Here is a 288,358-nt window from a genome sequence, read left to right as displayed (position 1 = left end):
ATAAGAAGTAATATCTGATCCTTATTTTCTATTACCCTAAACAAAAAATAAAGGGAATTTATTCAAAAAACCTCCTGACAAATGTAACTCCTTTGACTTTTTTATTCATTGCCTTTAAAATACACCCATTAGGGCTTCCCTGGTGGCGCAGTGGTTGAGAGTCCGCCTGCCAATGCAGGGGACACGGGTTCGTGCCCAGGTCCAGGAGGATCCCCCATGCCGCAGAGCGGCTGGGCCCGTGAGCCATGGCCGCTGAGCCTGCGCGTCCGGAGCCTGTGCTCCGCAACGGGAGAGGCCGCAGCGGTGAGAGGCCCGCGTACCGCAAAAAAAAAAAAAAAAAAAAAAATACACCCATCAATTAATTTGAAACTTGCAAACTAGACTGGAGTTTCTCCTGACCTTTGGTGGTAAATTCCCATAGAACGTGAGGGAGTTTGACTAATATAAGTGTCAAGAATTTGTCCCCATAGTTGGACATTCCTGTGAGTCATGTTTAAATGTCCCAGACTTTGCCTCTGTCTCCTGTGCTATGTAGTAAATGATCATAACTACATGTGCCTTTCAAAATAGGAAAATGTAGGTCTACATCCTGGTCACTTCTAAGTGCATATACTAATATTATTTGGTTAATTTGTATCTCAAAATAAGAAGTAGTATCTGGGAAGGGCTACGGGAGCGTGGAAGCTTAAAACTTCAAGAGTTGTAAGAGCTTTGCATGTAAAAAAAAAAAAAAAAAAAAAAAAAGTTAAATATAGATACATAGGCATTTACACAAGTTGAAAAGTGATAACAAGTTCAATTATATGCCCTGATAGTAGAATAAAAGGTAAGGTTAGATAAATCATTTCTTTAAGCAATTTATTAAGAAGAGAATATTATACCCTCAAAGTGAAATCCTATTACACAAATATTACAATTAAAAAAAGGGATTCTTAAAGAATTTTAATACAAATTATCAAAGTGTCAGAGTTATTACATAAATACAATTTTTTAAAATTCCCATATCAGTTGTATTTCTAATGTGTCATATGGCCTTTTACATACTAAACTATCACAAACAGGTAATTTTGGTCATTTAGTTTTACTAAAAGAATATCTGTATATACAAACAGTGGCCAGATATGCATATATATGTCAACTTATTTTAAACTGTGTTTTTGAAACTGAGTTTTAGATTTATAAACAGTACTGTATTCCTCTTATCTATCAACTTTTAGTTAAATGAAAGTTAGCAAATACAATAGTTTAAACTAATTTTACAAGAAGGCATATTTTAAAATGATACCCCTATAAGAAGAGAGTACATTAGTACATTTGACAGTAAATTGTGGAAACACAGACCAAAAATTACTGCATTTTCCCCTACAAAGTGTTAAGTATACAGGAAACAACAATAAAATTGGAATCGAAAATTTTTAAAAATTGGAATACTTTAATTTTATATAAGGATACAAAGTCTATTTATAATGATCAAAATATTAGATAGTAATATCCCTTATGATGGAAACGACTGGAAAACTCAACATTTAAAGGGAATTTTCAGGATAAGTGAAAGTGAACTGACACAACCCATGTGGCTTACTTTTTCACAAATGTAAACTGAATGTTCACTCAGAACCCACGTGCTGTATTTTTACATACACTTCCCTCCTTCAATGAGTTGAAAGAGATGAAAATAGCCATAGAAAGTATAATCCCTTTAATGTTAGACTACCTGGTGGTGAGTAACTGCTCTCACTCTTATGCACCCATCTCTCCCTGTATTATCTTCAGTGCAGTGACCCCATTCTTCAGGTTAACGGAGCACTTCCAGTTTTCCTGGAAAAAATTAAATTGACAACATTAAAACCCCCTTTTGAGGTAGAATTATTGCTAATAAATACTTACAATGACTACACAAATAAATTTAAAATTTAGAGTATTGCAAATTATTACTAGCTTTCTGAACAGCTTGATTTATTTAAAATAATGTGTGAGTATATTCATCAGAGATATTGGCCTGTAATTTTCTTTTATTGCAATGTCTTTGTCTGGTTTTGGTATCAGGGTAATGGTGGCCTCATAGAATGAACTTGAGAGTGTTCCCTCTTCGATTTTTTGGAATACTTTGGGAAGGATAGGTATTAGCTCTTCTTTATATGTTTGGTAGAATTCCCCTGTGAAGCTGTCTGCTCCTGGACTTCTGTTTGCCTGGAGTTTTTTTTTTTATTATTACAAATTCAGTTTCACTGCTAGTGATTGGCCTATTCATATTGTCTTATTTTTTCCTGATTCAGCCTTGGAAGGTTGTATGTGTCTAGAGGCTATACAAAGTAAATTGTTTAATAAGAACTTGAGCTGAAAAATTCTAGATCTGCATTTGGAGCAGAGAAGGCATGGCTGTGTCAAGGGGGTAGCCTCAGGTAGTCGTTAATGATGCTTGTAATTAAAACAGTGATTTTTTTCAAAAAATCAGAAGTTGAGCTATCAATAAAATTTACCTAAAAATTATGTTCCTTAAACCTATCCATTTTTTGCCTTTACATAATATGGAATCAATTCTTCTTTTTTTAAATTAATTTTTATTGGAGTATAGTTGCTTTACAATGTTGTGTTTCTGCTGTACAGCAAACTGAATGAGCTATACGTATACATATCTCCACTCTTTTGTGGATTTCCTTCCCATTTAGGTTACCACAGAGCAATGAGTAGAGTTCCCTGTGTTATACAGTAGGTTCTCATTAGTTATCTATTTTATACATAATAGTGTATGTATGTCAATCCCAATCTCCCAATTCCTCCCATCCCCCACTTCCTGCCCTGGTATCCATATGTCCATTCTCTACATCTGTGTCTATTTCTGCTTTGCAAATAAGTTCATCTAGATCGTTTTTCTAGTGGAATCAATTATTCTTAAATATGTCTTTAATAAAAACAAACAGTAAAGCACATAGCACAGTGTGGGCTGAAGGCCACTGTGCACCGAGTGGCCCTGTTACCATGCAGGTCACTTAATTCACACAAGGGGAGCCCAAAGGACTGTTTCTAGAATTAGAATTTTTTTTTAAGAAACAAACTTTTAAACAATTGAATAAACTGCCTGACTATAGATAAAACAGAAATATTTATGATAACAATATGTATGTTGTCTAAAGTTTTGTATCTTGAAATATATTTTACAAAAAAAAGTGGACAAAATAGATGATTAGAGAAAACTCTCTCTCATATGTTGTCTCCCATTTGCTTCGTGCAGAGATAACTCAAAACTGCTTCTTCAGATTTGGGCAGAGGTGTTCACATGTGACAAAGACCAGGGATGTTTCTCAATAATAAAATGTTAGACAACTTCCTTTTTGGTCTAAGCATGACATCATTTTAGACATAGGCATATTTCACATTTTTGTTAATTTTGGTTCTTTTAGTGGTAATTCAAAAGTAAATAACACCTTATCATTACTCCACTGTGGAACTGTTTATTTTAGATACAGGCATTTCTTCATCTCTTTTCTTTACCAGGTGATGAAGCAGGGTGCTAAATGACCAGAGGCTTCTAGATAGGAAATAATGTATGAAGATCAAGTTTTTGTGTGAGCTGTTTACAGACACTCATAGTTGGGAAAATACCTCAAACTCATCATATTTATAGTATAAAGGGTAAAATATTAAAGAGCATCTTATGGTTCCTTTTGACAGCTTTCCTAAATTACATGGCTGGATTTGACATAGTATAGTTTCAACTTTCTCACAGGGGATAGTTCACCCCGGTTATCTCTTGACAAAAATTCCTTTAAAGGGAAAGAAAGCAATAAATTTCTTGATTATAGAGATAACTTGAAAAGTATCTGTCAAAGAAAATGCACATGTATGAATACATTTCACTTACAAAATAATAAGTGCTCTGATGTCATGGGTGTGAAGGCATGCGGGATAAACAAGCCGCTATTAAGGGAGAACATAATCGAAAAGAAAGATTGGAAGTGCTGATAGATTAAAAGGACTTCCCAATGTTCAACACATATAAATCTATTCAAATGCTTTCTTCTTCATCCATCCGTGTCTGTGTACACACACACACACACACACACACACAATCTGGAATGGTATTCACCTGATATTTATAAAGATTATTTCTTGATGACAGAATTTGGGTTTTAATTTGTGTTTGGTGTGTCTCAGCATTTTAAAATACTTTGATTATAATACCCCTGAGAACTGTGTTATAAGAAACACATTACTCTAAAACTGTATAATTTTATTAATCTTAAAATTTTCATTTAAAAAGTTTGTTACTCATTATTGTGTACTAATTTTCATGACTATTCTCTAAAAGTTTTCATAAAATTAACACAAAATTCATGGACAATCACAGCACATACCAAACAGGATAATGATGATAGTTTTAGATATCTGTGGAACTTTCACTGTGCTTGGCTTTAAATGAAATAAACATGGCTCGATACCTTTGGTCAGTAGAAATCTTGCAAATCTAACTAAACATATTGTTAACATCTTTGAGAGATAACTGACATATAATAAACTGCTCATATTTAGATTGTAAAACCCAAGTTTTGTCATATGTGTACACTTGTAAGACATCACAGCAATCTACTTGATGAACTTATCCATCATCCCCCAAAATATCAATCTCCTTCCTCCCAAAGGCCCCCACCCTTCAACCCCCAGGCAACCACCCATCTGTTTTATTTCTTCATAGATTAGTTTGTTTCTCCTAGAATTTTATAGAAATGGAAAAATATGGTATGTACTCTAATTTGCCTGACTTATTTCACTCACCAATATTTAACATAGATTGGGACATCTTTTTTAGGGCAACTCTTTCGTATTTTTGAAATAGCCTAATGATAACTTTATTCCCTATTGCATATTACTTTTGTGTGTGTTGGATTTTGCAGTGGGCAGAAGAATGTCATAAAATATTATTCTCCTGGGCAGACCAAAGTATTGAAATAAAACAGTTTCATAGCTACATGACAGGCTATAATTACATTAAGAAAAATATCAACTCTAATAGGTGATGAAAGATTGGTTCACCTTATAGCAATGACTATTTTTTTCTTAATTTAAAGCTATAAGGTATTTCAGAATAAGGCATGTTCTTGGAGTTCTGTAATGTTATTGGAAGGCCAACATATATAAATGTAATATATTCAGGCTTATTTGACAATAAAAAACCTATGAATGTCTAAAAAAATAATTAAGGATGCTACCTATAATCCATAATTTCTGCATAGTTATAATCCGATTGTATGTACAATATATATAAATTAACAATATATCATTTCTTGTCTCTGCACTGCTACCAGGCACTCTCTCCTGCCTTGTCACAGAGGCCTCCCAACTGGTCCCTCTACATCTGCATTCATCCTCCACGCTCTGTTCTCAGATAGACTGGGCCTTCTAAAATGTTAGGTCATGTCACTACTCTGCTCAAAACCCTGACACAGTAGCTTCTCATTTCTCTCTGAGTAAGAGACAAATTTTGTCTCTACCCTTGCTTTTGCTTATGTCAATTTTGGCAGTAATGTAGCTAGGTTTTGACAGAAAAATTTTATACAAAGATGTAAGGATCTTAAACAAGTTTGAATAGCTAGTATCCTTTTCGCCAAATGAGATTTATTACTTTGTACTTTTCAGGTGCATTGAAACAAAGCAGAAACATAATTTAACAACTTTCAGAGAATTCCCTTACCTTGTCCATGGATGAAAAGAAAAGTTCATTATGCTCATTAATTCACTTTTGATTCACATTAAGTATTTTTCCCATTTGCAGAATGTTGAAAGTTAGTTTAAAGCTGTGAATGGTGACCTGGTTCTAAGAACTTTCCCAAGAAAACATTGCATTTTCAATGATTTATTGACAGAACACAAGAATGAAATCAGTGTCTACTAGAACTAATGTGGCCTCTACTATGATTCTCCTTTGTCTTTTATTTTTAATTTTTTATTGCAGTATAGTTGCTTTACAATGTGTTAATTTCTACTGTACAGCAAAGTGAATTAGCTATACATATATCCCGTTTTTTGGATTTCCTTCCCATTTAGGCCACCACAGAGCATTGAGTAGAGTTCCGTGTGCTATATAGTAGGTTCTTATTTGTTATCTATTTTATACATAGTATCAATAGTATATATATGTCAATCCAAGTCTCCCAATTCATCCCACCCCCCTTCACCCCTTGATATTCATATATTTATTCTCTATGTCTGTCTCTATTTCTGCTTTGAAAATAAGATCGTCTATATCATTTTTTTCAGATTCCACATATATGCATTAATATACAATATTTGTTTTTCTCTTTCTGACTTACTAAACTCTATATGACAGTCTCTAAGTCCATCCACATCTCTACAAATGACCCAATTTCATTCCTTTTTATGGCTGAGTAATATTCCATAATACCACCACCATGGAGAAGAGTATGGAGGTTCCTTAAAAAACTAAAAATAGAACTACCATATGACCCAGCAATCCCACTACTGGGTGTATACCCAGAGAAAACCATAATTCAAAAATATACATGCACCCAAATATTCATTGAAGCACTATTTACAATAGCCAGGACATGGAAGCAGCTTCTCCTTTGTCTTGTAAGGCATTTGGGGACTGGTAGTTGTATGTTCATCCAGGTTAGCACCATTACATGGAGATAAAAATGAAGCACTAAAATGGAAAAATCAAAGTAAGTTAGAAAACCTTAATAGATAATGTCATGAGACTTTGTTTGTTTACCTCTTGTGTGTTATAAAGGTATGTATCAAGGAGTAAGAAAAATGTCAGTTTATGAGTGAAAAGTAGACACTTTTCCCATTTATTTGCCTCTCAACACATGCTCACACATACACATCTGCTCACACTCATGCAAGAACATGCGTGCTGAAACTGGAAAGAACACAATTTTCTTCAAGAAGTTAAATTTCACAGGGTCAGTTCAAGGACTGATGCATACAAGTACATACACGTACACACACACAAACACACAGAGCTTAATTTTGACTTTTTAGTTTTGACTAACCCTCTTCAAAAATCCTCATTCCAGTAATTCAAATGACTGAACTAGAGCAACAAAACACAAACACACATGAGAAACACTGAAAAGTTTAAAAACTTGACTGTGCTCTCTAATGCAACGAGAAGGTAGATGGTTTCTAAGGTGGATAATTGGAGAAAGAGTGAAAGAGAACTAAGAGTCCAGTTTAAGTGAAGTGGCGAACCCACAAAACGCTTGAAATTTGCATGGATCATTTAGTTTCTCTGGGCCTTTGTTTTCTTACTGATAAACCTTAAATGGTGAGGAACAAATGGTCTCTAAGGTCCCGTTCAGCGAGGATACCCCCACGTCCCTGACTGCACTGAAAATGACCAAGCCATTGATGCCAGCTGAGATGTGTCTTCCTTAAACCTCAGCTTCTGGTCTGCCAGGAAAGTTCCCTGAGTTCTTTGGCTGCTCTTACTTCCTTGTGATCTTTCTGATCAGAGTCGGCACCTCAGTGATTCTGCCTGAAAATATCCAGGCCGTCTTTTTATTGCTTTCAAAAGACTGCTTGTTATTATGGGACATGAGGGCATGGAGTTGATAGAACTCTATCAATCTAATCTCTGAATTAGAATAGCAATATTCACATGTCTGGTTAGGGCTATTTTCTTACATAAATCTTCATACTTGAATACATAATTTTCAGACAATCCACATTCCATATTGTGCCAGTGTCACTGGTTGAAAAGTATTCTTATTATTGGTTCATCTTCTCCAAGGACCTATTATGTGCAAGATTCAAAGAAGTATAAAAATGATCCTCCAAAAAGAAAGTACAATTTAGTTAAATTTTATATATCAATCCAAATGTATTTGCAGGAATAAGAAAATCATAATTACTTTTCTGTTTAACTAAAATGATGAAGCATTTAAGAGTTGACACATCCTTAGAGGAGGTAGGTGCTGAAGACATGCTTTGATTCCATCTAGTTACACTGTTGCAAATGTAAACTGACTTAGTCCGAGTTCAATATGTATAATGAAGACTTATAAGAAATAGCATGTTCTCAGTTAAAATCCTAGATGGCTATCTTAGTTAAGACATTGTTAGATCCAAAACTGATTCAGAAATGGCATATTTCCTTGTCTTTGCTTTTGTGTGATTATGTTATTTCTTAAAGGTTGTAGATATTACAAAAAATTTAGAAATCATCCAGACTAAGCCAATCCCCCTCATTTTGCAAACTGAAGATGAGGACCTAAGATACAACTTTGTAACAGTTTTATATGGCTTGTTCCTAGAATGTGGGCAAGAACCCAAACCTGTCCAGAGACCTTGCTAGTGTGCTCCCCCTCTCCCACCCCCCAACATACACACAAATAATACTCATATACGTGAGACACTCTTCTTGGGCATCTCTTCCATATATTTCTTCTGCTTATACATATTTTACCTCTATCTATACTTACTTATCTATCTAATATAATATGTATATTCTTATATGAATATATTAAATTTACTAAATATATTTACATATTTATCTACTTCTAAATACTCACCAACTTATTTTCTAAAAGATGCATTTACTTATATGTTAAATTTTATCAAGAAATATCCTTGAGGGTAACATTTAAGCCACCTGCAAATATAGGCCGACATAATATACTCTTAAGATTAATACATATTAAATATGCATTATATATGATGTGTCTATACACATGGATATACACATATACACACAAATGCATTCAATGGCTATCAAGAAGAGTAACAAAAATGCTAATTAAGCCAAGTGACTCTCTATATCAAGGTATATATTCTTAAATTTAATTCACACAGATATTTACAGTATCTATTTTCTGTTGACTTACCCTGTAGCAGCACTGCAGAGCTAACCAGCTCTTAGGATTTACTTGGATTACTTGGGTTTACTTTGCCTGCTTGGACATTCACAGACCCTGAGGTACTGTCTTAAGCACACAAGAAAAGCCACATGTTGGATTTACTGGACTTTAATGCTGAGGAAGGATAATGAAAAAAGTTCAGACCCTGTTCATTTTTTCCATTTTATTCTATAAAAACTGAGCACAGGAATGCAAAATACTATCTGTTCTATGACTAAGTTATAAAGACAAAGATAACCAAACAGACTTGAAGGAATCAGGAAACCCATTCCCTGCTATGCAAACAAATGTGTACGATTGTTCAGAATACATTAATTTTCAGAGGAAAGGGCAAGAAAATTGCAGCCTTGAAAGCTGTGGCTTTGATATTTCCCCAAATAGAAGAAGCTCTCTTGTTAAAACATCTAGAGAGAGAAAGACACCAAGAAAAGCATAGAGGGCATATTCTGGCTGGTAGAGAAAGGTATTCATAGAGATTGTGAGAGATGGCATTTCCTTGCTGAGTTGGAAGGTGGGGAAGTTATTATTTAAGTGGAGGTAGTGAAATTCTTTGATAACAAAATGTGAGGGGTTTGGAACCATCTCAAATGTTAGTTTGTATTTTCATATTGCTTTTAAACATGCCAAAATGGAAGAAATAATTCCTTTGGGGGTTTGATTAAGGTTAACACTACTATATAATAAAAGGAGATACACTTTGGTTTTGTCAGAGACTGCTGTTGCCTCTCAATATCCATTTTCACTTTTTTTAGTAATAATACCCCAGTTGTTATTCCTGTGCATTGCCACTGTGATGAAGGCAGAATTTCCAGACTACCTTGCTGTTCCATGTGGCCCTGTGACTAAAACCTGGCCTGTGAGAAGTCTGCACCATTGTCAGGGGCGCTTCTGGGAAGTTACCTTAGAACAGGGCACCTTCTTTTTGCATGTCCCTTCTCTGTGAAAGAGACACATGACAGCTCAGTGTCTAGCAGTCATCAAAGAGTATAAAGATGCAGAAACTTGGAAGCCTGAGTTCCTGGCAACAACATGAAACTACTTTGCTAGGACTGGACTGCCATTCTGCCAGACTCATTTTTAGTGTAGAATGTTCTTTCTTGTTTGCTTATTTATGGTTTTTTGTCCCCCCTTGAAGGCACGCCTATCCTAGTTAGGTGTTACTGTTGATATCTCAAAAGATACAACAGCACTTACTCAGAAGATAGTATTGATAATTCTCTAACAATTTCATATAACATAATGCTAATATAAGAATTGATATTTTTATGGAGCTTCAGAATTTTAGAGTTAGGATATACCTGATACCTTTAAATTCCATATTCAGTCACCATGGGGAACTAGTGATTACATGAATTTATGAAAATGCAATAAAATTTTACAGACTCTGTTTCCCTGGCAAAAACATCCCTCAGAAGGAGAACTCAAGTCGAATCTGAATGACTTCCTCTTTGTAGTATCAAGTGGATTCATTCTAGCAGATGAACCTCAATTATCACAACTAGGACTTCTGTTTCTTGAATATACTAAAAATACCCAATCTCCATGCTGTTGATAATACCCTTTAATTGTCAGTATAGTTGCAAATCCCTACAAGTGGAAGGAATTGCCATTTCCTTGTGGATACAGATGAATTAGGTCATCATATATAGAACAAAATACTATTTATTTATATACCTGGGATTAAGAAACAAATGCTGAATCTTGTGTCAAGACCCTAGGATATTTATGGGTACAAATTCAATATAATCATGAGACATAAGATATAATGTAAAAGAAATTAGCTTCCAAATTAATGGGATTAGCAGAATGCTAAAATGAGGTTGTCTCATATGAAATTTGCCTGCCCCTATTAGAGATATATTTTGCTTGAGATCTGAATTCAATCTTCAATCTTCTTATAGTATATTCACCATTATCATTAAGGTTGTTTTTCATATGTAGAGCAAAAAATTTCCATCCTTTCTGGTTCAACAAACAAGATCAATATTGTGATGCATATTTACATTTAAACTGACACCGTGGAATTCAAAGACCCTATCACTACTCAAGTATTCCTTTTGCTAAAAACTCTTACCTCCTTTCAATTACCATGGTTCCTGTGCTATTAGGAAAGTAATTAGTCATTTTAATAAAATGTGACTTTCTTAAAAGTTAATTATTAAATGGAAATCATGGTGATCAGCAAAATGTTAGCTTTTCCTCCTGACATTAACTTTAAATTATGTCTTAATAAAAGATAGCTGATTACTTTTCATGTTATATGTTAGTTTTATTGTAATTTCATTCTAAAATTAGATTGTTTTTTTAATCCCCCCAATACTAATTCAAAGAATGTAAAACTACTTAAAAGCACACATTCAATCTCCTTATCTTTACTGAACAACTATGTTTATTAGTTGTACTAAAGTAAGATTTCCGGGAAAACTGTGGTGGATTTATAGGCATGAAATTTGTTCTATAGCTTTAAAAATAGTTAATTTTTACATTTTTGTTAAATAAAAATCTAAATGCCTTACCATTCGAAGATTTATTTCTGGTCGTTCCAGTGATTCTTAATGCATATTATGTTTAGGAAAAAAGTAGTTTTTATGTAAAATTAAACACTGATTTTTCAAGCTAGTGAGAACAATATTTAAAGAGAATAACAAATAAATACACTGATTGTGTATCCAACTAAATTTTTCGGTTCCTGACTTTCTAAAACAACTTTATTGGGGTATAATTTACATGCCATAAATTCTCCCATTTGAGGAATAACAATTCAGATTCAATGATATTTCATAAATTTATTGAGTCATGTAACCATTTTAACAATCTGGTTTTATTTACCAACACAGAGATACAAGTAATAACCTGGTGAAGGAACCAGGTGGTAGAAATCCATGCAAAAGCAAAGTGTAGTCCTGGAGAGATGGGAAATACTTCTCCCTCGATAAATCATCATATCTAGCTAATCAGAAGTTTTACTTCAGTTAATGTTGCCAACTTAAAGTTTTCATTATAAAATGTAATGACCAAGTCTCATTTAAAGGTTAAAATCTAAAAAAGTAAAATAAAATGGTAGACTTCCACTTTCCAGTTCCTCATGTAACAAGCTTGGAAGGTGCCACTTTATCCTAACAATAAGCTGAACAGACTGGGAAATCAGCAACTCTTGGGATCTGTAAGAAAAGAAAGACAGAGGTCAAATCACTGCCCCCAAGATTGCAGAGACAGGTGACTGCAGTGAGTCAAGGCTGCTCAGAACAGAGATGCACAAGCAGAAACATTCTGGGAAGCAGGTTTGCGGGGATTGTAGTTGATGAATTGCTGGAGGCTCAGTGCTGACAACTCAGAGTTTTAAACTCTGGGAGACCCAGTCACAGGAGGGTCTCAATAGTATTGTGAGATTTACCTCCGGAGCTTGGCCAGATTCCCCTCAGACTTCCTGCAGGGAGAGGGAAAAAGAAACGTTCGAAATATACCTGGGCACTCTGTTCTTCCTAAGGAGTCCTGCCCTAAGGAGAAACTAGTTAACTAGATCCCAGCCTGTTGGGTATCACCTGAGCCTCACTGCCCCGGGGTAGGACAACACACACCTCCAGTCATCCTATTCCACCGGAGTGGGGAGAGAAAATAGAAACACTGAGTTTCACAGTGCAGAGGCTCAGGCTCACTGAAGACTGCTCACAGGACTATGGAATGCATCCCCTCCCCCTACACCTCACCACCACGTGACTAAACGCTTATTTACAGTAGTTCCTTTACCAGTGCATCATGTCCGGCTATCAATAAAAAAATACAAGGCATACCAAAAACAAAAAACACAATTTGAAATGACAGATCAAGCATCGGAAACATATAGGGCAGGGATGCTAGGAGTTATCAGACCAGAAATTTCAAACAACTATGACTAATACAGTGAGGGCTCTCATGGATAAAGTAGACAGCACACAAAAACAGGTGGGCTGTGTAGGAGAGGTCAGAATTCTAAGAAAGAACAAAAAAAATGTTAGAAATTTTAAAAATAACAGTAATGATGAATGTGTTTGATGGGTTGGACACAACAGGGAATCTCTGATCTGGAGACTATATCAATGGAATTCTCAAACCAGAAAACAAAAAGAACAAAAACTATAAAATCCAGAACAGACTATCTAAGGACTGTGGGACAATTGCAAAATGTTTACCATAGTAGACATGGGAATACAGAAGGAGAAGAAAGAAAGGAATAGAAGAAGTATATGGAACAATAATGCCTGAGAATTTCCCAAAATTGTCAGGTATCAAACCGCAGATTCAGGAAGATCAGTGAATACCAAGCAGGATAAATGCCAAAATAATAAAAATTAAAAAAAAAAACCTATACATAGCTCATAAACCATAAAGAACTTGCCTAAACAAAAATAGGAAAATACTGATTTTCTGTGTATTTAACATATTCCCATTTCATAAAGGTAAATTTAATTTTACATAAAAATGTCAAACTGAAAACCTCAAAATAGTGAACAGTGGTAATTTAATAATGAGAGTGCGTTTAAATTATCACATTAAAATAGAGGTGAACAAGTGTTTTACTGAGCAGTTACTGTTCTGGTTCCTGGTTTCAGTGAGACCCCATGGATGTCGATAAATTAAACGGTGCTCATGCACTTTTAATTGATTCTACTTGAGAGGGGTTTGTGTACCTGGTGAAATTCTAAGCAATTTCAGCAGGTGTGAATCTTCAAGAATATAAATTGCCAAGCAACTGCCCCCAAACACTAGTTATTAAAACAAGCTGGTTCACAGAATTCTGACACCTCCACACTTGCCCAGCTTTTCTGCTTGTCATTTATTCTCTTTATAACAAAGTAGATAAAAGTAAATTAACATTTCATCTTCTAACTTTGAATTTATAGACTCTGTCAAGTGTGTCATATTATTTAGATACCTCTATTTTAACATCTTGCATAAAACATGAGTTGAAGAAATATATAGGAATTTAAATAAGATGTTATGAGCAGCCTCTTAATTGTATGTGGACATTTTTCCTATAGATATTAATTCTTAAACATTATGAGTACATTTGTGTTCATTGGAATGTGATTTGTAAATAGAACTGGAAAATATGTGCAACCTTGGCTCGACTGGGTAGGAAAATCTCAAAAAGAATTAAAAGTGTAGGTAATAATAGGAAACACAAAATAAATTGCTGTGGTATAGGTTGAGTCACAGAGAAAATCCTGAGAAGCAAGACTGGGTGCCTTGAGAAAAATACGGGCTAGTTGACCTAGACTGGATAATCTGGAAAAAAGATGTCAAGGCACAGGATAAGGCTCGATGAATGAAACAGCATAGGGGCTGGCCTGATCGTCCGAACACATGGTGGAGAGCACCCTTGAAGGACTATATATTCCTAAGAATGGAAAGGTGGAATAACTTGATTGAAAATCAAAGCAGAGAAAAAATTTCCAGGAGACACTACCTTCACCAGTTGAACCTAACCAAGCAAGTTTCTGTGAGTAAAATGTGTGCATTTGTGGTTTATAGCACAGTTTGTCCACCAAGAAAATGGTTTCTTATGCTCTAAATAACTGCATGAAAGATAAATACTACACCTTCTAAATTTGAATTTATAAATCTGTCAATGCATAACATTGGTTGTTTAGACACCCCTCTATTAAAATGTGAACTGGATAAACATATAAGGAGGACTGAGAAGGAGATTGTATTCCTTAAGGTTCGGTTTTCTCTTTGAAAATCTGAAGAGAGTGTAGAGAGAACAGTACAGAGAGAGCTCTGCATGGAAACAGCCCTCCTGTTTCCTAACATAGGGAAATCATTTCTACTTGATTGTTTATGAGGCCGACACTGTTTATAGGCTTCAAGCATTTTAGCATTTGATTAGACAGGTATAAAAAAGAAGAAAATATAGGTGTATTGCTTGATGACTATTACTGGATGTTTTTATACACCATTCAGTGAAATGATGGAAACGCAGTTAAATTTCAGAAATGATCTGTTAGGACCCCATGAAAGGAACAGATGGCAGGTGAATTCATTCACTGATGCTTTCAAAGGTTGACAATGACTGCTCAGTTTCAGGTTGTGAAGTAAACAGTAATCTAATTACCAAAATGCCTGCCCGTTACAATGGGAGAAAGTGCAGTGGGACACAGAGCATCTTCATTTTCGGTAACAGCTGCAGACACTAATCGAAACAAACGGTGCTAATTAAAACTGGAATAGAAAAGAGCAGTGACCAAAAAAAAATCTGATTCTGTAGGATAACAACCACTGAAAAATGGACTCCCTCTGACAGAGAAGTAGCCAAAGATACTGTATATACAGGAGAATGGGACAGACAGCCATACCTTTTATAACTCAATGAAAGGGATTGAGCAGCAGTCTACAGGTGGGAAATTCTTTCTAAGAAAAAATTATATTCATTACAGAAAAAAAATGAAGATTAAAAAAACACTAATTATAGCTAGAATTCCATAAGCATTAAATGAGGTCATCCGAAGGCTTTAGAAGAGCACTGCGAAGAGAGAGACTTCAAGAGAACCACAAAAAGAAGTTTAGAGTCTTCAATAAATATAGATGCAATTCTCAATTAGATTCACTGAAACTGTGCTATTCAAATCATGGTTTGCAGATTGATGCTCGGTCCTTCAATAAGATGAGGAATTTGTGCCAGAATATGAAGCAACTGCAGGTAAAGCAACTAAGCGTGGTGTTTACTTCACTTTAAAAAAATATATAGTAAGACTTTATTAATGAGGAAATTAGTGTGTTGATTTACATCTTAGAAGATCTCTATCAGGCTGCAGACAACTTTTAAGCAGTTATCTTAGTACCTCTAGAATTCATTTTGCTTTGTTATGACAGTAATAATACTGAAATATAATGTTCCCTAAAATATAGTCTTTATTTTTAGATAGCCCATTAATACTTTAGATATTGTAGCTTTTGTCACTATAAGGATTAATTTCAAAAGCCCCGTATGTGCTGTAAACAAACAAGATGAGTGGTTAGAGGTAACATTTATTGAATGTGTATATCAGTTAGAATCCAGTCAAGAAACAAAAACACCACCAGTATCTGAACAAGGAATTTAGAAATTCTAAGTTTTCATGCAGTATAGAAATAAGAATAACTGCTTTTCAGGCAACTCCAAAGAAAATAATTATGATATCTAATAAATTTAATTTTATAAGAAAAAATTGACATTGAAGTTGTCGGTGTTTCTGATACTTTTAACTCCAAAGGTAAGCATCACTGTAGAATAAATACTCAATTTCTCAGAAAACAAGAGTGACACCATTTTCAGTACTACCTCCCAAGTAAAATTTAGTAGCTATGTGATTGATGATTTTTTGAGATCTTCCTCATGCCATACACTGAGATTCACATTTAATATGTAGTATCTCCCAACCTTGCAATTATTCTCTATCTGCAGTTTGCTTTAGTGGGAAAATCCTAATACATAAAGTCAATGACAATAGACCAGGCTGATCATTTTAGGTCCATCAAGGCATTCATTATATGAACTCACCATCTATTCAAAGACAATCCATGACATTGTAACTCAGTCCTTATACTTTTTAACTACCTCAGATTTTGTACTGGAGCCGATAATTTATTCATAAACAGACAACCTTCTACATATTTATTGTAAACCATCATCAAGCCATACAAAATGAGTTTTCTATGACAGGATTTTTTGACAGAAATATCCATTATATTTAATTGATCCTCTTAGATTAGAAATTGCCAAGTAAAACTTATGCAAATTAAATGGAGCAGAAAGCAATCATTTTAATTATGCAATCATTAATTATCACCATGTGTGTGTAATACCTATTCCTTAACTAAGATATGTATAGACTTGGATCACTAGGTTTTCTTTTCAAATCAGTTACTGAAGTAATATATAAATATGTAACTCATTTTCAGGCTCTCATCTAAACCACACAAAAGAGTGGTGTCCACAGTTTCATAATAAAAATAGGAGCACATGGCATAACTTCCTTGCTCCAATCCATTTGCCCAAGGCTCACTCTTTGTTCAAGCCCCAGTTAAATTATACCCTATCAATCCTTGTACATCAGTCCTTGACAATTTACCATTCCCTCACACTCCTTAAAAATTTTTATAACTTCCTGAAAAGTTTGTACCCTACTTATCAGAATAGATCAAGAGGCTTTAAAGGCTAGGAATAATGTTATATGTTGCGTTGTCCCCCAAGAACCTGTGTCCTATGTAGTTCATATATAGTAACCGTCACAGGGCAAAGCCTTGGACAGACTATTCCCAGCTAAGCTCAAACTCAGAACCAATAGACTCTTAGATTTCCATACTGACATTGAGCGACATTGTGTGACGGGAGATACTATACTCATCATAGACAAGTGGATATTTTTTGTTTTTACCCATAGTGATTATATGTAGCCACTGCCACAGCCATTGTAAACACAGTACAAAGCAAGAGAACATGTAGTGTATCGCTAATTATCATTTTATTACATGCACTTGAAGAATAGCCGTAGAAAAAAGACAGTAAATAGAGGTAATTATCTTGTGTAATCAAGGCAAAGTGCTTCTGTATTAATAAATTCTGAGCATTTAAATCATTCCCAGAACATTCTCAGAGCATAGAAATTGCCTCAAAGCATTCCTTTATATAAAAATCTATTATCTTTTCTAAACACAACAGAATTTAGAGGAATATTTTGAAGTGTTTTTTTGATATGTATTAGGTGCTATATAAACAAGAAGATGAAAGCAGTGTGTTATTCTTATTATTAAAAAAAGACACAAGGCAAATTTATTGATGTAAGATATGGGACATCTCAACCAACCAACCAACAAAGCAAACCTAAAATATTTATTGGCACCCGTCATAGCATGGATGCCCATTTACCAAGCAAACTTCCAGTGTCAGAATGCACTGTGCTTTAACTGTAGCCACGGCAGTAACTGAATTACCTGGCACATCTGAAGCCTGCTGTTACGGGTTTGGAAACTTGGAAAAGACTCTATCAACCTCTAGTCTCTTTTTCATTAAAGAAATACTTGAGGATCAGAAAACAGCAGTGATCTCCAGTTTAAGCTATGCAGCTTCAGTCCCTGTACTGTTTATAATGACAAAGTACATCACTGCATAGTGTGGTCTTATAAGAAATAAAAACATTAAAAACAACTTGATACCTCTCCTCCATTCTGGGAAGATGTCTGTGGCATGCCTGAGGAAGGTATATATTTCATAAAATAGACTATATCTCATCCCCAAATAATCTCACCTCTACTCTTGGGTGTTACGTTTCCAGCTGCCTGCTGGCAATATTCATAGACAGCACAAATGGACATTTCTAATATAAAGTTATACATTTGTCCATGCTCCACATAAAAATTCCTTTACTTCTTATATCTATGTCTATCCATATCCAAATATTTGTGTAGGTAATATATACATATATAATCACACACATTCTTAGTGCAATTGTGAAATGAGTGAATTATTCCTAATGCAGAGACTTCTGTCTCATTTTTCTCCCCACTTTCTTCTAATTCAATGACAACAGAGTTTTAGATCGAAATATATTCTGAATCCAATTTCCAAAAACTGACATTTTTTTCACCTAGAGCCCTATTTCTACCCTAAATTCTCCGAATTTGATGGAGTTCTCATAATGCTCAACTTCAATCCTAAACAGGGTACCACCTAGACTACCCGTTTCCCCAGTTAATGGAAGCACAAGATAAATGGAAATAAACAGATGCTCACAGACACAGTTACAGCTCTGGCGGCTTCATGCTGAGATGCTGGAAAGGAGCTTGATGGTGCCACTTTCACTGCCTCTATAACAGGTCCATGCAAAATAAATGCTGAATGTTATATTTGCTTTTTGCCTTTTTTTTTCTACATGCAAAAATCATCTTTGGATTTCTTTCAGTTAGCGAAAACAGGTACTAATGTAGGTCTTTCATAAAACCAAAGTGGCATAAAAGGAACTTTGGAAAAGTAGGGAATAGCTGTGTCATATTTTTCCCAATTTCTAAGGTAAAAGAAGGTTAAAACAAAACAAAAAAAACATGTCTCAGAGGTTTAACTGACCCAAAATATAGGTTAATGATGTAAGCTTCGTATATTGCTTAATATTGTCATGTTAAAGTATTTTAAAATAATTTGAGTCACAATTTATTGATGGAGGGAGCAAACACACACAAAAAATATATAATTTTTTTCCCATTAAACCACCTAAATTAATTGTAGCAGGGAAGACTTCTAGCAACATAAGTATCATCATCTGTTTTTCCTTTAGTAATCTTTATCTTGTACTTCTGGGACCAAAGCCTTGGGACTGAATAGCCCTTTTTTTTTTTAACATATTTATTGGAGTATAATTTCTTTACAATGGTGTGTTAGTTTCTGCTTTATAACAAAGTGAATCAGCTATACATATACATATATCCCCATATCTCTTCCCTCTGTGTCTCCCTCTCTCCCACCCTCCATATCCCACCCCTCTAGGTGGTCACAAAGCACAGAGCTGATCTCCCTGTGCTATGTGGCTGCTTCCCATTAGCTATCTACTTTATATTTGGTAGTGTATATATGTCCATGCCACTCTCTCACTTTGTCCCAGCTCCCCATGTCAAGTCCAATCTCTAGTAGGTCTGTGTCTTTATGCCCGTCCTGCCCCTAGATTCTTCATAGCCATTTTTTTAAGAGTCTATATATATATGTGTGTTAGCATATGGTATTTGTTTTTCTCTTTCGGACTTACTTCACTCTGTATGACACACTCTACGCCCATCCACCTCACTACAAATAACTCAACTTTGTTTCTTTTTATGGCTGAGTAATATTCCATTGTATATATGTGTCACATCTTCTTTATCCATTCATCTGTCGATGGACACTTAGGTTGCTTCCATGTCCTGGCTATTATAAATAGAGCTGCAGTGAACATTGTGGTACATGACTCTTTTGGAATTATGGTTTTCTCAGGGTATATGGCCAGTAGTGGGATTGCTGGGTCATAGGGTAGTTCTATTTTTACTTTTTTAAGGAACCTCCATACTGTTCTCCACAGTGGCTGTATCAATTTACATTCTGACCAACAGTGCAAGAGGGTTCCCTTTTCTCCACACCCTCTCCAGCATTTATTGTTTGTAGATTTTTTGATGATGGCCATTCTGACTGGTGTGAGATGATATCTTATTGTAGTTTTGATTTGCATTTCTCTAATGATTAGTGATGTTGAGCATTCTTTCATGTGTTTCTTCGCAATTTGTATATCTTCTTTGGAGAAATGTCTGTTTAGGTCCTCTGCTCATTTTTGGATTGGGTTGTTTGCTTTTTTGATATTGAGCTGCATGAGCAGCTTGTAAATTTTGGAGATTGTTTGTCAGTTGCTTCATTTGCAAATATTTTCTCCCATTGTGAGGGCTGTCTTTTCATCTTGTTTATGGTTTCCTTTGTTTTGCAAAAGCTTTTAAGTTTCATTAGGTTCCATTAGTTTGTTTTTGTTTTTATTTCCATTTCTCTAGGATGTGGGTCAAAAAAGATCTTGCTGTGATTTATGTCATAGAGGGTTCTGCCTATGTTTTCCTGTGAGAGTTTGATAGTGTCTGGCCTTACATTGAGGCCTTTAATCCATTTTGAGTTTATTCTTGTGTATGGTGTTAGGGAGTGTTCTAATTTCATTCTTCTACACGTAGCTGCGAGTTTTCCCAGCAAAACTTATTGAAGAGACTGTCTTTTCTCCATTGTATATTCTTGTCTCCTTTATCAAAAATAAGCTGACCATATATGCGTGGGTTTATCTCTGGCATTTCTCTCCTCTTCCATTGATCTAAATTTCTGTTTTTGTGCCAGTACCATACTGTCTTGATTACTGTAGCTTTGTAGTCTGAAGTCTGGGAGCCTGATTCCTCCAGCTCCATTTTTCTTTCTCAAGATTGCTTTGGCTATTCGGCATCTTTTGTGTCTCCATAAAAATTATGAAATTTTCTGTTCTGTTTCTCTGAAAAATGCCAGTGGTACTTTGATAGGGATTGTATTGAATCTGTAGATGGCTTTGGGTAGTATAGTCATTTTCACAGCGTTGATTCTTCCAATCCAAAAACATGGTATGTCTCTCCATCTATTTGTATCATCTTTAATTTCTTTCATCAGAGTCTTATAGTTTTCTGCATACAGGTCTTTTGTCTCCTTAGGTAGGTTTATTCCTAGGTATTTTATTCTTTTGTCCAATGGTAAATGGAAGTGTTTCCTTAATTTCACTTTCAGATTTTTCATCATTAGTGTATAGGAATGCAAGAGATTTCTGTGCATTAATTTTGTATCCTGCTACTTTGCCAAATTTATTGATTAGCTCTGGTAGTTTTCTGGTAGCATCTTTAGGATTCTCTATGTGTCCTGTCATAGATATGTCTCATTTTCTGTCTCATGTCATCTGCAAACAGTGACAGCTTTACTTCTTCTTTTCCAATTTGGATTCCTTTTATTTCTTTTTCTTCTCTGATTGATGTGGCTATAACTTCCAAAACTATGTTGAATAATAGTGGTGAAAGTGGGCAACATTGTCTTGTTCCTGATCTTAGTGGAAATGGTTTCAGTTTCTCACCATTGAGGATGATGTTGGCTGTGGGTTTGTCATACATGGCCTTTATTATGTTGAGGAAAGTCCCTCAATGCCTACTTTCTGGAGGGTTTTTATCATAAATGGGTGTTGAATTTTATTGAAAGCTTTTCCTGCATCTATTGAGATGATCATATGGTTTTTCTCCTTCAATTTGTTAATATGGTTTATCACATTGATTGATTTGTGTATATTGAAGAATCCTTGCATTCCTGGGATAAACCCCATTTGATCATGGTGCATGATCCTTTTCATGTGCTGTTGGATTCTGTTTGCTAGTATTTTGTTGAGCATTTTTGCATCTATGTTCATCAGTGATACTGGCCTGTAGTTTTCTTTCTTTGTGACATTTTTGTCTGGTTTTGGTTTCAGGGTGATGGTGGCCTCTTAGAATGAGTATGGGAGTGTTCCTCTCTCTGCTATATTTTGGAAGAGTTTGAGAAGCATAGGTGTTAGCTCTTCTCTAAATGTTTGATAGAATTCGTCTGTGAGGCATCTGGTCCTGGGCTTTTGTTTGTTGGAAGATTTTTAACCACAGTTGCAATTTCAGTGCTTGTGATTGGTCTGTTTATATTTTCTATTTCTTCCTGGTTCAGTTTCGGAAGGTTGTGTTTTTCTAAGAATTTTTCCATTTCTTCCAGTTTGTCCATTTTATTGGCACGGAGTTGCTTGTAGTAATCTGTCATGATCCTTTGTATTTCTGCAAATGTCAGCTGTTACTTCTCCTTTTCATTTCTAATTCTATTTATCTGAGGCTCTCGCTTTTTTTCTTGTTGCATCTGGCTAATGGTTTATCAATTTTGTTTATCTTCTCAAAGAACCAGATTTTAGTTTTATTGATCTTTGCTATTGTTTCCTTCATTTCTTTTTCATTGATTTCTGATTTGAACTTTATGATTTCTTTCCCTCTGCCAACTTTGGGGTGTTTTTGTTCTTTCTCTAATTGCTTTAGATGAATGTTAGGTTGTTTATTAGAGATGTTCCTTGTTTCTTAAGGTAGGATTGTATTGCTATAAACTTCCCTCTTAGAACTGCTTTTGCTGCATCCCATAGGTTTTGGGTCATTGTGTTTTCATTGTCATTTGTTACTAGGTATTTTTTGATTTCCTCTTTGATTTCTTCAGTGATCTATTGGTTATTTAGTAGTATATTGTTTAGCCTCCCTGTGTTTGTATTTTTTGCAGATATTTTCCTGTAATTGATACCTAGTCTCATAGCATTTTGGTTGGAAAATATACTTGATATGATTTCAATTTTCTTAAATTTACCACGGCTTGATTTGTGACCCAAGATTTGATCTATCCTGGAGACTGTTCCATGAGCACTTGTGAAGAAAATATGTTCTGTTGTTTTTGGGTGGAATATCCTTTAAATATCAATTAAGTCCGTCTAGTTTAATGTATCATTTAAAGCTTGTGTTTCCTTATTTATTTTCATTTTGGATGATCTGTCCATTGGTGAAAGTGGGGTGTTAAAGTCCCCTACTATGATTGTGTTACTGTCAATTTTGTCTTTTATGGCTGTTAGTATTTGCCTTATGTGTGAGGTGCTCCTATGTTGGATGCCTAAATATTTACAATTGTTGTGTCTTGTTCTTGGATTGATCCCTTGATCATTATGTAGTGTCCTTCTTTGTCTCTTGTAATAGTCTGTTTTAAAGTCTATTTTTTCTGATATGAGAATTGCTACTCCAGCTTTCTTTTGATTTCCATTTGCATGGAATATTGTTTTCCATCCCCTCACTTTCAGTCTGTATGTGTTCATAGGTCTGAAGTGGGTCTCTTGTAGACAGCATATGTACGGGTCTTGTTTTTGTATCCATTCAGCCAGTCTATATCTTTTGGTTGGAGCATTTAATCCTTTTACATTTAAGGTAGTTATCGATATGTATGTTCCTACTATCATTTTCTTAATTGTTTTGGGTTTGTTATTGTAGGTCTTTTCCTTCTCTTGTGTTTCCCACTTAGAGAAGTTCCTTTAGCATTTGTTGTAGAGCTGGTTTGGTGGTGCTGAATTCTCTTAGCTTTTGCTTGTCTGTAAAGGTTTTAATTTCTCTGTCAAGTCTGAATGAGATCCTTGCTGGGTAGAGTAGTCTTGGTTGTAGGTTTTTCCCTTTCATCCCTTTAAATATGTCCTTCCACTCCCTTCTGGCTTGCACAGTTCCTGCTGAAAGATCAGCTGTTAATCTTATGGGGATTGCCTTGTACATTATTTGTTGTTTTTCCCTTGCTGCTTTTAATATTTTTTCTCTGTATTTAATTTTTGATAGTTTGATTAATATGTATCTTGGTGTGTTTCTCCTGAGTTTATCCTGTATGGGACTCTCTGTGCTTCCTGGACTTGATTAACTATTTCCTTTTCCATATTTAGGAAGTTATCAACTATGAACTCTTCAAATATTTTCTCAGTCCCTTTCTTTTCTTCTTCTGGGACCTCTATAATTTGATTGTCGGTGCATTTAATGTTGTCCCAGAGGTCTCTGAGCCTGTCCTCAGTTCTTTCATTCTTTTTTCTTTATTCTGCTCTGCAGTAGTTTTTCCACTCTTTTATATTCCAGGTCACTTATCCATTCTTCTGCCTCAGTTATTCTGCTATTCCTTCTAGAGAATTTTTAATTTCATTTATTGTGTTGTTCATCTTTTTTGTTTGCTCTTTAGTTCTTCTACGTTCTTATTAAACGTTTCTTGTATTTTCTCCATTCTATTTCCAAGATTTTATATCATCTTTAGTATCATTTTTCTGAATTCTTTTTCACATAGACTGCCTGTTTCCTCTTCATTTGTCAGGTCTGGTGGGTTTTTACCTTGCTCCTTCATGTGCTATGCATTTCTCTGTCTTCTCATTTTGCTTAATTTGCTGTGTTTGGGGTCTCCTTTTTGCAGGCTGCAGGTTTGTAGTTCCTGTTGCTTTTGGTGTCAGCCCCCAGTGTCTAAGTTTGGTTCAGTGGGTTGTTTAGGCTTCCTGTTGGAGGGGATAGTGCCTGTGTTCTGGTGGATGAGGCTGGATCTTGTCTTTCTGGTGGGCAGGTCCAAGTGTGGTGGTGTGTTTTGGGGTATATGTGACCTTATTATGATTTTAGGCAGCCTCTCTGCTAATGGGTGGGGTTGTGTTCCTGTCTTGCTAGTTGTTTGGCATAGGGTGTCCAGCACTGTAGATTGCTGGTCTTTTAGTGGACCTGGGTTTTGGCATTGAGATTGAGATCTCTGGGAGTTTTTTGCTGTTTGATATTACATGGTGCTGGGACGTCTCTGGTGGACCAATGTCATGAACTTGGCTCTCCCACCTCAGAGGCACAGACCTGACTCCCAGCAGGAGCACCAAGACCCTGTCATCCAGACAGCTCAGCAGAAATAAATAGAGAAAGAGAGAATGAGAGAAAAAGAGAGAGGGGGGGAGGGAGAGAAGGAGGAAAGAAAGAAAGATAGAAGGAAAGAAAGAAAAAAAAAGAAAGAAAGAAAAGAAAATAACAAAGTTATTAAAATAAAAATAATTATTAAAAATAATTTAAAAATTAAAAAAAAGAAAGAGAGCAACCAAAGCAAAAAACAAATCCACCAATGATAACAAGCGTTAAAAACTATACTAAAAAAAAAAAATGAAAAATGGACTGACAGAACCCTAGGACAAATGGTAAAAGCAAAGTTATACAGACAAAATCACACACAGAAGCATACACACACACATTGCTCCCAAAGTCCACTGCTTCAGTTTGGGATGATTCGTTGTCTATTCAGGTATTCCACAGATGTAGGTATATCAAGTTGACTGTGGAGATTTAATCCGCTTCTCCTGAGGCTGCTGGGAGTGATTTCCCTTTCTCTTCTTTGTTTGCACAGCTCCCTGGGTTCAGCTTTGGATCTGGACCCGCCTCTGCGTGTAGGTCGCCTGAGAGCATCTGTTCTTCGCTCAGACAGGACCGGGGTTAAAGGAGCAGCTGATTCAGGGGCTCTGGCTCACTCAGGCCGGGGGGAGGGAGGGATACGGATGCGGGGTTAGGCTGCGGCGGCAGAGGCTGGTGGGACGTTTCACCAGCCTGAGGAGCGCCGTGCGTTCTCCCGGGGAAGTTGACACTGGATCCTGGGACCCTGGCAGTGGCGGGCTGCACAGGATCCTGGGCAGGGCAGTGTGGAGAGTGACCTGTGCTCGCACACAGGCTTCTTGGTGGCGGCAGCAGCGGCTTTAGCGTCTCATGCCCGTCTCTGGAGCTCCTTTAAACAGCGCTCTTAATCCCCTCTCCTCGCGCCCCAGGAAACAAAGAGGGAAGAAAAAGTCTCTTGCCTCTTCGGCAGGTCCAGACTTTTCCTCGGACTCCCTCCCGGCCAGCCGTGGTGCACTAACCCCTTCAGGCTGTGTTCACGCCGCCAACCCCAGTCCTCTCCCTGCGCTCCGACCTCCGAAGCCTGAACCTCAGCTCCCAGCCCCGCCCATCCCGGCGTGGGAGCAGACAAGCCTCTCGGGCTGGTGAGTGCCGGTCGGCACCGACCCTCTGTGCGGAAATCTCTCCGCTTTGCCCTCCGCACCCCTGTTGCTGCCCTCTCCTCCACGGCTCCGAAGCTCCCCCTCTCCGCCACCCGCAGTCTCCGCCCACGAAGGGGCTCCTAGTGTGTGGAAACCTTTCCTCCTTCACGGCTCACTCCCACTGGTGCAGGTCCCAGCCCTCTCCTTTTGTCTCTGTTTTTTCTTTTTTTTTTTTTTTTTGCCCTACCCAGGTACGTGGGGAGTTTCTTGACTTTGGGAGGTCTGAGGTCTTCTGCCAGCGTTCAGTAGGTGTTCTGTAGGAGTTGTTCCACGTGTAGATGTATTTCTGATGTATCTGTGGGGAGGAAGGTGATCTCCACGTCTTACTCTTCCGCCATCTTGAAGCTCCTCCTCTCCTTTTTCTGAATAGCTTTTTATAACCAAATCACATCAGTTATGTGGAGATAATTTATTATTAAGGATGTAACAGAGTCAAGTCGGAAAATGTTGATTTAGGAGCATTATGTATATTCAGAATCAAAGGCACATGGGTGTGCTTAGTGGGCATTGCAATATGTTTGGATTTTGGTGTTGGTCACTTATTTCATCTGGAAACTGGAGAACTGAGGGAAAACATATTCTCCTACATGAGGATATATAGAAACATGGTAATAAGTGCAAATAATTGAAATATTTACAGTATTCTTCCAGTTCTTCATGTATATAGTTTTATTCCCAAAAGAATGTAAGGTGAATTTATAAAGTTTATCTCTAGACATAAAAATCAGGTTCTATTAAATTCAACATTTTTTGCCAAATATCAGATATCTTAAACGCTAAAATAACGTTGTTTAAACTATAATTAAAATTTGAGCAACATGATTTAATTTCACATTAATTTATATATTATCAGACATGTTGAAACAACAATGAAGTTTAAAGGATCCAATATCTATTACAAGAAAAGGAAGGAAACGTCTTAAAAAGAGAATGATTAATATTATTATTAATTTGTACTTATTTTTTAAAAAGGATATAACCTGAGGAAGATAACCCCCAAATCATTAATTCTATCTTCTGTCATGTGCACCCATAGGTGCCCATTTTGTAAACTCTTCTTATTGGCTTCTATTCCTTAATTTGATTTATTTTAAACATATTTATGTAAGATAGAAGATATTGAAATACAAAGGATAAAATAAACTTCCTTAACGTTATACTTCATTTGTTGATTCAACTTACATCCAAATACATGGTGATTCTTACAAAATGATAAAGATTTTGTTTAATTAAATATCTGAGAAGAATGTTCTTTGCAGCTAAGCAGTTTACAGACCTGGGTTTGGAAGAGAGGGTTTAGTAATAGAAAAGGTATGGTGTTACACAGTTGACCCTTGAATGACATGGGTTTGAACACATGGCTCCACTCATACAGATTTTTTTTTCAGTAGTAAGTGCTACAGTACTGCATGATCAGTCGTTGGCTGAATCTGCTGTTGTGGAGGGCCAATTAGAAGTTACACATGATTTAACTCAGTGGATGGTTGGCGTCCCTAAACTCTGCGTTGTTCAAGGGTCAACTGTATTTACAAACATCTTGATTATAACCCCAAACACACAAGTTCAGGCCCAGTGTTCTGTGCAGATTTCTATCACATTTTACTGAAAGTGTAGGATTATGTATCTTCTTCTTCCTCTAGAATATGAGTTCCAAAAGCATCAAAATTTGTCACTGTTCACTTTCCCTAGAGTCTAGAAAAAATCTTGGCTTATTGCAGTCTCACAACAGTTATAGAAGGATGAATGAATGAATGAATGGAATGTATTATGAATTACTCTTAAACCAGATGCTTCCCACATCTATTAGTAAGTGTCTAATAGATGTTTTTTGAGCTGATTGTCTCTTTTATCCAAACTGCAGAATCCCAGGTTGATTACCAAATATGTATTGAGCAGGACATTAAGGCGCAGATTTAATTGAGTTTGTTTACTTACTTAATTGTTAATTTGTATTTCTCAGGAAAATTCTGCTGCATATAATGTGTTTTTTTATTATAAGAGATGCTGTTGAATTAGATATCTATTACTTATTTTCTTAGTGCCATCAATTCATCTGTTTTAACCTCTAAATTGGAATGAGTAACTATTAAAATTGACATTTTACAAATGTTTTTTAAGAACTATATTTTAGGTGTTGAAATAATTTTTATATGTATTTATATATATATTATATATATATATATATATATATATAATATATATATATATTTAGTGTCAGCTTTACCAACTTTTTAAAACCTATTTACTCTAGCTGGGAGAATAGATAATATATATTTGGGAAATTAGGAAAAGATATATAAAAAGCACTGGCAACATTTTGATTCCAGTATTGGAAGATAAAAATAATGAGTAGAGGGAGATTGTGCAAGTTCATTGTATATGTTCAAAAATTGGGTTTCCTGCTGATTTCCAGCTCCATATAGTTTAAACTACATGTCTGTAACCAAATTATGCTTCTGAGCCAAGCAAATACTGCAGTGGAAAAGTCATTCTGCAGAAATAATAGTACCTTAACTTTCTCTTCTCTGGATGAGTTAATGCCATGATGTGGATACCTTCCCCATTTAGATAAGAGAAGATAAAGGAAATTGTATTGCAATTTTAATATTTCCTTTGTCACTTTGAATAAAATCCATTAATGCTTGGGCTTTTACGAAGATGTCCTATGTGAACAAAAATATACAGCCAGCTTATTAACTGAATGTAATTGCCCGGTGATAACAGATTCTCTATTTGACACTTATTTAACTTCAAAAAGCTATCAATTAGGACACCACATTTAAAGCAAGTGGGAAAATTATGCACGGACACTTTTAACAAAAAGGTGACACTTGCATAGTACATATCACTTTTAGAATACCAAAGTCTTACTTTAGTATTGTTTAAAAATGAAAGAACTTAATATCTTTTTTTGTGTGTGTCCCCAAGTGCCAAAAGGCATGAGGTAGCTAAACATGCCAGAGCCTCAAATGCTGTGTAGAATATATATCCACAAAATCATTTACCCCTTATCCTGGTGAATCTGCTCAAACAATTCAGTTGATGCCAATAAAATAAAGTGTGTGTGTGTGTGTGTTCTAAGCGTTCCTAGTAAAACATACTAATTAGAACATTGAAAGTGTCTTTGGCTTTAGAAGTCAGATATCTAATTTTGAAATCTGGAAGCCAGAGCATTTTGTGTTCAGAGACATCATTTATATTTCAATTCCTGAGAGGGAGGCAGCAGACATTGATGGAAGGACACTGACTCTGGTAAGAAACTTAAGCCCAGACCATTAGCTCTACGGAATGACTGTTTTAAAGTTTTGAGGGATTCCTCTGTGACAGACACTTTTCTAAACACATAATAAATATTATATCATGAATTTAGTTGATCTTTCTAAGTGTGAGTTTCTTCTTTTGTAAACATGTGTAATATATACGTTAGGGGAGACATTCTGAGTCGTACTCAACCTGCTTCTTCCTCTTTGCACTTGTTTTATTTCCCATGGAACAGGGAACTTAATCTGACCAGCCTGCTGGGCAAACTCCATATTCAATAGACACACTATACTTTCAGAGATCAGTTGAGATTACGATTACTCTTCCGCTTTTGCCACACCCTCTCTTTATTGTTGCTTTTTTATGACCAGGCATCCTGCTTATCATTGGATAAACTGTGATGAGCAAGATGTGTCGTCTGTGTTCTCATGGTCTTGGGGTCTCTGTCTCTGTCTCTCTCTCACAATCAGATTGGTTAATTGACCCCTGAACTGTTTCTCTGGGACAGACCTGGCATTAATCTTTCTTCTCTCCGTCCCACTCAGTAACAAAAGGTGAAGGCCACTGCTTCTGCTCTTTTTACTCTCCATGGGCCAGACTATGAAAAACAGATCTGAGAATCTTTATCTTGGGTGAAATTAACAAAAATTAAGAAATACCTTAATAAATATTTTACACTTGAAATTGGTAGTTTTCTCAAGCCATAAAAATTAAATGGGCAACATTTCTAAACATTAGTTTGAGATACATTTTATTCTAAAATCATTTTATATTATGTTTTCCTCTTCAAATCTAATTTCAGATTGATACAATACTTTCATTTTCTCTAAGAGAGATAATAGGGTCTGTATTTTTGTGGCTGAACAGCTTTAGTCTTGAACAAACAGGAAAGTATCTTCTGGAGATACCTAGAAGAACACCTCAGGGTCTTGTACAGAACAACTTCCAAATCTGAAAGGAGTTGGCGGCAACTTCCAGAACTGATGAACATTCTAACGTATTACCATTAGAGTAGCTTAGAACTGCAAACCATTCCAGCCTGCCTATTTGGGGAGGAAGCATCCCTTCTTCTTTTCCCAGAAGCCTCTGGAGAGATGCCTAGCCCAAACATAGAAGCAGAGTGATCTATTACCTCCACCATATGCCTTTAATTTTCTATCCATCTAACAGCACGCCCTACTATTCCTCCAACATCACACTGAAACTATCTCTTGTCCCCTTGTCATGCTTCTGCATTCTCTCCTCTTGTCTTTGCAAAAAGTCCCATCTTTTCATTTACCCAAAACTTTTTGACACTTAAGTACCCAGCCCCATCTCACCTTCTCCACAGATCCTGTCCAAAACTATCCACTCCACCTAGATCATCCTGTCTCTGAATTCCCACAACGCCTATTCCACATATTTGCAACACAATAACCTATTTCTCTGTGATACCTCTTCTCATTCTGCCTTGTGTCAGAGTTGCTGGAATGTGAATGAAATTTATACACCTGTATAACTCCTCTTTTCTACCAGCAAAGGAGCCCCTTGAGTGCTTCAAGTGAGTGTCTTGAATATAGTTCTACGGCACCGTGACACTATTGATGATAATTTTAAATTTGTAATTCCAGACAGCATGTTTCCAAGTTTTTTGGATAAGCCACCTTCACTCTTTATGTCACATGTGAGAATGGGGCACAAGCTCTCAGAGTCAACTAGGAACAGAATTGATGCATGTCTGTCAATTATACACTAGGATAATATAATTCTTTAAATACTACCAACAAGAACTAACATTTATTGAAAAGGGACAATGGGCCAAACAATTTCCCACTTTTAGGGTGAGGAATCGAGGTCATACAAGCCAAGGAGGAGGCAGGGGCAGGTCTCAAACACAGGTCAGACTTTCTCCAAAATATTTGCTTCTCCTTAAAAACAGTTATCTAATAGGGAATACATGTGTTGATTGATAGGACACAGGGCACCAAATCTCCTGCTAACACTTCAATTCACTAGATCTGTCTAAAATCCAAGATGATTTTTACACTATTGGTTATTACTTACTAGTGGCTGCATGGACAACTATTATTAACCCAGTTTTGCAGATGAGGAAACTAAATGATCTAATCACCAAAGCATATGCCTACTCTGACTTCTCAGTCTAAGATCTTTCCATGATTCTATGTACTTCTTCCAATAAATTGATGTACTTCCTGTACTTCAAAGGCCTTTCCCAACCCTGCTTACCTGGTGATTGCCTCTTCATCCCCAAAGACTAGCCAGTTGTCACTTTCATTATGTAGTTTTTCCTGAACACTTTCTCTACAAAGAATGTGTTTTATTTATTTTTGTATTGTCAGCATACAGCAATTCTATAATAAGATCTTTGGGTTAAAAATGATCCTGTAATTTCAATGTTGTATACTTATTTAAAGTTAACATTTATTTTTTCTTATTTTTATTTATTTTCGTGGCAAAATATTTTCTTAGTCATAACTTTGGAGTTTAGAGGAGGGCTGTTTTTTCCTTTTAAACATTACTAACATTTTATTTAGGCATATTTTTCCTCAGTGAGAAGCAGTAGAAATTGGCATCATACCAAGTAGGCTGATTCAGCAAGAATGCACCTGGCAAACTCAAATAATTTTGTTTCATACTTTTAGATTTTCTGCTGTGAAAAGCTATAATAGGTCACATAGTAGCTAGAGAGAGAATGATCATGCAAATTTGATTTTAATTCTTAACTGTCTTATATCAACTATGTTGATTCTTTTGTCGATATAGAAGACTTATGTATCTCTTGGCTATATGAGTCATATAAGCAAGACTCCTATTTTAATTATCTCCCGGTATACATTCCTCCCTTTTGTAGAATTAAAAATTAAGACTGCACATATGAGTAAATGGTTTGGCCAGATCATTATCAGTAGCTGATTTTAAATATAGAAACACTTTATAAATATAGGATTAAATTCAATAAGAGACCATGCTTTAAAATACATTTATACAGGCATATTCTTTTTTTTTCTTTTTTTAACGTCTTTATTGGAGTATAATTGCTTTACAATGTTGTGTTAGTTTCTGCTATATAACAAAGTGAATTAGCTATATGCGTACATATATCCCTTCCCTCTTGCATTTCCCTCCCACCCTCCCTATCCCACCCCTCTAGGTGGTCACAAAGCACCGAGCTGATCTCCTTGTGCTATGCAGCTGCTTCCCACTAGCTATCTAGTTTACATTTGGTAGTGTATATATGTCAATGCCACTCTCTCACTTCGTCCCAGCTTACCCTTCCCCCTCCCCGTGTCCTCAAGTCTATTCTCTACGTCTGTGTCTTTATTCCTGTCTATACAGGCATATTCTAAAAGTCAAAATCCTAAAGAATATTATCTATTATAACTGTACAGAATATTTCAAATATTTTCACCAGCCCTTGGCTGAGATATAAGAGCGATTCTTGTCCTCAAAGTAATCAACAGAAAACTCAAATGTATTGGGTTCCTCCAATGTCCTAACAATTATGCTAAATTTTATATATTTTTATACATTTCACTGTCAAAATAATACAATATAATAGATATAATATTCATATTACAGATACAGAAGCAGGAGCTAAGAATAACTTCTCAAAATCATACATCTTCTAAGTAATAAATCAGGTGTGTTGGACTCCCAAATCTATGCTTGCTTTATGTCCTCAGTTTATTAGAGAAAATGTGATACAGTTGTGAGACTATTAGAAAATTTTTTATTTGTTTCATGAGCATAAAGACTGTGACTCTGAGATTCTTTTTTTGGAAATATGACCCTTAAAATGGTCACATAAGATAAACACCATCCCTCAGAGCCCCATTGTTTCTTTGCTGGAGGAAGTACGAATGCAATTAAAAACTCTTGGTTAGCAATACCACCAATAGTGCTGAAAATGACAATATGTATGCCACAGAACAAGACTGATGAAATCACAGTCTCAACAATACAAATGACTTGTTAAGAGTTCTTAACATTTCCAAACAGAAGTGAGTATGGAATGGTGGCTTATAAAATTAAACCTTTCAAGGTTAGTTTTTGTTTGTTTGTTTTAAAATGTGTGTGAGTGTGTTCATAACATTGAGGGGGACTTCATGCTGGCATCGAAAATAGCAGGTCACTCTTTGCCACAAGGAAGGGAGGATTTATATTTGGCCAATGGAAAAGAATGTTGATATATATTTTGGTATTACACTACTGAAGAAAAAATGTCAGGTGGTCAAATTTTGAATAAGCAAGCCAATCTTTGGTTTATGCTCCTTAAAAAGTGCTCAATAATACCATAACTAATAAAGTTATTCATAATTTTTATCAATAATAATTCAAAACTTCTCTGGCCAAAACCCATTGATTTCCAAAATTCCTTTTGTAAGAAAAACTTAAACTGCATATAAACTGAATATAATTTAATTATTTCACTGTTTTATTTAAAAAAATCTGTAGTGTAACTTCCTTGATAAAACTTTGTTTTAAGTAGATTATATATAAAAATAATATGTGAAATTTCAAAAATAAAAATTAAATGCATAAGTTAATGCAAACCACCAAGGATTAACAATGTAAAGGATAAAATACCATCTCTTAAAATTACTAATCATAAACCTGTTTATATTTTAACAGTTTTAAAATATAAACTGTTTATATTTTAACAGTTAAAATTTCAAGGAAGAAAATCATTATGCAACCTTAATGTTGAAAGACTATACATTTTTTTAAATAAATCATTTATTTATTTATTTATTTTTGGCTGTGTTGGGTCTTCGTTGCTGTGCGCGGGCTTTCTCTAGTTGCGGTGAGCTGGGAGCTCTTCGTTGTGGTGCAAGGGCTTCTCATTGTCATGGCTTCTCTTGTTGCAGAGCATGGGCTCTAGGCGTGCAGGCTTCAGTAGTTGTGGCACGTGGGCTCAGTAGTTGTGGCTTGTGGGTTCTAGAGCTCAGGCTCAGTAGTTGTGGCTCATGGGCTTAGTTGCTCCACAGCACGTGGGATCTTCCCAGGCCAGGACTCGAACCTGTGTCCCTTGCATTGGCAGGCAGATTCTTAACCACTGCACCACCAGGGAAGCCCAAAAGACTGTATAAATTTTTGTATTTTTAAATATTAAATGTATTTTGTAGGCTTACAAGCAAGGTAAACAAAATCATAGGTGAGAAGCTAAGCCTAATTTTAATTGAGGGAGGACAGGTTGTTTGCGACTATGAGAAAATATTCTGAATCAAAAGTAGATTTCCTTAATTCAGTGGCTACAGTGTCACAGGGATACTTCTCATAAAAATAAAACTGAACATCAGATTTCCCACTATTCTTCCTCTCGTGGCAGAGTCTTTATACTAGGGCCCAGGGTTGTAGTGCAGCAAAATGAGTAGAAAATGAGCCATAGGGTCTAGTAGACATGTGCTTGAAAGTCGGGCCCACGATGTTCTACCCATCTGTAACTGGACAAGTTCCAATACATGTGTGAACCTTGATTTGTTTGTCTACATAACATAGATAATAACCGTACCCCAGGAAACTCACCAAGTGCAGTGGACAGCACACAGAAGGAGTTAAATAAGGATGACTATTTTTAAAGTCTGTTGCAAAGTGGTATTGTTATATAATGAAGTCACCTTGCTGCATAGGCATTTCATGCCTGTGGCAGGTGTAAAAAGCATACAGAGGACTAACTAGGTTACCAGGCGAATTCTTAATATGAAACCTTTTTCCCAAGCCTTGGCATATAAATAAATTTTGTGTGAGTCTTTCTAGTAGAATACTTATAAATATACAGTGAGCTTTATGCTTGTATTTGGCATGTGTAGCTGGAGACAACTTCCAGAAACACCTTTGGGTCACCTCAACTCATCATTAAGTGATCTAGTGGAAAGGCAGAGAAATGGAAGCCATGATTATCCATTGGGTAAACAATATACACGTATATAATCAAATACCAAGTCAGCCGTACTCTGCTTTCAAAGCAATATATGAACAGCCTTAAAGTCATTTAAATATATAAATGTGATATGCCACATGATATAGGACATAATATCTGCTTTTCCAAGTAGAATAAGATGATTAAAATAATTCAGTAGGGGGGCTTCCTTGGTGGCACAGTGGTTGGGAGTCCACCTGCCAATGCAGGGGACATGGGTTCGTGCCTCGGTCTGGGAAGATCCCACATGCTGCGGAGCGGCTAGACCAGTGAACCATGGCCGCTGGGCCTGCAAGTCCGGAGCCTGTGCTCTGCAACGGGAGGGGCCACAGCAGTGAGAGGCCCGTGTACTGCAAAATAAATAAATAAATAAAATAATTCAATAGAATAGAACCATGGTACCCTTCATAAAACAGGATAGAAAATGAGGTAATAACAATAAAGTTAATTATTGAGATACTAATATAAATCATTAAACACAGAAAAACTCTTGACAATTGAACATAACTTCACCTGAATTCTTAGGTTATCTTAAAAGAGAAAAATCTTTGCATAGGGGAACATTATTTGACACTCATGATCTACAAATAGTGAAGTTGGAAAGGTAGCAATTCCATAGGGCAGAGACAATAACAGAACCAGGGTAACAATCACAAAATGGACAGTATTTAAGCTTTTCTATTCCACTTTTAAACTTTGCAAGATGACAGTCTTATAGCCAAAGGCATCACCTAAAATAAAAGAAAAATGATTGTTAATGCACATAAGAAACCAAAATAATAATAACAAAGTAGATAGGAATATAATTTATTTCCTTTACTGCCTTCATGAGTCAAGGTAAAACTAAATTTTGCTATAGCTTTAGCATGTTTGCACTCACAGGAACAACTAATATCCCATCTAGAAAACATTCTCCCACAGGGAATCTGGCACAAATTACCTACAGGACCATGCTGCATAGATTAACTTATAATTATCTATTTTGTAGATAAATATATTTATCTTTGGTTTTAGCTCTCTCTAAAATCATGTATCAGAACAAAACATAATTTTATGCATACATACAACAGACTACTTGAACTTCTGAATATATCATATGGGTAGGAGTAAAGCTATTAGTCAGAAGATCCACCTGGGACCCTGCAACAGAGTTGCTGTGAGTTCTAGCTGCATTGAGAGAAGAAATGCATAAATGCAGAGGCAGCGGTGTGAGAACATGGCAGGAGTTTGTTCACCTATACTTTTGACATCTCTCTTTTGGACCTCAAATGATGGTTATATTGAGCTCAAACCTTAATTGTCATTTTGCAGCCTCTTTGATACCACTCTGTTTAATGCTGGTGCTGAGAGGTAAGACAGGAGTAGAACAAGGAATGTTGGATTTAGGGAGGATATTGCTATGGTCTGAATGTTTGTGGCCCCCAAAACTCACATGCTGGAAGTCTAAGGCCCATTGTGATGTATTAGAAGATAGGGCCTTTGGGAGGTGATTAGGTCAGGAGGGTGGAGCCCTCATGAGTGAGATTAGTGCCCTTGTAAAAGAGACTCCACATTGCTCCCAGCCCCATCCACCCCATGAGGATATAAAAGGAAGTCTGTCATTGAAAGTCAGGTAATTTGTTATAGCACCCTGAACAGATTAAAACAGATATGGAGGTGGGACTGTTGAATGTGTTTTCAGGAATGAAAGCAGAAGGAAAATGGAATGGGATATAATTCATGCTAACTGGTCTTCCCAGCCCCCCTGGACAGAAACAAACAAGAAAGGGGGAAAATGATGTATTTTTAATGATACTAATGTTTTGTCAGTTTCAATTTTTACCTTGATTCTTTACTAATTTTCACTTTAGATTGAAGAAAACTCATTGTCGCTAGAATTTGTTTTAACACTAAGTAAATAGTATTTTTTGATACAAGAAATATTTAAGTATTTCTGATGTTAAGGCTATATATTTTGGACAAAGAAGTTAAAACTAGGATAGGCATGAGTAGTAATTAGTCTGATTCTGGAAGGCTGAGCAAGTGGGTTTATAAAGATTAACAATGAGATCCTCTGTTTTAATGGGACAACCACAAGTTACTCCTTCCTTTGGTTTGATCCAGAATACATGAATTCTTTTTGTAGTTCTGTAGTTCTCTCTATTTGTCTCTGAAAAATAATTTCTGTATGCTCAGTCATGACACAATGTAATTTCCTTAAAGATGGGAGCTTCTTTTCTGAAGACATTAAAACACGTTGAGCAGATTCTCACCCAATAAAAAGCTATCAGAAGGTCTAACTGCAGTAATATACTTAAGGAAATAGATAAAGCATCATTTCCTTTTCAAGCTTAGTATGTAAGAATCAGGAACAGTTTCTTGCTTCATGATTCTGAACAAAAACACCATTTCCCTTTACAAGAAGAGAAGCATATGAAGAAAAAAATTAAACATCCCTTTTCAAAAAAGTTTTTAGTGGTGGACATTAGTCTTGCAATGAATGTTTTACTTCCCTTGAATTGTGAAAACACTCTCATGGAATTTGAAAATAATTATTTCGGTAAAAGCGTGAAGAGCTCCTGAACTTGCATAACTTCCCATAAGAAAAATTAAATCAGAATTATGTAAGTATATCATTACAAATCCAGTTGGCCTTGAGGCAATGCCTGGGAAGAAATAAGGATGCAGTGAGCCACAAAAATCAGGTTAGCCTCAAGGTCTACTCGTCCCCGGCAATCTTACTTCAGTGACGACTTGGAGTCAGACCAAAGTGCATAAACTAGCCATGGTGTTGAAACGATTTAAAGTGAAAAGCAGTAGAATATTTTACCAAAAACCGAAGCACAAAGTAAGAAAATGAAAAGGAAGAAATTCACTACATTAAAAGCAAGAGAGGTTGAATAATATGGAGCTAATTTGGCCTCGGCCTTCAGTGAAGCCAAGTGATTTGTGGAAGAAAACAAAATTAGCAATGAGGCTAGGATTATTTGAATGAATAGTCTACATCTATCAAATTATTCATATGGATGGTCATTTTTCCTTTCCAAATAAAGATCCCGAGAAGGAAATTTTAGAAGCCCTTTAGATTTCCTGACCAAACTATAGTTCTTAGCTATGATATTTTTATATTATTACAAATAATAGAAACCATAAAATAGCTTCTACTCTCACTATTGTGTATACTGTATGCTGACACTTCCTGTCAAAATAGTATGGAATCTTATTCACATTTGCATCTATTTTTGGATGCCTTGCCACCCCCCCACACACATATTGACTCACACACCCAAACATCAGTGACTGTATCTGTCTCCTCTGTCCCTAGAGTATTCTTAATAATGAAAAATTACAGCAGAAATTTATATGCATAGATGTTTATTGCAATAATATGTATAATATTTAAAGATTTGAAAGGAGAAAAATGTTTAACAATAGAAAATAACTTCAAATAATATAATCATACCTTAGAATATTATGAATCCATTAAAATGGTGTTTTAATAATTTTAAATAGCAAAATATTTAAAACATAATTTTGAATAAAAAGCAGGGTCAAATCTGCATAGACATCATAATTGTGGTTATACTATACATAATCATGTAATTAACATATAGGTATATATTTAGCATATGTATGAGACAGAGAGAGAGAGAGAGAGAGTGTGTATTCCCAGAGAGAAGGTGTGTAGAATAGACATTATATACATGAGTTTGGACTCCAGAGTCATGCTGCCTGAATATGAATTCCAGTTTTGCCACTTAATAAGCAAATTACTTAACCTCTCTTTTCCTCAATTTCCTCCTTTGTGAAATGGTGAAAATAAATATATGGTTGATGTTGAGATTAGATGGGTGAATTCTACTTAGAACAATGCATAATAGAGAGTATATAATTCTTGGCTCTTATGATCATCTAAATATATACACACATTATAAGTATACAAAATGAACCTATGCATACACACAGACAGTTGCAAAACTATGGAAAATAGAGCAAAATGTTATCAGTATTTCTGACATTTGAGATTGTGGATAACTTTTGTGTTTCCATGTTTTTTTTCTGTTTTCCAAGTTTTTCTGGAGTGAGCAAATCATACTTTTATAATCAGAGATAAATTTTTGCACAGTATTTAAGAACAGATGGATTGAGTTACACACACATATAATATGCTTAAAGTACAATACTGTATTAAAAATACAATACTGCTTAAAGCAATGCTAAGCACATAGGATGACTTACAGAAACATTTATTAAATTAATATAAACAGTAATTGAGGAATTGGACATAGTAATTAGTAACTAGAGAATACTTAGCCCAAGAGATTTGCAAGAAAAGAAGATTAAAAAAAGTGAAATTGTAGAAGAAGGCAATATCTGTCTAGCAAAGTTTGGGTTTTATAATTCTAAGACTTAAGTATATATTTTCTAGGCAGCATTGAAGAAGCCAGTACAAAAAGAAACTTAGAAAATCTATGAAGAGAGAAAATAAGCTTCACAGCCAAATTTAGACTCCAGATAAGCTAGGGAAAATCAGAGCAAATGGGATAAATTTGTTTTAAAGAGGAAAAACTTTTACATGATCCTGGAATAAGGAATTTAGGACTGGGTGTTGGTCTGTAAAAGTTTGTGTTTTAAAAAGCAAAAAAAAAAAAAATCCATTTTTAATTTTTTGAGGAAACTCCATACTGTTTTCCATGGGGGCTTCACCAATTTACATTCCCAGCAACAGTGTACTAGGTTTCTTTTTCTCCACATCCTTGCCAACACTTATTATTTCTTGTCTTTTTGACAGTAGACATTCTGACACATATGAGTTGATATCTCACTGTGGTTCTGATTTGTGTTTCCTTGATAATCCAGCAATTCTATTCCTGGGTATCTATCCAAAGAAAATGAAAACAGTAATTCAAAAAGATATATGTGCCCCCATGTTCATAGCAGCATTATTTGCAATGGCCAATATATGGAAGCAACCTAAGTGTCCATCAACAGATAAATGGATAAAGATGTGATACACACACACACACACACACACACACACACAATGGAGTATTAACCATATAAAATGACACTTTGCCATTTATGACAACATGAATGGATCTGGAGGGTAGTATGCTTAGTGAAATAAGTCAGAGAAAGACAAATGCTGTATATTTTCACTTATATGTGGAATCTAAAAAATAATACAAATGAATATCACAAACAGAAACAGACTCACAGATACAGAGGACAAACTGGTGGTTACCAAAGATGAGAATGAGTGCAAGGGGTGGGCAAGATAGGTGAAGGGGATTAAGAGGTACAAAGTACTAGGTATAAAATAAGTTAAAAGGATGTAATATACAGCACAGGGAATATAGCCAATATTTCATTGTGAAGAGTTAGACACTTACCCTTGAAATCAAGGCCATTTCTCTTGTCTTTAGAAATCACTGTGGGTACAAAAATGGGGAGATATTCCCTTAAACAGATAAAATGCCCTGCTTTCACATTCTGAAGCATATTTCTATGTAAAGAACTAGCAGTGAAATAAGATATTATAAAAAAAATGAGGATAATATATAGAGTAGTATTTAGAGGATATAAGTAAATCAGAATACCATGTAAGACAAAAATATGAATGATAAATTATATTAATCCATCTTAAGTTATATATAAACTACATACATAAAGATCTTTAGTTGTCTATATATTTTACTTGCCTCCTCTCCCTCAGTTCTTTTCACCAAATTCTACTTAACTTTTATATGTTAAAAGAATAGAAGTAATGACCACATGTGTGTATATTTCTATATGTCTGAAAACAGAACATTTAAAAGTGTTCCAGGTAGCTGCATTAAGAATGCTCTTAAAAGTGTAGCTCCACTGTAACTGTGATTGTGAGTTACTTAGCTATACTATAAAATAGCAGTTACATAAGATTTAATGTAAAATGTGGTTTTTCATTCATGAGGTTGGTGAAATTTGGTTTTAATATCCTTTTCCCACTGTACAATGAAGAAATAAACAATCACAGGAGGTGTCATATTTTATAATCTTCTCATTCATTAAAATAAGAAAGGATTTAGAAATACATAAACTACATAGAAAAGAGCAGATTTGTTCATTCACATTGAGATTTTTCTTCTCTAAACCAAAATAAGAGGAAGATGAAGAAAATCTATTGAGAAACAATATAAATCAATATTAAATGTGAATAAATATGTAAGGTGATTACCAGCTCATTTTCTTTTTTAATAATGCAAGCACTTGCGTACAATGTACACCACCCCCAAGAAAAATTAGAATGTTTGTTTGCTGTCTTGGAATTCCATCTTTTAAAATGTCAAAGCTTTCCTATTACAATATTCACACCTTGCCTCCAACAGTTAAATATAAGTCTTTACTAACAGCATTTGGATTCTGGACTCAGAAACAAAAGAACAGAAATTGTGCTTCTATTTCTATAGGCCTTGTAGATACTATTACATTTTCAACCCGAATAATATATGTTTCAAAGATTCATTAACTTACAAGTCTAGAAAAATTGGCAAACTGACATTAGGATAACATCTCCTTGTTTCTACTCCATAAAATGTCCTATTCAATTTCCCTACCAAAAAAATTACCTTTTGCAAATTGGAAATACACAAAATGACCCCTTTTTATGTATTTTTAACACAGAATTATCTAATCCAGCTGCCATGATAGTGTTTTTAAATAAAGGGGATACAGTTAAGAACAGTATATAATTTATTTCTTTAATGGGAAACTAGGATTTTTTATCAAAGAAAATATTTCTTATACATGGCGTGTGTTCCAGACATTGTTCTAAGTGTTTGTTATAAAGTAATGAGTGAGACAAGCAATATCCTTGAAATCATGGAGCTACCTTTCTTTCTATCTATGTATCTATGTATCTATCCATCCATCCATCCATCCCCATTTATCTATAACATATATGTATGTATAACTATTTTATCAAAACGGTGAAAACATTGCATCCACAAAAAAAAACTTGGAATTTGGTTATGTTCACTGTGTTCTTTTTTTTTTTTTTTTTTTTTTTTTTGCGGTACACAGACCTCTCAGTGCTGTGGCCTCTCCCGTTGTGGAGCACAGGCTCTGGACGCACAGGCTCAGTAGCTATGGCTCATGGGCCTAGCCGCTCCGCAGCATGTGGGATCTTCCCAGACCGGGGCACGAACCCATGTCCCCTGCATCGGCAGGCGGACTCTCAACCACTGAGCCACCAGGGAAGCCCCCATTTTTAAAGTAATATAAATTATCAGAAGACATAACACTCACCACCTGAACTTGTTTTTAAATTTGTGATTTCTAAGATAGCTAAAAGAAATGTTCCTAGGAAAATGTTATGGACATTCTTATGATATATTTGACTTTAATAGGAAATACTATTCAGACAATGTTTATCTATGAATAAGTTGAACACATTCTACTTGCTTGTTATACAGTTTTTCACAAGGTCAGTAAATATGTCATAATATCTATGAAACCAACATCCATTACTTTATTATAGCTTTAAGTGATTATTAATATCTGATGATGATTGAAGGCACCTCTTTTTTTATTTGCTGTCAGAAATAGCTATTCTTGAAACTTTACTTTCTTCAATGTGAACATCAGTACAATTTGACAAGTTCCATGCAGATTTCTGTTGATATTCTGATTGGAAATGTGTAAACTTAAAGATTAGTCTGGAGAGAAATGGCATCATTATTATAACATATTATCTATGAATGTAATAGAGCTCCTTATTTATTCAGGGCCCCGCTCAGCACCTAAAATTTTTTTGTAAACTTCTCAAAAGGAGAAGTTGTTTTGATTTATTCAAAGACATCTTTTAAATTATTGGTTCATAAATTTTGGATTATTATTGGAATTCTTTTCTTATGTTTTTAGAGTTTGTTGAACTTTTTTCTAGAAAAGTTGTTTAACTTTTTATATAACTGGTATGTACCTTGGATGTGTATTTCATCTGTATATAATAGAAAAACTGACTCTTTTTTCCAGTATTTACACCATTTTTTTCTTGCTTATTTATGACCTACTGTGGTACAACATTGAATAGCAGATTTACTGGTTAGTTTTGGTTTTTTTGTTTGTTTGTTTCTGAACTCGAGAGGTTAAACGATTCCCTGTGAAGAACAATGTTTGATACTTTAAAGTAGAAATCCTAAGTGGATAGTGGAACTTCTTTTATATTCTTAGTTTTAACCAAGAATATGGGTTAATATTTTTAATGATTTTATTTTATGTAATAACCATCCCATTTTTCTCAATTGGAGTGGTGGCATACGTTAATACATTTTTGATAGAGAACCTTTCTTGAATTCTAAGAATAAACACAATATGGTCATGATGAATATTTTATAACCCTTCTATATTCCATTTGCTAAGATTATCACCTAGAATTTTTTCACCCATAATCATAGATAAATCTATAATTCTCTTCTCTTATACTATTTTCATCAAGTTTGTTTCAATAATTTCCTGTCTCATAACATGTTAGGAAATGCACTCTTTTGAATTTCTTTAAAACATTTTTTATGTTTCTTACAGTTTTGATAAAACTCACCTATAAAAATCAGCTATAAAACTTGGTTTGTTTCAAAGAGGAATAAGAAATTTGATGCATGAGCAAAGTATTTAATAATAATAATTACTCTATCAGGTTTCTTTTTTACTTTTTATGGAGTACTGGAAATTATTTTCCAGAAAATTTGAAATATCTCAATTTATAATTTTAATGTATTAAGGTTTTTCAGAATCTTTAGTTATATTTTATAAATGTCAACTAGAACTGTAGTTATATTCTCTTTTTCAGTTTTTAAGTTAGTTGGATGTTTCCTCCTTTTTATTGATTAATTTTGGTAACAGCCTTTTGATATGATGAGAAATTTGGGGGATTCTTCAGTTGTCATGAATGTTTTTCCTTTCTCCCTCCACTCTGTTTTATAAGGGGTGAGTTTGGTTCTTGCCCCTCTGAGTCATACTCCCAGTCATCATGGTCCACATTTGGATCCAGATACAAGCAAACTCTTGCCTGCAGCTACACTGCTGTTTTGGGTTTCTGTGTTGTTTCTGGCCAATGGAATGTTTTATTTGTACCACTAAACATGCCTAGGTTTCTTAATGACTTTTTAAAAGCAGGTCTTATTTCTTACTGCTCTATTTAGAGTAGAAAGTACAATCAATGCATAATCTTACCACATCATCTTGAAAAGGATTGCTTACATATTCTCATGTCAGGATTTTACATATGAATGTATAAATGATTTGTGCTATTAGATTTTAGTTTGATACCTAAAACACCCATATATCACATATAGTTTATATTTTTATTCACCCAGAATCTTAAAAGGGTCAGATATGTAATTAGACCACCAAACACTTCCCATTTTCCCAGATTAATTATGATCCATTGGCAGCAATTTGGAAAATGTAATTTATTGTGCTGAAACAACAATTGTATAGTGGTATCTGAGTGACCCTTCCAATTTTAGAAGGGTCTAATATAGTCCCAAAGAAGAGCTAGAAGAAAGTGGGTCACTCTGTAAGCAAACCTCTACATCCCAAAGAATAGTGGTGATAAAAATGATTCAGAAACAGGGGCCAAAATAACAAAATAATTCAATTTTGCAAATTACTTCATGCATATAAAAGCAAACAAATGTGTCTGTGAGTAGTGTTTCATTTTACTTATTTTTAAAAATGTATACCAGTTCTTTAAAATTATTCATGATTACAGTGGGCTATATTAGAACATTTCATTTAAAAACTTTGAAAATGCTTTCAAATGTATTTTCTCGTTTGACCATATTACAATTCTGTGAGATGGAGTATATAGATATGCTTCTAAACCACACACACATACTGAGTGGGTAAGTAGATTTTCTATGTTACATATGAGTCTTCTCATTCAAAACAGTTACCCTATTTACTGTAATGCATACATACAAAAAACAATTTTTCTTTTTTTGACAGTATGATAATGGGCAGATATGAACACTATATTTAAAATCTTTGACTTATCCTTGTTAATGTTAGCTAAAAAACTTCTTTCTTTCCATAAATTCATTTTTCTAAAATCTATATTTAATTTTGATTGACATTCAATATTTTTTGTAGTACACACAAATATGAGTCATTAACTGTGCATAGTGATAAAGAAATAGATCTAATATATAGCTTAAAGAATGCCAATAATGATAAAGCATCCAAAATGAAATGTCATTTTTTAACATTCAATGAAATATAAGAATGATTTTCATAAATTTCATTTTTCATTACATCTTTGAGTAGTTAATATTTGAACTCACTGTGAGGAGGTCAAATATTAATTGTAAGTTTAATAAGAAGCTATTGAGAAATTTCACCCAGAGAGGGACATAAGTTTTCTTTCTAGAATTCCACTCTATAATGTAGAGTATGTGCTGGAACTGGAGACATGAGTTGAAAGCTAGTGTAAGAATCCAGGGAAGAGATTATGATAATCTAGACCAGAGTAGTAGCAGAAGGTAGACAGAAAACTTGAAGATAACAGATTTAATTGAGAGTTTGGTCCTGCACCAGCCTCGTGGGCTTCCTCCCTGCACAGCCTGTGAGCAATAGCCCTTCTCTCATGCCTGACTGGGCCTCTGGAGTAAGGAGGTGTGGCACGAGAGGAAATCAGAGGCACAGAGAAGTAATTGCCTGGTCCAAGATCACAGAACTAAGCCGTGTGGCTGACAGGGTTGTGGTGCTCCGGCTGGCTGTCAGACCTGAGCCTCTGAGTGGGAGAGCCAAGTTCAGGACATTTGTCCATCAGAGACCTCCTGGCCCCATATAATATCAAATGGCAAAAGCTCTCCCAGAGATCTCTATCTCAATGCTAAGACCCAGCTCCACCAACAAGCTACAGTGCTGGACACCCTATGCCAAACAACTAGCAAGACAGGAACATAATCCTATCCATTAACAGAGAGGCTGCCCAGAATTATAATAAGTTCACAGATGCACAAAAACCACCATCAGATGAGGCCCTGCCCACCGGAAAGACAAGATCCAGCCTCATCCACCAGAACACAGGCAGCAGTCCCCTCCACCAGGAAGCCTACACAACCCAGTGAACCAAACTTACTCACTGGGGGGAGACACCAAAAACAATGGGAACTATGAACATTCAGCCTGTGCAACGGAGACCCCCAAACACAGTAAGTTAAGCAAAATAGGAAGATAGAGAAATGCACAGCAGATGAAGGAGCAAGGTAAAAACCCACCAGACCAAACAAATGACAGGAAATAGGCAGTCTACCTGAAAAAGAATTCAGAGTAATGATAGTAAAGATGATCCAAAATCTTGGAAACAGAATAGAGAAAATACAAGAGACATTTAACAAGGACCTAGAAGAACTAAAGAGCAAACAAACTATGATGAAGAACACAATAAATGAAATTAAAAATTCTCTGGAAGGACTCAATAGCAGAATAACTGAGGCAGAGGAGCAGAAAAGTGACCTGGAAGATAAAAGAGTGGAAATAACTACTGCAGAGCACACTAAAGAAAAAAGAATGTAAAGAATTGAAAACAGTCTCAGAGACCTCTGAGACAACATTCTGTGCACCAACACTGAAATTATAGGGGTCCCAGAAGAAGACAAAAAATGTACTGAGAAAATTTGAAGAGATTACAGTTGAAAAGTTCCCTAATATGGGAGGGGAAATAGTCAAGACTAGGAAGCGCAGAGAACACATACAGGATAAATCCAAGGAGAAATACACCAAGACACATACTAATCAAGCTATCAAAAATTAAATAGAAAGAAAAAATATTAAAAGAAGTAAGGGAAAAGTAACAAATAACAGACAAGGGACTCCCCATAATGTTAAAAGCTGATCTTCAAGCAGAAATTCTGAAAGTAAGAAGGGAGTGGCAGGAAATATTTAAAGGGAAAAAACTACAAGCAAGTTTACTCTACCCAGCAAGGATCTCATTCAGATTTGATGGAGAAATTAAAACCTTTACAGACAAGCAAAAGGTAAGAGAATTCAGCACCACCAAACCAGCTCTACAACAAATGCTAAAGGAACTTCTCTAAGTGGGAAACACAAGAGAAGGAAAAGACCTACAATAACAAACCCAAAACAATTAAGAAAATGGTAATAGGAACATACATATCGATAACTACCTTAAATGTAAAAGGATTAAATGCTCCAACCAAAAGATATAGACTGGCTGAATGGATACAAAAACAAGACCCGTACATATGCTGTCTACAAGAGACCCACTTCAGACCTATGAACACATACAGACTGAAAGTGAGGGGATGGAAAACAATATTCCATGCAAATGGAAATCAAAAGAAAGCTGGAGTAGCAATTCTCATATCAGAAAAAGACTTTAAAATAAAGACTATTACAAGAGACAAAGAAGGACACTACATAATGATCAAGGGATCAATCCAAGAAGAAGATATAAAAATTGTAAATATTTAGACACCCAACATAGGAGCACCTCAATACATAAGGCAAATGCTAACAACTATAAAAGGGGAAATCGACAGTAACACAATCGTAGTAGGGGACTTTAACACCCCACTTTCACCAATGGACAGGTCATCCAAAATGAAAATAAATAAGGAAACACAAGCTTTAAATGATACATTAAGCAAGTTGGACTTAATTGATATTTATAGGACATTCCATCCAAAGAAAACAGAATACACTTCCTTCTCAAATGCTCATGGAACATCCCCCAGGATAGATCATATCTTGCATCACAAATCAAACCTTGGTAAACTTAAGAAAATTGGAATTGTATAAAGTATCTTTTCTGACCACAACACTATGAGACTAGATAGCAATTACAGGAGAAAATCTGTAAAAAAAAATACACACACATGGAGGCTAAACAATACACTACTAAATAACCGAGAAATCACTGAAGAAATCAAAGAGGAAATAAAAAAATACCTAGAAACAAATGACAATGAAAACACGATGACCAAAACCCTATGGGTTGCAGCAAAAGGAGTTGTAAGTGGGATGTTTATAGCAATACAATCCTACCTTAAGAAACAAGAAACATCTCAAATAAACAATCTAACCTTACACCTAAAGTAATTAGAGAAAGAAAAACAAGAAAACCCAAAAGTTAGCAGAAGGAAAGAAATCATAAAGATCAGATCAGAAATAAATGAAAAACAAATGAGGAAATGATAGCAAAGATCAATAAAACTAAAAGCTGATTCCTTGAGAAGATAAACAAAATTGATAAACCATTAGCCAGACTCATCAGGAAAAAAAAAGGGAGAAGACTCAAATCAATAAAATTAGAAATGAAAAAGGAGAAGTAACAACTGACACTGAAGAAATGCAAAGGATCATTAGAGATTACTACAAGCAACTCTATGTAAATAAAATGGATAACCTGGAAGAAATGGACAAATTTTTAGAATAGCACAATCTTTGGAGACTGAAACAGGAAGAAACAGAAAATATAAACAGACAAATCACAAGCACAGATATTGAAACTGTGATTAAAAATCTTCCAACAAACAAAAGCCCAGGACCAGATGACTTCACAGGCAAATTCTATCAAATAATAAGAGAAGAGCTAACATCTATCCTTCTCAAGCTCCTCCAAAATATCGCAGAGGGAGTAACACTCCCAAACACATTCTACGAGGCCACCATCTCCCTGATACGAAAACCAGACAAAGATGTCACAAAGAAAGAAAACTACAGGCCAATATCACTGATGAACATAGATGCAAAAATCCTCAACACAATACTAGCAAATAGACTCCAACAGCACATTAAAGGGTCATACACCATGATCAAGTGGGGTTTACCCCAGGAATGCAAGGATTCTTCAATATATGCAAATCAATCAATGTGATAAACCATATTAACAAATTGAAGGAGAAAAACCATATGATCATCTCAATAGATGCAGAAAAAGCTATCAACAAATTCAACACCTCTTTATGATAAAAACCCTCCAGAAAGTAGGCATAGAGGGGACTTTCCTCAACATAATAAAGGCCATATATGACAAACTACAGCCAACATTGTCCTCCATGGTGAAAAACGGAAACCATTTCCACTAAGATCAGGAACAAGACAAGGTTGCCCACTCTCTTATTCAACATAGTTTTGGAAGTTTTAGCCACAGCAATCAGAGAAGAAAAAGAAATAAAAGGAATCCAAATCGGAAAAGAGGTAAAACTGTTACTGTTTGCATGTAACATGATACTATACATACAGAATCCTAAAGATGCTACCAGAAAAGTACTAGAGCTAATGAATGAATTTGGTAAAATAGCAAGATACAAAATTAATGCACAGAAATCTCTTGCATTCCTATACATTAATGATGAAAATCTGAAAGTGAAATTAAGAAAACACTACCATTTACCATTGCAACATAAGGAATAAAATACCTAGGAATAAACCTACCTAAGGAGACAAAAGACTTGTATGCAGAAAACTATAAGACACTGATGAAAGAAACTGAAGATGATACAAACAGATGGAGAGACATACCATGTTCTTGGATTGGAAGAATCAACATTGTGAAAATGACTCTACTACCCAAAGCAGTCTACAGATTCAATGCAATCCCTATCAAACTACCACTGGCATTTTTCACAGAACTAGTACAGAAAATTTCACAATTTGTATGGAAACACAAAAGAGCCCAAATAGCCAAAGCAATCTTGAGAACGAAAAATGGAGCTGGAGGAATCAGGCTCCCTGACTTCAGACTATACTACAAAATTACAGTAATCAAGACAGTATGGTACTGGCACAAAAACAAATATAGGTCAATGGAACAGATAGAAAGCACAGAGATAAGATGCCCATTGGTGCATGGGTTTTATCTTTGAAAAAGGAGGCAAGAATATACAATGGAGAAAAGACAGCCTCTTCAATAAGTGGTGCTGGGAAAACTGGACAGCTACATGTAAAAGAATGAAATTAGTACACTCCCTAGTACCATAAACAAAAATTTAAAAATGGATTAAAGATCTAAAGGTAAGGCCAGACACTATGAAACTCTTAGAGGAAAACATAGGCAGATCACTCTCTGACATAAATCACAGCAAGATCCTTTTTGACCCACCTCCTAGAGAAATGGAAATAAAAACAAAAATATACAAATGGGATGTAATGAAACTTAAAAGCTTTTGCACAGCCAAGGAAACCATAAACAACACAAAAAGACAACTCTCAGAATTGGAGAAAATATTTGCAAACGAAGCAACTGACAAAGGATTAATCTCCAAAATATACAAGCAGCTCATGAAGCTCAATATCAAAAAAACAACCCAATCCAAAAATGGGCAGAAAACCTAAACAGACTTTTCTCCAAAGAAGATATACAGATTGCCAACAAACACATGAAAGAATGCTTAATCTCACTAATCATTAGAGAAATGCAAATCAAAACTACAATGAGGTATCACTTAACACTGGTCAGAATGGCCATCATCAAAAAATCTAGAAACAGTAAATGCTGGAGAGGGTGTGGAGAAAAGGAAACCCTCTTGCACTGTTGGTGGGAATATAAATTGATACAGCCACTATGGAGAACAGTATGGAGGTTCCTTAAAAAACTAAAAGTAAAATTACCATATGACCGAGCAATCCCACTACTGGACATATACGCTGAGAAAACCATAATTCTAAACGAGTCATGTACCACAGTGTTCATTGCAGCTCTATTTACAATAATCAGGACATGGAAGCAACCTAAGTGTGTCCATCGACAGATGAATGGATAAAGATGTGACACATATATACAGTGGAATATTACTCAGCCATAAAATGAAACGAAATTGAGTTATTTGTAGTGAGGTGGAGGACCTAGAGTCTGTCATACAGAGTGAAGTAAGTCAGAAAGAGAAAGACAGATACCATATGCTAACACATATATATGGAACCTAAAAGGAAAAAAAATGGTTCTGAAGAACCTAGGGGCAGGACAGGAATAAAGATATAGAGAATGGACTTGAGGACACAGGGACAGGGAAGGGTAACTTTGGACGAAGTGAGAGAGTGGCATGGATATATATACACTACCACATGTAAAACAGCTAGCTAGTGGGAAGCAGCCGCATAGTACAGGGAGATCAGCTCGGTGCTTTGTGACCACCTAAAGGGGTGGCATATGGAGGGTGGGAGGGGGGAAACACAAGCAGGAAGAGATATGGGGATATATGTATATGTATAGCTGATTCACTGTTATACAGTAGAAGCTAACACACCATTGTAAAGCAATTATACTCCAAGAAAGATGTTAAAAAATGTAATCAAATTTTCTGATTTTTAGGGAGTGGCTGAAGTAGATATGAAGAACTAATTAGTTTCTGAGCAAGACAAAATAGCTGGTATCAAACTTATTCAACTGCTGTAAACAATTATAAAAATGGCACAAAATGTATAAAAACACATTTGAAAGCAATAGACTACGCTATGAACATTAATAGAAGGAAAGCATATGAAGTGGGATCCACATTAAACCTGCATTTCTCACTGGAGACATTTTTTTAAATGTTGCACAGAAAAATAGAGGCAGACAGAGAACACTGGTCTCAGTGAATGGAGGAAACAGAGATCAGAGTCTGGGGCTCTGGAAGTGGATGGGATTTAGATGGTAATAAATCAGGAGTAAAGGAGCGAGAAGCATTCCAAACATCTGCATAGAATATGCCCTAGGTCCTTTGACAGGTCCTAAGCTGACCATGTGCAAGACACGATTCCAGAAGGTCCAGTGGAGAATAGATACTGAGAAGCTAGGAGCTTTACTCACAATACTGGGGGAATGTTGAGGTTCCTTCCCAATTGTAATGGATAAAACTTGATATACACATAAGCCTTGCAATTGAGACACCAGAAACACTATTTCCTACATGCCTTAGTAGTAAGAGCTCTGCTCTAATATGGGTATAAGTTAAAATATACCTGTGCTAAAATGAATTAACAGCAAGCACCAACAGTGTCTTAGTCTGTTGAGGTCACCATAACAAAATACCATGGACTCGGTAGCTTACAAACAACAAACTTACTGAGATAGCTTATACTGTATGAACATTATACAGTGTTCATACAGTATTGGAGGGGTATGCAATAAAATGATGAAATGGAAAATACACTTAAATTTTAGTAACTCATAATTTAAATGATAATTCTGCATTTAAATAAGTGTTTGCAAGCAATGTACTGTAAAATGCTATTGACATGCATAACTTCCTTTTCCACAAAATGTATTTCTGTTTTTCAGAAAACAGACATTCCAGAAATTCACTGGTCACAATCAAACAATTAGAACAGTGTTATGACTGATATTTTCAATAGAAATACAAGTAATGTCTACAAAATTTATTTACATGCCCACATTTTGGAGGAAAGTCACTACAGACAAACTGGCAAAACAATGGCAGATGTTTGTAACTTGTGGCTTGGGGTAGAAAACGACTATTGTAAGTTGTCCAGATGGAAGCCAAAAATAATAATAATTAAGGAACATAAAATTTAAAAAGGTAGTCCCAGCCATGAAGAATCAGAAAGTCAGATTGTGGGTCTTCATCTCTCACTCCTTCAGTCCTTAAATGAGGCAAAGTCCAGTTAAATCACAACAGTTGAACAGAGAAAATATATTTTCACTTTGTCTTGATGACATCCATTTAGTATTGGTGAAAATACATTGTCAACAGAAAATAAGGGAAAAACCTATAATATGATATCCAAAGACATATTTCAATTATGTTCAATAATTATTGACCCAGAGACTGCTATTCCACATAATTAAAACATAAAAGAAGGAAGCATAGACAATATTTTTCATAAATGCATTCATTAAACAAAGAATTATTTTTAAGATGTTCCAAAGATTATTAACATGTAAAGATTATTATTCATGTAAAGACATTGGTTCACTGGCTCAATACAGAGCAACCAGTAAGTGGTAGCTATTACTTCCTCAATTATAATTAGAATTAATTACATCTATATGAGATTTTACAATGTGTGTGTGTGTTTTCCTATTACAAATGCTTAGAAGTACTATAGTAATTCAGAAAATCATATAGTTAATTTAGTTTATCTAGGATAGACACTGCTTTTTGCTTTTCTCTCTTTTAAATTGTAATGTTTAAATAACCTTATTTGGAATATATAGAGTTAGTACAAAAATAAATTTTGCTTTTTCTCAAATATGTATTATGACTTCTAGAAACAATTCAAATACTCTGCCTCACAGCTTGCTTCTGGACTTTCCAAAGTGGTAGCCACTAACCCCAGTTCGCTATCAAGCAAAAGTTATGTGGTAGTACAAAGAGAGATGTGTTGCTCTAAGTATAAAATAAATATTAAAAACTTGCAAATACCCTTTTTTATTAAGGTATAATTGACATATTAGTTTCATGTGTAGAGCATAATGATTCAATATTTGTGTATATTATAAAGTGATCACCACAGTAAGTTTAGTTAACATCCATTACCACATATAGTTATCATTTTTTTCTTTTAATGAAAACTCTCTTAGTAACTTTAAATATTCAGTATAGGACTTCCCTGGCGGTCCAGGAGTTTGGACTCCATGCTTCCACTGCAGGGGGCACAGGTTTGATCCCTGGTTGGGAACTGAGATCCCGCATGCCATGTGGCATGGTCAAAAAAAAAAAAATTCAATACAGTGTTATTAACTATAGTCACCATGCTGCACACTACATCCCCATGACTTAGTTTATAACTGGAAGTTTGTACCTTTTGACCCCCTTAACCCATTTGACCCCCTGCTCTCACCCTTTGCATCTGGCAACCACCAGTCTGTCCTCAGTATCTGTGAGCTTCATTTGTTTGTTTAGATCCACATTTAAGTAAGATTATATGGTTTTTGTCGTTCTCTGACTTATGTGGCATAATGCCCTTAAGGTCCATCTGTATTGGACCTTGAGCACAAGGTCCAATATGGCAAGGTCCAAAATGGCAAGATCTTTTTTTATGGCTAAATAATATTCCAGTGTATATTTATATATACCACATTTTCTTTATTCATTCATCCATTGATGGACACTTAGGCTGTATCCATGTCTTGGCTATTGAAAATAATGTTGCAATAAACATGAGGGTGCAGATATTTTCTTGTTACTATCTTCATTTTCTTCAGATAAATAACTAGTTTGGTTTCAGATCTTACATTCAAGTCTTTCATCCATTTTGAGTTAATTTTTTGTGTATGGTGTAAGATAGTGGTCCAGTTTCATTCTTTTGCATGTGACTTTCCAGTTTTCCCAACACCATCTACTGAAGGGAATGTTCTTTTCCCAACATATATTCTTGGCTTTTTGTTGTAAATTAATTGACCATATATGTATAGGTCTATTTCTGGGCTCTGTATTCTGTTCCATTGACCTATGTGTCTGTTTTTATGTCAAAACCATAATGATTTGCTTACTATAAGTTTATAATACAATTTGAAATCAGGGAGTGTGATGCCTCCAGCTTGGTTCTTCTTTCTCAAGATTATTTTGGCTATTAAAGGTCTTCTGTGGTTCCATACAAATTTTAGTTTTTCAGTGTGTATTTCTGTGGAAAATGTCACTGGAATTTTGATAGAGATTGCATTGACTGTAGATTGCTTTGAGTAGTATGGATATTTTAACTCTTCTTCTAATCCATGATTATGGAATATCTTTCCATTTGTTTATCTCATTTTTATATTTATTGTACATTGATAATGGTGATATGCTGGATATGTTAGGCTATAAATAAAACATAGTATTATAGTTAATTTCAGAAACTCCTTTTTCCTTTTTTAAATGTGGCTCCTATCTGGCTCACATTGTATTTCTGTCTCACAGTGCCATTTGAAACATTAATTTTTAATACTGAAAATGAGAAGAAGAGAAATAGGTATTTTTCTGGTCAGCTCCTTTTCAGAAAACTCTTAATATTCTTTAGGAATGCTAATCTGCTGATCTAATCCACTGTGGATGCCATGGGGAAAGTCCTGGAAATAAGAGCTTATGCTGTACATTAAACAATTTGCTGTATCTGTTATTACGGTAATTTATTACACTGTTTTATTGTGAATTATTAGGTATGGACAATGCACTGCATTAAATCCCAAGTAACATTTAATTGACTGACAGCAATCACAGTGCAATACTAGACCATAAACCATTGAAAAAAAAACATGTCAGCAGTTGACTCTTTTGAATAACATTAGACATTTATGACTGAAAGAGACTTCAAGTACCAACTGGGATTATGATACGATAGTATAGCTGTTGTGGTATAAAGCACACCACAGTGAGAGCCAAGTAGAAAACCTTAAACACATAGGGTCTGAATCAACTAATTATGCCATATATCCTAGTCATTCATAGTCTTTTTCTTCCTTGCCAAGAGTCCCTGTCAAAACAGGAGGAGAGAATTTTTCTGGCAGAAAAGGATAGAGAGTAAGGGTGAGGGGTGGAAGGCACTCATGTGGCGACAGAAGAGCTGCCAAACTAAATGAGGCACACTCTTCTGTTACAAAGGGTGAAGAAAAATTAAAATTAGGACAGAAAGCAGTCAGAGTAAGCAGGGACGTGTGTGAGACAAAACAACAGAGAAGGAAACCAAAGATCTAGATGGCGCTTGGGTGGGGCATTCGGGTCCTGCCCCTTCTTGACATAAACCCTATTTTCTCTCCATACCAAAAGTTGCAGTATACTCTTTTCCAGTGCTGCTGAAATGTTTAAGATTTTGCAGTGTTTAATAGGTATTTTAAAAGTAAGGTGTCAGAGCATTTCAACTATGACTAACACGGTGCTAACAAATTGCTGTAGATCTTATTGCTCAAAAACCAACAGCTGGAACAAATTTTATTCTTACCCTTAGTCCCTATGACTCACTGTCTAAATTGTCAAGGTAACTGTCATTCTGTGATAAGTTTGAGCTGGTGATGTTTTCTCTATCCTGTTAGGATCACATATTATGAATGCTACAAAGCTTTTAGAAAATGAATTGATAATAATGTAGGTGTTTGACCTGAATAAGTATCTCCTCATATAAGAAAAATTAAGTATACAAAACAGTTAACAGAAAAAAAGTGTACAGCCAGGACATTTTATTCAAGAAAAAATATTATATTAAAAAAGGAAAGGAAATAGTATTGTTAGAAGTCAAAATAAACGAAACATTCAAAGAAACCTTAAATTTGAAATTGGGTGTGTGTTTAATTCTGTTAGGCATCTCCTACAAGATGTAATGAGAAATGGCCTTTATGATGGAAGCATGAGACATAAGGAGAAGCTATGCTTAGTTAATGACTACCATGAAAAAAAGCTGTCTAACATAAGAGAAAGACAAAAGGAAACCCAAAAAACAGATCTTAAAATTGTCTTGAATGCAGAGTACTAGTAGCAATGAAAATTTAACAAATTTGAGAATCCCTCTCAGAATTCAGAGGGAGAAAATAATACCTAAGAGTTTAAAATGCATGGAGAGAATGTAATTGATACAGTAAAAAAAAAAAAAAAAAAAAAGGCAAAGGAAACATCTATTGACATTGCTGAAGGAATAATTGCTGATCCTGAAGTGGAAAGAAAACACAGAAAAATAATACATAAGAAGTACTATTGCATCTAAACTCTTAACTGAAATTTAAAGACGTGAACATATAGATTAAAAGTACTCTTCACACTTACATCTAACTTAAATCGACTATACTTCAATAAAAACAATTACATCTAATTATTAACTACGTATTTACTTTGGAATAGTGTCTGTTCACATTCGAAGTAAAAGAATAAGACTAATTTTAGTACTTTTGTAGGAAAAAAATATACTTTCAAGAGGTAAGCATTAAGTTGATGACAGATATCTCTTCTATAACACCAATGTAGTAAAACAGTGTCTATTGATGGAAATATTTTGTGAATCTAGAATTATATGCAATCCAAGTTGTTCTTCATGTGTGAAAGCAACAGGAGCTGCTTATTGTTCTGGGACAAAATTACTGAAATGTATATCCCGGATTACTGAGTGAGGAACCAAAATAAAGAGGTCAGTAATAGCAAGAATTAGATCAAAATGTCAAACTTTATAACTAATCAAGAGTACAAATAAAAATACTTAAATATGGTTTCATTTAAACAATGCAAATACCAAAAAATCTTAAAAGTATGGTCAACAAAGAAAATATGAATCTGGTCTAATCCATGCTAAATAAGTTAATATGAATTGAGAGCATGACCTTTATTGTAAGTTTAAATGTATCAACATATGAAATTATGACTTTGTTTGGCTGGATGGAAAAGATAAAGTACTCAAGGAACAGTCCCCTGCACACAAACAGACCTCAATCACCTGAAAAGTGACATAAATTTAGGGATTCAGCAATATGGAAAGTGTGGTGTAGGTTGACTACAAACATAAACAATGATGAGTCATGGATTTAAATCTAAAGCATAACAGTTACAAACTGAAAATCAGGGTAAATAAAACTTATTTAATAAAACTATAAATTTATAGCTCCAGTTTATGTATTTTTACTCATGTAATTTCTAAAAGGACAGGAAGAACAAAGGCAAATATTAAGATAAACAATTCTTCATATAGGGAATATTTAAAATGTAATTTTATTATTCACTTTAATTACACAGATGTAATCAAGAGGTTCAAGATTTTAAAAATAACTTAAATGACTTTTCATAGAAATGAAATCAAGATATATAACTCCCAAACCAAGTACAGAGAATAAAACATAAAAGTAGTACTGCACAACATAATTCCTGTAGGAAAATACAGAATGCATAGACAACTTCAAGCATGAAAAAGCAATAAAGAAAACATGCTAATTTTTAACTTATGACATTTTTGTTAATATTTTAAACCCTTTTACAAATGATGAAACACTGACTTAAAGTAACACCCACTTATATTCTGTATAAAAGAGGTACAAGAGTGAATCTGGGAAAACGAAAGATGGCAATTTGAGCACAGACCCAGTGCTGGTCCTTGTCCCTCACCTGCACTTGCTTTTCTTCTCCTCCAGACCCTCCCTCACTGCTCTCTGTAAAAACACAGAATTGTGGACCCAGATGTGCAGCCCCTAGAGGATGCTTCTTATGTTTTGATTTCTACTAGAATCATGGGAGTGAACAGCTGTGTGGGATCACATGGTTGATGGAACTGGGTAGATGCAGTTGGAAAAAAACTGCAGCCTTGCCTTCCTGAGGGGTTTTCGGTCCCTGAAGAAGGTCCTAGCTCAGCCCCTAGGAATCCCTTAGTGGAAACTGTGCGCCTTACTGTGGCTTATTCCTAAAGGGCCCTTCTAATCTGATCCAGAGGGTCTGGTGAATTTTTGGAGAATGGCATTGGAGAACAGTTTCAGAGTCTCTGGGTTGGGAGTGAGATACATGTGAGTATATAGGGGCCTGAGAGCAGAAGAGCTTTCTCCTGCCACTCACCAGTGTGAGTCCTCCAGTACCTCCCTGTCACAGTAAGAGAGAAAAATTTGGGGCATTCCACGTCCATGGGATGTGCTCTAGCTGAGGGACTCTAACATCCTCAAATGTATAGCTACTGAGGGACAAAAAAATCAAATCCAAAATGATGATCCAGAATAGTACTTTGACCAGTAGACAGAATAATCCCATGGGGATGAAATCAGACTATAAATATTTCATTTTGTAACTAAAAAAAGTCACATAATATTATAATTTTTAATTTAATTGATGGGACCTCTGCTTCAAAATAAGAGGTAATAGATCACCCCAGGCCAATCCTACTGCCAACAATTAAAAAGAAAATAGCCAGATTTCAAAAATCATAATTTTAAAGTCATCTGAAATGTGTAGACAACAGAACTAGATGGACTAAAAACTTCAGAGAGGCGAGAACTATTTGGATGTGAGCTGATGACCCCTGGATGTTTTTTATTATTTTATTTCCCAGGAGAGCATGCCAGTTTTGATGGCTTAGCTCAGGCAGAGAACGGCTGCTGGGGGGGCTGTGATGGGGGAGGAAACAAACAGTGCTTCTAGGGGCCACAAGGGGCTGGAATGACGAATCCAAGACTTGAAGGCCAGCTTTCTCTAGACATTTGTGAATTCTGAGGCTGTTTGGGAGGCTAACAAATTAAGCCAAAAGCTTCTGGAAAAAAGTCTCTTGCCTTCCACTAAAGAAAAGGGCCTGGAAATACAGCAAGCAGGAGATGAGAGCCTCAGAGAAAGCAGAGATTCACCCAGGGGCACCTACCAGTCCTGGGTGAAGACAGAAACTTCAGAATAGCAAAGGTTGAAACCAACAAGCAAGAAAACTGTAATTAGGAGGAAAAAAAGAAAAAGAGAATAAAATAAAAGTAAATATTTACCTATTATCTTCAGAAAGGTCCAAAAGGACAATGCATCCATAAAACAAAGATGATATTTTAAAAAAGAGAATAAGAAAAAGCTTAAATTAAAGGATTAAATATTTTACCTTGATAATGCTTTTTTTATTAAATTATGAGTAATATACTATAATAAATGTGTGATGAAGCACAAAAGATAAAGATGGGGAATTTAAGAATGTTGGGGAATGGAAATTCCAAGATGACAGAGCTGTGCTTAAATAGGAATCACTCCCTATTAGTTTATCAGATATCACTGTTCACTTGAAATTAACTTACTGAGTAATAATAAAGGTAGTCTGCAGGAAAAAAATTAAAGGTGGGTACATTGAAAATTACACAAGTAAATAAAACTAGGCAATGATTAAATATTTAAGAAAAAGGAACAGGCTCAGACAGAACACTTCATTATAGTACACCACTGGACTCTGCAGTAAACAATCTTAACATTCTCCTGAAAAATGTATCTCTATTTGATGCAAAATTTGGCATAAACTATATTGGCATGATAAGACAGGTAAAGAGTGGTTGAAGTTGTGGTGATGTAAGAGTTTAGTCTTGATCTAATAATGAATTCTCAAGAGATAATATAAAAAGAATAGTAGGAAAAACATATAATATAGATACATGAGGATAAGTAACAGGAAAAGCACCTAAGATACTTAAAAGTAGTTGGTCTGGGGAATGAGCCTTTGATTAAAATAAATTTTAAAATTTCATGAAATCAAATATGTCATAATTTATAACTTCTGAGATATGCGTTTGCTTTAAAAGGCCTTCCCCAAATGTTAACAATCTCTCATTTTCTTATAACACTTTCACCATTTACTTTTGTTCTCTCTTTAAAATCTACTTGTAAGCTTAATTTTATATGGTTTGTTATTGACGCTTTTTAAAAAAACTTTTGTCTAACTCTATCTACTTTCAGATTTATTTTTAATGTTACTAATTTAAATAAACTTAGGTAGAGGGCTAATGGACTCATTCTCTCTGTTCAAAATCATAACTCCATTATGTTGTAATGAGGAAAAAATATAAAATTTATTTTGTAATGTTTTCAACATTATTTTATATTATTTTATATTATTTATATTTTATTCAACATTATTTTATTTCCACTGTCATCCCCTAATAGAATTTAGTCAAATTAAGGCATATTACTTTTCTACTTTTTGTAGTTATTATAGACTTTGAATTTTTAAAACATAAAGGGAATTTCATACAAGAGGAATTAGTAATCCTTCGTCAGAGGCTAACTATAGTTTTCAGTGGATTACTATAAAAGTTTCTCACATTGGTCACATGTCAGTAGAATAATATAATCTTACTGAAAGCCGTGTTATTCATACTTTCCCTCTAGATCTCCTCCAGTCTCTGATATTGGGGCACTGCCAGCATTGCCAAGCTATCAGGTCACAGCCATTGATAATCTCAGCACAGGTGTACTAAGAACAATCCTATCGTTGGTGAGTCTTCGCAACAGGGAATGCAGACTGCTGTTACGAAAGCATTCATGCTTTTCAATTCTGAAATTCCTGCTGTTAAGTATTACATCACACTTATTTTACGGTTCTGATGAATTTCTGGAATGAAAAAACACCAAGTTACCTGGCAGTCGTCAACATTTGTTGACCTATTTCCCTATCTCCCAGTTCCCAAATACTTGTAGTAACTATTGCCCCTTTTGGTGGTTTTACTAAGATAAAACACCAGCTTATAATTGGAATCACTGAGTTATCAGAGCCCCAGATATTATCCTCATTCCTACTTTTGATATGGAATAAGTACAATTGATCCTTGAGCAACTCAGGTTTGAACTCTGTGGGTCCACTTGTACAAAGATATTTTTCAGTAGTAAATACTATAGAACGACAGGGTCAGTGGTTGGTTGAAGCTACTGCTGCTTCTGAACATGGATTAACCCCAGAGTTGTTCAAGGGTCAATTGTATTGGCATTCTTACATTTTCAAAAATTACCTCATTTTTTCTTACTAACATCTGTACCATGTGTAGGTTCAAAGTAGGGGGATTTTGATGTGTGAATGCCTCTGAGTATTTTGTAGCCTCCAAATAAATATTATTTTTTTCCTTTTCAAAATAATGGGTCAGATTCTGGAAAACTTAATCCTATCATACCACTGCAGGAATCTCTACTAAAATAAGTTATAAAAGTACTAAATTCTATTCAACAGTTAAACTGAAAGAGTCACTTCTTAGATGTCACATTTAATATCAGAGAATTTAGCTCCAAAATATATTTCATGCTTAGAGAAATTAAGTTAAAGATTTTGTATAAAAGCAGTATTTCCACTCAACCATAATATTCTGAGTTATTACCTAATCATTCACAGAGAATAAATAGACCTAAAAGCAAGCTAAAGAGAACTTATATAATGTGATTTTACATAACTGAATTAATCACACCTCTAAGGGTTCAGTAAAATGTTCATTTACAAAATTCTAATTTACAGATCTGACTACTATTATCTCTTTATTGTAAATTATAGCTTAATGATAAAATGTCTTTTTAAAGTTCACATTTTTCTATTTAGTCATCTCTTGCTACAGAGGATTGCCCAGCATCCTTCTCTGAAAAAAATTTAATTTGTTTGATGGTAACAGTCAAATTGGAGCAACCATTAAAAGTAACAGAAACTTAATTCCTTCTACTAGCCATTTATGGGAAATATTCTGAAACCTACTCACCCTTGCCATTCTTCCCAAGATCCTCTTATATTTATTTGTGGTGACTAGAACTGAAAAGTATGGTCAGATTTAAATATTAAAGAAAAATGTATTAAATGAATAAATTTAAAATTATTAGTGAAATCCTGGCCAATGAGAAACATTTTATTGGTGTAGTTCTCATCTTAATCTACCTTTAAGCCTCATAAAATAATCATTAAACATCTTGGCCTTCTTTGAAATGGCACAGTTAGCATACACTAAATTATGGTTGCAAACTCATAATTAAATAGGCATTGTTGGGGGTATTTTGGGGGGGGTATTTATTGCAATTTCACATGACATTTTTAATGTATTTTTTTCACAACTTTTTAAAAATTGAAGTATAACTGATTTACAATGTTTTATTAATTACTGCTATATAGCAAAGTTATTCACATATTTTTTTAACATATTATTTTCCATTATGGTTTATTATAGGATACTGAATATAGTTGCCTGTGCTATACAGTAGGACCTTGTTTATCCAATCTACATATAAAAGCTTACATCTGCTAATCCCAATCTCCTACTCCATCCCTCTCCCAACCCCCTCCCCCTTGGCAACCACCAGTCTGTTCTCTATGTCCATGATTCTGTTTCTGTTTCATAGGTAGGTTCATTTGTGTCATATTTTAGAGTCCACATATAAGTGATACCATATGGTATTTGCCTTTCTTTTTCTGACTTACTTCACTTAGTATGATAATCTCCAGTTGCATCCATGTTGCTGCAAATGGCATTATTTCATTCTTTTTTATAGCTGAGTAGTATTTCATTGTATATATGTACCACATCTTTATCCATTCATCTGTCGATAGACATTCAGGTTGCTTCCATGTCTTGGCTATTGTGAATAGTGTTGCTATGAACATAGGGGGTGCATGTATCTTTTTGGATTAGACTTTTGTCTAGATATATGCCCAGGAATGGGATTGCTGGATCATACGGTAATTCTATTTTTAGTTTTCTGAAGAACCTCCATACTGTTTTTCCACAATGGATGCACCAACTTACATTCCCACCAACAGTGTAGCAGGGTTCCCTTTTCTCCACACCCTCTCCAGCATTTATTATTTGTAGACTTTTTGATGATAGCCATTCTGACTGGTGTGAGATGATGCCTCATTGTCATTTTGATTTTCATTTCTCTAATAATTAGCAATGTTGAGCATCTTTTCATGTGCCTATTGACCATCTGTATGTCTTCTTTGGAGAAATGTCTACTTAGGTCTTCTGCTCATTTTTGGATAGGGTTTTTTTGTTGTTGCTGAGTTGTATGAGCTGTTTTTATATTTTGGAAATTAAGCCTCTGTTGGTCGCATCATTTGAAAATATCTTCTCCCATTCTGTGGGTTGTATTTTCATTTTGTTTATGGTTTCCTTTGTTGTGCAAAAGCTTGTAAGTTTGATTAGGTCCCATTTGTTCATTTTTGTTTTTATTGCTATGGCCTTGGGACACTGTTCGAAGAAAACACTGGTATGATTTATGTCAGAGAATATTTTGCCTATGTTCTCTTCTAGGAGTTTTATGGTGTCATGTCTTATGTTTAAGTCTTTAAGCCATTTTGAGTTTATTTTTGCATATGGTGAGAGGGTGTGTTCCAACTTTATTGATTTACATGTGGCTGTCCAACTTTCCCAGCATCACTTGCTGAAGGGACTTTTTCCCATTGTATATTCTTGCCTCCTTTGTTGAAGATTAATTGACCATATGTGTGTGGGTTTATTTCTGTGCTCTGTATTCTGTTCCATTGATCCATATGTCTTTTTGTTCCAATACCATGCTGTTTTGATTAATTTAGCTTTGTAATATTATTTGAAGTCTGGGAGGGTTATGCCTCCTGCTTTGTTCTTTTTCTTCAGGATTTCTTTGGCAATTGAGTTTTCTATGGTTCCACATGAATTTTAGGATTATTTGTTCTGTTCTGTGAAAAATGTCAGGGGTAATTTGATAGGGATCACATTAAATCCATAGATTGCTTTGGGTAGTGTGGCCATTTTAACTATTAATTCTTCCAATCCAAGAGCATGGAATATCTTTCCAATTCTTTGAATCATTTTTAATTTCCTTTATTAATGTTTTGCAGTTCTCAGTATGTAAGTCTTTTATCTCCTTGGTCAGGTTTACTCTTAAGTATTTTATTTTTGGGGATGTGATTTTAAAAGGATTTTTTTTTTTACATTTCCTTTCTGATATTTCATTGTTGGTATAAAGAAATGCAACTGATTTCTGTATGTTAATCTTGTATCCAGCTACCTTGCTGAATTCATTTATCAGTTCTAGTAGATTCTGTGTGGAGTCTTTAGGGTTTTCTATATATAGTATCATATCATCTGTATATAATGACAATTTTACCTCTTCCCTTCCAATTTGGATACCTTTTATTTATTTATTTTTGTTGGATTGCTGTGACTAGGATCTCCAATACTGTATGGGATAGAAGAGGTGAGAGGGGCATCCTTGTCTTGTTACAGATTTTAGTGGGAAGGCTTTCAGCTTGTCACCATTGAGTATTATATTGGCTGTGGGTTTGTTGTAGATAGCTTTTATTATCTTGAGATACCCTCCCTCTACCCACTTTGGTAAGGGTTTTTATCAAGAATGGATGTTGAATTTTGTCAAATGCTTTTTCTGCCTCTATTGATGATATGTGGTTTTTGTCTTGTCTTTTGTTTATGTGGTGTATCATATTGATTAATTTGCCTATGTTGAACCATCCTTGTGAACTTGAGATGAATCCCACTTGGTCATGGTGTATGATCTTTTTTATGTGTTGTTGATTCAGTTTGCTAATATTTTGTTGAGAATTTTTGCATCTATATTCATCAAAGATATTGCCCTGCAATTTTCTTTTTTGGTGATGTCTTTGGTTTTGGTATCAGGGTGATGATGGCTTCATAGAATGTCTTTGGGAATGTTCCTTCCTGTTCAGTGTTTTGGAAGAGTTTGAGAAGGATTGGTATAAGTTCTCTGTATGTCTGGTAGAATTCACCTGTGAATTCACCTGTGAAGTCTGGTCCTGGACTTTTGTTTGTAGGGAGTTTTTAAATTACAGACTATCTTTTACTTTTAGTGACTGGTCTATTCAAATTACCTATTTCTTCTTGATTCAGTTTTGGTGCGCTGTATGTTTCTAGAAACTTGTCCATTTCTTCTAGGTTATTGAATTTTGTTCATAGTATTCCCTTATGTTTTTTTGTATTTCTGCAGTATCAACTGTTATGTCTCCTTTTTTATTTCTTATTCTGTTTATTTGGGTCCTCTCTCTCTTTTCTCCTTGGTGAGTCTGGCCAGAGGTTTTTCAATCTTGTTTCTCCTTTCAAAGAAACAGCCCTTGGTTTTATTATTTTTTTTCTATTTTTAAATCTCTATTTCCTCTCTGATCTTTATTATTTCCTTCATTCTGCTGACTTTAGGTTTTGCTTGTTCTTTTTCTAATTCTTTTAAGTGGTAGGTTAGGTTAAACAGGCATTGTTAACTCCACTTTACAGATGAGAAAACAGACACGTCAAAGGATCAAATGAATTGCTTAAATGTCTTATGCATGTCTGAGAGTTTCCAACCCTCTCCTCTGTAATTCTGGAAGGTCTAAAGTGAGAGGTCTTTTCCAATCCACAGACTTGCATATGACACTTAAGTAAGTCATGTATTCATTGAAGTCACTGTTTCTCACCTGCGAAGTGAAGATTCTAATTTCTATCTCATAAAGCAGGTAAGATAGTGCCTATAGGCCAAAAAAATGAAATCCAATGTTAATATTATATTTGTGTTCCAGCAGCTCTTTTTTTCTTTGAAATTTTTACTTTTATTACTGATGTTTTTTTTAAACATCTTTATTGGAGTATAATTGCTTTACAGTGTTGTGTTAGTTTCTGCTGTATAACAAAGTGAATCAGCTATTCATATCTCCATATCCCCTCCCTCTTGCATCTCCCTCCCACACTCCTTATCCCACCCCTCTAGGTGGTCACAAAGCACCTAGCTGATCTCCCTATGCCATGCAGCTGCTTCCCACTATCTATCTATTTGGTAGTGTATATAAGTCAATGCTACTCTCTCACTTCGTCCCAGCTTACCTTTCTCCCTCCCCGTGTCCTCAAGTCCATTCTCTGAGTCTGTATCTTTGTTCCTGTCCTGCCCTAGGTTCTTCAGGACCTTTTCTTTTTAGATTGCATATGTACCTGTTAGCATACGGTATTTGTTTTTCTGACTTACTTCATTCTGTATGACAGACTCTAGGTCCATCCACCTCAATACAAATAGCTCAATTTCGTTTCTTTTTATGGCTGAGTAATATTCCATTGTATATATGTGCCACATCTTCTTTATCCATTCATTTGTCGATGGACACTTAGGTTGCTTCCATGTCCTGGCTATTGTAAACAGTACTGCAATGAACATTGAGGTACATGACTCTTTTTGAATTATAATTTTCTCTGGGTATATGCCCAGTAGTGGGATTGCTGGGTCATAGAGTAGTTCTATTTTTAGTTGTTTAAGGAACCTCCATACTCTTCTCCATAGTGGCTGTATCAATTTCCATTTCACCAAGAGGGAATGCAAGAGGGTTCCCTTTTCTCCACACCCTCTCCAGCATTTATTGTTTGTAGATTTTTTGATGATGGTCATTCCCAGCAGCCCTTTCTTATATCACTGTGTTTTATTATGTGACTTATTCTTTAAATTTTTTCCTGATTACATTCTCTTTAGAACAAGTGTTTATTTCTACTTCTAACAGAAAATAATGTAGAATTTCATATTTGCTCTTTCTCTGTTTCTTTATCTGAGGCATCAATGTGGCTACTGAATAGGACAAATCTCTTTCACATTACTTGTTGACAAAGATTGATACCTCACTCTAATAATTATGGTTGAAGATGGACTCAGGAGTGTTTTTTCCCAATAGAATACATTCAAAGATAAGAAATGTTCAAATAAGAACAATATTACATTCAGTATACAAACTGTCTTCCTAGTTAAACTTGCCAAAACTGTTATTGCAGAAAAAATTATATTGGTCTGTTAGTTTGCTTTTGAATAAGTCTTTGTAGTGTTTTAGTTTCTTTGAGGATGATTCTGCTGGCTAGAAAAGAGTAATTTTTAGAGATGTGTTCATACATCTATATGCATTGTATCCACCAATGAGTAGAAATTTTCAAATATTCCTTCATTAGTTATGTTCCCAGATGAATAGAAATTTTAACCTTCATCTGAAGGTACAGAAACCAGATACTTGGAGGTGATTTCAGAAAATATTACTGTCTTCACAACAATATATAAAAGGGAGAAAAATATTATGTGTACTTTTTTAGAAATGGATCATGCCAACAAGATGAAAATATATTAAGATTAAAGATAACCATTCTCATGCTTTCCACTGCATTGGGTATGATGTACCCGAAGTTCAGCCACAGTGAACACAGCAGTATGCCTACCAAGGTGAGAATGCTTTGGAGGTCATTTAATTCCCCACACCAATCACAGACTACAGTTTTATTCATAGGAGTAAGTGAGGGCCACGGGGCACACAGAAGGTCTTTGCATTTTGGAGGGAAACATGCACAATGTATATGTTAGGTTGACACTAATCTTTAAAGTCTGTGTAACAGCTCCTCTTGGGATATGTAGACAATACCATATCTTCATTAGTTTGATTTAAAATCAGCTAACAGCTCATTTCTTCCATACATTTTTTATAAACCTCTGTAAGAGCAGTGTCATAAGATAGGAATTATATTTTCTGTATATATCATTTCATATTTGGCATAAATAGGTGGCACTTTGCAGTATAATACTAAACATTCCACCTTGTGATATCATTTCTTTAGGGTGTTCAATATAAACTATGCTTAATTTACTATAGTTCTATTTTTAAATGTTTATATTTGAAACTGGTTGATATTACAGTTAGTGCAAAGGGGTATTTTTAAAACAACATTGGGGTTTCTTCATTAATGTGGTTATGAGTATTCTAATTTATGAAAATATTTAGATTTCAATTTTTTTATTAGAGTTTTCTAATATTTACAATATTTTCCTTAAAATGACAGATAACAATGTTTAAAGAGAAAAATTTCTGATGTTTATTTTACTGGTTAGTACCTATCTTTTTATATCACAATATTGTGTTCCTGACATTTTTTAGTCTAACATACAGGAGTTTAAGGTGTGTAATTTATTATTATAAAATGCTGTTTAGTAAAAATGTGAATAATCTTACAAAGAGATTTCAAAGCAGGTAAGAAAACACACCCAATAGGAGGTTGTAGGTTTATATAGTTGAAGTCAAGGGCAAGTAGTATTACTTTTTAAAATTTTTCTGGGAGGCATTTCCAAGATTTCTTTAAAATATATTTTCTTTTTTGCACAAAAATTTTCTTTCTATTTTCTCTGAAGGAAACTGCCTCTTAAAAAGTAGAGTGAGATGAATAAACTAATATTTGTTGCATATTTATTAATGTATAAGAAACATATGACACAGCACATGACATTATTTTATTCAGTCTTTAAGGGGGTGTTATATAGTTCTATAAGTAACATGCTCAAGGTCACAGAAATAATAAATAGCAAAGCTTATCTTCTGATTTAGCCTGAGGAATATAGGTAGGAGTGAAGTCTAATCAAAAGTTGCTGCATTCGTGGTATCTGCCTTGTCTGCAAAGATGATGGCAACGATGTCTAGGATGTCCCTATGTGCACATATGGTTCTTTCCATAAAGCCATGGGGTCAATTTCCTCAACTCTTGAAACTTGGATGGCCTAGTGACCTGCCGTAGACTCTGACTAATAGAATCTGAAGGAAGGGGCGCTGTGTGACTCCCCAGGGTGATTCCTCAGAGCAAGGGAGAAGCCCAACAAGCAACAGCCATTTCTCACTCCAGCTGAAGTATCAGATATAGGAGTGAGGTCATTTTGGACATTCTAGTCCCAGAGAGCTCTCTGTGGAACGCAGATGCAAGAGTTAACCCTGCCACCTCTATGTGAAGGAGAAGAACCACCCAACTGAACCCAGAAAACCCACAGAACTGTGATAAACGTTTTAGGCAATTAAGTATTTGGGTAATTCATTTTGCAGCAGTAGAGACCTCAGACACTGGTATCTGGAAGTGAGGGGCTGCCATAACAAAATAGGTGGCATTGGTTTAGGGACATCAACAAGTAGAGAATGGAAAGATGGTGAGGAAGCTGTTAGGGCTGGTGTAAAAGCAGTGAAGCGATGGTCACTGGAGGCTGGAGAAAGGGAGACATTTATGCATTGGTGCAACAATTAGCATTAGTGTCACCTGTGAGAACATGGAACCTATAACAAGCATGTAATAAACCTGTGGGTCAAACAAACAAGATTCCCAGGCAGAATGTGAAAGTGAGAAATGTCTTCTTTTAAGTGGTCTTAAGAGAAAAATAAGTGAAAGAAATTAATTATTCATTTTTCAAGCAGATTTTAGAGGAAATAGAGAAGGCAGTCTCAAAGTAAGAAACTGTCTCCAGGTAAAGATAACAAAAAGTATTATGGCCAATTTGCTTTTAAGAACTAAGTAAGACTTAAGACAGGGCTTAATAGAAGTTTGAAGGGTGTGGCTGAGATGAAAGCCCATCCTGGGGCCCACACCCTTCACCAGTGCATATGCAATGGTCAGTGGAAGGCCACTGGTGGGCCTCTTTGTCCCCAGGCCTTAGAGCTCCCACCAGTCCGACCTTCCCCCATGTTAGAGAAAGACACAGGCACAGAAGGGAAGGCTGGGTGAATGATGAAGCCTTTTTCAAAGAGATAAGCTGGATGATCAGATGAGAGGAAGCTTTACTTACAAATCAATTAGTAAATTTTCATTTGCACTAATGGGAAAGAAGGAAGACCAGGTATATTATTGACTGAGTTAAATTTTACAAGTAGGATTATATAGGGTCTCTTCTTAAGGTAAATTTCCTTAAAGGTAAATATGAAGCAGTAAACTATACTATATAAAAAGGTCTCAAATATTCCTCTATGTACAATTTTATACTTTGCTTTTGTTTCATCCAGCTGAAAGGAAATCATAGCTTCATTTCCACCTGATTTATATCTAGATACTACTGTACTTGCCAGTGCTGGAGGGCTTTTCTATGACGTTACTGCAAAATGTCTACCCAGATAAAAGTCAGAAGCCCTTAGTTTCTGAGGTGATTGTTGCTTTTCCTTAACTTCAGTCACAGGTGATCTATTACTTTGAGAGTATTCATATCAATTGGAGTGCAAATCTTAGCTTGCTCCTTCAGTCTCTTTATAATGCAAATCAGTGTTTGACACCTCTGTCCACTTTTGCCTTGTATGAAGAATTATACCAAATTTATTGTTACCTCTCTGGGGTGAAAACATTTTTCACACAACATGCCACCCTTACCACATAGATGGTGAATATGTGTTTAATGTCTATCAATTACTTAACCATTACTTTTTCTTAAGTACAGTGATTCTCTTATCAACTACCCAGCAAATTGTATGGTTTACAACTTCTATTTTCTTGCAGGTATTATAACTCTTTCAGTTTGTGAAAAGAATTCTGAACGCTCTTTTGCCTTTCAGAAATTTTACACCTTTAGAACTAGAGTTGGTTTCAAATGATATTTAAATTGTCTTTATCATAACATGTAACATTTATTGGGGGAAAAAACAATAAGAGCCAGAAGCCCATAAATTTAAGTACTGAGTACCTGCAAGTTCCTTTTAATATTCCTAGTTAAATATCTATAACATTATTTTTGTTAAGAAAATATGAGGAAAAAAGGACATCAAGATTTCCCTATCTAAGATCTCGATCTTGAATTTGACATATTTTGTGAAATAATTACCAGTTTTGTAAGTGCCTGAGTTTAAGTTCCAAGTTTTCATTTGTTTCTTTCTGTTCATCCAAAGATCTCTGGAGCTTATGGATCTGATTCAGGAAATCATCAAGCTGAAAGCAAAATAGAAAATGCCTCAGGTAAGATGACTGAAATAAGAAAATCCTTTTAAAAGCAAGTTTTTTGCATGACACATTCTTTTTTGTACATATACATGAATGTGTAGGAATACTTATTTTTAATTATAGAATTAGTTCATATAGTCAATAATAAAATAAACATCTACATGGAGTCTAGAATTTGACAAAATCTTTTCTATCTAGGCACTCCTCCCCCGTTTCTAACCTGGGCTCCCCTACCTTATTATTCTCAAGATTTTGAAAATAGTTTTATGTATTTGCATGTGCGTATTTAAGTATAGCCTATATGTGTGCATATATATATGCTAAGTGTATATAGGTACACTTATATAGACACACACATAATGGTACAAATAGAAATATTCTGTAAAATGTATTCTTTTAGTTGTTTTTAACTTAAACATAAAAAAATGGGTATTATGCTCTATGTAATCTTCTAATACTTTCTTAATTCAACTGCTAAGACTCATCCGTATTAGTGACTCACTGTAGCCTCTTTGTTCTGGTTTACCAGATTGTACTGCATGATGGTGCCATGACAGTACACCACACTCCTGTCCATAACTATTAGACTGTTTGCAGGCTTGAGTTGCTCTGAACACTCTTGTATAGATCTCCTGATGCATTTGTGCAAAGTAGTCTCTGGAGACATACGTAGGAGGAGAATTGCTAAGTTACATTTTTTAATTTTTCAAGATAATGCTAAAATGTCTCCCAAAAATGTCTCCCAAAGGCAGTTAGATGGGATCCTATTTGAGCATATCTTCGCCAACACTTGGTGGTGTGAGATATTAAAACTTTTGCCAATCCCTTATCAATAAATAATGGTTCATACCTCTTTATATTTTTATTGGCTCAGTGATTTTCTTTTGTTCCTATTCAGGTCTTCTGCTCATTACTCTATTTGGAGCTCTTTCTTTTCTTTTTTATCTGTACATGTTTATGTTATAATCTCAATACTAACCCTTTGTCAGTTATAAGTGTTCCAAGTATCTTCACCAAGTGTTATCAAGTTTATAACTTATTTTTTTTCCATTTTAAGAGCTCTTTGGATGAATAAGTCATTTTATTAAGCAAAATTTATCAATTTTTTTTACAGTTAGGATGTATTTAATAATGCTAAAAAGTACTTCCCTATGCCAAGCTTAGAGAAGTATTAATCTGTATTTTCAACTAAAATTTGTTAAAGTTTTGTATTTGTCATTTAAGTCCTAGATCAAGATGGAGTTAATTTTTGTACATGATGTGAGTTAGATCTCCAATTTTATTTTTTCTATATATAAACACATTTCAATAGGTGTTTAATTAAGTTGCCAAGTTGTTTAGCCTGAGTGGAGGTTCCATGGGGTAGGTTTAGATAGTTTTAGTGTTTTCTCTTCCTCACAACAATATCTAGCAACCATATTCCTCCAATTGAATATTTCAAAATCTTGTGGAAATTACCATGCATATGCAGCTTCAAGACAAAAATCTTGCCTCTCCAAGCAGACTGCTGAGCTATGGCACTATAGTAAAATAAGGTTAATAATTTCCATATTTAATAAAACTGTAAGGATAATCAAATCTTCCTCACCTTGTGCAAAGTCCAATTACTGCTAAATATGAAAACGAATCCCAATTCTCTGATCTCTTGGTCAGTGTTTTTCAAGTTAAATCATTTTAAACATTAGAAAGAATTATATACAGTTGAGTTGGCATTATTATTTTCCAGGAGAAAAGCTATTTCTCTTCATACCCTCACCATTCTATAAACCCTTATCAATTATTTGTGCCCATGAAGTAAACATTGTTAAGGTGTATCAAAATTAACTCTCAAATATTATTTTTATTTCTAGATGTCAAACATTCAGATATTTTTAGTAATACACACTTTTTTTGACATCCACAATTCTTAAGTTTATATATACACCTAACAGAATTACTTTTATATACATAATCCAAGTTTACTTTCTCAGCTTCGAAGTTCTCCCTATCTAACCTGTGCAGGATTTTGTGGACCTCACTTTTCCTAGTTTCTTCTTTATATAGATAAATGTTGAACCAGAAATTTTTTTACAGATATTCTACATGTCTCTAGTTCTAATTTTTCTGCAGTTAATGTAACATGTATTTGTTAATATATTAGGCTTACGTTGGATTTAATCATTATATTTTACATCAAGTTATTCAAATCAAGTGTTGTCTATTTTGCTAGATAAATGTTACAAAAATATTTATTAAAGTACAAACATGTCTGTATATATATTACTTAAAAGTTCTTATAAAATTCTACTAGGCCAGGTATCCAGACTAATTTTGCTTCTTCAGATACAGTCTTGCATCCAATTTCATTATTTGGGGAGGAATCAGGGTGCTCAACATTCATGCCTCATTAAAGATTAATTTTCTATCAGGATAAAATTAAAAGAATGAGGTAATAGGCTAATAATGATTGACTAATTATTCTGGAATGTCAGATTATTTCACATTTTTATTTTCTTTCAAATAACTACTTGGAAAAACCCCACCTATTTGGTATTACCAAGGGCAGTTCCCAAATCATTTATTTTATGAATGAGAAATGTTATCTTTTTGTACTTTTTCTTTAATTTATAAATTTTCAGCTTTTCTATCACTTGGGATTTTAATATAGGAATACCAATATGGGATATATGGTAACTACTTGGAAAGCTTAATTACAGACAGGTATTATTAGATATTTAAGGAATATTTTGGTACAACTATAAGAACAGCAGAGTTTAAGTAGAATATGATACATAAGTTATTATATTTGAAATTGGAATAACTGGAGTAAATAAATTTTGTAATGCATTTTGGAAATGTATACCAAAAGTTTTAACATTCATATTTTTAAAAATTCATGTATTGAAATGTCTGAAAAATATCAGACACATAAAAACTCTTTTGCACAAATATTTTTCATTATGTTCATGAAAAAGTCAAACTGACCTGAATGATTACTGAAGGTTTTATGTTTAATTGTAATCCATCACTCTGACAGAACATTCTGCAGACATTAAAATGTTTAATTAGAATTCATAAAGCTATTTTATGATATTTAACTTTGGAAAAAAGGCTTACAATATTGTGAGTAATGCATGACATTTCTTATGTAAAATAAAAGAAAAAACCAAAATGATGCAAAATACTGGTGGAAGTGTTATATTTTCTAAATTTGTGTTAAGGATGTTGAAAATGCAATGGAAAATGCTCAAGGTATAATTCAGACCTCACCTTGGAGATTTGGCTAACATCCAATTCTGATCTTATCTCGCCACTTGACAAACCCCTCAAGAGCTCCCGGTGCCCAGATGAGCACATAAACCCGCCTCTCATTTTCTCTCTCATATTACCTACCAGGGTAATCCCAGGTTTTATTTTGTTCTCCAGCAGCCCTGAACTTTTTGTATTTTTTAGCCCACAACAGGGTGGGTTTGGTGGCAGTCATGGTGCTCATTTTCTTTCTTTCCCCATGCCTTTGCTCACATTCTCTCTTCTCTATGGAATGGACCACGACTCTACTCCTAAAATCCTTTAAAACAGGCTTCTTAAACTTTTTCTATGAATCACCTTAGGATCTTGTTAAAATGCCAATAATGATTCAGTGGGTGTCAAGCAGGGTTCATGATTTTTCCATTTCTCAAGTTGCCAGGTGATACTGATGCTGCTGGCCCTTGGAACACACTGAGTAGAGGTCAGTACAATTACCCTGGCCCGAATGATGTAGCTTTTCTTAAATTCTCTGCTATCGAGTTTAGGCCGGGCTGCAGTGGATGCAGCCACAGAGTCATGGGGTCAGAAAGTCCTGGCACGTGGAGGGAAAGATAGAACAGATTCTGAGGAGGCGAATCTTCAGGCCCTAACTGCAGCAAAGCCTGTGGAGAAGAAGGGCATAGGGAGAGTGACCCTTTACCACTGGTGGGAAGACACTCCACCAGCTCTAACATTAATTTGGACAAATAGGAAAGGGACCAAGAGAATCTGGATCCTCTCTTAGAGGTCTGTGCTGTTTGGACTGGTGTTGATCCAGTGCCTACAAAAGTGCCTCTCTTTCCTTACAACCTTTAAGAACAAATAGGACTGGAGTAAAGGCAAAGGTCCATCCTTCCCTAAGAGGAGGGCCACATGCACTTGTCAAGGTTGATCTGGAACAAAGTAAGTTTTTATTTTCCAATCCCCAGACAAAATGGTGGAGTAGAAGGACCTGAGCTCACCTCCTCTCACAAAAACACCAAAATCACAACTAACTGCTGAATAACCATTGACAACAAAGGACTGGAACCTGCCAGAAAAGATACTCTATTTCTAAAGTCAGAGAAGAAGCCACAATGAGATGGCAGGAGGCATGCATTCATGATACAAACAAATCCAATACCCGCCGGGTGGGTGACCCACAAACTGGAAAATAATTATATCACACAGATTCTCCCACAGGAGTGAGTTCTGAGCCCCATGTCAGGCTCCCTAGTCTGGGGGTGTAATATCAGAAGGAGGGATAAATTAGGAGGTTGGGATTAACATATGCACACTATTATATATAAAATAATCAACAAGGACCTACTGTATAGCACAAGGAACTCTACTCAGTATTCTGTAATAACCTATATGGGAAAAGAATCTGAAAAAGAATAGATATATGTATAACTGAATCACTTTGTTGTACACCAGAAACAAAACATTTAAGTCAAATATACTCCAATATAATTTTTTTAAAAAGCAAAAAAATATTTTTTTAATTTAAGAAACCAAAATCTTTACCAAATAAACTTTTCTTCACTTTTTTTTAATTTTCCTCATTCACAGTTATATATTCTGATATTAAGTAAGGAATGAACTGTTGATGAAGGTCTTGTGACATTTAGTGTATTCTTAGGCATTTAGGTTGTGAAAAGCAAATAAAAGCCTCTTCACATTAAAAACAAATACTCTGCTATCTCTGTTGTTTACCTTTACCCTTGATCTTAAACTTATCCAAACTAAATTATAATAGTCATCGTCTTTCTCTCTCTCACAGGCTGTGAGGTTCTTGAAAGTGCTGCAGATACAGATACACACACACACACACACACACTCTTTAACTTTCCCTGTTCCCACTTGTGCACCAGATCCCATGCTAGTTCACCTACTCAAGGACACACACAGTTTCATCAACACACGGTGCTGGGACTTCCCTGGCGGTGCAGTGGTTAGAATCCACGTGCCAATGCATAGGACTCGGGTTCGAGCCGTGGTCCAGGAAGATCCCACATGCCATGGAGCAACTAAGCCCGTGCGCCACAACTACTGAGCCTGCACTCTAGAGCCTGCGAGCCACAACTCCTGAAGTCTGCATGCCTAGAGCACATGCTCCGCAACAAGAGAAGCCACCTCAATGAGAAGCCCACGCACCACAACGAAGAGTAGCCCCCGCTCACTGCAATTAGAGAAAAGCCCACGCGCAGCAACAAAGACCCAACACAGCCAAAAATAAATAAATTAAAAAAAAAAACACGGTGCTCTCATATCTTCCTGTTTCTTTCTCTTCTTGATCCTTCCCATCAGGGGCATTGTACTGACTGTTCCTTCTGCCTGGAACCTTCTTTCAACAGTTATCTGAATGGTTAACTTTCATTAACATTTTCCATGTATTTATTCAAATCTGAGGCCAGACACCATATTTAACATTGCAACCTGCACCCAAAGCAAGAACACCAGTTTTTTTTTTTCCAGCAGTCATATGATTTATATATAAATTGTCTCCGTCTCTCTCCACTGGAATGCAAATTCCATACAGAAGGGATATTCATTTTATTCATGTATAGATTTCAAGTGCCTAGAATAGTCTGCATGTTTAAGAAAAAGAATAAATTAATGTTGGGTAGGCTAAAGCAACAGATGCCCTTCCAGTTTTGTTAAATATCTATGCCAAGAAAGACCATAATTTGCAAATTCTATATCCATAGTATCCTAAAACTTTCATATGCCAGATAAATTCAGTTCAATACTTACTGTTGAGCACAGAATAATTGTTTTGTTCCTATTGCTACTCTGGTAAGGCCCTGGCCAGTCTGGCTGAAATCTGGGTAGATTCCCCAAAATTTATGATTCAAGAAAAATGTTTACACCATATATTATAATCTGATCAAACTGGCAGTATAATAAGGTCCAACTATCGTCTAAGACTTGGTAGTATGGAGACAATGACTTCAGCTCAAAAGGACTTGCAATTCCTGGAAAATATTAATCTCCATCACTGAAAAGAAAGTAAAGTAAAATGACAAAGGAAAGACTAGAAAAGGAAAGCCTGTTAGGTGATGCAGACAATAGCACGTAAACACATTTTTATTTTTATTACATACATCCTTACCTAAATCTACCTGGAAACCATTGATAATCAGTTTTGATACATTTTTCCATTAGCAATTGAGTGGGACCCATGTCACAGAAATTGAAGTGACATGTTTAGCATTGGGTATTCTGGCAACTCTTTCTGGCCAACCTGCTCCAACTGTGGTCTAGGGCATCCACATTGGGGTGTCTTTATAATCTCTGCAGTTTGGAATTTAAGGTAATGAGGAAAGATGGCACAAATTCAGATAAGTGTCCTGTTCACAAATTCCCTAAACCCAACTCATGTAATGTAGAGACTTTGTAAGGAATAAGTGGGCATGACAACTTGCTGACTTTAAATAATTAGTACAGACTAATTTTCCAGATATTTTTAATTGGAACTGAAATACTCTGAACCATTTCATTAAGGATTATACCACAATATTCTCTTCACCTAAAAAAAAATCATTAAAATCACCAGGAACATTTTACTAAAACTTCCTGGTGATCTCTGATGGAAAGTGGCTGCCTTTTGAGAAGTTTGCTAAGTATAGAGCATGTGTTACATGATTATACATATATTTCAATGTCAGAATTAACTTCAAGTTATTAAATATAATATCTTATTGCTACCTATATGGAAATTATTGGATGATTTATATTCAGTGATTCCAGCTAATTCTTACTAAGGTATTCAAAATTAAAATGTGATCTCATTTTAACAGAATACTAAATGTTCTGTGGTCTTGTAATCCATGATAATAGGTGTGATTTGCCAGAATTATTTATCAGTTTCCTTACTGGCCTTCTTTTTAAATACATATGTCACTGAATTTCACAGGTCTTTCATGAAACTGGCTACTTAATTTCTTCCAAGTACTTTCCACATAAAGTGAGTAGATTTATTGCCTACCAGACAATTGTTAAAATGTTTAAGAAATGTTAAACAAGTAATAAGCAGGGCATAAATGTAATTGCTGAAATAATTTACTAAACTATAAATTTTCTAATGAGCTAAGGTAACAGTGCAATTATTACAGATATAGGGTTAATGAAACTACTATATCTCAGCTGAATGACAGAATTAAATTATTCAGAGCAAAAGGAATAAGTTGGCTTTTAAGTGAATGGTTCAACTGAGTAATTAAATAAAGAATGACACATGGTTGAGATTTTGGAGATTCCCATTTTAAGGAAACTATATTTTGGGAAAGCTGGAGACAGTTTTCTCTAAGTGGACCTTACAGTGAATGAATGATAAAAATTACATTCCCAATGATGTGAATCAATTATTTCCCCAAAGGTTTTATTTTCTTCTTAGGGACCAAAAAACAAAAACCAAAACAAAACCAATGCAGAATAATTTTCCAAGTAGCTGTACTTTAGTGCCAGTGTTTCCTTCTCTGTGGGAACACATGTGGTTAAATCTGTGATGAAGCTCGATATTCTTAGCAACAATAAAAGTATGAAAACAGGAACAGAAGAATTACAAGAGAAGAATCAATCTGGAGAACTGACACTTCCTGATTTCAATACTTAACTAAAACTGTAGTAATCAACACAATGCTTTACTGGCAGAAGGATACACATTTATTCCATTGACCTAAATGTCTATCAAGAGTCCAGGGTCAGCTGGATTTTGATATGGGTGTCAAGATACTTCAGTGAGGAAAAGAATTATCTTTTCAACAAATAGTTCCAGGACAATTAGATATCCACAAGCATAATTCTGAATTATGCTCACCTCATTTATAAAAATTAACTCAAAATGAAGCACAGACCTAAATATATCTAAAACTATAAAACTCTAAGAAAACATGGGAGTAAATCTTCATGACATTGAAATAGTCAATGTTTTTTACAGAAAACAGCAGAGCACAAGCAACAAAAGAAAAAAAGTGGACTTGATTAAAATTCTAAAAGTTTTATGCTTCAAATGAAACTATCAAGAAGTTGGAAAGACAATATATGTAATGAGAGAAAATATTTGCAAATCATGTATTTGAGTAGGGATTTATATCCAGAATATACAAAAAACACAACTCAATATTTTTTTTAAAATGGACAAAGAATCTGAATAAGTTGTTCCCAAGAAAATATACTAATAGCCAACTAGTACATGAAAACAGGATTAGCATTATTAGTCATTAAGGAAATTCAAATCAAAACAACAATAAGGTACCACTTCACCTCCACGAGGTTGGCTGTAATAAAAAAGATGAACTCTGACAAGTGGTGGTGAGAATGCAGAGAAATTGGAACCCTCAGATATTGCTTGTGAGAATGTAAAATGGTACAGTCACTGTGGAAAAGAGTTTGGTGCAAGGCAGAAATAGACACACAAACAAACATTTGAACACCAAGGGGGGAAGGGGGGTGTGGGATGAATTGGGAGATTGGGATTGATATATATACACCAATATGTATAAATAGATAACTAATGAGAACCTGCTATATAGCACAGGGAACTCCACTTCACTGTACAGTAGAAACTTCCACAAGATTGTAAAACAATACCCCAATAAAAAAATCGTTAACATAGAGTTACCATATGATCCAGCAATCCAAGGGAAATAAAAACATACATCTACACAAAGCTTGTAAATGAATGTTCATAACAGCATTATTCATAGTAGACAAGGAGTGTAACAACCCAGATACTCATCAACTGAAAAATGAAGAAAAAATGTGGTATATCCATGCAATGCACTATTATTTGGCCATACAAAGAATGAAGTATTGATCAATGATACAATATGGATGAACCCTGAAGACACTATACTAAGTGAAAGAAGCCAGTCACAAAAGGCCATATATTCTATGATTCTATAGAATATAGAATCTATAGAATAGGAGTTACCTATTCTAAAATAGGTAACTCCACAGAGATAGAAAGTAGGCTGGTGATTGCCAAGGGCTGGGTGTATAGGGAGAATAGGGAATGACTGATAATGGGTTTGTGTTTTCTGAGATAACGAAAATATTTTAAACTTAGATTGTAGTAATCGTGGGACAACTCTATTTTAGTAGAAACCAATGAATTGAACACTTTAAAAGTGTATATAAATTAGATCGTAATAAAGACGTTAAAATAAACACAATAAGAGTAAATATGGCATACATTTCAGTTGCTATATTTATATATTAAGCCAAATCAAAATTAATTCTAGGGTATCTACAACAGAATTAAGCCAATTGAATATATCCAAGGATTCCAGAGCTCTTAAGAATGTTATCTTAAATAATAGTATCACTTGAATCTAGAATATTTCATTGCTTTATCTTTACATAATGAACTTTTGAAATATTCAAGTATTGGATGGACTTGATGCCTTAATAAGTCTAACAATTACTGGCATTGCTTTAACATGTATTGACCTACATAATCTTATGTGACTATTTATTTATATACAAAGCATTCTATTAAACAGTTTATTTCAGCTCAGAGTTATTTTTCTTTTCTTTTCAATAAATTAAACCAGCATCATGGTCAGTAGGAGCTAAGCACCTGACATCCTACAATACTGATGATTCTTAATTTATGTCCTGAGAGACTAATACTGAGTATTTGTTCAGGGTACCATAGCAACTGTAGAATCAAAGCTATGATATTATGTGACAAATTTGTAGTTGAGAGAACACTTCAGGATCACCTGGGGCAGCAATATTACAAGTGTTTATGGTGTGGTGGATAAGGGACACTTAATTGGTGTTGTTAATTTTATCCAAATTATAGACAACTATAGGGCATCTATTTCCATAGAGTAGAAAAGTCTCATCAAGATGTGTGAGAACGGCTTCCCTGGTGGCGCAGTGGTTGAGAGTCCGCCTGCCGATGCAGGAGACTCGGGTTCGTGCCTCGATCTGGGAGGATCCCACATGCCGCGGAGCGGCTGGGCCCGTGAGCCATGGCCGCTGAGCCTGCGCATCCGGAGCCTGTGCTCCGCAACGGGAGAGGCCACAACAGTGAGAGGCCCGCATACCGCAAAAAAAAAAAAAAAAAAAAAAAAAAAATGTGTGAGAAAACACTAAGTGCATTTAATTTGTAACTGGTATCTCACAAAAGTTTTGATATTGATCTTTATTAAAACTGACTTCAAGTTGCATTAACCTGACCAGTATGCTAAAGTGCGCAGAGAATAATATCTTGTCTAACATCAAAGGAAGACAAAACATTGTCAAATAATATTAATTTTCATGACAATAGCACTTGTATTTGATCAGCACCATGATGTATATATTTCTCACTTTCCTCTTTGAGAATCTGAATAGTAGAGAACACTAATAAAGTACCCAGGGAACAAACAATCCTTCCTTCCCTGTTTTATTTTACTCAGTTAACACACAACAGATGCCTGCTTTCAGAAGGAAGCTTTTTAAGAGCACTGGGCTATGTGCCTCTTTGCCTTTGGATATTGGAGTGAATTCCAGCATCATGAAACTTAATGAAAGAAATGAAATTACCATTTTTGTCCCAAGTTTTAATCTTCTATCACAGGTCTTGAATCACCAGGCTTAATCTCCAACTAATGTTGAACATGGGTATAAAAATACTGTTATTCCTTGTTATTTTAACCAAAAGAAAAGGAAATTGCAGAAACATCAGTTACAGAAATGCAAAGATGAAATGTGATTAGAATTGTAAAACTCTTAAAGGAACGTAAACATTAAGAACAAGCATATTCAGTATAAAACTACTCAATTTTACTTATTATAACAGGATTTGGAAACTTCCTCATGGCTCTGTACTCTAGCAATTCAGCCTGGTATTAAGACAGTGCCTGCCACCCTATAGGCCATCTACACAGGTGACAACCTGCTAGTGAGTCAGAAAAATCTGTTTCTACAGATATGTGGTGAAACCTTTATAAAACATAGAAAATGGAAATCTTATTAAAAGCCACATGACTTGTATCTAAAAAACCACAAAGAAAAACAAGTTAGAAACTAACAGAATATTTAAAAACCAGTAATTAGTCTTAGTTAATTGATTACAACTAAGGCTCAAGCTCTTATTAAAACAAGAATTAGATATCCAAAATTAGAAAGAGATACAATGTTATTTCAAAATAAAATTCATGAAAAGAATAAGTAGAAAAGAAAAAGTCTTCAAAAATATATTTCATAAATAAGCAGACTACAAAAATACAGTAAGATATGTATGTTAAGAGAAGGGGAAACAAGTGATATTTTTTGATTAATAAATCAAAGGACTAGTGCTTAATTTCCCACAGAGGATAGGGAGGACATCATAATCTAACAATCAGTTTTTATTCAGAAGAGAACCTTTAAGTACTTGAAAAGGACTATAATGACAAAAGGGATAATTATAATGATAAAAGGAAGAAATGTTTTCCTCTATCATACACATATCTTTCCAGATTACAATTTTCCAAAATGACAAAAACATATGGAGTGGAAGTTACTTACCCTGCAACTTCTCCATGATATATATGGAATTTAAGAAAAAAAAATGTCATGAAGAACCTAGGGGTAAGACAGGAATAAAGACACAGACCTACTAGAGAATGGACTTGAGGATATGGGGAGGGGGAAGGGTAAGCTGTGACAAAGCAAGAGAGAGGCATGGACATATATACACTACCAAACATAAAATAGATAGCTAGTGGGAAGCAGCCGCATAGCACAGGGAAATCAGCTCGGTGCTTTGTGACCGCCTGGAGGGGTGGGAGGGAGGGAGACACAAGAGGGAAGAGATACGGGAACATATGTATAACTGATTCACTTTGTTGTAAAGCAGAAACTAACACACCACTGTAAAACAATTATACTCCAATAAAGATGTAAAAAAAAAACAAAGAAAAGAAAAGAAACTGTTTTCACTTATAGACACCTAACTGCATTTATATGGCTTGCTTTCTGGAGGTGGAAAATTAAGACGGAACAAAATCCTTCTTTAACTGAATAAGATTCAAATAGAAAACTTAAAATTAAAATATTATACTCTTCCTTTAAAGAGAAGATGCAAACTGACTTGGGAATGAACTTCTGCATACATAACCTATAAACATGGTTATCGACCACTTATGGAAGTTTCAAAGAACTACGAGAGATTCCAAAAGTGCAATGTTTCTAAAACTGTTTCTGAAACAGAAATGGACACCTCGTTATTTGTTGAATTATATTTAAGCTTCTGAGTTCCAAACTTCTGCAACTGTCTATTATAGTCTTGGTTATTTTGTAACTGAACCAACAGCCATATCATTCCAGAAATCTCTTCACCAAGAAACTTTGATTAATTTCCTCTGAATAATTTTGATGATTGTTATCTAAAATAATCTAGGTTATAGCAGTAGCTGGATTGCTTAATATAAGAAAAAAGTTAATGACACAGTAGGATAAGTGTTTTAAAATACAGAAAAATATTTAAGTATTTTGTTTTACATATTTCCTAGTAGAAACTGTTTATGATCAACTTAGCTTAACAGTGATGATAGGGAAAAATCTATTTTAAATAACAGCAAGGAATAAGTAAATGGAAATGTAGTCATGACTTACAAAATTTATACAGTATTAAAATATGAAGAAAATATTTCTTCCCATAAATAGTAAGTAGAATAAAGCTGGCACACTTTAATTGCAATGCATCACTGTCATCATAGCCTTAGTAATATTATGAAAGTCAAAGGAGACTTAGTGCTGATGGAATAAAGATGGAAAACAGATATGTAGAGCACATTTCTTAAAACAGAATTCTAATTCTGTACATATGAAAACCAAAGAGACAGTAGTGAGCATTCTTTCACTAGAGTAACGTTCAGATTCCAAAATTTCAAAATATTTCCTTGCACCTTTTTTTGAACATAATCACTGCCCACCATCTGAGTCACTAGAATCAACTATAAACAGATTTACCTGCCATTTATTTTGTACTATCAAAACAAAGTCAATATAGTAAAAAGGGTGAAACACATCTTTAAGTTATTATGAAAGCAGTTTTGACCTCACAGACCTCCAGAAAAATTGTCCAGGACCTTCAGAGTTGAGAACTGCTGGCTTAAAGAACGTTTTCCCAATGAAGTACTTACTAAGTTGGATGAGTTCAAACATGATTGGTTTACTTTGCATTTGGCTAGAAGTTTCTAGAAACAGTATGAAAAATATTCTCAAATATCTGACTCAAACCTCCTTGTGTATAAGTTATATATATAAATGAGGAAGCACATTATCCAACCTGATGGAAAATGGCGGCTTCTCATATTTAGAATATCACACAGCAGTACATGCTTTAAAAGTTACCAGCTTGGAATGCTGCTGTCCAATTCATCTAAGAATATCTGTAAATAATGGAGATTTCTTCCACTAATAGTGTGCAAGTTCTAGCACATTTAGTCTCCTGATAAAGAACTATTAGGTAAGCAAATAAATGAAAGCAAACTGGCATGCCCTGAATGCATATAAATTAATGAAGTGGGAAATGTACTGGAAATATTCCTGAATGCTATTGGTCATCCAACAAGATATTTACTGCCTTTTTTTTCCCTCAACACATCCATTTTGCCCGTCATACCTAGGTCATCAAGTGAATACATCCCATCTAGATAGGCCAATGTAAGACTTTCTACAGCTACTTCGTGAAATAAAGATCATGCAACTCCTTGGAGTTCCAATTTTTCCTCAGTTTGGATAAACATAAACTGATTTAACTATTAATACCTTAAATATTCTACATTAAAATGACAATAGATATTTTATGTAATAGAGACCTCTAGTTTTAAAAATAAACTGTAAACATCAAAGAAATGTTGCATTAACTAAAGACTACAATTCAGAATGTCCTGGGCTATTTGTTTACTTTGTTATTCAGGGAATTTTGTGAAAAATTGCCATCACTATAGGATACCACTATAACTACTGTACTTGCGTAAAAGACAGCCCTACTTCTCCTAAATTTAGGAAGGCAATTATATTTCTCCTTTTGAAGACACTGTATTTAAACTGAGGGTTTTTTCCAAAGAAGACCATATTCTAACAGACAATACGCTATAAAGTATTTAATTTTGTTTACTTAGAAATTAAAAGGAAATGCAATTTGTTCAGTAGTATAGATACTGAAGTTAAATGTTATACCACTAGAAACGTTTAACTGACTACAGACTTAATAGACTTTTAGCATGTAAGATTTTTAGGGATTTTAATAGACTTTATTTTCTAGAGCAGTTTTAGATTTACATAAAAATTGAGAGGAAAGTAAAGAGTCCTCCTGTAGTCCCTATGCCTGCCCCACACACATCCCCACCCCAGTTTCCCCTATCATTAACATCGTGCATTAGTGTCGAACAGACAAAAGATAATGTCATCTTGAGCAAGGCTGGCAGTCATGAGGGTGGTGATAAGTGGTCATTTTGTGATATATTAGGAATATAGGACTTAAAGAATGTTAGGATTGATTTAATATGGAATAAGTGAGAAGGAGAGGAGTTAAAAATGATTAATTGTTTTGCCTGAGTAATGGAACAGCTAGAGAAGTGGGTTTAAAGATATAAAGTTGAGAGTTGTCAGCATATAGATGGCATCTAAAACCATGAGGTTTGAAGATATATATCACATTTGGAGTGAGTGTCGGTAGGCACAGAATAAATGAAAGAATAAGACACTGACACATAGAACTGAAGACGTGAAGAGAAATCAAGATTGAGATCAAGAAGGACAGAAGAAGGTGAAAGCCAAAAAAACCCACTGATTTTTCTAGACGCCTAGTGAGTACGTTACTTTAAGAATGGGACTGATTGTGTCAAATTATTATATTTTGAGAAAGATGGAGCCCACGAATGGAGCACTGGCTTTCAAAGTATGGAGCACATTTGGAGAGCTTGAGAACTTTTCCATTGGTAAAAAGGCAGCAGTCAGAACTATCACTGCTGTGATTAGAAACAGAATGAAGGTTGTAAAGATAAGAAGTTTATATATTTCTTTCAGCCTTTTTTTTTTTTTTACTGTAAAGGGAGTTTAATAATAGCAAAAATGGAATGTGTACTTAAAGGAAGTCAGTTCATTTACAATACTTTATATATAAAATATTTAAATATACATGTATGTGTATATACACATGAATATATATATACTTGTGTATGTTTTATATATATAGGCTGACAACAGAGAGAAACTGAGAAATTTCATCCATACTATCAGATATGTAAGCAGAATATATTGGTTCTAACTGATATAGCTAATTTGGTAGATGTGATGGTGAGAGTGTGTAAATATTCTGTATTCCACATTCCTGTTTTTGTTTCTCAGTAAATTCAGAAGAAAGATTATCATCTGAGAGTATGGAGGAGTGAGGAGGGATTAGAAAAGAGATAGGAAGTGAAACAGTCATTTAGAAAAGTTAATGCTGGAATGCTAAGATGCTACTTGAGACTAGTGATCATGAATATAAACCAAGACCTGTTACCATAGCACTAGGTTCTTTAGTGCCACATGCACAGCTGATGAAGCAGAAGGTTGCATTTAATGATGAAGCAGAGCTTGAGTTTTACAAGTGAATATCTACAAAGCATATGGGGGCAAGGAAATTCATGTATATGCAGCAAAAGGATTATAATGTAGAGACATCACATTTATGGACAAGGAGTGAAATCAGAAATGGAAGCGGATAAGTGACAGTGAAAAAGCAGTATCATCAATAGATTATATGCCCAGGGGGTTGAAATTTTGTAGTACTTGGTACTGAAGAAAGTAAATCGGAAAGATAAGAGTACATTTGGAGAGTTTGAGACCCTGAAGGAAGTCTAGTAATTGGTGAAGATAATATCTGCAGTGTGACCTTGGGAGTAGGTTGGTAAAGTCGAGTGAAGGACAAGATAATTGGAAAAGAAGAATTTGAGGAACTGAGAGTGCAAAGTGCTGAAAGTTTTCATTTGGGATATTCTACTCAGTAATAGAGTCCAAAAGAATAGAGGAGTGACATTGCCAAGATGGTGACAGAGGTTGTTTTTGACTTCACTCCCCATCACAGGAAGAACAACTAACAACTACTCATGGACAAGGCATCACTGGGAGAATCCTAGAACACAGGAAGGAGGCTGAGGAAGTCGCCTGCACCCCAGAGACCAAGATAGACTGAGGGGGAAGCTGAGAGGAACAGCTACACAGTGACGGCATTGCCCCTCCCCCAGGCTGGGGCAGCACCAAGATCCTGTCACCTGGGACCCTGATTGAATCACTACAGTCTTCTCCTTCAGAACAAGAGTTCTTCCTTAGAACTACATCCGAATGACTGCAAGTGCATTTTATGATGGATGCTGATGATTGTACAATACACCACCTTTAAGGACAACCCCTGGATTCTTCAGAATCATGCCTAGAACACCCATTTTGGATTTCTCTGATGTAGACTCTCTACCAAAAGGGTTTCAATCTAGAGCTGACATCCTGGCTCTGGTTTCCCTCTATCCCAGCCTCTAGATCAAGTTCTGGATCTCAACTCTCTTACTCTGCTCTACCCTTCTACTGTTAATAGAGTCCTGTCCCATTGTATTCTGAAATATGATTATCACCTCTGGAACATACAATTCAGTCATTCAATGCGCTAATTTAACTCTCAAAAAGTGATTGCTTCCAATCAAATGTGCAATTACCGAGAAGTGACAGAACTATATTTTTCGCTTTCTTAAACTAATCAGGTAAATTATTGAAACAAACAACAACAACAACACAAAAAAGCCCACCAGAATCTGGTGGGTTTTTTTAATCTATAACTTTAACCAAAAATAAAATATTTTCTGCTAGTTAAAGCAATAATACGTGAAGATATAGTAAGAACATGTCATATCTTTAAGAGATGACTGTATTTATTCATCTCCAATCAAAATAACACTCATTTTTCCTCCATGAAAGGAAAACCAGAACTGTTTGTTGAATATTTCTTCATAATTTGTGCCAACATAAATTTTAGCCTTGCATTTATACTCACTGAGTGTGAAATGCATCAAATTACAAATTTAAATATGTCTAATTGTGTGCAGTTTATATTTTATCATCTGATTTTCCAACTACAGCAGAACCACACAAATGAATAGTTATAGATCTTGCATATATATCTTTTTAAACTTCAAAAGTTCTTAATTTATTATACCATGAAGGGAAAATGACTCATAAGAATTTCATAGCCTTAGAGTACTGAGTGTTTAAATACAAGAAGTCATAACTCTTAATAATTCCAGTTGAGCAACTCTAAAAAAAATTTAAGTTTTCATATTAGTTAGGTAACTGAAATGTCTTGTAATAATAAATGATCTACCTGACAAATCTTTAAAAAAGACAGAAGTTCAAATATCATGATTATTATTTTAGAAAGTTAAAAAGCATGTAAATCTAAAAGTATAATTCCACTCTTGACATTCTTTTTTACAACACAGTACCCTAAAGGTGTCACTATTTCTCATTATATATTCCATATAAGAAAATTTTGAGAAAGATTTTTATTTCCTTTGACACAATAAAATGTCCCTTGTTTTATTGTTATCTTACTGGAACATTATTTGAAATTCTTTACCATTAAGCTCAATTATGATTTTTTTTCATGAAAAGAATATTCCGATTAGAGCAGAAAAAATAATTGTCCCTGAATGTTCTCTTTGAAATGACCCACCAGAAACTTAAAACACTAATCTTTTATCAAAATGTTTTATAATCCAATATGGAAGCCAAGATCCTAAATAAAACTTTTTCTTTAAATGTTCATTTGCAGAGAACAGCAGTTGGATCCATGTAAGTATTGTCATCACTATGCAAAGAAGACGATAGTGTATAAAACCAGAAGATATATTTTTAACATATATTTCCATGCCTGAGTTGGTATCTTATCTCTTCCTCTCCCATGTGTGACCACGGTCATGTCATTTACTGACCCAAACCTCAAGTTCCTGTAATTGCTGTAATTACAGTATCTAATTTCAGGGTTATAGGAAGACTTATATGAGAATATTTATGTTAATAAATTACTACAATAACTGATGTTTAGAAGTTTATAATAAAGACTAAATATTATAACGTAATATGTTAAATACTGGAACATTCAATTGAACACTGTTACATAAGATTAAATTAAACCCTGAATATTTGATCTGAGACCTCGGTAGATTAATTATTCATAATTTTTCACACTTTAAGATAAGTTGTTTCTTTACTTTCCTCAAAGGTTTCATTAAATCAACTACACACATTTCAGTGGTTGAATTCATGTAATCCCACACATTATTGTTCATTTTACAGATGAGGAAAGGGTATTCCAGAGAGGCTAAATGATTAGCCCAGGATCACACCACTCGTAAATGCATACATCAGAGTTCATTTCCAATTCTGACTCCAATCCTTTATTTTACCCACTATACTATACATTCTGTCAAATACTCAGAAACTAGATTGAATTTATACTTTTCACTTGCCTTTTCTAACACTGCTCAATCATAGTCACACATCAGAAAGATATTACTTTTTATAAAATCACCTGCATCTGTTCTTTCACTTAGCATGACTTTTAAGATCCCTCGCATTGTGATGGGATTGTGTAATCTGCTGTAGAGCAGGTACCCCATGGTGCCTATTCACAGATGTGATCCGTCCACTCTCCCCATGACCAAAGGCCCAGATGCTCCATCTCTCAGCCCCCAGGAGCAATCCTGCAACCTATAACCTGCACCTATCCCCTCGTGGATCTGTGTGAATCTCGCTGGCAGATGGACCAGGAACAGGGTTAACAAATTAAAACACATACATACAGCACAAAGGATATTAATATACAAAAACACAGTTGAACAAAAGGATACACAAAAATCTCATTAAAATGGTTGCCCATGGAGAGAGAGGGGGATGGGAGTGGGATGGCAGTTTAAAAGGGAATAAATAAATAAAGAGAATAGATTTGCCTGAAGAATGAATGGTGCTGAGAAGTGCGATTAACTCAACTCTCAGCACCAAAGAGAAAAGTGCAATTAACTCAGCTCTCAGCACCAAGAGAAAAAGAGATTATTCTTTGCTGTTGTTCATTGGCATTTTTTTCTAATGAGGTTTATATCACTTCCATTTTTCAGAGCATAAATATGAGTAGAAACAATAGAGCTGGATGAGGAAAGGGAATAAAGTATCAGATATTGTTAAAAAGAAGAAGAAGAGAAAAAAAAAATATATATATATATAAAGGTTAGGGATGGTGGCCCAAAAGTGTTGCCTAGAGTTAAAAGGAGAGGAAAAAACTAACAAATGACCATGCTCTAAACCCTACCATATAACCTGTGCTTAAAACATCTTGATTTTACTGAGCTCCTATCTCAGGCTACACTTTCTACCCACACACAATTCATAAACGTTTTAGCTTAGAATATAGCACACATGAAGGGTTTGGTTTATCACGTTCTGAAGGGGTGCAGAATTTCCCCTCTTTTCCCTTCTAGTTCTTTGGGTTGGGAATTAAAATAATATAAAGTAGTTAGCAGGAGAAAAAGCAATTTATTACAGGCACAGTGAGAATCCACTAAGTATGAAGAATTCCAAAGATGGCAAGGCAAGGTGAGGCATATATTTTTCTGGACTAAGCAGAAGGAGGTAGGGGTCTAAGGCTTCAGGGGGAAGTAAGGCAATTGACAGGAAGAAAAAGAGTTAATATTTGGTAAACAAATGTTTGCTGGGCCATACAAAGACAATGGGGCACAGAGAGGACCTTGTTTAAAGGGACTTGGCTAGGTTCCTCCCCATCGACCACACCTCACACTCTACTATAGTTATCTATGGTGCTGGGAGGCCTGGCCCAGAGAGAAGCTATCTTAAATTCTTTTAGGCAGCAAATTCTTTTAGACAGTAAGTGGAGTTCAAAGGTTCTTCCTGAGTCTTATGGGCCTTGATTGTTTTCAGCTCAAAATAATCCACATGCCAGAGTGGCCTGTTCTGAACTCCATCAGAGACAATTTAGGTGGTTGGTAAAGTGAAGGAAGAGCAAGATCCTGAAGAATGATTGCAGGAAGTGGTACCCTTCAAATTATCCACAGAAAGTGGAGCAAAATTATTAGAAGGATTTAAATGAGCTGTATACAGGGACAAGGATGCAAGACCTCTGTTCATGTTGTAGTGCTATGATGTCTTGATTTTAGGGGCACCTGAGACCACTCTACTGATGCTGGCCAAGTTAGAGGCACAGACTGTGCTGGTCCTTGCCCATATATTCCAGTTGGGGTGTCAGACAACAAATAATTAAACACATAATTACAAATAGCCCTTAAACACTGGAAGGAAAAGGAACATGGCCACCTGTTTCCACTGCATCCTGTAAAAACCACCATCTTGACATTTATTCTGCTATATTTAACTTCAGACATTTATGTTGGACTATCCCCAGCCACACTGTAAACCTCTTCTTGGGAAGAACTCACTCAAGTATATTCTAACATCTAACACAGAGGTTAGGAAGTAATTAATATTAAATGAACTGGGCTGGTTTTTACAGTTCAGTTCAGATCCTGGGTCTGTGGTTACCGCTTGTGTCCCCATGTGAACCTGAAGCCGGCCTCTTTATTATTATTTTTTAATCTTAACCTGAAACACTTACCAGATCTTTTCCATAGATAAATGTGAATTTCAGTCTATCACTATTCTCACAATCTTAAAATTAGCAGGGTGTAAATTAATGAGATTACACCAAAATATGTTTTGGGCTGGGAAAGAATTCTTGTGTCCTTCCAAATAAAGGCTTGCTTAAAAATCAGCTGTTAATTTAGATAATTAACGTTCTGTAGGTTTAAACAGTGTCTCTCACATTCATCATTGCTGATGATATCAGACTTTTGAAAATATTCACCTTTTTGACACCAGAAGCATTAAAATGTGAGGCCAGAATTAGCTAAGCAGTAATAAGGTGATAATTGCTAAGTGTGAAGCCACACAGACAATGCATTTAGCAAAACACTAGCACTTTGTGAACTTACAGTGCTCAATAGTACCTATTCTTTCCATCTGTTTAAGTGATTTTTTATCTTTTGAATTTCTCTCAAAACTAGAAGACATATCAATTTGTTTTGTACATTACAATGCTACAGGTAGCCTACAATGGACTAAGAGCCTCATTTCTGTAGCAAGCCATTTCATTTATGCTCTACTAGTAAAATCTGTTACAGTAAACACATGTGTTCAGTGGGGACCAAAGTTATGAATTTGAGTCTCAATGGTAGCAGTCTTTCCTCATTAGGCCAGTGGTTCTGATATTTCACTAGACATTAGAATCATTTGAGAAGCTTTTAAAAAATACTCATGCACAGGCTCCACCCATAAAAATTGACTCGGCTACTGGAGATGAGGCTTGAGTTTTAGTATTTTTACAACTCAATCAAAAGATGCTCAGAAGACCTAAATAGACATTTCTCCAAAGACATAGAGATGGCCAAAAGGCACATGAAAAGATGCTCAACATCACTAATTATTACAGAAATGTTAATCAAAACTACAATGAGATATCACCTCACACCAGTCAGAATGGCCATCATCAAAGTCTATAAACAATAAGTGCTGGAGAGGGTGTGGAGAAAAGGGAACCCTCCTACACAGTTGGTGGGAATGTAAATTGGTACAACTACTATGGAGAACAGTATGGATGTTCCTTAAAAAACTAAGAATAGAGCTACCATATGATCCATCAATCCCACTCCTGGGCATATATCCAGAGAAAAACCATTGTTCAAAAGGATACATGCACCCCAATGTTTACTGCAGTGCTATTTACAATAGCCAAGACATGGAAGACCTAAATGTCCATTGACAGATGAATGGATAAAGAAGATGTGGTATATTTATACACTGGAATATTACTCAGCCATTAAAAAGAATGAAATAATGCCATTTGCAGCAACATGTATGGACCTAGAAATTATCATACTAAGTGAAGTAAGTCAGACCAACAAAGACAAATATATGCAGAATCTAAAACAAAAGATGCAAATGAACTTATTTACAAAACAGAAACAGATTCATAGCCTCAGAAATCAAACTTTTGGTTACCAAAGGGGAAAGGTCGGGAGGAGGGATAAATTGGGGGTTTGGGATTGACATATACACACCACTGTATTTAAAATAGATAACCAATAAGGACCTACTGTTTAGCATAGGGAACTCTATGCAATATTCTGTAATAACCTAAATGGGAAAATAATTTGAAAAAGAATAGATACATGTATATGTATAACTGAATCACTTTGCTGTACACCGGAAACTAACACAACATTGTTATTCAACTATACTCCAATATAAAATAAAAAATTTTTAAAATATCTAAAAAACTAAATAAATACTCCAAAGGGTATTTATTGCACAGACAGGTTAGAAAATCATATTAGACTTTAACCTTTACACTGGGAATATATTTTATCTATAGCTGTATTTGACTTACAATTGTGCTGAGCACTTATATCAAATTTCAGTTTTATGAAAAAATCCATGAATTTCTGAAAGCAGGAATGTCATCTAAAAGTTAGGTGATTCTTTTTCCCTCACCATAGGACTTTTATTTGTCAATTACTATAGGGTAACTCTCACTCTGTGCTGCTTGGTTTGTGAACTGTAGGCATCTAGGGGCTAAGAACTACTTGAGCCCTGATTTACATCTCTTTTAACACAAAATAGTCACTAAGTATTTTTAAAGTCCTCTTACTAATAGAATCTATTACTAAAATATAAATCGAGAAAATAAGAGTAAGTATTGAGCTACACTAAGGGAAAAGAATTTAACAAAAAGAAGAAACTGAAATTGAGAGTAAATCCAATTAACAACTCAGCAAACTGAGTGATTAAACTCTTAGCTTTATAAACAAATCATTTGAGATTTAACTTACTTTTGCATCAGTTAAGATGCAGTTAAGATTTTGCATATCAGCCAACGTTTCCATAATTTGACCTATCACTGAGGAGCAAAGAAAATCAGTAATTCTGAATATATCAAGAGTCATATTATATTTATATCCTTTAAGCCCAATAATTCCACTTAGAAAATTTTTTTTTCCAATGGGGAAAAAAGGTCTATACAGTTGAATTTGAACAGCTTAGAAGTTAATCATCCTATAACTTAGAGTTGGCCCTACATGTGTGTGGATTCAACCAACCACGGACTGGGTAGAAAGTAGTATTTACTATCAAAAAATCTTCGTATTAAGTGGACCCACAGAGTTCAAACCCATGTTGTTAAAGGGTCAACTGTACATGAAAGTAGTCATGGTAGAGTTATGTTGAGAAAAAAAATCCAAACAACCTTCAGTAAAGGAGGCTTGGTTGATTAAATAAATTTATATCCAAGGAAATAAATATTATCCCACCCCTTGAAATACCAAGTATGAAAACTACATAGCAGCAGGAAAACTGATTATGGTAACTGATAAAGCAGAGTATATTATTTCAAATGATGACTGCAATTCTGCATAAAATTGCCTAGGCATTAGAAGTTAATACACACTGAAGTAATATGATACGATGGTGTTATGATAGTTGATTTTTAAAAATTTTTCCTTCTTTATATGATATGATATTGTTTTACAAAATTTAAAATATTCCTTGGCAAGCCTTATCTCATTCAGTCCTTCAGTCTCCTTGATACTAGTACAGTGTGGAGCACCCATGTGTCTTAGTAATTGTTTATATTATACTCCTTGCTTCTTAGGTACTATCTGTTCTGTCTCTACCAACTTCGGTTATTGCATCATTATATTATTCATTAGACTGTTTTTCCCACCATATTTATTAAAGTGGTAAGTTATTTTGGTATTTTAATGTGGATATATATGTAATTAGTTCTGCAATTCAATAATGAAATCTCAATTAAATTTTGCCATCACGTAATGGCTTCAATGAAATGCTGAGAAAAGAATGTTTGACTTCTAACAAATACACATCAAATTAGAAATTTTTTTTGGTAAGTTTATTTAAAGAAAAGCAACTCATCCAAAAAGAATTTTTTCATTTGCTCATTTCTTTAATCAGACCCTGGGTTTTCTCTTATGGGCCCCCAAGTGTCTATTTCTCTTTTCAGTATAAAGGATTAATATCTCATTTTTATTTATTTAAAATTTGTTGACTTGTGGGAGTTGGGAACTTTGTATTTGACAGTTCCAATTAAACATTAATTTCAACTAATTGCAATTTGAAGAATTTGTTACTATGAAATTAAAAAGCTCAGCAGTGAAACTGACAGAATTTCCTTTGCTTCTCTATGATAAGTCAAATTATAGAAATGTTGACTGCTATCTAATGCAAAATCTTATTTCCATGAGAAATATTTTCATTCCCAGCCACCAGAAAGCGTATGACCTTTAATCAAAGAAAAACTAAAGACTGATGACTGCAGCTAAATAATCCAGATTACAATACCCATATGAGTTGACCATGCTTTGAATCAGTCCTCTCTGGTCATCAACTGATTGGATGTAGAGGTGCAGAACACTGAACTATTTTATGTTTTGAACATATATTTCAATGCATCTATTTTTAAGCTTCAGATATGAAATATGTCCAAATACTTATCTGTATGGACTTCTAGTTCCAGAAGATTCTATTTCAAAGCTGCACAAATTCCATTTGCCAAAGACCTCCCAGTACCATGCCCACCATTTATGCTTGGGAACTATATTCCTCTCACAGATGGGGCAACAAATATTAAAATACACACACATACCCTTTCACTCATTCCTGCTCTCACATACAACACAGCCCATCTTCCTGGTCACAAATGTTTGTTTTCCTTCCTTCAGTATTCAAAAATTTTCACCCTTTCTCCAAGAGAAATTACCCAAGCAACGTTCCAATCACAGCCTTGATCTTAAAGATCTCATATCTATGTCAGATCTCAATACACCTTCTCTTGCTCCAGAATCTACCTACTCAAAATGCAAGTAATTCATACTCTTCTCCCTCACACACCCTATATACTATAGTGAAACTAGGACAGGAAAATTGCAATAAAAACTTCCATGTAGAATAGAAAATACTTATGAAACCTAACTTTGCAGATGTTTCAAGGAGCTCCTGTTCTGCTCATGGGGATGCTCCTTTATCTGGCCTGGGTTCTCCTCCCTGATAATAGTTGCCTAGTCTGTAGTTCTCAATGGCCTTTGTTCTCTAGGTGGTCCTTTTTTATTATTCACCATGTCCTTATTTGAATATGGCTCTGGACATTACTCCTTCTCAGGTGTTGACAGCATGCCCAGCCACCTCCTTGTCCGAGAAGTTTGGAGGAATGAAGAGTTCTTTCAAATCCTGATAAATCAGTCTATTTAATCCCAGGCTGGAAGCACATTTGCCAGCATATCTTTCACAAAAACAAGTCTTTTTTTTCTTTTGATTCCAGCAAATACCACAGGTCAGTTGTCCCATCTGCAGTTCTCTGGGAGACATTCTATTGTCTCTGAGCTACCTGCAGTTGCCTTGAATCTGTGGGATGTTCTGAGAGAAGCACAATCTCATTCTCTTCTCCCTGTGCCATTTTGTTCAGCTTCAAGGATTTACACAAAATGACATTAATTAAGAGCTTTTAACAACAGGCTTGAAGGCCACACTGTGGAATTGGTTCTTGCCTAAGCTTAACCTTAATTGATGTTTGTTGCTCAAAGCCATCCTCAGTTTTATGTATTACCATTTGCAAAAGAAAATCAGATGCTGGCAGTCACAGAACTACTTAAATTTCTGTATTATCTTACATATCTTTTCGAAAATTCGGCAAGTCTTTTCTGAGTTCATCTCTCTCTTAGGCACTTGGCAAACACACCAATAGTAAACAAGAAATACTAGCTACAAACCTGTTCATCTACAAACCCCAAGCTCATTCTGTCCATCATCAGCTTTCCAAGGTATTATGGGATATAATGTACCAAACCTTTCAAGACTCCATAAAATGCGTTGCCATCTTTCTAACCTCCAATAAGTTTTCTCACCACCTACTTCTGGCACTGGAGCCAATGTAATATAATTTTAAAATGCTGCTGTTTTTGTTTGAATGACCATACCAGTCAGCTTTAGCTAAGTTTTCCTATAGCAACAAACAAATCCAAAATGTCAGTGGCTTATCACAACAAATATTGATTTTTTTACCCATGTGGATCCATTGGGGTCAGCAAAGGCTCTGCTCCATATCCTTTCCACTTCAGAATTCGCACTGAGAGGATGATGTCTACTTTGCACCTGCTGGCCTCATGACACGAGACAAGGCAGAAAAGACACATGGGAAAAGAGGCATGGCAGAGCCCTGTTTGGGCTCATAAAGGTCCTGATCGTAAGTGGCACACGGAGGTTCTGCTCGTCAGGCAAAGCAAATGCCACATGTGCCAAGCTTGATGTTGATGATGTGAGAAGAATGATTCTCCTACAGGGAAGGGCAACTAACAGAATCCTTCTTAAAACCACAGCAGTTTTTAAGATTACATGATTAGATGGCTGAATCAGATTTTTGGGATCTAGTACTTTATAAGCCCTGGAAAACTGTGTATTATCACAATTTCCTTGCTGATGATTCAGTCCCAAGCAATTTCTTAAAGCCTATATTGGCAAACACAAAGGTTATTTACCACCAATTGCAACAAATGCTTTTATATCAAAACTATTCACAAGAATAATGGCTATGATGAAAATCAAAACCCAAAACCACTCTCCTGAGCCTTCCGACTACATTCCTCTCCTGACTTACTCTTCCAAGGTCCAGCCTCACTACCCATGCACACCATTAAAAAGTACATATGTCTTCGTAAAAAGAGACATCAAGGATGAAATGCCCACGGACAAGTCAGGCCTAGGAAGATCAGGGACGATGTATGAGCCTCACTGGTCAAATAATTCTATTTTCATGTGATGTTATTAGATTAGAAAATCTGGTTTGCTTGACTGGAATAGTTTTGATGAAAAATTAAATCTTAAAATGTGGACTGTGTTCTGTTACTGAATTACCCGTTGGAAAAACAATTCCGTTTTCTTTTTTAAATTTCCAACTGTTTGGCTTTATCTGCAAACAGTCTCTCTAATCAGGGAAGTAATTATTTTTGCCTCAAAAGTTGTCCACGGTATTTGTCTTTCTCTTTCTGACTAACTTCACTCTGTATGACAGACTCTAGGTCTATCCACCTCATTACAAATAGCTCAGTTTCGTTTCTTTTTATGGCTTGAGAATGGACTTGAGGATATGGGGAGGGGGAAGGGTAATCTGTGACAAAGCGAAAGAGAGGCATGGACATATATACACTACCAAACGTAAGGTAGGTAGATAGTAGGAAACAGCCGCAGAGCACAGGGAGATGAGCTTGGTGCTTTGTGTCCGCCTGGAGGGGTGGGATGGGGAGGGTGGGAGGGAGGGAGATGCATGAGGGAAGGGATGTGGGAACAGATGTATATGTATGACTGATTCACTTTGTTATAAAGCAGAAACTAATAAAAAAAAAATTAAAAAAAAAAAGTTGTCCACTAGAAGCAGATGCCGTGCCTGGAACCCCATCTGAAGTAACCGCTGCCATGGGGTGGCAGACGCTATCACACTGACAGTGGAGACTGCTTCTTTCAAGAAAAATCTCTTTGTTGTTTGTAAATGCAGCTGAAATCACACCTCCCTGTTGCAGGTGTACTGTCAAGGTATCCCATTCTTAAACATGCCATAAACCATTAGCAAGTTGACCTTTCACGACAAAACAAGATGCCTACAGTCTTTAAACATCAGAGAGCACTGGGGAGGATATATATATATATATCATAACATGTATCACAACATACATCATGTTTCTATAATATATAGAATTAAAACTTAAAACACCAAGTTTTAATGATACCTATGGTACCATGCCTCCCCACACGACGAAGCTAAAACATATCTGAAGCTATAGGGCACACATAAAAAATGCACTACTAATACTACAAAAATGAGCATGTTGTTTACATGATAGTTTCCTCTCCTTACACTTACACTTTTTTGTGGATTTTACTTTTTAAAAATGTGAAGTTTTTACCTCAAGTAATGCCATATGTTAATAAAAAAGAAAATGCTTTTTCTATGTTATGAAATGCAATTTTGGATCTATGTGACATATGTTCCACTTATAAGATACCTTATTTTCTTTTTGGTTGAGTCCCCATTTTAGTTCTTCTACTTGAAATCTCAGTTTCTTCACTTCGGCCTCATTTTGATCCATGAGGTTGTTGACGTGGGTCATTTCTGCCGTCTTAGCCTGGTGCTGCCTGCTTAGTTTATGGTAGGCATGTTGAAGGTCCAACAGTTCCTTTTAAAAGAAAAGAGGGATTCCATTATTTATAGTTTACTCTGATAAAGTCAGAAGAATGGCAACTTGTTTGGAAAAAATAGAAAAGCACTTTAGGAAGAATTCAGATTAAGCATCTTTTCCTCTGGGACTCTACATTTCTGCAATTAAATATTATGATTAGCATATAACTATAGGTGGAAGGTGTATTTCTGTGTGGCTAAAATACAGTGCAACTCTTTATGTGCTTGAGGGAATGACCCATTTTTCATGTTATACAAATTTAGTTTTTATGTATGCTTTCCAAAAGAGGAATCTCATATCCATAAATGAAGAATAAAATATAATAAAAATAAGTACAAGAAGAACTGTTCATCTGCTAAATCAGCCTAAGTATTAAAAGTTAGCAGACTATCTGCTTTTAATTATTTTTCTTAAAAAAAAAAGGTTTTGTGCTGCTATACTCATGCCATGAATGGCACCCCCCTGAAACCACATGAATCTGGCTCAGAGACCTGAAGGTGCTGACCCTGGGGAAAATCCAGAGTGAATCCACCATGAAATGACTGGATCTCCAATCAATCTTGTTATAATCAACATTCTACAAGACATGAATTGACAGGTTACATTAATTGGCCTCAGATTATAATTAATGTAGTTTCTAATTTTTTGCTAAAATTTGCTGTGTAAAATTAACAATACTGTCATTGTTGAAATCATCTTTATTAAAACTGTAAAGAAAAAAAATAACCTCTAATTCCTCATGATGTTATAATACTTTAAGAAAGTCCTCGGATATTTTTTTTTAATTTCCTGAAAAATGCTGTCATAATACTTACTAGTTAAAACCTAAGTGTCCATCATCGGATGAATGGATAAAGAAGATGTGGCACATATATACAATGGAATATTACTCAGCCATAAAAAGAAACAAAACTGAGCTATTTATAATGAGGTGGATAGACCTAGAGTCTGTCATACAGAGTGAAGTAACTCAGAAAGAGAAAGACAAATACCGTATGCTAACACATATATATGGAATTTAAGAAAAAAAAAATGTCATGAAGAACCTAGGGGTAAAACAGGAATAAAGACACAGACGTACTTGAGAATGGACTTGAGGATATGGGGAGGGGGAAGGGTAAGCTGTGACAAAGCGAGAGAGAGGCATGGACATATATACAGTACCAAACGTAAGGTAGATAGATAGTGGGAAGCAGCCGCAGAGCACAGGGAGATCAGCTCGGTGCTTTGTGACCACCTGGAGGGGTGGGATAGGGAGGGTGGGAGGGAGGGAGACACAAGAGGGAAGGGATATGGGAACAGATGTATATGTATGACTGATTCACTTTGTTATAAAGCAGAAACTAATAAAAATAAAAAATCAAAAAAAAAACCCGCATAGTTAAATTTTTTTAGGACAACCAGGTAGACAATTGGAGATGGGGTCTTTACTCACATCTTATACTACTACTATTACTAAGAAGAACAATAAAAAAAGAAACAGATTTACTAGTAAAATAGAGAAAAAAAAGCCATAAAGCATTGGAAAACACTGGAAGAAAAATGTAAATACTTTTTTTCAATTACTAAATAGGGAAAGGTTTTCTATGAGATCATAGAATAATAAATTTAATCACAATAAGTATACAAGTTGTGTATAGCAAATAGTTTGTCCTACACAGAAAATGTTGTAACAAGGGACAAGTCTCTTACTATATGAAGTTATATCAAGTTTGTACAAAATGACTTGATATAAAATATGGAAGGAGAGAGTTCACAGAAAAGCATATAGAATATCTGTTAAACACTGAAAGCTATTCATCTTCACCCAAAACTCAGGAAAAACCTTTCCAATTTCTGTAACATATATATATATATATTTTTTGGCTGTACGCGGGCCTCTCACTGTTGCGGCCTCTCCCGTTGCGGAGCACAGGCTCCGGACGCACAGGCTCAGCGGCCATGGCTCACGGGCCTAGCCGCTCTGCAGCATGTGGGATCTTCCCAGACCGGGGCACGAACCCATGTCCCCTGCATTGGCAGGCGGACTCTCAACCACTGCGCCACCAGGGAAGCCCCTCTGTAACATATTGACATGACAAAATTATAGAAATGGCTGCTAGGGATCAAGGGTAGGGATGAGGGGAGAGAAGTGGGTGTGGCTAAGGGCAGATCAGGGATCTTTGTCTTGATGAAAAGTTCTGTGTTTTGACTGTATTGTCAATGTCAATATCCTGGTTGTGATACCCTACCATAGTTTTGAAAGATGATACCACTGGTGGAAATTGGGGAAAAGATACATAGATCTCTCTGTATTATTTCTTACAGCTGCATATAAATCTACAATTATCAAAAATAAAAGTATAGGGGCTTCCCTGGTGGTGCAGCGGTTAAGAGTCCGTCTGCCGATGCAGGGGACACGGGTTCGTGCTCCGGTCCAGGAAGATCCCACATGCCGCGGAGCGGCTGGGCCCGTGAGCCATGGCCGCTGAGCCTGCACGTCCGGAGCCTGTGCTCCGCAACGGGAGAGTCCACAGCAGTGAGAGGCCTGCGTACAGCAAAAAATAAATAAAAATAAAAATAAAAAATAAAAGTATAATGAAAAGAAACACATCAAGATGCTATTCCTCATGTCTTCAGACTGGCAAGATTATGTGTGATAAAATAATCTGTTGGTAAAATGTGAAGAAACTGAGATTCATTCATGGAAAAATGTTGGCAAAACTATTTAACATGAAAAATACATTAAAACTCCAACCCAGCCATTCTACTTCCAGGAATGTGTTCTACAGATACACACACAGTTGTGTGAAATGCTGTATGCATGTGGACATGTAGTACAGCGTTATTTTTAAGTTAATAATGAATGATTGGAAGTGAAGATCATCATCATAATATATGGAGCTGATTAAATAAAAAACCATTAAGCTTTTCAATGCTTAAAATATAATATGGCAGCCTTTTGTATAATGATATGATATCTCTCAAGTCTATTAGGTAAAGCAAAATGCAAAAGAGTGTGAAGCATATGTTATTACAGGAAAAAAAGCTAATGTAAAGTGAATTTTTTTTCTTTGAATATAAATTTATTTATTTATTTATTGGTTGCATTGGGTCTTTGTTGCTGTGCATGGCTTCTCATTGCGGTGGCTTCTGTTGTTGCAGAGCACGGGCTCTAGGCACGCGGGCTTCAGTAGCTGTGGCTCGAAGGCTCTAGGGCACAGGCTCAGTAGTTGTGGCACACGGGCTTAGTTGCTCCGCGGCATGTGGGATCCTCCCGGACCAGGGATAGAACCCGTGTCTCCTGCATTGGCAGGCGGATTCTTAACCACTGTGCCACCAGGGAAGCCCTAAAGTGAATTTTGATATGATGCCATTGATTACTGGCAGCCTCTTGGTCTCTATGAAACACAGAACTCCAACCTAACAGGTAGATGTCCTGCAGATGTGAGAAGAGGGTGTGGACTAGAGCGCAGGACCTGGGAGAAATTGCTGACCACCACACTCAGGAAGCCAGGAGGAGGAAAAGGCGGAGGAGGAAAAGGCAGAGGAGGGCTCCCACACCCACCAGCCACCCACCGCGCGCCTCCATGGCAATCTATCAAGTAACTGAGAGATTCCTGGAATCTTGCTGCTGTTCTGAAAACCCTGGCCCCCATAAGAGTCAGAATCACAACCACTGGTATTTAGACCTGAGCAATGCCGAAGGGCGGCTGGGAACAGGCAAACTTGGGCAGGCAGCTAGACCCCTGTTGATGGGACAGGTTCATGGTCCCTTCCCTTGCCTCACAGTAACAGTGCAGTTTACGGCTTCATGGCAGTGTTTTATAAATTACGGCACAAACCACATTTAAAATGCAAACAGATTTCTCCTTTCTTCTCTTCAGAGTACAATTTTCCAATGCCAAATTATATACCTTATGCTTTCACAGAAAGATACGCAGTAGGGAACACAATTCTATTATTTGGAATGACAGTGGAGCATTTAATGAAAGATTTTCTTGATCTGGCAAACAAAGAATTTGCCACAAAAGTAATACAGAGCTTAATGGAAGAGTTATAGCAAATCTGTAAAATGATGGCTTTTCCTCAGGAATTACGCACCCAATTGCAACTACCTAAAAAACGTTTGCGATTTTTAGTAAAATTATTTCTCAGATAGTCAATGCTTTGACTTTAGGCTTGTACAATTCACTTAGATTGGTTTAAATGGAGCTAAGTAAACAGAAAGAACCTTTGAGATGTGCATATAGGAAGGGAGGGAGGGAGGGAGGAAGGAAAAACATTGCTGTTTGTCGGTACCAGTTCCACCCCAAGCATGTGTCATCCTTGTAGGCAGACCTCTAACATTGAACTCCATCCAAGATCTACTGAATCAGAAGCTCAGGAGTTGAGGCCCAGCAACCTTGGGTTTAACAAGCCCTCCAGATGTTTATAATTCAACATACAGTTTGAGGACCGCTAGTATAAGCCAACTGTAGTAAACTTTACTCTTGCCAGTAAATGTTTTAGGAAGGTAGATGGAACCTAACCGAGCAATGAAATATGAGACGTCTCCTTGGGTGGGAGGAGGTGACCTAGGATTTTTAAGCACTTAAAAATATACAAGGAAGATGTATGCCTGGAGGTACTGATACAACAGTCTGGGCCAATAGGAGAATCATGCTTACAACTGAGGTCCGCAGACCTGGCCTGGCCTTGGGCACATTTCGTTACGAGAAAATATATCAAACTGTATCTATAGCCAAATGTATTTTAATTATGTTCATAGGATGCCTTTTACTTTCTATTTTAAAAAGATGAAAACTAGATTTCAACATAGGAGAAAAAAAATTATTTCATTAGTAAGGATATTTTTAAAAAATCAGTTTAGGGTGAAAGAGATTAGTATTAGCCAAGTACATACTATCACTGAACTCTTCACATACCTTCTCCCTCTTGTCTTTTCTGTTTTCCCCATTCAGTCTCTGAGAGGCTATACACATTGCTTATGGCCAAACTAGCTGCCAATTACTCCTCCTTTTTTCATTGTTTCAAAACAATATCCCGGCTGGCTTTAACCTTGTTAGCAGGCCTTGTCTTCTAAGACTTCACAGGTTCTTTGACATTTTAATCCATTAGTTCATCAACACCCCCATTTTACTTTCAGGAGAGAGATGGATTTCTTCCTTAATTCTCAAAGCTATGACCTCTGCTACTACAGACTCATTTTTTTTTGTTGTTATTCTTGTGATGAGATTCCCCCCACCCCCAGTTCTTTCTTGGAATGCATGTTGAAGGCACTTAGGATCACAAACCATAATCCCCTGTATGTTTTGTTTGATGCTTTTATCTGAAATCTCAATTTCCCCTGTAGCTTGCTTACAGACCTCCAGTTGGAAGGCATCCAAATAGATGTTCATTTAGAGTTAATAATTTGCATATAAAAAGAGAATAAGTCAATAATAAAGATCCATATGGATTTTTAGAACAAGCTTATTCTAATATATTTTTAATGGTAGAAATACATAAAACCATGATGTGATATATTTTACTTTGGCAGAGAAAAATCTGAATAGAAATTAAACATATAAAAATATACAGTACTAGAGAGTATTTGTCAGTATGTAATCCTCTATAAATCCAAAGCTATAAAACTGAACAGTAAATATAATTCACAATCCTTTTATAAATTGATAGGAATAATGTTGAATCGATATAGAAAATAAGCATATACAATGTGTTTGTATACAGATATGTCTGATAGAATAACATTGGCTCCTCAAATAGATTGACTCTGTTTCTAGTGATGTGAAGAATTTGATAGCAGGTTTTATATTCTGTATGTGGATTATGAAATCACGCATTAGATTATGCTCTTGTAAGTAAGGATATTGCTTTCTACCTAGAATTAATATTGTAGCCGATACATGAAGTACTGAAGCTTAACTGATTTTGATTGTGCCAAGCTGCCAGAAATAAAATACATTTTCTTATAATTTTAAATGACATAATGAAACGCTGGTTAAAAATAAGTTAAATAATTTATATGCATCAATTTGAAGGAAAAACAAATGACATACAGAAAAATTTATAGTATTAAAGTATTATTATATATGTTATGTTTGTTCAATTTTTTAAAAATCCATAGAAAATTAGAAATTTTGGCATCTGTAATTTCAAACATGCATAACAATACTGTACTATTATGTAGAGAACCTGAAATTCTCAGTATAATATATGAGTCAACTATATTTAATAAAGAGAAACACATAAAATTGGAAATAACTAGCTCATAGTCTCTCTATAGCCTTGTTAGACTCCAGCTGTGAGTAATAATGCTATCAACAAGGGCAGATTTTCTCTTCTCAAAAGTTGACTCAGGCACATTGGGTGGTTATTACAATCAAATCCATCTACTTGAATAAAGAACTCACAAGCTCATCCAAATTAAGTCCATTAGAAAAAATATCTTGTACCACCTACTTATTAGGATAAATGTCAGTCTCTATATCTTCAATTCTGACCTCAAGAAAAACAGAAATCAAATGAATGCATATTTCTACAGAATTCAGTGTTATTCATAAACATTTATGATACTTGGTGTCAGATAATAGCTTTAAAATGAGAACATTTTTGTGGTCTTAAGTGGCATCTTCAGAGGGTTCATTTAATATCTTATATGTTAAGTATAGAGTGATTTTAGTGCTCGTTATACACTTGACACATTATCAGTGGTTCAAGGAGCATTTACTGAGTGTCTATCACATGCCATGTAGACTGGCTTCTACATTCTATATATAAAAGCAAAAAACATAGGTAGAACACTCTATGACATAAATCACAGCAAGATCCTTTTGGACCCACCTCCTAGAGAAATGGAAATAAATCAAAGATAAACAAATGGGACCTAATGAAACTGAAAAGCTTTTGCACAGCAAAGGAAACCATAAACAAGACCAAAAGACAACCCTCAGAATGGGAGAAAATATTTGCAAATGAAGCAACTGACAAAGGATTAATCTCCAAAATTTATAGACAGCTCATGCAGCTCAATAACAAAAAAACAAACAACCCAATCCAAAAATGGGCAGAAGACTTAAATAGGCATTTCTCCAAAGAAGATATACAGACTGTCAACAAACACATGAAAGAATGCTCAACATCATTAATCATTAGAGAAATGCAAATCAAAACTACAATGAGATATCATCTCACACCAGTCAGAATGGCCATCATCAAGAAATCTAGAAACAATAAATGCTGGAGAGGGTGTGGAGAAAAGGGAACACTCTTGCACTGCTGGTGGGAATGTGAATTGGTACAGCCACTATGGAGAACAATATGGAGGTTCCTTAAAAAACTACAAATAGAACTACCATATGACCCAGCAATCCCACTACTAGGCATATACCCTGAGAAAACCATAATTCCAAAAGAGACATGTACCAAAATGTTCATTGCAGCTCTATTCACAATAGCCCGAAGCTGGAAACAACCTAAGTGTCCATCATCGGATGAATGGATAAAGAAGATGTGGCACATATATACAATGGAATATTACTCAGCCATAAAAAGAAATGAAACTGAGCTATTTGTAATGAGGTGGATAGACCTAGAGTCTGTCATACAGAGTGAAGTAAGTCAGAAAGAGAAAGACAAATACCGGATGCTAACACATATATACGGAATTAAAAAAAAAATGTCATGAAGAACCTAGGGGTAAAACGGGAATAAAGACACAGACCTACTTGAGAATGGACTTGAGGATATGGGGAGGGGGAAGGGTAAGCTGTGACAAAGCGAAAGAGAGGCATGGACATATATACACTACCAAACGTAAGGTAGATAGATAGTGGGAAGCAGCCGCAGAGCACAGGGAGATCAGCTCGGTGCTTTGTGTCCGCCTGGAGGGGTGGGATGGGGAGGGGGGGAGGGTGGGAGGGAGGGAGATGCATGAGGGAAGGGATGTGGGAACAGATGTATATGTATGACTGATTCACTTTGTTATAAAGCAGAAACTAATAAAAAAATCTAAAAAAAAAAAAAAGCAAACAAGGCAGACACAATTTTTAACCTCACAGACATTAGAACCTAGAAGAGGTAACAGATTAAAGACAATTAAACAAGCAAATTTTCCCACTGTGACAAATACTAAGAGATAATCCAATGAGCTGATAGGGAACTATTTATGAAAGGTGGATGATAAGCAGGGAGGACATGTCGTGAGGGGATGCTGTCCTGTGCCCTCCAGGTTCTCCTTCAGGATGAGAGGATGTATTTCACCAGTTGCTGGAAATGTCTGATCACAGCCCTTTCCCCTTGGCTGTAAGGAGCCTCCTTCCTGGGACTTCCCTGGTGGCGCAGTGGATAAGACTCCACACTCCCAATGCAGAGGGCCCAGGTTTGATCCCTGGTCAGGGAACTAGATCCCACACGTATGCTGCAACTAAGAGTTCGCATGCCACAACTAAGGAGCCCACCTGCCGCAACTAAGACCCTGCATGACCAAATAAATAAATAAATATTAAAAAACCCAAAAAACAAAAAACACCCTCCTTTCTAACTCCACACCCCCTTCCTGGGGCAGCCTGGTCATTTTAGAAGTATGAAGGAACTGCTCTTCTCACCTCAATTTGGAACAGCTCCAAAGACCTATGCCAGCTTCAGAGGTATCCAGAGGTATTACTATTATCACTTCTCCCCAGTCCTACTTCTCCCTCTGCCCTTTGCTGCCTGGCCTCTTTGCCCATGGGTGTTGTACTCCCTAATAAACTTCCTACATTTTGATATCTGTCTCAGAATATGCTACCCAGGTAGCACAAACGCCAACATCATGTCCCATGGCTGTCACGTGGGGAGATCTATCCTATAGAATTAAATATCATACTACAAACACCATGGATGGAAAATAGATGATGGAAACTTTACTAAGAAAGAAATGTAAAAAGCGTGCAAAGCCACAATACTGTTGCTACATTGTGGCACTTATATTGTGTGTGTATGTATGTGTATGTGAGGCCCATAGACTGAATATCACACATTGGAGTTTGTATTTATTCAATGCCATTTGTGCTTATTCAGTACCATAGATACATAAGCAATTGACCAAAAAAAAAAGTTTGTTGAGCATCTACTAATCTCTCATATGATCAGTTATGTCAATATTCCCAATAATATTCAAGTTTTTTAGAAAATATAAAACAGCTTCATTAACTTTAAATTAAGTCCTAGTTTCCTCATCTGTAAAATGCATACAATAGCAATTTCATAGAATTGTAACCTTCAAAAGACACAATATATGTAAGTCATTTGTGATACATTAATTAAACATAACAGGATAGGTAGAAAAACTGGCTAGGATAGGTTAGTTAGTTAGTTATCAAATGCAATAACAAAGTGAAGTGTCAGTAATCCGGAGTAGATAGAGCATCTCAGCAAATGCCACCACGGACTGGGTTCTTTTTATCTTTCTGCTTTGTCACCCTTAGCTCATACGTGGTCTTTGTCCTTAAGCTTGATGTATTATAATCCTAAAACATCTGCTGAATCTTGCTGGGAAGGCAGTAGGAAGGGAACGAGCAAGGATAAAAGTGGTTTTCTCCAAGTGAAACTTTGCCTTTGTGCTGATAAGGCAACCTCTCAATGTTATGTTATCGGGAAAAAAATGCAAAAAAATTGCACAAAATATTGAGCAGAATAAAAATATAAAGATATAGTAAAATTCAGACATGTTGTAAACAAACTGAGAAACAACAAAGGCCAAGAGATATTATTACAGCACAGATGGATTGTGGGAAATAAAAATGTATAAAAAGAGGAACTAATAGTAAACTTATAATCAGCAACAACAAGAAACCTTATTAAATACAATAATGTCTTCAGTTGCTGAGTAACCTAGAATTCTAAGCCCAGCTAAACTAATATGCGAGAGGCAGGGCAAAATCAATTTTAGTTTTAGGCAGAGGCAGGATTTTCCATTCACATATTCTTGATGAAAGAACTCAGGATGTTCTCTAGGAAGTTATCTTTCTACAGTTCTTTGAATTCATCAAATCCTTTCCTGTCTCAAAGTATTCGGACATGCTTTTCCTTTCGCCTACAAAGAGCTTTTGCAGCTCTACACTCATCTGGCTCCTAATTTACATTCAGGTCCCAGTTTAAATATGATTTCTTCTGAGATGTTTTCTGGATTACTCAATTGTGAATATGATTCACAGTATTATTTTTAATTATCATTCAGATACCTGTTCATTTCCTTTATAGTCTTCATTGCATGTTGAAATTTATACCTGTTTGTGCATTTACTTAAGATTCCTTTATCATACTACTCAATATATATTTAATGCACCTATATCTGTAGAGTAGAAACAATTTAGAGTTATGTGGAAATGTGAAAATTAATTAGTTGTCAGGTCCATAGAAAACTGGAGCTCTAATTGTAATATGTTGGAAATAATGAATATACAATGCAAACTTTAGAGAGATAAAGCTGTTACTAGCAGAAAAGATACAGTCTCAATTTAACTACAAAAAGGTATATATAAAGATATATATATCTTTGTATAGGGCAAGCAATCAATTCAAACTGTTGGATAAAGCATACCAATACTATCTGAGGAAAATTGAAGGAATTAAGTATTAAGGATAAAAATAATCTATTGATACAAATACAAAAAAAATGAATTGATGAAGAATTGGTCTATTGGTAAGCAAGCAGAACAGTATAGAAAAACTGTGAGCTAGCCTAAAGAAAATTTTAAAAAGAACACTTTGAAAATATACAAAATTGGAAATGAATTGGTATTTATATCAGATTAATAAAATAGGAGTAGTTTTGTTAAGCCTTGCCTTTCAATGGGACACTGAGACTAAAGTCTGCCTGATGGAATGTGGAAGGAACTGGTTTGTATCTCTTCTAGCTCTAGCAAGGAGATATCCCATGGGAACTTCCATGCTGTCCCACTTCCTTACCTAAGTACCTGGAACTGAAGGGCTACAAGATGACGAAGCTAAAAGCTGACAGTTACAGATCCCTGAGTCACCACATGGAGAAGAAACACCAAGGAGAGCCTCCTGGCTTCACTGGATTAAGAAATGAGCAAAAAATAAACTTGCATTAGCTGCAGAGATCTAGAGTTTGTTGTAGCACTCTATCCTTACTAATAGTCTAGCACAATAATATTAGGTTACACCAATTGACATGCTTAAAAAACATTTTGATTGACTAATTCACTGGCAGTTTCAGTGCATATCAAAGGTTACTAGGCTTTTAGTCATTTTTAAACTGACTCGTTTTACAAAGATGTCTGTCTCTCAGATACACCATCAGGGTTATAGGGACAGAGCTTTTTTTGGTCTTTTTCTTTTAACTGTATAGTTCAAAAATTATCTGTAGTGTGTTAAACAGTGCCTGGAACACTGAAGGTGCTCAACAAATGATAAATGAATGTATGAATAAATGAATATACTTACAATATGTCTTACTGATTGGTGAAGCAAACAACAAAATGTGTTTATGATTCTAGACTGTATGCAGGCTGGATTGTACTGTGCACGGGAAAAGGAAGAGTCTCTTTACACTCATTTTCTTTTAATAGCAAGCATTCATCACCAATTCAATCTACACATAATAAAGTTTTGTAATAGTTGGCAATACATTAAAATATTTATTATAATACATATCCTGACTGTGTGATATTTAAAGATTTCTAAAGAATTGCAAATACGGCTATTAACGCTATGGCTAAAACATAAGTTGCAAGTACAATTTAGTACTCATACAGCGTCCTTTGTCTCCAGAGAACATACAAATATTAAGTTAAACCCTGAATTGTTAGTCATCAAAATCGTAGATGGAATCAGAAGTTCTTTTTCTATTTTCCAGGCCCCCAAGGGGGAGTAGAGAGAGAGATCACTGACTCACACTCAGGGGGGAAGGCATCACTCCCACACAGTTTTTTCTTAAAGCCATGCACACTTAGCTAAGTAATGCTTTATAACCAAACTTTCCAACCTTCTCTCTACCCACACTGAGAAGAGCCCTGTAATTGTACAAAGCTACAAATGTTCAGAGAAAATACTTTTCTGTGGAAAATATTTAATTTCATTTGATAAATCAGGGTTTCTCCAGATCCTCTGTGCAGCCCTTTTACATGAAAGTGGTTCTGCATACAGCAACCTCTCCTGACAGATAAGGGTATTGTTTTTGCTCATAATTCTAGGGAAATAAGTAATTTAAATAAAATACGCAGACTTGTGTGTTGAGTTTGACAGACCCAATAGCCAAACAATTCCTACTTCCATTCGTGGAAAAGAAAGAGCAGAAGGGTCAATAAAGGCGAGAAAAAGGAAGTGATCAGAAAGGCCAGTAGAAATAAAACCACAGTGAGTGTTCATAAAAATTAATAGGAAATAATCCAGAGATTAAGATAGAGAAAATTCTCAGAAGAGGAAATACAATAATCCAAGAAATGAAAAAATATTAATAAGGATATCGATATAGAAATGTTAAGAAAGACACTCTCATATACCGTTGAAGGAAAATGTAAATTTTCATGACATTAAGATAAGTTATAAAAATGTATCAACAGGGCTTCCCTGGTGGCGCAGTGGTTGAGAGTCCGCCTGCTGATGCAGGGGACACGGGTTCGTGCCCCGGTCTGGGAAGATCCCACATGCCGCGGAGCGGCTGGGCCCGTGAGCCATGGCCGCTGAGCCTGCGCGTCCGGAGCCTGTGCTCTGCAACGGGAGAGGCCACGGCAGTGAGAAGCCCGCGTACCGCAAAAAACAAAAAAAAAACAAACAAACAAAAAAAAATGTATCAACAGTTCTTAACTCTGTCCTAGATTTTATAAGAAAATTATTCTAGGAAAATACTATATATATATGTATACATATATGTGTATATATATATGAATGAAAGTTTTATGTTCAAAAATAGTCACTCTGCATTACATCTAATAATAATATGTTAAAAAGTAATCTATATGATCGGACCCTTATTGAATAAATTATAATTAATCCTTATATGATAATATTATAAGCCCTTAAATTACGTGCAAAGAATTTTGATGATGCAACAATAATGAGGCTATATAATGTGGAATAACAAAGCATAAGGCACAATTTTATGTACATAACTCCAGTTATGTAGGTATGTATGTATACACCACACACACAGTAACAAGACATACATGAAATAGGGTTTTTATTTCTGTCCAGTTTTACGTAAGACCTCAACACTGAGAACAAAGGATTCTTAAGCCCCTCTCCTCCTAAAACAAATGACCAGAAAGAAAAATAAAAGTGTGGTAGGAACCTGGTCCTGCACCCACTAGGCCCTGCCCACCTGGAGGGTGTGTGATGGGCGGATCATAGGTGGACAGGGAGACCCTGGGAAGGCCTGTTATCTGAGCCCAGGGGCAGTTTCTCTCCTCTGTCCTGGGAAATGGAATGGAGTTACCTGCCCCACATGAAGACAAATCAGTTTTTCCAGAGAAAAATCTTAAAAGTGTCACCTGGTGTTTGGGGGACAGGCTGATTCCTCATTCATACTAGAAGAAGTAAAAGCAGCCTGTTGCTATAGAGCAGGGAGGTGGTGCTTCCCTGGCAATTGCCTGCGCTTTCAGAATTTCTTGGAACAGGAAGGCATACATGTTAGGGGTGAGTCTGAGTGACCCCTGCAGAGAGGAGCTGGACTTGCATCATTTAAAAAAAAGTCCCCCACTTTAAAGGACCAGTCGGATGGGTGAGATGACACCAGCAGAAGAATCCCACATGGAGTGGACTGTGGGAGAGCTCAGGGTGATGGTAGGTCAGGGGCTGACTGAACAGGCACTGCGGCAGAAGGGGCTGGCCTGGAGCACCCGTGCCTGAAACCGCTCCAATTCACAGGACTGCTCCCTCCTCTGTCCTCTCTCCCAGCCCTGAGAAGTAGAAGGAAGCCTATCGAGTCGGGGCGGGGGTGGTGGTGGGAGAAACGTAGGGAAGAGGGAGCAGCAGATCCCATCCCCACTGCCCGCTGCCTGGCCTGATGCCAAACTGCGGAACCGCAGAAGCTTCGACCCTGAGGTCTACAAACGGAGGGAATTTAACAGAGCGTTTTCCATCTACTGGACATGCCCTCAGAGATACAAAGTGCATGTTGTAAGAAGGAAGTGGTTTCCTCTTAACTCATTTCTGTATCTTTTTCAGCGTCTGCAATGTATATTACATGTGGATGATGTTTCAAAAGGAGTATATCAAGTTGAAAGATGAACTGTTGATGTAGAAAAGATTGAAAAGGGTTTTTTTGCTATTGCATTCCTAAAAATATTGTATAACTTGTTATTAAATAGATATTAACCTCTAAAATGTTACTCTTCCCTGGAATACAAGTGGACCATCATTTTCGACAGAGTATTTGCTTTGGGAAAAAGATGAGAGATCACAGGTGTACAGACTGAGTGTGCCTTTTACTTTCTGTTGAAATAACCAAGCTTAGATCTACAACCCCAAAGCTAACTCAGTTTTCCAATTTGATCTGAGAAAGATCGAGCATATCTTACTCACAACCTCAGATTGTCTCAGAACTCAGGAATTAATCACCTATTCATAGCATTTATTAACGTTTAATCCTCCAGATCGCCTCTATATCCAGAAGTCATTATCTGTTACCTATATGAAATGATTAAAACTACCCTATAGGTTAACATTAATTGGACATTAAGGTGATCTCATAGGGAGTCTGGAAATATAAACCAGTGTAATGAGTGATAAATTAAGGCACACAAATAAATCCTTCAGTGTGGAATAATTGAATTGCTTCTCTCCTCTCGTTGTGTTGGTGTTTACAAAAGAGAAGCATTAGAAGCCAAAGTTAGGTAAAACATTAAAATCAAATTTGGAAAACAAATAAGTTAGTTCATCTAAAACTAAAAGTAAGTATCCCATACCTAATTTCCAAGGGCTGCCTCTTGTACAAAGTGGGTCCCTTTGTGATTGCCGTCATGAGTCATGAATTCAACAATGTGGTATTGCTTGCATTAAGGAATGGAGTTTCTTGGGGAAACAGCAAGTTGGAAAGGTTGGATTCACAACAGAAAAAAAGGCATGGGTCCCATATGTCAAGGAAAACTGCCGGAGCTAGAAACACTGTTTGGATGTGTCCTCCAGTCAAGGGACGGCCCTTCCTCCTGCTCTACTTAGCGGTGTCTGGCAATTGGAACCTGGGTGCTGGCTGTTGACACAAATAGTAAGTGCCAGTTGCCCAGAACCTGGAACATTTGGGTGCCTGAGAGCCAACTGATAACTTTTGAAAATGTAGTGAGCCCTGTGTTACGTGTGTAACACATTCCTGACCTAAGGGAGCTCACATTCTACTAGAAAAAGGAGATGAGTTAAAGTACATGAAAATAGAATATGGTGAGTGCTGTGTCAGGGCTGGGAATGGTTGCTATAAACACAGTTGGAGAAAATCCAAGTAACTTTCCTACATGGAAAACTTATTCTAACTCCTGTTATTCATGTTAAATTTACTTATGTCACTGGTAGTTGCTATCATCTCATTTGCTCTTTTTAAATTTTGATGCTAAAAACAGGAATTTAGAAGACTTTAACATCTGCCATCACTACCTGATAAATGTCCTTTATTTGTACATGTTCTTGTCATCTTATGAACAGGCCTAAGTCTCAGGAGGGAAAAGGTGATTCTACAAATGTTTTTGATTTTTTTTTTGTTGCAACTTTAAGTATCCTCCCAAGTTCGTAATCGAAAATTAGGTCACAGACATTGTTTTTATACTCTTTTTTTATATTTTCATGCTATAGCTATTCAATAAAAATCACTCATGCAAAGCTTCTGTAACAAATTTTAAATATAACCCTCTACATACAAAATTGATCAGGGTTAAAAGATCCTATACTAAACATTATACAAAGCATTCTGAGCTCTAGATACTGCTTCATCTGCTCTGTTTATATGGCATATCTTAAATATACATGCTCTGAAAATACTTTGTCAACTACCTATATTGTCAATAGACTCAATATTTATAATTTCAATGGAATTCTGTTCATAATTTTTAAATAAGTGAAATATATTAGTGGTTATTTCAGTCTGTATAAGCCCAAGTGTTACACACACAGATACTAACACAGTCTAACGCAATTGCAAGAAAGAGTTCCTTCCACCATGAAAATGTTATATTTCTTCCAAAGGCACAAATGAACTTACAGATGCAAAAGCAAGGCAATGATAAATGCAATTCTGTTATACAAGAAGGCAATTTTCTTCTAAATTCCTTTATGTGGAAAATTTTCTTGAAATGTTATAAAATCGATATCATTGGAATTCATTTTGATTTTATTATGACTCTATTATTCAGAATAATTTTCCCTCCTTCAAAAATACAGCTGTAATTATTCCCCAGTTAATAATTGTACAAGATCAGTTTTGAATCATCCAAAAATCAGACGACTAATTATCTAGCATTTTGTTAAATTAACTTCAACTTCTAAGTATGAAATAATGCTCATTTTAAGCCTAAAAAAAAACCAGTGAACAAATTTCCTCTTATCAATAATAAATGCTAGCTTCTAGTAGACATCTGGTAATTGAGTATATAAGGTGATACATCATAATAAAAAATTTTTTCAGACTTTTCACTTCAAATCATGAAAGAAGAGGACTTCGTTATTATGCATTTCATGTGTAGTTGAGAAAAAAATATGCATATTGTTGCATATGTAGTTGAGATGGATCCAGTCCATCTGGTCACAGGCTTCTAAAATAAGAAAAGTTGAAAACACTTGTTTGTGTTCAAATGTCCAGCTACCCCCATTTTCTGTGAATTTTATAGTGTCAGTTCATCTAAGGTTAGGGATAAACTATCCCTGCAGTTGCATCAAACCATTTGGTCCATTAAGACTTGATTTTAGCTGCTAAGTGACATTTTCCCCTGCATAATATTGTTTGGCATCTGCATTGATCAAATTAACTGGTCACTTGCCAAACGTCTACTTCACTTTGGCACGTAGATAAAGACTATGGGAGTGAGAGAATGATTTACTAAATGTCTGAAAGAATTTATATATTCACCCTAATTACATAAATTATATTCAAAAATAACAATTACCCTTTAGAGTTCCTCTCAAATTAATGAATACTTCCAATTATAAGGAAAAAATACTAAAAATGGAAATTGAATAATCTAGACACAAACAGATGATAAAAGCACTTAATTTAAAAACTATATTTTATTTATGGTGTAAATCTTTGTGGTTTGTGATGCTAACTAGAAAATACATGGATACATTCTAAACTTTCTATAGAATAGTTATGTACAATTTTGAAAGAAAATAGACATATATAAGATACATTACTGCGATTTTTCACTAGGTTCTTAGTCACTTAAAAAATGTTATTCATTGGTACTATTCTCAAGACTGTCTATTCCTTATGGAAAGAAATTGTAATCTAGAATGAAAGATAACATATTCTAATGACTAAAATACAAGGAAGCAAATTGGCCTTGTAACCACCCCCCCCAAAAAAAAGGAACCTATTTGCCAGTCCTATCCATATAAAATTAAAATATAACTACCTAGCTTTTACTAAAAGTAAAAATGTTTAAGTGTATTAGAAAATAAAAATTGCACTGAGATGCAGATGGAGAAGAGACTTAGATACATCTATTGTCTTTTTTTTTTTTTTTTTTTTTTTTTTAAGTTTATTTATTCATTTTTTTAATTAGTTTCTGCTTTATAACAAAGTGAATCAGTCATACATATACATCTGTTCCCACATCCCTTCCCTCATGCATCTCCCTCCCTCCCACCCTCCCCATCCCACCCCTCCAGGCGGTCACAAAGCACCGAGCTGATCTCCCTGTGCTCTGCGGCTGCTTCCCACTATCTATCTACCTGACGTTTGGTAGTGTATACACGTCCATGCCTCTCTTTCGCCTTGTCACAGCCCACCCTTCCCCCTCCCCATATCCTCAAGTCCATTCTCAAGTAGGTCTGCGTCTTCATTCCCGTTTTGCCCCTAGGTTCTTCATGACATTTTTTTTTTAAATTCCGTATATATGTGTTAGCATACGGTATTTGTCTTTCTCTTTCTGACTAACTTCACTCTGTATGACAGACTCTAGGTCTATCCACCTCATTACAAATAGCTCAGTTTCGTTTCTTTTTATGGCTGAGTAATATTCCATTGTATATATGTGCCACATCTTCTTTATCCATTCATCCGATGATGGACACTTAGGTTGTTTCCAGCTCCGGGCTATTGTGAATAGAGCTGCAATGAACATTTTGGTACATGTCTCTTTTTGAATTATGGTTTTCTCAGGGTATATGCCCAGTAGTGGGATTGCTGGGTCATATGGTAGTTCTATTTGTAGTTTTTTAAGGAACCTCCATACCGTTCTCCATAGTGGCTGTACCAATTCACATTCCCACCAGCAGTGCAAGAGTGTTCCCTTTTCTCCACACCCTCTCCAGCATTTATTGTTTCTAGATTTCTCTTTTTTTTTTTTAATTAGTTTCTGCTTTATAACAAAGTGAATCAGTCATACATATACATCTGTTCCCACATCCCTTCCCTCATGCATCTCCCTCCCTCCCACCCTTCCCATCCCACCCCTCCAGGCGGTCACAAAGCACCGAGCTGATCTCCCTGTGCTCTGCGGCTGCTTCCCACTATCTATCTACCTTACGTTTGGTAGTGTATATATGTCCATGCCTCTCTTTCGCTTTGTCACAGCTTACCCTTCCCCCTCCCCATATCCTCAAGTCCATTCTCAAGTAGGTCTGTGTCTTTATTCTCGTTTTGCCCCTAGGTTCTTCATGACATTTTTTTTTTAAATTCCGTATATATGTGTTAGCATACGGTATTTGTCTTTCTCTTTCTGACTAACTTCACTCTGTATGACAGACTCTAGGTCTATCCACCTCATTACAAATAGCTCAGTTTCGTTTCTTTTTATGGCTGAGTAATATTCCATTGTATATATGTGCCACATCTTCTTTATCCATTCATCCGATGATGGACACTTAGGTTGTTTCCAGCTCCGGGCTATTGTGAATAGAGCTGCAATGAACATTTTGGTACATGTCTCTTTTGGAATTATGGTTTTCTCAGGGTATATGCCCAGTAGTGGGATTGCTGGGTCATATGGTAGTTCTATTTGTAGTTTTTTAAGGAACCTCCATACCGTTCTCCATAGTGGCTGTACCAATTCACATTCCCACCAGCAGTGCAAGAGTGTTCCCTTTTCTCCACACCCTCTCCAGCATTTATTGTTTCTAGATTCCTTGATGATGGCCATTCTGACTGGTGTGAGATGATATCTCATTGTAGTTTTGATTTGCATTTCTCTAATGATTAATGATGTTGAGCATTCTTTCATGTGTTTGTTGGCACCATACACAAAAATAAGCTCAAAATGGATTAAAGACTTAAATGTAAGGCCAGAAACTATCAAACTCTTAGAGGAAAACATAGGTAGAACACTCTATGACATAAATCACAGCAAGATCCTTTTGGACCCACCTCCTAGAGAAATGGAAATAAAAACAAAGATAAACAAATGGGACCTAATGAAACTTCAAAGCTTTTGCACAGCAAAGGAAACCATAAAGAAGACCAAAAGACAACCCTCAGAATGGGAGAAAATATTTGCAAATGAAGCAACTGACAAAGGATTAATCTCCAAAATTTATAAACAGCTCATGCAGCTCAATAGCAAAAAAACAGACAACCCAATCCAAAAATGGGCAGAAGACTTAAATAGGCATTTCTCCAAAGAAGACATCTATTGTCTTTTAAAAGGGATACACAGTCCAAGGGAATGTGTCTGGTTATAGTAGGAAGAAGAAAACATCACGACTAATGCGTGTAGATACGTACAAGTGTATTGTGCATGTAATTCTTTGAGTTACCATATACATACATACACACACACATGCACACGTATATGTATGTATTAATTCTGATACATCATAAATTAAAATACCCATATATTGGACTTAATGTTTTCTTACACTGTTGGCGATGAGTGAGGATAACATTTTTGAGATATTGGACTACAGCAATGAAGCATCACATGTTTCAACCAGAGAAAATTTTGCAAGAAGTTTTCTCTAGAATAGGCTATAATCTTATCAAGAGATAATGGTGATATCTCACATCACACTACCTCTAGCTCACTGACTTTGTTTTGCATCCTCAAAAGAGTCTCCTTTCTGTTTGAAAAGTTCTGATATCCCCACTATTTTTTCTAAATGATTCTAGATCCTATTTCTTCTAGAGCTCCAGCTCAAATGTCACTATCTCATCTTCTGGTCAGGAGTAATAGGTTATGATATAATCTCAGAAATCTCTGTATTGGTTCCTTAATACTTATGAAACAGCAAGTTTCATGAGGCCAAGGTTCTCGTGTGTTCTTTCACTCTCTAGTTCTTTTGCTTCCAAATTCTTTCACATAACACAGAAATAGTTATTATAGCACTAAAAGATGCTTGTTTTCTTAATGAGTTAATGGCTTAGTCATAATAAATCTTGATTTCAAATCTCTCTGGTCAACAGGTCCTAACTGTTGAGTTCAACTATTCCAGTATTTCTGTGTCAGCAGTTCTCTGGCTGTATCAAGACCTCCAAACCATTTGTCAGTAATCTATACTTTTACCTTTACTTCCCTGTTGCCTTCATATCTCTTCTTAACCAGCAAAAGTGCTAATCAGTTCAATAAAACTTCTCCCTTGCAAACAAGACTTTTTTCCTGAGTCTTTCTCACCATTTGTTGGGCCAAATGTCAAATCAACTGTAATGAACACTGCCCACTGCACATTACTGGTAAATTCACTTTCCCAATTTCTAAGACATTTTCTCATGAAATCTCCACTTTCCTTCAGCCTCAATCTCACTAATCACCTAACTGGAAACATCACAGAAGAATAGAAATAGACAAGAAGTATCTCATCTTTCTGCACCCAAATCCAACGTCCAACCTCTACCTACATCTTCACCTTCTGTCTTCTCTCCTGTGACAAAGGAAGAAACATGTATTTTGCTATTTAAGACCAACCTCTCCGCCGACTCCTTAGGGTCTTTCCAAGGACTTCACTTCTCACCACAACCCTCTTCTCACCTGCAACATCATTTTTTTCATATCTCAGTAGATGAATCCCCTTGACATATATAATATCCTTAACACCTTTAAATATTCAAGGATACGTAAATATATTTGATATATTTAATTATACTAAGATCTTTGTATCATTAAATATTTTAAAGTATCAAAATGCCCTTCCAAGCATCATCTTGGTTTTCCCATCCATATTACAATAAAACTCCTAGAAAATATATATTCACTGTTACCATTGTCTTACCTCTAATTCTATTCTCAATCAACATTAATCAGGGTTTACTGTCTCCATCAAAACAAGTCTCATTCAGATCACTAAAATGTTACAGATAGCTAAGACCCTGGGTAGTTATCTATCCTTGTTCTAATCCATGTAGCAGAACTTGATGATGGCCTTGGTCCTTCTTAAAGGATCTTTTCCCTTTGACTTCTGGGGCAGCCTTGTTTTCCTCTGTTCTCCATGTCTCTTCCTCATTTTCTCTTTATTCTTTCTCTACCTAAGATAAAAGTTGCAATGCTCACTAAATTTCCCACCTTACCTTGCAGTTAGTCTAGGCACCTGACTGTCCTGGTCTAATGTGCTGTCAGCATGGTTCAGGGCAGGTGTCTGCTGCAGGGAGCACTGAAGAATATACTGAGATGGCTCCTTCTCAGAGGGTCCCTGAGTGAATATGAGAAACAGAGCTGACCTCCACACTGAGTGTGGAGTGAACAAGAAATAATCTTTTGTTTTGGTTACTCTCTGAGATTCTAAGTTGGTTGTGGTTATTATTATTATTATTTACCAGCACAGAGGCTAGCATTACCATATAAATGGATAAGTTTTGTGGTAACTGCACTTTACTGGTATTATAAACTTCGTTCATTCCTTTCCTCTCTTCCCTTGCCCTCCCTCCCTCAATGTCCATGTTGAATTTTACATTATTTTAAAGACTTTAACTACACCTGTATTTCATCCAAAGCAATTATAAGTTCCAAAGGCCTGTAGCTAATTATAAGAGCCTAAAGAAAATCATGTCACATTAATTTGTTAATTTATATAAAATCAAATCATAACTCTCCTTTTCAAAAAGTAATCAAGGGGGCTTCCCTGGTTGCAGAGTGGTTAAGAATCCACCTGCCAATGCAGGGGACACGGGTTCGAGCCCTGGTCTGGGAAGATCCCACATGCTGCAGAGCAACCAAATCCGTGCGCCACAACTACTGAGCCTGCGCTCTAGAGCCTGCAAGCCACAACTACTGAGCCCACGTGCCACAACTACTGAAGCCCGTGTGTCCTAGATCCCGTGCTCCGCAACAAGAGAAGTCACCACAATGAGAAGCCGGCACACCGCAATGAAGAGTAGTCCCCGCTCGCCGCAACAAGAGAAAGTCCACGCGCAGCAACAAAGACCCAGAGCAGCCAAAAATAAATAAAGTAATTTAAAAAAGAGTAATCAAGTACATTAAAGCATTGCTATAAATAGCATATTATGTACTGTCACATTGGGTGTAAATCTGACTGCTAACGTGATGATAAAGTACATTTTCTAAGCTATTCAACAAATCTTCAAATAAAAATGAGCTTTTTCAACTGTATATGGAAGCAAACTAAGTATAAATTGATAGATTCAAACTAAAATAGTAGCAAATTGACTTCATCAGTAAATTAAAATGAATAATAAAACATGACAAAGAAGTGCTTACTCTAGAATGGCAGAAATGTTATTGCTATAAGGTTATTTATTTATTCTGCCAAATATAAAATGTGAGGAAAAAATCCTAAATTGTCTTAATATAAGCCCAACAGCATTTGATTAAATTTTTTAAATGTATTCCAAAAAATAAAAATTCAGTAAATTAGAAAGAGCAGGATATTCAGACTCAAAGTCTCCATAATCAATCATCAGATCACCATCATCATCATGTTTATTTAAACATTACACTTTGCCTATAATATCAGGGGAAAACCTAGGATGCCCGTTTTCAACCCTAGTTTTTAGTGAAGCCATTTAAAATTTGGCCAAGTAATTATTTTAACATACTTAAAAGTTACAAATATTAAAAACATGGGGACAAAAGTCACTATTCTTTGCATTAGATTATAAACAAGTGAACCACAAGATTATAAACTGATAACAGGAAAACACATTAGGGCCAATCTGATTATATGTTAGAAAATATATACAAACCATAGCATCTTTTATAGTCCAGAATTGACCTGAGAGGAGCTATAATTTCTAAAAGAAGTTTCAATGAATACAAGCCAAAAAAGATATAACATATCTAAGAATAGACTGAATAGGAAATTCATAGGAAGTTTATGAAGAAAATAAAGAAACTTCTTTAAAGGAGAAAAAAGACCTGAATAGTATAAACAGTTATCAATGATGTATACAGCCAATCTCTAAATTAATTCACAAATTTAATGTCACCCACATCAAGGGGATCATAATGGGATTTTCTTTAGAAACACAGAACAATAATATGAAAAGTTAGCTGCCACTATGAGTGTGATAAAAGAACCAAGAAGACCTGGAAAAGAAATACACTGCAATCCTCACTCTATGAGTTAAAAATACAGTAAAGTCACAATATTAAAACTAGGTGGTATTATGACAGAAATAGACAGATGAGTTTAAAGAAGGGAGAAACCCAGAATTATGTCTAAATAGTCTTAGGATTTATGTTAGTTGTCCATTGCTAATGAAAGTAAATTGATAATACTTTTTTAGAGACAACTTGGCAATGCTAATAACGAAAATGGGCCCAACTTTTGAATCAGTGATTGTAAAAGTAATAATCAGGTATGTGCTAAAGATAACCTAAATATCACTTATTGGGCTTTAGTTAACTGAATTACTCTGGATGCATTATAATGCATCCATTAAAATCATTTTCAGAAGAAAATGTAATGATTTTATAAAACATTCCTTTTAATGTTTGTGATATTTAATGTATTTTCCAAAATTTCTACATGAATTCACATCGTTTTTGTTATCAAAATAAGATAATTTGAGCTGTTTTAAAATAATTACTGTTCTAAGCATACTTAACTAATTTTTTTTGACACTTCTAAGATTTGTGAAAAATGTGTTAGGTTTTTAGTGCAACTTTGAGTTTCATTAATCAAATAGTTTTTGTATGGATTATGTACAAATAAATAGGAATCTAAGTATCAGTTACTTGAAACCTAAACCAAACCTAAGAGAAAATATTTTATACTTTATAAAGTTTGGTATAATTTTAGCAATAAAGAGAAAATGTCATTTAACTGAGAATAGGGAATTTTCTGTGGGGAGTTTCTTCTCAGAGCAAACTTCTCTGAAAGGTATCTGGATTTCTATTGAATCTTATGGGCATAAAACTTCAATTATTGTTAAATATCCCAGGGAAGAAAAGCAAAAAATATTGATTATGAGAAAGTCTGAAGAACTGAGGGCCCATGGGGTTGGTCTACACAGATTCATGGAGGGAAATTTTTTTTTAATGAACCACTGTAGGAGATGGGATGTGCTTTTCCTCTGCACGTAACAGGGACGGGGTTTGTGAATTACTGAATGAAAGAAATCACTTGTAGAATGGCCCAAGAGTGTGCAAAATTTCTAGGCAATTGCTTATGATATCATATTATTAGGTAACAATGATGGTACACGGAAAGCCCATCAACCTCAGAAAAATTCTCAAACCACGTACATCAACTTGGAGACAGACCTGGAGTTCATAGCCTTAATTTATCATGTTAGTATCCTCTCAATGAGACAAAAATATCCAAAATATTCAAATGATATACTTCAAAAGACTCAGAATCATTTTGACAATATCTATGATAACAACTGTTAGAGGTCAAATTAGAAAAATTAATTCACAGAGAATTCTCAAACATTATCGTAGACTGCACAGTAGGTATCAGCTTCCCTCCTCCAGTATTTGGTGAGAGTCCTGCTATACAATGAATTGCTCTATAATCTCCTTACTGTTTTCTTAAGACAAAAATAATAAGTGAAATATTTAATAAGTAAACTTCTGCTTTCCCTTAACCTATGGGATGCTCATGAGAAAACAGTGATTAGAAATTTTAGCTATAAGAAGACAGGGGCAGGCAAAATTCCCAGAATAATTTATCATGAAAAATTAATCTCACAGTATAAAAGTATAGAGTTGGCACTGGTGCCTTGGGTAGATGCCTATACTTCCCATTTGACTTTGGGCATTGTTTCTTGTAATCTTTCCATGTGACATGTTTTAAATTCTCAACTAATTTGTATGTCCCTTGAGGGATTGCAATGTTTTAGGAAACTAAATTTCTCACAGCTTTTAGACAGTGTTTTTCAACATAGTGTGAGGTTGAAGGAGATAATTTTGACAGATTATATATTTGTCTATTAAAAAAAAGCTTATCTAAATGTTTTAAATTATTTCTGGTATATTTTACATTTAATAATGATTTCTGGAAAAAAATCTGACCGTCTGTTTATTTCAGGTCAACAACGGCAACATTTGTCTTAAAAAAAGAGGTATTTAGTAGTTTAATTTACTCTAAATTTTATTAATAAAATGGTTAAATATAAATCAAATTGCCAATAAAAAATGTTGATAAAATTTGTAAAATCACCAATGATTCATAGTTAATTCTTTTTTATCAGCCTGAGTATTTTTTATATAATTTATATAGAGTGGCTCAGGCCTTGCAAAGATTGGTGCTGCAGAACTTAAAGATGCAATGAATTCAATATTTGTGGAATTTGCAAAACAGCAGAAAGCAAATCTGTGACTATTTTGTGTTAGAAAAAAAATTAGTCAGCGCTTAAAAACCTAGTTCCTAAACAATAAGCACCTTTGCCATGATTTTGAAGGTTCTTTTTTCTGAAAAAAAAAGTTCTTTGTGAAAAATACACTCTTTATGCAAAACTAAAAGGAAAATATACACAAATATACATTTGCTGAGGGACAGGGAGACAAATGGATGAATATGTGAAAGAGGAACTGTAAGGAAGTAAGACGGAATGTAAATCTGAGAAGCAACAATGAGTGATAACCAGTTAGCTAAAGCAATGGTCAGATGAAGAAGTTATTCTAATTATGTACAACTTGAAAATACTTTTGAAAGCACACATTAAGGTCCACATACCAGTAACAAAAAGAAGTATGGAAAAACTGGAGCTAATCAAAATGAATTTGATTAAAACCTCACTGAGAAAAATTTGATAAAAAAATATTTTAATATGATTTATTACTATAACTACAGTGTTCTCTCTGAAAGTAATGTTTTTATATCCCATATACTTATTTCACATTGTTTTTCTTGAATACTGCTACCTTGACTGTAACCAAATATTTGTGCTCAGATTTATATACATATTTTGCTGCACACTAAAATCACATTTAGTTTAGTTACACCTTGAATCAAATTATGAAACTCATGTACATAGCAAAACATTCTTCATACTGCATCTTTAATCTAGGATGCAAGAATTACCCTAGGTACCTACTACAGAAATTATTACAAATTCCACACATGTTGTACTTATTGAAGTGTTTCATGTTAGGCAATTTTATTTAAAAAAATTAAGTATATTGCATTCAGAAAATAGTAACATCAATATATTATTAATTACGATGTGCTAGAGGCTATTCTATGCTAATTACAAATGTGAAATAATCTAATTCTTAAACATCTCATGGTACTGTTATATCAAAATTTTACAGATGAAGAAACTGAAATATCACTGATGAATATAGATACAAAAATCCTCAACAAAATACTAGCAAACAGAATCCAACAACACATTAAAAGGATCATACACCATGATCAAGTGGGATTTATCCCAGGGATGCAAGGATTCTTCAATATATGCAAATCAATTAATGTGATACACCATATTAATAAACTGAAGAAGAAAAACCATATGATCATTTCAATAGATGCAGAAAAAGCTTTTGACAAAATTCAACACCCATTTATGATAAAAACTCTCCAGGAAGTAGGCATACAGGGAACCTACTTCAAAATAATAAAGGCCATATACGACAAACCCACAGCAAACATCACTCTCAATGGTGAAAAACAGAAAGCATTTCCTATAAGATCAGGAATAAGACAAGGAGGTCCACTTTCACCACTATTATTCAACATAGTTTTCAAAGTCCTAGCCATGGCAATCAGAGAAGAAAAAGAAATAAAAGGAATACAAATTGGAAAAGAAGTAAAACTGTCACTGTTTGCAGATGACATGATACTATACATAGAGAATCCTAAAGATGCCCAGAAAACTACTAGAGCTAATCAATGAATTTGGTAGAGTAGCAGGACACAAAATTAATGCACAGAAATATCTTGCATTCCTATACATTAATGATGAAAAATCTGAAAGAGAAATTAAGGAAACACTGCCATTTACCACTGCAACAAAAAGAATAAAATACCTAGGAATAAACCTACCAAGGGAGATAAAAGAACTGTATGCAGAAAACAATAAGACACTCATGTAAGAAATTAAAGATGATACCAACAGATGGAGAGATATACCATGTTTTGGATTGGAAGAATCAATACTGTGAAAATGACTATGCTACTTAAAGCAATCCACAGATTCAATACAATCCCTATCAAATTACCAATGGTATTTTTTATAGAACTAGAACAAAAATCTTAAAATTTGTATGGAGACACAAAAGACCCCGAATAGCCAAAGCAGTCTTGAGGGAAAAAAACCAGAGCTGGAGGAATCAGACTCCCTGACTTCATACTATACTACAAAGCTACAGTAAGCAAGACAATATAGTACTGGCACAAAAACAGAACTATAGATCAACAGAACAAGATAGAAATCCCAGAGATAAACCCACACACCTATGGTCAACTAATCTATGACAAAGGAGGAAAGGATATACAATGGAGAAAAGATAGCCTCTTCAGTAAGTGGTGCTGGGAAAACTGGACAGCTACATGTGAAAGAATGAAATTAGAATATTCCCTAACACCATACACAAGAATAAACTCAAAACTAAAGACCTAAATGTAAGGCCAGACACTATCAAACTCTTAGAGGAAAACATAGGCAGAACACTCTATGACATAAATCACAGCAAGATCCTTTTTGACCCACCTCCTAGAGAAATGGAAATAAAAACAAAAATAAACAAATGGGACCTAATGAAACTTAAAAGCTTTTGCACAGCAAAGGAAACCAAGACGAAAAGACAACCCTCAGAATGGGAGAAAATATTTGCCAATGAAGCAACTGACAAAGGATTAAACTCCAAAATTTACAAGTAGCCCACGCAGCTCAATTTCAAAAAAAACAAACAACCCAATCCAAAAATGGGCAGAAGACTTAAACAGACATTTCTTCAAAGAAGATATAGATTGCCAACAAAGACAAGAAAGAATGCTCAACATCATTAATCATTAGAGAAATTTAAATCAAAACTACAGTGAGATATCATCTCACACCGGTCAGAATGGTCATCATCAAAAATTCTACAAACAATAAATCCTGGAGAGCGTGTGGAGAAAAGGGAACCCTCTTGCACTGTTGGTGGGAATGTAAATTGATACAGCCACTATGGAGAACAGTATGGACGTTCCTTAAAAAACTAAAAATAGAACTACCATACAATCCAGCAATCCCACTACTGAGCATATACCCTGAGAAAACCATAATTCAAGAAGAGTCATATGCCACAATGTTCATTGCTGCTCTATTTACAATAGCCAGGACATGGAAGCAACTTAAGTGTCCATCAACAGATGAATGAATAAAGAAGATGTGGCACATATATACAATGGAATATTACTCAGCCATAAAAAGAAATGAAATTGAGTTATTTTAGTGAAGTGGATGGACCTAGAGTCTGTCACACAGTGAAGTAAGTCAGAAAGAGAAAAACAAATACCATATTCCAACACATATATATGGAATGTATAAGAAAAAAAAAAAAGGTCATGAAGAACCTAGGGGCAAGATGGAAATAAAGACGCAGACCTACTAGAGAATGGACTTGAGGACACGGGGAGGGGGAAGGGGAAGATGGGACAAAGTGAGAGAGTGGCATGGACATATATACACTACCAAATATAAAACTGATAGGTAGTTGGAAGCAGCTGCATAGCACAGTGAAATCAGCTCAGTGCTTTGTGACCACCTAGAGCAGTGGGATAGGGAGGGTGGGAGGCAGGGAGATGCAAGAGTGAAGAGATATGGGGATATATGTATATGTATAACTGATTCACTTTGTTATAAAGCAGAAACTAACACACCATTCATTGTAGAGCAATTATACTCCAATTAAGATGTAAAAAATAAATAATTAAATGAAAAATAAAATAAAATACATAATACTGAAATGTAAAAAAACGATAAAATAAAATGCTGATATTCCTTAGATATAGTTAAGAATTAGTTTGAAAGGTCCTTGGCCAGATAAGTACAAAAATGAAGAGTAAATATTTGAAAGCTTTAATAGCAGTTTGTCAGTGATTTTAAGTCTGTTGAATTCAATTTAAAAATTAAATGGGGACTTGTATTTTTAACATCTTCCTTCCTCATTCTTTTTAGAACTACTTTGCTAAAGCCACCTATAATCTCTTAACTGTGGAATCCAATATACACTGCATAATGCTTTCCTTCAAAGCTCTGTTGAATTTGACATTCCTCTACTTTCTGAGGCAACCACTCACTCCTGGCTCTCCTCCCATTCAAATTCCTGACTCTCTTTCCTCTATCCTCCTCTTAAAAGATAATATTCTTCAGGACTCCCTGACTTTGAACCTCTCCTCTTCTTACTCTCATGTAACTCTTCAATAATTGCCAGTATGACGACTCTCAAATCTTTATTTCCAGCATAGATGGCCTTCTGAACTCCATTTCATGGGGTGTTTCTCTACCTAGATATCCCCCAGGCACTGCAAACTCACATGTTTACCTGAAAACCTAGTGAACTTGCACTAGCTAACTTGGTGAATGGGATGACCTAGTACTAGTCTGCAAAACCAAAAAACCTGAAAATTATTTTAGGCTCTTCCTTTTCCCTCTTCCTCCACATCTACACATTGAAGGGCTATCAATTCAACCTTCTACCAGGGAAAGTTAAATATTGATATTCAAAAGGAAAGAATAATAAAAATTTTCATGTCTCTTAACAACTTTTTAGGGTAGTGCATAAGCTTCTCAAGTAAATCCACAAAGGTAGTAATACTCCTTTCCTAAGGGCAAATCTCATGTCTATTGACAAAAAATACTCAAAAAAAACAAGAAAAGAACGTATGGACACCAAGAGGGGAAAGTGGCGGGGGGTGGTGGTGGTGGTGTGATGAATTGCGAGATTTGGATTGACATGTATACACTGATGTGTATAGAATGGATGACTAATAAGAAAATAAATAGATAAATAAACATTTTTAAAAATACAATAAATAGTAAAAGGATAAGTATGAAAATGTAAAATAGGACAACAAAATCACAAAATGTGGGTAAGTGGAGCATAAAAATGTAAATCTTTTAGAATGTGTTTGAACTTGAACGACTATCAGTTTTAAGCAAGTAGATTTAGTTATGGGTCAACATACTTAACCCCATGGTAACCACAAATCAAAAACATACAACACATTCACACAAACCAAAAAGAAAGGAACTCATACTACAAAAGAAAATCATCAAACCACAAAAGGAAAAACAAGCAAACAAAAAGAAATGAACAAAGAACTACAAAAACAACTGGGAAAACAAGGATTAAAATTCCCTGCAAACAAAAGTCCAGAACTGGACGGCTTCACTGGGGAATACTACCAAACATATAAAGGACTTATACCTAACCTTCTCAAACTATTCCAGAAAACTGAAAAGGAGGGAACACACCCAAATTCATTCTACGAGGCCACCATCACCCTGATATCAAAACCAGACAAACATACGACAAAAAAAGAAAATTACAGGCCAGGGTCTATGATGAATATGGATGCAAAAATACTTGACAAAATATTAGCAAACTGAATTCAACAATACATAAAAGGGATCATATACCATGATCAAGTTGGATTTATTCCAGGGTTGCAAGGGTGGCTCAACATATGCAGATCAATCAATGTGATGCACCACATCAACAAAAGACAAAAACCATGATCATCTCAATAGATGCAAGAAAAGCATTTGACAAATTCAACATCCATTCATAATAGAAACTCTCATCAAAGTGGGTATAGAGAGAATATATCTCAACATAATAAAGGCCATTTACAAAAAAAAAAAAAAAAGAAAGAAAGAAACCGAGGTAAAAACAAGTTAAACATTCCCAAGAGCACACTGCAAGTATACGGGAAAGATGGGATTAGAAACCAGCAGAAAAAATAAAACAGTAAATAATACAATTTAAATCATAAAGTCTAAATGTGCATATTTTTAAAGAATAACATAAGAATCTCAGCACATCATTTCCCCAAGTTTGGTGTCAAACAGAAGCATCAGTTGTTTTCCTTACAAGGTATGAAAAAATATTTTTAAAAGAAAAATTATGTTAGATAAATCATGAATATTTATGCTACCTCTAATTTATAGTAGAAGTTCTTGTTCTTTATGTTTTGATTTATTTAATCTAAAAATAAACTCCTAGCTATATTCTTCTCGTAAGAAATGTGATATCCAAAAAACTTGAAAGATAAAGAAATAAGTGCTCTTTAAAGATTTACTACTAATACTGTATCTCTGTTTGCTGTTGAAATACAGTCCGTCTATGATTACCATAGCAATAAATATGCTAAATATTTCTCATTTGCTAATATATTTTATGAAAGTCTCTCATTCTGACAGCTTAAAAGGAACCTAAATTTCTCATTCTCAAATTCAATAAGGGAAATAGCCAGGGCTGATAGATTTACATGATAAAAGATTTGCTAAAAAGTAATGAAATCATATTTCAAGGCTATATAATTTGCTCTTGCCAGAATGAATATGTATATGTAAGTTAAAAAATATCTTTACTCTTGTTGAGTTAAATAATTTTTATACCCCCATTGATATGAGGGTGCTAATATTTTTGATGATTATATACTTCTCACATTGATAGATGAAAAAGATCATTCATCAAAAAAATTTTGTTATACAAATACAAGAGAAAAATTATAGTTTAAAGTACTAAGAAATGTTTTTTGTCAATCTCTAAGTTGGAAAAAAAAAAAAGACCCTGAAAAATAACATCAAAAACAGTGAATTTTGTGGCACATATTTCATCACTGTGTATATTATGGTAATTAACATATACTGTTTATTTACTGAGTTAACAAATATTTAGGTAGCTACTGTGTACTAGGGCCTGTGTGGTTATGAACAAAATATAGGAATCGACCTTATAGAGCTTATGGTTGCTGATAGGGCATCAGGAAAAACAACACAAAACAAAAACTCTACTCCTATGGGAGAGGCAGGAATACATGCTACATTCAGCATTGTATCTGGAGAGGAGGCAAGAGGACTTGAAAGGGCCAATTCCCTGATACTGAGTTCACAGTGCCTGCCTGAGACTGAGGTTCAGTCAGAACCTCAAGAGATATTTCACTCTCCCATCCCCTCAATACCACACATAACAAAATAACAGTCAAACATAGCAGGGAGAGATGAAAGACAGAGATGCTCTCTTGAGAGCAGTGTAGAGGGATAAACCAAAGTAAAGAGTTGATCAGATATTGAGATGAACCCTCTGACATATTAACCAGCATCCAAAACACCCAAAATCAGATTAGATTAACATAACTCACACTCTATAGAGCTAACCAAAGGAAAATCTTGCTCATCTCCAGACATAAACAAAAACGTATGTATTTATTGTGCTATTCAACTTGTCCAGCATTCAACGAAAGATTATGACTTACATAGAATGGCTTAAATGGCAAGAAAACACAGTCTGGCGAGATAAGGCAATCATCAGAATGAGACAGCTAAGTATGACAGAGTGGTTGGGACTATCAGACAAGGATCACTAGTAGACTGCACAGCTATGGTAAGAATCATGAAATTGGAACTGAAACAGTAAGATTAAAGAAAAGTGGAAAAACAGTATCCAAGAGCTGCAGGAAAGTATCAAGCAGTGTAAAACCACACCAAAGTGTCAATGGAAACCATGGGGTATGTAGTAACAATGAAGCCCTCCACCCGTCAGTGGGATGGTAACAGAAGAGGCCTTGTGGGGAGCCTGAATTTACACCCTTGACCAGTGGTAATGAGAAACCTCTCACCTGTGGGTGATAACAGATGCTGAGCAGGGAAACTGGAAACTTTCACCAAAACTTGGAAGTACCGAGGTGTTATACCCCTCCATCTCCTGAGGTAGTGTCAGAGACAGCCAGATAAAACAGAAGTTTTAAATGAGATCCAGAGTCTTATAACATAATGCCTCAGATGTTCAAATTTCAATAAAAAAACAAATCATCCATCATACCAAGAACCTGGAAAATTTCAACTTGAATGAGAAAAAGTCATTAACAGACATCAGTACTGAGATGACAAACATGTTGGAATTATCTGACAAGGATTTTAAAGATACCATCATAAAAATATTTCAACAAGCAATTACAAACACTTGAAACAAATGGAAAAAATAGAAATTCTCAATAAGAAACAGAAAATCTCAATAAAGAAAATATATGCAAAATAATCTAACTGAATTATAGAAGTGAAAAGAACAATAAGTAAAAATTTAAAAAAATCAATGCATGGGCTTGATGTCAGAATATAGGGGACAGAGGGGGGAAAAATCATTGCACTTGAAGAAAGAACAATAGAAATTACCCAATGAACAACAGAAAGAAAATAGGTGGAAAGAAATGAACAGAGCCTCTGAGACTTGTGAGATGAGCACGGAAGGTCCAACGTGTGTGTCACTGGAGTCCTAGATAAGAGGAGAAAGAAATGAAGGTGGAAAAGGCACTAGAAGGAATAATGGAAACAGTTATGAACTTACAGATTCAAGGAGGTAAGCAAACACCAAACAAGATAAACTCAAAGCAATTCATGCCAAAATACATCATAGTGAAACTTCTGAAAACAGAACACGGAGAAAATCTTAGAAGCAGTCACGGTAAATAACCCTTTACCTATGGGGAATAAAAACAGATTTCTCAGAAGAAACCATTAAACTGATAGGACATGGCTCAACATTTTTCAAGTGTTGGGGGAAAAAAAAGATTTGTCTAGGATTCTATTTCAAGCAAAATTATCCTTCAAGAATGATGCGAAAATGAAGACATTCTGAGATGAAAAGAGATTTTGTCAGCAGGAGACCTATGCTAAAAGAAGGCTAACAGAAGTTCTCTAAAAAGAAAGAAAATAATTTAAAAAAATAAATCTTAGAACATGAAGAAAGAAGGAAGCAAAGGGGGGAAATGTGGGTATCATAGACTTTCCTTCTCCTGAGTTTTCTAAATTATGTTTGATAGTTTAGGCACACATTATAACACCCCCAGTGAGGTTCTCAAGTATCATAGAGAAAATATTTAGATAGTTCTGTTATAAATAGATGACAGCACAGGGATGTAAACATGGGTTTCTATACCAACTGGATTGGTTTAATGGCGACACCAGTAGACTATATTAGGTATAAGTGTGGTTTTACTATTTGATAGCACCAAATTGTTTTCTAAATGAGGTATAATAGTTCCCATTTCTTTACATTCTCATCACACTTGTACTGTTAGACTTTTTATTTTTGCTAGTCTAACAAGTGTGAAAATATATTGCTTAATCATTTTAAGATGCACATCCCAGATGACCATAAATTTAGGCATCTTTTCATGTGTTGATTGGTTATAGTTTCTCCTCATGTGGATGCCTGTGGAATCATCCCACTTTCTAATATATGGTGGAAGCGTATTTACTGCCTGGGTGCTATGAATGCACTGGGAGCTCCAGGATCTGAAAAATAAGTTTGGGATCATTAAGAATTTGCATAAAGTTCTTGTAGTCCTGAACACCAGGTCCCTGTACCTCACACTGGCATTCACAGCAGCATCATATATTTCCTGATGAAACTAATGCTTCTTTAAGGTTACATGATCCTGTTGGTTAATGGATTATTTTAATCCTGTGCACATTATAGTACAACATACGATTAATGATCTTGAAGAAAATGAAGGAACCCTGAACTGGTGCTATCACTAAGAAAAGAACAGGCATGGTAAATGGTCTAAGCATATCAGTTAAAAGGAGAATACTGTTAAATTGGTTACAAAACCATGTCCCAAGTATATGCTGTCTACAAGAAATTCACTTTAAATATAAAGACACAGATAGGTTATAAAAAGAAAAAAGAGGATGGAGAAAGAATGCCATGAAAAACATGAGCAAAACAAAACTGGGGTTAGCTATATTAATTTCAACCAAATAAGATAGCTATGAACTGAATATTTCTGTGCCCCACCTTCCCAAATACATATGTTGACACATTAACCCTTAATGTGAGTAGTTGGAGATGAGGCCTTTGGGAGATAATTAGGCTTAAATTAGGTCATCAGAGTGAGGCCTCATGATGTGATCAGTGGCCTTATAAGAAGAGGAAGATCTCCCCACCTACCCCTACCCCAAGCATAGAGGAAAGGCCACATGAGGACAAGGAAGGCAGCTATTTGCAAGCCAGAAAAAGAGTCCCCACAAGAACCCAATCATGTTGGCACCCTTGTCCAGACTTCCAGCCTCCAGGACTATGAGAAACAAATTTCTACTGTTTGAGCCACCCAGTCTGTGGTATTTTGTTATGGCAGCCTGAGCTGGTTAAGACAATGATGTAACCAGAAATCTTAAACAAAAACTAAATTCACAACCAAGATTCAATAATCAGTTAAGAAAAGCCAAATCATAAATGAAGCACCATATTAAACACAACGTATTCCCTTCAAAGAAACAGAGTTAAAAGCAGAAAAATTTAGATATTATTAATAACCCCAGAGAGAGGCAAGAGAATTTTGTATCAATAAAAAGTTAACCTGAGATTTTGGAAATTAGGATTTGGTCATGGAGATTAAAATGATATAGTACGTGAGCTAAATAACAAAAAGGTGCAGCTGGGGGCTTCCCTGGTGGCGCAGTGGTTGAGAGTCCGCCTGCTGATGCAGGGGACACGGGTTCATGCCCCAGTCTGGGAAGATCCCACATGCCGCGGAGCGGCTGGGCCCGTGAGCCATGGCCGCTGAGCCTGCGCGTCCAGAGCCTGTGCTCCGCAACTGGAGAGGCCACAACAGTGAGAGGCCCGTGTACCGCAAAAAAAAAAAAAAAAAGGTGCAGCTGAAGAGCACATTTGTTAGCTCAAAAATCAAGTCAAGGAACTACCCTAGAAAGTACTGCAAATGACAACTTGTAGAAAGCATGAGATAAAATTGAAAAGCAACAGAGGGCATATCAAGAACTTTAAATATCTACCTAATTGAATTTCCAAAAGAAGAAACATCTGTGGTTATATAATGTGAAGCAATAGACATGGAAACTTTCTGTAACGTAAGACAGACATCGTCTCTTGTTCAGCCTTCCAAGTTCCTGATTTGACATATCTGCCACAACATATCTGGTCTTCAGTGCCTGAGAGTCATCAGCAATACCTGAAAGTTCTTGGAGCTGTCATTCAGTTCTCAGGTTAAAAAAGGAAGAGCTTTGTAGATACCTATATTGTACCACCTGGGATGATACCATCTATGAAGTTTATCTAGAAAAAGCAGTAGAAGATTTACCAAAATAAGTGTGTGTGAGTCTGTGTGTACCTCCAAATATAGTTGTTAGATGTTAATGCAACATCTGCTATTTTTTTGTTATAAAAAAATATTCTCTAAGTAGAATCCCGGATGACTGATTATGGAAAGCAGCACAGAACAGATGGAGAGAGGAAATGGGCAGATGTGAGAGTTGTCTTGGTGGGCAGGGAATATACATATTAATTAACTTGGGGTAATAAAAATCTACCTTTTAATATTTAAAGGTGATCACGTATATAATAGATATAGCATATATTTTTGCCTATTAAAAATCTATTCTATTCCTATCTTTTTATCTAGTTACTTTATAGGAATTCTCTATATAATCTGTAGATAGACTTTTTTCTTACTGACTTTAAAATTGCAAATACCTTGTCCCATTCTATGGATTCTGTTTTAACTCTCACTGAAGTGTGCTCCATCCAACAGAAATCTTTCATTTTTATTCATACAAATAGACCATGTTTTGCTTTCGATTTTTGCTTTGGAGTTTTAAGAATTTCCTCCTCATGACAATGTCATGAACATATTCACCTAGGTTTTTTATAATATTATGGTTCTGCTATTCATAATCAGGTCCACAATAAATCTGGATATTTATCTTTATATATTGTATGACTTATTTTTCTGCAAGCCATCTACTAAAGAATCCTTTCTTGCCTCACATGAATTGAATTATCATTTTTATAATGTATTAAGTTTCCACATACACATGATCTGTCCATCTCTCCATTGGTCTTTTTCTCCAGTCATGTGCCAGTACCACAGTATATGACAAAGGACTAAAGGTAATTCTCAAGGAAGTGACAAACAAAAAGGGTTGACGCATACCTGCAGAAACCCAAATTTACTAGCAATCAGAGAAGAAAACTCAAATTTACTAGTCGTCAGAAAAACCCAAGTAAAACAATGAGATGCGACTTTTATTCACATAGAGAGAAGGTCTGAAAAGATGCAGGATGGACTGAAAATAGTGGTCAAAGGCTTCTGAAAATGAGAATAGAATGAAGGGTATTATCAAGGGTAACTTTTGTTTAGTCTGTATTCTTTGAATTTCTTAAAGTGTTGATATTTGACTTGCTTGATTACATGTAACATGAGATTAAGTCAGACTCTCTGTCTCTCTATCACCCACTCCCATGCCCCAACTCATTCTCCCTCTAAACCACTCTAGTATGTAAGACTAACACCTATTTTCTCTATATTTACAACTGCTTGCCTCCTGGAAGCTCTCTATAACCTCCTGACTTGTTTAAGCCATAGCACTCTCTTCGGATCTTACAAACACAGCCAATCTCTCACCAGATTGGGACTATGGTTTTACAAGTCTTTTCCCCTGTTAAACTGCAAACTCCCTGAGAAGAAGCTGCCAGTCCCCATGTTGCTAAAATGTAGTGCCTGATACATGTATATGTGCTAAAAAAAAAAAAAAAAAAAAAAAAAAAGTAACAAATCAGTATAAGGACACATGAATAAAGGAGTGAATCAATGAAACAATGCCTTTAAAAATAGGAAAGACAGTTTCAATCCTTTGGCATAGTAGGAAATAGAGAGTCATAAAATGTCTTTGATTAGAGGAAAAACAATAAAACTGCTTTGGCCAGTGTGTAGGAATCACTGGAAGCAAGTCTAGAGCTTGCCACCATAGATGAACTTCAATTACAGATGGGAAAATAATGAAAATTTAGGTGAGGATACCTGACACATTCATAAGGAAAACACCAACAGGATTTGAACTGCATTTTCCTATTTGACTCCAAGCTCCATGAAGGCAATGACTTTGTTGGATTTGACTTTATTGTATATACCAGGCCTAGCCTAGGACCTAAACATAAGTGGTCAATATATATAATTATTGAACACTGACTGGAAGAATGGATAGATTGACTGGAAGATGGACAAAATAATAATCAATAAAAATTCAATCAACTTCTGTAGATAGGCAATGATATAAAATTATGGTATAATAGTAACTAAAACATTTTGAGTATGGAATAAAGGAAAGTATTACTGTCATTGAAAAGCATGTTTTGTCTGGAAATAGAAATAAAGAGTAGATGTTGTACTGAGGTGTTAGTGAGTCACCCAAGGCCTTCACTTCTTGGATAGCTGGAGGTAAATGATTGAACTGAGCATGAGAGAACCAGACCAAAGACGTGCATTTACAAGTTGCCCATGAGCTAAATCTAAGGAGACTCCACAGAGTAAATGGAACAAAACTATGTGCTTTTCAGAACTACATCACAAAACTAAGGAAACATTACCTCAAAATAATTAAAAGAAACTAAAGTAAAACAAATCTAAGGATGGGATATATTCTGGAATATGTTAGAAAATATGACAATTCTTAAGATGACATTTCTAAATAACAATTTGGCTGCTCTTTGGAAAAGCAAGAACCAGTTCTCCAGGATACATAAGCAAAAACATCTAGTGAAAGAAATGTTTATAAGACATATACTCAATATACAAAAAAGTTTGCAGTAAAACATTCAGAGATCCTATATTTTATGAAACTTAAAAATAAATTTATAGAGTCCCACAGAGGATAGATATATAAAAACAAGCAGAATTCTACTAAAATCTATAAAGAGGTATGTTAGCTGGTGTCAAATTATACCCTTTTGGAGAACTTAAATTACCATAGTATTTCTTCAAAAATGCAATTTTTATATATGCATATACATAACACCATAGGCATAAAACATTCAACATGAAAAAAGTTACAATTTGTAGAATGAGAAAGTATAAGATGAATTTCAAAGACTCCTTTTTCATTTCAAGAACTCATTTCATTTTTCTTGGCAGGATAGCTTGATTATGTTATAGGTAAATTCTAACTTTTTACAATAAATGCTAGCCTAAAAAATCCTATAAATTTAATCATATACTAAGAAAGTACTATGTAAAAGAATTATTGTAAATTCCTTTTAAAAAATGTAATGATTGTCTTATTACCAAAGTGTGAATATTTGATAATATCTATGAAAATTTTATCATAATCCCATATCTAATTTTGTTTGAAAATATAAGCTCACAATTGTTTCCATGTTACTGTGAATTATTTGCTACACAAAACAATTCGGTACAAAAGGTAATCCTCTCGTACTTTAAAAGCTCTTCTGAGAAAATCCAAATTTGCATTTATGTCTATGTGTGGCAATGTATTTAACACATCCCTTTTGAGTTATCATTAAAATCCATTCGTTTTATAACATCAATAAGGTAGTAATTCATTTGTTTGTTTTCTAACATTTCAAACTTAGATTAAAACTTTCACATCTTAAAAGACAATGGAATATTAGTTTTGGGGCTTAGTTCAGTGAGGTGAAGTTCAAAAAAGGAAAATGGTGTGTCATCATGTTTTCCTCCACTAATGGAAAATATGCTCTTGTGCTTCTGTGATGAGAGGCAGGTGAGGGTCAGTATTGACAAGAAAATCCAAAGTCAGGCATTTCTACCAAGATCCAGGGCAGTCACAATATTCATCACTAAAGGACCAAGCAACTTAATTAATATTTCACTCCAAAGATGTTTCAGGTGTTCAGTGAAATTCACAAGAACACTTTCCACTTAAATAAAAATGTAAAAATTACCCCCCAAAACTCCTAAATGATTAAATTTCTATTATTTATTATATTCAAACATAGAATGTTATGGGTAGAGACATGAAAGAAGGAATTAATTTCCTGCATAGGTAGCCAACTGGAATCCATATGTTCTCTGCACGAAACTTATATGTACAACCTATTGTATAAAATAAGTTGGTAGCTGATAATATTTAATACAAATGCACAAAGTGCCCCAAGTTTTTTTTAATTTATTTTAGTTATATAAAAAAGTGACTAAGTCCAAACCTTAAGAATATTTCATATTTCGCATTGAGTTTAGACATATTTCTCTCCGCTGTTCCTGACAGCTTCTCAAGTAGTCATGATAGCATTACAGATACAGAATTCACACTCTTCTGGAATCTATGACAGTATGGAAAATGTTAAATGCATTTAACTCCATTATATAATAGCTCAAATTTACTGAGGATTGTTTTTCCAAAGAAATAAATTTCTTGTTTTCAAATAAGAGACAATAATTCCAACCTGCCAATGGAAGGAAGGTAGGAGGTGGTTAAAGGCAACATGTTCAGAGGAAGCAGATTTCTGAGACTCAGGGTTACAGATGTATTAAGAAATTCAGCAGCAAGAAAAATAGTCCTCCCTCTGCATGGAAGCTAATGGTTTACCTTCAGCACAAAGTCTCTGAGGGGTCACACATCAACCTTCTTAGTCACATAAAACATAAGAGAAATAAAATGTATACTGTTGCTCCCAGCATAGACGGGGTAGAGTGGAGCAGAATAAATGGAGAAAACAACTAATAGAGATGAGGAGGGGGAAAAAAAGGAAATACACTTCACCACCATGAAAAGAATGAATATATTTTAAGTTCTCCAGTTTACTGAAACACACTCCATCCACTTTCCTACGTGTGCTTTAAAATGGAAAATAATCACTTCTCTGCCACCCTATGCAATCTTCTGAATGTATTTTTAAGTAATATGTTTTCCTAAATTAACAGGTACCTCTGTGTGACCATCTAGCTGGAGTACATCTAGTAAGTAGAATCATTTAAAAATAATGTTGATTTTAAACAATTAATACAGAAGCAACATGCACTTTAACATTGTTTATAAATCAATATTTGCTTTACAAACAGGTGACTTTTCCAATTCTCAGTTTAAAGCCTTATACTATTGGCATTGCTTTTCTGATGAACACAAGGAGAAAGGTATTCGAGGCATTTGAGTTTATTTGTCTTTGCAGGAGTCATCTTGTCTTATGTAAATATAAACTAATCTCAAGTAGAGATTCTGGAAAATTATTTTATGCAGCAAAGATATCCTTACAATGTTCAAAAAGAAGATATACTGGGCCTCCCTGGTGGCGCAGTGGTTGAGAGTCCGCCTGCCGATGCAGGGGATACGGGTTCGTGCCCCGGTCTGGGAGGATCCCATATGCCGCGGAGCGGCTGGGCCCGTGAGCCATGGCCGCTGGGCCTGCGCGTCCGGAGCCTGTGCTCCGCAACGGGAGAGGCCACAACAGTGAGAGGCCCGCATACCGCAAAAAGAAAAAAAAAAAAAAAAAAAAAAAAAAAGAAGATATACAAATTTTGGTCACCAATATTGAAATCTTCATATATAAATGATAAAGTCTTTCTTTTATCAGCATTTGGACATGCTGAACTTTTAATAAACGGTTACCATTGTAGGGCAGATGGTAACTAAAGCATTAAAAAAAAAAGTTGAAGAAATTTAAGTTTCTGAATTCCTTAATCAGAAGTTACATATCATGTAACTTACTATGCAACTTACAACTTACATATGCAACTTACATATCATGCTCATGGAAATGGCCCTGATTGTTATCTGTGCTGGGAGGATCTCTCCCTCAGTGGTATGGTGAGCAGAATCCTAATTGGCTCTAGCAGGAAAGGCTTCATTCCAAGTATTCTTTTTCCACTGTGTGAGTGCTGTTGGCATAGGTCGTTACTGTCTCTAAATCTCAAGTTTTCCTTTTGTAAATCAGACTGTTAATAGTTCTACAAGGTTATTGTAGATTCATAAATATTAAATCATATAATATATGCAAAATGCCTAACACAAAATATGGAAGATAATGGATGTCTGAAAATGTCTTTTAATTTCTCCCCGTTCTTCCATGTAAATACTATTTTGTATTATTCAAAAGGTAAATTTAACTTTGCTATAGTCCTCATATCTACCAAAGGAATAAATTAAGGCTAATATTTTAATAATTTTTAAGCTAAATATAAATGCATACATTTGAAAGTCATCATATCTGATGTTTAGTGCTGTAGATATTGTCCAGTACTTTTTCATTAGATAGTTTTCAGACAAATGAAAAAAATCAAAATAAAGCTATGAGAGTAGTTCTATTCTTTGTTAGAAGAACTGGCAGGATATTTCCCTAGATCAGCATTTCGCGTGGATGCTGTGTCATTGCTGTAAAGAGGCACTTCATGTCAACACTGTGTCCCTGATGGAAGTGTACTCCAGGGTTAGGTTGTTTTCATACTGAAAAAGTACATAAGTATCCCTGCAAATATTCGAGTAAAGAATGCCAATGATGAGGCGACGCAGCCATAAGTCAGACATTAAAGGAAGAGGAAATTCAATGAAAATCACTCAAGAATTTCAGTGCCATGTAAATAGATTCAAATAATGCTCCAGAAGTTATGAAATTATCCTAAAAGTCAGTTTGCTCTTTAGAGCTTCATGAAATCGCTAGTGTTAATGGTGGGAGATATTTACAGGAAAGTAAGATTTCTTCAGGTGTCACCTGGTATTCTTCCCTTTCTCATATCATAATTGGTTCTCCTGAGGAAGCATTTTTATGTTCACATAACTAATTCCACAACAGCAAATAAAGGAATACAAAACGAGTTTTGTAGACAAAAATAATGAATCCAATTGGTCTAAGCAAACATGTAATAGACCCCAGAACAAGCTTTTTAATTACTTATTTCATTCTATTTCTTTCCTAGGACAGGAAAATTGGTCATTTAAACAAAAATTAATTCCTAAATTTAAACATGACTCCCCTTTAGTAAAGACAATTACCCAGTAAATGAAATTCTCTTTCTCCCATATATAATGATACATAAATAAAACAGTGTCTCTCATGACATTTATTGTGGTCATGAAATTCATGTTATTTTTCATCTAAACTTTTTAAGGTGATATTCGATTCTTTCAAAATATATGAAACATGAAGCATATAATGAAATGAATACCCATGAACCCAACCATAGACTTAAGAACTGGAACATTACCAACACTGTTATGTTTCTACCTGCGTGTCTGTCCCATATCTTATCTGTCTGCCTTCTCCCCAAAGTAAACACGATATTCAATTTTATGTTTATCATCCTTAAGGTTTTTAAACAGTTTATCTCATGTGTCTATTATATGTTACTAACAATACCTACTGTTTTGATTTTTGTCTTTGATATTTATAAAACTAAATTTATCCTGGATGTAGTATTCTGAGACTTGTTTTCTCACTCAATATTATGTTTCTAAGATTCATCCATGTTGCTGCATGCAGCTTTAGCTTTCTTGTTCTCATTCATCTAAAATATCCTATTGTATGTCTGTATCACTGTATTTTTGATAAGCATTTCGGTTGTTTCTGTGTTTTGCTACTTTATGTAGTACTTCCACATCTTTGGTCTCCATGTACAAGGATACTGGTATGGTTTGATGTCTAATGCTAAAATCGTTGACTCATGAGTAATGCAAACTCAAACAAGATAATGCAAAATTTCTTCCAAAGTGGTTGTACCATTTTAGCTTCCCAACAACAATGTATAAAAGCTTTTGTTGATATAAATCCTTGATGGCACTTGGCATTATCAAGCTTTATAATTTTGGCCAAGTAGTGATAATACTGTGTGTCTCTGGGGTTGACCAGGGAATTACAATTGCCCATTTTTTACCCACTGAACTTTAGCTTGAGCAAATTTTAGTCTAGCTTCTCTCCTCACCACAGGCCCCTAAACTTTGGCTTGTTGCCAAATTTGACCAAGCACTGAATCACGAAGGTGGCAGATAATACGTGACTTCCACCCCCAACAACAACTCATTCTAAGAACTTCTTTTCTTCCTCCCTGATCCATCTATCCCAGACAGATGTCTACTCCTATATTTCTGCTCATTCTTGCCGATATTTTAACTGGTAACAAATATATTAGATAAAGTGCTTTAAGCACTTTATCTAAATCTTATAAGTTTATATAAGATTTTATATAAACTTAAAGATTTTAAGTTTATATAAAATCTTAAACTCCACCAAAGAGTTGTGAAGAGAAACACACAAACACACACACACGAAAACCACTAAGAAATTACTCTGAAAAAAATTGTTTTAATCTATATGGTGGTTTGACATTTCTTAATAATGGAGTCAAGTTATGAAAAAGATTGATAATCAGTGTTTTGTTTGTATGTTGATGAACGTAGTTTGAAGATGAATACGGATGAAACAAATTGCTTTTAAGCGAAAAAACAGTGATGTCCTCTTTTTCTTATTAAATGATTAATTTCCAGTTAGGGAAAAAACATTAGATATTTCATTTTAGAACCATTTAATCTTTTCAAAATATGGTGTCAGGACACTTAAAGTCATCCTTGTTTTGAAATATTTTTACAAGTGAAGCATTTTGAGTGCTTTCAAGTGCTGTGTTCACTAAGTGGATAAATTAAAATCCGAGGTCTGCTTACTACTCAGATTTCATTTCCCAAGGTGGACTCTGAATTCTCAACTAGGACCAAATCCTCAGTCAACTGCTTCCCAAACACCTTGTCTGAATTTCTCATTTCTGCTTCTTATCATTTTTCTTCTGAGACCTCTTCCCATCATCTGTGTTTCTTTAAGTTCTATCCACCCCCCAGGCAAAGCTAAAATGGCCTCCTCAACAAAATGTTGCAGCTAACTCTCTGTGTGCCCATTCCTCCCACCATGTCTGAACTCGGAACTATCAATCTCCCTCCATCTGACTAATCATTCTTGGAAATTTTCAACTCTGCCACACATATTTACATTTCCAATACTAAGAGTATCTTTCCATAGTTGATGATGATGTTTTTCTATATATGTGAAAGTACATAAATAACTTGAATTAGCTTATGCCTTACGTCCATAATTTATCATTAGCATGTTTAATTTTCACACAAAAACATACTAGTTAAAAAATGAGTTTGTTCTTTTGGGTGATTAACACATCACTTCTATAATAAATCAACCTAAAACCTGTTGCTATCTTTATAAACATATGAGGTTTATGCATAATTTTTTATAAGTGAACAGGCTGCAAGGGGGATATTTCTTCTTTTACTTCTCCCACACATATATATCTTCTAAAGAATATATATATATATATATATATATATTCAAAAACTAACTTATAATGGAAGATAATCTAAAAATTATATATATATATATATATATATAATGGAATCACTTTGCTGTACACCTTAAAGAAACACAATATTGTAAATCAACTATACTTCAATTAAAATTTTTAAAATTATCATGAATGTCCTCATAATCTAATGAGTCAAATAGGAAACTGATTTAGAATAGTAAAAATGCCATTATATAGAAATATAACAGAAATTCCAGAAAAGAAAATTAAAAAGCAAACATTTAAAAAAGTTATATAGCTCAAATACATTAAAAAAAAATCTGACATCTACCTAATAGTATACATGATATTATACTTTCTTCAGCTTATTTTCATTTTTAATACTTATATAAGTTATATTACTAAAACTTAGTTCCTCAAGTATAATGTAGAAAGAAGTTCAAATGCTGTGAAAACATACAGAAGCCCATGTATAAAAGCCTGTGGACTGGATACTATAAAACTCTTAGATGAAAACATAAGCAGAACACTCTTTGACACAAATCACAGCAGTATCTTTTTCTATCTGTCTCCCAGAGTAATGGACATAAAAACAAAAACAAACAAATGGGACCTAATTAAACTCAAAACCTTTGCACAGCAAAGGAAACCACAAATAAAATGAGAAGACAACCCACAGAATGGGAGAAAATATTCACAAATGATGCGACTCTCAAGGGATTAGTCTCCAAAATTTACAAACAGCTCATGTGGTTCAATATCCAAAAAACAAACTGCCCAATCAAAAAATGAGCAGAACACTGAAATGGACATTTCTCCAAAGAAGACATACAGATGGCCAAGAGGCACATGAAAAGATGCTCAACATCGCTAATTATTAGAGAAATGCAAATCAAAACTACAATGAGATATCACCTCACACCAGTCAGAATGGCCATCATCAAAAAATATGCAAATAATAAATGCTGGAGAGGGTGTGGAGAAAAGGGAACCCTCTTGCACTGTTGGTGGGAATGTAAATTGATACAGCTACTATGGAGAACAGTACGGAGGCTCCTTAAAAAACTAAAAATAGAGCTACCATATGATCCGGCAATCCCACTCCTGGGCATATATCCAGAGAAAACATGGTTTGAAGGGATACAGGCACCCCAATGTTCATTGTAGCAATGTTTACAAGAGCCAAGACACAGAAGCAACCTAAATGTCCATCAACAGATGAATGGATAAAGAAGGTATGGTACATATATAACAATGGAATATTACTCAGCCATTAAAAAGAATGAAATCATGCCACTTGCAGCCACATGGATGGACCTGGAGATTATCAAACTAAGTGAAGTAAGTCAGAGAAGAAAGACAATTATCATGATATACCTTATATGTAGAATCTTAAAAAATATATATATATAAATGAACATATTTACAAAATAGAAACAGACTCACGGACTTAGAGAATGAATTTATTGTTACTAGGAGGAAGGGTGGGGGGAGGGATAGAGTTTGGGATTGACATGTACACACTGCTACATTTAAAATAGATAACCAAAGACCTACTGTAAAAAAAAAAAAAATACTAATAAATAAATAAATAATTAAAAATGGAAAAGGCCAAGGACCAGACAAAAAGGAATTTACTACTTCTCTCATATTAACACCTTGGCACATTTAGATGCATACATTCTGAAGTATTTCTAGAGTTTGTAAAACTTCCTTATATTTACATTAGATAAAAATATTTTAGAATAAAAACGCTGCCAAGAGCATTCAGCAGTTCTAGTTACATTCAACCCCTGAAAGGAAGCATTGTAGGATTTTATGTCATATCTCTTGCATAGAAATCAAGTACTTTAATGTAACTATCTAATGTAATGTAAATTACATGATGTACATTACATAATGTACTTACATGACAATGTAAGTACGTTGTCAGCTGCTTAGATATATTCATGTCATTAAAAATGGATAGAAAAATCAAAATATTTTAGCAATGACAAAACCAGTATCCCGGTTAAGGACATTTCTCTTAGATTTTGACACTAGAAATACTTCCTCTACTTCAACTGGCACTTGGAGTTATTGCTGAATGCGAAACATATATGGTTAGTCAAATGATTTATTTAGTAGACAAAAATTCATAATGGATGCTTTCTCAGAAATGCAATAGTGAGAAGGGGGTATAAGCTTTTTAACACTGTTTTATTTTATTTTTAGGACAGGAGCGCATTAATAAGAAATATAAAGTAGAGGAAGAGGATAGAATATATAAGACAGAGAGAATTAATTGCTTGTGGGTGAGACTTCTTAGTAAAACAGAGATAGTATTCCTGATGGAGGAACTGGCTTCTGATAGAAGGGTTCTTCTGTCATCATAGCAGGAGGTAAAGAGGAGAGACTGGATGGCATCCACCATGAACTTGGGAGATGAAGAGATGATTAAATACTCACTTAAGGGATTCTGTTTTCTCTATGAAATACAGAACTATAAAACAACATATTCTGCTTGTCGCTCAGAAAAACCAAGCATGCTCCCAGCCCATAGTATCAGTATTTTCTGCTTCTTCCATATGAAACCATCCAGACCTGGGTATCAGCATGAATTGCTCAAGTGACAGATGCTTTCTCTAATCCTCCTATCCAAAATGCATGATCGTCATTTTCTATCTCCCATGACTTGTCTTCATCTCCCCTGACTGATCACCATCTAGCATATGAATGAATACTTCTTTACTTATGGACCATAATCTGTATGAGAAAATGAACTCCCCACCTTTGGGTCACAGGTATACTCAGCACCCAGGACCACCAGTGCCTGGCCAGCAGGTGCTCGATAAATATTCTGCTAGTGGTAGAGAGGATACAGAGAGGAGGGAAGAGAGAGTAGAACAATCAGAAGTTTCAGAAGAGCTGAAAACGTTTGAAATGGAAAGGTGTGCAGGGAGTGGAAAAGCAAGAGATCCAAGGTCAGTTTTCCAGGCAATTTGAGGACCCATCTGAGGCTCCTGGTGATGCAGTGATCATGCACTGATGGTAGTAGCATCTTCCATGTTTCATTAATTTCTCCAGATATACCTCAATTATTTGGCTTAGCATGGATAAGGCCAGAAATGGAAGAAAATAACATAAAAATGATAATACCAGATAGCATATGTTAGATAGCAAATAAAAGAAAAAGGTATTATCACTGAACAATAAAACTTAGAGTGGGTAGAATTTAAGTAGTGTCTTAAAAGAAGTTATGCATTTTAGTTATGATAGAGGAAGGAGATTTGTATCCCGGGTTTAAGGAGGAAAAAAAAAGTAAACAAGTGCAAAACAATTACCCTGTACATCAACAGTGAGATTCTATTGTAATTCCAATTTATTTTCAGTATTGCTACCATGAAAACAAATGTGCTAACTTCATTCATATTGTCATGTGAAAGTTCAGAAGCCATACATTTCTAATTAGTTTAAACACACACACAGACACACACACATGTTCTAATTAATCAAAAAAAACTTAAAACATGCCAACTTCCTCTTCTTGCAGAATGAGAAAAATAAATGTGTGGAGTTATGGGTGGTGGGCAGGGCAGCTTGCAGAGGAAAGGCTGAAAAAATGGCTATCTATTAAGAGGAAACCACTTAAGCGAATATATCACACTTAATTTCCTGAACTTCATATGAACAATAGGTAACTGTGGAATAAACAGAGCAAAGAAACTTCTGGATCCACCATAAACTAAAGAGACGTGACCATCTCTCACCTTTTCCTTACTTTGAAGCTCCCTAAGGTACCTATAATGCATGTGCAGCCATTATATTTTGGGCCCTATAAGTAAGCACTGGGCATTATTGTTAACAGGAGCTTCAAATTCCATTCAAAGTCTCTAACCTTAAATCTCTTTACTTACTCCAATTATTCTATGACTTGATCACCTATAACAATGACTGTATGTAAATGATAGGTAACATTAGATGAGACGGCTGTTTCAGAAATTGTAGGTCACTGATGCCCCTCTTTCTCTAGGAGGATGCAAAACCAGATTACCCTAAGGTCATAGAGAAATAAATGCTTTACTCCACATAAAAATGCCACACCCATATTCACTCCTTTTCTCAAATTGTTTCGAACGTCCATGCTAAGGCATTTTTCATACATTGTTACATAATACTGTGATTTTTTTTTATGTCCTGCAACACACATTATGTATCCAATTCTTCATTTCCCCTAAAAATATTGCATCCTGTATGTTATAAGAACTTCACTGGTCTATGGTGTATCCATTGGGGATTATTACTGTAATAATTACATATATGACACAAAATTACTGAAGCATGACTCCAGTCACAGAATAATGCAATTTACAAGTAAATCATGTATGACTGGGTGGTCCAACTTGGAATGAAAATCTTTATCTTAGTAGTTAAATTTTCAGTTTTAAGAAGCCATATTAAAATATAATTCAACAACTATTTCACCTCCAGAGTTCTTAACGTTTGGCTAAATAACAATTTACCAGATGGGAACACCTTACCAGTGGGATACCCAAAATGTAACCCTGCCATGCTTCAAGTAATCAGTAATATCTGGTCTTGATCAATTATATGAAAATTTCAGAAATTCTTCTAAAGTGCTTAGATATAAACTATCTGTAATTTATAAATTGAGATGATAAAAAGTTATTTTGAACAATATTAAGATGGAAAATCAATTTATGCTTGTATGTGTGTGTATAAAGCAAGTACATGAATCATGGTTACAGGAATATATGTTGCTAAGTGGAAATCAGAGGCTTAACTCTACAGTTCTTTTTGAGTATGTGCATATGATATACATGAGAGATAATTTGTATGCATAAACACAGAAAAAGTCCTAATGGCATATATAACAAGTTTAATGGTGGTTTGGTCTAGATGGTAGAATTGTTGATGAGTTTCAGTTTTGCTTCAATATATTCTGATTTTTCCTTTGCTATAATTTTGGAATATGAAAAGCAATAAAGCCACAGAAAAGCTACAAAGTGCTTAGAGACCAAAGATATTTAAGAACAAAGCCACTAAACCAAAAATTCAATAAAATGTACTGAAAAAAATAGGAAAATGAATACACAATATATGTAAGAGAAGCAAAAAATAAAGTGATCATCTTAGGGAGGCTTGTATTTAAAAATGCCTTTTGCCCAAGGCAGTAGTATGCAAGGTCAGTCATTTTAATATCCATAAATTAGATCAGAAAATGTAGTGGTATCAGCAATAACAGGCCTCAATTACAATATCAACATTAAAACGGACAATTCTGAAAGGATCCTATCATAGGAACAAAGTGTATGGATGTGTTCTCTGGGGAATAAACAAGGACAAATTGCTTTACTGCTATTCTACAAGAGATTTTCCACAACATTTATGAGGGATACCTTGAGGTTACATTGTAAACACATGCTTCAGTAAACAACACTATTAAAAACAGATTCAATCCATTATCTACTAAGAGTCAACAAACTATAAAATACTCCACCAAGCAGCAAAACAAAGTCAGGTCAAATAAACTAGGTGTCTAACTTTTATATGACTACTTGTTAATTGTGGAATTAAAATTGTCAGAAGAAATGATTTGTTCTACATCCATAGATGTGGGTGGTTAAATGAACATGGCTTTTAAATTTTTGATTTGCTCATGATAAGCAAACCATATACATGACCTTGAAAGTATTAATTTTGCAATTTGTGTTTTATTATTTATGTTGATTATTAGATTTAACTTAAACTAAAGCTTACAATGCAGACTACTCACAGAGTAATTTTTTTATCAAAAAGAAAGTGATTTTATCACACTTTTCCCATGGTAACTCAATTTCACATCTGTGAAACGTGATACTAATACTGATCTCATGGTTGTTAATGATTAATTTTAGATGATTGGATCTATATAATGCACTAATTCAATGGCTGTGCTCAGTAAACAGTTGGATGTACGGCCTTTCTGTATCACTTGTCTATAAAGCAGAAGAGATTATAAAGTTCACCTGAGGAAGGCCGTCCATTTACTTAAGGAAATTAAGACACAGAGTGATTTAATGATCTGTATGTTTCATGGTGAAGGCAGGTCTAGAACCAAGGTTTCTTGCTTCTCATAACAGTGTTATTTATTTTTCTCCCCAAACCCCATTACCTCAAACCTAATCCTGAACTAAACATTTTTTTTGAAATGGAATTTGTCTCAATTTTTTTTCAGAAGATTGTTACATAAAATGGAATAAAGGAGAAAGAAATATTAATCCAAGGAATATACTGGAAGTAATCGTATGCTCCAGTTTGCAGTTTAAGGCATCTAGGTGTCTTTATCTACAATCCTCTCCAATATAAACAATCTACAACTACAACGTGGTATAGAAATTTTTATCATCTAGTTATTGTAAAGAAAAGGACTGCTTCTCCATTCAAAATGGTTTATCCTACATCTACACAAACAGTTGTTCAAAAAGTATTTTTAAAACAATAAGATGTTTATAGATTAGTAATAAGAGGCACTTTATATAAGATAAATTCATATTTAAATATCAAAATAATATCATTCAAAAATAAGAGACAGCAAAAACCTGGACTAAACTCACAGAAATACTAATAGATTATGTAGTGTCAACACTGAGTAAGAAAGAACACAAAAAAAGGTAAAATGGACTCAATTATCCATAGTTGGTCAAAAACACATTGACAAGATCTACAGAGCTGGGATCTGAGGTGTCTGAGAGAAGCTGACACAGAGATGTGTACGTCAGCTCAGCGAACAGTTCAGGAAACATTCACTGAACATCCATCCTGTGATAGGTATGTGTCTGTGAGTTGGAATTTAATGACCACTAGCTACTCGCCAAAATCTGTTTTTGTCTTGTCCTGGACACACAGCTAGACTATGTTTCCCAGCTTCCCTTACAGTTAGCTACAGTCACTCCATTTTAGCCAGTGGTTACAGTTGGGAGTGTTCCAGGCCACTTGCATGCTGGGTCGTAAAGCCATTCTACACATACTCTTCTGCTCTCTATCTTCTATCAGGTGGGAAAAAACAAAACAAAACCCAAGCAAACAAGAGCAAAGCCCTAGGAGACTGTCAAACACCCCTTCCCATTATTAGTTTCTCCAAGGAGGCTCTTTAGACATTTTTTTTCCTTAATCCTACCTCTTCATGAAATTTTAATACTATGGACATATTGTATATCTGTTAACATACTGTGTCCCTTTAGAAGGCCGCAAACTATCATAATATCTAAAATATTTCACCCTCACCCCCCAAAAAACAATTTTCAACATGTTGAGAATGCATACCTTAGGGGATCATGAAACCACAAAATGGAAGGTGTCAGGGTCCAAGTTAGATGGCTATATGAGCAGGAAATACATTCCAGTATGTTGAGGCATTATACTTTTTAGGCCCATATGTTATAGCAGTTTAGGCTATCCTAAGTAGGCTAGTACAAGTGTCTTTAAAATGTATTTATATAAAATGCAATAATCTTCCTTGCCTGTTTAGCTATACAATCCAACAGTTGGCCAAAACCAACAAACTGTAAAGCCTCTATACACAAAACACAAAATAATTTCTCTAGACAGTGGAGACTTACAGATCATATTTCCCTTTAAAAGATAAAGTCTGACCACAATGTGATCAGGCTACTAGTTTATCCCTTCAAACACAGAACTCCCTTCAAAACAAATGTAAGGGGAAGGTGGGTTAGGGTAGAGGGTGGGGCAATGAAGGGCCTAATTACAACCCAGTAACTTAATCGCACTGCCCTCAGAGCTGTCTCTATAGAAAACTAATAATCATTTCTTAGAATATCCCCAAACCCAATATTTCTCACTTTAAACACATAGTAAACATAGTAGTAAAAACATTCTGCAGTTCAAATAGTTCACTTTTGTGTTTCCACAAAAATATACAAGCTTATCAAAATGAAATAAACTTAGAATCCTTTAAGTTCACATTTACATTAGTTCTGGAATATAAAATAAATGCAACATTTATGTAGAGTACATAAATGCAAGATAACATTATTTTAAAAATTTAAATTAAATTGTATGATATAAGCACAGTGAATGCTTTCTGAATACAAATTATCCTCTGATATATTTAATTAGGTAATGAAATATTCTAATTCTTATTACTTTGACAGTTAAATTTCTGTTATTATTTTCCTCCAATCATTTTAATTTTTTAAATATATAGGCAACTGAAGGTTCAGCTGAAATTCTATCAACTAATGATAATTTATGTCACTTTTTTTAATTGGAAGAGAGGGGTGGCAGATTTCCAAATTCATCTATTATGGCTTCATGAGTGTGAAAAAAAATTCAGCTTAATAGCATGTGTCACTTAAGGGACTAAATTTATTGAATATAAAATGATCCTTTGATTTCCCAACTATACAAAAGTGGTGTCAGATTAGAATAAGTGTAAGAAAAATCTCTACCAAGAATTTGCATTATGACTAAGAAAACTGATAATCTCAAAAACAAATTGTAAAACCTACCTTAAATTGTAAGATGTCTGAACTACTGGAATGTAAAAAACTAAAGTGATTGTTCATGCTTCTAAGTGAGATATGTGATATAAAGCAAAATCAGAATAATTGGAAGTTTCTCTAGCAGGTGAAATAAAATAGGCTTTTCAAATACATCACATGTTTGAGAAAAAAGTCTGTGTGTATGTGTGCATACAATTGCTATAGTGATTTGTGTTTTCTATAGATTTCTTAACATTGTACCTCATTAATATTCACTTTTAAACTAGGCTTTACTAACACAATATACCTAAATGTAACCAAAGATCCATTTTGGGGATATAGAAAGGTAAGTTAACCATCAAAATGCCAATTTCTGACAATTTTCAAAGGAAATCCCTTAGTCACTACTAAAATATTTTGACCCTTATATTTATACAATTTGACAGTTATGGGCGGATAGCTGACATGCTGCTTTCCAATAGATTAAAAAAGTAATTCCCCAGCAGACACAGAGCAGAAGCCCAGAGCCCATGACTTGAACGTGGCACATCCTTAGTTTCAGCCCCTTCACTCTCTGTTCCGGTGACCTTCCACAGGATCCAGTCAGCACAGAGACACACACAACAGACCTGACTGCATGTCACTCATCATCACCCTTCTACAACAGTGGCACTCCCTGAATTATTTTCCTCAGGATAGTTTAGTATATGATAAATCGGTAACCGTCACTATTAGGGCAGTCAGTCAGTGAGATTTGCCTTCACTAGTGTCCTGAGAACACCTGTAATAAAAATAGCCTGTAAAAATATGAATCTACATCTTGCATACTTAAATGTCATGTAAATATGAATCAAAATATCTGGGTCCTTTATGGCTTGCATTGCCCTATGTTTACTTGTAGATCTTTCCAGCAAGGTCGGTATGATTATCACAATTCAGTCCTAGGAAACTTCTGATATTAGAGAAATTAAAGAGGAGCAAAATGAAAACCATAAACCAAACAAGTAAAACACTAATGCTGGTATAGCAGGCAACACAATTACTCTTTTGATTTTCAGAATTGTGTGCAACTATAGTAATAAATGTTGTCAGAAAATATTAAAGACCAGGTAGATTTGGTGATTCTAGTCATACTATACACACACAAAATTTCTTCACTTTGTGCTCCATACACTCCATCCCTACTTGGTCTAAGAAAGGTAGGACCCAAGAAAATTTTATCGAATTATCAGAAACTCATTCTCTGAAATATTTAGAAGCTATTGAGATGGTTCATTGTTGGAAATTTAAAATCAAATTAAGTCGATGCAATTGACCCATTAACTCCCAGAAATTTTCAAACAAGGCAGAAAGAAGAATTTAAGTTGAAATACCAGCTTAAATTTTGCACTGTTTTTAATGCTTAAAATACTCAGGGCTCCTTGTGTTTCTGCCTTGCTGAGGCAGAAACTGAAGCTTTGTAGAGTCCACCAGCAGGGGCTTCCATAAAAGCCACATTCTTGCCTCAGTGAAGCCAATGCAAAGGCAGTCTGATGGAAAACCAAAGCTTTTATAAAGTGGAAAACTTAGCAGAGGGTTAAATGTTCCATTTCAGGTAGAAAACTCTTTACACAGCCTTTCCATCCATTTGGTCAAAATTGAAGTTTTTAGTCTTATGAGACACTGAAGGGTGAAATCAAGGCTTTACTAGCTTTGACACCCCTGCTGTGTGGAATTTCTGAAAGAGAAAAGCCCTCTGGTAGGCCAAGTTTTCTGCTCAAATTAAAACTTCTGCTCCAATCCAATAAAACTGACATTGAGTTTTCAATGTCTTTTTCAATGTCCTTTATAGGTTTGAAAAATACATAACTTTATACATACTAATCTTTCGTTGTGATGATTTACAATACATTTGATTAAAAGCCTAAACAACTCATCGAGCACCAGTTCCTAATCTTCTAGCTGATCTGCTTTATTGCTCTCATCACCACCACCTGAGCACACACCTATTCTGCCATTTCATCATGACCTCCAGCCCATCATCCTGTAATTTCTCCACCACTTACTTTATTAAGCTTAGGTACCAAGAGCCATCATTTCAACTATTTTTTGCCCTACAGTAGCTGTTGTTCCCCTCTATTCCACCTGCCCAAAAAGGCATCAGTCATACTCTTGACAGGAAAAGGTCCCTGCATCAGCATACATCTGGTCTTCCTCCCGATTTACCGAAATAGAAGAGGTGAGAGCATCCCATTACAGCCAATACATCCATCTATGTTCAGAAAACTTAAATTACTGGTTATCTCCTTCCTGCCACATAATTTCAAACCCTACCTCTCTACTCACCAGCAATAAAAAGGCTCATGTCTCTAATAAAAGAAAAATTACTCCACTACCTAATATAATTATTATTCTATTTCTCTTTTTCAAAAATTTCACAATCAAACAACTTAAAATAGTGGTCTATAGTAGCTTCTTCCATTTCTTCCCCTTTCACTCCAATCTATTCCTATTCCATTCCAATGGCTTCTGCCCCATTACATCTCTGAAGAGCTCTCACCAAGAGCACCAAGGACTCCCATGGCCTAAATGCAAAGGATGTCATTTAGTCCCCGTGTGCTCTCAGCAGCACTTGACAGGGGTGACTGCTTCCTTTTCCTGGAGTCAGTGTTTTTCAAGCAACACCACCTTCAACTTTTCTCTTCCTTCTTCTGATGCTCCTCGCAGCCTACTTGGCCAACTCCACCTTCTCTAACTACTTATCATATGTGATTTCTATGGGATCAATAACCGTGTCTTAGTTTTACTTCCTCCACTAACAGTTATTAACCTTTTCACTGTCCCAACAGAATCAATCATCACCTGTGAGTCCAAAATTCTGAAATTCATACTTATAATCCATACAACACCTGATATCTAAGCCCATATAATACAATCATAACTTCATAACTGATTTTTTTTTTTTTTTTTTTTGCGGTACACAGGCCTCTCGCTGCTGTGGCCTCTCCCGTTGCGGAGCACAGGCTCCGGATGTGCAGGCTCAGCGGCCATGGCTCATGGGCCCAGCTCCTCCGTGGCATGTAGGATCCTCCCGGACCGGGGCACGAACCCATGTCCCCTGCATTGGCAGGCGGACTCTCAACCACTGCACCACCAGGGAAGCCCCCATAACTGAAATGTTTTGAGCCCTTACTCTGCTCTGACCATGAGGATAAGCTCTCTGAAGTATCTCATTTAATCCTCACGAATGCTCTTTAAGGTAAATGTTTATTATCATCACCACTTTATAAATGAGAAAACAGTCTCAGATCAAAGAGGTGCTCAGGTCACACAGTTAGCAGGTGGAGAAATCAGAATTCAACAGCGTCCCAAGTTTGAGCTTGTTAACATTACCTAACTGCCCACTTATTGTCTGCAAACGAGATGTTTGTTGTGCTCCAAACTAAACACACCTGAGAGAGATCTGGTGACTGCCTTGGTTCCCCTCTCCCATTCCCTAAGAAAAATCCATTGCATGTCCTGTTCTTGACGACATATTTCTAATCCTTAAATTATCTGCAATTATATAAGACCCTGCTTGTCTAGCAGGCTTTACAAACCATTAGGGCATTTTCTGTCTTGGTCACTATTGTATCCCCAGAGAAAGGGGAAATATTTAGAATTATTTGACTTTCAGAAAAAAAAAAAAACTCTAACCGATGGACTAACTGTATTTACTATTGATGTTATATCATGTGTAATTATAGAAATTTAGAACTATGAACCTCTTGTCATTTCTGACAGCTATTAGGCCACTTCTCAGTTAGGAAAACTTCGATTCAATATATCATGTACTAGATAAAATAGACCACTTACATGAGGACAGGGAATAGGGGAGGTAAAAAACCATTGAGCATTAACATCTAAACGCTATTAGCAGAAACTAAGTTTCTTATTAACACAGGGCCTTCCATGCCTGCCAGAGTGCTCTTGCATTACAGGTGTTCACGCTATTGAATAAATGAATACATGCTTACATAACTGAATGAAACAATGTTCATGTGTCTAGCATTAACAGGGTGTAATAGACATAATCTTATTTAATGTTCACAATATTTTTATGAGGATTTTTAATCAGGAATCTAAGACTTGATGAGGTTTAAAAATCTATCCAGGGGCTTCCCTGGTGGCGCAGTGGTTGAGAGTCCGCCTGCCGATGCAGGGGTCACGGGTTCGTGCCCCGGTCTGGGAAGATACCACATGCCGCGGAGCTGCTGGGCCCGTGAGCCATGGCCACTGAGCCTGTGCGTCCGGAGCCTGTGCTCTGCAATGGGAGAGGCCACAACAGTGAGAGGCCCGCGTACCGGGAAAGAAAAAAAAAAAAAAATCTATCCAATGATAGATTCCGGAACAAATGCATGTCTGATTCTGATGTCCACACTTTCTCATGTACTGCAACTGCTTTCCCATTCCATATGCTGACTCCATTTATTTTAGACTCAAGTATTTCCAGGTAGCAGAAACACATGAAATTTCAAATAAACTCTAATCTTTGGCTTGTTTATTGTATGAACTTCGTATAAGCCAGTGGCAGGAGAATATGGTTTGACCTGTAAAAATCTTAAAGAATGACTTAAAATTTAGTGTTTTCCTGATGCATTTATTGTTGATCTTCCAAATTTTGCTTCAGGTAATAATTTGAAATTTTTAATTTAGAAACAAGTATCCATACTGTACTTTAATAATAAATATACTCCATAAAGAATGATGAACACAAATCAAACTTGAATAAACCTCAGAAGGAAAAAGCATTTCAAAAGTGAAACGCAGCTTGAAGTAGACATAGAAAGAAGGCAGTGCCATGAAGATATTCATTACATAAGGAGGTTTAATAATAACAAAAGTCACTCATGGAAATGAGGGCAATCATTGTCATTATGGAAATATTTTCACAGTAGCTCAGGTATTTATGACTTTTAATGTGTGTGAAAATAACATACATTTACTAACTTTAAATCAATTGAACAACTATGTCTATTGTAGTTGTTCTAAAGGAGAATTATATTCTCGTTAGTTCCTGTCTCCTTGAATATTATACTGTTTTTTAATTTATATTGATAGATACCAAGAGCAAGTCAAAGATAAAGAGTTTAAAATCTATTTTTCCCTAATGCGTGTTTTATAGATAAGTATACATATTTGATCTCATAATCTGATTCATTATTGTTGGTGCAAAGAAATAATAGACATTTTAATAGGCAGAAACACTGGTTAATATAAAGTTGTAAATCTGGAGACCACATTAATTAAACAGAAAAAAAAAATTTTTACATTTTCTCCTAGTTACCTTTCTAGGTTAGAGTTTGAAACTTTTCTAGCCCTTACATATTTAAAAATAATCTGTATTACTACCACTATTGTTATAATATAAATATTTAAGAAAATCTAATAAAATATTCCTGCACTACATTTCTCACGAAATGCTAACAAAAGCCATAATATGTCCACGTTGGCTTTCTTTCTTTTCATCCTCATTTTTCATCCAGTTTTAACAATATTTGGCAAATTTATTATTCCCATCAGAAGAAACTCTTAATTTATAAATGTAATATCAATCAGAATATTTCTGTTTTAAGTAGTTTGTTCATAAAAAGCAATGTGTTAAGACGTTGGTGTTAATTCAGTCTTTAAAATATGTCTCATAGCTTTTGTATAGCTAGTGTGCTACCAAAATAACTGAATCATTAGAACAAACACGTGTCCACTGTAACGGTGCTCCCCAATTTAACCATTTGGCAGTGGGCTTTGTGGTAGGGGGATGATCATCGGAAGGTACATTTATAGACCGGTGTGAGATCTTCCAAATAAACACTGGCTCAGAGTGACATCTTCCTTCCACTTTTTAAAGATCAGTGCTGCTCATCTGAATTCGTGTAACCAAGCAGGACCCTATGAGGCCTTCCCAGAACAGACTCCTCACCCATGTCCTCTGCTTTCCTTTTGTCTGTAGAAAAATTTTAGTCAAAGAATAAACTTAGAGAAGTGAGAAAATGCAGAAAGAAAGGAAAACCATCAAGCAAGACAAAATAATACTTTAGCCATTAAACAAAGTGAAGGACCTTTAGTTCTCCCTCAAGGACTATAGATAATAATCTGAGCCACATCCTTTGAACTGTTTTTGCAGATACTGAAACCCTCACCAGGTGGAAGATGTTAACTGCGTGCTGCCCACAAGCATATAGACTCCAGACCGGTTGGAACCAGAAGGTTGATGATGCTGACTCCCCATGACCTCACAACCGACCAGTCAGAACAATGTCCACTAACTGACCACGCCTCGCTCCTTGAACACAAGACTCCTCACGACCCCCTCCAGGGCAGGACACACAGTTTTGAGGGCATGAGCCCACTGTGGCCCCCTTTGCCTGGCAAAGCAATAAAGCTATTTCTTTCTACTTCACCCAAAACTCTGTCGAGATTTAATCCAGCACTGGTGTACAGAGGCCGAATTTTGGTAGCATTAGTAACCAAATATAAATACAAGATGAAATAATTGATGCCACAGCCTGGGAAAGCACTGACACATTGTAGATACTCATGAAACAAGAATACAGAGACGTTACTTACACATACGTAAGGGAAGAGGCTTTGTAGTCAAGAACATCATGAAGAGAAACTGAAATCAGGAAATGGACTATCTGGAGCTCCATTTCATTGTCTGATTTGATGACACCCCCATCCCGCGGTGGAGGGTGCAACTAGGAGAGAAAAGTAATCCCGAAGAGAAATAGCGTCTGGAGGAGCTCACCTCAGAAGAGGGCTGGAGGGAGGTCGAAAATGGAGACCCGCGTCCTGGATTCTTTTCAACTCCCTCCCTCCCCTCCCTTCGAAGGTGACTGGAGGGTAGTCCGCTGGGCGTGGTGTGGTGATTGTGAAAACTCAAAACAAATGGAGACCAGCCTCGAAAATTCCCTGAGTAGACAAAACCAATTTAGTCACACAAACAAGCTTAATGCAGCTTATTTTGCCAGATTAGCATGACCTGGGTCCTTTCTTGCTTATGTGTCTGGAAACCATAAGCCAAAACTTAAACTGTTTCCCAAAACTGATACGAGGTAACCACTAACCAATCCTTATCATTTAAGAAAACTCTAATATTATAACCAACTTCTGTGAAGGATAAACCATCACTGCCTCCTCACTATATAAGCTGCTTTAACTCAATACACCCCTGAGCCTCCTTCCATATTTGGTTTGAGGGCTCCTGGTTCGTGAACTGTCTCTTTGGTGCACGCACAATAAGCTTTTACTAATTACTACCTTGGTGATGCATTGGTTTTCTTCTGCTGTGGCTAAACTTTTGACCTGATATGTGCTTACACCTTCTCAGATGAGCTTTGCACTGAGCAGAGGGGCAGAGTCTCCTTTTGAAGTCATTCATCGTGTCATCCTTTAGGAAAGAAGCACCTCTAGGTAGAGAATAAAGAAATAAGTGAAAAGAACCTCAGCTTGGGGAAACCTTGAATCTTTGGGCCATTGTGATGGGAGGAGACCATGAAAGTGCATCCAGGATAAAGGAATTATTCTTCCTGCTTTTTCCATGCTTCCTTTCTGAGTGCTTCAGCTGTAGCAGTGGTTCCTAATGTGTGGTCTTCAGACCAGCAGCATAAGCATCACCTGGGAGCTTGTTAAAGATGCAAATACTCAAGCCCTGCCATGGACCTTCCCAATCAGCAAACCTGAGGATGGGGACTAGTAATCTGTGTTTTAACAAGCCGTCTGGGTGTTTCTGGAAACTCGCTAAAACTTGAGAATTACTGGCAGAAAGTAAGAGGTTGATACAACTCAGCTAGGTTAAGGGGGTGTCAAGAGAAGAATTCATTTCTTCAGGGCTTGACCAGAGTTCACAGGTCGATGAAGCCCAGCATAAACTAACAGGTAATGTCAGTGGGACTCTGTGGTGACCTAAATGGGAAGGAAATCCAAAAAAGAGGGGATATGCGTATACATGTAGCTGATTCACTTTGCTGTACAGTAGAAACTAACACAACATTGTAAAGCAACTATATCCCCCCTCCCCCCAAAAAATATCAGAGACCAAAGTGAGGGCTCTGGCAGATACGAGTCAGTGAATCGACTTGCTTCCTTTCACATGGAAATATTCTTTCCAATTTGAAATGCTGTGGATCCAGCATGTTTTGATGTTGTACTATTGTTGATATTTCCAACCAAATCTGCTGTATTAAGGAAAAGGTGAGGAATGGGTCAGTAGAAATAGATCTGCTAAGTATCACAGGGAAGGAGGGAGAGAGAGGCAGAGACTATATCAGAAGTTATAAGACTAATTTTAGTAAACTAGGAAGTTCAATCATTTCACTCACAGGAGAGTTTCCTGGTTGGTTATGATGCCACCTACAGCAGTAAACATGGTACAAAACAAGCACTTCATGAAAGTAGCTCTGTACAAACAGCAAGTTTTGCTGATGAGCCCTTGTCATAGTAAATTAAAAGCACTCCCCTGGGATCCATATATTCATTATTATGAATCCACCCACAGCAAATGCAGGCGAATCATGTCCCAGGATGCCATGTACTCTGTGTTGGTGGCTACTCATGTGTGATATTATTTTCCAGGTGATATAAAGGCAGCAAGCTTAATGCGATTCTGTTACCAAGGTTGCTTCTAGCTCTTTAATTTCTAGTTCACAGGAAAGCAACATGATTCAAATAATTTTTTTTCATCATTCAGTGGAAACCTGCATTTGAATACAGGTTCCTCTATTTATTGGCTGTGTTACTTAACCTCACAGGATGTCAGGTTTCTCAGTTATAGAAGGGGAATGATAAAAAAAATACCTATCAGCAAATTTTATATGATGCCATGTTTGCAGCATACCTAGCTCAAGGCATGGTACATACTATGTGCTCAATTCGTGGAAGCTGTTTTCTGTATACTATGTTAGCATCATGTACACTTTGTATAGTTTGCAGAAATATTTTATACAGAGATGTAAGTATGTATCCCAGCCCCTGTCAGAACATCAAATCCAAGTGCAGTGTAGTAGCACGGCGTAGTTCCCTATTGTTGCTGTAACAAATTATAATGCACTTAGAGGTTTAAACAACACAAATATATTATCTTAGAATTCTAGAGGTCAGAAGTCTGACATGGCGCTTACTTGGCTAAAACTTCCACTTTGAACTTCTAGCCTCCAGAATTATGAGAGAATAAATTTCTGATGTTTAAGCAACCAGGTTTGTGATGATTTGTTATGACAACCCTAGAAAATGAATACAGTCATCTCCTTTGGAATCCTGCTACTTCTGGCTACCCTTCATGAAGTTGGGGTTCTTCCTCATAAAGAATATGCACTGAATTATGTATTGTATGCTGTTATCTGTATCACATGCTGTAATGCAGCATTCATGGGAGCAGGGATTTTTATCATTATTATTATTATCTGTTTGCTTCTCTTCGCACAGTACCTACAAGAGACCTGGTGGCTTTTTTTATGTTTAATAATATGGTTCTTCAGGATACAGCATCATTCAGATTCTTGCCAAAATTCAACTACATTTTTGAAATAGCCTAGCATCTTGGTAATTAAGTCCTTGTTATAAAACAAGAATGCAAGAACACATTCAAAATTCACCACAAAAAGCACTGAAGTTATTTTCGCACAAATCTTGGAACCACACATCTGAATAAACTCTAATACCTCAACACAATTTTGACTGGAGAAACTGTATAACTACCTCACCCTCACACCTACAAATACTAAGAGGATTTTCATAATGAATTCAGGACTTAAATAGGAAGAGAAAATTTTTGTTTTGCACTAAATTTGCATCAGAGTTCAACTTCGCATTCTGTACCTCTAGAAGAGTAAAAAGACTTTCAGGGAAACACAGTTCTGTACGTTAAATCTCCTCATATTCCAGTATGATCACTACCTTAACAAGATGAGTAGTTTTTCCAGACACTGAAATGCTGCTTCTGAATGTCCAAATTTAAAAAGTTTAATTGCTGAAATATGCCTAGTAGAGTTTATGAGGAAGCCAATGTTTTTCAGCTCAACATAGGTAAGATATTTATACTTCTCTCTCAGGTTTTGCCATAGAGAAGCCTAGATTTCTGCTAATAAGAATGCTGTCAATATAAGTTTTTCAATCCCTCTACTACTGTCCAGATATTTACATAGATACTGAATAACCTAGTTTCATTGTCACTTTAAATATATTGTGTTGGTAACTAGTAGTTGGGGAAATTATTTAATGTTAGGCCATTTATAAGTAATAAAAATATAATCTATATCATGGAATACACCTCTCCAAATAGATATAAAAATATAAAATACATTAGGGAGTATTTTTCTCCAACACACATATGAAAAAAAATCTACCCATATTTCACATGTATTATTAAGCACGCCTGTGTATGTGATTGTGATCCTGCCTTTCCCTTTTCTTTTTATATATAACACACACTTGATAGCTAGAAGCCAAATACCACTTACATACCCTAATTCCCTGTTTTCTCTTGAAATAGAAGAGGTTTTTTTTAACTTACTTAAACTCTATTTTCCTTTAAAAACTGCTTATTATAAAGAATATATTTGCTTTTAATACTGCAATGGTTTTAATTTATTAGAAAATAAATTTTGATTTATTGGAATTTATTGGGAACTCATTTCAAATTTTCTTAAATGAAGAAGAAAATTCCTTGACACAAATAACTGATAATCCCAGGGGCATCTTAATCCAGGCCATGTTGAAGGCAGAGGCTCAGGGTGTCTCCTGGTCAGGTCCATCTCGAGACTTCTGCTCTCACTTTTCCAGGTGGCTCCATGTGATGGGAAGATGGCTTTTACAGCTCTAAAGCTATATTTTCTCAGGTTTAATTTTAACAGACAAGAAAATGTGTCTCTGAAAAGTCTAAGCATCATTACACTAAATTGTCTCTGTTATGGTTACTTGCCAATACTAGTGTGTGTGCCCAGAAAACTTAAATATTTTAATTGCTAAAGGTGAATCACTTACCCAACCTAGAGGTAGAGGGGGTGTCAGCCCTAAGCACAAGATGGGGCCTGAAATTTGGGAATGGAGTTGAACCTAGAGGAAAACCAATGCATGTTAAGTAGAAACCAGGTGAATAGACGTTAGGGGCCCATAAACAACAGCCATCCACGAGGCTTTAGAAGACAAAATGAGTGTTGAATCTCCAAAAGTATTTAATTTTCTAAGTTTTGCTTTGATAAAATAGAGATTTATGTGTAGATTTTATATCTTCTGATCTCAGGTGACCATGTCATTATTCTAAAAAAAATAAATAAAATTAGGAACTACTTACTTGTCTTTATCATATTGGATTTATCACTATTTGGCCTACCACACTGTCATATGTATATGTGACAATGTCTTGTGTATATGTAGCTCTGCATGTCTGTGTGTATAAAGAGGGGAAAATGTAATATGTGTTTCTATAGTATGCATATGGCAAACAAAAGAAGTGGGCATATTTTTATGTCAGGAGTGACAGTGTCACCCTATCCATTTTTTACTTGAGACTTATTTTCAGGTTGTATACCAATAAAAATAACTCTGTATTTCTATGGTGAGGCAAACACTGATTGTACTTTAGGCTTTTGGAATAAAAAGAGATAAAGATTCAGAGAAAAACATTGTCATTCTTAGGTAAATAAGTAATCAACAAGTATTTTGCCGAGGATGGTAACAGAAAACGTCCAAAATAACCATTTGACACAGGCTTGATAATTAAAGAAACTAAACTATGTCATTAGCATACACCAAGAATAATCTGAATTCATGGAGGAAGTCCCTAAAACAATATACAAAGGTACTTTAATTTCAGTGCTGATACATTTGGACAGAGAACAACAGGATCTAAGGATAAAGCAACTTGAAAAGATCATAACATAACAATTCCTTTAGTTGCACCAACTAAGAAAGTATAACTGCCAGATCCTTCCAGGGGGGTAGTTAGGAGGTTAATTTAGGAGATGCCATGACCCTTTCTTTGTGCTTGCCCTACCACTTCCACGGCACACGAACTCTGGCTGAGCAAGTCTCCTCCCTAGACTCACCAGCATTCCTTGAAATTCTATCACCAGCCCAGGGACTTGGGAGACAGTAGACAAGACTGCAGAGTCTCAGAACCTCAGCTTTCTTCCAAGTATCTCTCCCCAAAGCCATGAGACACTTAAAATGATCTCAGAAAAGAAAAGAAAAGAAAATTAGTGGTTTTCAAGGAACTTAATTTCCCCCAAAAGATACAAACTTCACCAGTACAAATGAGCTCTTGCTCTTCTTCACTTGGTGTGGAATGCTCTTATATCACTCTTCCAGGTAACTATTTCCTTCCATCTTTCTGATATCAATCTGAATCATCATTTCCCAGGAAGAAGCAATGACATGAATCTACTAATATGCAGCATTTAACAGAGTCACCATTGTAGATCTCTATGCTGATGATTTGATTTGACTGTAGTTTTCAGGAGGACAGCTGTAATAGTGTGTCTTGCCACTCTTATATCCCCTATCTACACTGTGTCTGTCTGAAACATACAATAGATTGACTATATCAACACTTTTCCAGACTCCTTCTAGTTCTCCCTTTTTTAATGCTAAACATTTGTGTTTTCCTGAGTCTCTTGTAGCTAGAGTTTCAGATTAAGATTTAGATGCTGGAAAAGAGATGCTCTCAAGCGAGGCTTGGATTTGGAGCTGATTTCAGTGGGAAGAGAGGCAATAAGAAGTTACAGAGCTAGCAGGCCCAATGCTATGGGTGACTTCCTTACCCCCAGCTTGTAGCTAAGGTGGAGTGATCATGGAGGTATGGATGAAACAGGGACATCCGAGCCCCATATCCTCCTGATACCTTCCTGGGGGAACCCATTCTCTAGTTAGGCTAATTCCATGGTGGTCTACCAGGGGTCTTTCCTGTAAGTCCAAAGGAGAGTCTGCTCCCCCAATCCTTTGGGATTCTTTTGAAATCATCTGATTCCTTGCATTGTATACTTTTGTTATTTATCTATTTTCTGATCCCTACACCCGAACTCTGAGTGCCACAGAATTCAGTAAATGTTTGTTGATTAAATCAATAGACTAATGAAAGTAGGTGCTACCTGGCTTTAAATGAAATTTCTTATACCTACACTAGATAGGATGAGATAATTTGAACCTTTAATAAAATCATGTCTTAATGTTATTTTTTTATTCTTTGTAAATTATACGTTACAAACACGTGAAATAAGTAGTGAGATGGATTAGAACATTTGAAAGCTCATGCTCCCTACATCACAGGAAAAAAATTGAAAATCCTTTTAACTCATTTTGAAAAAAAATTCATTTATACTTCTTATACAGCTATTAAAACTAAAAGCAGACTGAATTTGATTTTTTTTCTTAAAATGGATTATCTGCTAATAAGCAAAAAGTGGATAAGACAAATCTAACAAGAAGAAAGAATAAGAGGGACATTTCTTATATGGTACGTTAGGCTAATAAGCAGTGACTCATTCAAATATAGACTAGAAAACATTAAAACTCAGATAATTATCTGGAGAGAAGGACACATTCGGGTTTTTAAAATTTGTAGATCTGAATTTCTTTTCTTTTGTCTTGTATTGTACATAGAGCCAAAGGACATAGTACTAATTATAAGGTGCTCGTTAATATGGGTAAAAAACACTCCAGCTACGCCCCACCCCCCAGTCATGCCAAATACACAGTTTCTTTGGGAGAAACTGAATTAATTCTATCTAGCTTAAGTAGGATAATTAATTTCAACTGGCTAAAGGTAAAATTATTCTTGTAATACAGACTCAGTCAGCTAATTATTTCTCCATACGTTACTGCTCCCCTAAACCTGCCTCACCCTGGCATGGCAGACATCTCACATTTCACTGCTTGTCCCCCACACTGTCAAGGACATGCCACTAAAACAGCCACCAACATGCCTCCAGTGTAAAGAGAACCAGATTTTCAAGCACTGGTGTAGCAGATTAGAAAATAAATTTCATTTGTGATATTTACTTATATTAACTATAAAGTGTATAAAACATCCTTGAAAATAAATAATTAAAAATTACCATTAACAGAAGATATTTACCCCAATCATCATCCTCCCTAAAGTTACACACACACACACACACACACACACACACACACAAACTTCAGTAATGCCAAATCAGAACCAACCTGAAGTCATTTACAGTTATCACAAAGGGTATTAAAAAATATTTTGAGAACGTTGATGTTAACTGGTAGTTTTCCAAATCTTAGAGCACAAAGAAGTCACCTAGTTATTTGTGTTAAAATATTTACATTTCTAGTTCCCAAGTCACATCCCTACTAATTCAGAATTTTTATTTTCAGACAGCACCCTATCTGGGACAGATAGGATCAGGATCCGATGTTAAGAAACACTACTCTAGGAGATCAGAACATTTAATCTCTTTTTAAATTCCTTCTCTTCACCATGTAAATTCTACCAAATGTACATGAAGTAACATACTTTCAGAATAATAGAAAATAGAATGTGAAATATGACTGTTATATGTAATTATTATTTTTGATTGATTTCCTATACATTTTGCACTAAAACAGAACCACACTCACAAAAGAAAAAAAAAAAGAAACTATGTAATGGAAAATTAAATAGAAATTGGTTAAAAAGCAAAGAGATGATTCTTGTTAGTTACTGATGTATTGATGCTTCCTCTCCTCGATCTTCCTAGAATTTAGAGAGAATTAGAAAGGCTGCCAAATGCTGTGGAGATTTAAATACTATTAAATTAAGCATAATAAAATGATAGGGAAACAGAAAGTGATGGCCAGTGGCAGAGAAATATGAAATGAAAAATCTCTCAATTATGTCAACAACCATATTAAATTTAACTGTGTGAATTAAAAAGAAATAGATCCAGCAAGTAGAAAGAGTACACTAAGCTGTACCAGGAGCCAACAGCTATTTTAGTGAAAATAAACTGAAATTCCAAAGAAATATTACATTGTCCTCATGAACCTGAATGAGTGTCTTTATTTAAATCAGTAGCTAAATTTTGGAAAACATAATAGGATCATGAATTTGGGTGATGGAAGAGTCTCAGGTATTTATTCCAAACTCTTCTTTTAAAAATTAAAAAACTAAAGCACAAAGAGTATTACTTCACCAAAATTACTCAAATATTGAGCATAGACCCAGGATAAGAGTTTTATTCTTTCATTCTTTAACCTCTGGTCCTATTTTCCTGTTACATATGAGTTGAATCACACATTTAGTGGTTACCATTTTCATCAAATAATAATGTGGCATGCTCTCTGGAGCCTCTTTTATAAAGGCACTAATTCCATTCATGAGGGCTCTGCCCTCAGACCTAATCACTTCCCAAGGGCCCCACCTCCAAATACCATCACATTAGAGATTAGGTTTTAACCTCTGAATTTTGGAGAAACACAAATATTCAGCAGATCTCAATATTCCCAGAAGTCATCTACAGATTCAAAGGAGTCCATATCAAAACCCTCATGGCATTTTTTGCAGAAATGGAAAAGCTCATCCTCATATTGATAACGAATTTCAATTGGCCCTGAATATCCAAAATGATATTGAAAAAGAAGAACAAAGTTGGAGGACTCCCATTTTCTGATTTTGAAACTTACTACAAAGGTAGGTGAATTCTCTGGCATAACAGTAAACATGTAGACCAATGGAATAGAACTGAGAATCCAGAAAATAAACCCATACATCTATTAACAACTGATTTTCAACAAAGGTGCCAAGACCATTCAATAGGGAAAAAAGTAGTCTCTTCAACAAGTGCTGTTGGGGCAACTGGAAATCCATATGTAAAATAATGAAGCTGGACCCCTATCTGACAACCATCTACAAAAGTTAACTCAAATTGGATCAATGATCTAAACATAACAGGTAAAATTATAAAAGTCTTAGAAGAAAACATAGGAGTAAATCATCATAACCTTGGATTTAGCAATGGATTCTTAGAAATGACACTTTAAAAGCATGAACAACAAGAGAAAAAATATAAATTGGAATTCATTAAAATTAAAAGCTACATGCAAAAAAAAAAAAAAAACCTGCATGCATCGGAAGACATTATCAAGCAAGTGAAAAGATAACCTAAGGAGTGGTAGAAAATGTTTGCAAATCATATATCTGAGAAGGGTTTAGTATTCAGAATATACAAAGAACTCTCACAACTCAACAAAAAGGCAAACAACCTTATTTAAAAATGGGCTAAGGGCTTGAACAGACATTTATCTGAAGAACATACACAAGTAGCCAAGAAGCAAATAGGAAGATTTTCAACACTGTTAGTCCAAAGGGAAATGCAAAACAAAACCCCAACATGATATACCACTTCATACCCATTAGGGTGTGTATAATTTTAAAAAGACAAAAACAAAACCAATAAAGAACAAGTGTTGCTGAGGATCTGGAGTAATAGGAATTCTCATACATTGTGTCATAAAAAAAATTTTTTTGTTGGTCTTTCCAAAAGTTGTGTATAGAATTACCATATGAACCAGAAATTCTACTCCTAGATATATACTGAAAAGAATTGAAAACTGGTAACCAAATAAATACATGTACATGCATGTTCATAATACCTCTGTTCAAAAGAACCAAAAGATGGAAACCCAAGTGTACATTAGCCCATGAATGGATGAACAAATTGTGGTATATCCATACAATCAAATACTATACAGCCAACAAAGGAATAAAGTACTGATGCTTGCTGCAAAGGGCGTGAACCTCGAAAACCTTATGTTATGTTAAAGAAGCCAGACACAAAAGGTTACATGTATGATTCCATTCATATGCAATAGCCAGAATAGGTAAATCCATGGAGATGGAAAGCAGATTTGTGGTTGCTGGGGACTTGGGAGAGTTACTGTATAATGCTTAGAGGATTTCCTTTGGGGATGATGAAAATGTTTTGGAATCAGTTAGAGGTGATTGTACACTGTCAATATATTAAATGCCACTGAGTTATTCACTTTAAAATGGTTAATTTCATGTAATGTGATTTCACTTTAAGATAAAGAAAAATAAAGAAAAAAATAGTGAATGTTTCAGACCTATTAAAGTTATCTGAGTTTCCATTAATCTTATAGTTTTATTTTTAATTTGAATTTTAGCTTTAATTTTTTTTTTTTTTTTTTTTTTTTTTTTTTTTTTTTTTTTGCGGTACGCGGGCCTCTCACTGTTGTGGCCTCTCCCGTTGCAGAGCACAGGCTCCGGATGCGCCGGCTCAGCGGCCATGGCTCACGGGCCCAGCTGCTCTGTGGCATGTGGGATCTTCCCGGACCGGGGCACGAAACCGTGTCCCCTGCATCGGCAGGCGGACTCTCAACCACTGCGCCACCAGGGAAGCCCCAGCTTTAATTTTAAAGAAATATTGTAACCATAGTGTTTTGTCATTTTAAATAAGAAGCTAAATATTATTTTTTTATCACTGCTTTAAATCAAGCTAATATAAATCAACTGATAGCAGCTATGGGAACTGCCAGTCATTTTATAATAAAATAGTGGATTATTAGTAGTATGCTAGTCATATCAAATACAAAATGAGATATAATTTCATAGCTGGATATCACAACTTATAAAATTTCATGAAGTTCTAATTCCGTAAAATATAAGTGACCTGAAGTGTCAAAATTTGCATCTTCATTTTAACTGGTTATGGGACAAAATGTAATTTATTTGATACACAAGAAGGAGGTTTTAAAAGATGATAAAAGCTTCCATTAACCCTACAGACTTTGTTGTCCTCTAACATTTGCCCTGTAATAGAATAAAAGGGAGACTACAAGAATTAAAGATAAATCAAAATACACAATAAAATTTAAATAATGAAAATAAAAGTATAAACACATACATTTATTTATTAATCTGCCACACATTTATGAGAACGTGCCAACCTCTGTGGACTGAGATTTAATATTCATAATTTTAATTTAACAAGACATGACAACATTTGGTGTTTTAGTACGAGAAAGTGAAACTCCACCCAGCAATAATTTATTCCTAGAAATAATGCTTCATACATACAAAATCTTATGTGTGTACCTTTGCTCCAGTAGAGAATCACAAAACAGGAAGAAAACTAATACTCCTATTTTAGAATTAATCTTGTAGAAATCAATTCATTGCATGTGTGTGTGCATGTATGTGTATGCACCTGCACGTGCGTGTGTATTTGAGAAGGGGTGAAAGCAATCATATTATATTAAAGTAAATGCCACCCTATTTTGCAGTATATTGATGTATTTCAGTTCAGTGGGGCACTTTCAGTAGATACCTTCCTTATGACATTAGTAAATGGTACTTAAGCATTTTTCTCTCTGCTAACTTCAGAAATTCTTGGTCAAAAGGACATTGTTCTGCCTAATCCACACAATCCCATTCACCTTTGTTAAAATGTATACGAAATCATGGGTGTGTTTCTAAGTTTCATGAAATAATTTATTTTGAAGAATGTCTTGTGTGTAGCCTAGTGTTTTGATATACACGCCATTCCTCAAAATAAATTATTTTCATTTTTTATAAACAAAATATAACATACTTCACATACAAAAGGGTTAAAATTTTCCATATATCTAAAAGTCTCTACAGTAATAAAAGTTTAGATTAAAAACTATATTAAAAGTTGAAATTTCTAATGTATCTCAGAGAACAAAGCTGGCTAAGAACAGCTAAAGGAAGATATAAAATGATAATATCTAATAATATCAAATTATAATGTTCTATATTTAAATCATTACTATTTCACAACAGTAAAAGAATACATAAAGTTATTGTTTATTCTTAAATTGTTCAATAATTCTATGAGTAGAAGCAGGCTTTGGAAGAACAATAATGAATGGGGAAAAATTAACAGATCCATAGGTTTGACTGCTACACCACTGAATGAAAACAAAATATTTCTGAAGACAAAGTTGCCAAGCAAAATAAATATAATGCCATTCCTGTTGAAGGAATGGACACTGTCAGTAAATTCATTAGGAATTGACTTTGATGGCCTTTCCACTTTCAGATTAATTCATCATTTTCCTGAGACACATCAATTACCACTCTGTCACATTAACTTTCTGAGAATGACCCTGTATGTGACCTGAATGAAGGGAATCAGTTGCCAGAATGATTTAAGAAAGCAAGCTTCCAAAGGGCTTCATGAGAGGCATGTCAACTAGTCCATGGGGCTTGCTCAGTCGAATACTGACCACTTTTTCCAATAACATTTCACTCGAAAAAGTATTGTTTGCAATGGGAAATACATATACCACACATCAACAGAATTAAGGCTTCACAAGCACAAGAATCTGTGCATACATTGAGGAAAGCAAATCAGCCTTTATAGGATAGGTATCATAATTTTTTTAAAAATCGTTGGGAATTGCAGTTCTACTTTTCTCCATTACAGCAAAATGATGACATATTTTGCTAAATATTAGGCTATATGTGTCTGTTTCCTCTTTGGTTGTTTTGTTATGTTTTATCACTTTATGGTGGTCACAAATCCCACTTTTCATTTCTTTTTCTCTCATTCATCTTTTCTTATCCTCTGTCCTGAAGTTCAAAGAAGTGAACAAAGGAAGAAACGGGACAAGTAAGAGCTCAGAAAGGGATTAGAATTAGTAAAGTACATACAGCTGTTTATTTTTATTTTTTTCTTTTCACCAAGCCCTGGAGAAGATGTTCCTTTCTAACACAGTCCTCCAAGTAGGGTTTTCTCACTCTAAAGGGACCAGCAACTTGCAGTGTCTTTAAGGTATTTTACACACAACTCTGTAATTTCTAGATAACCCACAGCAATGCATATTATTCTCATCCATAGAGCTGCAGATTAATTTTGCCTTGTGGCAGTGCAATTTATGTCCTTACCCCTCGTGGAAAAAAATCAGTTTTGCATCTATTAACAAAATTCATTTCAGCATTCCTGGTTGTCCCTTGTCTGATACTTAGATACTTCTCTCAACTGGCTATAACATCTTACTGGTTTCTTCAGGAACGAATGGATTAAATAAAACCTTTCACATGTGTTCATTTTATGCCTGTATGAGATTTATGAGTTTAGTACTTTTTAAAATGATTATATTTAATGATTATTAATTGAATAATATGTTAATCTGATTATGTTATTTGGAGATGCTATTTTACTAATTTAAAATATTTGATTTTATTATTCTTCATAACATGGAAACTCAAAAAGTAGGAGCTAAAAAAAGTATTAGTAATTTCTTTCCACATTACAGTGTGACATGAACACCCTACTTTAGATATCACCATAATTTTTAATACACTTCAAATTTTTAGTGACATTGATCTTGTGAAAGAAATTGAATAACATTTTTAAACAAATATTTCAGGTAACTGAATTCAAACTTGCTGACTGCCTGGAATATGTTTTTAAAAATATGAAATATTAATGATCCCAACATATGTGTTTCTGTATATTCATAAGTGGATTTTTTTTAATGTTGTATGGAGATACACAGACTAATGATCAGGCATTGCCAGTACACTTACCTATTGGCCATGGAGTCAGAGTTTCAAATGTAGCTCCATGGTTCTCCACTTAAACCACATACTTTGATTCCTTTATGTTTTCCAAAGCTATTCTCAAGCATCTTTGCCATCATTTAAAATGCAGCTTCATTCTGATAAAGAGTATCCTCAATACTGCTGCAGAAGGTCCATTATCAGTTGCTCTGTCGATTATACTAAAGCCATGGAACAGTGCAACTATTACCCAAAGCAATGACAAGCCAAAAGATCCACATGCTGAAGTTGTTCTAGAAAAGTCTGTGGCAGTAGTTTATGCTTTAAACATAATTTGCTACTACTAGAGTAATAATTTTCCAATCGAACCATTAAAAATTCAGGTATACTGTTTTTTATTAATTGTAAAAAATTGATACACACATAGCCTTAAACATAAGCTATAAAAGCAACTACCAGATGGAGATTTGTGTGATGAAATCACTCGTGTGAGGAAGAATCTTTGTCTTCAAATTCATAGTACAATTTAAAATTGAAAGCCATTTTCTTTAAAAATGCATTCCCTATAATACTAAGGCCAAAAACACTATGTAAAAGTTCTCCCCTCCCAAATAAGTAGGATTTATAAAAATTTCATTGAATAATGAGATTGTTAAAACTCAAGAAATTAACAAAATTTATTGATAGGGAGATTTCTATGAGCAGCAAGTAGAATTGTATCTGCCACAAATATTTGTTAAATGTGATTAGATGTAAATATTATGTGGTTAGATATCTTACATCTCTTTTAGAGGCCGATGATCAGTGATGTTTACAGTTGTGTCTCTTACATGCCAGCACCTATCTGCTCATCTCACTCATATATAGTACTTTTATGCATTTAGATATCTGGTAATTCTATAGGGTACTTATATACATACATATACATGTTTCTCCTTTATGGTACTTATGCACATAATTTTATACATATAGATTAGTCTTTATTGAAATGTTAAAACCACAATTTAGCTTTGTGTTATAATGACATCTATACTATTCCCTGGCCTCTGGCATGTTCCATATGCAACTTTGATTCATTTGACATTTGGGGACATCTGAATCTTGATATTTTGACCTATGGGGATCTCTGTGGCACCAAAGATTTTGACCCACAGCTGCTCCATGACAAGTAATTATTTGGGTTTAAGTGGTGAGTCTGAATTCTTAATGAAGATTGTAAAAAATTGCTAACACCTCCTCCCAGCCATCAAAATGATATATGCTTAGCGAATAGTCTTCTGATTGATGAGCACACCCACTGAGTTGTTCAGACCTTCCAGAATCTTCCCAGTTTCCAAGGTCCGTTCAGTTCTAGGCCAAAGAATTACATTGGTCCCAAACAGCCCAGGTCTAAACTTAGGGTGGCCTGTTAACAGGACAAGCAATTGGCATATATACTAGCTCCAAACAGACCCCAATCAGCCCTCATATTTCCTAAATGACACACTTTATGCTATAACAGTTTGATATAACTAGAAAGGCATCAAAGTGGAATAGAGTGAATTACTTCTTTATCTGAGTTCCCATTCCACTTTACTTTTAGCAATCATCACAATGTAATACTGATAACAATTTATGTGTATATTGTTACACATAGATATATTGTGTATATCTCCCCAGACAGACTCTAAGCCCATGCTAGGCAGGGATAAAGATTCATTCATCTTGGGACTTCCCTGGTGGTGCTGTGGTTAAGAATCTGCCTGCCAATGCAGGGGATACGGGTTCGAACCCTAGTCCGGGAAGATCCCACATGCTGCGAAGCAACTAAGCCTGTGAACCACAACTACTGAGCCTGCACTCTAGAGCCCACGAGCCACAACTACTGAGTCTGCGTGCCACAACTACTGAAGCCCACGCGCCTAGAGCCCATGCTCTGCAACAAGAGAAGCCACCACAGCATACCGCAACGAAGAGTAGCCCCCACTCGCCGCAACTAGAGAAAGCCTGCGCACAGCAATGAAGACCCAACGCAGCCAAAAATAAATGAAAAAAAAAAAGATTCATTCATCTTCACATCACCAGCATCTAGAGCAGTGACTGACACAGAGTATAATATAAATAAATGCTTGTTCTGTTCAAGTGAACCAAAGGGAAACAGATATTTTGATGACCAAAACTTGTTCCATAATCGAAACAATTGTGCTTTCACAATGGCAATCTGCAAAAATTTCTCTACAGATTTTTCAGTTGTGTACATGTCAGAACCATACACCATTATGGATGGTTTATGAATCCGTATAATAGAAAATTATGATCACTGACCATAACAGTTAACTTTAGATATTTGCATTGCCAAGTCATGAAACACTAATCCAATGTAATCTTGCATTTGCAATAAATCCCTAAAATCACAAAGAATAAGGAAAAGTAATATGGAATTCAATTTTTCTGCCCATTTAGCTATTAGAGCTCATATGACTATGAACTACTTACATAACTCAAAAACATGAACTTTTCAAACTCACTTTTAACTCACTGTTAAAGGAATTGAGTGAAAAAAATAGAATTGTGCATTAAGGTACTATAGATACTTTCATGGAAGAAATAGAAACAAGCTGTATATGTTTTGTAGCATATTGACACTAAAACACATAAATTACAACTGCCACTAAGAGAATATTTTAAAAATCTAACAACCATTTATCAAAAAAATCCCATCCATAGCAGTAAATATGTCTGTTGGCTTTAGGACAAAACAATTCCAAAACAACCTAAATTTCCCAAAGTCAAAATTTGAATTTAATTCTGGTTTTAACATTTATGTCATAGCCTATAAAGGCCATTTGTAACACGATGTGTTTAATTGACTCAAAAATAATTTTTCTGAGACTAACTAAAAGAAACCAAATAGGAGTGAACCAGCTACATTTAAATGTTTATGCAGATACTTACCATAGCTACTGACAAATGTTTATTACATAGTTGCCCAAACTAATGGAGAAATATACTCATTGAAAATAAGATCAGTTGCGTGGAAAACTGAGACAAAGCTATAACAGGAAACCAAACACACAAAGGTTCATCCCTTACTTCATGTTTTTCTTCCTTTTGGAAAAGCTTGAAACTCTCCGATTTGTCATATTCTAACATCTTCATACAACATTTGTCGCACTCTTTTCCTATCATGAACATTTTACATATATTTTATATTACAACGGGAAAAAAATCAAACTATCAGATATGAGATAGTACAAAAGAAAATATTCAGATTTGAGGTATGTGAAAGTTAAAGCAGCATCTACTAGACATCAGGGCAGGAATATACAGAAAGTGAGAACATCTGCTTCCAAAGAGTACCCATACCTTGTTTTTTTCCTGTAGTTCAATTTGTGATTTCTTGAAATCAGGACCTTGAGAGTTTGCAATTAATCTATTTTTCCTATCCAGGAGCTCCTCCATGTCTTTCACCTGGAACTTTAGCCTTCTATTTTCTCTCTCCAGTCCTAGTTTTTCTGTTTCAAGTATCTCCCTCTTGTCCCACTCGGATGTATTTTCAGCCTGCAATCTCTCTAGCTAAACACAGAAAACACAGAAAAGCAACATGTAGCATTTGTAATTGCTAAAAGGCCAGGCACCCAGCAAACAGGCATCCACGAAGAAAGGTTCATGGATATGTCCATTTATACAATTTTTAAAAAGAAAACTATTTGTCTGAAAAGTTGAGGACAACACAAAAGTCTTAAGACCAGATCATGCCCTAGATAAATACACCTGCCTTCTTGGTTATGGCACTATTTCTATAACCAAACAGACCATATGGTCAAATAAATACATTAAGTGAAAAACTGATGATATTTTGTCAATAATCTCCACTCAGTTGATGAACATTATCAGTTTAGAAGGCACAAAATCATTTCTTGGGCAATTCTGGTTGGATGGATATACTTCATGTATTCATTTACTCATTCATTCAGTTGTTTACTATAGCTTTCAACTTGTAGGCACTGCAAATAAAGACAAGTGAATGTAATAAAATATCATAAATGCCATGATTAAAATACTATACAATATAATCAAATTCACCTGAGTGAATGGCCAATTTGATTTTCAGGGAAGAGAGGTTGGCAACATGATTAAAATATGAGGTATTTTTAAACTATTTGTTATGGATAAAGATTGAAAATTACTTACTTTTACACTTAGTTTTAAATGGCTTGATGGCAAAGCATTGAACAGTATTATACTATTTTAAAGTAGTTCTCATGACATTTTAAATTGTAAAAGAGATGTCAACATTAAGAAACTGTTAGACTTCAATAATATCTTTGGAAATTAATTCTGATTTAAAAAGTCTAAAAACTGCTTTTTCATACACATATAATTGTGCCATTATTGTAGAAAATGTTCTGTTCCCAAATCTAAGTGAGGCTCTAGCTTCTAAAAAACAAGAGATTAAAATTACATTCTTGGCACTAGATCTTTTTTATCAATTAAATATAATAAACTAAGGGATCAAATTTTAGATGACGTTATTTGACATTTGGGATGCCTGTTTGGGATATGAGGTGAAAACAGTATTTCAAAATGCAATTTAGAACATGACATGTCTTTAATTATTAAGATTAATGCTTAAACTTTTTGACTAACATCACATCACTTATCAGAATGAAAATAATAAAGTTGTAATAAAAGTCATCAACTTAGTGATGAAAAATTAATTTTAGGAGAATAAATGTACTCTTGGTCAAGGACAAATATGATGCTATGTCAAGTCTTTGTAAAATTGTAGGTATTTAAAAGAAATTGCTGAAGTCAGTTTTATACCTAATAACAGATAAGAGGTACAAATAGGATTTTAAATAAGTAATAGATAGTTTGAATGAGTAAACTCTAAATTAAAAAAAAATAATTGAAGAAAGGAATTATATTAACAGTAATAACAGAGCTTAAATAATGATGAGTGATTATTTACTATTTGAAGATTTTTAGTGACATATCAATTATCTGATAAATTTAGGTATACAACACATATGAAAAAAAGTAAAGGTTTTGTGAAAATTGGATCATAAATATTATTAGCAGTTTTATTTTTGATTTCAGTTTTCAAAATTCTTTCTTGTAAGATTATTCTTTTCTAAGAATCATACGAAAATCTACCCCCTTAAAAGCCATTCAATTAAATGCAAGTTAAAATGATGAAAGAAAGATCAGGTAATATTTTAAACTTTCAGGGTTTTTTGTAAACAATTCTAATAACTGATCGAACTGAAATGGAATTCCATTGATTTTCTTCCAATGATCAAGAGAAACATTCTAGAACATTTTAATTCTAACTCTAATATGCTATGAATTTTAACTAATAGTGGGTACTACTCTTAAATGAATTTCAGGTAATACAGGAATTATTGAAAAATATTTTCTAAAAACTTTTAATGTAGAAGTATTTTCTAGCCAGAGTAAACACTAAAATATTTGTTGATTTAATGACCTCCAATTTTATGAATACTAAACATTGAGAAAATATATAAATATCCAACTATTCAGCTGTTTAACAAATATTTATTGAGTATCTTTCAGGCACTGGATATACTATTGTCAAAATACAAGTATATATATAAGTATAAATTGGGTGGCATCTTGTAAAGGAGAAAAACCCCTGGATACTATGGGAAAGACCTGCAGTAAATTAGGTAATCAGAGGAGGTTATTTGAAGAAACAATACTTAAGCTGAAACCTGAAGTTTAAAAAGGCAGAGAGGCAGAATCAAGCTAAGAGTATCTCAATAAAGGGAAGTAGGAAATAGGTTTGGACATTATAAGATCCAAGAGTCCAATCATGAAGTATTAGGAGTTCAGGAGAATAAGTATGAAAACAAGTAGTCACTGATGCTTAAAAGCAAGGGTGAATTTAAGAATCGTTTGAGATTCTTGTGAAAAAATGTAATATTTTGATTATTCTCAAGGATGAAATATTGGGTCATTTATTTTACTTATATAGGTATATATGTATATATGTATGTGTTTATGTATTTGCTTCCTTCCTTCCTTCCTTCTAGTTTTACTGAGATATGATTGACACAGCACTGTACACATTTAAGGTGTGCAGTGTAACAATTCAGTCATTTCTAAACATATTCATCTATAAGCTCGATCTTCACAAATTGTCATTGCTTGATACTGCTGAAAGGACATCAATAATAGACTGTAGTGAACTCGATAACTAGAACGTAAGTTTTATGAAACCAGAACCATGTCATTTTGCTCATCAGCCTGGCACCTGACATGTGCTGTGTCAGTGCTTCATAAGGACCTGTTGAAGGAAGGAGAAAGTACATACTGGTAGTCTCCAGGAAAAAGCTCCTTTGTATTTCAATTACAACAATTGGGCACAAAGTGAAATTAAGATAGCACCCTAGAAGAGCCAGTTATTTACTCACCATTACTTAATGTCAATAGAATTTCTCAGTACATTTACTCTTAACTCTTATTAATGCTGTCATGGCTGCGTTGCATTTTGTGATAGCTAAATACAGCGAGGTAAAGAGAGGATTTTCAGTAAAATGACCTAGAATTGAGTCCCAATTCTTTTTATCCTGAGAGCCTCTATTTTTCATTTATAAAATGTGGAAAATATTTCCTACAGCTTAGTGTTATGAGGCTGGAATTATTTAGGGATAATAGTTATTAAACTTTCAAACTCAACACAAATATTTCCTGTCATAAATATTTTTTCTAAAGAACAAAACATATCAACAGCCAATTCAAGTAATGACAGGTGAACTAGTGTACTATTTTTCATCATGTTTTATCAAAATGGCATCTTGTAAATGGACCTTTTCAACGGAGAAAAACCCCAACAGAATGCACAATATGGCGTCCTGCAGGCCAGTGAAGTGCCACCTAAAAACAATGTGCATGTTCCAGTAATTGATTGCAAATATTCAGAATTTTCATTTCAGACAAGTCAGCTATAAAACCTCATAACAAGCACTGTGATTTTGGAAGTAAGAGGTAAAAATCAGGAAGCTTGTTATTTCCTAACAGTAGGAGATGATTACCCTTTTACTGAGGACCTAATATATTCCTGGTAAAGAGCTATATAGGTTATTTCTTATCCTTACAATAATCCTGTAAATTTGTATGTGCTACACAGGAGGAAACTGGAGTTCTAAGATTAGAAGTAATTCTCAAGGTGGGAAAAGAGTCCAGGCCACTGGACACCTAAGGTGTCTCTCTGATTCCAGTCATGAGTTCACTCCACCCGCACCACGCTAACAGATAGCCACTGATGTATGCATATCCCCTTGCCATAGCAACCAACACACTCTGAATCCATTGTACTACACTGCAGCAAAGATTTTGTTGATGTTTTTCTTTTGTTTTGATATATTTTGGGGATTTTGATCCTTGCTTCATTGCAAATTAACTCAGGAGAAGTGATTCTGTAGACTCACATTCAAAAGTCTGGAAACAAACCTAAATGCAGTGTGCATGTCACCGATGCCACCCCTCCCCCTCCCCTGGATCTTTTAACACTCTTCCTCTAACCATGTCATGGAATCACAAATAAGAAGTGGGGACACCTCCTCCTAAATCAGTCTACTTCCCTCCTGTCCACAGTTAACTATAGCTCAGTGATAGCTCACTCCCTCTTTTACCAAAAGTCAACAGAGAAATGACAAATTTTAGTAATAGGTAATGTCATGTGTACTTTAGTTGCTTTAATTTCATTTAAAATCCTTGGAGAACTTCTAAAAGTAAGGAGTCCTAGAACTAATTTGAATCTAAATGTATGTCAAACTTAAATACAGGGAGAGGGATCCACATGCAGAAACAATTACTCTAGACACTAAACCTGAACAGAAATTAACCCAAAATGGATCATAGACCTGAACGTAAAGTACAAAACTATAAAACTCATAGAAGATAGATAACCTAGGAGAAACTATAGATGACCTTTGGTTTGGTGATGACTCTTTAGATACATCACCAAAGGCATGATCCATGAACAAAATAATTGATAAGCTAGACTTCATTAAAATTAAAAACTGCTCTAGAAAGACAATGTCAAGAGAAAGAGAAAACAAGCCACAGACAAAGAAAAAATATTTTCAAAATATATCTAATAAAAAACTGTTATCCAAAATATACCAATAACTATGTAAATTCAACAATAAGAAAACAAACTACCCAACTAAAAATGGGCCCAAGACATATGGATAACAGACATCTCACCAAAGAAGGTATACAGATATCATATAAGCATATGAAAAGATGTTCCACATCATATGTCACCAGAAAAATGCAAATTAAAACAATGAGAGGGGTGGAGTCAAGATGGCGGTGTGGGAAGATGTGGAGTTAGCATCTTCCCACAACTAGAGTGCCTGCTGGCTGCTGGTGGGTGACTCTGATGCCCAAGAAGATGTGAGGGACCCCAAAGTGGACTGGTAGGATGTAGGAGGACTGAGGGGGGAGGAGAAATGGAGGCCAGACAGGATTAGCACCCCTGAGGCCAGAGAGATTAGGAGAGGCAGGTGGGAGGGGTCCTTTGGGAGGAATGGGAGAGGAAGGGAGGGCAATTGCCCTGCCCACTTGGGCATGGGAGCCTGCTGAGCTCCCAGGCGAATCCCCTGTCCTCCAAGTCCCTCCCGGACCTCCCCCTCCATCCCCCAGCCTCATTGGCCCTGGGGGCATAGGAGGGAGGCCAGGGAGATCAGGAGAGGCAGGCGGGAGGGGCCCTCCCAGACTGGAGGAGCAGGAGAGGAGAGGAGGGTGTTTGCCCCACCCATTCGAGCCCAGGAAGCCTGCTGGGCTCCCAGGTGTGGTCTGCTGCCCTCTGAGACCAGGAGTGGGGGGCATGCCTGGGCCCCTTCTGTTCCTTGAGCCTAAGCCCCACACCCCCACAGCTCCCAGGACCTTTTCCAGCCATGGGGGTCCTAAGCATTGGCTCTGCCCACTGCCCAAACCTCTTCCTTGCTTAGGCCCCACCCTCCACAACCAAGGCCTTTCTCCCTCCCCTTTTTTTTTCTTTTCCCTCCTCCTCTTTTTTATTATTGTGGTACTTATGTACCTTCTGGTTGTTGATTCATCTATATTTTTATTTTTATATTCTTTTTAACATATCTGTTAGTTTCCTAGTCTAATTTTATTTTTTACTTTATTATTGTTCTTTTTTTTTTTTGCTGTCCACATGGCTTGTGGGATTGTGGTTCATGAGCCTGGAGTCGGGCCAAAGCTCCTCTGGTGGGATCTCTGAGTCCAAACCACAGGACTAGCAGAGAACCACAGACCCCAGGGAATATTTACTGGAGTGAGGTCTCACAGAGTTCCTCATCTCAGCACCAAGACCCAGCTCTACCCAAAAGCTTAAAAACTTCAGTGTTGGAAGTCTCAAGCCAAACAACCAGTAAGACAGGAACACAATCCCACTCATAAAATAAAGGGAAAAAAATGAGATGGAAAAAAAAAAATCACAGATGAAGGAGCAAGGTAAAACCTACAAGACCAAATAAATGTAGAGGAAATAAGCAATCTACCTGAAAAAGAATGCAGGATAATGATAGTAAAGATGATCCAGACTCTCAGAAATAGAATGGAGGCACCGACTGAGAAAATACAAGAAATGCTTAACAAAGATCTAGAGGAACTAAAGAACAAACAAAAATGAGCAGCACAATAACTGAAATGAAAAATACACAAGAAGGAATCAATAACAGAATAACTGAGGCAGAAGAACGAATAACTGTGCTGGAAGACAAAATGGTGGAAATAACTGCAGAGGAACAGAATAAAGGAAAAAGAATGAAAAGAATTGAAGACAATCTCAGAGAGCTCTGGGACAACACTAAATGCACTAACATTTGAATTATAGGGGTCCCAGAAGAAGAGAAAAAGAAAGGGTCTGAGAAAATATTTGAAGAGATTACAGTTGAAAACTTCCCTAACATAGGAAAGGAAATAGTTACCCAAGTCCAGGAAGCACAGAGAGTCCCATACAGGATAAACCCTAGGAAAAACACACCAAGACACATACTAATCCAACTAAGAAAAATTAGTCAAAGAAAGAATATTAAAAGAGGCAAGGGAAAAACAAAACATAACATACAAAGTAATCTCCATAAGGTTATCAGCTGATTTTTCAGCAGAAATTCTAGGAGCCAGAAGGAAGTGGCAGGATATACTTAAAGTGATGAAAGAGAAAAACCTACAACCAAGATTACTCTACCCAGCAAGGATCTCATTCAGATTCGATGGAGAAGTCAAAAGCTTTTCAGACAAGCAAAAGCTAAGAGAATTCAGCACCACCAAACCAGCTTTAAAACAAATGCCAAAGAAATTTATCTAAGTGGGAAACACAAGAGAAGAAAAAGACCCACAAAAACAAACCCAGAACACTTAAGAAAATGGTAGTAGGAGCATACATACTGATAATAACCTTGAATGTAAATGGATTAAATGCCCCAACCAAAAGACACAGACTGGCTGAATGGATACAAAAACAAGACCAATATATATGTAATCTACAAGAGACCCAAATCAGACCTAGGGACACATACAGACTGAAAGTGAAGGGATGGAAAAAGGTATTCCAAGCAAATGGAAATAAAAAGAAAGTTGGAGTAGCAATACTCATATCAGATAAAATAGACTTTAAAATAAAGAATATTACAATAAAATAAAGACAGTTACAAGAGATAAGGAGGGACACTACATAATGATCAAAGGATCAATCCAAGAAGAAGGCATAACAATTATAAATGTTTATGCACCCAACATAGGGACACCTCAATACATAAGGCAAATGCTAACAACCATGAAAGGAGAAATCGACAGTAACACATTAATAGTAGGGGACTTTAACACCCCACTTACACCAATGGACAGATCATAAAAACAGAAAATAAATAAGGAAACCCAAGCTTTAAATGACACAATAGACCAGATAGATCTAATTGATATTTATAGAACATTCCACCCAAAAGTGACAGAATACACTTCCTCCTCAAGTAAACACAGAACATTCTCCAGTATAGATCACATCTTGGGTCACAAGTCAAGCCTCAGAAAATTTAAGAAAATTGAAATGATATAAAGCATCTTTTCTGACCACAATGCTATGAGACTGGAAACCAGTTACAGAAAAAAAACTAAAAAACACAAATATAAGGAGGTTAAACAGTGTGCTACTAAATAACCAAGAGATTACTGAAGAAATCAAAGAAGAAATTAAAAAATACATAAAAACAAGTGACAATGAAAACACAACAACCCAAAACCTATGGGATGCAGCAAAAGCAGTTCTAAGAGGGAACTTTAGAGCAATTCAATCTCACCTCAAGAAACAAGAAAAATCTCAAATAAACAATCTAAATCTACACTTAAAACAACTAGAGAAAGAAGAACAAAGAAAACCTGAAGTCAGTAGAAGGAAAGAAATCATAAAGATTAGAGCAGAAATAAATGAAATATAAATGAAGAAAACAATAACAAAGATCAGTAAAACTAAAAGCTGGTTCTTTGAGGAATTAAACAAAATTGATACACCCTTAGCCAGACTCATCAAGAAAAAAAGGGAGAAAACTCAAATCAATAGAATTAGAAATGAAAAAGGAGAAATCACAATTGACACTGCAGAAATACAAAGGATTATAAGAGACTACTAAAAACAACTATATGCCAATAAAATGGACAGCCACGAAGAAATGGACAAATTTTTGGAAAGGTACAGTTTTCCAAGACTGAACCAGGAAGAATTAGAAAATATAAACAGACCTATCACAAGTAATGAAATTGAAACCATAATTTAAAATCTTCCAACAAACCAAAGTCCAGGACCAGATAGCTTCACAGGTGAATTCTATCAAACATTTAGAGAAGAGCTAACAACCATCCTTTTCAAATTCTTCCAAAAAATTGCACAGGGAGAAACACTCCCAAATTCATTCTATGAAACCACAATCACCCTGATACCAAAACCAGAAAAAGATATCACAAGAATAGAAAATTACAGACCTATATCACTGATAAACATAGATGTAAAAATCCTGAACAAAATACTGGCAAACAGAATCCGACAGCACATTAAAGGGGCAATACATCATGATCAAGTGGGATTTATCCTAGGGATGCAAGGATTCTTCAACACTCAAATCAATCAAAGGGATACACCACATTAACAAATTAAGGAATAAAAACCATATGATCGGGCTTCCCTGGTGGCGCAGTGGTTGAGAGTCCGCCTGCTGTTGCAGGGGACATGGGTTCGTGCCACGGTCTGGGAAGATCCAACATGCTGCAGAGCAGCTAGGCCCGTGAGCCATGGCCACTGAGCCTGTGCATCCGGAGCCTGTGCTCCGCAACGGGAGAGGCCACAACAGTGAGAGGCCTGCGTACCACAAAAAAACAAAAAAACAAAAAAAAACATGATCATCTCAATAGACACAGAAAAAGGTTTTGACAAAATTCAGCACCCATTTATGATAAAAACTCTCCAGAAGTGGGCATAGAGGGAACTTATTTCAACATAATAAAGGTCATATATGACAAACCCACAGCAAGCATCATAGTCAATGGTGAAAAACTGTAAGCATTTCCACTAAGATCAGGAACAAGACAAGGATGTCCACTCTTGCCACTCTTATTCAACATAGTTTTGGAAGTCCTAGTCATAGCAATCAGAGAAGAAAAAGAAATAAAAGGAATACAAATTGGAAAAGAAGAAGTAAAACTGTCACTGTTTGTAGAAGACATGATATTATACATAGAAAATCCTAAAGATGCCACCAGAAAACTACTAGAACTAATCAATGAATTTAGGAAGGTTGCAGGATACAAAATTAATGCACAGAAATCTCTGGCATTCCTATACACCAACAATGAAAAATCAGACAGAGAAATTAAGGAAACACTCCCATTTACCACTGCAACAAAAAGAATAAAATACCTAGGAATAAACCTGCCTAAGGAGGTGAAAGACTTGTACTTAGAAAACTATAAAACACTGATGAAAGAAATCAAAGATGACATAAACAGATGGAGAAATATACCATGTTCTTGTATTGGAAGCATCAATATTGTGAACATGACTAGACTACCCAAAGCAATCTACAGATTTAATGCAATCCCTATCAAACTACCAATGGCATTCTTCACTGAATTAGAACAAAAAAATTTATAATTCATATGGAAACACAAAAGACCCCGAAAAGCCAAAGCAATCTTGAGAAAGAAAAATGGAGCTGGAAGAATTAGGCTCCCTGACTTCAGACTATACTACAAAGCTACAGTAATCAAGACAGTATGGTACTGGCACAAAAACAGAAATATAGATCAATGGTACAGAATAGAATGCCCAGAGATAAACCCACGCACATATGGGCACCTAATTTACAACAAAGGAGGCAAGGATAGACAGTGGAGAAAAGACAGTCTCTTCAATAGCGGTGCTGGGAAAACTGGACAGCTACATGTAAAAGAATGAAATTAGAACACTACCTGCCACCATACATAAAAATAAACTCCAAATGGATTAAAGACTTAAATGTAAGACCAGACACTATAAAACTCTTAGAGGAAAATATAGGAAAAACACTCTTTGACATAAACCACAACAAGATCATTTTTGACCCACCTCCTAGAGTAACAGAAATAAAAACAAAAATAAACTTAATGGGACTCAATTAAACTTAAAAGCTTTTGCACAGCAAAGGAAACCAGAAACAAGACAAAAAGACAACACTCAGAATGGGAGAAAATATTTGCAAATGAAATAACAGACAAAGGATTAATCTCAAAAATATACAAACAGCTCATGGAGCTCAATATCAAAAAAACAAACAATGCAGCTAAAAAATGGGCAGAAGGCCTAAATAGACATTTTACCACGGAAGAAATACAGGTGGCCAAGAGGCACATGAAAAGATGCTCAACATCACTGATTATTAGAGAAATGGAAATCAAAACTACAGTGAAGTATCACCTCACGCCAGTCAGAATGGCCATCATCAAAAAATCTAGAAACAATAAATGCTGGAAAGCGTGTGGTGAGAAAGGAACCCTCCTACACTGTTGGTGGTAATGTAAATTGATACAACTACTATGGAAAACAGTATGGAGGTTCCTTAAAAAACTAAAAATAGAACTACCATATTACCCAGCATTCCCATTGCAGGGCATATACCCTGAGAAAAGCATAATTTAAAAAGAGACACATACCACAATGTTCATTGCAGCACTATTTACAATAGCCAGGACATGGAACCAACCTAAATGTCCATCAACAGATGAATGGATAAAGAAGATGTGGTACTTATATACAATGGAATATTACTCAGCCATAAAAAGAAACAAAATTGAGTTATTTGTAGTGAGGTGGATGGACCTAAAGTCTGTCACACAGAGTGAAGTAAGGCAGAAAGAGAAAAACAAATACAGTATGCTAACGCGTATATATGGAGTCTAAAAAAAAAAAAAAAAGGTACTGATGAACCTAGTTGTAGGGCAGGAATAAAGAAGTAGACATAGAGAGTGGACTTGAGGACATGGGTGGGAGGGCGAAGCTGGGGCGAAGTGAGAGTAGCATCGACATATATCCACTACCAAATGGAAAATAGTTGGCTGGTGGGAAGCAGCAGCATAGCACAGGGAGATCGGCTCCGTGCTTTGCAGTGACATAGAGGGCTGGGATAGGGAGGATTGAGGGACGCTCAAGAGGGAGGGGATATGGGGACCTGTGTATGAATATGGCTGATTCGCTTTGCTGTGCAACAGAAACTAACAGTATTGTGAAGCAATTATACTCCAATAAAAATCTATTAAAAATCAAAATTTTTTAAAAATTAAAAAACTAAATATTTCCTGCAAAAACTAAAAAAATATATAAATAAAACAATGAGATACAACTACACAACTGTTAGAATGGCCGAAATACAGAACAGTGACAACACCAAATGCTGGTGAAGATGTGGAGCAGCAGGAACTCTCCGTCATTGCTGGTGGGAAGGCAAAGTAGCACAGCTATGTTGCAACAGTTTGGCGGTTTCCTACAAAACTAAGCATATTCTTGCTATGCTATCTAGTAATCGAGCTCCTGGTTATGTACCCAAAGGAGTTGAAAACTTATGTCCCCATAAAAACCTGCACACGGATGTTTATGGCAGCTTTGTTCATAATTGCCCAAACTTGAAGCAACCAAGATGTCCTCCAGTAAATGAATGGATACAATGTGGTGTGTCCACACAATGGAATATTGTTCAGCACTAAAAGGAAATTAACTATCAAGCCATGAAAAGATATGGAAGAAGCTTAAATGCATATTACTAAGTGAAATAAGCCATCTGAAAAGGCTATACTCTGTATGATTCTAACTATATAACATCCTGGAAAAGGCAAAGTTAGAGAGACATTAAAAATATTAGAGGTTGCCAGAAGTTGCAGGGAGGAAAGGGGAAAGGTGAGAGTAGGGAAGGTTATATAGGTGGAGCACAGAGGAATTTCAGGGCAGTGAAAATACTCTGTATGATACTATAGTGATAGATACATATCATTATACGTTTGTCCAAATCCATATAATGTACAACACCAATAGTGAACCTTAATGTAAACTATGGACTTTGGGTATTAATGTTGTGTCAATGTAGGTTCATCATTTGTAACAAATGTACCACTCTGTAGGGGATGTTGAAAATGGGAGCGCCTATGGTGGAGGGCATATGGGAAATCTCTGTATCTTCTCCTCAATTTTGTGGTAAACCTAAAACTTCTTTAAAAAATAAAATTTAAAACAAAATTTAAAGAGAGGGCTTCCCTGGTGGCGCAGTGGTTAAGAATCCGCCTGCCAGTTCAGGGGACACAGGTTTGACCCCTGGTCTGGGAAGATCCCACATACCACGGAGCAACTAAGCCCATGGGCCACAACTACTGAGCCTGAGCTCTAGAGCCCATGAGCCACAACTACTAAGCCTGTGTGCCACAACTACTGAAGCCCATGCTCCTAGAACCTGTGCTCTGCAACAAGAGAAGCCACCGCAATGAGAAGTCCGCATACCGCAACAAAGAATAGCCCCTGCTCACCACAACTAGAGAAAGCCCGAGCACAGCAACAAAGACCCAATGCAGCCAAAAATAAAATAAAGTAAATAAATTTATTTTAAAAAATTTAAAGATAAACTATTTATATTTTGGATACTCATCTTTTCTCAGATATATGTTTTGCAAATATTTCCTCCTAGTTTTTGGCTTATGTTTTCATTATCTTAGTAGTATATTTCACATAGTAAAAAGTTGTAAACTTTAATAAAGTCCAAATTAACTTTTTTTAATAAAAAAGGAGGCTAAAACTTGTATCTCAGATTGAACATAAATCAAAAGCAATGCAAATTTAAAAAGGACAATGCATCTATGTCTAAATGAGTCAGTATATGTTATAGCAAGAGAATGACAAGAGAAATGTATTCATAAAGGCTTTACTGATGCCCTGGTAGAGAACACTTATAAATTTCACAAGTAAACCTCTAAATGGTTATTTTGGACCCTTGATTTTGCAACAGCCAGGCAGTCTTAAAAGTTCTTAGTGGTGTTACAAAATTTCATAAGCAAATATTTTCCTCATTTCCATGTAGAAGTTAATAATTGTCTACATATAGCCTAGTAACTATTAAGATAAAAAATATGAATGAACACATTGCTATTATCCCTAATGATTTTAACTGTTTTATGAGTGTGTCCAAAACAGTCAGAGAAAAGCTTTAACATAAAATGAGAACAGTGAAATATGCTTTCCTGCAACTCTCCTGCCAAACTTTTATATGCTACAGTGGATTTCTTATAAATTTAGTAAGGCGTGGACCTTTACAAAAGCAGTACTTACAGAATTTGAGAAGTGAAGCACAACAGAGGCTTTAAAATGTGGATCTTGTTGCAGAGATAATAGGATCCAGAGGTTTACATATGATATATATAATAGGAATTAATTTTGCCACTCACTAACTACAACCTCAAGTGTGCCCTACTACTAGGAAAAACTATGTAAATGTAAAATGTTTAATAAGATGTGCATCGGGAAATTAAGCAAACCATAAATGGTAGACCCTCTTTATTTACAGAATCTCTCCTAAAAGTAATTTTAAAAGTAGACAAACTATTTTGGCCCCAGGGATGGTCTTCTCAGAGATTCTGATAGCTCTCAGTGTCTAAATAACATGAAACTGCTGATACCACCTGAAGCAAGGTTTTCCACTCGACTGAGGTTATGTTTCATGTTAATCCATGTACTTATTTTTTCTAAAGGATTAACAACCATTTTAATTAGAAGTTATATTGACTAATTGTACTCTGATGGTTCAGATATAATAGAAAGTTAACTTTCATTATTAACACACCTGTAAAGAAGAAAAAAGTACACAGTACATGATTTACAGGGGGGAAATAGTAGAAAAGGAGATGGTAGAGTGAATTAAATCTAGAGAATGATGACAAAAATGAAATAGTGCCAAAAGTATTAATGTGAACCCCCTAAGTCACCACTTTACATCAAATATGACTTAGTGTAACAATTTTATGTTTTAATTTTGCTTTTTTAGTATGTTTGGGGGGAAATCTGACAAAAGAGATATATTGATGAATTCTTTCAAAAACATAGTGAAGAATAAAAAATTAGTTTGTCTTGTTGATTAAGCCAGAATCACACAGTCTTTTAAAGCATTAAACTGAGATTGTTCATTAAAAAGATGAATATTATAATGCAAGTTAATTCCTTCCATTCATCTTTAATCTAAAGTCAGTGCTTTTTACTGGCTACTCTATTTACCACTGGCTTCCAAAGCCAACTCTGTTGATAGATCAACTGTCCATATGTGGGTGGCTCTGTGTCTGGGCTCTTACTTTGTTGTTTCTTTGGTTTACCAATCATTACACAAATGCTACTCTATTTATAATATATATATATTTATAGATATAATTTTTGCTGGTATATACATATTAATTGCTCTTATATCCAGTGGTATCTCTAAACTTTTATGAATTATAATTTTTAGATTATTTGGTGTTTTCTAAATAGATAATTGCACCATCTGTGATCATTACAGTTTTGTATCTTTCCAATTCTTGTAACTATTTCTTCTTTTGTTGAACTGCCTAGCATCTGAAATAGAATGTTCAATAAAAAGTGATACCATGCTTCTAATAGTTCACCATTAAATAAAATATTTGCTCTAAAATTTTGTTACTCTATCAGGTTTAAAAATTCACTTTGATTCTTAGTGCGCTAAAATGTTTTTCCCTATAATCATGAATTGAGTTGTAGAAACTGAAAGCGAACTTGTAGATAACCACATAATTGAGTTTTTCTTGTACTCTGTTTAATGTGCTGACTTATATAATAAGTGATCTAATGTTATAGTATACCTTGCATTCCTGTGACAAATCAAAATTTTTATTCACCATAAGATTAAGACTACTCGTATTTGGTTAGTATTTTTGCCATTATACTTACATGTGAAATTGATGATAACCTTCCTTGCTTATATGACCCTTGCTTAGATGCAGTATAAGGATTAAACTAACACAGTGGGAAGAATTGGGAAGTTTTTCCTCTTTTTTCTCTTTTCTAGAAGATGTTCTATAAAACTGGAATTATCTACTTTGAATGGTAGAACTTACCATAAAGCATTCTGATGCTGGAGTTTTATTACTAAAAGAGTTTCAATTCATTAATTTTTAATTTACTTTAATGTTATAAATCAATTCAGATGTTCTATTTTTACAAGAGTCATACTGGGTAAGTTATATTTTCTGGCCAATAATTCATCTCATGTAAGATTTTATTTTTATTAGCATCCTCTGCTCTATCTAAAGCTGTGTCCCTTATCACTAGTGTTTTCTAATTATAGCTCTTAATTAATTCTGCATGAGTTTCATTTTTGATTCAAAGAACCAACTTCTATCTTTGCTAACTCTATTATATATATATAGATATATAGATATATAGATATATATGTATTTTATTAATTCCTAATATTGACATTCCCTCTTTCTACATCCATTGTTTCTTTTTTTTCTGCTAGAATTTAGCTTGCTAACTTTTTGTCTTTGTTATTGGGTTATTCTGGGTACTTCAAGAAGCAACTCTTACAATTGGCATTTTAAATGTAATGAATTTATTATGGGGAATGCATATGAGAGATAATGCAGGGCAGGGGAGTCAGGAAAGGCAGAGAACAGTCAGATTGTGGTCAGGATTGACTCTGAGTAACGGAGAGACAGGGAAAGAAGGAAGGTTGGGTCCAATCATTTCAGACATCAGTGCCTTCCAGGGAAAGGTAGGTGAGACCACAGAGGAGCTTTTGAGTCAAAGTCGCTGGTTGGAAGGGTTGCATCTCCCAAAACAAGGAAGCCTGTCTTTGGCTGGGAGTAGTCTATGGCAAGTGCAGTGTCATTGCCTGGATTTCAGAGTACAGCAGCTGGGGTTCTGGGTTAAGTACACTCCCTGTAGTTGAGATCTGAGAAGCGCTATCCCACGGCAGACATAACTGTTTCCTAATACAGTCATTGACATTGTAAGTATCCCTGCGTTTTGCAGCATCCCTCAAGATTTCAGTGTTCTTGTCCTTCAGTCTGAAATTTCATTAAATTTCTTTCTTTAACCTATATTACTTAGACGTCTCTTTTCCAATATCCAAATAAATGAGTTTCTTAAAGTTATCTTCTGTAATCAATGTTATAATAAATGCCCACCAGTGGTCAAAAAATAGTATCCTTTGGGGATCACAGTTTAGAACATGACCACAGACTAAATCTCTCTTTCTCAACACAGCCTCCAAAACTCAAAAATGGAAAGAAATAAAATCATGTATTCCATAAATATAATTTAGAGACAGTGTAATAGAAACTTTGATTCACATGCAAGAGGGACAATAAATATACAAGAGCAGCAAAGCATTCTCCAGTGGTCCAGTGGTAAAGAATCGACCTTGCAATGCAGAGGACACAAGTTTGATCCCTGGTCAGGGAACTAAGATCCCACATGTTGTGGTGCAATTAAAGCCACGGTGCCACAACTAGAGCCCATGTGCTGCAAACTACAGAGCCCACACGCTCTGGAGCCTGTGCCCCAAAACTAGAGAGGAGAAAACCCACACGTCACAACTAGAGAGAAGCCCATGTGCCACAAATAGAGAGAAGCCCATGCGCCACAATGAAGAGCCTGAGTGCCACAACGAAATATCCTGCGTGCTGCAAATGAGACTGGACACAGCCACAAATAAATAAATAATAACTAAATCTTAAAAAAAATGTTATATCCACCAAGCTGTATTAATAGGCACATAGGAAACCAGTGTATTTTGAACACATCAAATGTAGTCAAATATAAAACACATCAAATCATTTTCCAAATGAGTATGTTATGCTCAGTTATACCTTCCTCCCATTTTGATTTTTTTTCTTTCAACCTCACAGACGGCTGAAACAGAAGGCTCTCATCTTTTTGATATGTACCTTACCTTCTCCTCATCCATTCAACCAACAGCAATGTTGAGGGCAACTACCATGGACCAAGCCCTACTGCAGGATGAGGCTAAGATCTCCACCATCTAAACTGACAGGCCTCTGCTTCACCTTTTATGCCATGTTCATATTAACCTGGGATTTTGGTGGAAGAAGAGACTGTGACTGCTCATTTAATTTAAAGCACATGTTCCCAGAAGGTCTCTGTTCATATGGAAACATGTTTTCTAAGGGAAGCATTTTTAAGGATGGCAATAGGAAAGTTCTAAATCAAATGCCTCTAGCATAAAACAATATTTCTCTTTACTGGAGATTTGAATCCTGATTCCATGCAACTATACTGTAACACTTTTAGCAAAGCAGTTTTGAATTTGAAGCATTGAGAGGAATAATTGATATGATGCCATGAAAATGTAAATAGCATATTAATATGAACTTGCTAAGTTCACTTGTTGCCACCATGGAAAGCAGTAAACAAGATCTTGAAAGAATTGTACAGAGCTTATGGGCCAAAGGACCAGGAAAAGTCCCAAAAGCATGTGTGTGACCCAAAGAGGACAAGACATAGAGGGGATCACAGTGGAGACCTTAGGTCACCTGAGGACACTGAGGAAACACTAGGTGCCTTGAGGTTGGTTAGTTTTAGGTTGGCACCAAAACATGCAGGGATTTCTGAAGATGTGGGCTGATTCTGAGACAAACCAACATTTAAGAGTTTTGATTAACACAGTTTCTTCTATTACCACCCACATCCCAATCTTTGGTAGACTGTTTTCTATCCAACAGAAGTTAGTAAGAAATTTACATTTAAAGAAACTAAATCTCAGATTGTAATTAAATCGTTAATCTAACTTAGCTACAAAACTTTTCCAAAGACTTAGTTACCAGGGAAAATCTACTGCTGTTGAGATACCTGAGCAAAGATGTATAAATACTTTATTCTACTCCACATAATTTAAAATCCTTTTTGAAAAAATAAAACCTGTTACTCAAGGCACTTAATACTTCCTGGAAAAGTGATCACAAGCTTTCATCCATTATTTGATTTTGTGTTTATCAGTTTTCTGTAACTCCAGGACAAGTGACAGTTTTTGTCTTGGATAATTAGACCATTTAGACTTATATTTGTCTAAATGACCAGAATGCATATCCATGTGTGACAATTTGATTTTCACTTTTACCAGAATATTATTTTTCTCTAATGGTTTACTCATATCAAATATCTTTTTATAGATTCTGTTTCCTGAGTTTTGTCAATATGAACTCAGAGTGTGCCAGAATGATTAAATCCATGCCACTAACAGACTTCTAAATTAACCTGCTTGGAAACATCAATATCCTCTTTCAAAATTATATTATATAACCATTTCGAATACATAATGATAATAATCAGTAACCTAACTCTCTTTGCTGGAACATGTAAAGTCAATAAGAGGTATGAGATACAAGAGATTTAAATCAATTCAAATCAACACCTATTGTGGCAATCTCAGAAAATTAAATTATTACGGCACCGGATTACTAGTTATACAACAGCCTTCTCATAAAGAAGATTCTATTTAACTATGTTCGTAAATAAACCTCAGGTATTAAAATTTTTAAGTCTAAAGTTCCTAACTAGGTCAGCTCCCCCGCCGTCATGCACATCTGTTATGTAGCTCCCGTAGAGCTGAAAACATGCAATTAACTGTATGATTTTTGATGAATCCTGTGTCTCTCATTGAAGGCAGTTCTCTGAAGACAGGCTCATTTCTACTTTGGACACCACTGAATTACTAAATCCTAGCATATTAGGTACTATAAAATATTTGCAGGACTAAAAATTGAATTTGTAAGTTAAGAAAACACGTTGAAAATATTTTCTCTTTTTAAACAGAGAACAAAACATTTTTCTGCCCTCTGTATTTTCCCCCACCTTACCCAAAATAAAAAACCTGGTAATGAATTGCTCTCTGCTAGACTGTGTTACTCTTCTAGTGATCAAAATATTCCCCCCCAAATGAGCATAATTCTATAGCTGCGTAAGAGCGAAAGGAGGAATTTTTTGCTTTACTGTCAATATCCCAGTATTTAAAAAAGACTTCTCAATATATTCTCCTACTCAACAGAAATGCTCTAAATCTTTTACAGGTCAGAACATTCTTTTTATTACATTTATTTCCTGGCAATACTGTGGTCTCTAGCTTTCTCACCTGCTACTGCCTTTATCATTTACAGTCCTTACCTCTACCTTTCCCCTTTATGTGGGTTAGATGCTGTTCATCATTCACATCTCATCCTCGACATCTTTTCTATGAACTCACATAGATCACTATACATTACCCATCAAAGTACATAACACACTGTGTTTAACTGCTGGGTTTGTTTGTTTGTTTTGCACTGTGGCTATCATTCTATCAACTCCTCAGTGCTTAATTCCAGTACCAAGGACACTGTAGATGGTTGATAAGTGTTTGTTGAATAAATGATTGACAATGAATGAATGAGCATACAAATTACTTATTTTGTTGCCTTGCTTTGTTTTTCACTTCACTATCATTTTGCCTATGCAGAGAGAATCCAGTTGGTACACATGTGGAGGAAAGTTCCCTTAAACCTCAACAATGCTACAATTTCTGGGTGTGAAAAAATTTTGTTACAAAATGTTTATGTTTTATCTTGCATAAGCAAAATAAAGAGGACTACTTATATAATCACAAGTTAAATTTAACATGTTACCCAGCTGGGTCTTTTTTCCTTAATTGGGAAGCAGCATTTTAAAAGTAAATAAATAGAGACATTCTGAAAAAGAGAAAAAATGAATATACTTTGTTCCTTCAATTTATATCATATTTCAGTTTAGGAAGAAAAAGAAATCATTTAAAGAGCATTGTCTCATATTATGTGGAAAGATTTTAATCCTAATGAAGTATCAAAGACAATGTGTGTCAACAGCATGGGGATGGGGACACATCTAGAGCCGGAAGAGCCCATTGTGAATAATTCGCTAACGTGAGAAAGGGAATCTGTGAAATGAAGGACTAGACTGTACCTTTAGGTTCTTTCCTGCTCAAGACTTTCATGGTCTTTGTCCATATAATCATTAAAGTCTTGCCTTAACTGTCAATGTGTGAAGAGATATATGCAAGACCATTCCTTGGTGATTCAGGAATGGGAAAATCTATTCTACTCCTTTGGAAGATTTACAGACTAATTTTGGAGCTAGATTATTCACATTAAAAGATGCATTTCCCCCTGTCAAACATTTATTGGAAACCTATTTGGCACCAGAAACTGTGCTCAGTGCAGTTGCTGTAAGACAGTACCCTTAAACTCCAAAAAGCTTACAGCTGAGGAGAGGAAGAACACACACATATAGAAGTATCCTGAAGTTTTCTATGGGATATCACAGAATTATCTACAATGTTACTAATATCTAAAAATCTGGATTGTCATTCCAATATAGGATGTACTAAATACAATTTGAATGACAAGGGAGAAAACATGTATTTCTTGCATACCTACTACATACACATAATGTACAATTTTTAGCACTTTACATATATGGATGAATTAATCCTTTAGATGAGTTGTTACTTAAATACTATTTTGCAGATAATCATACAGACTTAGAAAATCCATGTAGTTAGTAGGAAGTCAGACGGCAAGTCAGTGCCAAGTTACTTGGACCCAGGTCTCTTGGATCCCAAAAATGGAAATAAAATGAGGGATGCATATTTTCAGAAGAGTATGTAGAAAGGGTGGAACTTGTCTCACATATTGAGAGAAGATTAGGATTTTTTAATTGAATTTTTATTTTGAGATAATTGTACATTCTTAAGCAGTTGTAAGAAATGATCAAAATAAATCCCATGTGTACTTTATCTGGTTTTCCCTAATGATAACATCTTGTAACTCTATAGTACAGTGTAAAAACTAGATGTTAACAAAAACATAGTCAAAATACAGACCATTTCCATCACAAGGATGCATTATGTTGCCATTTAATAGCCACGCACACTCCCCACCCATCATGCCTTCTTCCCCGGCAACCACTAATCTTCTCTCCATTTCTAAAGTTTTGTCATTTCAATACTGTAATATAAATGGAGTCATGGGCTATATTGTCTTTGGGATTGATATTTTTCATTCAACATGCTTCTCCACAGATGCACCCAGACTGCTGCATAGATCAAGAATTCATTCCATTTTATTGCTGAGGAGTTTATCCCAAGGTATAGCTGTAATGGCTTTTAATTATTTACCCATTGAAGGTATCATTGTTGTATCCAAGTTTTGGCATTTATAAACAAAACTACTTTAAAGATTCATGTATAAGTTTTGTGTGGATATGTTTTCATTTCTTTGCGAGAAATGCGCAGGAGTACAATTTCCTGGTCACATGATAGTTGTTATTTGGGAACACACCAAACTGTTTCCCAATGTGACTGCTAACATTTGCATCTCCTGTAGCGAGTTGGGTGATCCAGTAGCTCTGCATTCTCACCAGCATTGCTGTTGTCACTAATTTTTATTTTACCCATTCTGATAAATGTGTAGTTTTATCTTACTGTGGTTTTAATTTGCACTTCCTTGATGACTAATGTGTTACACCTTTTCATGTGCTTATTTACTGGAGACAAATTATCTTGGTTTTCTTTCATCTGAGAATGTCCTAAAAGGTATTTTCACTGGATATAGCATTTTGAGTTGACAATTCTTTTAGAACTTGGAGAAAAGTGTGCCACTTCTTTCTGGTCTCCATGGTTTCTGATGAAATTTTCACTGTCATTTGGTTTATTTTTTCTCTGTAGGTCAGGTGTAATTTCCTTCTTGGTGCTGTCAAGATCATTATTTCTTAGTTCTCCATAAGTTTGACTAAGTATCTGGATGTAGATATATTTGAAGTTATGCTGATTGGGGTTTCCTAAGCATCTTGACTATAGATTTGACCCTTTTCCTAAATTTGGAAATTTTTCACTCTATTTCTTTGAGTAATATTCGGCCCCTCATAATTTCTCCTCTCAAACTGGCCTCCAGTGACATAGTGTTTGATCTTTGTTAGCATCCCGCAGGCCCCTACCACAATCCGTGTTCGCAAAGGCTTTGTTTTCTTTCAGACGATTCTCTTTCATTGGACTGGGTAATCTCTATTGCTCTGTCTTCAAGTTCACTGATTCTTTCTTCTGTCCCTTCCATGCATCATTTTTAAAAATTTTGGTTATTGTGTTTTTCCCTTCTAACTTTTCCATTTGTTTCTTCTTTGTATTTTCTATTTCTCTGCTGATACTTTCCATTTCTTTACTGAGGATTTCTATTTTTTTCACTTGTTTCAAGCATGGTCATGATTGCTGATTAAAGCATTTTTATAATGGCCACTTTAAAACTCTCACCAAGAAATGGAAACATCTGTGTCTTTGCAGTGTTGGCATTTGTTGATTGTCATCTTTCATTCATTCTGAGATATTTTGGCTCTTGATATGATGAGTAATAGACAATTGTGTCCTGGACATTTTGGGTATTATCTTATGAGACTCTGGTTCTCATCTAAACATTCTGTGTTAGACAGGTTCCTCTGATGCACCATTCTGGAAGGTAATGCAGCAGCATAGACTCATTACTTCCAGGTGAAGTTAGAAGTCCAGGCCCCACCAAACCTCCATTGGTACCCAACTGGGGATGCTCCTAGTTACTGCTGGATGGGGATGGGTGCTCCAGCTACTAGACCTCTGTAGCTGGGAGAGGGTGGAGGTGAAAGTACAGGCCCCCTACATGGTTTTCACTGACACCACAAGCTCTGGGGGTCTCACTGCTGCCCAGCAGGGATGAAACCCTGGTTCCAGCTCAGCCTTCTATGCCAACACTCCAGAAGGAAGGATTGGGCAACTTTCTACTGTCTTGTGAGGGTGGAAGTATAGGCTCCCCATTCAGCTTCAGTAACAGGAGCTGAGTGGGGCACCACTGCTTTCTGTAATATTTGGTGGATTAGAACAATTCTTGTCTAGTGGTTTCCTGTCTTGCTAAGCTGACCATTCCCTAGTCCTTTAACTAGAGCAAGCAGACTTCAGTTGCATTTTGTTTTTGGTTTTGTTTTTATCTGTGCCTGTTGTTATTTCCAGGCTGCTAGCTTCTTCAGCTCCAATTCTGGCATATATGAAGAGAAAAGAAAATCCAGGAAACTCCTCCATGTAATTTCTTAGGTCCCAAGATACCTAGTTGAATGCCTTTTCTCTTCAAATTTGAGTCTTTTATGTTTGCTTTACTTATAATGTTCAGAGCTTTTATTTGATTTATTGAATTAAGTAGGGAAAAGTATGTCTACTTAATCTTTCCAAAGTGGAATAGGAATAGGATATAAATGTGTGAATAGGTGAGAAAAGAACAAACCACAGAAAAGAAGTATGAAATCAAAATTCCCCAAAATTTGAAACTGAAATATAAGTGATATATTTTGGAATAATACAAGATAAACTAATTATTTTCCCTTGGAAAATGTTTATCCCAAAAATTTGGCCTAAAAAATATAATGTGATTGTTTCCTAATTATTAGTTTTCTTTCAGGCAGCAGCCAGGTTGTAGAAAAAGGTAACAATTTCTTCACTCAGAATGCCAGTTCATTTCCATTCTAAATAAACTCTCATTTCTAGTTCAAGGGGTCTTGATCTTAAATGTGGAGAAAAGATCAAATGCATCCATTATGCATATATGCATATGTTAAGATATATTCATTTACCAAGTGACTTCCTGCTCAGAGAATTCACCTCATTACACATTGTCCAGAAGAGTCAATTATTTAAATACTCTGGGGCCTTTTTATCAAGACTGCATTTTTGAATTTCTTTGACCAATCAGATTTCCAAAATGGGAAGATCATCATCAAACTATTTCTGAAAGAGACTGGGCAGATTAAGACATAAGTAAAACACACTCCTCAAGTGCAAACAATACTATTATCAAATTGGTGGGTGTTAGTAACAGTTTTTAAAAGGTGCCCATGACATATGGGGATAACCAATGGTTAGAAAATCATGATGTTTGATATGAAGATATTATTTTTTAATTCCAACAATTAAAATCTATTGTATTTCCAGAGTTGTTGCTTCAGTAAACCCACAGAATGAGGACAGACTGGGGTAGCAATGTCAGATACTGACTGCTGGTAACATGTGGCTTCAGGATTTAACTCATGGGCTGGTGGCCTTTGGTAAGATCCTAACCTGCTGAACAATCTGCCCTGAGTGTGTGCCTCTGAGAAATTGGAACTAAATAAGAACATAGTTAAAAGATTATCTATATAACATTTGTTGTACCCTTGATCAAGGTAAGTCCTCTAAGATTCTTTCCATTAAAAGTAGCTAAGAATACACAGATCATAAGAGTGTTAAAATATTAAATAAGATTTTATATTTCAATGGCTCAGCAATATATGTGTGATGTACACAGTAAGTTCTCAGTAAATGGTAGCTATTATAATAAACTTTATACCAATAAAAATGAGCAAACAGGGCCTCCCTGGTGGCGCAGTGGTTGAGAGTCCGCCTGCCGATGCAGGGGATACGGGTTCGTGCCCCGGTCCGGGAGGATCCCATATGCCGCGGAGCGGCTGGGCCCGTGAGCCATGGCCGCTGAGCCTGCGCGTCCGGAGCCTGTGCTCCGCAACGGGAGAGGCCACAACAGTGAGAGGCCTGCATACCGCAAAAAAAAAAAAAAAAAAAAAAAACCAAAAAAAATGAGCAAACAACCAGAAGTGTATGTTTAGATCAATAAAATACAAATTAAAATGATATTTTTGGCCTATCAGCTAGGAAAATTTTAAAAACAATAATATATACTGTTGGCTATAGAATGAGCATGTTTATACATTGCAGGTGAGTGAGAATGTAAATTGATATAATTTTTCTAATGGACAATCTGGCAGTGTGTATAAAATACTGAAAAAATAAACATTCTCTTGAAAAAGCCATAACATTTCTAGGAATTTACCCTAAGCCATTTTAAAATGTTTAAAGATGGACGTGGACATGCATGTTTACTGCAATATTGATTATATATGTAAAAATAAAACTAAGCAGATTTTTAAAAATAGATTATATTTTAATTAAATTATGGTATAATCACCCAATGACTTTTATGCAAACATAAAAAGTTATGATAAGATTTTAAGACCTAAACATAACCAGTATAAAAAACAAAATAATGACAACAGAGTGGTTATGTCTTCTTTTCCAAAGAAAGGATGTAGCTTCTATCCTAATTTAAAATTTAAATGAACACATAGGCTCATATATACAACACACACAGACACAGCTCACTGTTTCTATAAGAAGTTGTCCCAATATTTGTTTTCTTTTTTTTTTTTTTTTTCTTTTTGCGGTATGCGGGCCTCTCACTCTTGTGGCCTCTCCCGTTGCGGAGCACAGGCTCCGGATGCGCAGGCCCAGCGACCATGGCTCACGGGCCCAGCCGCTCCGCGGCATATGGGATCCTCCCAGACCGGGGCACGAACCCGTATCCCCTGCATCGGCAGGCGGACTCTCAACCACTGCGCCACCAGGGAGGCCCCCAATATTTGTTTTCTTTTGAACAAAGCCTTCTTTCTGAAATTTAATTCATTTGAATATAACATTCAAGTGCACAGAGTAAAAGACATAGGCAATTCATGTCTACATTTGCTTTCAGCATTAAGTGTTTCACTAAGAATTTCAAAATAGCAAAAATTATATATCATAGTGCTTGAATATCTTATGAAAAAGTGTCTTTAGGTGGGCAAAATGTTTGTATCCTAATTTAAGATACATAATTGAGCTCTATAGATGTGAAATAGCTTACTCAAATGAGTCTCAGAACTTTCTATTACACCAAACTAAAAAAGTTGTATATCAGAGATCCTATATTGCTATGGCTCCCAATGTATCCTGAAAATGATGATCTAAGACAATGCCATCAACTTTTGAGGAAAGTATTAACAACCATATGTGCCTTCCTCTGCATTTGCCTCTAACTCCTAAATAAGCTTGTACATGACATAGTGTGCGTGTGATGCTTAATCAAAGATACTTCTCAGATCTCAGGGCCAAGGAAAACTGGTACCTATCCTGCTGGTTTGGCTCCTCTTAGAAAACAAAAGATATATGAGCCATCATTTTTTCCCCTTTGACTTCACTGTTAGGAAGCAATGTTTTCAACAGTTCAGTCTTTCTCATCACGGATGTCTCTATATATCCTCCCTCACCCCAACACCCCTTACATGACTCATAGAAGAGGTGACAAGGGAAGAGCTAATCTCAGGAAGGGCAAACTCTCCTGAATATCTTAGCTAATTCCCAACAGTAAAGCACTCTGCCTCTGACAATTTTTCCCCTGCAATACATAATCTTTTCAAAATTCCTGTGTGATAACTAGTATTACTCTTACTTCCCTTATGACTATTTGTAAACTGAGATTTAGAGAGGCTTAAGGAGTTGACCAGAATAAAGTAATCAGTAAGTGATGGAACCACTTTTGTTCTGAAATCTATGCATTTTCCATTGCACTATGTTCATCTGATATAAAACATACTGAGGTATGAATTCAGTCTTTACAGAATTTTATAAGGAAGAAACCTTCTAGTACAAATTACTTTCCTCCCAACCTATATTTTTCACTAACTTAATTCCATTTCCTGAATTGTTCTTACACATTTGTATCTAAGACATCTTCCAGAATTACACATTACATAATACATAATTTATGATTTCCCACTTTTAATGCACTAACACAATGTTCTATAAAGTACAAATAATTCAATCTCCCCTCCTATCTCTAAGGATGATAATTCCTCCTTTACCAATAAGACAAAGAAAACAGAATGTACAATCTGTGAAAATTAATTTGTCGTTGGTGGTGGTGGTGGGAGCGGAAACTAGATGTTTCCACCACTTTACTCGGCACACCTAAGAAATGAATTAACCATAACCAAAGTGAGGTAATTCTGCCTGCTGCTAATTGCCAACAGCCGTGTGAATTCAACCAGGAACTACATGTAACAAATTTGAATGCCATTGTTCCCGATATCTTAACACATGAGATCCAGCAGCTGATCAAACTTTTAATAAGTATTTATTCACAGTAAGATGTATCAGCTATAAGGTGGGTTTTTTTTTTTTCAGGCAAGGCTTTATTGGGGCCCCACCTGCAGCAGGGGGGAACAAGAACAAACAGGTTCTCTTTCTTGCTCGCTTCCTGAGTGGGGGGGAACTTGTTCCTTATATGGGGTGAGGGTAGGGGTGTGTCCAGGTGGTTTTTAGTCAATTTGTCTTTATATATAACATTCAGGCAGTTCAGATATAGTGTTGGACCAATATCATTTCACAGCATTTTAGATCACATGTACACTGATACTTTAGTTTTGATGTTCAGCTGCATTCTTTTTCATAAAATAACCAAAGACTCCTCAATTATACTTCTTAGGACATTATATCATTTAATAACCTTCAGATATGTTTTAGTATATTACTCTTTACCCAGTATCTTACCTCTGCTCTTAACTCATAGATCACTCTGTCACTGCTATTTTTAGATTTTGATCCTTCCTTTATATCTCCTGATATTTCTTCCATTTTATTTTTATGTTGACCATGAAGAATGTCAAACTGAAAAAAGAAACTTAAAGTCATAATCACATGATATTACAAAGGCTAGTTCCAGGATAATTCACATTAGTCTTTCATTTTGCTTTCTTTTTTTTTTTTCTATGTATAACCTGGTAGGTTTTGTTGTTGCTGTTATAAATATTGTAGTTGAACCATGTATTTCTTTACACTTGTAGTTGAAAACTCCTATGTTGTTGGAAAACAAATCAGCAAACCTCCATTAATCTAAATTCACAAGTTGAAAATTGGACAAAGCTTAGTTACCTCCACAGATTCTTAATAATTGACTAATTGGATTCTAAACTAATCCAATTAATTCTGATCTTTCAGTCTTGAATATTAGTCCCATAGTACTCTTTGTAATCCTACTTACATATATTTTCTATGAAGTATAAATAGTGTATAGATTGTAACAGAGACAAATTTGGGCAATGGAAAAAATACATCTGTATAATGCTCAAGCTGGTAAAATGTATGTAGAACATCTATAAAAGATGCCAATAAATTTCTATAAAAAACTACTGCAGGAAAACAGTATAAATAAACTCTGGCACATCCAGACAATGGAACATGGTTCAGCACTAAAACAAACAAACAAACAAACCAAAAAGTGCTATTAAACCATGGAAAGACATGGAGGAAACATGAAAGCATATTTTTAAGTGAAAGAAGCCAATCTGAAAAGGCTCCATACTGTATGATTCCAACTATATGACATTCTAGAAAAGGCAAAACTATGTCATCAATAAAAAGATCAGTGGTTTCCAGGGCTTGGAGGAGGAAGGGATGACTTGGTGGAGCACAGAGGCTTTTAGGGCAGTGAAATTACTCTGTATGAAACTCTAATGATGGATGCATGTCCTTATACATTTGTCTAAACCAGTAATGTACAACACCAAGAGTGAACCTTAGGTAAACTATGGACTTTGGGTGATTATACTGTATTGTGTAGGTTTATCAATTGTAGTAAATGTACCACTGTGGTGAAGGACCTTGGTAATGGGGGAAGCTACCTATGGGGGGGGTATATGGGAGATCTATGTACATTCCATTCAATTTTGCAGTGAACCTAAAACCTAAGTCTATAAAAAGAAACATAGGAATGAGAAAAATCCTAGAAATGCAAACAATGATTTTTCCCCATAGCTGTCCTTATAATTAGAAGTTTTCAGCAGAATCATGAAATTTGACATATATATAATATGTAGATATATACACATAGGCTATTTTGTTTTATTAACATGTTTTTCCTACACTATGTAGGTTTCCAGAATTAAAATTACATAATTTGTATGTAATCCGACAATAAATTAGAATATAAAAGCTATCATTACACCACTTATTTAAAATTTTTAAGTAATCTTATTCACATTAATATTGTTAATAGTAATAGTAAACATGTACTAGTCTCTAGGAACTGGACTTGATATATATTTCGAGATATATTTCCTTACTTAATGCTAACAGTAATCCTCTGCGTTAGGTATTATTATTATTACCCCTTACCTTAAAGAAAAATAAAACATATTTTTACTAGGCTTAAGTAGCATTCCCAAATTCACAAAGCTAATAACTGGGGGAAGCAAATTTGAGAACATTCTTGCCAAATTCATTACCTGAGTTCCTAAACCAGTGCATAAACCAATACTGCATTTATAGTTGTAAAGCTAAATGTCATAATAATTTTCTGAAAGGCAATAAGCTTACAGAAATAAATAACAGAGGGAGCATAACAGAAGATACTATCATGCCAACATACTACAAATGGACCATGGTGGAGGGAGGGGCTGATTTGCCAACTGCACAGAGGCTTCATGTTCAGAATTTGTAATGTGGAAAATGCACCACAAAAGTCAAGAGTGAAACAGGACATTATGCCACAAAGTCCATTGGAAGTTTGTCTATGCATGTTTCACTCCAGTTTCATGTCAGTTAAATAGAGAGTGTGGCATTAATCTCTGGGCAAAATAAAAGAAAATTCACTTTGCTAAAAAAAAAAAAAGGATAACAAATTGCAAGCAACAGGCTTTGTGTTGTGTCCACCAAAAAACAAAAAATTAACTCATTGTGGTAATTGAGTGCCCCTAGCTGAACTTCTGAAATCTTGGTCATTACTTCTCAGGGAACTAGATCAATCATAAAGGCCCCCATTGTCAACAGAACTTTCAGTAAACCACTCAAAGGAGAGAAGAAGCAGGAAAGTACACTTTCATATGCAACAGAAGAGGGAATCCACATCAATTACCTAAAATAATTCCATTTTCATTCATCACTGTGAGCAGAAAATCAAGGATCTCTGGACATAGGAAGAACCCCAAGGCTATGAAAAAATATGACCAAGATTAAGAAACAGAATGTCTGATAGAAAACAAACAAAACAGAAAAATAGTACAATTTAAGATATGAAAGAGAATGATTTAAAAAAATCTAATCACGATCTTCAGGGAAAAAAATGAATATATATTGCATTCATAAATTAAGGACAAAGCAATTTCAAAAATTTAAAGAACAATAATAGGATTTTTTTAAATGTGACTAGCCATCCTTCCTTCAGAAAAAATTTACTAGAAAAGTTAGAAGACAGAGTTGAATGTTGGAGTGTACCCATTCTCTTGACGCATTTGCTCCTTTGGACAGCTCATGTGCACCCATGGCACTGCATACCACTCAAAATGCTGACAACCTTCAAGTGCCTCATTCCATCCTTAAGGTCTCTCCTCAACTTCTGACCCACACACCCAACTTGCTACTTATCACTTCTATAGGCTTCTAAAGTTTAACACTTTGAAAAGACTAAGTACTTCTCCTTCAAAGGTTTCTCTGCTAGTCTTTGCCATCTCAACAAATATCACCTCCATCCTTCCCTTTGATCAGGCCAAAAATATTGGACTTATGATTAACTTTTTTCTTTCTTTGATATGCCACATTCAGACTAAAAACAAATCAATTGAACTTAGCCTTCAAATTATTTAATAAATCCATCCACTTTCTACCTTCACCACTACTGCCTTGATCAACCACCAAAATCTCAGTTATTTTAATAACTGCCACACTCTCTGCTTCTCCTCATGGATCTATATTCTCTTTCTCCAAACAGCCATCAAAAAAAGCTTTTTAGGGACTTCCCTGGTGGCACAGTGGTTAAGCATCCACCTTCCAATGCAAGGGACACGGGTTCGAGCCCTGGTCCGGGAAGATCCCACATGCCGTGGAGCAACTAAGCCTGCGTGCCACAACTACTGAGCCTGTGCTCTAGAGCCCGTGAGCCACAACTACTGAAGCTTACATGCCACAACTACTGAAGCCCGCGTGCCTAGAGCCCGTGTTCCACAATAACAGAAGCCACTGTAATGAGAAGCCCGTGCACCTCAACAAAGAGTAGCCCCCGCTCACTGCAACTAGAGAAAGCCCGTGTGCAGCAATGAAGACCCAAAGCAGCCAAATATAAATAAATAAATTTATAAAATTAAAAAAAAAGCTTTTTAAAAAGTAAATCAAATCATGTAATTCCACTGCTCAGATCTTTCCAGAGGCTTCCCAATCCATTCAGAGTATAAGTCAAAGTCCTTACCAGCTGCTTGGTCCTATAACCCTCAGTCCTGGTCTCGTATTCTTATCCCTTATTCTAAGCCATCCCCTCTAGCCTCACAGTTCGTATACACTCCAGACAGGCAAGAACAAAAAAGAAAATAAAAACAGTAAATGAAATATTGAACAGCTAAAGCAATTAAAACAATATAACAGAAAAAAATTGATTAACAAATTAATGAAACAACTATACTCCCTCCTATTAAAAATCTGAGTTATTTTGATCATTTAAAAATTATTTTTGAACTCAAAATCATCTTAATTTTGCCACATACCTCTTCAACTTTAGGTTTAGATTAATGGAGTTGTAACTAAAAATCTATTTAGCAAATGAAAAGTTGAAAGCCACGGATGGGGAGATGGTAAGGATTATTAATTTAGCAGAATTATGAATGTCATCCACAAATGATATATCACATTAGTTAAATTGAAAATGACAGAAATAGAAGGTATCTGATGAAGTAAATGAGTCAGAATTAGAAATCATTTTCCAAGTTCATGTCCCTTTAATTAAAATTCAGTTAAGTATAGTCTCTTGCAATAGTTTTTTTTTGAAATTGCATTACAGTATAATTCCAAAATTCCTCATTAAAATTCCCTTTTCATACTGCAGTATTTGTGAAAGGTTAAACCAGGCAACTTATCATATCTCTGACTTCAGAAATATCTGCCATAATTTGCTTCTGGAAAATTAGCAACATTATGCATAAATATTTACTCTAATATATTTAGATTTAGCATAGAGTGGAAAAATCTTTCAAGAGAAAATGTCTAGAAAATAAAAATATTGTGTAATATAAATAAAAATATTTTCTTATTTAATCATATAATATAGGAGAAGGAAAATGCGTTCAACATTCAATTAATCACCAAGCATCATGATTTCCTTCAATTGTATATTTCTCAACTCTCCACATCTCTCCACATCCCCCACCAAGCTTAGGGTATCTGATTATTTCTTTTCGGGTTACCATGTTAGACTCACAACAGTTTCATCATCACCCATGCCCCCAAATCTCTTCTTCACACTGAAGTTTGAGTTATTTGTTTTATTGTAATCAGATTGACCCTGGTCAACACACTTTAACAGCTCTTCCCATTGCCTTCATGTTGATACATACATTTATAATTTGTCTTTTGGGATAAGTATTGACTATCAACTAGTTCAGAATATAAGACCAAATGTTTAACAGCTAGGCAGGTTCTGGTAGGGATACCATATTCTTATGAAAGGTGAGGAATGTAAGAAGGAAATGTGCCCCAATAGAAGGCTACCCAAATGCAGTGGACCTAGGGACAGCTAACAACGAGGTTCAGTTCATTCAAGTAACTTGAATCAACTGTAAGTATACAGAGAAGCCTCCAAAATGTCATCACTTATATCATAGCTCCAAAACTTAGCCAAAAATTCTTTTAAGTAAACTTTACCTAAATCCCTCCCTCAACCTTAAAGAATGGTAGCAAAGACACTAGGGAACGTTTAACTATGATTAATGCAAATTTTACTGTATCCTTCAAGTCAAAATAAAAACACTAAATAACTGATTTTAGTGGTTTTTAAACTCTTTTTCTCTCATGCTAATGTGTCCTCTACCTTTTTAAAGTTTGTCTTAAAATATTATATTTATTTAGATTCAAAAAGTAAAATTTCTGGTGAATATTAAATATTGACACTTTAAATAAAATGGTTGCATCACACTTCATGCAATATCTAAAATCCATAGAAATGTGATATTCACTCTCATCTGTTCAAAAAATATATATATTGTTAATTTTATTTCTTAAATTTTTATTTCTATTCCACCTCCTCCACATCATCTTACTGTAACATATGTTTATACTTGAAAATGTTTTTACTCTACAACATGCAATAAAAATATATATATAAAATATGTGTGTATTATATATATTACAACTGTAAGGTTCCAAATGTTAAAACGTTTCTTTTGGATTGAATTACCTTAACTATTATTACAGGTACATGGTTGCTTAAAAATAAGATGGGATAGCACATATTGTGATAAATAATTACTAAATATAAACTAATCATTTACTGGAAATGCATCTCTTTATGAGACAGATAGACACATTTTTTCAATTAGTTTGTTAAACCATGGATGAAATTACTTATTGATAGAATAAAATAAGAATTATCATCAGTTTTATTTATTCTTTTTAAAATAGGAGCACTGAGATAGTTGATCACACTTGTTGACAGAAATGGAAGATATTTTGGTATACCAGTCATTGTTTGTGTTATTTTTTAATATCCTACTAAATATATGGCAAAGCTACATTTTGATTTTATATCAAAATTTATTTTTTATTATCTATAAACTGACCAATCCATTAGGTCTTATTCCAGTATTTTTATGAAATGGAAAAGTAGGAACCACCTGACATGCCAAAGGTTTTGTGACTCATTCGTTAGTTGGCTTATTAATACAAATACTTTAAAATATCTCTGTGTCTGGCACTCTTTAGTTTTTCTCAGTCTGGCAAAATGTTCTAAAATAATACTGGGGATTAGAAAGATAAATATGCCTCTCATTTGAGAAGTGGGTGGAGGGTAATGTGGGCTAAGAGAACTCACTTGCAAAGTACTTCCTTAGGCAGATCAATTTTTGAAGGTCCCATGTGGAAGTTGGAAATCTGGGGTTGAAAACCAAATTACTATCCCTGTGGGGAACTGTGAGAAGAAGGCAGTGGTCTGGTGGTGGTAATTATTTTAATGACTTCAGATCTCTCCATGAAAACAGAGCAATGAGAATAACAAACTAAAAAACCTATGGATGCCTACAGCAAAATTAGGTGACAAGTTGTCCCTATGAACCCCAAGATACAAGTGGGTTAAGACAACCCACTCACAGCTTCAAGAATTGCAGGAGATCAGCAGCTGCTTGAGAAAACTAAAGGGAATCATCATGATCTGAGAACAGGAGAACCCCAAACTGACAATATACAATACCTGAGAAGTGTGTCAGGTCAACATGAAAACAGTAGATGAAACTAGGGGAGTTCCACAATTTCTAATTGGGGAGCTTATGTGAGAGGGCCATTGTAAAGTCTGAAGAACTGAGCAGTCTCTACCCTATATACTCTTTAAAAAAGCAGACAAGACTTCTTTTAAAAATACCCCCTCCCCTCAGAGGGTAATGCTGAGAACAGGATCCACATTGAGAGGAACAGTGGCAATAAAGGCAGAGAAGGGATCCATGTAGAAGTCCACTGGAGAACAGGGCCAGTAGGTTTTGGAGAGGACAAGGCCATAATTTGGGGCCCACTGCACAAATATTAAGAGTAATGAGCTCTAAAGCAGTGAAGCTAGCAAACATTTCTTTATTCACCCACTTTCCCTTCTATGTACCAAAAAAACCTAAATCCATTTAAGAATGAGCAACAAGAGGGTCATAGTTGAATCATATGTAGTGTTATATAAGGACAAAAGAATGAGGAATAGAATAATCTTAAATACAATGAGAAAATGGTATAAATAGTGAGAACATTCTAGACATACATACCCACTAGAGAAAAAGAAGAATCAAACTTTTCAATGTGACCAAAACAACATCAATAAAATTATAAATAACATGAAAGAGCAATGCAACCAAGAATTTTAAATATTCAGAAGTGTAATAATATTCAGGAAAGAGTTGGAAATAAAAATCACTTCCAAATAAACTAAAAGGAACACAAGAGCAAAATAGTGTAACAGATGCTGCCGTAAGAGACAAGGTAAAAAGAAATAAGATGCTAAATAACCAAAAGTAATGAACAAACTGTGATGAACAGAGGAGAATGATAAAGAACATTCAACATATTTATAAATTTACCAGTTCTTTCCACTGAAATGGCCTAGAAGTAATGACCATCTCAGCACATTTCTACACACAGATTGTGGTCTTGAGCTATTCCTCACTGAGAATCCAGGACTCTGAAGAAATAGCTTATTCCAGATCTAAAACAAAGATATTTTGGTATATCTAGTATATTTTGTCATACCACAGAGTAAGGAAACTATAAAAGTTTGCTAGGATTGCATCAAATGTTCTCAGTAGCCAATATTAAGAAGTTTCTGCTCTCTAAATATGGGAATTTTTGAATATCAGTAGGGATAATAATTGCAGTATGTTAAAGCACACTCAATAAGTTTAAATTCATGAATTCATAATGATACTAAAAAAACTAGTTTGATTAACACTGGGGAATACTAGTGAACTAATTTTTATTTTGTAAATTGGTAAAGAAAGGGAAAATAATCTCTCATGTATCCTGACTATATGTAAATGCATAAAGTATTATGTGAGGAGTTCTCTTCATTTAAATATTCCAACTAATAGCTTAAGGAGAAATAAGAGAATATCACAATTTTGCAGCCTCGAATTAATTGATGGTTCTAGGCAATGAGCATCGGTCTGCTTAGCACCTCAGGGACAGCTAAATACCATGTGCTTCTTTTTTTTTTTTTTTTTTTTTTTTTTGGTATGCGGGCCTCTCACTGTTGTGGCCTCTCCCTTTGCGGAGCACAGGCTCTGGACACGCAGGTTCAGCAGCCATGGCTCACGGGCCCAGCCGCTCCACGCCATGTGGGATCTTCCTGGACCGGGGCACGAACCCATGTCCCCTGCGTCGGCAGGCAGACTTCTCAACCACTGCGCCACCAGGGAAGCCCACCATGTGCTTCTTAAGGGAAGAATACCCCACCTAGGAGAACATCCTGAAAGAGAATTACATCAAACCTATTGATCCAGCTACCATTTTATAAGAAAAATAGAGAACAGAGAAACGTAGCAAATCGTACCTTAGGGTGCAATCTCTAAAATCCAAAATAAAACTTCACGGGACAAATGACTTGACTTTTTAAATAAATTATAAGAAGGAAAAAAGGAAAAAGAAATATAAAGAAAAACCTACATATTAAAACACACTTAAAAAGATATATCCAATTAAAATGTCTGAGCTTCATGTGAATTATTTATCTCTTGATAAATTAGTAAAAGGAAGGGTGATTAACAGCTTAGAAACCATGTAAAAAATAAAATATTACACAAAAAAGGGTAATGACCTTTGTTCTTTTAATTCAGTAAATAAAATATCTTGAATAAAAATATGTGTTATTTTAAAACAGGTTATCATGACTTATCAAAACATTCACAAAACATATATAAACCCATATTCTGTATAAAAATTGACTGCTTTTTCAAAAAATAATATTTAAAGGGAAACAAGATAAAAAAACATACTTCTAATACATAATCAAAATGATACTGACTGCTAAACAAGGTGGAGTCACAGAAGCTAAATTTGCCAACTGAAACCACTAAAAAGCAAGAAAAATGGAAGAAACAATTGTTGTAAAGACACTGATTATCAGGCAATCCCTGAGAAAACAAAAAGAGCCCTAAAAATAGACAGTTTATTACCTGGAAGGAGTTTCAGTTCACAGAGTAGGGAGGGGAAGCAAGGAAGAAGCTGGTGGTACCCCCGAGTTTGGGTGGACCTGGGAGCGAAGGGATGAGGGGTAGCTGAGGCAAAGGTACCAGAGCGGAGAGAACGGAGCAGAGGGGAGCCCTGGAGGTCTGCAGGGTACTCACCAGGGGGGTGATCTGAGCATACTTGTAAGAAAACTAACCCCCAAGAGAATTAAAAGAAACACCACCTAGGACTCACATAAGGCCAGTAATAATTCTTATTCCCAGCTGTCAAAATGGAAAACCTCATAACTCACATTTCCATTACCAAAAGGACTCAGAATTGTTTTGCCTCCATAGTCAGTAGGAAATATAGCCTTAGACTAAATGCTGCTCTGGTCTTATCTAACAAGGTTTAAAGGTTTTAAGACAAAAAAGATTAAATTATCTCCAAGTAATGAAACTACATCTCTGAACAAAGCTCAAAAATAATTTTTAAAAATGAAAATATTCAGTGCCACCCAACAAGATAAAATTGCTAATGACAGAAGTCCAGTCAAAAATTGCATGTCATGCAAACAAATAGGAACGCATGACCCATAATGAGGAGAAAAATTCATCAATTGAAACTGGCCCAGAAAGAACAAAGATGATAGAATTAGAAGTGACCAAGAGGACTTAATGTTCCCCTCAGCTTGACTAAAATTAGAAGGGTTTATTTGTGACTACAGGTTCTTGGCTTTCATTGTCTTAGAGTGTTTATTTTGAAAACAACAACAACTTGTAATTGTAAATTCTTTCCCTGCCCCTTTGAGGCATAAATCTGACAGCCGTTTGCAAGCTTTATAACCCAGGGAGGTCCTTCTCTAGAACCTGGGAACTATCTCTTTGAAATGTAAACACTGAAGGAGGTAGCACCTCTATTGCCTGGTCTCTATGGGAAGGCAGTTAGCAAACAGTGATAAACTAATCATAACGAAGAACATTTGAAAACTCAGGAACCAAGGGGCTTGGTATATGCCACTGACCAAACTTCCCCTTCCAAGCCTCCCAGTACTCACCCCAGTAGGACTACACTGGGTGTCAATTAGCAAACAGTGGGACAACTTCAAGAGTCTTAACGTACTTATAATTGGCGTCCCTGACACAGGGATGAAGACAAATATTTAAAAAACATAATGATGAGAAATTTTCCAAATTTAATAAAAAGTATAAACACACAGATCCAAGAAATTCAACACACGCCCAAGAACAAAGATATATGCAGAGATCACAGCAACACACATTAAAATCAAATTGCTCAAAGCCAGCAAAGAAGAAAGTCTTTTTTTCCATCATTTATAACTACCAAATGTGCCTTAAAATATTTTTTGTATATTTTTCCAGTTTACTGAGACATAATTGACATGTAACATTGTGTAAGTTGAAGGAGTACAATGTGATGATTTGATACACCTACATATTGTGAAATGTTTACAATAATAAGGTGAGTTAACACATCCTTCACTTCACATAATTACCATTTTGTTGTTGTTGTTATGGCAAAAACGTTAAAGCTCTACTCTCATAGTAACTTTTGAGTTACTATGTAGTAACTCAATACAATATTATTAACTACAGTCATCACACTGTCTTCCAAAGTGGCTGTATCATTTTGCATTCTCACCAGCAATGAATGAGAATTCCTTTTGCTCCACATCCTAGCCAGCATTTGGTGTCAAGTGTTCTGGATTTTGGACACTCTCATAGGTATGTAGTGGTATTTCACTGTTGTTTTAATTTGCATTTTCCTGATGACATAGGATGCATGAGCATCTTTTTATATGTTTATTCTCCATCTGCACATCTTTGGTGAAGTGTCTGTTCAAGTCTTTGGCCCATTTTTTAATCTAATTGCTTGTCTTCTTATTGTTGAGCTTTAAGAGTTCTTTGTATACTTTGGATAATGGTCCTTTATCAGATATGTCAAAAGCTTTCTCCCAGTCCTTGGCTTGTCCTTTCATTCTCTTGACATTGTCTTTAGCTGAGCAAAAGTTTTTGATTTTAGTGAAGTCTGGTTTATCAATTATTTCACTCATGGATCACACTTTTGCTCTATCCAAAATGTCACCACTATACCCAAGTTCATCCAGTTTTCTCCTATGTTATCTTCTAGAAATTTGATAATTTTGTGTTTTACATTTAGATCTATGATCTGTTTTAAGCTAATTTTTGTGAAAAGTGTAAGGCCTGTGTTTAGATTCTTTTTTTTTTTTTTTTTGGCATGTGGATGTCCAGTTGTTTCAGCACAATTTGTTGAAAAGACTATCTTTGCTCCATTGTATTGCTTTTGCTCTTTGTCAAAGATTTGTTAACTATATTTATGTGGGTCTATTTCTGGATTCTGTATTCTGTTCCATTGGTCTATTTGTCTATTATTTTGCCAATGCCATACTCTGTTGATTACTGTAGCTTTATAGTAAGTCTTAAAGTCGGGCAGCATCAATCCTCCAACTTGTTCTTGTCCTTCAATATTGTACCAGCTCTTCTGGGTCTTTTACTTCTCCCTATTATCCTTAGAACCAGTTTTTCAATATCCATAAAACAACTTGCTAGGATTTTGATTGGGACTGCATTGAATCCATAGATTGAGTTGGGAAGAACTAGCATCTTGACAGAATTGAGTCTTCCTATCCATGAATAGAAGCATCTTCAAGATATATTTTTGAATGTGATATCATTTTAATTGTTGCTCTTAAGGCTTTTAAACTCCACAGAGTATTGTTCTCCAAGTATACACACACACACACACACACACACACACACACACACACAGAGCTCCAAGTCCTTTAGCTCACAAAGAACATGAAATTATAGAATATAATAGTTCTTGGGGAGGAAAAACATGTTTCAGATTTTTACTTTTAGAAAAATAGGGTTTTTAAAGGATTAGCATGGTTTAATTCTTAATTAAATATTGCCTGAAGCTGCACATAATTACCATAGTATAAAACTAGGAAAATCAAATATTCATGTTTGAATATATTTTTTTAGAGCTAAAGTATGTGATTTAACTTCACCAAGTGAAAAAAGAGTGCCACCTTTGGTAATAATGAAAAAATATCTTACATTTCTACAAAGCTTTAGAAATTGAAATGTTTTTCTTTGTTTTCCTACTTAGTCTTGGTCTCTTGATGACCTGTACTTCTGTCAAAATCAAACTTTTCATTTAAGAACAGTAATATAATTTTAAAATGTTTACATCTTGCTTCAGACATGAATAAAACAGCTAAATGTTAATATATTTTCTTATGGGAAACAGAAACTTATGCCTCACAATAGTTTTTTCTAAATGAGGTTGCCATAAAATAATTCAACATGTTTGTGTTCTTGAGTTGTAACAGGAAGAATTGGTAGAAAGGCAGATTATAGAAACTCTGTTAAAAAACCTATGTAAGTTGAAAGAAGCCAGTCATAAATTTCCATTTATATGAAACATCCAGCATAGGTAAATCTACAGTATTACATTAGATTAGTAATTAACTAAAGCTGTGGGGATTGGAGGGAAATAAGAAGTCACTGCTAATGGATCTAGGGTTTCTTTCTGGACTGATGAAATGTTCTAAAGTTGATTATGGGGACAGTTGCACAACTCTGTGAATATATTTTAAAAACACCAAATTATATGCCTTACAATGAGTTGTATGGTATGTGAATTACATCTCAATAAATCTATTAAAATTTGTAAAAAGCAAAGATTATTTTAGTCAAAAGATTTATAGCAATTACACCTTCTAATTTAATTTTAAAATCACAAAGAGCTTCTGTTAGAAGCATACTTAATCAAACTATCTAAAACACAATACGAGTTTTCACCTCTTAATTTGTCTCAATGGCACCCTTATTTTATGAAGAATCAAAAAGCCTCATCACCCACTTCTCTGTGTATTTCATAATTAAACATAGAGAATGTAATTCAAAATGAATTCGAACATTTCACACTTAAACTCTCTCTGTCAATATTAAAATGGCACTTGAACTTATGCATATGATGCTGTTGGTAATGTAATTAAGTTACTCTTGGAAACGTTCCATTTTACATGATTTTTCACTAATTTGGTGACTTGAAATTTGTTAATACATTCTTACTCTCCCCTAACATATGGCGTTTTGAAATCATTGGAGACTAGAGCCTGAACTGTACAAATCTTTCCCACAACCAAATAGTTGATAAAATCACTTTTCTTCTTTGGGATTTTATGCTTTTTTGTGTAAACAATGCAATGTCTAGAATCAGCTAAAGCCATCTAAATAGTGAAAAAAAGTCAGAACAATGGAAAATAGGCCAAAGAAATCATAAAATATATAAAGTATATATTTCACTTTATAATTGATGTTACTAACTAGGAGTACAGGTAGTGCTTCCAATGCCAATTGCACAACTGGCAAAAGAGAGAAAAATCATTGAGTGGAAATAAACCAGGACTTGCAGCGAGCAGATATGGTCAAGTTATGACTTTTTCAGTAAAGTTGGTGTATTAAGGTTCTTTAGAGAAACAGACTAAGACACACACACACACACACACACACACATATATATATTTATTTATATATTTATATATACACACACACATATTCCCAAGATCTACAGTCGGCAAGCTGGAGACCAAGGAGAGCCAGTGGTGAAAGCTCCAGTCCAAGTTAAAAGACCTGAGAACCAGAAGGCCTCATGATAGAGCTCCCACCTGAGTCAACAGGTTCCAGATCCAGGAAAAGCTGATGTTTCAGTTCAAATCCAAAACCAGGGCAAAACTGATGCCCCAGGTCAGAGACAGTCGGGCAGAAGAAATTCCCTCTTACCTGCACGAGAGTTGAACTTTTTGTTTATTCAGGCCTTCAGTTGATTAGATGAGGCCCACCCACATTAGGAAGGGCAATGTGCTTTACTCAGTCTACTCATTCAAATGCTAATCTCATGCCAAAACACCCTCACAGACACACCCAGAATAATGTTTGACCAGATATCTGGGCACTTGGTGGTGGCCAAGTCAAGTTGATCTTTAACATAAAATGGTCACAGCTGGTTTTGGGGATTTCCACAGTCCCCGCTCCCCTCCCCAGGTGATGTTTTAGAGCAACAGATATCAATTTAAGGTGCACATCAGGATAACGAGCTTCTAAAAACACAGAAATGTAATCGGTACTCCTAACCAATTAAATCAAAATCTTTCAAGAGACAGCTGGACAGATATATTTTAAAAAATTATTTTCAGTTGAATCTAATGGATTCTGCTAATTCAGTACAACTGCATTAAAATATTATTTACCGTTTTTTATAATATCCAAATTATCCATGTGAGAACTCTCATGAGATTTCATCAGCAACTCATTTTGTATATACCAGAAGATGTTTAATTTGAATATAGAATTATATCTTTGACTGGCTTTGATCGTAAACTCAGAACTATATTACAAAGGAAAATTTCCTCAAGTGATAATTACACATTCTAAAGTGCATTTCAAAGAATACTCTTTGTTCTTGTGTGTCACCTGTGCCTTTTCAGTTCTCCCATATGATACCTATAAAAATACCAGCTAAAGGAGCCTTCTATCTTTATGATTTCTTAACTCTCTTTAAAACTTCTGGTACTAATTAGGATGCACCACAGCCCTGAAGAGGAGACAGTGATGCCCTGAGTCTCCACCACATCTATAGCCCTTTCTCATCAGAGCATCTACACTCAGTTCCTCCCACATAACTTGCCATACTTTGAGATGTGATCCTGGACACAATCCCGAGGATGCCTCATTCAAATGCTGCTGTTTTAGAAGGTGGTCAGTGACCCATAAAATAATCTAAGACAGGAACTCATTTCACCAGGGGGTAATAATTAAATGAAAAGAGACTGAAAACCATATAAAGCCCTGCACATAGAAGTTCACAGCAGCCTTATCCATAACTGCTAAAACTTGAAAGCAACCAAGATGCCCCTCAGCAGATAGCTGGATAAACTGTGGTACATCTATTCAATGGAATATTACTTAGCACTAAAAAGAAAGGAGCTATCAAGTTGTGAAAAGACATGGAGGAAAGCATATCACTAAGTGAAAGAAGCCAATCTTCAGAAGTTACATACTGTATGATTCCAACTATATGACATTCTGAAAAGGCAAATCTATGGAGACAAGAAAATATCAGTGGTTGCCAGGTGTTGAAGGAGGTGGGTCAAGGAAGAATGAATATGTGGAACACAGAGGATTTGGGGGACAGTAAAAACACTACGTATAATACCATAATGGTGGAAATATATCATAATACATTTGTCTAAACCCATAGACTATACCCTAAGGTACATTCACACTGAGTGAACCCTAAGGTAAATGGTGGACTTTGGGTGATTATGATGTGTCAGCATAGGTTCATCCTTGGTAAAAAATGTACCATTCTGTTGAATGATGTTGACAACTGGAGAGGCTTGTAAGTGTAGGGACAGGAGGTATATGGGAAATCTCCACTTTGGAGAGCAGTATAGAAGTTCCTCCAAAAATTAAAAATATAAGTACCATGTGATCCAGCAATCCCACTTCTGGGTATATAACCAAAATAATTGAAATCAGGATCTCTAAGAGATACCTGCATCCTCACATTTACTGCATCATTATTCACAACAGCCAAGATATGTAAACAACCTAACTTGACAGATGAATGAATACAGAAAATGAGGTATATACGTACAATGGAATATCATTCAGCCTTAAAAGTAAGGAAATCCTGCCATTTGCAACAACATGGATGAACCTAGAGGAAACTATGCTAAGTGAAATAAATCAGTAACAGAAAGACAAATACGGCATGATACCACTTATATGAGGTATTTCTAAAATAGTCAAATTTACACAAGCAGAGAATAGAATGGTGGTTACCAGGGGCTGGGGGGGAGCGCAAAATGGGGAGTTGTTTTTAAATGAATACAAAGTTTCTGTTGTGCGAGATGAATAAGTTTTAGAGATCTGTTGTACAACATAGTACTTTAGTTAACAATATAGTATTGTGTCCTTTAAAATATTGGGTCGGGCAAAAAGTTCCTTTGGTTTTTAAGTAAAAATAAAAGACATATTTTTCATTTTCACCAAGAACTTTATTGAACAACATATTCACCCTTTTCTTCCACTACCTTCTGCCATTTTTCAAGCAACTTCATAATTCCATCTTCCCAAAACATTTTATCTTTTTGAGAAAAGAACTGTTCTAGGTGCATTTTACAGTCTTCCAGGGAATTGAGATGTTTTCTATTAAGAGAATTTTGTAAAGATCAAAATAAATGGAAATCCAAAGGTGCAATGTGTGGCGAATACAGCGATGAATCAGAACTTCCCAGCCAAGCTGTAACAGTTTTTCCTGGTCATCAAAGAAACACGCAGTCTTGCATTATTCTGATGTAAGATTATGCATTTTCTATTGGCTAATTCTGGATGCTTTTAATCGAGTGCTGCTTTCAGTTGGTCTAACTGCCAGCAGTGCTTGTTGGAATTAATCATTTGATTTTCTGGAATGAGCTCATAATAGAAGACTCCCTTCCAATTCCACCATATACACAACATCACCTTCTTTGGATGAAGACCGGCCTTTGGTGTGGTTGGTGGTGGTTCATTTCACTTGCCCCACAATCTCTTCCATTCCACATTGTTGTACAGTATCCACTTTTCATGGCCCATCACAATTTGTTTTAAAAACAGAACTTTTTCATTACATTTTGGTAGAGGATTGGATGCGGAATTATGGTCAAGAAGGTTTTTTTCATTTAACTTATGTAGAACCCAAACATCAAAGCAATTAAAATAACCATTTGCACCAATAGCTGGTGCAAATGATTTTCAAAACTTGACTTGGATATTTTGAGTATGTTGGCTATCTCTGCATGGTATAACGTTGGCTGTTCTCAGTTAATGTCTCGATTTAATCACCATCAACTTCAACTCGTCTACCGGACCGTGGAACATCATCCAGTGAGAAATATTCAGTATGAAATTTCACAAACCACTTTTGACACATTCGATCACAGCACCTTCTCCATACACTGCACAAATCTCTTTTTGCGTTTCAGTTGTGTTTTTACCTTTCTTGAAATAATAAAGCATAATATGCCAAAAATATTGTGGTTTTCTTCCATCTTCAATATTCAAAAATTCACCAGTTTTGATTAGTTTTTTGTTTTTGTTTATTTGTTTTTTTATTAGTTTTTTTAATGCACGCTGATATGACAGCTGTCTCAATACAATCTAACAAAATTGTTTCAAATGAAGTTAAAGACAACAAGCACTACTAGAGCCAGCTTATGGAAAAAAAAAAAAAACGAACGAGTTTTTTAGCCAACCCAAAATATTAAGAGGATAGATCTCATGTGAAGTGTTCTTACCACAAACAAGCACACACACACATATACACATAAGAACACAAGAAAAATGCTGGAGGCGATGTATATATTTAGTGCCTCTGTGTGATGTGGTACCTTGGATGTATGCATATGTCCAAACCCATCAAAATGCATACACTGTGCTCAATTTTTTGTATATCATTTATACCTCAGTAAAGCTAAACAAAATCATTAGAAACACTTGGAACACCCCACCACCAAAAAAAAAAAAAAAGTCACCCTCTAAACCCCCCGCAATCATGTACTCCTAATTCCAGTGTCCTTGTCTTTACACTATATATTTGAAAAAAAAAAGGGACGTTTATAGAGTTACAAAATGATACATAATGTATATGAAAAGAATGAACAATTTTTAATTTATTGTTCCAAATCTTTTATATCATAGAGAATTTTTAAATGGCATGCTATACATTCCTGTTTTATAGCTGATTCTTTCACTCAGGTGTATACAATCACCACCTTTGGTGTCAGAACATGACAGGGCTAAGATGAGCAGAGTGCCTTGATTCAATATCCTTTTCAACATGAAAACTGCTCCTGCAGGTGAAAATCCTCATGCTCTTTACTAAAAGGAAGATCCTTAGCTTCAGAATGGTCTTAACTGAATATCCCTGCATAGGGATTTCTTACAGGAAAAGATAAAACCAGAATCTTTGGATTTATGAGGCATGCATCCCTGGAAAGTGTCCTGTCAGCTGGAATAGAAAATAAAGATGTTTTGCAGACTCTATGCAAAACAATGGCCTCTCTATGTGAGGCCATTGTCACTGTGTCACTCCTTTAGGGACCTTATCTTTTACTTCTTTTCAACCTACTTTTTTTTTTTTTTTTTTTTTTTGCACTACGCGGGCCTCTCACTGTTGTGGCCTCTCCCGTTGCGGAGCACAGGCTCCGGACGCGCAGGCTCAGCGGCCATGGCTCACGGGCCCAGCCGCTCCGCGGTATGTGGGATCCTCCCAGACTGAGGCACGAACCCGTGTCCCCTGCATTGGCAGGCGGACTCCCAACCACTGAGCCACCAGGGAGGCCCCTCAACCTACTTTTAACATCATTCTCAAACTATTAATTTGTATAGATTAATTAAATATCAGCTGACTCCTTTGTACTGTATTTTAAATTTTAAAATAGTGTTGGTTAACTTAGATGCTAAAACATCTGATTTCAACCTATCTTTTCCTTTATCATTTTATGTTTCTACAAGTAAAGTAGATTCTGAAGAGCCTAATTTTCTTTCATAATACTTACAATAGCCTTAGAGTTAAGGAAGTCATCTCGATGTTCTGAGGGTTACCTTGGTGATGTCTATGAATTATCCACAAGTAGTTCAATTAATTCTGACTTATGTAATTTAGTCTTACATTATTCTTAATTACGTTTGTTTAAAAAGGTCTTGAAGGCATTTGTATGAGCAAAGTGGTGTCCCATAGGCTTCATTGTTCTTATACATTTATAGAATTCTAATATGGTATTTTATCAGCCTCACTCTTTGTCCTGATAAGCTAATTTATATCTGGCAAAGACTAAGCTAAACAGATTTTCATGATGGATAGGATGTTAGGGGCGAAGGTTCACTCCAATGCCCTGGAAAATCTAAAATCTTCAGGGATGTAGAGCAGTAACCTCATCAGGTAATAAAAGGCTTGACATGCACACACTGCTTTATTTAAAATAAAATGTCTTTCCATGAAAAAAAAATTATAAAGAAATAACTAGCAAAAAAAAAGAAAAAGACAAAACTAGGATCTCAACTAATCTCCTTACACTATAGCCATAGCCACCATTCAGGAATACAAGCATACAGAGCTAGATATAAAAGCTTTGGTCTTCACAAATCATAACCACGTTTGATCAGCACTGCATAGAGGGAAATGAATAAAGCAGACGTGACATATATTATCATGAAATTCAGAGTTCAGTGGGAAAGGCAAACAGAAAGTAAACAAAACAATAATTGCAGTTGATAAGGTCTTTTAAAAATCTTGTACATTTTTCTGAGGGAAAATAGTAAAGGAAGTATTTTTGGGAATAAAGCCATTCCTTTTTATAAAGTGACATGTAAACTGAAGTTAATGGCAAGATGTGACTGGTGGATGGGAGGTGAAAGGGTTGTTTTGTGACTGTTTCAATGAAAAAAAACCCAGCCTGAAACAGAAAATATAAACGTAAACACAAACACACACACACATATATGGCAATGAGTACTCGCTTGTGAATAGTGAAACAATGTACAGCACTCCTGGCCGGTCCATACAAACCGTCCTCACGTGACCCCCACCCGCATTCTCTCCTGTGTCTAAGCTCTAGTCTGATGCACAGTGTCCAGCTAAATGACCTCTGAGAGCTCAGGGCACAGCAGAGTCACTGACAGAAGGAGAAGCCTGGACTCCAAACACAGGTAGGGAATGTATATGCGTCAAAAATAGTTCACTGCTGGGTACTGTCTGCTGGAATTTGGGGCGTTGCCTTTTAGAGCAGTTGGGGTGGAAAGAGGGGTATTATTACCGGGCACCCACTGAACTGTCAACATCAGGTGGCTTAGCCAGCTGGACCTGCATTGTGGGAAGTCACTGAAGTGTTTTTATGATCCAGTTTACGTTCTGAGAACTATCACCCTGCTTGCTGGGTGGACAAGTGAATAGGTCAACAGTGCTGGGCAAGGGACCTAGAGGAGAGGACAGAGTAGGAGACAGGATGGCTCCGCCTGGGTGAGCGAAGGGTAGGAGTTAGAACTGACAACATACATTAATGTTCTGGGTCATTTCTAGGGAGTATTTCCTTTAAGCCACAAACATAGCAATATGAGACAGCTTTGAAATTAGCTTCGAGCTAACAACTATACTCGTACTCTACCATATACCTATTTCAATTAAGTATCTTCAAGGACCCTCTCTTTATGTGGGCAGAGTAGCTCCCCCATGACACAACCTTTTTTAAAGTGAAGGTATCAGTATAGAATTTTAGCTACAGATAACTCATAATTCTAACCAACTATTTCCCTCAAATTAGAAAGGTGTTTTGAGGTGTTTCAGATAAGGCTTCTATGTCAGCTATTAGTACCATAAAGAGGCCCCATGAAGCCTGTGTCTCCCTAAGTACTTAATACAAATATTTATAAAATATTTGTAAAGGAACACTGTAAATTATAAACTACTAGAAATATTGCTATTATCACAAAAAGATAAAAGATTTCTAAATAAAATCCTTAAAAAGATACCAGGTAAAAACACAAAATTTGGCTTCCCTGGTGGCACAGTAGTTGAGAGTCCGCCTGCCGATGCAGGAGACATGGGTTCGTGCCCCGGTCCGGGAGGATCCCACATGCCGCGGAGCGGCTAGGCCCGTGAGCCACGGCCGCTGAGCCTGAGCGTCTGGAGCCTGTGCTCCGCAACGGGAGAGGCCGCAGTGGTGAGGGGCCCGCATACCGCAAAAAAAAAAAAAAAAAAAAAAAAAAAAATTTCAAAGAAAGATTAAAAAGTTACAATTTCATTTTTTTTTATTTTTTAAAATTGGCAGTTTTCTCCACATATAGTAAAAAAAATCTTCCATATGAAAATAATCAGTCATTTATTGTTAAAGCAAGGTACCATACTTATTTGTAATCAATGTTACTTCTCTGAATATTTGATTCTCTAGATCATGAGATTTCATAAAAATTGTCATTACAGCACTCTTGGAATTCATAATCTAATTCCAAATCAGTATTTACAGATGTGCAGAGGAAAAGCTGACTAAGTATTAGATTCAGCATGGGAACAGCATTTTGAATATAACAATCTCTGCCACTCATCGTCTTGGTTGCATTTTAAATACCTATTCGATTTTACAATTAAATTCTAATATTTACTCTTCTTTAAATGTCAGTAATTTAAGAAAGATCTCCCTCTAAAGCACATCAGACTTCCAAATACATTTTTAAAAATTCTGGTCTATTAAGCACATCTCTTTCCAGCTCTAAAAATTGCTAAATTTTCCAGCAGCCAGTTTTTAGCCAGGCATGTATTTGTTTGTAAGTTTCATGCATCTAAAAAAGAATTACACGGTATTCAAAAATTTTCATAGATGAAGAGCTACAGTGAAAGAAAAGGTCATTTATCAGAATTGTTGAGAAGTGGAATAAGAAAGGAGAATTCATATGAAGGTCCAGAGGATGTATCATAATAACTTTTTCTGATTGTCAATCAACTTATGGGAATTTAAAATATTTTACACTTTAATTACAATGACCTTTCTAAATGTATCGTAAGATTATTGTTCTCTTATAATCTATTATAAAACAATTAAACAAAGAATATATAAAATTACGTGACTATTTTTTATTGTCTAAATTTTTTTTAAACATTCCATAATGTTTTATAAAAATAACTTAAATATATGTTTATGCCACATGACTTCCAAAGGCTCTATGAATATCATAAACACCCTTTAGGAAGTGGAAAGAAATATTTTTTTAAATAATCCCATATAAATAATTCAAACAATATTTTAAAAATCTCTGGTGAATTAACTTTCCATCATCTCCAATAAAAACTCTTTCATTCATTGTCACTTTTCTTCATTGTTCAAAGTTGTAGTTCATCTAACTGAAACATGCATTCAAAAGTTTAAATATTTAAACAAATTTTCCGTAACAATTTTGAAGTTTCCTTTGTTCCAAAAGCCCTATCTTTTTTTTTTTTTTTTTTCAGTACGCGGGCCTCTCACTGTTGTGGCCCCTCCCGTTGCGGAGCACAGGCTCCGGACGCACAGGCTCCGGACGCGCAGGCTCAGCAGCCATGGCTCACGGGCCCAGCCGCTCTGCAGCATGTGGGATCTTCCCGGACCGGGGCATGAACCCGTGTCCCCTACATCGGCAGGCAGACTCTCAACCACTGCGCCACCAGGGAAGCCCCTAAAAGCCCTATCATTTTATCTAGTAGAAGGGTCACATATGTATTAATATATACTTCTATATGGGTGTCAAAATATAGACCCAATTTACGCTGTAAAATGCTATGTTGATTTTATTTTTTTCTCATCTATAAAGCTTTCTTAAGCAATTTAAAGTAGACATTTTCCAATTTGATACCCTAAAATATCATCTTTGGATAGAAAACATTAAACATTTTAAAATATACATATCATTTTGTAAACCAACTGAAAACCACGACTTTTTTCAAAAACAGCTGCTTCGGAAATGTTAAATTGATGTTATCAAGTCTGCACTGCCCATTAGTGGCAAGAGATTGTAAATGCATGATTTTAATTAAATTGAAGACCAGTTCTATCTTAAATATTAATTTTCTCAATCAAATTTAAAACTCGTTATAAGACAAACACACCTACACTCTAAGCATAACACGGTTTTTGTGTTATGAGATATTGTTCCTGTAGAACATTAATTTACTGTCAGTGCTCACACCCAGAGACCATGTTCAGTTAGGTACCTGTGAATATAAATATGATGAATCCATCACAAATGCATGTATGTGTACACGCATACACTACATACATGGCCACAGTTTAAGCTGGAAACAAAAACACTCTGACAATATAACATGAATCTATAAAGCAGAAATAAACTTTATCTAGCTTGTTAGCTTTGTTTAAATTACCCTTCATTGAGAAATGTTCCCAAACTAACCTTCTGTGGTTCTCACTGAAATTACCTTCTGTTAATAAATGATTTTTAGGCAGGAGATATTTGTTTAAGGGTGTTAGGAAACTCTCTCCCTCTTTTCATTTACTGACTTTGTTTCTTGTATGTTTTCAATGTAGAGGTCATTTTTCAATTCTAGATATGGGACGGAGAGAATATAAGGTGAAAGGAGGGGGAAGCATCTCCCTTTGAGCAATACTCAACAGTTTCCTAAAGCTGAGGAACAGCTTCTTTTTCTTTTGGCCTGTGCTGTGGGCCATGCAGGATCTTAGTTCCCTGACCAGGGATCAAACCCATGTCCCTGCAGTGTAAGCATGGAGTCTTAACCACTGGACTGCCAGGGAAGTTCCCCCCACCCCTTTTCTTGGAAAACATTATTTTATTTTTATTTATTTATTTATTTATTTGGCTGTGCCACGCAGCATGCAGGATCTTAGTTCTTCAACGAGGGATCCAACCTGTGTCTCCTGCAATGGAAGCATAGACTCTTAACCACTGGACCGCCAGGGAAGTCCCTCCCTCTTTTCAGATCTCAGTGGTCCTCAGGGTTGACATAGTCGACTAGTTCTGAACCTCTGCATGATGATTACTATGCTCTATGAACATCAGGATGCCTGCATGTGACCCATAAATAAGGCAAGTGCTGGCAACTAAGGTTCTTGAATATTCCCTCACGGGATTTCTGCAAACTTGAGTCAATGACTCTACACTTTATCACTTGCTGGAAACAAAGCTGAAACAACATTCATATGGAATTTCATAAACAAAGAGGAATACTGCTTCCCACTTTTTAAACAACTGACGGAGGAGTGCTTTAGATTAAGGCATGATTACATAACAGATTTCGATAGGCAGCTTCTTTTGATAGCTGTCAACACATGTACAGTTTGTATGTGTGTATATATATATGTATGTATTAGCACACAGATGAACTAAATGCTAACTCATTGGAGAGCATTTAGCTTGTCATTATTTTTGCTCAGTATTTTTCTTCGATTTGCTTTGCTCATTATTCTATCCCACATACTTACCTAGCATAGTGCTTTAGTACACAAAATACACGCATTTAATATTCTTTAAATAATGAATATTAATAAATCATGGAAAGTGTTCATGACAGCATTTTATTGATGAAAATGCAAAGGAGATGTATAAAGGCTAATGGCTGATTCTGAGTAACTATAATGCCAATGTGAAAAGAACCTAAATACACTTAAGATAAATTAATATTTTCAGAATGCTTTATAAAAGAGCAAGATAAAGTTGTTTATTATAGATGCTAGGATATGATGGCATCTTAGGCTGTCCGTCCCTCACATGTGCCTGGAATAGATAGTTAATTGTGTCATGTGGTTGATCATTAAAAATATGTGTTATTTAGAGCAAGATTTCTTATGGTTTGAGTTTGACTGAGTCCACTATTAATAAGTGAGTTCAAATATTCCTTTTATAGAAGGAATTCAATCTTTTAACCTCCTTTCCTCTTGTCTACTCAGTCTTCTGCCCACCAGGTTACACATTGGAACAGAGAAAACAGTCATTGCTTCCTTTCCATCATACGTCTCCCTACCTCTTTCAGACTTTTTGCCTTTGATTCTTTCAGTTCTTCATACTTCCATTTCCACACAGACAAAGCTGACTCCAGCCGTTCTATTTCTTTTTCCAAAGATAAGCGCATTCTAAATAGAGAATTAAAAGCAAAATAGACTTACAATTTTAAAATAATTTTAGGAATGCATTCAATTTTAGATTTTCTATTTTCCTATTTTTTTATATTTGTATATATCATTGTCATGACAGAAAACTTTTTTCAGCTTATTAAAGATTAAAAATATTGAATAAAAGTTGGTTTACAGTAGTTTAAACACATTTAATTCGGCTTTGCCAGGATTAAAAGAATTGACTTTCTGCCTGCTGTCTCCTGCATTATTTATTCATTTCTTTCAATGCTTCTTATTCATATTGTTTCCTTACATGGGAGGATATATATATGTTGCTAATTTTAACATGGTTTTTTTTTTTTTTTTTTTTTTTTTTTTTGTAGTACGCGGGCCTCTCACTGTTGTGGCCTCTCCCGTTGCGGAGCACAGGCTCCGGATGCGCAGGCCCAGCGGCCATGGCTCACGGGCCCAGCCGCTCTGCGGCATATGGGATCCTCCCAGACCGGGGCACGAACCCGTATCCCCTGCATCGGCAGGCGGACTCTCAACCACTGCGCCACCAGGGAGGCCTTAACATGGTTTTTATCCAACTTCATACCGTGACTGTATATGAATGAAGAATTCTTTAATACGACAGAGAATAACAAAGAGCCCACATAACCATTTAAGAAATCAGTCAATTATTGGAGATATAAAAATGCTTTTTAAATATCTGCAATTCTGTTTTAATAAAGCAGTTTCACTGGGATCTTTATTTAAATTATTTAAAATAATTGAAATTAATTTCTCTATTTGTAGAATAAGTGACAGAACTTGGATGAAAATCTTTAATCCTTTAATATCTCATCACTGATTTTTTTCCCATGCCCACACATCTATTAGAGTGAGTCACTGAAAATAATTGTTTATTTCTGGTGATAATTAGCATATATCGACCTTTGCAAATGGTCAGTCCTCATCTGTGTGGTAGATTATTGTTAAAAATACTCATTCTCGGGCTTCCCTGGTGGCGCAGTTGTTGGGAGTCCGCCTGCCGATGCAGGGGACACGGGTTCGTGCCCTGGTCTGGGAAGATCCCACATGCCGCGGAGTGGCTGGGCCCGTGAGCCGTGGCCGCGGAGCCTGCGCGTCCGGAGCCTGTGCTCCGCAATGGGAGAGGCCACAACGGTGAGAGGACAGAGTTGCTTTCCCCATCCCTAGATTCTAGGCTGTGACAATGAGATATTATCCGATGTGACAGATTACAGAAATTTGAAAAGAATTTGTGTGATTAGGCTTCTTTTATCCCTCAGCCGTCACTGTGAAAAGTTTCGCCCGGGAACTGCTGTCCCCAAATAAACATATGAAGCAGATCTGAGCTCAACCTTACCAAGGAGCCAAGCCCAGCTGGTCCATTGGAGGTCAGCTGACCTTGCATCCACCCAGGCAAAATACTTTGTTGTCTTAAGCTACTGAATTATTTATAGTTTTTTTTTTTTTTTTTTGGCTGTATGTGGGCCTCTCACTGTTGTGGCCTCTCCCCTTGTGGAGCACAGGCTCCGGACGCGCAGGCTCAGCGGCCATGGCTCACGGGCCCAGCCGCTCCCCAGCATGTGGGATCTTCCCGAACCGGGGCACGAACCCGTGTGCCCTGCATCGGCAGGCGGACTCTCAACCACTGCGCCACCAGGGAAGCCCCTGAATTATTATTATTACTTTATGCAGCAAAAGATAGCTGATACAGGAAATGATACTTAAAAGGGGATGCTGCAACAACAAAAATGAAAAATACGTAGACCTAATTTAGGGGTCATATGGTGGACAGGGGCTGGAAAGAAAACATAACAAGCTAGAAAAATAGTGATACATGTTATTTAGTGGTGAAACACAAGATGAAATTGTCACTTGCTGTGCCTTGGAAATAGAAAATGTGCCTAACATTACCAATGGGATGCTGTTGGGCACGGTGTGGCCAAAGACTTAAAAAGTGTTTGTGTAACTGGGCTTCCTCACTTATATGTTGGCCATTACTATGAGAAATACATACCTGTGCAGGCCCACTGCTCTCAGGGGAAGATAAGAGCCATGAATCACAGCTGAGTTTTCCCTGCAGAGCCCTGTCCAGATTAACCAACCTCCAGTGGCTCACAGACTCCAACTAAATAAATTCTGATTGTTAAATGCCCCTAAGATTCTGTAGTTGTTAGTTACAGTCTTACTGTATTTATAATTAGCTAATGCACATACAGATCTATTTCAGTGATAATGCTGCTAGAAAGATCTTGGGACATATTCACAGAGCTAGAAGATGCATCCAGAATCAAAATTGAATGCCATTTCCATATTTATAAGAAATATGAATCTTCTAGGTAGCAATACTATGAAAATAATTCAAAATAGAATTAGGCCATAAATATATTAGTTTAATCCAGTCAATGCATAAGCATAAGGGGTTACATAATAATATTTGCATGAATCAAGCCATAAAATTGAAAGAGGATAATAAAAGCATTTGTTACAGCTTAATTTCACCTCAAAAGACTTAAGTTGCAAAAGACACCAGTACTATTTATAGGACTATAATTTGGAATCCCTTACTAACACAGTACATATATTACAATGAACAAAGAAAAAGGCTCAATAAGTTCTTCAGAACACTCCTACAGATGTCCACAGGTCCAGATTAACAACCACAGCCAAAAATTCTGATAGATAAGTACATTTAGCCAGCTGATGACCCCCAGTTGCTTACCATGACACGATTTTTGCTCTTAGTGACTGTGTTTGAGATTTTAAGAATAGGATTAAATATAGAAATTGGGAACAAATTGCCAAATAGTAACATTTTGTGTTAAATATAGAACAAATACATAAAAGCCATTGTATATTAAACTATGTTATGTATTTGGCATTCAGGTTTTAAAGTTTTGGATGATAAGGTATTTTTGAATATTTAAAAGAAATTGAGTATTGACTTTGACCTTTGTAAATTTAAGTTGAAAAATAAAATAAAATTGTATTGTTTGTGACTTCATTGAAATACTTAAGAATCACCAGATTTATAATTTTAATTTATTAGAATTACATGGGTGGGAGGGAGGGAGACACAAGAGGGAAGGGATATGGAAACAGATATATATGTATAACTGATTCACTTTGTTATAAAGAAGAAACTAATAAAAAAATGAAATTATAAAAAAAAGAAATACATGAGTAGAACATGAAAATGTTTTCATCAGTGAAAGGAATATCTTAAATTAATAAAATAATTTTATTAAAGGATATTGATCAAATACATTTGTGTAATGAAGCATACATTGAGAAAATTTTCTCAAAATTAATTTTGAGAATTATTTATAAATAGATTGATAGAAAAATTATACTTGAAAATTTGAGAAAAGTCTACATTTTTAAATTTACAAATTCAAAGTTATACATGTTGAGAAATCAGTGTCAGCTTTTAACATTACACTCTAATAAATCAAATGTTACCAAAAAAGCTCATATTAACATAAAAATGATTTATAATTACTGTAGAATAAATGTTGATCCTTGAAATTGTCATCAGTATTACTGTGGCAACTATGCCCTCAGGGGTTTTATAAGAAGTTCAAGAAGAACACTGCAAATTATATTAAACTTTTAGCTACATATAAGTATAGATACAGTCTAAAGATATAATTATATGTAAATTATATCTAGACTAAGTATTCAAGGCCAGTTCATGAAATGAAAATAATTTTGAAAACCATTAAAATGAATAGTTAACCATTTGTATTCTTTATTTAAGGCAGATTAGTCACATTTAAAATATAGCATTATTTCTCTAAGTATGCATCTTAATAAAATAACTGATATTTATTAGTTTAGTGAAAGAAAATTATGTATTTCATTCTGTAAAATGGTACAATTTAGAGAAGTAAGAGAACAGGCAATTCATAAACATTTATTTAATAGCAATGTGATGCTTGGGTGTTTTTCAGCATAGCTTTATAAAAAAAAATTGTGACTATTTGTTTCAAGCATTAGGATATAAGGACTGTGCACACTTAAATTTATGCAGCAGAGGGCACTCTTTAAATCCTTAATTTTCTGGCCTAATCAATTTATTCTACATTTTAGAGAGATTTTCAAAATTGATTAATTATACTTACATTTATAATTGAAATTTAAACTATCATCATATTGTTTGAACTACAAGAAGGCAAAAAAATAACCTAATTTACTCTAAAGGATATTGCATATTTTATGCACAGATTCTTTAAAAAAATTACTAAGGCAAAGCTCAGAAAAAATATAGTATTTTAATATGATGATATAAACTTTTAAAAATCAGATTGTTAAAATGTATAATATTTGCAGGATCTAAAAAATAGTGTATGAACCAAAATGATTTTTATGAAAAGATATGATTATATTTCAATGCAATCTTTTGACACTTTGTTAATCATCCCATAATGATCCCATAATAAATGGGCATAAATTTTAAACATCTAGACAGGAAGATTAATCAAAATTTTTTCAGAGATAAAAATTCCTAAACATTACTATCTGGTAATAAATATTAATCATTTTTGAACTGTGTGAAATTTCATTGTAAAATATCTAGTCAGTATTTTCTTAGAGGTCTATTAATGTCAAAATTTTTTGCCAGACAAAAATAATTAATTTGTAATAACATCTAGATATCCATTTTTTCATTAGTCTAAAATTTAGAGTTAGTATTAAATGATGAATAACAAAATCTTTTACAAGTATATTTTTAATAAGCAACCTATTTATGATTTCATGATTTCACTATTTATAACTACATATTTCAGCAGTAACATCTTTCAATATCTTTCATTTTCATCATCTTTCAGCATTTTCAGCAAATAGCCAAAGCCATATATAGTCAATTTAATTAGAAAAGAGATGACTTTAAAGAATACTGTTAAGCTCAGAGACACCCAGGAGGACCAGAGACCAAGGCTTGGACAAGGCTATGCAGCCAGGAATAAGACCCGTCTCATGTCACAGAACCAGCCCAATGAAGACCCCACTGCCTGTTGCCTGTACACTCTCCTGATATCAATTATGTGTCCAACAAACAAATATACTCAAAATAGCTAATCTAAATAGAATAGAAGACATTAATAGCACAAAGAATCTCTGGGAGAGTCAGTGAAGCAAAATGGGAGCCTGCAGCCAGAAATACCAAAGATAAAGCCATAGAAATCTTCCCATCAGCACTTTCTTGGGGCCACCATTTAGGTACAGACATCACAGCATGACCTCAGCATCCCCTCAACTCGAGTCATGGGATGATGTCACCAGAGACTTGAGGCCGCTGCTGCCTCTGAAAACAAGATGTAGCTACTGGCACTGCCTTCTCCCCTCACCAGGATGGATGCTGGTGCTCTCATCTCCTTGGAGGATTAAGTTATGCTAAAACAACCAGGTGGCTACATTTGAATAGCTGTTCCTATGTCAACCATCTGCACCCTAACTGCAAAGGAGACTGAGGTAGAGAATTACTAGTGCTTTTATTGTCTACACAGAGAGATAGACTCTCTCATTAGGTACAGGACTGCCCAAACACAAACATACTTTAGAGTAAAAAAGAAATCGTAAAAATACACAAAAATTAACTTGAAATGGATTAAAGACCTTAATTTAAGACCTGAAATGTAAAACACCTGGAAGAAAACATAAGGGGAAAGCGCCTGAATATTAGTATTGGCAAAGATTATTTTGATTCTGCATCAAAAGCACAGATACCAAAAAAGCAAAAATAAATAAGTGGGACTGTAGCAAACTAAAAAGCTTCTGCACAGCAAAAGAAACAATTAACAAAATGAAAAGATAACTTATGGAATGGAGGAATTATTTGCACACCACACTGGGGTTAATATCCAAAATATATAAAAGGAACTCATACAACTCAATAGCAAAAAAAAAAAAAAAAAAGATGAATGTACAGCATGATGACTATAGTGAACAACATGGTACTGTATACTTGAAATTTGCTAAGAGAGTAGATCATAAGTGTTCTTACCACACACAAAAATAATAACTATATGAAGTGATGGGTGTGTTAATTAGCTTGATTATGGTAATCATTTCCAAGTATGTATATGCATCAAAAACATCATGTTGTATACCTTAAATATATACAAATTTTATTTGTCAGTTATAAGCTTACTGTATATCCCATTAGTAACAGTGAATAAATAAGTAAAGTAGATCTGACTTTCTATTCTTTAACAATATTACATTAAATAATATTAACCAGACTTGCATGCAATTTTTTCATTGTCTTGAGGAATATTCACAACCATATATATAGATTTCTTTCTCATACTAATCATTGGAGCATTTTCAGTTGGCTGTACTATCTCACCAAGATTTAAAATCTCATTTTATTGAGAAAAAAACTTAACATTTAATGAAGCAAAGAAAAATAATTGAAGCATACTGTTCTTCTTATATAGAAAACAAATTAAGAAATAAAACTGAAAGGGAGATTAAAGCTCACATTGACAGAAAGCTAACATTTTGTAAGGGATGCAGGTGCCATCTGCAGTTTAACTTTAGAACTAACTCTAAAGGCTAAAGCAGCGCATCAAAATATTTTGCCTCATCATCTCTCTTACTTAAGACGTAATACTGCCAAAGTTCCTCTTCCTAAATGTTTAGGTACACCTAGCTCTGTACGAGGATCAGTTTTCCCACCCTCATCTCAAATTTTCTACCTGGGAAGGTCATTTTTTTTAAGAGATCAGAAATATACAAATTCTCAGTACATGAACAGCTTCCAGATACTGGGTAATTATTCATCAGACTGAACAGTATGAATAATACAAATAATAGATAAACTTTAGTGTTTTAGATGAGGGGGTTCTAGTCAGTCAATGGTGGAAATGATTCCCTGAGTTCTCTAGGTTGATTCCTGTGCTCTAGTCAAGAGAAGTTTCCCACTAGCTGGGAACATAGAAAAAATTACATTCACATCTCAACTCCAGCCACCCACTCACTGAGATTCCAGGAGGAAGAATTTAAAAGATTAGACAGATTTGTAGTAAAAGTATATAGTGTATCCTTGGGAAACATTCTCTTGTGATAGAAAAAAAGGCTTTGCCATGGCCTCACATGGATTGCGGGCTAATGTTAATTCATGGACATATCATACCCATAGGACTGCTTCTTAAAGAGGAGAGTGAGAAAGCAAAATGGAATCAAAGGCCCCGTTTCTCCCTTATTCTTCAGCCTGTCTTTTGTTTATATGCTGAATTTGCTGAGAACTGGGGGATTTACTTAATACTATGGGGATTGTTCATTTATTCCAAGGAAATCAGATATATATGTACATGTACATGTGTACAAGTGAGAGTGTAAAGACACACATGTATATCATTAAAACTGGTACATTTGGGGGTTTACATGCAGGAAACAGCATTTTCACATTACTCCTATTATATTATGTAGGTGAAGTAGCATTGTGAGTGGGTTGGAGAGAAGTCTATAACCACTAAAATGTTAAATCCTTCAAGAAATGAAGCCCAGAGGTTAGAACTTGACTGAGACCTGTAGTTCCAGAGTAAATTAATGGTTACTATGGATGCAGGCGTTCAATTTTATTCTCTTTTCTACTAATGTTGATTGCCTCTGTTAGGAATTTACACTTGATGGTAGAATAATAAATATTTATTCTCTACACAGATACTTGTATTATCACAATCTGTTCATGTGGTGAGGTATAGGCAAAGAATCTGAAAAAGGGACTTAGTGGTAGGAATAAATTTCAGAGGGACTTGTGACAGACAGAAAAGGATTGGCAGATAAAGAGCTTATAGTACCGGTACAAGGTTTGTATGCATACTTATCACTGTTTCAATCCATGTAAACCAGGGAAATTAAAACCATTATATATGATTATTTTCATACTTAGTGATAATATACATCACTCCCAGTTTTTTTTTTATTCTGCCCATTCAGAGTCTTATAACTAAACAGATGGAAAAATAATTATTTTCAGATTTGGGGAACACATTTTAAAGTACATCCAATATTCCACTTATTAGTTTCTAGGGTGATCGTGAGGGAACAACAACAAAAAAAATCCATATTGAGTAATTCATATTAGTGGCCACTTTCCCAGACATTGTGTTTGATCCTCATAAGAATCCAGTGAAGAGGGCAGAAGTGATGCTATGTGACTTTTAAAGCCAGGTCATTAAAATACCATTTATTTCTCTCTGTGCTTGACAGATGTTCACTTTCAACCAAGCCATTATGCCATGAGTTAGCCAAGTGGCCACACAGATAGGCTATATACAGATGTTCCAACTGAGATCCCAGATGAGAAAAAGGATCAGCTGCCAGATATGGGAGTAAGTGAGACTTCAGATAATTCTACACAGCTCCCCCAGACCTAAAGTCACCCTCGGCCTTTGAGCCATCCCAGCTGAGGTCACATGTAGCAAGAGACGAGCTGTCCATATAAATCCATGCTCAAGATTCATGAACAGAATACATGGTGATTGTTGTCTCAATAATAATCATTTGCGAAGTTGTTATAAAACAATAGATCATTGGAACACAGGTATCACCATCCATATTTTTACCAAGCTGACAATAGCACACCCTTTACTAACCCAATATCATATAGCTAGAGTATGTCAGAACCAAGATGAATGTCCAGGTGATTTAATCAAGTCTAGTGCTCCTTCCTCTATACTATAAATGGTCAATGAATAAAGCATCTTTTTCTGCAATCAGTACCTCACAAATTTGTGAGTTTTCCCTTATGAATATTAACATATCTATTCATTTTTAATGACTCACAAATCTATGAATGCTGTAAAAGTTAGATAATACACAGGTTATTTTAATCATAATCATTAATAGTTCAAATATAATAAAGGTGAATCTACCAGAGAAGATGAGAACAAGGTTATGAAAAAAATGATAAAAACGAACCTGTTATAACTTACTTTTCAAAATTCAAAAAATGAATATAAAATTCAAACTCATTTTTCAAATATTAGTACTTAATGACTAGTCATAGGTAAAATACATTAGCAGATGGCTAGTTTAAGAGACTTAACAATTTTAAGAAGTTTGAAAAACAGACTTGGTTAAGGAAGACAATAATTAGTACTTACTCTCTTTCTTTCCATAAGATTTTTTGGAACTCATCCAAATGCACCTGCAAAGCTGAAATTTCAGGAACTCCATTTTCCAGAGGCAGATTTATTGCCTGCAGTCTTAATCCAGGTCTCACTGTATGGTTTTCAGAACCACTGTTCTTGAATAAATCAGGACAATCTAGATTGAGTTTCACCTCTTCATTTAATTTTAATGGGTCAATAATCAAACCTTCCTGAAAGAAAAAAAAATACAAAACAATTATTATTGTTGAATTTTAAAATCCAATGTAGAAAAATCATAAAGAAAACATTTTTGAAAGGAAATAAAATATTATGATTCAGCATCAAATTTATGTTTTCATTCATTTATCATTTTCTAATAGTGTTATATGGACAAACTTTAACTTATATATTTTTAGGCTTTTTTTTCCTTTCAATGTTCTACCATATTCTAATAAAATAAGTTTCCCGGCAGTCTCTTAAAATTTTCCATTTACAGTGGAATATGTTATATCTAACATACACTCCATACATCATGAAAAGCTTAACATTTTAGATGGAATTATAGAAAAGCAAGATATTAATTGATTTTATGTTTTTAGAGATGGAATTAAATAGAAAGGGGTAATAATATAAAGGGTAAATAATACAAACTATTTAAAGAGATAACATGAATTCCTAAAGTTTCCCAAAGTATGTTCCATGAGTTGTTAATAATATTTACCAGATTAAATATATATATATATGGGGGGTGGTTCATCAATAGATAAGTGTGTGAACTGCTAGATTAAAGTTTACAAATTTTTGTTATGTTCAGAATTCTCAGAAATTTCAAGATTCCAAATATACCAAGAAATTCCAAAAGTAGGTAGTGTGAAGTATTCCCTAAAGGTATTTCCCTATGGTACCCATTTTACAGGAATTAATTGTGAGGCCAGAGTCCCAAACCTTGGGAAATGTTTTAAACTACTGCATGGATAATTTAATAGTGGCTTATTAGGGTAAATGGAGAGAAATCTCTCTAAATATCTTCTTTTAACATAAAAAAATGCTGGGGGTTTTCTTTGGCTAAAAATACTAGTAATATCAGTAATATGGACTGAATCGTGTCTCCCCTAAAACCCATATGTTGAAGTCTGCACCCCCCAACCCCCAGTACCTCAGAATGTGACTGTATTTGGAGACAGGGTCTTTAAAAGGTAATTAAGTTCAAAATGAGGGTCATCAGGGTGGGCCTAGTGATGGTATCCTTATAAGAAGAGGAGATGCAAACTCATATATATAGGATGGGTAAACAACAAAGTCCTACTGTACAGCACAGGGAACTATATGCAATGTCCTGTAATAGAAAATAATATGAAAAACAATATATTTATATGTATAACTGAATCACTTTGCCATACAGTAGAAATTAACACAACATTGTAAATCAACTATACCTCAATAAAATAAATTTTAAAAAAAGAAGAAGAAGAGGAAATTTGGACACAGACACACACAGAGGAAAGGTGATGTGAAGACACAGGGAGAAGACTGCCATCTATAAGCCAAGGAGGAAGGCCTCAGCAGAAACCAACCCTGCTGACACCTGGATCTCAGACTTCTAGCCTCCAGAACGGTGAGAAAATAAACTTCTGTCGCTAAAGCCACTCAGTCTGGGGTACTTAGTTCTGGCAGCCTAAACAAACAAATACAGTCACCACTGGTTTTTCTATTTTCTTTTCCCTTCCCATTACTATATACAGCGTTCAAATATGCACATAACCTCTAGATTCCTCTGGGTTTTTTTCTGACCTTATTATTTATGTTCTCCTTGGTAGGATATTCTCTCTTTCCCAAGCACTCTCTGATGGACTCACACGTTTTGGAACCAATTTGAAAGGGGTCTCTCTGTGCATAAGACACTTCTATGAAACTAGGAAGCTTCCGGTCCTGGGTGACTCTAGCTTCCAAGGCCTCTTTTTGATGTGACAAACTCTGCTTCTTTTTCAAGGCACTCAATTCCTTCATGGTCATCTCTAGTTTTATTCTGAGTTGTCTTCCTTCCTCCCTGGCACTGTTCCTTTCAGCTCGAACTTTACTCCACTTTTCTCTCCAGTTGGCCGTGCAGTCTGACCACCATCGCATGGTCTTCTCCATCTGAGCGGCTCTGGCCTTGACCTCCTCCAGTTCCCGCAGGCGAAGTTCTTCACAAATGGCCCAGTCGTTGATGTTGCAGGAATGAGCATGGGAGTTGTGAGCGGCATGAGATTGCAGCGCATGAAGGGGCAAACAGGAGCTACAGGTGTCCCTGGGGGATGAGGCAGGTGCCCCCGGGTCACACGGTGGTTTAACTGATGACTGCTGCATCTGGAAGATTTGTGTTTCTTCAATTAACCGATGAATGGAATCTAAATTCATATTTATCTTTTCAGGCCTAAAAAAAGACAGAGAACATAATTGCATTTGAATTTCCTCTGCAATTATAAGAGCAAGACCGACATTTAAAACAGAAAGTGATAAAAACAACGCATCTTCTCAACATTGCATATTTTTCTTCCCACTGTAAAAATAGAGAGGAATTTATGCATTTGTAATTATCCTCAAAGAAATAGAAATCACTCACATTTAATTTTGCCAAACGAATACAAATAAATATATAAAGATGCAACTGGAGATAGCACAGGACGTGATTTTAACAAATCTAATTCTTTTCATGTAATATTTATTGTAACACATATTGTCCATTAACTGCTCAATGGTCCCCTTTTCCCCTGCTAACTAAAGCACAATTTGTTCAGGTGGAAGGCAGAAGCTGTTGATCTCTGGAAAGATAAGCCCCTATTCCAATCCCAGGGGCTAAATCTTGAGTGGTCTAAATCTTCCATGACAACCCCCATTTAATTCACAATTCACTGGTCTTAAAGCAGCATATGACCTGGTTCTGGCTGATGAGATGTGAGGGGAAGTCTGCTAGAAAAGTTTCCCATCTAGAAAAATGTGAAAACATCAAAATGAGAGAGCATTTTTCCTCTGCTTTCTTCCTGCTTGAACAAAGACATGATTCTGGAAGAAGGTAAGTGTAACAGCCACCCTGTAAAGTTAAAAATGGTGCAACAGATGGATGAAAAGAGCTTGATGTAACAATGGAGCTGCAGCATGAAACAAAGAATCCATACCTCTGGTTTCCTTGCTATGTGAGAATGATTAGCTATATTTATCTAATCTATGATTGTTGAGTTTTCTGTTACTTGGAGTCAAAATGACATCTAACTGATACATGAATTAATTTCCTACTATGGTTAATATTATGATAAATTCAAAAAATAAAATATGAATAAGACATGGTCTTTTTCCTTAAAGATTTTATAGTCCAGTAGATGAAACAAGCACATAAAATTTAAAATACATAATATTCCTATAAAAATGCATTTATTTAATTAAATTTTTTTAGCATTGTTTTATATGTCAAATCAATGTTAGCTTCCTAAGGTATGTACAAGGTACTGTAGGGAGAACTGCTAAAGAAGTGATGAGCTGTTTCCTAGAAATTAAGAGGCTTCACAGAAAACACTGAACAAAGTCTCAGTAATTTCAAAGCTTTAAAAAAGAATTAAAAACAGCTTTCCATATAAATAGCAAAGACAAATTAATTGGTAAATGCAAACCTTTGTTATCAGTATGTACATCCATTACTTTATTCAATATAGCAACATAACCACATTGAGGATTTAGCAAGTGGAACATTTTCTTTAAAATAAATGCTCAAATCATGCAGGTTAATCTAAAATTAATAAAGTTCTATGGTTGTATAAGATTACCCATTTTTATTATCAAAGAAGATTTTCTGGTGTAAATAAGCTTAGATAACATTTTGTATTCATGACTTTAACTACTCCCTTTTTTTCATTTCCTCTTATATAGTTACAGATCATAAACTGTCTTTTTATGAACCATCTATTTAATCAACTGAAGGGGTTTCATAATACCAATTAAGTTACAAAATAAACTTCTATTCACTGAAAACAAGACTATATAATATTAAATGCATACCACTTGCAGTTGTAGAAAAAAACACATTTTAATAAGTGTTCTGTAGAGATGCCAAACCAATTCACTCCTTGTTATAATACTTATTATAATAATATAGATTTGTGGTTGTAATTATTTTTGTTAGCATTAGTATATGCCCAATCATATTTGAATTAGTGCTGACTTGGAGCAACTGTTCTTTACATTTACTGTAACTCAGAGGGCAATGATGATATAACTGACCAAATTTCTTGGACCATTAGTAAACCAAGACCAATATTAAAAAAAAAAAAAAGGAACTCTTAATTAGAAGCATACCAAGTATTATATGTATATACATATGTATATATTTTTATATTTATATATATATATTTCACTATTTAATGAAATATTTCTTTTGGTAGAAGTTCCAAAATGAAGACAGAAAATTTATTTCAGCATATTAAACTTAAATTTAACCTTGCCATTTTCCAAAATAAATCAGTGTCATAAAATTGTAATGTCTTTTAAAATGTCTAGCTTTTATTTCACTAGTGTTTTAAAGACTCTATAATTAGACTCTGGTACATTGAGATCTTGCCTACCAATTAACTATGTATTTTTTCACATCTGACTAAACAAAATTGAGTTGGGTTTAATTATTTAGTCCTTGAATTTCAATAGTATTTCCTGTTCTAAATTGTTTCTCAAGCAAGTGAATGGGGATATTTAATCCTCATGTGTATTTATTAAAGCATTCATTTTCTCTATACATATGTACCTAATCTTCACGTTTTGTTTCAGATGACTATGAAAGTATTTTTCAGTGGTTTTAGCACAAAGGCTTTGATATATAGGAAAATATTTTAATGCTATTGACTCTGGTTTCTTATATTAATTTTTGGATGGTTTTTACCACAAAAAAAAGGAGGGGGGAGCACAAGGAAATCCTTGGAGGTGATGGACGTGTTTATTATCTTGAGCATGGTGATGGTTTCATGGGTGCACACATATGTCCAAGCTCATCAAATTGTATATATTAAATACATGCAGTATTTTATACCAATTACACCTCAATAAAGCTGTTTTTAAAAAGTTCATACAACCAGGCTACCACGATTACTGCAAGTATTTTTGAACGTAGTATATAGCCATATTAATAAAATTTGATGGGTCTACAATGTATAGACTATATTACTAAATGTATTATTTCTTGCCAAAGAGGAGCTTAATGTGTGAGACATTGGGCTCCAGAGTCTATTGGTCCAAGTTCTGACTCTGCCACTTTCTAGGTAGCTGAAAGTAGACAAACCACATAAATTGCCTTTGACTCATATCCTTATTTTGTGAAGGAAAACAGAATCATCATGTACCTCACTGAGTTCTTGTGACCATTAAGTGGGAAAATGCCCTCAGGTTGGCTAGCCCAGACTGTCTCTTAGGCAAGGTGACAATTCTTCTCAGTGCTATACAAGTCACTAGTATGTCACTTTGGACTATTGTACTATTTAATTTTTTTCAGTATCTTTCCTCTCTTTTGAAAGAGAAATGCTGTGCTTAAAAAATAGGGATAGCAACAGATAAATGTGATTTCTAAAAAAGAAAGCTCTGAATTTCATGTAATAAGTGTACAATCTCAATTTTTATATCATATTAATATTATTCAGTACTATTATTATATCCATCCCAGATATAAAGAAACTAGGGCTTAGGGTTCTAATGTAGCCAGCCCAAGTAAGACACTAAGAAGGAGTCAACCCACAGAAAACAAATTTATGGTTACCAAAGGGGAAAGGGAGGTGGAGGAGGGATAAATTAGGAGTATGGGATTAACAGGTACAAACTACTATACATAACACAGATAAGCAACAAAGATTTACTGTATAAAATATCTTATGATAACTTATAATGGAAAATAATCTGAAAAAATTATATATATAACTGAATACTTTTCTGTATACCTAAAACTAACTCAATATTGTAAATCAACTATACTTTATTAAGAAAAAAATTTTAAAACTAAAAGAAAGGATAAAGAAAAAAGAAGGGGTCAATCCAGTTTGGGAATTGAGGAAATTTGAACCCAGGGCCAATGCCTCTCCATATCAAAAATCTCCAGTTTCAAAATACCTATTTCCACTATAGTGAGATCACCTTTTAGATTATTTCATAAATACATTTGACAGAGTCTCATGCTGGATATTTTTACGTTCAGATATCTCCCATTAAATCAAACTACAAGTAGTCAACTGATCCTGACATTGCTTTTTGAGTCAATTCAATTTCCTCCTCATTGCTTAAAGGACCTGCAAGGTCTAGGCTTGTCCATTCCTCCATGCTTCTGTCACCCTGGTGTGTCTGTACCTTGTACAAACCTCACCTCAGTGATCTCCTCTGTGCAATCTGATTGCTATGCAGGTGCACTCTCCCCTCTCTCCAAACACCCAGCTCCTCCTGGCTTCCCATCCTTCAGATAGCAACTGCTGGAACCTATGCTTGACTCTCCTCCATCCCCTGGAGGTCCTACATCTGAGGCCCTCCCTCTGGCCTCCTCTGGATAGTGAACAAAATAGACATGGCTTCTGCCATCCTGGGACCTTGCTAACTACCAATAGCAATAAGTCAAGCTAACACAAATTTTAACTGCCTTTGAAAGAAATAAGCAATGTGTTGTGATTTAACACACACCTATACACTGAGAGAAGTCTCTCTGAAGTGATGTCTTAAGTGTTATCAGAAGAATGAGGTGGACCAGAAATAAAAGCATTTTTGGCATAAGTTAAAATAGGGCAGAACAAAATAGGGTCCAAAGGGATTTTTGTTTTATTGTTTATATGTATTACTTTCCATTAACCTATAGGAAATGAATTTTATATGAAACCCTTCTTAGTTTTTTTTCTAAGACACACAGGACCTCTAATGCATAAGCAATAATGTTAATAAAAGCCATAGCAAGGAGAAAATAGATTAATACAGATATAAAACATAATGCTAAGAAATAGTTACTATAGATATGACACCATACACTGTGATAGAAAGAGAAAAAGAAGGATAAGTTTTTTTTTTTTTTTTTTTTTTTCTTTTTGCGGTATGCGGGCCTCTCACTCTTGTGGCCTCTCCCGTTGCAGAGCACAGGCTCCGGATGCGCAGGCCCAGCGGCCATGGCTCACGGGCCCAGCCGCTCCGCGGCATATGGGATCCTCCCAGACCGGGGCACGAACCCGTATCCCCTGCATCGGCAGGCGGACTCTCAACCACTGCGCCACCAGGGAGGCCCAGGATAAGTTTTTAATATTCAGGAAAGTAAAACATCGTATTGTATTTTAAAATGTGGCCTGTCAAACATGCACAAGTGATTAGTATAAAAACATATGCATTTTGTATGGGTCAATGCAGAAAAATACAATATATTTTAGGAATGTTTTGCAAGAGAACACTAAATATTAAACGTGAAGACTGCCACTGTGATAGTGAGGTAAGTGAAATCATTACAAAGAATGGCCATATGACATCACATCGATATAGGTCAAGCTTTGCCCACCGTATTTTAAAAATATTATATTTTAAAAATCCATACATGGTGGCAAATTATACAGACAGTTATAGTCTACATTTGCTGATGTGAATGTGAGATTCTGGAATCATGTAGAGGCAGGAAATACTTGCACAAAAAAGGCAACTAAATTATATAAAATTTGTGCAAGTTGCCATTTATTTAAAGCTTAGATACTTTATTTTCTAAAAGTAGTATAGTATAAAATAAGCACAAATGCAAATGTTTTGTCAATAAAACGTGTATATTTATGTTTTCCAAGAGTCATTATTGAATTTAAATTGCATTATCTGATCAGATAGAAATAATCTTTATTTTAAAGAACTGGAATTCATGTGATAAACCCTGCCTTTTTTTAGTCGACTCTTCATTGCTTCCTATCTTTTTAACTTCTTACTATTACCTAGAATTATTGAAGCCATGTATCACTGTTTTAAATTAATGTGATGTCTTTTCTTTAGTCTAGGTTTCCAGGAAAAATTATTTGAGAGAAATAGTGTTCCTTAGATAATGCTTAATGATAAAAAATTAACCTCATTTCTTATAAAGTAAACTATTTCAGATTAATCTCTCCACATAGCATCTTGATGTTATTGCTACATTTCCAGACAATAGCAATGATTTCTATGCTTTTAGAGGCTAAGAAACGAATTGCTACATTAAAATAATAACCTTTTAGGTCATAGGTAAAAGTGATCAGTCTTACTTCTTCAAGAATATGAACGAAGGAAAAAAGAAAGATCCAAAATCCAAAATCCATGTTATAAAGTACCAATGTATCATTTGTAATGAGTCTTGGAAAAATAAAATTTCTGTTTTTTGGCAGGCTGATCACCTTGAAGCTTTTATAGTGCTTTGCCTGCCAAGCACAAACTTAGATTCAGATAATTTAGAATTTCTTGGAGGATATAACATAATTTAACTATTCTTGTGTGGTACTTGGGGTGTCAATCAGGTTCAAGAAGGTTCTGTTTTAAAATATTCCTGTAATGTTTCACCAGTGAACAAATCTTAAGACAGAAAGATATTTCATCTAAGATGTGCATTTACAGCTGAAGTATATTTCTTCTAACAGTACATATAAATCTGTGCTACTTAACTACCTATTTGTATGGGAGCCTGACACTTGTTGAATTCCTTAGCATTTTTTAATATTTATATTAATTTCACGGTTTCAGTGAAGAAAACCACAAACTGTCCCAATTTTCTCATGCAATCTAATCCAACTTAATCGTGCCAAATAAATAAGCCAAAATATCCATTGAGACCTTAAGCCAAAAGTTGACATTAGTATTAGCTGTGGTAGAACTATAAAGCCCAGTCGAATCTTATTTTCATGTAAGAATAATCTTGCTACAATTTCCAGGTGGCTAACAGTCAGGGTGCACATTTTATTAGAAAGAACAGCAAAAACATTGTCATGCCAAAGATCCTACCACTTTCCAAAGCAGAGCAGGTGGCCCTGAAGCTGGAATTTACGTTGCTGTGTTTACACCATTTTGTGTAATTTCACAAAGATTAAATAATGTAGAGGACAATAAAACTGTGTCCATAAATATTAGAAAATTAAAATCCAGAAGAGCACACAGCCAACAACTCCAAATTATCATTATTAAGTCATAACGTGAGACGAATGACCCTATGAAATAACTCCTATCACAATTTCACGACAAACCACGTGGTGCTGAGAGGACCTATGCTTTCCATTCTTTTTTCTGTTTGTTCTTTATTGAAAAGGTATCCATTTGTTAACATTATAAATTTTCTTTAATATTGAATTCATCAACATTTTCCAATATTTATGTCCATTTTAGGATTGCAGTGAACAAAACCACAAACCATCCCAATCTTTCTATGCATTTCCTAAGCAAAATTCCTAAGCCATTCACCCCATTCACACGTGCCCTTAAAGAATGTGTGCAGCTAAGTCAGAAATTCTTCATGGATCTGGTTACACTTTGTCCTGAACGAGAGAAAGTTCTTTTCATGTCAGTATGTTTCAGTAATGTTTTCTCACACCCGTTTGATGGAATGTGTGTGTAGCTGCCAAACTATTCTACGTCAGCTGACTGGCAAGTTTTCACAGGCTTAATAATGAAGTTGGGAGAATATAACCCAAATGACTGTCATAGTTACTTTTGAAATGCAGTTATAAAAGATTTTAATAAAAATATTTATTCTTAAAATCTGTTCAATTTTCCTGACAGTACATTCTTTACATTAATAATACAAATTGACTGAAATGTATTCCACATCAAAAAGCTAAGAGAAAAAAATTGATATCAGAAGCAGAAATGTTCTAATGTATTTAGATATTTGTGAGCAATACCTATGAATAATATTACCAAATACTTTGTTTCATTCACACTACTTCTTACTAAAGCAAAGTAATATTCACATAAAGGCATGTATGATATTGTTTGTGAAGCTTTACTTCTTATGCATGACCTGGAATTTAATTATCAGTGTAAAGAGCTTAAAATTGGTGGCAGAGATAAAAATTCACCCTTTTGAATGATCAGATCAAAGAAAAAGTCTTTAAAAAGCCCAGCTACCCCAAATCACAAGACTATTGGTTCATCATATGCTATAGAGAGCATACAGAAAAGATGGGGCAAGAAAGGTTTTATTCCGGACAAGAGAAAGACCAGATTTAAGGAATCCACACCCCCCAGAGTTCAAGAGGTAACTTGGCAGCCCTTGGGTTTGCAGCTACTCTTTGTAAGAGTTAATGAGGGCCTCTTACCCAAAATATTTGCCACAGTAATTTTCAGAAGTTTCAAAATTACTACCCCCCAACAAGAAGTTGTGTAAGACTGTCATCTTTGCCTTGATGGTCAAGTAAAGCAACATTTTAAATACAGAAATTAGTATTTATTTATTCAGTAATAATCATTAGACAGTGCCATGATAAAACACATTTAAGTTGAGCTCAGGGGCAGTAGATGATTCTGCAAATAATCAACACAGTAAAGGTGGTATATTAGTTTCCTATTTCCCCTGTAGCAAATTATCGCAAACTTAATGGCTTAAAACAAAACAGAATTATTGTGTTACATTTCTGAAGTTCAGAAACCCCAAATAAATCTCTCTGGACTAAAATCAAGGTGTTGGTAGGGCTGGTTTCTTCTAGAGGATCTGAAGGGAGAATCCATATCTAAAGGCAACTGCATCCCTTGACTTGTGGTCCCTTCCTCACATCACCCCAATCCTTTGTTCCCATCATCACATCTATTACTAACACTGATCCTCTCTCCCTTTATAAGGACCCTTGTGATTATATTGGCCCTGCTTGGATAATCCACAATAATCTCCCCATCTCAAAATGCTTAAGTTAATCACACCTGCAAAGTCTCTTTTACCATACTGTATAAGGTAACTTACTGTAGGTTCTCTGGAGATTAGGGGTTAGGATGTGGGCACCTGGGATGGGGGGGCATTAGTCAGCCAACAACAGGTGACATAGTGAAAAGAGATTGAACTTTGAAACTACAAAGATATGAGTTCAAATTCTTGCTTTGTCATTTACCACCTTGTGACCTTAGCAACTTAATTAACCTTTGTGATAAAGCTTCTTCATCTATCAAATGGGGATATTAATAGTTGTGTAATAAGTTGTTTCAAGAGTGCCACATGAATTTTCCCTCGATACTGGATCATTCTCTTTAGCACACCAATTGCATCATTACCACCTTCCTCACCAAGTAAATGTCCCATTTCCCTGTACACATAACAAAAGAAACAATGTAACTAATGTGTTATTTCCTCTGCTTTCATTCCCTCACATCCCATTTTCTCATCAACCCATTTCAACTGGAAATCTGCACACTCCATTCCACAGAAATTCCACTTGTCAAGGTCACAAATGACCTCAATATTGCCAAATCGGATATTCATCTTTTTCCCTTGTCTAACTTGACTTCAGTAATATTCAAAACCGCTGAAAATTCCTTGCTTTTTAAACACGTGTCTTTTGTTTTCCTTATCACCACACCCTTCTGATTATTCCATCACCTCCTCCTTCTTGGTCTCCTTTGTTTCTCCCTACTGTGCCTCCCTAAATATTAGCGAGTCCAAAGCTTGATGACACTAATGAGAATGTCTTTGCCATTGACTGCCAAATTCATATCTCCAGTCCCTCAATTGCTCCTGAGTTCTAGATTAATGTAGTATTTTCTCTATATTTCCACTTGGGTGTCTAATAGGAATCTCTACCTCGACCTTAACATTGACCAAATTGAAATCTTGATCCTCAGCCCTCTGCAAATTTGTTTTTTCCCATTGTTAACATCACAGTAAATGGCAACACCATCCATCCAACAGCTCAAGTCAAAAACCTAGTTTCTCTCTGACCCACATTTAGTCAGCAAGTTCTATTGTCTCATTTCTTCAAGTTACTTCCTAGATCCATGTACTTCCATCCACCTTCGTTGTGTCTGTCTTGTGGAAACAATCACCACCCGTCTCAACATTACTGCTACTGAAACGTCTATTAACACTTCTCTCTATCTATTTGGTATGCATCAGCCAAAGAATCCTTTAAAAAAATTAAATAAAAATATATAACTCTCTAATTAAAATTTACCAATGCTTCCCTATAACAATTAGAATAAAATGAAAACTTTCAACCACAGTCTCAGTTTCAAATGATCTAGCACCAGCCTCCCTCCAGACCTCAATTCCTACCACGCCAGCCCTTCTCTACCTTCCCTTCTTGCTCTGGTCAAGCTTTCTTCCTGTTCTCTGAAGAGGTCGTGATCATTCCTGCCTTGGAATCTGTGAGTGGAATGCTCTTCCCTCAATCCTTGGATTTCAAAATGTTCTGTTCTGAGTATTTAAAATTTAAAAGGCAATGAAGTTTCAAACTAAGAGGGTAAAATGCTAACAGTAGAATTTCAAGCATCAACCTCCAGATGTATAATAAAATGTGTATAATAAAACAACTTTTAAAACACTTTTAATGTACATTTTACATGATGCTTATGGAAGTTCTGTTTGGTAGGTATGGGTACCTGGACCAAAGTCAAGAAACCTGATAAGTAGCAGAGACAGGACTTAATTCAGATCTTTCATCTCAAAGTTTAGCGCTATTGTCACTATACCGAATTGTTTCTTTCACAAATGTTCAGGATAAATATCAGCATCCTGACCCAAACACCACAGCAAAGTTTGTTGTCTCATTGCCTCTTAATTTAAGGAAAGCGAGGGCTTGGGGGAAGAATTTCATTTCAACCCATCAAAGCATCCAGAAGGCTACAGAATTTATCAGCCAATACTACCTTCTTGTGTTTCTTATAACAGAAAGATCTAAATGCTAGGAAGACTGGGTGAAGAAGAAGGTTGTGGCACGAACACTTCATGCCCTGTTCTCACAACCTTAGTCTCAGAACAAGATTTGCTTTTGGAGCCCAGCTTTCCCGCATCAAAGTAGCATTAAATTGTCTGTTCAAAAGAAGAAAATTAAGGAATTTAGGTCTCAGTACCCTGAAGGTGCTTTCCCACCCATTTTCCCACCTCAAAAAATGTATACCACATACATGAGTGTGTATGTATATACATGTGTACATGTGTATATACAAAATGTACATATACATATCTATACAAATAGAAAATACACATTTTAACTGGGTTGTGTATGATTTTAATAGTATTATTTAGCAGATTGAACTACACTTTTGTGTGTATTTAGGAATGTCAACAGCACTTGGTGAAAATAATTCCTTCATGGCAAAATACTCTTCTGTTTTTGCTACAATTACACAGCAGCAAAGACTTAAGGGAAAATTATAGTTACTTTCAATGTATTTTGGATATAAATTTCTGTTTCATTATCGTTTCCAAGGTTCATGTAACATACTTATAAAGTCTTTTTCGGATTCAAAAAATATAAATCATCTGCATAGACTATCACATTCTCAGTAAATGTTTATTTCATTGTAGACCATGAATTAATAATCACTAACATACACTAAGATTATATTTTTACATCCAAATCATACATGCTTACTAAGCATGGCTTATGCTATTATAGAAAAGAGCAGGGCCTATTTTAAAAGACTAGACTTTTAAAAATTATTTGATAGGTCTGGTCAAGTAGAGGCAGATGTGCAGTTGAAATAATTCACTGAACATTCATTTCTGTTAAATAGTAAGTGGTAAGATAAAAAAATATTTTTAAGAATTACTAAGAAAACTCACAAATTTCCAAAATCAAGTACATCTTAAGAATAAAATAATTTATTGACTCTGAGTTAACATTAACCAGAATTATTTTCAATGCCCTTCAATGCCACTGATTAATCTTCTACTCTGTATTTATGGCATTTAGACTCAAAATGAGAAAGTTTCTTGGCATTGTACAGAATCTACACATTATTGTTGTATGCTGAAATCCAAACTGAAATTTTTGGTTTGTGACGTAGTCTAATCTTGCCAAAAGATCCCTGAAAGAAGTAGTTCAAGAGAGTTCTCAGACATCAAATATAAAAAAGAAAAGAAAAAAAGCAGCCTAACATGTTAAATTATAAACATATGGATGGAATTTCCTTTAAACTACTCTTGAGTCTAAACCTTAAGGGTAAAGAATTAAAAAAAAAACATATTTGAGGTTTCCATTACACAAAACATTTGAAAAGTTAGGGAATTCAACTACTCCAAAGACAGAAGAGATTTCTACTCTAATATTGAGTAAACTGAACCTTCTCTCCTACTATTTTGAAATATCTTTACTCTACAATTAAAATGTCAATCCTTATTATGTAACCTTGTAATAAATATTAATGAATACATATATTAGTTGAGAGGGGTTTTTTTATTATTTGTTTTTATATTCTGGAGCCAGAAATACTAAGAGATGAAGAGAAAATGCAAAATAAGAAAGGCACATACTTTGTTTATAATTGAATTTTTATTGAGATAACTGTAAATTCACATGCAGTTGTAGGAATAATACCAAGAAATCCATGAACTTGTTAGCCAGTTTCTCCCAGTGATGACATCTTCCAAAACTATGTACAATGTCCCAGTCAGGATATTGAGATCAATACAGTTCACTGAACTTATTCAGATTTTCTGTTTAACTTGTATCCATTTGGTTTGTCTATGTATTTTTTCTATACAATTTTATCATATGTATGGGTTTGTGTATCCACCACTCCAGTCAAGACAGAACCCACAGTCTTCATGTTCCCTCACCCTGTCACTAATCCTTGGAAACCACTAAATTATCTTCATTTCAAAAATTTTCTCATCGCAAAAATATTATGGAAGTTTAATAATGCATCATGCAATCTTTACAGATTGGCTGTTTCACTCATTCACTCTGCATAGTACTCTGGAAATCATCCAAGTTGCTGCAAGTATACATATTCTGCTTTGGGGTTTTTCTGTTCATTGCTGAGGAGTAGCCCATGGTAGGTATGTGCCACAGTTTGTTTAACTTGCTAACCTATTGAAAGACATCTGATCTGTTTTCAGTTTTTGGCTATTAGAAATAAAACAGCTATAAACATTGATATAATGGTTTTGTGTGAACATAAATTTTCATTTCTCTAGTATAAATGTCCATGAGTTCAACTGTTGGGAAATAAAGTAATTGCATGTTTAGTGTTATAAGAAACTGGCAATTAGTTTTCCAGAGTGACTATACCATTTTACATTTTCATCCTCTCCAGCATAAGCGTTGTCACTATTGTTTTCATTTTAGCCATTCTGATAGGCATATCTCAGGGTGGTTTTAATTTGCATTTCCCTGATAGCTAAAAATGTATTTTTATGTGTTTACATACCACAATGTATATCATTTTGGGTGAAATGTCCTTTCATGTGTCTTAGCCATTCCTAATTGTATTTTTGGTTTTTACTATTAGGTTTTCAGAGATACAGTCTTTTGTCAGATACATAGTTTGCAAATATTTTCTCCCAATATGTATTTTCTCTTTTCATTCCCTAAACATGGCCTTTCACAGAGCAACAGTTTTTAATTTAGATGGTGTTCAATTTACCAACTTTTTGGTGGATTGTGCTTTTGGTGTCCAATCTAAGAATCCTTCACCTAGCTCTAGATCCCAAAGATTTTCTCCTACACCTTTTTATAAACGTGCAAAGTGGAATGTTCTACAGTTAAGTCCATTTTGAGTTAATGTTTGTATCACATGTGAGGTTTAGGACAAGTATCAGTTTTCACCTGTAGAGGTCCAATTGTTCCAACACCATTTGTTGTCAGGTTATCCTTCCTTCATTGAATTTCTTTTGCATCTTTGTCAAAAATCACGTGAGCATATTTGTTTGGGTCCATTTCTGGGTTGTCTATTCTGTTCCGTTAATCTATGTGTCTATTGCTCCCCATCTACAAGTACAACACTATGTTGATTATTGAACTATGTAGTGAGACAATACCCGGTGGAGTGATTCCTCCCACTTTATTCTTCTTTGTCAAGACTGCTTTAACTATTCTAGAGCTTGTGCATTTCTTTATAAACTTTAAAACAATCTCATCTATGTGTACAAAAAAACCTTACTGGGTTTTGATGAAAATTGCATTAAACCAATACATCAGTTTGGGAAGAAGTAAAATCTTTATTACACTGAGTCTTCAAACCTATGGACACAGCATGCCTCTCCATTTATTTAGATATTTGGATTCTTTCAGCAGAAGTTTGCAATTATCAATATACAGGGCCTATATATGTTTTAGGTTGCATTTTCTTTGGAGTGATTATAAATGATATTGTGTTTTTAGTTTATTTTTTCATGCATTTATATTAGTATATAGAAATGCAATTGATTTTTGGTGTGGTGATCCTGTATACTGCAAACTTGCTGAACTCACTAATTCTAACAGTTTTGCTTTGGGTTTTGCAAATTTCTTGGCATTTTTCTATATAGACAGTCATGCCATCTGTAAATGGGAACAGTTTTATAACTTCCTTTTTGATCTAAATGCCCTTTATTTCTTTTTCTTGCATTGTTGCAGTGGCTAGAACTTCCAGTGCTATGTTAAATAAAAGAGCAGACATTATTTCCATGTTCCCAATCTTAGGGGAAAAACATTCAATCTTTCAGCATTAAGTGTGATAATAGTTGTAAAGTTTTTTTCCAGGTGCTTTTTATCAAGTCAAGGCATTCCTCTCCATTCTTAGATTGCTGAGACTTTTTTTTTATCATAAATGAATGTCAAATTGTATCAAATGCTTTTCTGTATCAGTTGATATAATTATATGATATTTATTCTTTAGCCTGTTGGTATAGGAAATTACACTGATTGATTTTCAAATGTTGGAAGTCTTGTATAACTGGAATAAATTCCTTTTGGTCATTGTGTATAATTATTTGTAACATTTTTGAATTTGTCATGGTATGATGTTGAAGATTTTTACATAAGTTAATGCAAGATATCAGACTACAGTTTTCTTTTTTTGTACTGTCTTTGGTTTCAGGATCAGGGTAATAATGACTTTAAAAAATTAGGTTGGAAAATATTCCCTCTTTTATATTTAGGAAGAACATGTGTAAAATTGGTATTGATACTTTAAATATTTGGTAGTGCTATGGTCCAAATGTTTGTGTCCTCCCCAAAATTATATGTTAAAATCCTAGTGCTCCATGTGATGGTATTAGGAAGAGGGGCCTTTGCAAGGTACTTAGGTCAGGAGCCCTCCTGAATGGGATTAGTGCCTTTATATAAAAGACCCCAAGGGCTTGCTTACCCCTTCCACAAGTGAGGACACAGTGAAAAAGCACCAGCTATGAATCAGAAAAGGACCTCACCAAAATGCAACCACCATGGCACCTTGATCTTGGACTTTCCAGAGTCTAGAATGGTAAGAAATAAATGTCTATGCTGTTTATAAGCTACCCATTCTGTGGTATTTTGTTATGGTAGCCTGAACAAAGACAGAGTTCTCCAGTGAAGCTATATAGACCTGGCAATTTCATTTTTGGAAAATTTTTAGTCATAAATCCAAATTTCTTTAATGTTTGTTGGACTATTCAACTATTGTCTTTCATCTTGGTTGACTTTTGATATTTTATGGTTTTAAGAAACTGATCCACACCATATAGGTTGTCAATTTATGAACATAAAGGTGCTTAATAATATTCCCTTATTTTCCTCATAATGACTGCAGGATGTGTAGTGATGTCCCTTATTTTAATCTTGATGTTCGTGATTTATGTCTACTCTCTTTTCCTTTTTGTCAGTATTGGTAAATGTTTATCAAATACTCTTGATTTTTTTGAAGAACCAGCTTTGAGCTCATTGATTTTCTCTACTGTTTTCCTCTTTAAAATTTTATTGATTTCTGCTTATACCTTTATTATTTCCTTCTTTCATCTTTTTTGGATATAGTTTGCTCTTCTTTTTTTAGTTTCTTGAGGTAGAAACTTACATTACTGTTTTGAGACCCTTCCTTGTTTCTAATGTAAGAATTCAGTTCTACAAATTTCCTTCTCTGCACTGCTTTAGTTGCCTCACAAATATTTGATGTTATATCTTCCTTTAATTCACTTCTGTATAATTTTTCTTTCCTTTGAGAAATCCTCATTGACCCATGGATTATTTAGACATGTACTATTTAATTTCTACTTCTTTAGAAATATTTCTATTGTTGATTTTTAGTTGATTTCACTATGGTAAGAGAACATACCTGCATGATTTAAATTTTTTTTAATTTGTTGAAGGTTTTTTTTGGCTTAGGATTTGGTCTATCTTGGTTAACATTCCACAGCACTTGAAAATATGTATATTCTGAATTTGGGGGGTGGAATATTCTATATATGATAATTAGATCCTTTTGGTTGATTATCTAGATCTTCTATTTCTTTGTTGATTCTGCATCTAGTAATCTGCTAGACCAATCAGTTAACTCATCAGTTGCTTAGAGGGGTTGTAGAAGTCCCCAATTTTTGATCTATCTCTCTCCTTTCAGCTCTATCAGGCTTTGCTTCACATATTTGGAGACTGTGTTGTTTTGATGTATATTCATTTAGGCTTGTGATGTATTCCTAATGGATTGATAAATTTCCCTCTTTGCCTAGGTCTATGGTGGTTTGTTTGTTTGTTTGTTTTGTTTTGTTTTGTTCTGCTATGAAATACCTTCTCTGACATTAATGTACCACCCTAGCTTTAAAAAAAAAAGAAAATGTTTGGATGGTGTATTTTTTCCATTCATTTTTCTAGTTATTTATGTCACTGAATTTGAAATGAATTTTTTGTTAAATTTCTTGTTAAATTAGTTAATTTCTTGTTAAACACTATAGTATATAGTGTGCTCATGGTTTTTTGTTTTGTTTGCTTGTCTTATCCACCCTGCCAATCTCTGCCTAATTGGTGTATTTAAGCCATTTACATTTGAGGTAATTATTGATATGTTGGACCTTAAGTCTAAGCAATTTTATTATGTTTTCTGTTTGTTTCCTCTGTTTCATTCCTTTCTTTTTTGTTTTCCTATAGGTCATTTGAACATTTCTTAGCATTCCATCTGCTTGATGTATCTGTAGAATTTCTGAGTGTTCATACACTCACTTCGTACCGTTTTCATACTGGTTGCTCTGGGAATAAAAATAGACAGATGTGATATCATAGTCTACTGGAATTAATGTTTCACCACTTTAAGTGAAGTGAGGAAAACTTCTGTTTAGGTCCTTCTACCTCTTCTGTTCTTAAACATCACTTTCTTGAGTATAAGATGGTGTTGTAATTATCATTTCAATCATCAAATGTGATTTACAGAACCTATGAGGAGAAAGACATCCTTTTATATGTAATCTTATTTTTGCTGTTTGATTTCTTTCTTGTTTTCCAATGCTCCAAGATTCCTTCCTTTATCATTTCCTTTTTGCTTGAAGAACTTCCTTTAGTCAATCTTTAAGGGTAAGTCTGCTAATGACACCATCTTTTAGTGTTCTCTCATCTGATTTATTTCCCCTTCATTCCTAAAGGAAATTTCACTAGGTAAAATTTGTGCTTGATACTGATTTTCTTTCAGCTTGTAGCTTCCAAGACTACAAGCTGTAGCTTCCAAGACTTGTAGCTTCCTTGTAGCTTCCATGACTTCAGGTAAAAAATACAATTGAATTGGTGTTCCAAGTGTTGACATTTTGTATTAAGAATTCAGCACTGCTTATTTAGCGACATAAATATTATGGCATATAAAAATCATTCATTTTAACTCATTTAAAAATATCAAATATAGATAGTAGTTATATAGCAATTAATGTGATTAATCAGGTGTTAATAAATGCCAATAAAAAGCAAGACTATGGCTATGACTTCAAGCCACATAACTGTGTTTTGTTCTATGGCTTCAAATGTTTCCTTAACCTAAGGATAATTGGATAAAATGATTTTTGGACAGTCAGTTCAAAATGTTTTCTTTCAATGCACATGAATAATATCTTTATTATTATCATTATAAAAAGAACGTGTAGTAAGCACATTTCTAAAATGTCCCCCCAGTTATTCCCACCGTTTGATAGTCATAACCTTGTGTAATTCCCTCCCACTCACTGGGGGCTAGCTCTAATGACATGATTCTAATTAATATAATATTGCAAAAGTGATGAGATGTCACTTCTGAAATTAGGTTATGGAAGGACACCACCTCTGTCTTACGAGCACTCTGCCTATCACCCCCTCTCTTGGTCATTCTGATGAAGCCAAGAGCCATGTCATAAGCTTTCCTGTGGAGAGGCTCACATGGAAAGGAACTGAGGGACGACCCTGGTCAATAGCTTATGAGAAATTAAATCCCGCCTACAACAATTTGAGGGAGCTTGGAAGCAGATCCACCCCAAGATGGAGCTAAAGACCACTGTAGCCGTGGCAGACAATTTAACTAAAGCCCTTTGAGGGACTCAGAGACAGGACCCAACTGAGCCACACCTGATTCCTAACCCACAGAAACTATGAGACAATAAATGCTGTTTTAAGTCACTAGATTGTGGTATAATTTGTTATACAGCAATACAGAAAGACAATCCATGACCATTAAATCCCTTCCTCAAATTATCATTTATCATGGCCACCCATCACAATTTAGTCTAAGCTCACACAAAAGTGAAAGTACTTAAGAAATAAAATTTTAACATTTACCAATTAAAGTCAGTATCAATACAAAAGTTAAATCATATAAAATGAGGGAAAAGGAAGCAGTAAAAATCAATCCAAATGCCAATCATAGGATTAAGAGAAAATAAATTTTATGGTGTTTCTTCAGATAATGTTAAAATGTAAAGGTTTCATGGCACTACAGATATATTGTATTCAAGGGAATAAATGTAATAAATATTACCTTATTTAAATTAGATATCTTGACATTAGGCAAAACTGGCTGGTCTTTTTGAGAGCCATCAAAATAAGAGACAGGTACCCACGTCATTAATTTACAGGAAAAGCATCATGAAGCCCACTCAAAAAATGAAGAAAACCATCACAAACCAAGCAAATGGTAAATGTCATCAGAGCAACCACAACAAATCAGCAAAATTACCTCTTATTGTTTTGACTATTGTACTTATATTGCAATTCAAATACTTTAGAGTATTTGAACAGCTTCAGTTTATCAATCACTGTTCTAAAGTTTTGATGTTAGTTTGATAGCACAGAAAAGTTTCCTTACAGATTACTGTGAAATAGCTAAAAGACTGCAATCACCACACACGCAAAAATTGAATTGTCCAAAAAAATCCATTTTTAGTCTCTGTTGATATTTGGGAAACCAAAAACCATAAGGGAGAAATATTTTGGATTTTAATTAGTATATTTTGGCTCTTTGAAGAGGTAATAATAACAGGAAATATAAACTGACATTCAACAATGCCTTTAACAACTTAAAATTCGAAAATGAGGACAGTGTATAATTCACTTTCCTAAAATGTTTCTCAAGAGCACATGACAGTCTACAATTACAGAAGACTTAAAGTTGTTCTAGCACATTTAATTCAATGCATATGGTTTTCCTCTCTAGAGATAAGTGAAAACGGGCATGCTCATTTTTACATTTTAATATTCTGATAATTTATTGAAAAGTATTTTTTACAATTGACAGTAAGATATTGATTTGCTTTTGGAAAAATGAAGAATGCCTACTAGTTGTTTAGAATTTTTCTTTCCCGTTTTTGAATGTGAAATACAACCATACGAGAAAAGCTTTCTATTGAAACAGCATTTTTTTAAAGTTCAGTAGTGATAATTTTGAACACATAAGGTGGCATTAAAATCACGAAGTTTTGCAATTTCATCAATCATGTTTGATTTGAGGATAATTCGTTTTTCAAATGCTTATCAACTAACATATTTGATAACATTTATCTTTAGATAAGAATAATTTCTGCAAATCAAATGATAGATAAACTGAACTGTATGCCATCTTAAATTGAAATTTGGAGACAGAGTAAAAGAGAGAAAGAGCAAGAGAAACTGTCAAACAACTTCCTAAGCATTTCACATACATTAACCTTTTTACTTCTCACCATAACCAAGTGGCATATCTGACTGTATTTCTGTCTTTATGCCTCTCTATTTTCTATTTGTTCTGAGTCTATGTGTGAGCGTGTGAGAGTATATGTATGTATGATAGACAAATAGATTCTTCAATTCAGCAAAAGTATATCCCACATTTTCATTATTATAAATTGTTTTTACAAGTTGTAATTTCACAGAGCCTCTGGGCTAACAGAAAAGATTTTAAAATATTTATAATTCTACCTTAGTCTGGCTATTCTGTATTATTCAAATGATGACTTGTACACATTTCAATATTTTCATTTCTCTGAGTATATTTTTTCCAATAATATCGACTTTAGGAATGTGATCAAAAATCATTTGCTAAAAATTTGCTATTTCAAAGTAAAGTACCAATTTGACATGTTAAATATTTATCCATTTGCATCTGTAAAATCTGTTTTAAACAATAAAAAATTCCATCATTGGAAAACTTCACAGCAGTTTTTGCGATATTTAGAATGGCCTCCAATTTCATAGTTTTACGAGTTTCTCAGTTAAAGTGATATTTGACGTAACATATTTAGTAAAACCTCTACACTCACTATGACCCAAAAGAAGAACTTAAATTTAAAACTCTTTGACAGTTGTCTCTTAAGGGACTTTTGAAATTATTTTTGGATACCTTCTTTTATTTTTACCTGTAACTACATTAGTGTCTATATTCTTACTCAAAATGGTATATGTTTTTAAATTTAAAATAGCTTTTTAAATTTATTAATTAAATACTACTGATTTTTTCCCTAGAAAATACAAAAGGACTTTGAAACATATTGTGTACATTATCCTGCTGCCTGTATCTGGCATGGTTTCATATTACACTTCCCACACAGAACAACACTTAGCATTTTTCATTAGTGAGAAGAATTTTGAGGAAGCAAGGTTTGTTTTCTCTCTAGGGTATTCAAGTGCTGTATTTGAGTTCAGTAGAAGAGTTAGGAAAGTGATTATAATAGTGTATTCCAACAACAGTTAACATAAAATATAAATATTATATTTATAAAACTAATGAATAAAAAATTTTATAAAATACAACATCCTGGAAAATGCAGACTTAAATATATTTGTGAACAAGTAAAAATAAGAAAAATTACTATACTGAATTTAAGACAAGCAGCAAGTATTTATTTTAATCGTTGCTATTAAAGGCCCAATGAGGGTTGTTTATTGCCTGAAGTCTTTCTTTTTTGACTTAAACATGTAGTTTTAGTTCCAGATTCTCCTTTAGCATGAAAGCCATGAATTTGATTGTGGAAACTCCTTTAGGTTGGGAAATTCTCTACAGAACACAGAAAATGAGCCACATTGGATAGTCAGTTATTCTCATTTACAGAATTCTAGCCATATGAATTAGATGTCAGTTCAAATAAGACAAATGAAATTAATTGATCTATTTCTGACTATTGGCTTCCTCAGGAAGCTTCTGTAATCATGACTTAGATCAGGTCCCCCTGCCATGATGTCTGAACACTGATACTCTTCATAAATGTGAAACAGAGCTGTGGTCCACGTTTAAAAATTATTTGACCACTCTCTATCTCCCCCACTGACTAAGCTGTGAGTTCAGCATGGGTAAGGACCATGTTTGTTTTTGCTCACCATTCTATCCCCAGGGGCTAGCATAATGCCTGAGTTAGAATGGACATTAAGTAAATATGTACTGTATGAATGAATGAATGAGAGATATTTAAAAGAAAAGTCTCTAAAATCCAGCAACGATTATTTATGAAGAATTTATAAAGAAAATATTTTCACACCAGGAAATGGTACTAATTTTTCACTTTTCCAGATAAAAGAAAATAAGTGAACACATCCCAACTCATTTTATGAGATCAAAACAGCCTTGATACTAAGACCTGATAAGAACTTTATGACAAATATCTCCCACTAAAAACGTGAACAGAAACGTTAGCAAGAAAAATCTGGTGCTTAAAAAGATTAATATAAAACAAAGGAGTTGAATATATTCCAGGAATATAAAATTGATTTAGCATTTGATTATCAATCATTGCAATTTACATAATAAACCATATTAACAAAATAAACAAGAAAAATCTCAATAGATAAATAAGGTGAATTTGAAAAAATTGAGCACGAGTTTACCATTTTTTAAAAATTGGCAAACTAAAAATAAAAGGAAAAACATGTGATATGATAACAGTTATCTGCAGAAAACCTAAAGCAATAATCCTTAGTGGTGAATTATTGAAAGCTTTCCCCCACAAGTCATAAATAAGAAAGGGGTACCTTCTAAAACTAATACTGGTCAGTATTATACAAGAGGAGAGGTCTTAACAAGTGAAAAGGAAATTAAATTAAATAGGAATAGAAAGGAAGAAATGAAACTGTCATTTTCCTACAGTATGATTGTGTAAGTAGAAAATTCAAATCAATCCACAAACTATTGAACTAATAAGTGAAGTTAGTAAGATTACTGGATGTAAAGTCAACATACACAATCATGTGTATTTCTCTGTTCTAGAAGCTAATACTTACATATCAAATAACAAATGTTAAAAACCAGTACTATTTTGTAATATCATGAAATACATCAAAATAGTTAGGGATATAACAGAAGATGGGAAAACTTGTGTTCTATAAATTACAATATGTAACTGGGAGAAACTAAAGACTAAATAAATGAAAGAATATATCATGTTTGTGAATTGGAAGGCTCAAAATTGTAAAGATGGCACATTTATACAAATTGACCTGTAGATTCCGTGTAATTCCAGTCAAAAACCTCAGAAGGTTTATTTTGTGGAAATTGAAAAGTTGATTCTAACATTCATTTGGAAATACCAAGAGTCAAAAATAGCCAAGAAAATGTTAAAGGAGAACAAACTTAGAGAAATTATATGACTGGATATTAAAATAACATAAAGCTACAGTAATTAAGACAATGAGGTACTGGCAGGAGGAAAGACAGACTAATGGAAGAGAATAGAGTCCAAAAACAGACCCATATCCCTGTGGTGCCTGATTTATAACAGTTCAGTATGGAAACTTTTTTTCCTTTTTTTCAAAAAAAAAAGTGCCATCTCAACCATATAGCCACCTGGACCTAATTGCTACATCACACCAAATAAAAGACCACTTCCAATAGAGCACTGACCTATAAGTTTAAGAGAAAACAATAAAGCTCTAGAAGTTACCTAAGAAAAATCTCTCACTACCTTACAGTAAGCAAAGATTTCCAATCAGGATAGCAAACATTGACCGTAAAGTAAATATTTATAAATAGAACTTTATTAAAACTAAGAATTTCTATTCAAACAAAGATATTGTCAACAGAATGAAAATGCAAAAAAATTGCTTTGGAGAAGGTATTAGCTGTATGTATTCTCCCTTGAGGATTTATATCTAGACTGTATAAAGAATTTTACAAATTCCAAGAAAAAGTTACATGATTTTTTAAATTTTTATTTAAATTTAATTTAAATTTAATTAATTTATTTTTTAGCCATACCATGTGGCTTGCAGGATCTCAGTTCCCTGACCAGGGACTGAACCCGGGCCACAGCAGTGAAAGCCCGGAATCCTAACCACTAGGCCACCAGGGAACTCAACATGATTTTTTTTAAACATTCTAGAAATTTTAAAATGTACTTCAAGAAAGATGATATTCACATAGTTAGTAAACACGTGGAATGTTCTTACATCATTAGTTAACAAGGAAATGCAACTTAAAGCCACAATGTAAAACCACTGTCCATAAAAATTATCATACGTTATTCCTAATAGCTCAAAAGAGAACTTGTCTATTGTCCATAAACTAAAAATGCATACATAGATTTTGCTATAGTCATGTGACAGAATGCTATATAGCAATAAAAACTGATGCACCGGTGCTAGAAAGAGAGGCATATCACAAATGATAACTGAAAGAAGCTGGTACAAAATGATACATTCTGCATGATCCCATTTATAATAAATTCAAAAAGAGGCAAAGCTACTACTATGACAGAGGTCAGAATAGTGCTTACTTTTGGATAGAGTGGGAATGACAGAGAGCAGGCATGAGGGAGGCTTCTAGAATGCATACAAGGTTCATTATTTATTCAAGCTGGATGGTGGCTACACAGGTGTGTCCTTTTTAAAAATTAATTGAGGGGCTTATGCTTACAGTTTGTTCACTTCACATGAAGGCATCAAGGTTGAACCCCACCATTTAGATAATCAGAAAGAAGTCAGTAGCCAGGTGCTGTCTTTACTACATCTACCCAGAGTTCTAGCTGTCAAGAAGCAGCTTTCAGACTAGGCAGCAGAAGAGACATGATAAAGAGAATACTGACATCACAACATAGTAACGTGAGCTCTAAAGGGAGTACCGAGCACAGGGACAGCATAGGAGAGGGGAAATGTCACTCTGCTTGGTGGCTGAGGAAAAAGTATTATGGTGTGAGTAAGAAATTTTCAGTCACATGGGGGGACCTGATAACATGGACCAGTCCATGTGGTTCACAGTCCTCGGCAAACTGTAGCTCAATCAGCTCTGTTTGAAAGAAGATTGTGTTTCATGAAAAGACAACACAACATCTTGCTTGAGCTCAGTGGTTCCCAATTAGCTGTAGTGAAATAGAGTGGTTTAGTATGGAGATTTAAATGGGCATAAAATACAAAAATGTCCAGTAAAGTCACTGTGTTTAATTCCAATAAAATGCTTGATGAAATTTGTACCTACAGAATATAATTAAGATGAAAGCTTATTTTGTTTCTCTAATCATGTCTCTTTAATACAAGGGAACAGACCATAATGCACTAGTTGATTCATGGTTTAGTTATCTAACTACTCAGATTAAGTTCTCCAGATGTTTCCTTGTCTTATGAAACGAAGTCTCATTAAAACAATCATGTTCAGATTATCAGAATTTCATTATCAAATATACTTCTCTTAATGGAACTAAAGCCATGATTCTCGGCAAACACATGGTTTGGAAAGCCCTTAACAAGTCTCATGACAGAGTAGTCAATTGGCCTGTTTGCCCCTACACACACACACACACACACACACACACACTCACACACACACACGCGCACACACGAGCCCCTATGATCATTTGCTTTATAACATCTCCCCAGTTATCTTTCTTGCATTTTAAAAATGTTTAAATTGAAAACCAACAGAATTCTCTGGGCTTGCTTCAAAATAATGAGAATTAACAACACAAAGATAATTGGACTTCAGGGAAAAAGAAAAAGACAAACTCAACCACTTCCTCCAACTTCTTTGAACATATTTCCATTTTCAAACATTTGGGACATAAAAACAGAATCAAGATCATTATTTTGCTATTCAAATGCTAAAATCAAAATGGAAAATGTGAAAAATAAAGTAACTGATATTTTGGAAGAAAACTAAATTCAAACGTCAAGTTCCACTTACTCATCTTGTTTATGACAGCCAGATCTACTTTTAAATTTCTAACAATCTTTGGCAGCATAAAAAATCTGACCTCAGAGTCCCATGTCTCCCAGAGCTCTGTTGCATAAAATCTAGAAAACAAACCCATATTCAAATTTCTTTTATACTTTAAGATTATCTGTACTATTACAAGTCAAAAGAATTTTCAGACAAATATAAGTCAATTAAGCATTCCATAAAAGTAATAATAAATTGAAACAGAATATAGAAAAACACATGTAACATTTTATAACAGCAGATTGTCCCTACTAGTAAAATAAATGGAAGATAACAGTTTTTTTTTTTTTTGTAAACAGCAAAGCAGCAAGTGTTCTGATTACCCTGGGAACTGTTCTGGCTTGAATACAACTCAGCTTTTTTTCTTCCACGATGTAAAACAACAGAGGAGTCAAGCACATCTTTTAATCATAACAGAAGTTAACATGAATACAAAAACATTTTCTTCTCATTTTGTTATACATTAAAGTCAGACAAACTCCTCTTTTTCCTATTTCTTACTGCTTTTAGCCATTATTCCTGATTTTAAAATAACTATTGGTTCTCAAAGAAAATTTCTGCAATTTCTTTTGTTACTCTAAAAAGTGAGAAGAAAATAAAAAGGTATAGTGAAAAGGGAGTTGATTTAACTTCCAACCAGGTGTTAAAATTTTGGAGAAGTTAATTTTTCTCAGATTCAGTTTTAACAATAAACCTGGAGTGATAATACCTTATCAGTTTGCTGTGAGAATGCAATGCTATCATATATATATAAAAATCTAGGCACAGTGTAGACATTCAATAAGTGGTAGCTATTATTTTATGATTCTTTTTTACTACATAAAATTTCCTTTCTGTACATCACGAATTTGTGGCTGAAATTAAAATACATGATGTAAAACCGATGTTCACACGTTTCTAATCACTAGTACCAAAACTTCAGTGAAGCTAGGGGATATTATGCTGAGAATCAGCTCTTTCAACTCTCTCTTTTCTATCCCTCCTTTGGGCAATAAAATATCTGCTAAAATTAAATCAAGGGAAATGAGATTATTAAAATTTAGAAAGCAAAGCACTTAAAGATGAAATAAGGAAAAAGATATAGGCATCTAAACAATCCCACTTCCAACTTATCTAAAGCTATGGGAACAATGAAATGATAAATTGAAGTAAATAACTCAAACTGATTTTTCCTTGGTTCCTGCCCAAATAGGATGCACATTTCACAGAGATCGTAGAAACAGAGGAGGTTACCCCAGCCCTGTCATCAGCTCTTAGCTTAAACTTATATTATATGAGGTACACAGTCTAGATAAAAAGACAGGTCTTGTGCCTATAAAAAGATGTCAGAGCAGAAACTATTAGAAAACGAAGACAGAGTTCAATTTGTTCTTGTGTGTGTAATTGTGGTGAAGGCTGGCTAATAATGAGAATGATGGATCTACACTATGTTTCCTTGTCAGTCAGTTCCTCCTTTTTCCGTGGCCGCATGCTCTGGTTAATTACTTTATTATGGATTTAGGATACCACAGAATAATTTCAATATATCTGTTTCTACTATCGTCTATGATCTTGCATCTTATTTATTCTTGTCCTGCAGTGACTAGAACACAGAACACACTCAATTAATTAATCCAGAGGGGACTAAAACTACCATTCAATTAGAAAAGAGTTTACAACTGCCAAAATGCATATGCATGCAATACTGTTTATGTATGCCATTGTGCCATAACAAATTAATCTTATTTCATTAATCTGGAATCCTCAGGCTTGTTGGAAATGAAAAGTGTATTTGGTGTGTGTGTGTGTGTATTTATGTGGAAATGGAAAGTGTGAACTTTGCTGTTTCAAGGAGGTTAGGGAAAACTCTTTATTTTCCTTATTCTGTAGAAGATTAACTCTGGCTTTCATCCATTATTTTTCCTATTAATAAAAGTCACCAATATCCTATGAGTTGTGTAAATCCCAAATTTAGACTTTCCTTACTAATCATTCTTCATCATCCCCTGTATCCAATCAATTACCAAGTCCTGCTCATTTTACTTGCTAAGAAATTTGTAATCTGTGTTCACTTTTCTCCATCCCAGAGAAGATGTACTTAGTCCAAGTACAGTCGTCTCACTCTTAGATTACTGAAACTGATTTCCAACTATTCTCCCTTTCACCAGTCTTCACCACTCAATAACTGGAGAGAGGTTTTTCTATTTTTCATTTGATTATTTCATCTTTGCTGAAATTCTTTCAATTGCTTTCCCATTATTTTTTTTAATGAAGTACAGCAATGTTGTGTTACTGCTTTCCCATTATTTTTAGGATTAAGTTCAAAATCCTTATTACAGTTGCACCAGTCTTACCCACTGGCCTCCTTTCTATTCCTTGCCTTTTCAGCATTTCCAAGTTTTCTCTGCTTGGATACCTAGATATTTCACTTCTCATTCTAGCCAAGCTTTTAGTCTTGGATTATCAAAATAACTTCCTCTGGTGTCAATACTCTATTCCTATATGTTAATTCTTCAGGAAGAATATTTTTTCTATGAGAAATGCAGAAGTTCTAGTTTGAACTAAAATATGCATGTTTCATATTTTTAAAATAGAAAAAAATAGAAAATTATGCATGGATTATGCATAATTTTTGCTTTATTTTTGCTTTTATGCATTTCCCAAATATTCTGCAACAAACAAAAAAATAGAAAATGCTTTAATTTTCATTAGTCTTAATTTTTTCTTCCTTTTTGTATTTTACTCCTGATTTATTCAAAACATCAATCTATTCAATTAATACTCAACATCTGAAAGACATAATTTAGGTTCTACAGATATGTAATGCTAACCTATAGAGAGACTATTTCAATTCCTTATTGTGTTCTTTGAAAAGCTCTTCTATTATCTTAACCACCACATGAAAGTTGTTTTCTAATGCTTTATAACTTCTATAGTTCAGTGATCACATATAGCCATATAGCCATAATTTCTAAATGATTATAAAGCTCAGTGAACTTAAAAGGAAATTTTTTTTCTGAAATAAATGCTTTGGTTAACATTTAAATTTTTGTCACAGCATACATTTAAAAATATACTGCTTTTTTGGGCTTCCCTGGTGGCACAGTGGTTGAGAGTCCGCCTGCCGATGCAGGGGACACGGGTTCGTGTCCCGGTCCGGGAAGATCCCACATGCCGCGGAGCGGCTGGGCCCGTGAGCCATGGCCGCTGGGCCTGCGCGTCTGGAGCCTGTGCTCTGCAATGGGAGAGGCCACAGCAGTGGGAGGCCCGCGTACCGCAAAAAAAAAAAAAAAAAAAAAATATACTGCTTTTCATAAAGTAGAACAAAGACTATTTGACATGTTAATGTAATGTGGATTTTGAATCTATTTTAAATGAAATTATTCAAATATATTGTCCCATTAAAATACTGAAAATTCCTAATGGAAATATGAAAAACTTATTTTCCTTTCCGTAAACCCCTACCATGACTTAAGCTTTTGCAATCTCCTTTATTTTCAACACTAGAGTGTTTAACAATAAAAGATTAAGCACTCATCATGTGAAAATGAAAATCTAACACTATATTTTTGCCTATCCCTCATGAGAGTTTCACTTCATTCAGTGTCAGTAGGAGAATCATATTTATTTCCAATGTGGAAAACTTAAAAGGCACCTATATTTGGTGACTAAATCATTTACCCATTTACGTGAACATGCTCAGTTCATCAAAGCCAAACTCAGTCAAATATTTGTCTCTTCCAGATTCAGATATTCACTGTCTAATTCAGCTTCTCTCCCTACCTGTGAAAGTCAGATTGCTGTCCTTCATGCTTCATGAAACCCCAAGATCATCACCTGTCATATCTCCCAAAAGCCTTCTACCTTTCAATCACTTAATCACCTAGGCTATCTTTTTCAAAATTCCCTTTCTTAAAGTTTGCACTGTATCAACACAAACAGAAAACTGTTTTCTTGAATGTTTCCGTGGGGCACTATATGGTTTTATACTTAGTCTTCCTAATTAGGAAAATTCTTCAAAAAAGTCTCTCTAAAAATCACTAAATTTATAAACACCCAGAGAGTAACCTGCACTCAGAAAGCACCCAAAATTAATACAGACTAAAACATGCTAACACTAGAGACTTTATTTTCTAGATTAAGGCAGATTGGGGTAAATTCCTCCTTAATTTTCTTCCTAATGACATTGTAGAATTGCAAAAACAAACAAAAAACTTTGGGCTTTTTTGCTGTCACATTTTCATTTTAGTTAGATAGAAGCCATACGTGTGATGCATAACCATGTCTGGACAGGGCTTCACCTCCTGATGAGCACGTTGGTGCAAATGACTGTTCAGTTATGAAAGTCCTTCACTGAAGTTTACAAATAAGTTCCTTGGTTTAAAAAAAAAATAGGTAGGCAGAAGGCAGATAGATAAGAATCTAAATCACCTGAAAAACACTGATCACTACCTCTTTCCAAATTTTTGGTCCTATTAGGGTTTTGTTTGTTTGCCTTTTTTCAAGCCAACGTCTCTTGTACATGATGTGCCTTGTTCCAAGATGAACACTTTCCCTATGGCTCTAAATTAGACTGGAAAATTCGTACACAAACTAAAATACACATAATTAAAAACAAGTAGTGGTAAGTATATAGTGTTAAAAGATAAATTGAGGCATATTAAAAATGTTATTTCAGCAAAAATCGACTCCAATCAGATAGTGCTAAAGCAGAAGACTCCACTGACAGGGGCTGAGGAGAGAATTTTATAAAGAAAAGGTGGAAGCAAAGGAAGGAATTTATTGATTAGCCATAACTTAATCCCAAGTTGGCTGTTTGTGATTAGCTGTCCTTAGGTTTCAATTTAGTAACCTTGAGGTGTTAATGGACTTAGATTTTGTTTTGCTTCCACAGGCCACCATGACATTAGAACCCCTCCGTCTAACAGGTTCCCTGTTTAATTAATTTAACAATAGTACTTTTAAGATTTTTAAAGTACCTATACCTATTTCCATTTGTCTTTATTTTTATCTTCATTCAGTTTAGGGTTTTAAAATGATTTCTGCCACTCATGTGAAGCAAAGGCAAAATGAGACAGACAAACAAGTAAATGCATGTAAAACAATACATTTTGATGATCGTTTTACTAAAAACATACACATGCCTATACAATGATGTCTACTTATTTCTGCATGTTCCTAATGTAGAATAAGGGTAAACATTTTTTAGTTTTTGAGCCTTGAATATTCCTGCATTCATTCAACTAATATTATTTAATTTTTGCCAACTGCCAGGCACATTGTTCCAGGGGTTGAAGGTGCATCAGTAAATAAATAGGTTTAAATGTCCATTCTGATGGAGCTTACATTCCGATTACTTGTGAAATATGACTCACAGCTATTCAAGTTAAATTCAAGGATATTTTTTTCTCCAAAGATTCACTCCTAGCATCTGATCTAGATGTGTTCACATTTTAAAATATAACAAAAATGAGGTTATGAACCAAACAAAGCAAATTACTGTGAACATGTTGAAAGAACTGTACATAATAGAATTGCATAAACTACAACACAGAGTAACCCAATTTTCAGAGTTTAATCACATATTACTGATTAATCTCCCAAATATAAATATTTACAGATGTTCAGTTCTTCTTTCTTTATGGAAAATGAAGAAACTCTGGGCAGAGAATGAACTGAACTTTCAGAAGTTCTCAAAATATTTTAAACAGGAAACCAGCTGCAATACCCACCCACGGCAATATGTTCAAGGTGCAGAACTGCAGGAGCTCAGTGAAGCCCTTGGCGACTCCAAATTACTACAAGTCAGATTTAGTTCTTGAATTATATGCCCGTGTGGATATGATTACAGAGGACACTGAGAAAATAAAATTATTAGTGAATATGGACCTACCCAAGTTGCAAAATTATGTTTTTTCCTTAAAACACATGATTAATCTATTTTGAAATCACAAGGCTACCTACCTCTGAATAGAAATAGCATAAGTTTCAGAGAGTATATTGTACCTCCTATGAATGAATGGAAAAAATATAAAAGGAACATGTGAAATTGATTTTGTGTATAATTAAAACTATGCATTTATAGTACTATATTTATTTATAGTATTACAAGGATGTTAAACCAATTGTTTTTTTCTTGCTAAGGAGCATTTTAACTCTCAGAAAAACTGAAATAAAATAATATAGAAAAAGCAAAGGAGAACAATGAAATTGTGCAAAACTGCACATTCTTATATTATGTAACAAAAGGAGAAATATTAATATATACATATATTTCATCACAAATTATCAGAACAGCAGCTAATAAGATGTTGATGTTTAGATGAAACGTTGACTTCTTATCTCAGTCACTGGCACTAGATTTATAGCCTATAGATTTATGGACTCTTTTGAGAAAAAAATAATATCAATCAAATGTTTTGTTCTAATTCTTTACATTTTAATTAATATAAAACAAGTAATCAGTTTTCAGATATACCATTGGGAGGAAAATACCTTACCCTAGAAAAACAAATATGGTGATTGTGCAATACTTAAGCTACGTCTTATAATAATATATCCAAAATCTTGATTTCACTGGGAAAATTTCATTTGAAAGAAAAGACATGAAATATTTAAAGATGTAAATGTTAGATTTTGATTTGAAGATCAGTTACTTTATGTGCTAGAAAAACTTCTTCCCTGGTTATACTTTCTCCCTTTTAGCCAAAATGTATTAGTAATTTGTTTAGACATAGAGACTCTCAACTTCTCCAATCATCTTTCTAAGAACTGATGTTTCTGGGTTTTGTCCTTTGTCATAAAAATAGACAACACTAAAGAAAAAAGCAATTTAACTATAAAACAGGGTTCTTAACACAATTGTTAATTGATCTGGAATCAGTTTTCATGCACTTATTTTTATTGTAGGCATAGTTATTTTTTTATTTCTTTACTAAAGACAAGTAAGGAATTGCATTAAAAATGTCAAAATAACAGGAAGTTAATAGCCAGTGTTTATATTTCTCAACAGATCTGGCTTTCCAGTCTCTAACATAGAAAATGTAAGACATGTGCAAGGAAAGAGCTGAAACCAGATTAAACTCAGACTATTTTTTAAACTTGCTTTGTTTATATTCACCCTCTCAATCATATAAATATTTTTCAACTCTTTCCCAAGTAATCCCAATAATGCCACAATTTTAAATCTTCCTCAAAAACACTATTTTTCCTTTTTGTCTCTCCCTGCTCTCCCAGAATTGTATCTTTCATTTAATTCATAAGAAGAAAAAGAAGAAAAAATAACTAAGAAATGTGTGGATTCCCAGAAACTGGGTTTCGTTGTTTTCATCATTGCCTGCTTTTCACACCAATTAGGTTTTCTTAAATTATAGCAAGGAAAGAACATACTAACACCAGTTATTTCCACGGGTCATGATATGTCACATCCTTCTCAGTATCAGTATAACAAAAATATATCAATATAACAGCATCAGAATGTTATAGTGAAACCCAGAGAATACTGGGTTCAGAATCAGAAAACCCGAGATAAATCTGTTTCTTGAGAAGGTCACTCAAACACGTATCTTCATTTACAAGACAGAGATAAATATAATTCCTAACCATGATCTATGGTTGCTGTGAGAAGACTTTGTAATTGTTTATATTCTGGGGTCTGTCTTACATGGCAGTCATTAGCCAGATGGAGCTGGTGTGCTCTTGAAATGAGGGTACTCTGATCTGAGATGTACTGTATATGTAAATTAGGCACAGTATAGAAAACAAAAATGTAAAATATCTCATTCATAATTTTATATTGATTATATTTTAGAATGATATTTTTAATATATTGAGTTAAGTAAAATATACTACTAAAATGAATTTCATGTTCTTTTTGTTTTGTTTTGTCTTGTTTTGTTTTTTGCAGTACGCGGGCCTCTCACTGTTGTGGCCCCTCCCGTTGCAGAGCACAGGCCCCGGACGTGCAGGCTTAGCGGCCATGGCTCACGGGCCCAGCCGCTCCGCAGCATGTGGGATCTTCCCGGACCGGGGCACGAACCCGCGTCCCCTGCATCAGCAAGTGGACTCTCAACCACTGCGCCACCAGGGAAGCCCAAAAACATTTAATTTTTTAATGTAACGACATTCCTTCATAACAATACAAAAATGTTTCTTATATTTAAAAATACATGTAATTGTAAAAATATTGGTTGTGTTATAAACTTAAACCCCAAAATACCAGTATTAATAAACATTATTTTTATTTTTATCTAAATCATTGGCAAAATAATAAACCTCTAGAAAGATTATGGGCTTAAAATTTGTTAGATGTGGAAAATTCTGTCTAGATTTATCCCTGCCTGAAGATTGTTCTCTAATACAATCTGTAAGGACAATCAAAACATCATAAAAAATAGCAAGAAGGTAAATAGATAAAATCACACAAAAAAAATTTAGAGTCTCAGTATGGGATGGGTATTAAAATTAGCGTCTACCTGTGGATATTTATGTTTCTACCATAATAAAATCTATCTATATATACATATATATATACATACATATATTCACACACACATATACATATATATATATATATATATATTATGCTTTTCCATGTATTTTTATGAGGCAAGTATTCCACATTTAAGTAAATTTAAAAATATTAATAAAAAATAAAGCTTATCTAGTAAAACCAGTTGTGCTAATTGATTAGGTAGTAGAGGGATAAAATATATTTTCAGGGACAAAAACTTCATTTAATATCCAAAGTATTTTCACATACATTATCCTTGCAATATTCTCATCTCTCAGTTCTTATTAATTCCAATAATTTTACCTCACCCACCCACTGGCTGGTTATATACCTTAGATGCCATTACCAAGTTAGCATTTCTTTCCCATTTCAATGTCAAGCACCTTTCTGATTACCTTCTCCTATTGGCCCCACAACTCTCTTCTTTGACCCAACTTAGAGGTCCTATAAACTGATTCTATTGCCTTCTGTTTCTCATCTACTTCACATCAACGTTGCCCTCCCTATTCTCTGCTCCATTATTAGCAAATTACCTTTGGCTAGAATGGCATTCTCTCCAACTTACTTGCCTAGAAAACTCTAATTCTGGTTAATTCCAACTACCTGCCTGGTCCATAGATGCACCTCAGCACCTGATCGTACTTGGAGAAAACACAACCCTTGTCATCTGGTCTCACTTCAACTTCTTGACTTGAACATCACGCCAGCCTTTAGTGCTACCAAGCCAACTCGATCAATTCACTCTCCCATTCTCTTGAACAATGCCACAAATTTTCTGTCTTCAAACTTCCCATGTCTTTCTCAAATCTTCCATCTCTCTTGATGAACTTGTTTATTCTATTTCACTAAGAAAATTTATCAAAGACAACCACGATACTCTGGTTCTACCACAGCTATCAGTCCCATTATACTCTGCTTGTTTCTATGGAGGGATCATTCAGGCCCTTAAGGCCAAACTTCCCATTTGTATGCTCCATCTAATCACTTCTAACACACTCAAGGATGGGGATCCCCCGAAAACAGTCCCCTCTCTCCTACAAAATCAGTTTATACTTCTCTTCTAGATCATTCCCATCAGGAAATGGGCAGGCTGTAATACCATCAAACTTAAAAAAAATCATCTTGATTCCCATCCAGGGGCCATCCTATTTCTCTGGAATTTTTTGAAACAAAAATCTTTAAAAGACATTTTCACTCATCCAATTCTCTCTTGAACCCACTGTGTTAATATTCAAGCCTAGATCTCTACAAAAACAATCAATGACTTCTACATTGCTAAATCTAATTAATGTTAAATTCCAGGCTTGAAATTCCTGTCTTACTTGACCAATTAGTAGCATTTACATAACCGGCCATTCCATCTTTCCAGATCATTCATTTACTTGGCTTCTAGAAGACCCCTCTCTCATGGTTCTTCTCTACCTTGCTGGCGGCTGCTTCTTATTCTGCTTCAGTGGGTCTGTCTCACTGAAGACTTCTGAGGTGGAAGTGCTCCAGGGCTGAGTCTTCGCACCTTTTCTCTTCCCCAGTGGTAATATGTCTAGCTGAATGCATCCAGTCCTTTGCCTTCAAAACCACCTATTTCCTGATGTTTACCAAAATTATTTCTCCATTCTGAGATCTTCATTTAGTTCTCGACTCATAAATCCAGCTGACATCTCCACCTCAATATTTAACTGGCATCTCAAATTTCACATGTCCAATACCAAATTCTTAAACACCAGCTCCCAATCTAAACTACTCCTCCCACTGGCCTCCTTCTGTCAACAAACAGATATTTTATTATTCCAGTTTCTCAGATCAAGCCAAGAGATATCTTTTTTTTTTTAAAGAGATCATCTTTGATTCCTCTTTTTTCACACTGCACATCATCGTTGTTGGAAAATTTCTGTATTTCCATAATCTCATCAACTTTTCTTCTAGTATCTATTTCAAACTGCCTTATCTCTTTCCTGGACTGTTGTATTTTACCCAGTCTAACTTTCCCCTACTCCAGTGTATTCTCCAAAACAGCTGGAGTGATCCTTTTAAAACTCAACTTAGGATCAAAACACTTAAATCACTTCCCATCAGGCTCACAATAAAAAAAGAAATTATCACTGCGGCCTGTGAGGGTCTCATGATCTGGGTACAGGCTACTTCTCAAAACTATTCTCCAGGATCTGAGATTTCTGGACCTGAGATTCATACCATTATGGGGTGAGGAGGCCTTTTTTTAATGTAAAAGATTATCTTGAAACTTAGCTGGATTCGTTTCACAGTACACCTGCCTCTGCTTTGCTTACTTTCTGCAGCTGCTGGACTTCTAGCCATTCCTTCAAAAGACAATACTCTCCTGACTAGAGACTTTAGTGTTTTTTAATCTGCCTATAACTTTTCCTCCTAAGATTCCTCATGGTAGATTTCTTTCATTCACCCTGATGGAGGGCAGTTCTCAGATTATGTCAAAAGGACACACATTATCCATTCCCTCTTAGCCTGCCTTTTCTTTCATCAAGAACTTATCATTACTTAATATATAATTACAGAATTTGTGGATTCTATTGCTTCACTAGCTAAAATTTACACTTGATGAAAGCAGAGGATTTTTAGTTTAGTTTGCATTTCTAATTCTATTGCTAGAACAAGGTCGGAGACAGAGTAGATATTCACCACTAAGTGAATAAACCTGCAAGAAAACAGAGTGAATTAAAACTATTCTTTTTTTTCCCCAAAAGACAAGTATTACAAGTTTTACTAAATAAATCAGACTCCCCTAAAGAAGGTGACCTTGGAAAACTGGATGCTGATAGACTTTTATAATTAATATAGAAAAAGTTTTCAGTGAGGTTAACTTCCATTTTAATCGTGACCAGGAACTAAATTCTTTGAATAATCTGAAATATATATATATATATTACAGTGAATATCTTTATCTACAAAAGACAAATGTTTATACATAGTCAGCCACAAATACTTTTGAAATAGTGTGGAAAGTTGATGAGGGACTTGAGAGAAAAAGGCATGTGTACCCTTTCCAAAAAATAAGAGAATCAAGGGGTTTCACAGGACTGAGAAGTTGGGAGGGGGAGTTTGCCTCTTGCATTATTTATACTTCTGATATTGTTTCTGATAAACATCTAGGTTACTAGAATGTGTCATTTTCATTAATTTATATAGACAAAATACTCAATAACCACTTACAGCCACAGAGTAGATATAGACAAGTGAATATATTAATAAAAGACCTAGGAGTCGAGCTTTGGTGTCAGCTAGGCTTAGGCCCTGCCTTCTGTGAGAAGCCCACTTCTAAGAGAGGAGACCTGCTTATGGCTCGGTGAGTACTGGAGTCTTTCCCATCAATCTGCACTAGTAGGTCAAATTTATTGCAGTCCACATCCAAAGTTCAGAAACCAGCATGTAGATTCATACAGCATCAACATTTTTAGAGTCCATTTACTACCATAATTGTCACAATAAATGTTTTCAATCCACACAGTCATAAGCTTTATAACTTAAGCTCTGTCATGATAAGAAGAACAGAGAAACCTGGGCAGCATCAGAGAATGGGATGAAAGCAGCTCTAAGTTGTCTTGCTTTGGTCTGACCCAGTCCTGCCATAGGTAAACCTACAGGAGATTCTGAACTAAAAATGGAATGAGGCACACCTGAGTCCTTACACAACCCCTGCAATTACTCGAGCTCCTACCTAGGAAAGGCTTACAAATAGAATTTTCCAGAACTACATTAAACTCCAGGGATTGCCTGGCACTTCCACCTCCCCCCGCCCCCTTTGCTTCAAAGTATTACCATTCCACTGAGCACTTATAATTTGTGAGTTATGTTTTCACTTCATTCAGATGATGAGTAAACAGAAGAAAGGAATCTATGAATATATGCCAAATAATAAAGCCACTTGATCTTTGGCAGCCATCATAAATTCAACTTTTGACATAATGCCTTCATAATCCTAAATTCACTAAGGGAGGAAATGAAAGACTCTATGAAAAGCCCTCAGAACTCCTTCCGTAAAAACTAGTCTAAAGTTGCTTCAGGCTCTTCTTCATTTAAATATTGTCACTTTACCTCGAGTTACATTTCTAAACAGTTCCTGCAACGTAGAAACATGTTCATGAGTCAGTGACTGAAAGACTCACTATCTTTTTGAACCTTAAATTCCACAAATTAAAAGCAAACATTGGGATAAAATACGATTTTTAAGTTTTGCAATGAGCATGTTTCCTACCCAAAACTAAGGATATCTCTGTCTTCAGCTACCAAAAAAGATGCTTCTATCAGAATTTTAACATCAAATATCTTTATATCTTTGTTACACATAACAGCAATTCTTGGCAAATACCATTGACTATAACTCATCAAGATAATATTTAAACATATAATAAGATTAATAATCCTCTGCAAAGCTATTGATATGATTTCAATGAAATGGCCCTGAGCCCAACCCATCTTCTCTTTGATGGGCTGATTTTCTCCAATAAAATACCTATCCAGTTTTCCTTTTTATAACCAAAGTCTCAATTCATACTTGATCACAGCTGAACATCTATAATTGGTGATGGCACTGAGGACTGGGGTATACAAAATTCCCTCTTTGGAAAACTGCCTTGGAATTCAGCCTAGACCTATTTAATTAAAATAAAATGTCATAAAGTCAGTGACCAAAGCATTTGAAACAACAAATGTACTTATTCTTTTAGTAATGATAATCTTAAAAGGATGAATCTTTACATTTCAACTATCTTTATCTGTTTGGATGCTTGGCAAAAGGTATTGCTCCAAAAAGGCTACTTAAGTGACAGCAAGCTTCTAAAATAGTACATAGTACATTTCTAAAATGATATCATATACTATACATAGAGAATCCTAAAGATGCTACCAGAAAACTACTAGAGCTAATCAATGAATTTGGTAAAGTAGCAGGATACAAAATTAATGCACAGAGATCTCTGGTATTCTTACACACTAATGATGAAAAATCTGAAAGTGAAATTAAGAAAACACTCCAATTTACCATTGCAACAAAAAGAATAAAATATCTAGGAATAAACCTACATAAGGAGAAAAAATACCTGTATGGAGAAAATTACTACACTGATGAAAGAAATTAAAGATCATATAAATAGACGGAGAGATATACCATGTCCTTGGATTGGAAGAATCAACATTGTGAAAATGACTCTACTACCCAAAGCAATCTACAGATTCAATGTAATCCCTATCAAACTACCACTGGCATTTTTTACGGAACTAGAACAAAAAATTTCACAATTTGTATGGAAACACAAAAGACCCCGAATAGCCAAAGCAATCTTGAGAAAGAAAAATGGAGCTGCAGGAATCAGGCTCCCTGACTTCAGACTATACTACAAACTACAGTAATCAAGATAGTATGGTACTGGCACAAAAACAGAAATATAGATCAATGGAACAGGATAGAAAACCCAGAGATAAGCCCACGCACATATGGTCACCTTATCTTTGATAAAGGAGGCAGGAATATACAGCGGAGAAAGGACAGCCTCTTCAATAAGTGGTGCTGGGAAAACTGGACAGGCACATATAAAAGTATGAGATTAGGACACTCCCTAACACCATACACAGAAATAAGCTCAAAATGGATTAAAGACCTAAATGTAAGGCCAGACACTATCAAACTCTTAGAGGAAAACATAGGCAGAACGCTCTATGACATAAATCACAGCAAGATCCTTTTTGACCCACATTCTAGAGAAATGGAAATAAAAACAAAAATAAACAAATAGGACATAATGAAACTTAAAAGCTTTTGCACAGCAAAGGAAACCATAAACAAGACCAAAAGACAACCCTCAGAATGGGAGAAAATATTTGCAAATGAAGCACCTGACAAAGGATTAATCTCCAAAATTTACAAGCAGCTCATGTAGCTCAATGATAAAAAAACAAACAACCCAACCCAAAAATGGGCAGAAGACCTAAACAGACATTTCTCCAAAGAAGATATACAGATTGCCAACAAACACATGAAAGGATGCTCAACATCATTAATCATTAGAGAAATACAAATCAAAACTACAATGAGATATCATCTCACATCGGTCAGAATGGCCATCATCAAAAAATCTACTAAAAATAAATGCTGGAGAGGGTGTGGAGAAAAGGGAACAATCTTGCACTGTTGGTGGGAATGTAAATTGATACAGCCACTATGGAGAACAGTATGGAGGTTCCTTAAAAAACTACAAATAAAACTACCATACGACCCAGCAATCCCACTACTGGGCATATACCCTAAGAAAACCATAATTGAAAAAGAGGCATGTACCAGAATGTTCACTGCAGCTCTATTTATAATAGCCAGGACATGGAAGCAACCTAAGTGTCCATCAACAGATGGATGGATAAAGAAGATGTGGCACATATATACAATGGAATATTACTCAGCTATAAAAAGAAACAAAATTATTTGTAGTGAGGTGGATAGACCTAGAGTCTGTCATACAGAGTGAAGTATGTCAGAAAGAGAAAAACAAATACCGTAGGCTAACACATATATATGGAATCTTAAAAAAAAATGGTCATGAAGAACCTAGGGGCAAGATGGGAATAAAGATGCAGACCTACTAGAGAATGGACTTGAGGATATGGGGAGGGGGAAGGGTAAGCTGTGACAAAGCGAGAGAGTGGCGTGGACATATATACACTACCAAACGTAAGGTAGATAGCTAGTGGGAAGCAGCCGCATAGCACAGGGAGATCAGCTCGGTGCTTTGTGACCACCTAGAGGGGGTGGGATAGGGAAGGTGGGAGGGAGGGAGATGCAAGAGGGAAGAGATATGGGGATATATGTATATGTATAGCTGATTCAGTTTGTTATAAAGCAGAAACTAACACCGTTGTAAAGCAATTATGCTCCAATAAAGATGTTAAAATAAATAAATAAATAAATAAATAGAATGATATCATAGAAATTATACATATTATCCAAAACTCATTATTATAACCTAAGGTGCTTTTCTTATTTTATTTCGTTAAAAACATTGAAAAATAGAAGAGAAGAAAATGAATGCTATTGCAGAGATTAGTCTTATTCTATTTAGAGGAAAAGCAAAATAATACATTTAAGGTTTGGATATTTGAAGAGGGAAGTGTTGATAAATAGGTTCTATTGTTTTTACTATACATACACTGTTCTCAAAATTATCTATTAGCAACATAACTTTTATATTTACTCTTCACCCATTGAAATAAAACTTATAGGATAATTTTTTGGTAATAATTGCATCTCTCCATAATTTTAAGAATGTGTTGTCACTAGGCATTCATTCATATCATGCACCAAAAAGAAACAAAGGAATATCAGTGTAATCCCAATATCATTTCCAGTCATTTCACATATTTCATTTATGAGTCAGTAATATTAGATGAAAATCAGAGATGAAATTTCCTTTGAGAAATCAAAATATATCTTCTCTGAATATAACTACAACACTCGAGAAAATAAAAGAGAGAGGAAAGCATAAGAGATGAATATGAGAACAGCCAATTTAAATGTAAAACCTGCTTATTTTCAGGATCAATTTCTTCTTTCTATTCCCAATGCCAAGAGTGGACCTCCTGACAGGACTGTGATTGGCTGGGTTTACACATGCTGGAATTGATCTGCCTGTTGTCTCACCACCCCTCCCTGAGTTCTGTTACCCCAATGCCCATTCCAAAGCATCCTGCTAATAACTCCAGCCAGATTCACATCCCTAAAATAGCAGTGCAGCACAGTGGAATAGCTCTGGAGCCAGAAAGACATTGTCTGGAATTCTGGCTCCACTTACTATATTTGTGGCTTTAAAGAAATCATTTAACATTTTTGAACATCAGATTTTTTCACGTGTAAAATAAAGATATTATGTAAAATAAAGTTCATTTGGTCGCACAGCTATCAAAATTGTAGATATGTGTGTAAGTTACCTTGAACACAGAAGCACAATCATGTGTTGAAAGTATGCCAATGATGAAAATGAAGAAGATGATGATTAAGAAGAATAAGATGATGAAGAAGGAGGAAGCAGAGGATGAGAAGAAGAAATACTCCATGTCTTCAGAAATTTGCAATTGTCCCCAATGTATAATATATAAGGGCAAAATTAATCTGTGTGAATTTTAAGATGCTCCACAACTCCATCCTGTTCTAGCTATTGAGCACAATGTCCATTACTCACAAGGTGTATTTTTTTCTGCTCCAGTGAGGGGAATCACTCATCCCTATCCTACCTGGCTGTATATTAATTTATGCCTCTAAACCCTTTGCTCCAACTACTTCTAAACAGTAGAAGAGTCTTTTTGCTTTTCAGCAACTATCCAAGTTCCACTGATTTTTTAAGTCTCAGCTCAGGCAGCCAGACTTTTCTTTCAAGGCTTCTCTAAAATCTTGCTAAAAAGGGAATTTTGAAGGTTTTGGCATTATGGCAGAATTCAATTGACCTTGTAATACAAGTATAGGAGATATGATGCTTCTTCAAATAGAAGTGGCCTGAGATCATTTTCAGTTGTAAAGAATTACTGCCATTATATGTGTGGCTCTAATAATTAGATGAAACCCTCATAAATTTCAAGGTTACACCCATAGTGAGGCACCAAGAAGCTAGGTCCCAATGGTCAAGCAAATACTGAATCCAAAGAAAACATATGAACAGTGCAAGAGAGACCACTAAATGATGTTATTTCACAAGAAAACTATTTTTTAAAGTTTTAGGAAAAAATACAATTCATATTAAACATTTTTCTAAATATTCAAATAGACATTGATATTTTAAATCAATATTGCAAAATCACACAAAATTTATACAAATATTGTATCACTAGCTTGTCAAGATTCCTTTCTAATCTAATGCTTATGTAAAAATATGGAGAAAAGTCAGAATTAAAGACTAATTTATATGTCTCTAAATATTTGACAATATTTAAAGGATATTTTAAAGGATATGACAATAGGATATTTGACAATAAAATGATTAACAAAATATTTAATCAAAAGTTGTAACAATACCCTATCCCACAAAAATATTAGCAAAAGTGTATTCAGATGATTTTAGAATAAAGGAAAACTAGTGTTTATTTAAATGAGAATATCAAGAAATATCATTGTGTATTTCAGTTCCATGTTACTTACATGTTTATAATTGTATTTTAAAAAGAATATCTCCTTTACATTTCTATTTAACAGATTTACCCATTTAACATTTATTTTATAATTTATCTTTGCAGGAAACATAAGCAAATACTTCCCAACGGTTTTCAGAGATCCTTTTTCCTTAGTTCTGTAATTACTTTCTCTAAACACCCATTTCCTTTTATTATGTCAGGATTTTATTATTATATTCTATGTCTCTTCTCCTCCACACTATCCAAGTAGCTTATATAAAGAAATCAATATTAATGCTAAGTTTGAAGTATACTTTTCTGCTAACCGTGACAGGAATTTATCATGAGGACCAGCAAAATGAAAATAACTCTAAATGCATGAGGCATAAATATAAGTATTTGTATAATAATTCTACTTTATTTTTACTCTAAGAATATAGATTACTTCAAACACATTGACTAACTCATATTCATTTGGAACTACAAAACAAGGTTTTATTATCAACATAATATATTACTGTCTAAATTTAGAGTTGAAAATCTTACCTGAGTTTTGTTAGTATACAGTTATTTTTTTACAAAACAGGAAATGTATGACAAGCTGTCAGGATAAAGAATACCAACGTGGAAAATGGAAGAGGGAGGGAAGAAATCAAGTCCACTTTAAGAAGAAACACCGAATCCCTCTGTTTCCCAGACCTACAGTAGTTCTGCATCTTATAAGCAACTGTCTTTTCTTTGCTCTGAGAATAACACATGCTCTGCCCCAGCAGGAAAATATAAAAATTAAATAGAAAACCACAAGGTTATTAAGCATCTTACCCTCTGGGCTTGCTGGGCTGCTCTAGCGGCTCAGTGTTACAGACACATATGTAAACAACAGAATTTCCGGCATCCTTTTCTCATCTGTATAGCTCTGGGGTCTTGGCCAACAGGATTATTTCCAGCATTAAGGCCACTCCACACTAACTCGAAAAAGATTCCCATTGGTTGTGAAGTTTTATCAAAACCAATACCACAACACTCTCTGTGGGTCACAAGTGAGCTATCCAAAATGAAATCATTTTAATGTTCCCTAACTCAGTATGGTTATCCAATACTTTCTGCACAACCTATTTGAACTGTACTGTAAGTGAAACAGGAAGAAACAACCACCCCTTCATCCACCAGTGTGTTTAATGTTTAATAACAATTTGTATAACTTGCAATAGTAATAGAAAAAATAAAATGGCAAAGCAAGAACTAATACCGTATCTATCTGCAAAAGATTTAAAGAAAGATTATAGTGCAGATTACAGGAACAATAGGAAACATCATTGGTCCAAGCTGATCTTTATTAGATTGCCCCAGAAAAGAAAAAAAATATTTAATAAACTATTTGGGTATAGAAATCAAGATACAAAACTGTATGTCAAAGCCTTTGATTTCAGTCATGTTGGCAGGAATTGTGAGCTGCTGTCTCCAGGGCCCCCAGTGACAGCTCTCAAGCCCCTTTCCCTGGGGAAAAAAAAGGAGTGACTTTCTGGTGGCATGATGCAGCTGTCAGGAAGTGTTCTGACAAATGGGTGATGGCAGACCACATGAAAGAGAGCTTCTCTGGTTGAACTAACAGCATAGAATGCCCAAGGTTTCTTTTCAGAGGAGAGGGAAGAAGAAACACAATCACTATATCCTTATAAATAGCAGGAAAACAGCATTTGAAAGTTAGGGAGCTAATGTCTCCAAATTATTTTATTCTTCCTTCCCTCTTAATTCGGAAGAATATTCTTAGCTGAATAACCTATTTGTCATCTATTTCTACTGAACAGCATCCTTTCCTCCTTACTTCCTGATGCAATGGAGGGGGTGACCTTTCTCCCATAAAAAGTGAACTAACCCTCTGAGTTTTCCTTTCGTTCTGTCTTTTCAGAAAATGTGCTCAATCACCATACTCTCTTCTCCCTCCCTGAACTCTCCCTTTCAGCTGGATTTTCCTCATGACATTTAAACACCACCAGTTCTTCAGTCAGTTTCACTTATGGCAATGAATCTCGCTTTCAGTTTGGTTAGTGTCACTTGTAGGGACTATTCTCTTCTGCTTCATGGTCAGATGATTGAACGAGCTCTTCCCAGACAGGAACCCCATTGAATCTACCATCTACTCCCTTTAGTACACCAGAGTGACTCTCTGAAAACAGACACTTTCCCACACACACATGCATTCACACACATGCACATTTTGTGTTTTTTTAAGTTTGAAGACTCCTCTCAGCCCATATGCTACTTGTCCTCTATGCAGCCTTTGATACTGTTCACAGCCCCACCTACATGAAGACTTCTCGGATCTCAACACTACATCCTCCTGGTCTTCCTCATGAGCACTCACCATCCTCTCCCCACCCTCTGGAGGCGCCTCTTTTCCCTCCCATCCCTACACATATTGCAGGTATGTCCTCATGTAAATCTATTACCTAGCTGGATAATTTCACCCATTCTAACAGTTTCAATTATCACCTTTCTTTACCAAATACTTATATTTAGATCCAATCCTTTTCTGAGTCTCCAACACTTATATACATCAGCACACTGCACTCTGCTACTAGAAAATATGACAATATGTCATCAAGATATTTAAAACTGAAATCATCATTCCTCCATGGACTTGCTGTGTTATTACTTGCTGTGTTGGCTAGTTCACAATAGCTTAAGGTACTCAGCACACATCAATGAAAGTTAATTTTTGTGTGTTTATTCCATTTTCACTTTATATATTAGGTCCTCCCTGTGAATTCTGATATTTTCTCACCAGTATTATTTCTCTACTTCCTCCCTACAAAAAGAATTTTTATTTTTGTTTGGGGCAACAAAGTGGTCAGTTTAAAAAAAAAAAAAAAAAAAAAAACCTTATGTTACCAAGACTCCCAGTATAAGTACACTTAGCCACATGGTACAGTTTGGCTGGTGAAACATAAGTGAAAGTCTGAAGAACATTTTTGGAAAGTTTCATCTTCCTGATGTGGATGACTCTCCATTTCACTTCTTTCCTCTTCTTCCTTCCTTGAACAAGAATAGGAGGCTTGAGATGGAGAAGCATTCTTTAACTAATTGTGAGGCCATGAGGTCAAGACTCAGAGGGAAGCCACACTAAGAAGGGCAGAAGGAATTGGGACCATGACTGGCTCATGCAGACTTTGGTGATGGGAGGAAAAGAGAACTTCTCTGCTTAAACCACTGTCATCAGATTTCTCCTGTGGCCTTATTTATTACAGTGGGAGCTACAGGCCAATAAAAAGTTGTAACAGCATCTAACTGCAGAAACCATTGGGAATAAATACTAATCAGAACTGATTTTACTCTGGATCCCTATCACTTAATTGAGGAGCCCTGAAGAAACCATGAAATTGAAAACTCCCGCAGCAACCTTTACCCAATTTTAAAGCTATTTCTCACCATCTCTGTGAGAAATCACCTCTCCTGGTCCCCACAAAAAGAGTTAATGCTACAGCCAAAGGCGATATTCATGACTTATTTACATGTCTGTTTCCTCAGAGAACTGTAAATTTCTTAAGGAGATAATGTTGTATTTGTCTTCAGATCTTTTGCAAATAGGCAAATAAATTAATGAATAAATGAATGAAGGTATAAATGGATAAATGAATAAATATATGGATGTTCTATGAAAGCAATGAAGAAAACAAAAAGAATGAGAGTATTTCAAGATTGGGTGACTTGTAGAGAAAATAAATTAGAAAGATATACTTTAAAACATTGAATAAGTGTTTGGTGATTTAAAAATTTCTTCTAACATTGGTTTTCTTCCTACTTTTATAAGTTGAAAGAATAGTGTCAAACATTACACGTATATGCCTCTCACT

General features: G+C 35.2%; 1 protein-coding gene across 1 annotated transcript; it reads right to left on the bottom strand.

Annotated features, from left to right (window-relative positions):
- Positions 1-70,915: 70,915 nt before the first annotated feature.
- On the bottom strand, positions 70,916-285,399 carry CCDC102B (coiled-coil domain containing 102B; the record flags this gene model as incomplete). The annotated part of the gene is given in 9 exon segments (XM_081252113.1): positions 70,916-71,199; positions 99,609-99,779; positions 177,858-178,067; positions 205,493-205,609; positions 230,228-230,336; positions 239,444-239,661; positions 241,223-241,844; positions 285,327-285,370; positions 285,373-285,399. Coding segments are annotated over 9 exon segments (1,626 nt in total). The 3' UTR covers positions 70,916-71,091.
- Positions 285,400-288,358: the final 2,959 nt, after the last annotated feature.

This window comes from Mesoplodon bidens (genome assembly GCF_964165515.1).
Source record: "Mesoplodon bidens genome assembly, chromosome: 13".
NCBI lineage: Eukaryota > Metazoa > Chordata > Mammalia > Artiodactyla > Ziphiidae > Mesoplodon > Mesoplodon bidens.
The sequence above is the reverse complement of the archived record's forward strand: the minus strand, read 5'-3'. Positions and strand labels throughout refer to the sequence as shown.